This window comes from Gymnoscopelus braueri, assembly GCF_963280865.1.
Source record: "Gymnoscopelus braueri genome assembly, chromosome: 8".
Lineage (NCBI taxonomy): Eukaryota > Metazoa > Chordata > Actinopteri > Myctophiformes > Myctophidae > Gymnoscopelus > Gymnoscopelus braueri.
In genome coordinates, this window is record NC_137609.1 from 23,673,916 (window position 1) to 23,904,566 (window position 230,651).

Sequence of the window (230,651 nt, forward strand, 5' to 3'; positions counted from 1 at the left end):
GTCTGTTGGAAAAGCTCTGACTAATTGGAGGGTTTGGACTTTTGTTTGTGTTTTTTAGGAAGTAATGCTCCAATGCTGAGATGCAGACCAAGATCAAGAATCAGGATCCATTGGTAATATGTTAACTAGAGCTTACCTGAGACTGCCTGCACTTGAAAAGGACATTATAATGGACCTGCTCAAACCCAAATAGATTTGTAGATAGTATAGTCATCATAAATAAATAGGACAATTGAAGCTGTTCCCTATGATATTGTGGCAAATGAGTATGACATTGTGAGCAGTGAGTAGCCAAATATTAGGCCTCCTCTATGGGCACACATGCCCAATTTCAAGGGCACTGACCAGCCCTAATAAATGAGGTACCTTGGGCTATAGGTTATGGTTTGACATGCATGCCAGATTAGAGTCTCAGTTCACTGGTTTCTAGCTGTGAGGAGTGGTGTTCACAGACAGCAGTGTCCTATGCTAGCAATAACACCTGAAGTGGTAAGTTGAGTGAAATTGGACAGATCAGAGGAGGTATAGTTGTTCATCTTTATCACAGGGCATTTAATGTTGGATTTTGGTGCTTGAGTGACAGTTGAAACATGGATCAAATGATGTTAGTAATACACTTTTTTTGTACGGCTTGATCTGAGCGGTCTGGTGGAGGCTTAAAACGATCAGCTATCAAAAAATTCCACTGGGTTACATGAACTTCATGTAATCTATACAGCAAATCTGAGGATCATAGTCTAATTAGCCTAGATGGAGCTGCACTGATTTAACCCAATTTTATCAAGTTATGCACGCTAGCCACCAGCTATTAAGGCAAAAACATCCATAAGGGCTTAATTACATGTCGTAGGGTAATTCATTATGAACCATATCTTATTGCTACTGAGTGATAAAACACAATAAGTCTCCTCTCATGTTAGTTTTCACTTCCATCCAGTTTGGCTGCCCTTTTCTTGAACCCATAAGCATTGTTCTCACTCTAGTTTTTGTTCTAGTTCATTATGTAAGACAAGAGACAGTGTTCTCGTCAAGTCAAAATATTTCAAGTTATGTGGTCATATAGTCACACAGCATTGTCCCTCAGAGGCTAAAATAAATGAAGATAATGTAGTGTTCTCTCAGTGAGCTCAAAGTTAATTTCCTGTCTGAAGTAATGTTCACAACTCATTTGCTGAGAAAAAAATCAGATTAAGAAGTGCTCATTTATGTAAGATTTTTAATAAAGGCATTATCACCCGCATTTATTTTCCTTGGTTAGGGAGTGTGATGAACGGACAGAGAGCATGATAAGCCATATCAGTCCTAGAGTTCATGGGTGTAACTGCTATCAGCCCTTGGGCTGCTACAGCGGCTGACCAATCAGCTCAAATAAATCAAAATACAGAGCAGTTTTGGTTCCTTTTTGCCATGATAAACTTTGTGTCGCCTGAACTGTGAATGTTTACCAAACCGTCCACAGCAACCATGTTTGGTGGCGGATTTTTGTCTGCGTTTGACGTGTTGAGTTTCTTCTGTGGTGGCACTTTTACAGATAGATTCATTTACTATGGTCCATGGTTATAAGAGAAAACAGCGCATGTTGCAATCTGAAAGAGCGGTTTTGAAAATTATTATAATTATATATAATTATAATTCATTTGCAGAGATGGATAGCCCTTAGAGCAATTAACATTTACAATTTAGGCATCCAGAAAGACTGCAAGGTCAGAAGAATTGGCAAGAACATTTAGAAAAAGTCTGTTAGAACGTACGGAAAGCCCAATTAACCTTGGTGTGATGCTTGAGGTGCATGTCCTAGCTACCGATATGTAAATGTGCTGTACATGGCTTCAAATTCAACTCCCTTTTAAAGCCCTTGTCATCCTGGCTAGATCAGTCACTGCACAATTCTTCAACACAACAGCACTGCTGTCTAGGCATTACACGTTTCCCTCTGTAAACAACATCCTCTGTCCCCCACACTGAGTATCAATTTAATCAAAACCATTTTAGCTGACCTTGAAAACAGCGAAAGGAACAGCTCTCCTTCTTACCTACAGGTTATGTTCAAGGCTTCTGACTGTCACTGCTCGCACTCCCACTATGAACTACTGCTGCTATTTACCTTTTAAATAGCACTCCGTAATTCTATGTTTCTTATGTGTATTGTTTGTGCGTTGATTGTTGATGATAATTGTATACTCCTGGCTGTGCAACAAATTGCCCCTCAGGGATAATAAAGTTTATCTTGACCGTGACATCAACTACAACTGTGGCACTCCCTTCCCTGGGACAACCTGTCATCGTTCAATGTGGCTTTAAATATTCTCAACAATGGTGGAGTGATCTTCCAGCCTAAGTCAGGACAACAGTCACTTTCCTGCTTTTGTTCTAGAGTGAAGCAAACATCTCATCACTCTCACCTTTTCCAATGCCTCCTCCATACTTTCTACCTATTTTGTGGATATGTCCCAATACTGGAAATAAAATGGATTCTATGGGTAATATGCTTGAAGTACCAAATGCTACTCCTGATCCTGAATCCATACATATCTCATATGTTCAGATCGGATTATCCAATCAAAAGTTACAACAGTTAACATATTTTGCTATCTGAGTGCTTGACACTCGAACCAAAATTGTTCTGTTGAAGCTTACCTTCAAATTAGTAGTGAAAACGAAACTTCCACATGAATTTGAAATGAAAACAAAAAATTACACATACACGGCCCCCCAATAATAGTATCTCAGTTGTGGATCTTGTTCTTCCACTCCACCTGTACTGTGTTATGGAAAGATATTGTGTTTTGTACATCAACTGTTATATATGCTGAGCCATGAAACAAAAAAATTGAGCCGTTGAACAAAGTTTACCCCCTAACCTCCTCAGTCAATGACCAAAGGAGCCTATTACGCATGCAGAGGACAAATTTCACTTATATGCATATATACATGTAGAGTGACAGAAATAACCCAGAACTGCTAATGTTTCGCCTCTCATGACACTGCAGCAAGTTACATGGAGCTGAATGCTGAATAGCTTAATTGCCTGTCTTTGCACTCATGACTCATGAGACATAGGCCTATAGGTACAGATACAGAGGAGACAACAACCTCAAGCGCGTCCCAGATACAAATAATAATGATTGCCATCTATCAAGACAGCAGAGTTTTGTCACTTCCCTGAGGAGACTGTAATGCAATAAAATCTGTAATGCAATAATACATAAGTAATGTTATCATTCGAGGGGACACATCCACTTATGTGGCTGAAATTGGAAGACATTTGTTTTGCCACAGTGTCTTTATCTGTTTAGCGAGCAAATGTGTCATCTCTCCTTGCATACCTATCACCATTGTCGGGCGGGAACCTCACTGTGGCGATGGGAATTAGCTGAAAGGAGATGTTTATTTCATAAATTAATACCCTATTTTATACATCATTGTATGCAAAAATAGTAGATCTACAATCTCACAACGTATTGCATTGCAACGGGTTGTGAGCTTGTAGATCGGCAATTGTTCCAGTATTTTTGAAAGATTTTGAGAAATAAATCGCCTACAATGATATGCCCAACATAGGAACACCTGGTTCAAAGGGTTTCATAAATATTTAACCAATGAAAAGTATTAACACCAGCTTGTGGCTAAATAATAACTACATTGGATCCATTACAGGTTAATTTTTCCATTTCCTGAAAAGTAATGGTTTTGGACATGCACGTTTTCTGCCTGACAGCGACAATATATCAGTAGGAAAACATGCTGCTGCTAATGAGCTGCATTGTGGCCATTCTCATTTCCTATGTCCCTCTATTTCTTGTTTGTTAGGGCTATCCAACCTCCTTTCCTGAAAGCTCCACGTTTTATCCTGGCACATACTGTATGTTTCTTTTTTGGCTCCAACACACTTCAATTGTCCATACTCAGTAAACTGACAGACAGGATGCTCGTCAAATTAATAAATGAGTAATTTAGTAATTGATTAGAAAGTAGAAATTGTAATGCATCGGTGTGGGACATAATTAGTTTTAGCTGCAGGCTAGGAAAAAAGGCAGATTTCACTTTGTGGCTACTGACAAGGAGTTGAATTTGCATTGTGATTTGCCAACATGTCATTCTGAGCAAAGGTCAGAGCAGAGAGGGATGGAAGTTTTACACAATCTGGCTGCTGGCTGTCCAAGTTACGCCTGGTGAACATGTGTTCCAAGGTGAAACAGGTCGTTCAGGGGACTTGCTGTGCGTCTTCTTCCTCTGTCCTTGCCAGCTGTCCTGGCAATGGCACCCTAACTATAAACGTCTGAGTCATTTACAGGCCTCTATATCCGCACCAGGCAGCCAGCATCCTTCTGCTCTCTTTGCAGCCAAGTTGAAACACAAACGAAAATGATAACCCGGGTTGCCAGTCCTGAAATATCCTCCTTGTTTCATTACTATTGCTGTAAGCTTCCATATCTGCATAGACATGAATGTTCAATTTTTGCATACAAAATGTCTTTTCTATTGTCTTCAGTGATGAAGAAGATAATCACTTCCAGGGGGAGGAGCTAGAATAGCAGGGGGAAGCCCAAATAAGGGTGTTGTTGTAGTGGGGGGGTCTTGGGTGGCACTGTAGCTGAGCAGATTGACTGTGTGGGCGCAGCAGTGGCAGAGCAGGAAGTTATCCCTTAAGTCCTGCTGGGCCTCCTCTGTGTCCATCATTTCACACTTCCAAAAGCCCAGCATGCGTTACTGCCCTACATTACACCTACCTTCAAGGTAATGATTAAGCTCTCTCCATACATATTTTCTGTGTTTATTAATGGCACGTTTACAGTGACTGTGGTTTGAGGATTTGATTCCTTCTAATAAAGCAGTAGAATATTAAACATGCTCTATCCACAAGGGGCCAAACAGCCCTGATGGATAACATCTCTCAAAGGTTGTTATCAGATCATCAGGTCATGTGAGAAGCCAGAATTTATCTGCAGTAAATTGTCTATTTTGTTCGATCCACCTTGAGGCCACCGCTCCTTTTGAACAAATCCAGCGCCTTCCTGACACATTACATAATGTTCCCCTGGACACTGTAACACAGACATATGACAGCATATTTTACACCTCAGCCTTGTGTGAAATGCGATGGGAGCCACAGCTGCTGGCCGCAGAGTGATGAGACCGGTAGATCGATTTTAATTCCGATTTGCAATCCCCTCCCTGTCCAAATATGGCAAAGAAGATTTATAGATATATCTGAGGCCGCCCCCTAATAATAGTGTTGTTTGAAGAGAATAGATATGGATTACCATGCTTTCAATCGCCTCAGTAATAGGCAAATGGCTTCGATATCCAGGGGACATACAGTACACATTCACAGCTACCTGTATGAGGTCTGTAGCCTTCCAAAGATTTATTGTCCCCTTGAAACCTGATAATTGCCATCAGACCTCATGTGGCTGCACATAATGGCTCTCATGGGAGAGGGGCAGAGCAGGAGAGGTCAATGACCATACGGCGTACAGTATGTACTGTAGCTTGTAGTGTTTGTGGTAACAAATAGACAGCATTCTTCTTTCTCTAGAACTAGTCGTAGCCGCTTTACTTTACATTTTTGATATTTTTGATATTTCTTATGCTCTCTCCTGCTCACTAACCAGTACTCCAGAAATTATGTAACCTGAGAAATGTCAATTCCTTTGACCATGACCTTTGCATTTTCGTTGAGGTACTATTTTGTTTTTTTATCAGTGAAAATAACTGATTTATTATTAGAGGACCAAACACGTAGTGCAGTGGTCCCCTTTAGTTTTTGTTGGTTTTATCAGTCGGTTTTTAGCAATATGGCGAAGACACGAAACTCACAACCGTAGGCCAAAGGGTGGTGCTATAGCAATCAATTGAAAAATGCCATCTTTGAACAGGCATAGCTCATGCACCGTTTGACCTACAGCCATGAAACTTCAATACACATATGACAAATGTGTTCCTCATAAGGAGACACACATATGTGTCTCCTTATGAGGAACGCATTTGTCAGTGTGACCTATGACCTCTGACCCTTAGATCTCCCACCATTTTGAATTATATGAAAAACTGTCAAAATCTATCTCCTCCTGGAATTCTTTTGCAATCACTCACACTATATTTTGAAAGCGGAATGCTGGGCACATTCCTCAGTTTTACTACAAAGTCAAATCCTCTGTAAGTATATCTACAAGGACACAACAGATCTACAAAGTCACAACGCGTCGCATTGTGAGCTTGTAGATCTGTTATTTTCAAAGAGTGACACCGTCGTACGAGGAGGCTTCATTGGTCCATTTGGTTACATTCAATTGTACATTGCGTTAAACCAGGGGTTTTCAACTGATTGTGAACCAGGGACCACCACCCTGACTAAGAATCAACCTGGGGACCGCCGTTGTGTTGGGAGGAGATATGGGCTAGAGATATAAGATTAGTTTCTCATCCAATGGTCCACAGACTGCTAGTGGTCCATGGCATAATTAGGCCTGCAGGTGGTCCATGGGGAAATGTTTTAAAATGTAAATAATAAAATACCTTTGTTAAATGTAGTAAAATATCCATCAAATGTCAGAAAATGTTTAATAGGTGTGCTGTGGGAGAAAATGCTTGAAATGAAACAATGACTGTTAAGGGCTTGATTTTATATGTTGCATGATATACGTATACGTGCAACAAATTATGTCAAGCCTTAAGGCATTATTTAACTGAAATATACGAGTGTGGTCCAGAGCTAAAAAATAATAATATTGATGACTCAATCAGGCAATCTGGTACACTTCCCCTTCTTGAGATTCTAACTCCCTTTTCTGTGGAATTTCTTGACCTCTGACTTCCCAGTAACTGACAATATTGACCATCATGATAGGTCACCAGGTCATTTAGTGCACTGTTCCGTGGAAGAAAATAAATTAAATGCATGGTCAGGGACCACATTCAAAACCTTCACGGACCACCTGTTGAAAACCCCTGTGTTAAACTAACACTGGAGGATTTGACCTTGTACACAGTTTGTTTGTGAAATGCCTGTATATTGAGCTGCTGTGTGAAAACCTTATTTTTGTATATCATAGAGAGCACACTTGTAGAGTTGTAATGCACTGCAATGTTTTGTTTTTGAGGACTGAACATTTTCACAATAGGTAGGCTAGGCCAATACCATTCCTTTATTTTGGTTTACAATCAAATTTAATGTTAAGACATTTATGTTGAAGGAGAGTGATTATAACAAATCACATTTAAGCATTTTATGAATAAAAAAGGAGTTCATAATATGGGCAGATTAGAATAAGATCTAGCGGTGTGGCGGTGACTCTGGCTTGGCTGGGCTAGTGACTCCTACAGGCTTCTCTGGGCGCATGTTTAGCAGGGAGTGGAACTAGGAGAGGTAGCATCAGCATGTTCTTCCACACCCATTACACGTTAGACCCTCCCCGTGAAACCTTTGTTTGAGAAATAGACACATATTAGAATTATTGGGGAAAATATAGATGATTTATATATGACGGAAGGAGCCCTTAGATTTAAAAAAGATAATATTTTTAATTGGGGAATAAAGTATAGACTGCTGGCCTTTCAATTATGTAAAGCTCAGTCTAATCAAGTAGTCCCAAAATTAAGCATCCTGATACCAGACTAACATCAAATTCTAAAGAATAGCAGAGGTATTTACATTACATCCTACTATAAATAAGCTATATATATGACCGTGAAGAGCTAACAGATAAAAAAAGAAAGATATTACGTCTATTAGACTGTCAAATTAAGCAGACTAATGCAGGAAGAAGCTGAAACAATGGTTTCCCTCATTACAGAGGAAGATGTAAAATGTATAAACAAGTTTAAGAACAATACTTCAACAGGAACAGATACTCAGGGGAATATTACATGGTCGTTGTCAATGAGACTCCAGTTCTCTGTCGGGTCTATATGCACAAAGGAGATCCTCCACAGTCCTGGTCAAAGGCAGTAATTACAGTCATTCACAAAACAGGTTTACAAAACAAGTTTACTATGCCAATATTTAAAAATCCTAACTTCAATTCTGGCAAACAGACTTCCAGAGATATATTCAGAAATGAGTGAAGCTGGACTAGACAGTGGGCACCAAGGTACATGATGTCTGGAGAGTGTTAAGTCTACAGTCAATTCCTGCATATACATATTTGGATGCATTTGGAGCAGACTTTGACCTGTATGGGCTTTGGTCACACCTTTGCTATGTGGGTAAATGTTAGGGTTAACGGGCACTGCTCAGAGTTTTTTTTAGCAGGGACGCACGCGGAAAGCGACAGGGGGAGGCAAAGGGCTGGACGAAATGGCAAAACATATTTGAAAATATCACAATAATCTTTTTCCATATTGATAGATATTGATATTCATCACAAATATATAATTTGATAATGCTGCCAGTTTGAAGAGTATCCTAATAACTAAAGCCTGAAGAATTTACTCTTGGATTTGTGGACCTGGACTGGATCCACGGATGCAAATCTGAATATTCAAATAGTAAAATCAACAGGAAGTTGACTTTTTAGGTTTTTAATGATTAGGTGATACACAAAATATGGCCAAGATTGAGATTGAGAAGTGAGCACATGCAAGCCAATTAATCATCTACAAAAGCTGGTGTACAATTGCCGTACAGCTGGCCATTTTGAATATTTGGAGGCCAAAGTTCACCCTTCTAGAACAATGCATGAGGATTTTGCACATTGCAAGGCTTGTCGAATAGCATTCAAATAGGTGGGGACAGGCCACACTTTTTTCCCTTCTTCCTAATAACAGTTATATACTTTCCTATAGACCTTGCTGTTTGATTAGTTGACTTGTTGATTTTTACCAACTTTTTTGTGTGTCAGAGCGCTATCCATGGTGCTGAATTCTGATAGCTTTCTCTTTGAACTCTCTACTTTGCCAATGCAATAGCCTATAAGTAACTTCAACTGTAAAATACAATGCATGTTGGTAAAATATATACATCTAATGGTGTGTGTGTGTGTGTGCGTGCGTGCGTGCGTGCGTGCGTGCGTGCGTGCGTGCGTGCGTGCGTGCGTGCGTGCGTGCGTGCGTGCGTGCGTGCGTGCGTGCGTGCGTGCGTGCGTGTGTGCTTCATAACTAGTAACTAGCGTGCACTAGGGGGGTGGGTGTTGGGGGCCTATCATAATAGCCTGCACTGGGGCCCGCCGTAACTAAGTTACGCCACTGATTTGCCATGTCGGGTTACTATAGTAACAGGAACAAGGGCAGCGAATGTTGAATTAATACCTGTGTTTTCTTTACATTGTGAGTGTGATTGATATCGCAACTGGGATTGTTCTGAAACAAGTGTGTGTGTGTGTGTGTGTGTGTGTGTGTGTGTGTGTGTGTGTGTGTGTGTGTGTGTGTGTGTGTGTGTGTGTGTGTGTGTGTGTGTGTGTGTGTGTGTGTGTGTGTGTGTGTGTGTGTGTGTGTGTGTGTGTGTTCTTCCACCTGTGGAAGGACAAAATGTCCTTGATAGACTGAAGCGAAAATACCTCTGCAGGACATTTTGCACTTCTCAGTGGGCTGGGCTGTTTAATCACATTAATCCTGGAATCCCTATTTTGGGCATGTCAAAATGTAAAAGAATATTTAAAAAAAGAAATGCGTGCGCGCGCGTGCGTATGTGCGTGCGTGCGTGCGTGTGTGCATACCCCCTTTGACATTGGGGTTGCAGTGTTAATGAGCAGGTGAGAGTGTGAATATTTTTTTAAGAAGGCCGATGCACACCTCAAAGGTTGGTGACAGGCGCGTGGGACAAAAGGTGCAAATGTTCAGAAGGGGATCTCTGTTTAAAAAATCAAAGAAAGAGGACCTTCATCAGATGAAGGTCTAATGACCGAAACGTTGACTTAATTTACTCATAATAAAAAGCAGGCCTTTCTTTCTTAATTTAGTTATTTTATCAACTCAGATTAAAGGTAGAGTCCTTGATTCTGGCAATCAAATTACACTCCTCCCTTCTGTGCTTCTGAAGCAATGTCTTGATAACCTGGAATAGTGTATGGAAGTGGTTCTCAAACTTTTTAATTTGAATGACCCCCAGTTTGATAAGCCCACAGACCCCCATAACTCTGAGAGTGTATTTGGTTCCATTTGTACACTCTCTGAGCTGCACTCAAGTAAGGGTCCATTTAGTTCCTAACTATCAAAGATTTAGCAAGGGACCCGCCTGGAGCCAAGCCTCCAGAACCAAGAGGGAGTAGTGAAGCGCATTGGACATGGTGGCCAATCACTTGCGCACAGGGTTGCACGCGGAGGTGACACTACTGCGCATGCGAGACGATGCGCAGAGTGGCGCAAAATGCGTCACATAGGCCCCAAATAGGCCCCGCCCGTCACATTTCCCAACCCGGAAGAAGGGGTGAAAAGGGAGTATGCCCTGGGGCGTTATTATGGATCCCACGCCAGCTCTTGGCAAACCCCGCTGTGATTGGTCAGTAGTCGCTGTGATTAACTGATTGACTGCCAATCGCGTAGATCTACGCGAACCTATTTAAAGCCGCCACGTGCCAGTCGCGTTTTTTTTTACATATATATTTTTTTTCAATTTCACCCAAAGACCAAGGAGATAGGATTTTTCGAAGATCTAGACTCCTATCCACTTCCTTGTTAACTTAAAACTTAAGAATTCTGTATCTCGGCTCCTGAGTACTTTTTTTTTTTCAATTAAAAATCTCTGGCACTGGCCAGAAATTTCCAGAAATACTTCTGGCAGTTGTTTTCGTTTTTGCAATTGTGCCTAAACCTAACCTTAACCCTAACCATAACCTCAGTAAAACTATGCCTGCCAGGGAGCCAATCACACAGGTAAGGTGTCCTGGAGCGTTGGTGGGATCCATAATCATGCTGCGCGCGGTGAGCAACTCCATAGAAGTGAATGGGCGGGGATTTTTGTTACCTCTCTATTATTTTTAACTCTATGACTGATGTATGGCTCGGTCTGAGCCACTTTGTCTGTTTTCCTCTTAAAAAGGCGAGACTTGCAAAGAGCCTGAAAATATTGTGATAATTTCGAAGGGGCCCTTTGATTAGGTGTAGCCCAAGGGCCCTTTGTGTTCTTAATCCGGCCCTCAGAGCCAGCAAATGTCAAGGTCTTGTGGAGTGGAAGTAATAAGTCTGTCTGGTTCTGTGCATGATAAATTAATTACGGCGCCTGTGAAGAAAATTAATTTCCTTTTAAACTATTTTGGGAGAGGTTTTTCACTTTTCCCCACCTGTTTCATGTATGTATAGGATTTGACTAAATAAGTGAAAGGGGGAAGGGGTGTTGGGAGGCTGGGAACATATAAGTTGAGATAACTGTAAAAAGAAAAAAGAAAAAAAGATTTACTACTACAACATTCTGCCTATTGTCTCTATAAATGAAAATCAGTAAACATATCTTTTTTAAACTATCAAAAAACTGTTTTTAGTGAGAAACAGTATCGCTGTAACTGCTTTGTGAAATAGCGCTAAGAGCAGCATACCTTAAAGCTATTCTCTGTAACTTTCATGTCAGGGATTTGAACAAGGGTCTCCTGTGCAAGTGCTGATACTTTTACCATTGAGCTAATAGAGCCTGCCTGCTTGCTCAGGGGAGAATTTTTATTTTGACCTTTGGGCAGTACCACTTGTCAAACCAGACACAGGATCTAAATGTCTCAATAGAAGAGCAGGGAGACAAAACATTCACCCCAATTGTATAAGTTATATAAAAGTAATCTTTAATTCTAGCACTTCCAATTTGGCAATGCATTCCGTATTTCAGATTGATGCGTTCAGTGTGGAGTTGTTTCTAACAAAGTCTGTCATTGCCTCTCACAGAATCCTCGGGTCAGAAACCTCTATTTAACTCCACAAATTTGCTGAATTGAATGTTTCATCGCGAAGCAATGAGGATTTGAAATGGCATTTAGGAGCTCTAACAGGGTGACAGAATGTATTTGTGACCAGAGCATAACTGGTATATAGAAGGCGTTTTGAACATTTTGAAATAGATCTTGGGATGCAAAAACAAAATCTAATCTTCAAAAGGATCTACAGTATGTCTGAACGAGAATAATGGCTATCTTTTACAGAAGGGTTCATTAATAAGCGCCATAAAGATGTCAAAGTCATGCCTGTCATGCCTGTCATGCCTGTGGGCTGTCCACTGATATAATGCTTTGTAAGATGAATTGAGTACAAATTGAGTACAGTCTTAGCAGACCTTGTATTGAACTGTACTTTCGTATGCTTTTTTTTTTGCAAACTACTAATAAAGTATGCAATCAATCAATCAATCAAGAAAGGAGCTGGTCCCTAATCTCTGCTACACCCGTATCAACATAACATCCTGTGGTTCCCAACCTTTTTACCTCGACCTGAGAGACCCACTTGTGTTTTTCAGACATGTTAACCACTTATGCCCTTCTTTGCCCTATGAATACATTGTGATGCAACACATTGTGAGATTGTAGATCTGCTATTTTCGCAGTTTTTGAAACATGTTAAACAATGTTACAACTATGTTACATAATATGGGAGTTAGATACAGTATGTTAAAGTTCCAGGATAATAGATTCTGTATGACAAGTTGGACTGATATCACCTTGGGAACAGATCAGTACACACAGGCAGACAGTGGATGAAAGCGAGCTATGATTGTGTGCAACCTGTTTTAACCCATTCTATCCGGGAAAGCATCAGTGTTATTTTTACTTCGCGCCGCGCTATGAGCTTGTAGATCTGCTATTTTTGAAAAATCTTTGAATATATCCATTTTTTTAAAGCAAACCTTTTCAACTCAAATCTTTACTTCTGGGGATCCCTGGAACAAAATAATTTGAGATGGAGGTCCGCGGCCAAATACATATAATTTTGTGGGTCCTTGACATGAAAAGGTTTGAGCACCATACAGCAACATACAGTAAGTTTTGTAGAATCGGCCTCAGTTCTCAATGGATTAAATTCTGGACTGCTTCCAAACAGACACGGCTTCAGGAACACTCGCCAAGTAGATTTCTCATCAAACCAAATAGAGCACAGTACTAAGAAACGTACTTTCTCCAGTGTAGACACATTCATTTTCAGTCCTATATCAGGATTTGTATAATTATTTCCCCTTATAGTCATGATTTCAAAGTAGGCTCCTCCTACCCTCACTTGACTTTAATGGAGTGATTCTGATGTGTCTTGATGTGTTTTTCCCTGGCTTTAACATTGGGACCAGCATGCTTCCGCTCACTAGTAGCCTTCATCCCACACCCTGTTATGTAAAGCTAGTATTTCATCCAGAAACAGATGTTTGAAAATCTCGCCACACATTCCATCCCGACATTGGGCAGCATTGACCCCGACCTGTATAGAATGCATTCAATTCTTTGAATGTAAAGAAAGCCCCCCACATTTATCGGATCACTATTTATTTAACTTTGATTAATCTCCCATTGTTCTATTGTGTAGCACTTTGAGATTTGTGTCAAATATAAAGTTTGTTACAAATTTATTATTATTATTATTATTGTTCTTTCTCTAACGCCCCATTTCTCCTCCTCACCCCCTCATCTCCCTATTTCCATTGAATTGTAAATGCCTTGGAACACCTAAACACATCAACACATGCATGATGTGTTTTCCTGTCATTCTCTGACCTCTTGAACATATGTGCTTAATAGGAGTATCTGGGCCTATTGTGCCACAGCACTTCCCCCAGCAATGTCTTTTGACTTCCTTATAACCATACTTGCAACTATTCTTAATCTTTTGAACTCAATTACATGAGTTATATTCCATAGCCAGAAGGGGGGGGGGGGCAACCCTAATGATGTCATCTGAACCTGAACATGCAATGGCCTTGCTTTTGGCAACAGTTGCAAGACCAGAACATCATGTGGTCAGGGCTCATCATTACAAAATAGCACATATAATACATAAACAATGGTAGAATCTTTCACAAATAAATATATTCATACTTCACAATTAACTTTAGTTCATGAAAGGTTCAGACAGAGATCTCTGTTAAAAAGAGTTACTTGGTAGAGGGTTAGGGTTAGGCCCCCATCAAGATCCCCATCAAGATCCCCATCAAGATCGATAGTCTGAAGGTCATAGGTTGCAGGCTATTTGGTTGGTACCAGAGCTCTTCTTGGTTCTGACTGTCACAACTTGCGAGTTACGGCTTTGTTTGTAGTTTGCGCCTGGCTCTTATCCTGATGACTGGTTTAAACATTCTAGGAATCTATCTATCATGTGTAGGTGTGGAAGTGTATGCATGCACATCAGTTGGTGCGTGCATGTGTGTGTGCAAGTCTGTAATGGAAAATTCCCCATCAATATGAATCCCTAACTGCTCACCATGAGCAGGTTGGTGCCTTGCATGGTGTGTGAATGGGAGAATGTACAGTAAAGCGCTTTGGAAAAAAGCACTTTATACACACACTATATAAATGCACCATTTACATCATTCTCCTAGTAAAGGGGAAGAAGAGCTACATAATATTTGTTTGTCTGTTAGGTATAGTTGTCAAGGGCGATATTGCATCAGTCAGATTGGCACAAGTTTTCAGCTGAATTTTGCTGACGTACATCAGGAATATGTGTCTTTTCAATATGCTATCTCTATGACAGAAAGTCACGTCCGCACACTGCTTATCTCAGGATGTGACTTGAGTTTTTCAGAATTGGTGACAGTTCACAATGTCTTGGCACTGATGCAATATTTATTTCATAACAGTGAAAGCAGGAACAGTTAAAAAAGACAGATCAATGTGAAACTTTCCGCATACTACACATCCAGTATGCCAAAGAAGGACCTCTACCCCAAATTTTCCAACTGGCCTCATGGCACTATAACAGGCAAGCTGGTTTGTTCTCATTCTCCGTGTGACAAAGCAAGGTTATAATCATGACAAAAGAATTACGTCCGTAAATTGACTGATATTAGAAGAGCACCCTATGACAGCAACACCAGATCGCTCTGAAGTCGGTGCAGTAGTGATGCGCGGGTTGACCCGTAACCCGCGGGACCCGCGGGTCAACCCGTGGCGCGGGTGGGTCGAGTCAGAATTTCAGAGGCAATTATGCGGGCTGCGGGTGAGCGGGTCAGCCGCTCTCACACGCAAAAAAATAAATAAATCACATGCTCTTGTTTTGTCTTTATTCCTAATAAGAATAAGAATAATAACAATAAAACAGTTTGAATTCACTTGGGGATTATTTTCTAACCATGATTTTACAGAATTATAGGTACGACCCACGGGGCTCAACCCGGCCCGCGGGTCGCGGGCGGGTTGAGCCATAGATTTACATTTGGGTTCGCGGGGCGGGTTGAGGCGGGTTGGGTTCCGTGGCGGGGCGGGTCGTGAAAAAACCGACCCGCGCATCACCACGGTGCAGATTCTAAAAGCATATTTACAAATGCACCCAATTATTACATTTGTATGGTGCCACTCTGTTGTCATTTGTAGGTTTATTCATCTTTTAAATTAAATGTTTAATACAGGAATGACACTTTCATGTTAGTAATTAAATTAGATATGAGTATAGGATACAAAAATGGTAATTAGTGCTATTCCAAATTCCATGCATATGTGTATGGGTACTCATACACCATTCCACCCCTGCATGTGCCCCATTTAGGCCACCCCAGTCAAAAAAGTCTGGGCACGCCACTACTTTTAAGGTACTAGAGTGTCCTCTTTAAGGATCCCAGTTTGATCCTTGCTTCCCTCTAGGTTAGTGTCGAAGTGTCCTTGAGAAAGACACTTAACCCCTAACTGCTCCCAATGAGCAGGTTGGTGCGTTGCATGGTGTGTGAGAGAGTGTACAGTAAAACGCTTTGGATAAAGGCACTATATACACACTAAAGGCACCATTTACATAGTTTTCCCATTAAAGGGGAAGAAAAGGGACATAATATTTCACATACTGTAGGCATGATGTTGCATCGCAAGTTTTCAGCAGAATTCTGCTGATGCACATCAGGAATAGTCTGTATGATAGGAAGTCACATCAAACCGCACACTATTTGGTTGCTTGTTCACTGTTACTGTATCTCAAAGGATGTGACTTGAGTTTTTCAGAATTGGTGACAGTTCACAATACGTGGGAATCTAGGCACTGATGCAATATCTATTTCATAACAGAGTGACAGCAGGAATCGCTAAAAGTGCCTTCCTTTTACTCGTCAGAAATAATAGACCACTTTCAATTCATATTTTTAGTGCTGGCATCTAAGCCATGGAAAAATATTTAATTGAAAAGAGTGGGAACCTAGATAGATAGATCAGTTTGTGTGAGGCTGACCCACATTTTGGTGCTCTGGACTATCTACAGAGGAAGCATGTCCTCCCCCACGGAGCCCATCGGTATGCCAGAACAGAGAAACGCATAGTGGTTCTATGCGTTTCTCTGTTCTGGCATACCGATGGGCTCCGTGGGGGAGGACATGCTTCCTCTGTAGATAGTCTCCTCTGTAGATAGTTTAGAATATTTGTATATTTGTTATAGACTATGCATGTGCAGTGTAATGTGTGATTATTATGTCCGCCAGGTAGGAACTGGCAGGGGCGGGGATTATGTTGTCTGTCTGGTCTGTCTCTCTGTGTACAGTACAGCTTATCTCGGGTGCCGCTGAACCGATCGGCGTGAAACTTTGCACGCACACTCCCAGTAGGCCCAGGAAGAAGCTCTACCCCCCCCCCCTTCCCCCTCCCCCTCCCAGATTCCTGGGATCATGACACAACTCCCCTTATAGGCCATGGCCATTTGCGCCTGCCAAGACTTTCTGCCGTTTTCTTCTAAACACACTTTTTGCTGAGCTGATTTGGTCTAAAACTCACACAATGTGGTGGACATTCTGTTTGGAGTCATGTGATCAACATGCTTCAGTCAGATTTTTCATATTCCATTCCAAAATTCTGCGATTGGCTTCCAAAGCTTTTCAGGAGGGACATAACCCAAAAACAATGATTGCCCCAAAAGACTGGGAAAGCTACTCATTGGATGTACATGGACCCTAAACAAACTGGTACCAAAAGATTTTTGCCAGGTGGTACAAATTCTGGCCTCCCCATGAACTAATAATGGATCATTGAAATCGCCAACCCAAATGACAGGAGATTTCATTCAGCTCTAATAAAAGGTAGTGCTTGCATGGGTTCTACAAATTAATCACTTTAATTCATCCTTGTGAACTCCATATTTCAGCTAAAACACATTAAAGATTTCGGTATCAAACAATTTGCACTGTGATAAATATAGCATACCTCCATTTCTATCTGATCTAACATTTCTTAAATAAATAGCCTATACTTCAATTACAAAGTCTAAACATGGTTTTACTATTGAATTTATCTTTAAATACAGCTTATTCTTAAATGGAGTGTCTGGTGCTCACAGACCATGCATATGCGCCTAGCGAGCATGGGGACCTGGGGTTCGGACCCGACTCCTGCCTTGTCTCTACTCTCTATGCCCTTGGTTTCCTGTCTCTCTACAGTGTACATAGATGTATCAGTGTATACTCTACACTGGCCTACCTGAAATAAAGCATAAAATGACAAAAATAAATCTTAAAAAAAGAAAGAGCCCCCTACAGGGAAATCGGTCTCTATTCTGGTTAATGTGGTTCCCGCCACACCAACCCTCGAGGAAGCAGAGAATTTTGTGCTGTGGTTTCATGTACCGTCTCTGACTTAATTCAGAATCCTGAATGGGCATGGGCCCACACCTCCTTGATGGAGGTGTGGGCCCATGCTCACTGATTGATCCCAGGAGGATTCCGGGCACAGTGAACATATTGTGCCGGCACATCCTCAAAGTCTCCTCTCTCCTCCGTCTTTTCTCCTGCGCTCTGCGCCAGAGTGCCGATGCAGCACGAAGCGAGGAAGACCGAGCCAGAGGACGGAAGAGAAGAAGACAGAGGGGGGGAAGAGCAGAAAGACAAGAACAGCAGGCGTTCCTCAAATCTCCTTTTTCTCCACTGTTCTCGTGCAGGGATGTGACTGCGAGCGATGAATAATTAATGTGCAGGGGTGAATAATGAATATGTGGGAGTGATTAAAGGATGCATGCTGATGAGGCAGACGTGAGGGGAGAAGGGCTTCCCCTGCAGAGCCATCTCTCTCACCTGCTTCACAGACTGAAAAGCTACTAGAAGGACTAAAATAGCACGCCCAAAATATCCATGTACAGTACTGTCCATATTGTGTACAACTAGAGCTGGATGTCACTGGGTAAAGTGCAGTGGTGTAAAGTAACTAAGTGCATTTACTCAAGTACTGTACTTAAGTGCAATTTTGAGGTACATTTACTTTACTGGAGTATTTCCAATTTTCAATACTTTTACTTCTTTACACTACATCTCAGATGCAAATATTGTACTTTTACTCCACTACAATTATTTGAAAACTTTAGTTACTAGTTACTTTGCAGATATGAATTATTACATTATAAACACATACTTTAAACTAGGCTATTTGAAAATAGCCGATCTACAAGCTCACAACGCGTCGCGATGCGACGCGTTGTGAGCTTGTAGATCTGCTATTTTCAAACATTTTAGTACTTTTACTTTTGGTACTTTTAGTACATTTTGATACCAATACTTTTGTACTTTTACTCAAGTTAATTTTTAATTCCGGAGTATTACTTGTAAAGAGTACTTCTACATTGCAGTATTGACACTTTTACTTAAGTAAAACATTTGAGTACTTTTTCCACCACTGGTAAAGTGTCATTCATGCATGTGCAAACAAAACATGCAGCGTATGCAGATGGGCATCCCTTTTTTTGTTTCACAAGAAGCTATCTGAATGACATAACACCATGTGTAATTGGAATAGAATGGAAGGGGAATGCATGATTAAGGACACCTTCAGTGGTGAATAATGCATTCATCCCCAGGATCACGCAGAGCTGTGTCTTACATGCTGGGGTTTCCTATGCAGGAGGGGTGGGAAGAGAACCAGTGCATCTGGGGTTTAGCTGTGTGTGTGTGTGTGTGTGTGTGTGTGTGTGTGTGTGTGTGTGTGTGTGTGTGTGTGTGTGTGTGTGTGTGTGTGTGTGTGTGTGTGTGTGTGTGTGTGTGGTGTGTGTGTGTGTGTGTGCGCGCGCGTGTGCGTTTGCTTGCTTGCTTGCTTGCGTGCATGCTTGCATGTGTGAGTCACAGTGAGACACTATGCACATGCACAAGACACGTAGAGAGGAGTGTCTTTATGCACATGAGTGTTCAGTGCGTGCTTGTGCTAGAGAAGAGCACACATACATGTACACTGTGCATGTGATTATTTTTGTGTTACACAGGTCCTTGGCAAAGGAACTCCTTTGCAACACCCACAGTTACACACCACCATGCTAAATATACACCTCACATGTAGAGCCTGCTCATCCCCCCCAGGCAAGACAAAAGAGCATGCTTCACTTTTATTTATTAAAGCGATGTAGGAGGGATGCGGATGAGAGTGTGTTGTGGTGGTGGGGAGTGTGTGTGTGTGTGTGTGTGTGTGTGTGTGGGGGGGGGGGGGGGGGGGGGGGTTAACCCGACATTTCCTTTGAGGCTGCTGCAAAGGCAATTCCCTGTTTTTTCTTTTTTAGCATGATGCCACATTTAAAGTTATTTTTAACACTTAAGCATAATGCATACAGTCCCCGAAGAACCGATTTTCAACTGAAAAGTAGATCATTCACTCCACTTTCCCAGATGTGATGCATTACATTCTTTCAGTCGACAACTAGTTCTTTACGGCGAGCATATACATTATAACTACAGCAGCAGGAGGAGACACAGGGGAGTGGTAGAGTACACACATGGCGACACACTTGGTGATAGCATATGTTTGACCTCTTATTATTTCAGCTGAGGCTGGGTTAAATGACCCCCTGTAAGGGGGAGTGGGGCAGAACGGATTTCCCTCTTTAATGAATCAGTTGAAGGCCAAGGGACAGGAGGCGCCATCCTAACAGATAAGCTCCATGTTCACAGAATAGGTAATTGGAGGAACTCACATACTACACGTGGCATGTGGAGATGGCTTTTACTGAAAGGAGTTACATAATCGCTACGTGTAGCAGAGTTGATCAAGATGTCTTAAGTTGCCTTGGGAACCATAGGGTACGAGCCTATCTACTGTTTCTGTAGCGTGAGGCGGCTTGAAGTACGTGCATCCTACAGCCATGATGTAGGCCTACAGTACATGCCCTGGCCTGGACATGACGCTATAATGGCAGACACTTTAACTGCAAGGCCACTGAGCTCTTGTGGTTAAAGTGCCAGACTGCTTTTAAGTTGCTTGATTCAGTATTTTGATTATTATTTGATATTCATTTTAATAGGCATGCCCCCTTCCTAAGCAAACCCATTGTAACTTCAAACTCCATTTTAACCATGTTAGATTCATTGAAAACACTCGTCCTTGGTTCTGTCTAATGCGCGAGGACACCGTGTTTCTTTTATTACTTTTTTCTTTTTTCATTATGATTTTTTTTCCCCATCTTACCAAAAAATTATACAAAATAAATGAAAAAATGAATTGAAAAAACACGATCTCCTCAGGCATTAGAGGACAATATCAGTCACCTGAACCAAGGACAGGTGTTTTCAATTAATCTAACATGGTTAAAATGGAGTTTGAAGTTACAATGGGTTTGTATGGGAAGGGGACGTGTCTGTTAAAATGAATAGCAAACATCTTAATACTGAATCAAGCAACTTAAAAACTGTTTGGGATGCTCACAAAAGTAGGCATTAAAATGACCCCAAACATGTTTGAAAGTGAAATATCCCTTTAACTCATATTATGAGATGATATTTAAGGCTGTTGGTGTTAACCTCTTGAACCCTGTTCTGGACATTCTGGGTGAACATTGGGCGAGAATAGATCTACTGTACATCATGCTCGGCTATTTTTGGCAAAGAGATTTGGTGTAGAGGGAGAAAATTAACGGGTCAAGTATAATAGACCCCTGGGGGACCCCGGTCAACAAAGTACATATGTACGTTGTGAGCTTGTAGATCGACTATTTTCAAATAGCCTATAGTATAAAATAGGGCTAAAGTGGTATGTTTTATAATATAATAATTTAGATCCGCAAAGTCTAAAGTTTTCAAATAATTGTAGTGGAGTAAAAGTACAATATTTGCCTCTGAGATGTAGTGGAGTAGAAGTAAAAGTATTGGAAATTGGAAATACTCAAGTAAAGTACAAATACCTCAACATTGTATTTAAGTACTTGAGTAAATGTACTTAGTTACTTTACACCACTGCCAACCAGTGGACTTGGCAAAACACTAAGATTTGAATGATAATGTAACATTATTATAAAAAAATATATTTAACAAAACATTTCTTGGTATTTTTTAAATGTGTTTTCTTTGTGATACCCATGAATAGGAACTTAAACTATCCTATGTTAGTTGCATTGATCCAAGCCGGAACACAATATAGATGAATTGATTATTAAAACAAACATGCGCTGAGAATGCTGTGTTAAGCTGTCAGATGGGTGGGCTGCGAACGCCTTCTAGATTTTCAAGTGGGCCCTGAAGTTGTTGAAGGGGTCGTGCATTTTCCTGGAACTATGCTGAAGGTATGTAGTATTCTCCAGAGGATTCCCTGGGGATTTCAGCTGAGTAAATAAATCACTGTTACTTTTAACCAAAGCCGGCCCTGACTCTCACGTCGTCCCATTCCTCAAAGTGAACACTATTGACAATCCTGATGAGTGATGTGACCTGTGTCTTGACTCTTGTGTGGATATAGACTATAATACATCATTATATTGTCATACCATAGATTAGTGGTTCTCAAACTTTTTCAAGTCAAGAACCCCCAAATGTATATGTATTTGGCTGCGGACCCCCTTTGGAAAATATTTTGTGCCAGGGACCCCCATAAAAGATTTGTGTTTCAAAAATACTTAAAGCGGTTAAAACTGATTTTGATGCTATAACTAATTTGACTGGTGACCCCCTGGAACCTTCTCAAGGCCCCAGGACCCCACTCTGAGAACCACTGCCATAGATCATCAATCATACGCATCAATCATCGCATTTAATATGTATATCATATAACTGTCCACTGTCCATTGGTCAACATAGTAAAGAAGTAGACGCCAAGCTATAGAATAATGACAAATTATAATTAATACTGTGTTGCTTGGTGACATTCTCAGTTCAAATGTATCATTATTTTTGTATGACGTACGTGATCAAGCATAAATGATGTGCATTTTGACAGACTGACATTACCTCAACTCATTACCATCTTTCAATTTACAAGCTTTTTCACCCTTAAATGCTCATTCTTATTCGCTCCCATAAAGTTTGTTATTTTTCCCTCAAAACAGTCAAACACTCTGCTTCCTCTTCCTGCTTCTAAATAGCTTGAACAAAAGCCATTAGTGCAGCATTGCTACAACTGATCAATCACTTGAAGCAGACACAAAGGATGTCTGTGGGATTGTTTACCATGAATCTACCTAAGAGCTCTATAAGGCACTCCATACAGTATGTACTCACACACGCCCGAGTACGCACGAGTATGCACAAACAAACACACACACACACACACACACACACACACACACACACACACACACACACACACACACACACACACACACACACACACACACACACACACACACACACACAGCTTTTTTCACTTTTTACTACTTTACGAAAAAGAGAATGCATCCAACATTAGGTTCTCTGCTAAATCTGGTGGTAGCAAATAAGTCATTAAGTTACTTTCACGAATAAGCATAAAAGCTCACATTGGTACCCTTGTGATCAGGATACTAATGAAACTGGACAATGAAAGTCCACCATTGAAAAACATCACACCATCTCTTATTGCTGACATCAAAAGCAAAGTCATCCTTTGAAAATCGTGCATCAGCACAGATTCGTATGTATTGACTAATAATGTTTAGGTACCATTGTTTTCTCATAATAGATAAAACATTTTACAACTGACACGTCGTCCTTTGATGTGTCATGCATTTCATCTTTACACAAACATGAAAGACTTATGGGTCCATTCAACTCTCCCCTACAACTTCTCAATGATTATGTTCCAGTGTTGCAGCCCAAACACTCGTTCTTGGCACCAGCACAAAAACCCCACCATTTCCCACCTATTTGTGCATACCCATTTGTCAGCATACATAATCTGTGTTTGTTATCATAGTCAGTAAACATCTGCACCCAGTTGCTTCGGCTACAAATTTCATCTAGGATGCCGTAGAAAAACGATAGCTGCGTGAAATCACCATGAGGATTTCCTTAGGATGTTTAAAGGGAAAACCCAAATTAAGCTAACGAGCTATTAGCAAATTAAAGGAGGAGTTCACCCAAAAAACGACTTATTTTCTATCAATTACACACCCCATGAAGCCTTGATTTCATGGATTTATTTTTGTTTTTGTGGCACTCCTAAGATAATAATTTGATGACCGTGTGTATTTCCGGTAGGAGACACAAATAATCTACTTTGTGTCTCCTACCGGATACATTAGCCGATAGGAGACGGGAATCAAATTATTAGCTTAGGAATGCGACAAAAACAAAAAATAATCCATGGATTCAAGGCTTCATAGGGTGTGCAATTGATAGAAAATAAGTCATTTTTTGGGTGAACTCCTCCTTTAAGTATTCCCTTATGCATTGCTATAAGGTCCTTAGGGTGCGGCAGGTTGAGTGGTCGTTTTGGAATCTGAAGGTTACAGTTTCAATCCCTGGCTTCTCATGGCTGCGTATTGAAGTGTCTTTGAGCAAGACACTTAAGCCCTAACTGCCCCAGATGAGCAGGTTGGTGCTTGCAAGGTAATTAATAGCTAAATTAAAGGGATAGTTCACCCCCAAAATGACTTTTTTCCTATCGATTAGTCACCCCATGGAGTTTTTGTCGCATTCCTAAGCCAATAATTTGACAGGCAGCGGTTCCGGTAGGAGACACAAAGAGTCACCTTTGTGTCTCCTACCGGAACCGCTGCCTACCGGTCAAATTATTTGCTTAGGAATGCGACAAAAACAAAAAAATATCCATGAATTCTAGTCTCCATGGGGTGACTAATCGATAGAAAAAAAGTTTTTTTGGGGGTGAACTATCCCTTTAAGTTTGAAGTTTATGCACCCGGGATTTTTAACCAATCTGGGAGGGAGGACCAGCACATTGCTGTTCCTTCAAATATGTACAGGTAGCAGTCTCCAACCACACAACAGTTATAGTACACAAATGTTCAAGGAGGAGCTGTTACAGTTTGGGAGAGTGACACATGTTCTGCTCTCATACATTGTCACTGAGTATGACCTGCCTGTCTATATACTCACAGCTTGGACCTGGTCCACATTTAATATTCCTGGCATATCCCTCAGTGTTAATAATGGTTGGTGTGCCATGACGTGACACCTTTTCCATTGTCCCATGGTGGACAAGGTGTCTCTAGCAGTTTTCCCATATGGGATCAACATTTCCTTTTGCATTTCAGGCAGGAAGATGGAGGTCCTCTCTTCCCACTACACAGCAGGTAGCCATGGAGTCACGTAACAACAGACGTTTGAAAGCCGCATTCTTGTCTGTGACTTTCTTTCCGGGTGATTGTGTTTGAATTTGTTCCTATAACCGTTAATGTGTTGACATGTATGGCATGGTGGTCTAAGAGGAATGATTCCAGCCCATTCAAGGCACCCTGGCTGATATTGATCTATCATGAGGAGACATTTATTTTGATTGTGATGGAGAAAGTACTCAACCCTTGGGTCAAAATATATACTGTATACTCCTCGTCAAATATTACTCAACTACAAGTGAAAGTTGCTCAGTCAAATTTGTACTACTTGCTTTAAAAGATATATATAAGAAGTCCATATGCTTTTAAAAATACTTGCATATTCAAAAGTACAAATTAGAAAGTACATTTTCTAATTTAATATCAACACATTGCTGTATAGACATTTTACCCCAAAATGCAATGATTTTCCAGAATTTTTCAAAAATATCAGAAATAGTCAAAATAGCAGATCTTTTGCAAGCTCACAACACATTGTGATGTGAGCTTGTAGATCGGGTATTGTCACTATATTTTCATAGGGCTTAAGTGGTTAATTCTGAATGTATTTTGTCCCTTTCTATGATGTAGAGGAGTCAAAAGTACAATATTTTTCTTTGAAATGTAGTGGAGTGAAAGTCATCTGTTCTGGCCCCACAGTGGTGGAATGAACTCCCCACTGATGTCAGGACAGCAGAGTCACTGCCCATCTTTCGCCGCAGGCTGAAAACCCACCTCTTCAGGAAATACCCTTCCTCTTTGCCTTGCCTACTTGTTGTCAATTAGTTGTACGAGCTCTTGTCTTATTGGTTCTTGTTTATTCGATACTTATTTGTTTTAGTTCTTGCTCATTTGATTCTCCTACTTGTCTCATCTGTTTAAGAAAGTAGGTAGCTGATATATTGCACTTTTACCTTAGCGCTAGGTATACTCTTAGTTGCTTGTTTTAGAAGAGAATGCACTTAATACTTCTGGTGATTAGTAGTTTCCTTGCCTACCTATGTTGAATGCACTTATTGTAAGTCGCTTTGGATAAAAGCATCTGCTAAATGACTGTAATGTAATGTAATCCAAATATACAAATACTCAAGTAAAGTACAGTATACACAAGTACTTTGTTACCGCCACCACTGCATTTAGAGAACACTTCCGTGCCATGTCAGTTAACAAGAACTCTGGCCCATTAAAGGACGACTTCACCCATTTTCAACCTTATCTTCATATAATTGGTCCTCACTAATGCTCATTATAATATGGTACCATTTTTGTCTACCCCGTCTGTGTCTCAGAGGAGGGCTGTGGACAGTTCAGAAACCCGCCTACCAGTGACATCATCGATGAGGAATCCAAGCTAATAGAAACGGCAGGCTTTCTATTCCTGGAAAGTTAGCAATTTAGGTCCGATGCACCGATATGGAAATTCTTGGCCGATACCGATACCGATGTTTAAAATAACAATTTAGCCGATAACCGATACTGATACTGATATTTTAGTTTTTGGTGTTATTATTTCCCCCTTTTGTGGCAGGGAAACAAATAAATCTTCATTACAAGAAATAACTGTTCAGAATCTGCAGGAACACAACATAATTGCCTTGATGCATGTAACATTGACGAGTGTCAACGAGCGTCAGCTGGACAGTGACACACACACCTCTTGTGCTGAACTGAAAGTGACTGGAGTTAGATAAAAAAAAATCCTGAATATCACATGATAATGTTTACTGTGATTATGGTAAGCTTACATTTCATATCACAAACACCATAGAGAAAAAACTCCTGTAACTTTAACCAGCAAAAAAAAATATATATATATTTTATAATCTTTTTTTTGCTGATACCGATATAGACCGATAACAGCAAATATCGTCCGATACCGATATGTGGCCGATATATCGGTGCATCCCTAGTTAGTATTCTAAAATGGAAGCAATTGTTCCCGCATTAATAAAGAAAAAATAAATAGAAATCTTTTTTGAAAAAAAAAAACTCTGCCTAACGATGATCTCACTTGTAGGTGGGTTTCCGAAGTGTCCACAGCCCTCCTAAGACACACAGCCTTAGTAGATTTTTTTTTACCATTTTATAATGAGCGTTAGTGAGGACCAGTTATATGAAGATGAAAATGGGTGACGTCGTCCTTTAATGTAATTGTTACTTCTGTCAATGGAGTTGGAGAGGTGTTTTTCTCCCCATCCTGTTTGTATGTCCTGTTTGTATGTCTTGTCTGTCTGTCTCAGTTGGCAGCCCCAAATAAATTATTTAATTTTGGGTCTAACAGGTCAATGGTCAAGATCACAATCAATTTCAAGAGCCAAATCGAGAATGGATAGGCAGATTTTCATGAAACTTTGTGAGATGATCATTAGGCTGTCCTGAAGAAATGATAAATCTTTGGATCTAAAAGGAAAGGAAAAGCAAAAGGGCGCAAGGACAAAGTTACATGATCACTCATATCTTAGGTGGAAAAAAATATTGACAATAGTGCACTAATCACATGCTGCTTTTAAGTTGCAATGACCAGTGTCATATGGAATGATAACAATCAGCAAACTTGAATGAATACTTATGTTAATAATAATGGACTGGATCTTAATCAGTAAATATTCTCAGTACAGTTTCAGCTTCAGTTTGTTGTACTTTGACACAATGTATCGATGATCCAACTTTGGCATGGTTCCTCATAAATCTAATCGCTGCGGCTTATCTCCCCCTACAGTGGAAAACATAGAGAGGAAATCACACATGTATACATGATGCTAGTAACAAAGCCATTGGTCATGAGGATGGAGTGGATAGGACTGATATTTTTTCCAATCCATAATTATTTTTTTTCACTTTTCCCACTTCTCCCACTTTTTTTTCTCTGTCCGGCTTCATTCAAGTCTGAGCTCTTACAAGATGAGGATGCTGAAGCTGGAAACGGGGTTATCGTGGAACTGAAGAATTCACCTGATCTATCTTTAGACGATTGGGAGTCGGTCCCCACGTGGACGTGGGACGTGCTCGGGCCACCACTGGGATGAGGGTAGGAGGTCTGGGGCGGGTTACAGGCAAACATCCAAGGACAATGGTGGGAAATAGACAGTAGTAATTAGAGAGCGGCTGTATTATGAGAACATCATGGCCTCATGTGCTGAGCACCCACAATAAACAAACCAGAGTTGAAACATCTGCAACCGCCTACAACGTCACCAAGATTTTAGCCAAAGCTGGCCCTTGATCCATTGCCCCTTACTCTTATTTGCTCTTGTCTGCTGTTTGAAATGTGTTTGTCCAGCATTTTCAGCCTGCACATTGTCTGTCGTATCTGTTGCCCATAGCCTATAGAGAACGACTTGCCTGGGTGGAGTGAAAAAGGATGTATTGACAGAGATAATAATGTATTTCTTTCTTTATCTCCTGTTTTCTGTCCCATACAGCTTCCCCCCACCCCCCACCATCTTACACAAACAGGACAGCAGGGGGGGTCTCACATCCTCCCCCTTGGCTGTACATATACTGTATGACGACACTGTCTCTGAACATACACCCCTATATACAGGCATCATCTGCTGTATGTCATACTGTCACACTGTCGCCCTGTCTCATTCCTATGTCCTTACGCAATGGAGAGAGATTTCAGTTGGGGCCTTCAATTAAGTCCACAATATACGTATGTCACATGATCCACTCTTAATATCCAAGTTTAACCTTTCACCCTGACATATGCCTATTTTGGACATGCCGTCATAGGCACAAATGTTCAAAGATGTTCACAATGTTAAAAGAATTTCTATCTACAAGCTTATAACGTGTCAATTTCCAACGCATTATGAGCTTGTAGATACTGTAGGCAATTTTGTGAACATTTCTGAATAGGGTAAGTGGTTATAAATGTCTTTCTCATTGGTGGTGTTGGTGTCAGTTTCTAGGTCAGTTTCATAGCATAACATGTATGTTCAGCTTCACACAGCTTGTAGGGTTTGTTTGCCTCAGTGTGGCAAGCTACTCATGTGCCTAGTTTTAATAACAACATATTGCTACCACTGCCAACATGCCTTCGGGCGGACTACAAAAGCCAATGTTAGAGTGAGGTCACAAAAAGTCTTAGTCGTTGTTCATCACAGTGCTTGAGAACATCATTGGCTCTATGTGTGCCGTTTTATAATTTTTTATCATTGCAATGCCCTGACTAACAAAGGCTTTCAATTATACTTCCCTGCTCGTTCAGAGTGTTCTTGAAGTTGGCCTAAGGGCTCCTGTTCAGCTAGGCTCTATGTGTTGAAGTGCATTTCTTACTGAAGTGCATAAATATGGAAATTATTGGGTGGTAGAATTTCACAAAGCTGGTGCCCCAGTATTTCCATGTTCATTTGCAAAATAGGGTAAGAAATAAAAGAAGATTCAAGAATGAGTCACAAACTGCCTACTTTGACCTCAGAGGGTCATGTTGGCTGCCCTCCAGCCATGAAAAAGAATCTAGACACGGATATGAACACAAATACTCCCAGCCTCAAATGTAATTACGTTTCTCTAATTATCTATGCTGTTTATTATGAAAAATAACAAGCAATGTGCTGCGTTAGGGGGTTAAACCAGTGGTGGCCTGGCCAGATAGCTTGTTTTACATCGTAATGTGGATCGAGAGAAAAGTTATCGCAAGACACATCATCTATGTGGAATACGTTTTAATTCTGTTTTATTAATTTTCTATTTCAGCTGGCCTGGAGAGTTTGTCTTGGCTTACTGTACAAATCATTGAGTTTCTCTCCAATGAGCTGAGGGATGTTATACGCCGTGTGAGTCAGAGGCCATGGTTGTCGTTTGGGAATTACAAACGTTGACCCTTGACCTTGACCATCCCTTGGCCCCCAACACCTCACTTCCATGGCGCCCCATTTTCAAAACAAAAAAAAACTCTCAATATGAACCATGGTTTGATCATAAAGAAAATGCCTTCCCATTTTAGAGAGTAATGTGCAAGGCAGGAAGTGTGAATGGTAAATATTAATAATATAAGGGGCTGTGTTTTGAGAACCGCTCGTCTATGAGAGACTTCAGGGCCAACAAGAGCCATGCACGATTTAACAGTTACTGAGTTGCTTGTGTGAGAATCATGAAATATGTAGTTTCATTGTGATCCTCTCTAAGCAATTAGGTTTAACATCCTATTTAGAAAAACAATAAAACGACAGCTTAAGCTATATGGCACGGTACAGTCACTAAGACGTGGGTGATCATTGTAGTTTTTCATCAGTGGAACCGATTATAAAAATGTATCACTGAAACAGATTGTGAAGCGTAACCCTAACTAGAGAAAGAAAGCTAGGTCTCTTATTTAATTGTAACCTTCAAATGATTTCAGACAAGCGATTTGCAAATGCTGTCCTCTATGTTTATTGTTTATTGAATGGATCCCCATTAGCTGACACGTGGCGACAGCTTGTCTTCCTGACAATTACAATACATTATACAAAAATTAAATACAACATAAGATTAAGATTCCGGTCATGTGGTCTGCTGCAACAAGGGTGTCTTTAAAGCTATCTTGAATGATAATTTATTTTGTGTGAGATGAATGTGTAGATGGTAACAAGTTCCAGAATGATATAGATCTATAAATAACTGTGTGTTTGAGGAGATTAGTTCTTGAGGAAGCGTTAAATGGCCACGGCTGGCATTCCTGGTGTAATAATTGTGTGTGTTAGTTGATTTGAACAGTAACTACTGTAGCTTCCACTCTAAGAATAAAATGTTGGAAGATATTTGCAGTCTATAGTAAGCGTAGTTTAGTATTAGGCGTATGTATTTTTTCCAATACTGATCCGCGCATCAGCCCCCCCCCCCCCCCCCCCGTTGACAAAACGCACCCGGGGGGCACCGCGCTGCTCCCCCCCTCCCCCCCCCCCCCCCCGTTGACAAAACGCACCCGGGGGGCACTGCGCTGCTCCCCCCCCGTTGACAAAACGCTCCCGGGGGGGCACCGAACCGAGTCCAAGCACCGGGCACCACGAAGGGTCAATCCGCCCCTGAAGACAGTATAATAAGGATAAGGATAATTCCTTTTAACAGGACGTTCATGAAAGTCCTTGCGGGCTTGTTTCCAATGAGGGCCTGTGAGCAATTAGGGGTTAAGAGTCTTGCTCAGGGACAAATTTCATTTCATCGACACATATGCTGGGGTGGCCTGGAATCGTACCTGGGGCAACCAGGGCCTCTGGCTCCCTAGGTGGGCTCACTAACCACTCATAACCACAACCACTCAGCTATGGCCGCCCCTAATACTGTGTTGTCATCAGTCACCATTGTTGCTATCAGTAGAAACCCATTATTTTGCTATTTATATGCACCATACAGCCACTGTCGGTAAGTTATGTCACATCATGTTTTTCAGTTGAAAATCTGTTATTTATGGTGAGCAACAAGGTCAAATATACCATAAATTAGGCTTTAGACAAGGCAGATTGAGGACACCATGCAGCTTGCAGCTGATCACACAAGCAAACAAATAAAGAGGAGGAGAGTCGGCCAGATGAAATGAAATGGGAGAGGCATACATTTCACCCCGGTTGTCTTTGCTCAGTGGGGTGCCCTCAGTGTCCTCTCAAAAGTTGTCCTTTTCCCATCCCCATCAGCACAAAGAGGGGAAAGAGAAGCCCCTTGGCTTCTTCAGACCAGTAAGAAAAAGGGTGAATGAACTCAAAGCAGACATTTGAGTCTGTCCCACATTGCAGATACCGTAGTGTGGAATCTACTGCCAATAAGTACAGTGGTGGGGTCATAACCGATGCGGTCATAACATAGCATGATGACATGATATAGTATCATATGTGCAGCTTGTAAACAACGTACCACATGCCATTCAGCATCAGGTTTCACTGACCTGTTCACGACCTATACTGTACAGGCAGTTATTCCCATATTTGTAAGCAAGCTTGCTTGCATCTAACGTGTGTGAGTGTGTATGTGAGTGTGTGTGTGTGTGTGTGTGTGTGTGTGTGTGTGTGTGTGTGTGTGTGTGTGTGTGTGTGTGTGTGTGTGTGTGTGTGTGTGTGTGTGTGTGTGTGTGTGTGTGTGTGTGTGTGTGTGTGTGTGTGTGTGTGTGTGTGTGTGTGTGTGTGTGTGTGTGTGTGTGTGTGTGTGCGTGCGTGCGTGCGTGCGTGCGTGCGTGCGTGCGTGCGTGCGTGCGTGCGTGCGTGTGAAAAGAGATGGGGAGAGAGAGAGACTTTTAGCCCTAGCCACAGTAATGCTACCCTTTAAATCCTGCCAATAGGTTACGTTCCTTTTGAAACCCGAGCGCTTGTCTAATTCAGCGCAAAATTGAAGAACTTGAATATGATCTCCACCTTTGGCACTCAACTAAGCAATAGAACCCGCGCCCAACTTCAAACTTTACCCAGCAATGACACTAATGTTGACTGATTACAACAGATCAGCCCTCCCCTGTCCCCTCCCCATTTCCGTGGTTTTTAATGAGACAAAGGCTAAATGTAGTCCCATATGGACCCACCAGATCACTAATGGTGACTAAAAGTCAACTTACAGGAAGGGGAAGCGGAAGAGAAAGAACATTTGACATTTCCTCTTTCCTAACTACTTTCCTGGTTTCTTTTCGTAAAGCCACGTGACGTCAGAGGTGGGCCTCGTCATAGTGAGTCCGTTTTAATGATTTGGCGGACATGCTGAAGCGTAACAATACATTTCACCATCATCTGGAGGAAATGTCAGAGGTCTTTGCCAACAAGATTAGAGGTGAAGTGCTAACTTATAAAACTGTCCCTCGGAACTGCGACCTGGTCAGCCTGACATGCTGTTCTTTCCTTAATCATTCTTCTGTCTGACGTAAAGTCAACATAGACAATTCTACATCTGATGGTGGCAAGTGGATTGACATCAGTAAAATTAAGGGCAAATAAATAACAATTACTGTAATGTGCCACGTCTTTTCCAGCAGGTAAAAGAATACTCTGGGGCATGCATGGCGTGCGTGAATCTGCATGTGGATATGTTTATTCGCGTGTGCCTGCATGCATGAGTGCGTGTGTGTGTATGTGTGCGTGTGTGTGTGCGCACGTGTGCGCGTGCGTGTGCGTGTGCGTGTGTGCGTGCGTGTGTGTGTGTGTGTGTGTGTGTGTGTGTGTGTGTGTGTGTGTGTGTGTGTGTGTGTGTGTGTGTGTGCGTGCGTGTGTGCGTGTGTGTGCGTGTGTGCGTGTGTGCGTATGTGTGTGTGTTTGTTTGTGTATTGGCCTGGCCACAGAAATGGTGTCAGTAATGATAGAGAATGAGGTGCAGGCACGTGCTCACAGCAGCCAATAAGCCCGCGAGCACCTGTCTGACTGCCTTCATAGGAGAAAGTTAATTTTTTATCCCTACATAAGTTCTGTCAACTGTTGCTCGTTGCTGTTGTAACGGTTGCTCTCTGCCCTGCTTTCATTCAATTTAAAGGCTAGTCATTTTGCTTGCCCCACCTGATACATTTGGGTTTATGACATGCCTAATACCTCTGTCCCATGCACATCACCCCCAAATTTCGTTGCTGTAGGGAGGTTCCGTTAATAGTTTTTTTTACAGATTAATCAGTCAAAATCCTCAGTGCTCATCTATTAATCATTACCATCCAAACAGTATTGGCTACTAATATATAAAATGTATACACTTTTGTTTTGTGTGACCACATCCATATTGTTTATCCTAAGTAAACAGAATATTCAGGGAAAATTGGTGAATGTTCAGCAAAAGTAGCAGATTTACAAGCTCACAACACATCCTATTGCGATACATAGAGCTTATAGATCTACCTTAAGAAATTTGGTGTACACTATGGAACAAAGGACGGGGCCAAGTGTGGAGCCCTGGGGGACACTGGTCAACGAAGGTTTCAGTGACTAAATGAGGTTAAATGTTTTTCTTTCTTTTCCCTCTTTGGTGCTTGTTTTTAAAGCTGGGCAGTGCCCTCCCAAAAGTGTGTGCACGGCCCTGAGGAGGTGAGATGAAAAGAAAGGAAGACAGGCAGAAAAAAAAACATTATAACAAAGAATAGGATAACGTTTATGCTGTATTATTAGCAGAGACAGACTCACTCACTTATCTCTTTTAAGTGCTTGATTAATGGGGCATGAATGGATGAATGACTGCACACACACAAAACACATGCAAGAAGGAATAGTTGGTAAATTATTCATTTTTCAGCATCTAAAGAATCAATTGTCCTTCTAATTTAAACAATATTTAAATCACAGGTAAACCGCAACCAATTAACATTTTACTATACCTCCACGATTTGACGCTAGCTTTGATGATATACTGTATAGTTCAAGCTTGATTTAAATATTTCACTAAGACTTAAACAATTCAAACACTGACGCTGACGTCATCTCATTTCCCCCTTGTTTCCCTCTTAAAGAGCTCCATTTCCCCATACACTTTTTTGATTGTTGGCAGTGAAAGGTCTTTCTTCAATTATGTAAATATTAACACTAGAAAAGAAGAAGAAAAAGCTTCCATTACTCTTTCATTTTCATCAGAACATCGTTTGAGGGTGCGCCAAAATAAGACCCATCCAGCCTCATTTGGTTCTTCCTGAGGAAGAGCTGGACCCATATTATAATAACGTATCGGTCATTGTAAATGACTCATGAGATTCAGTTTAGTTGGATGGAAAAGGAGACTGGTCTCCCCTTCCTCCCAGTGTTCGGACGGGTGAACAGGACGTGCCGCAAGCCAGAACACAATTGTGTGGCAAAGACTCATGGCGACATGGGTGCGGATCTTGTACCTGGTGGTGAGACGCTCAACCGCAAAGAATACCTACTAAACTGCAACAAAAAAAAACACTGCAGTCAGAAAGGAGCCACTTCAGTTCTATCACTTTACTTGAATAGGCTACATACAAAACTGCATTTTGTAAGTAGCCTATTACTAGAGCTGTTCTTCGAACAGGATATGTGAGCATGCAGTACACTCTGTGACCCCTGCTTCAGACAAGACCACGCTGAACTGTGATACATTTACAACTTTTTGGAACAGTTTACACAGGGTTTTGAGAGAGTTTGAACTAAATGAGCTCAGTTGTTAAACACAAAGGGAATATGGTAGGCGGACAGGATGACCCATCATAGTTTCTCGGTAGTTCTACAGGAAAGCATGCAGTAAAACTGACTGGAGTGAAATGTGGGGAGTGGGGACACCCTGAAGCTTCATGTCAGTGTTATGTCCTACAGTATGTCGCCTGAACAATGCACTCAAATAACATTGTTTTTCCAAAACAGACAGAATCGTTACTGCGTTAAACTCCGTCTTTGTGAGGTGCTGGTGTGTCATCTACATTTGTTTTTCCCAGATGGGACCATGTTTCACCCTTGTCTTAGCCTTCTTCCTGTTGATCGACCTTACCTCAGACCAAGCCTATATGCACAGGTTGCAATGGAGCCTCACTGTCAAAACAGTTACATAATACGAAGCTCTCCAACATTGTGCTTTTATTTTGAAATTGTAAGCAATCTGTGTGTTTCTATGTGCAGGGCGTTGCTGAAAATGAGCACTTGTGCTCAGCTACTACCCTGGGTAAATAAAGAACAAAAAAATAAATAATGATAATTGCTCTGCTGAGACACACACACGCAAACGCACTTGCACACATTCACACGCTGGCTCACACGGACGCACACACACACACGCGCACGCGCACACACGCGCACGCGCACACACACACACACACACACACACACACACACACACACACACACACACACACACACACACACACATATGCACACACAGAAATACCATTTCCTCACACAGATATGACAAACCGATACCCCCATACTGTATATACTGTAGGCATATGGAGATCTGGTTGTCCAGAACCACTGATCCGACCACTATGCCCATATACTGTATGGTCATGCCCATATGGGACCGACCAACTTCAAACTCAGCACATGGATCGGCGAGGACTCGAGAGTGCGGTGCCCGGTGTCGAGTCGGTCGGATTGGCGGTTGTCCAGATGAGCTCACCACCAATCCAAACGCTATAGGCATATATGGAGATCCAGTTGTCCGGAGCCACCGATGGAGTACACTGATGTCATCAATATGACATCATAGACTGGCCTAGACTCCATATTTGGGCATGAATGACACAGAACTCCATATATGGGCATAAAAGGGACACAGACAGACAGAAGGATGCAACAGGTACTCTGACGACGGGTACAGCGGGTATTGCATAACCGGGTGCAGCACGCATTTTCAACTTGCATCAATCTTGACTTGCATTGTTCCCAATGGGAACCAGTCTAGTACTGTATAAAGAGATGAAAGAGTTTGGGACTGTAAACTGACAAGTTTATGAGTTTTAACAAAACAAACAAATAGTATCTCCATTCTGTATTGTTGTATTGTAATGCCAGCTCAGTGGCCTTGTGGTTAGAATGTCCGCTCTGAGATTGGGAGGTTGGGTGTTCAATTCCCCAGTCATAAGACTATAAAAATGTGACCCACTGCCTCCTTGCTCGGCACTCAGCATCAAGGGTGGGATTGGGGATAAGACCCTGTGGCATACGAGCATCATGTCCAGGCGATGTACTTGTACATCAAACTGCCTCACGGAACAGAAACAGGTGCTGCCCCTTTGAGCCACATGGCTCAGGAACCATTGGTTCCCAAGGCTACTCTGTATTGTTTCAAAATCCTTTTCAAAGACATACTGTAACTCCACTGTATTGTTTCCAACTCCTTTTCAAAGACATAACTCCACTTTTGTGAACTTGATGGCATACAGTAGGTTATGACATTTGCTGGAAATAGGTATAATAAATCAATATTAATTCCTAAATTGACTAGCTAAGCTGCCATACCCTCCTTACATCTCTCTTATCCACCCATGAGCTCTTGTTTACAGTGGGCCTGATTAATCCAGATCACTTTTCCAAAGCTGATTTCCTAAAGGGGATTATGGCGGTTAACCTAGTGCTTTAGCTGACTCTCACAGATTGGTCTGCAAGCCTAAAACAGACAGACCTGTCAGTTTTACTGAGTCCATTTAGGGTCCAACATAAAGCACAAAAGGTGGCCTCCTACAAGTTGATTTAATTAGCTCTAAATCAGCTGCTGTTTTACACTTCATCAGGCCTCCTAAGACAATCGATCATGACACTTTAACTGATACAGACGTTTCAGCTCAGGATATAATAATAATAGTAGAGCAGATAAGCTCCCATTTTTGAGCAAATCATGCACTTTTTGTAAGAAGCATCGAACTTTCAGCATTGTTAGTATACGCCATCATTTTCATTTTCAGACGTGGAGGTAAGTCAGATTTCGCCAGTCCACTCGGTCTAAATGTCTAACACATATAATTTTGGAACTAAATACTGTAGAAAAACCTTTAAGGCGTTCTTTCCAACTAAGTTGGGGTTGCCCATTCATTTGATGATACTTTGGAGAACCCAAAGACATATATTTAAATCAAGGTCAAGGTCAAAGGTCAAATTATATTCTAATAGGTATATTTTAGCTTGGTCACTGGAATATAGTGAAAATGTACTTCCATTTTGTGAATAGGAATAATACAAACAGAATAAACCCATGGTGGTAGTCTATTTTAATATATTAATAGTAAATGACAATAAACAAGGTTTAAGGTTGTTCTTTATTGTCTTGAGTACAGGAAAGAGAGAAAACCAAGACCAAAAAAATAGTTGTGATAATAATGATGGTAAAAAAAAATTTAACAGTGTCCGGAACAGAGGCACAGTGCAGTACATTTGAGTGCAGCTTTGGCACACTTGCATCGTCCACTACACTCTTTCGTGCAGTGACAGCGGCATAATTTTGATGCTTCAGAGAGAGTGATCCAAAACGGTTGCCGCCCAGTTGTTTCCTTTGTCCATCCCCAGTCAGATGGCTCTGGCATCTCTGATTTCAGAACCGATGCCTGGCCAACAGTTGGCCTGGTAGCAAGTGCGGCTTGATGCTTGAGTGCTGCCTGGGTTAGAGGTATGTTCCGTTTTGGATCACTCTCTCTGAAGCATCAAAATCGTGCCATGAATTGATCCACTGTCACTGCACGAAAGGATGTACTGGACGATGCAAGTGTGCCAAAGCTGCACTCAAATTTACTGCACTGTGCCTCTGTTCTGGAGACTGTTACATTTTATAATTACCATTATCATTATTATCCCAAGTATGTTTTTGGTCTAGTTTTTCTCTCTTTCCTGTACACAAGATGTGACAATAAAGAGCAACCTTAAACCTTGTTTATTGTGATTTACTATTAATATAGTATTAAAATAGACTACCACTATGGGTTTATTCTGTTGATTTGTTTTGTATTATTCCTATTGACAGAAAATGGAAGTAAAGTTTCACTATATTGGAGAATAATCCAGTGTCCAAACTAAAATATACTTATTACTATGTCATTTGACCTTGGCCTTGATTTTAATGTATGTCCTTTTGGTTCTGACAATGCAAAGTATCGTCAAATGAATGGGCAACCCCAACTTAGTTTGAAAATAATGCCTTAAATGTTTTTCTACAGATATGTGTTTGACATTTAGACCTAATGGACTGGTGGCCATCTTGGATTTGACCTCTCAGAGGTCAAATCTGACTTCCCTCCACATCTGAAAATGTATATTATGGTATTTACTAATTATGCTGAAAGTTTCACGCTTCTTACAAAAAGTGCAAGATTTTATTGCTAATCCGCTGCACTGTAATGCTGAATTCACACCAGCAGCAGCTCAGTTTTATCGCAAAATGGGCATGTCTGAGATGTGAGTGACACCCTCGTAAATATGCGAGTTTCAGTTCCATGGGCGTAGTACAGTATATGAAGTCATATTATTTTTTATTCAATACTGTAGTTCATTTAGACACTTCAGCTCAGAAATAACCAGACCGTAATGAACCATTTAACCATTTATTAATATATGACCGTTACCATATATGCAATGATATTGCATTCAAGTTTGGCGGTGTGACTCTGCTCATGTGATATTAAAAGATTTCCTGTGCAAAATGACACAGATCTTCAATCACAAACCCCTGAGTAGAGCGTAATACAATTATAACATCACACAACAGTTATAACACAACAGTTATAACGCAACAGTTATTACACCACAGTTATTACACCACAGTTATAACATGACACGACATTAAACCCTTAATGTACAACCATCACCATAATACAACGCCATCTACAAACTATCCTGCCAACATCAGATGCTAGGGAGGAGGCCGGGGAGGTGGAGGAGTTTTGAAAACCTACAGCTGTACAACCGGCACTGACAGCCAAGCACATAGAATGAACAGAGAATGAACAGAGAACAGAGGCTGCTTAAATGAACCGCCTGAGATGCACTGTGGGTATAAGAGGGCGTGAGTGAGTTAGCTTGTAGCGAATGAGAATGACAAGGGGTTGAACGTATGACTTAGGAGTACAACTGAATAAGCTTGTTAGCGAATGGGGGGGTCCGGGGAGTATGAATGAAATATAAACATTCTGCCTGCCGTGTCTACATGAACTATCGTTTACACTGAATTTCATTTAGACACTTCAGCTCAGAAATAACCAGACCGTAATGAACCATTTAACCATTTATTAATATATGACCGTTACCATATATGCAATGATATTGCATTCAAGTTTGGCGGTGTGACTCTGCTCATGTGATATTAAAAGATTTCCTGTGCAAAATGACACAGATCTTCAATCACAAACCCCCAACACGCGCTCACTTGCAGTGAGCAAATACAGAGCCACACCTTACCTTATATGAGAATGTTTATCAGTAAAAGCATCAAATTGACGCAATTCCATTTAAATCCATTTGATATAAATGAAATATGCTACATGAATTAACTATGTGAGTGTCAGCGTTGACACATTTCCTTTAAATGCATACCGAAGATGCCCTTCACATCTAAAGCCGACATCCTGCGCCAGCAGCGACTATTAGATGCACATTTGGCAAAACACCACTGTGTTCTGATGTTAAAGGAAATAAACTATGAACTTATGAATAACTATGTGTATAGACAGCAATGTCTAATTCCTTCTATATGATGGCAGCAATGCTAACCCTTTAGGCAAGTCCCGCTCGGTGACCTGATATAGAAGGAATACACTATAGTGAATTACCCATCTAAACCTACCATCTAAACCACCATTAAGCATACGTGAGACCCAACACGACCAAAGCTTATAAATTTACCTATCTATAAGCCTACCACATTAAGGTAAACGTGAGACCAAACACGACCAAACCTTGGTAAACCATGCCTACCAACCTAAACCACTGAAGCATATGAAGACCAGTTATACTTTAAAAGATACCATAACATCATAATACCACACTATAGCCTACGTGAGACCATGACACGACCGATGCTATAGTGTTTTACCAGTTATACTTTAAAAGATACCATAACATCATAATACCACACTATAGCCTACGTGAGACCATGACACGACCGATGCTATAGTGTTTTACCAGTTATACTTTAAAAAATACCATAACATCATAATACCACACTATAGCCTACGTGAGACCATAACACGACCGATGCTATAGTGTTTTACCAGTTATACTTTAAAAGATACCATAACATCATAATACCACACTATAGCCTACGTGAGACCATGACACGACCGATGCTATAGTGTTTTACCAGTTATACTTTAAAAGATACCATAACATCATAATACCACACTATAGCCTACGTGAGACCATAACACGACCGATGCTATAGTGTTTTACCTGACCCCCAACCTGCGCTCAGGCAGGAGCAATTACTTAACATGGCATCAATTATGCAACTCCTGATTTATTCCATAATTGATCATACATTTACACTCATAGCTTTTTGAGCAGAAAGAATTTCATCCGTATTTAACGGATATAACATAATAATATAAGCAGCAGATGACCAACGACCCATGGCTTTCAGTGTGAATGATGGAACCAAAGATGCTGCTGAGTTGCAGCACCAATCCGAAAGGAGTGAACAACTTGGGGCAAGTCCACATCTGAAGGCATCCTGCTTCCTGGCAGCGAACCAAGCCTTGACATGGCCCTCCCAACATCCGAACAAGGTTCATCTCCCCCAGAATTTAACCGCCGTTGAAGGTAGCGAGACATAGAAGAGAACGGACAAAAGCGGTATCAGTTCTTACAATAATTGATATTCCATTAGAATAAAGCGGTATCAGTTCTTACAATAACTGATATTCCATAAGAATAATTAACTGATTTAGAGTGCTTAAGAGGAATTGAAACATGTGACTGAAAGAGAAGACAGGAATGGAAATGTCATGCAAGGGGTTAAAGCTTTCAGTGCAAGAAATGTATTCCCCACATCTAAGAAACCCATAAGATACTGATAGAACTGTTTCCAAATAATATCTACATTAGTTAAGATCCTTTCCTCCGCTTAGTAAATACATAACTTCTCGCAGCTAGCTGCGTTCATCAACACATGAGCCGAGTGATCCAAAGCTACTTTTGAGTCAAATCATGCATTAACTTTTCACAAAATTCACTATCACAATCCCAACATAGAATGAAGCGATTTAAACACCCATGTAATAAGTTCAATATAAAGCAACCATCCCAGAATACTTAAATGTCCGAGATCATTAAACGATCCATACCATTTGACATACGCCTGGATTTTATGGACGCCGTTTCCTTTAGAACATCAGTGTGAGTGGGTTACACAGATCAAGCAGTGAGCAACCGACATGGCTTTCAGTAAGCTTGCACCAGAATAAATTTAGATTTGATTAATGATGACCTGCCTCTCATGACTTCAGCAGAAGTAGATCCAGTTATGCCACCAAGGTGATCTTGAGAACTGCTCGGCAATGACCATATCGCTGCAGTAGTTATGAAGACCGGCAGCAACCCACAACCTGAACCTTCCCAGCATCCATGATGGACAGAAGTTCATGCCATCGTCAGAATTGGATCACCATAATGGGCAGTTGCTCAAGAAACATAAAACAGAATAAGTTTAAGCAATGAATGAATATCCCTTTACAAAGACATGTTTAAGCTAAAAGTGAAGGTAACATGCAAGTTAGCTCATCAAACAATGAAACCAATCCATAATGCTGATAGGAATTGAAGCAGCAGAGAATCAGATTAACCTTTGTATGCCCTCTAAATGGCACCCCCTAGAGATAATTACAGTTAAAACAATCACCCCATTCACAAGCTTCAATCCACAATGAATAGAAATAGCTACCATTATCTGCTCTCCTTCCAAACTACTTCCATATACTACAATCCTTACCTCACATTACCTGTTAAGCTTTTGACTTGAATAGCAGTACGGTGTCAATGCTACATAATGATATACAACAGCCCAAATAACTATCACAATTTAAGAACAATGACCTTGAATACACTCGAATTGAAACTTGGTGGCAACCAGAGCATAATCAAGCTAAGCCTCAGCAAACTATCCATATTATTTTATTTGAACCGAATGATTCAACCTATTATAGCTACCTTTAACTTGAGCAGCTAGGCAGTATTAACAGATAAGCCTTTAATTTTAACCCCATTTAGATCTTTTGGCCCTAATGTACTCCAAGAGACCACAACAAATACAAAAATATAATACTACTACTACTATAAATGGTATCATGGTGGAATACAGCCGGGTGAAAGTATGTGCCATACCATCGACCAATCTTACAAATACTTCCACAATCCTTTTAATTTACAATGACCTTACATTATCTGATAAACCTTGGACTTTAAAATAGCATAACATCAATGCTTCATTAATATAAAACACAACTAATTATACCTAATGAATCAATTAGAGCCTGTTCTGTCCTCAAAGAGTGTGGAGGTAGACAAATAGACAGACAGCTAACAATAGCTTTTTTTTTTTTTTTTTAGTAGTAGAATCAGTAGCTCGCACTTTAGAACTAACAGCAACCCAACCTGAACCTTCCCGGCATCCGTGATGGAAAGAAGGTCATGCCATCAAAAGCCTTGGATCACCATAATAGCAGTCAATCATGAAACGAAAAACAGAAGCAGTGTGAATTCAAGCAATGAATATCCCTTTACAATGACATGGTTAGCTAAAAGTGAAGTAACGTGCAAATTAGCTTCAGTGCACTAATGAATCCACCTGCATCTGAGAATCAGATTAACCTTTGTTTGCCCTCTAAATGGCACCCCCTGGAGGACAACCCACTACAATTGAAGCAATCGCCCCATTTCACAAGACTTCAAATCCACCATGAAGTAATTATCTATTTAAGCATCTGCAAACTAATCCACCCACATTATAGTTACCTGAACTTGAGCGTTAATTAAGTGAATAGAACAGAAATGCAGAAATAACAGCTTCACTGAGTGGATTAAATTAACTTGAATATCCCATGATAGTTGTGTACCTATTTAACATGACAGTTACACTGCCATAATGCCTGCACATGACCAGTTAAGAAAGAAAACACCCTTGCCCTTTCACCTTATTCTCACACGGTAGCATTGAACTGATCCCCATGATATGACTGTCAGTTGCATAGACTACAGTACCCAAGATGCATTGCTGTATTGTATGAGACTTCCTGATTACTCCCAAGGAGTAGTCACGTGACACCACCACGCCGTGTTGCCAGATTGTAAGAGAAACAAGCGGCCAAGTCTATAAAAACAAGTCACAAAACAAATGTTTAGAATATTAAACATTTTTTGCACCATGATTACATATGAATCTGGGGTTCCTTCACATGAACACTGTTTAGTAGTCATATTTGCTGTGACTTACAGAACACAATCCCAAAGTCGCTTATAATAAGCAGACATGGCAACACTGATTTGATACACATGCTGTGTTTTCCTATCCTGGCTTGAGTACATGTCTGAATTTGACTTCTTGTCTTATATTATGCCCCGTTGCACACAGATTGTCTACGACAGCCTTGATAAGTATAAACATATTATAAAAGCATTTGAGCAAGCAGTAGCAATACAACTGTTGGAAGCTCTGCTTGAAGCTTCAGAGCCAACTAGATGGCACTGCACCATTGTGGGTATTCCCAGAGTCAAGAGTGCCTCAGCAGAACAGCATTAGAACTTAGAAGCAGTACTTATTTTGGAAAAAGATTTGGCCCAAAAATAGCTCCATTACTTCTATACCTTAAGCAAACAATAAAAATAATAACAACAATCTAAAATAGCCAAGTTTCATTACCTGATGAGGTAAAGGGGAGTAGCCTACATGGGAAGCAAGCCTGCTGTGTTAACTGTGCAGTGTTAAACAAACAATCAAAGCTTTTACATGGCAACAAGCATGCTATGTTAGCTTTAGGCTACAAACAATTCGATTTTTCCACATGGGAAGCAAGCATGCTATGTTAACTGTGCAGTGCTGTATAACAAACAAAGATTCTACATGCAGCAGCATGCTATGTTAGCTTTAAGCTACAAACAATTCCAGCTTTCCACATGGTAAAAGGGAGTAGCCTACAACCAAGTTTCTACTGTACATGGGCAGCAAGCATGCTGTATTAGCTTTGAGCTACAACAATTCCAAACTTCTACATGGCAGCAAGCATGCTATGTTAGCTTAAGCTATGAGCACAGTAGTGTTAGCAGCAATAATAGAAGAAGCATTGGCTGCTGTAGCAGTGGTAAAGTCAGCATCATTAGCAAAATCATCTCATAGCACCAAAATATCATAGAGCAGCACACAAGCGTAGATAAGCAGCAGATAACAGCTCGCAGCAGCTAGCAAAATGCATTGGTTCAGCAACCAAGGAATTTGAAAATTTGAACCTACAGCTGTTTGAAAACCTACAGCTGTACAACCGGCACTGACAGCCAAGCACATAGAATGAACAGAGAATGAACAGAGAACAGAGGCTGCTTAAATGAACCGCCTGAGATGCACTGTGGGTATAAGAGGGCGTGAGTGAGTTAGCTTGTAGCGAATGAGAATGACAAGGGGTTGAACGTATGACTTAAAGGAGTACAACTGAATAAGCTTGTTAGCGAATGGGGGGGTCCGGGGAGTATGAATGAAATATAAACATTCTGCCTGCCGTGTCTACATGAACTATCGTTTACACTGAATTTTAAATTTGTTTTAGTACAGTACAGTAGTCAAACTAGTCATAGAATGTCAAAATACTTTGTTCTTGTTAGCCTAAATTATTCACAGCACAGGTGTCTTCGTATTTAATTGATTGGTGTTAGTTGAAATAAATACATTACATGTAAATAGTTGGATTCAATTTACATAATTTGTTATCCCTGGTCACTCAAAACAAAACAAAACAGAATGCAGTTCACAAGTATGGGGCTCAGCCTATAATTGATCATTAATTGATAATCTTAATGTCACAAGTGTACACTAGTATTTTATCAGACTTAATTCAGCTAATCAAAAAGGAGCTGTGGTCATAATACAGTACTGTTTGAGAAACTAGTTGAAAACTTTATAGCCACCTTTTTAAAAAATAGCTGTAGTTTTGGTAATCTAAAACTAAGAGATGACTGAGAGATGACAGAGTAAATGTGAGTGTCATGAGAAATGTCCCAACAGATGGTTTTATACAATAACCTAAATCTCAGTTGTGTCATAATGAACCCTGATCATCAGTGGGTATATCTGAAGATAATATACAATGTTTTTCCTCTGTGCTATAGAGACATGGAAGGGACTGGGGACAACAAAGTTCTTAAGCTCATAGGATTTAGAAGTGGACAGAACATGTTTCCATGCACTTGTGTGTTTCCGGAAGTCCTTCCTTTCAACTGACTGTTTCATTGCATCCACAACGTCGGGAAAAGGCGTCCAAAGATTTCTTTTCAATAAAAAAGCAGCCATAATTGTCTCCGCCAGGCCGAAAGGCGTGGCCGAGACTATGTTTTGCACCCTGTCCGTCCATCCGTGTGTCCTTGTGTCCGTGTGTCCGTGTGTCCTTGTGTCCGTGTGTCCGTGTGTCCTTGTATCGGTGTGTCCGTCTGTGGACACCTAATCTCACCGTTGGCATGATGGCATCGAAACTGTGCTCACACACTCCCTGGATGCCAGAGCAGAACCTCTGCCCAAAATTCTTCACATGGTCCTGTTATAGTGCCACCAGGAGGCCGATTTTTTGACAGTACTCCTACAGATTTTGTCCAAACATCACACAAATCAGTACACAGTATCTCTATAGTCATTAAACCAAACAAGTCTTTCCGATTTTTCATATTCCATCCTGATTGGCTAAGATTGGCTTCCAAAGTTTGCAGGAGTGCTCTGTTTGGAACAAAATGCCTCACATCATGAACACAGCGTGCAATTTCCGTGAAATATTTGTACGCACATTCCCACTAGGCCGAGGAAGAAATGCCACTTGAAAATTTTCCTTACTGGTCTTGAACCACAAACCTTCGGTTTACAATGCACTTTCTGCACTTACTGTCATTTCCTCTGTGCTACAGAGACATGGAAAACACAGGGGACAACAAAGTCATTAAGCTCATAGGATTTAGAAGTAGACAGAAAATGTTCTGTACACTTGCGTGTTTCCGGAAGTCCTTCCTTTCAACTGACTGTTTCATCGCAGCCACAACGTCAGGCGTCAAAGGCGTCTAAAGCTGTCATTTCAATCAAAAGACAACATATCTTTGTCTGAGGTTTTGAACTCTCGACCTCTGCTGTAAGAGGTACATAACTTACCACTCTACCACAGTTGTAGGTTATTCATTTGTTGTGCCTGCTCTTCATGAGAGATTAGAGAGACAACGTCAGAAAATCATTCATTTTATCGGGAAAGCATCTGTGTCGTTTTAGATTTTACTATTAAAGAATAGCAGATATACAAGCTCACAGCGCGTCACTTTGTGCCGCATTGCGAGCTTGTACATCCGCTATTTTTTTTACATTTTTTTTTAATCTTGAAAGTGTGAGAACTACTGATTTAGAAGGCATTTGTAGAATCGACCTCAGGTCTTAATGGGTTATGAGTTGTTGTCATTTTCTGTTTTATTTGACTTTGACAGTAAAAGTCAAAAAGGTATGGTAGGAGAGACTCTGGGGATGAGTCTGTAATGCAGCAGAGAGCCTCTGTTCAGATTCGAAACCCTGGCTGGCTTTAGAAAAGACTGAGCCTTGATATGGCATGAACTCTACCATGAGAGCTATGAGCATTGTAAGAACTTTTATGTTCAATCAAAAATCAACTAATGTTGCAAAAAAGACATCTGAAGTTTGTCTTTTCTGAATTACTCTATATGAGCACATGGGTTCTACCATTCCCTTTTTCAAACTTTCAACTTTGTCCTCTGTTGCTGTGGGCTGGTCACATGACAACTCCGGCCTGTTATAGCGCCACCAGGAGACCGATTTTTGCCAAACAATTTTTTTAATATTACTCCTATAGATTTTGCCCAACCATCACGCAAATGTTGCGTGATAATCACATTATCTCTATAGGCATGTGCTCAAGACTGATCTGCCCGGTTTTTCATATTACATTCTGATTGGCTAAGATTGATCTCCAAAGTTTGCAGGAGTGCCTCTTTTTGAACAAAATGCCTCAAATCATGAACGCAGCATCCAATTGCACGCACATTCCCACTAGGGCTAGGCCAAGGAAGAAATGCCACCCTACATTTTTCCAATTGGCCTCATGGTGGTGCTATAACAGGCAAATTCAAGTTTTGCCCTATAACTCTTGAATGTATTCATACAATCAAAATGTTTTTTTTTCCCTTGGAGCATTAGGCAACTCCCCAAATAAGCCACGCCCATTTCCACCATGTGGCGTTTTTTTTTTGTTTCGAAAGAAATGCACACCAGCTCAGGTGTGATCAGCTCAGGGACCGGTGCGTAGGCAGGGATTAGACGTCTAGAATACAATAACCGTCTACACTTGCACAATAAGGACTTCATTTAGGCAACGTTTCGGTCAATGGACCTTCTTCAGGCATCTCAGGTTATTTTATATATTTGTTTTATTGTGACACACTTTTTGCTACTACCACTGCTGCTGATTTTATCCAAAACTCACTTAAATTGGTACACCATATCGCTGTAGTCATGTGATCAAGATGTAGGCTATCTGTCAGATTTTGCCGAATACATTTCGATTGACCATGATTGGCTTTTAAAGTTTGTGGGAGGGGCTTATTTTGCATGAAATGCCACACGCAATTCAATCCAATTCAAAGGGCTTTATTGGCATGAAAAAACATAAGCACATGCACCGCTGGGCAGGTCGGTGAGAAACTTTGAGCGCACATTCCCAGTAGGGCCAAGGAAGAACCTCCACCCCAAACGTATCACTCTTTTCACATGGTGGCGATACAACATTCCACTTAACGTTTTGACCAACAACTCTTGAACAATAGCTCGTGGATTCCTTGGATTCTCACTCTCCATATAAGCCCCAGCTACATTTTCCGCCATTTTTTTCTTTTCTCTACTACTTCTACAGATTTTGTCCAAAACTCACACAAACCGGTACACATTATGTCTAGGGTCATGTGATCAAGATGTATAAGTTTGACTTTTCAGATCCCAATCCAAGTGGCCATGACTGCCTTAGGTAGGCAACCCAGCCTGGCGGAGACCAGGGGCCTGTTCCTCAAAAGGTGAATTAGAGCTAAAGCCTGGCTTTACCACCTATCCTGGCTTAATTTAGCCAGGATTAGAGCTGAGTCGGTTCCTCAAAAGGTGAATTATCTTGAAGATTAGTTTAGCCAGTTCACCCTGGCTAAGTTTAGCCTTATCCGATTCCTCAAAAGAGAATTGAAGCAAGCCTAGCTTAGTTACCATGGCAATTTAGCTGTGAAGTTAGCCTGGTCAGGAGCAGGCTAACAGCCAAGCTTTATTAATCCAGTGCCTTGTTCTTCAAGTTTTGTGAAATAGCTGTTAGTCCAATGACTCCAATCATAAACCAATGAGTTTTTCTACACTTATTCAATTCTTATGCTAAAATCAAAGATCTACAAGCCCGAAATGTTTTTGTCTTATGACGGCCGGGGGTCCCCGGCCCCCCATGGACCCCCGCCCCCGTGGACCCCCGGACCCCCGTGTACCCCCGGCCCCCTGTGTACCTCCGGACCCCCGTGGACCCCCGGACCCCCATGGACCTCCGGACCCCCGTGTACCCCCGGCCCCCTGTGTACCTCCGGACCCCCGTGGACCCCCGGACCCCCATGGACCTCCGGACCCCCGTGGACCCCCGCCCCGTGGACCCCCGTATACCCCGGACCTCTGTTGGGGGTCAACGGGGGTCCGGGAGTACACGGGGGGCCCCCGTGTACTCCCGGACCCCCATTGACCCCCGTGGACCGTGGACCCCCGGCCGCCAAAAGGCAAGCTTTTCCCTTGTAGATCTTCGATTTTAGAAATTTGAAATTAGAAAATTGTTTATAATTATAATTCCAACATTCACTTAAACTCCTTATGTTTAAACCTAACTGAATTATATATTTATGGATTTGTATATAAATTAATTGCATATTTTTGGACTACTTGTGCATTTAATTTGTCGGCAATACTTTGCCACGCTTTCTCCCTGGATCTATATTTATTGCGGCCGTGTTTCCTTTCTTGCTTATTATACATTTTACTTCCTTGTAAGATTCCATGAGCTGCTGCAGTGCTGCTGTTCAGCCACAGAGAAGAACGCCGCTCTGGTTTTGGGCTCCATGATTGGTCAAGTTCAAGGATTCTGCTATCGACTTTCATGGTCTTTTATAGAAATAAGTGAAGCCTGGCTTCATTATCCTGGCTCGACACAGCCTGGCTTGACAAGGCCTAGCTCGACAAAGACGCTCCTTTTCAGCCTGGCTTGGTGTTCCAGGAACCGAATAAACCAGGCTATATGGACCCGACTTTGTCAAGCCTGGATTTGACTTAAATCCAGGCTTATTTAATTCACCTTTCGAGGAACAGGCCCCAGCTGTGCTCTGAGGAGCACACGTTTCTAGTTATTATTATATTATTTGTCCTGGATTTAGTGTTTTTAATCAGATTAAACAAGTAGGTAATTAATTCAAGTGTTTTTGTGCTGAAACCCACATTGTCCCCAAGTATTATGAAGAAAAGTCCACATTGCACCCTGAAAGTGCATTGAGATGTGAGCTATTCAACTTGATCATTAGCTATCAGCATCTAGAATCAGAACCATTGTGAACAGCAACCATTATTAACATTAGAAACTTGTAGATAATGCATATAATGCTTGGATCAAGCTCATTTCTCCTGTGGAAAAGGCTTTCTTCTGGGTTGAGTTAATTAAAAGGTCATTTGTTTTGCCCTTGAGAGAGAACAATTACACTCAAATTAGAAACATTTTGAGCACTTGTGCATACATTTCTTCTAGTTGTTTTGCTATGGGTTGAGCTGAAGTGGGTGTACGCCCACACGTAGACCTAATTCTTGTCCATTAACTGATTGCATGTCAAGTTCCTTTTCCTGGATATATCTTTCCCAGCGGGGTAAACACAGGTCTAGCATTCTTCCCTGCAGTCACATGTACTATAGGTTTCAAGATGTACATTTCGCCTCCATACCTTGCCGTTTATTAGGCCTAGACTTCTCAATATCCACCTCTTTGACTATCAAAACCTTGCATACTTATTTCTGTCGGTATCAGCAGGTTTACACAATCCAGGACAAAGTAGTGGTAGAATGCTATGGAATAGTAGTAGTGGAATATTGAATCTCCATACAAGGATACATATATACAACATACAACACGCAGGGCCTCAAGGGAACAGGGAGAGGACATTATTGTAGTGGGCAGGCCCTAAAGAATTATGAGGATTTGCGGGACGGTGCAGACAATTCTCATCAATGTATGCATGCAACCGTGAAGTGTCTGAATCTTTAGCTAGAGGAATGTACAGTACAGCATATCACATTCCCCTGTTTCACTCTAGTGTTTTGAATGTCTCCCAGTGGTATTAGATAGTACCACTCATTTCCCCTTAGTATTTCCTCCTGGTTGAGAAGAGTTAATTATAAAGTTTGGAAAAAGGGAGGCCATATAGATTTACAATGCTGCTGCTTTTGCAACTTTCTACACAAGAATGAACTATCCCTCATATAAATCATCAGGGAGACTGGAAATTAACATTGCTTTTAGAACGGAACACTAGATTTGTGGGATTCACGTTAGTTTAGAACACCATACTGGTCTAAACAACTGGTCATCATCTACAAATGGTTTTGACCATATATGTCATACATAAACCTATTGTAGACTTTTGTACCGTGTATTGGTTCATTTTAGAGAGCTGTGGTTGTTGTACATTTGAATTTAGTCTCAAGTCATTAAAATGATTTAATGACTTACCTGAAACTTACTGTACCTGAATAATTGAGTTCACAACGCGATGCAGCATGACAAATTGTGAGCTTGTAGATCGGCTATTTTCGACAAATGTTCCCCTCAGAATACGCATGCTAGGGTTCAAGTGGTTGATGTAAAATTAAATAAAAAAGTTCTTATCACACAAAGATGTAGTAGTCCTGTTGTAACTCCCATGTTGAAGACCCATGTTCTACACACTAAATGTCTTTGTCCCCATATGCTACCATTTAAACAATGCTAGGGTTGAAATGTTTAAAGAAAGACATGCAAGACATTTGTGATGTGTGATGTGTTAATGGGTCACCTCTAGGATGTGGCAGTGAAGAAATAAAAAAGAAGGAATTGATAAGGAACTAGAAAAGTGTGCTCCTCAGAGCACACTTTGGAAGGCAGTCATAGCCAATTAGAATGGGATCTGAACAATCTGACTGAGAAATATTGATCACATGACCCCAGAGAAAATTTGTACGGATTTGAGTGAGTTTCAGTCAAAATCTGTAGTAGCAGAAAATATGTTTAGGAAAAAACGCAAAATGGTGACAATCTAGCCTGGCATTAATGGCCGGGGCTACGGTCATGACCTAAGGAAACGGGAAGGGTCCTGTTATAGCGCCACCATTTGGCCGATTTGGGGCATAGGTTCTTCCTTGACCTACTGTACTGGGAGTGTGTGTGCAAAGTTTCACGCCGATCAGTCCAACAATGCACAGGGGCGAATTCATAGTCCCCTAAAACAGAGCTGTGTCACATTGCATTACAAAAACTTACAAAGCCAGAAGAATTGTGCATTTACTGTTAGGAGCACAGTTATATGTGTACATGAAAGCATGGAAGACAGGGCCGGTGCTAGGCAATTTGGCGCCCTAGGCAATATCCCCCCCCCCCCCCCCTTTGAGGCTAATAGCTCAATGTTCAAGTGTATTTAAAATAGTACAGAGATAGCTGCAGTTTTTCAAATGTATTTAGATGTAGTTGCTCTGTTTGTATGTACAGTAGCTCTATGTACCGAAATCAACTCGGTTTCTCTCTCTACCTCTGTCTTTGTTTCCCTGTCGCCCGGTCATGCTCCTGTCTCCTCAATGCTGTCTGTCAAGAAGGCTTTTTACTCCTCAATGAAGGGGTGGGGTGTGGGTCCTGAGAGAGAAAGAGGAAGGGAGGGATGGATGGATGAAGATCTTGAAAGGGGATGAGTTTAAAGGACACCTGTAGTCCCTCCGAAAAAACAGCAGAATGAAAGGTCTGCCATGTGTTTGTGTAACTCCTATTAATCTGTCTTTGATCAGCATATGATCCGTAGAGTACAGTAAAATTATACTGTTAAACTGTGTGTGTGTGTGTGTGCGTGCGTGCGTGCGTGCGTGCGTGCGTGCGTGCGTGCGTGCGTGCGTGCGTGCGTGCGTGCGTGCGTGCGTGCGTGCGTGCGAGTCTGTCTGTCTGTCTGTCTGTCTGTCTGTCTGTCTGTCTGTCTGTCTGTCTGTCTGTCTGTCTGTCTGTCTGTCTGCCTGTATTAGAGATAGCCTGCATCTGTGACCCTAGCCTAGAGGAAGCCTTTATGACCAAGGTCATTAAATAACAACCACTTCTATACATACCATCTCAGCTGGGCTATAGGTGCAGACTATTTGTTTTTATATTTGGTAGTCTATAGGACATACCCACAGACTGGTTGTTAGAGGGTTTCAACAACTTGCCCAAAAAGGAGGCAAAAAGGCTGGCAAAGTACTGTGCTGCCATAATTGGTAGCACTTATGCCTGTTACTTATACCCACTACTGAGTACTGAGTGATATGCTTATTGTATCAAGTGCCAGGATTTTGTGAATGTAACCTTAACTGGACCTTTAATATTTGTGTTCTTGTATGCTCTCCTTTATGTGAACATGAATATATTGTTAAAATGTGTGTGTGTGTGTGTGTGTGTGTGTGTGTGTGTGTGTGTGTGTGTGTGTGTGTGTGTGTGTGTGTGTGTGTGTGTGTGTGTGTGTGTGTGTGTGTGTGTGTGTGTGCGTGTGAATTCAGTTCAAGGACAGCTAGTACCAACATCAAGAACAAGGCAATAAGAAAAGGATTAAAGGATTGTGATCTCAAGTCGCTCTCAGACTCTCCTGACAGACTGATGGAGAGTCGGACAGGAAACTGAGAAGCTTGTCTGTCCGTCTGAGCCACCAGACAAAACAAGAGAGTGTATTTTAATATCACCTTTCAGAGTGCAGGAAAATTGAGCACTGCTGCTGATGAAGCAAGAATTTATTTATTTATTTACTGTTAATTTAAATAGAAAATGTGAGTGGGTTGATATGGATATAGAGATGCAGAGGAGACTTCCATTAAAAACACATGTCAGTAGTTTATTGTTCAGTTGAAACACATTCTCCATATTATTTCAAGCATAACATCCAAATACTGTACATGTAACAGTTTCATACTTTTTGAACATTATGAGTAAACTTATTTTGATTTGGTCACAAACAACTTCGGCCATCCGTTGGAGTATGCTGTGTTATTCATTGAATACTCTGAAATACATAAATAACACTGTGTTTCCTCAATATACATAATACAATACATAAATACATGTCTACAAATGACACAGCATAGAAATATATCTTGATGCTTTATGAAACAATGGAAAATATACATATTCCTTCCAGCAATCACAATAAATCATTCTCACAAGAGAATTGCACGGATCTCTGGTTTGAATACATACATACAAGCCCTCTGAATAAATGGAGGACAACTCAATCAGGTGTAATTCACAGTAGATAACATTCAGTGCATCCGACAGTTTGTTTCAAGCACTCTTTGTAAGCACTGTGTTTAGAGCAGTTACAATGTGCGTGACACTTATCTTGTTTCTTACAGAAGGTACAATATAAAAAAGAAAAGCACGACATGCTATTCTATGCTACTGTAACATGTACAGAAGAAAGAGATATGTGTTGTATCCATGTGTTCACATTCCATCTACTGACTCAATCTCATGCTCCAGCCTCCCATCGCTCTTTTCATGACCTGCTATCAGAACAGGATGGAAAGGAGCTTCTGTATAAGAACCCCACAATCCATCTCTGCGTCTTCATCATAGTCATCCTCCTATAACTCGTGTGTGGGTAAGGGGTTTGGCACCAGAAGATGGGAAGGAGCAGCTTAAAACCTCTCTCAGAACAGCATTTGTTATATAGTCACACACTGGCCATTTTGCAGTTACTTCATAATCACCCAGAGTATGAAGTAAGAACAATATGTCTGTGGTGTAAATATGGACAAAATGTCATGTTCATCATGGATCAGCCTGGGGACCTATATGCTATTGGAATACGTTTTGGGGAAAAGAGGGCCTCACCATGGCCATGGCCAATAACACTCAGCAGACAGTTGCACTGAACTGAATGTTCCTGGTCTTGGCAACATAGAGACAAACTGGACACCCCAACTGTGATGGTTGGCTTTGAACGCAGCTTATTTATGACACAGTTCTTCTATTAATAGCCAAATGCCATTCACATGTTCCGTCAGAGCAACACATCACGAGGTCATAACCCTGTCATCTGTGCTCTGAGCAGACGTACTGTAACCTGAATACCACCACTTATATTCATATTAGCAGAACCTAAATTTAACTGACATTGGACAAGGAGGAAGAGGTGTAAAGTTTATCAGGCCATGTGATGTACTATAATGGGAATGCTGGTGTTTAGGCTGATATTGTCAAAGGTCGGAATATGGCAGTAGGTGCCAAGCTGTGTTTGGACTCATGTTGTAAGACAGTTGTTTGATGTGTATGAGCACCTGCTGGTAACAGCCTGACTTATGGCACATTTATAATGCTTGGATAAGACTTACAAAAGCTTCATTACACATGCATGACTGCCGAATACACCCTTATGGCATCTTTCATAAGGTATTCAATGAATGCCTTTGTCATTTGTGACATAAGGGAGGAGCACTGGGCCATTAACACTGTTGAACTGTGAAAATAAAATGACCAAGACTGTCTCCTATTTAACATATTTCTTATTTTATCATGTTTATTCTTATCTAGATAATAATCTCGGCTACCATGCTACAAATATGTTACAGACAGATATGTTACTGAGAACTTATTGTGTTCATAGATGTCGCATGGGATACTTTCCTCTAGTTGTACTGAGGTAGACCCAAGGCCATGGTCACAGAGGCCAGGAGTAAGGCTGCACTAGCTATGAGTACAGTCCCCCCTGACCGATACACCATACGACCATTCAAGGGCTGCACTGGTCGGAATGTCCCCACCATGTGCTTACCGCTATGGAACTGGAGTTCAGAGAACGCCTTCAGCTGGGAAGAAGCACAAACAGCACACATTTGATTTTCAATCATTTGACTATGACAGTATACTGTAGGCTTTTAGGCAGTAAAGTATCAAGACTAGTGACCTGTGACACTATGTTACAGTATATCCTGGAACTGTACACAACATTACGAAAGGTTAACTTTTGCATTCATAATATCTGGTAGTGTTGGTTTTGAAACTAGAACTAAAACATATATTATATATTTCTTTAGGTGATTGTAGTTTTTATTTTGTTTTATTTTACGAATGTCAATGTTTTAGATAGATAGATTGCAGGGGGGAAAGTCAGTTGTCATGGCGGTATCGAAATACAGTACAGATATATGGAGAATTGATCAAGAGCACAGAAACCAACATTCATGACATTCTAACCTGTGTCTTGCTCAAGGGGATGGGCTTCTCAAACACGGTCCAAACGACGGCCTCATTGCAGCTAGGGGTGGTCAGAGAACCCTTGTAGCGGTAGTAGTTGGTCAGGGTTTGCTCAGATGGGATCAGCTGCTCCAGGGAGATTTGTGACACAGACGCGTTGCTGCCTAAAAACAAACAGCAAGAGTACAAGCAAAAACATTTTAGCTGTTGTTATCCAGACACTCTTATCATTCGCTGTGCTGAATATCTGCTGTTGCAATTACTACTGACCTGTTGTTTTGATGGCTTTCAGGGCATTGACAAGAGGCTCATATTTTTTGTTGGCACTGCTGGACTCCTGAAAGCAGAAAAGTGACATATTTGAGTGAGGATTGCATTTTCTGCTGGGAATAAACAAAATATATTTTAGAATTATAATTAATTATTGTATAATATATTATTTACCTCATAGAAAAACCCAAGGACTGCAACTCCTTCTGGATCTGATAGTGCTTTTGTCAGGTCTGTGTACTCCTGTTTCATGTGCACAATATGCAACTGCAGAGACAATCAACACAACATTACTGATGCTACCATTATTAACAAGGTCTCATCAAGGCACCATATTCAGCTCTTCACTCTGTGAGGAATCCACAACAATATACAATAAAAATCCTCAGTGATAATTTACATACAATGCTGTGTTGTAGCAACAGACTCAGAGGTGCAAGCATAAACGATATAAATCCAAAGGATTTGTTATTTCTTTACAATTTAATTTCATGCGTGTATGCATGTGAGTGTGATTGTGCTTTGCGTATCTTGAAAACCGTCCAACCGATTTACAGAGGACCTGAAGGAGTGCGGAACCCGGTGTGAAGTTGGTCGGATCAGTCGTTATCCAGAACCTGCCGATCCACCCGATATGCCCATATGGGCATATATTGATGACATCAGGGATCGGATCGCTCAGGCAGACACTACAACATTGTCAGTTGTCCAGAACGTCGGTTCTGGACAACCAACCGACTTCACACCGGACACCTCAATACCTCGGATCCTTGTGATAGGTACGCCAAGTTTGAAGTCAAGATTTCTCAAGATGTGTGAGGGACAGATACACACACACACAGAGATTGGGTAATTTATAGTATGATTGTGGGTATTGTGTTGGAGCTGTAGAGCTGAACTATGAATCATTATCAAAGAAACGTCATAACTAAATGGTGGTCATAAAAGTTGAAAGCAGGGTAAGTGGAAAGCATTATTACACTATACCACAGGGGCTGCTGTGTGATACAGTGCCAGTGTGGTACAGTGCCCATGCTGCTGACGTGAGGCCGAATTTCCTGTAATTGTTTATTAACATCAATGAGACCCGAGAGATTCTGGGCTCAGCTCTTGCATGGCAGGACACCTGAGACACCTAACTATACAGATAAGCAACCGAGTGCGAGACATCAGAGAGATAAGTGGGCAGTTGTCTTCCTAATATTGCCTTGGACCTCTGCCCTCGTTGGGCCAACGGCAGCTTGTGTGAACAGAAAGCGGCCTAAACTGGTGGCAAGGTCAGATTACATTACCTTGGATGCTCGGGTCAGGCCTTGATGACAACGCCTCTACCCCATTGTCTTTACTACTACTCGGGAACGATATAAGTGGGGATCTCCATATATGGAGCTCCATTTCTCCATGGCGGTTCTTGACAACCGCTGATCCGATCAAATTCACACCCGGCACTGCAATGCTCTCTCTCGGGTCCTCTGTCAAATACACTGCAAGTTTGAAGTTGGTGTGTGTATCGCACACAGGGATTTGTGTAATTTATAGTAGGAGCGTACAATCTGTGTGTATGTGTACATGTATATCTGCCCTTCACGTATCCCGAGAACCATCCGACTGCACTCGTATCACCGAGGACCACTGAGGGAGTGTGAGGTCGGTCGGATCAGCGGTTCTCCAAAAATAGATCCGCAGAATCGTTCATAACGGTTTTAAATTTTTCATCCGTTTCTCCAAATAAAAAACACTGGGGCTATAAGCAGAGAGAGTGTTTATTGTCTCCGCCAGGCCGAAAGGCATGGCGAGAGAGTATGTTTTCGCCCCTGTCCGTCCGTCCGTGTGTCCGTGTGTCCGTCCGTCCGTCCGTCCGTGTGTCCTGTCTGTGTGTTAGCACCAAATCTCAGGCACCGTTGGCCCGGTCGCTGCGAAACTGTGCACACCCACTCCCTGGATGCCAATTCAGAACCTCTGCCTCAAATTTTTCACATAGGCCTGTCATAGCGCCACCAGGAGGCCGATTTGTGCAAAACCCATTTTTCCCCATTACTCCTACAGTTTTTAACCAAACCTCATGCAAATCGGTACACAGTATCTCTATAGTCATGTGATCAACCCTGATCTGTCCGATTTCCCATATTCCATCGTCATTGGCTAAGGTTACCATCCAAAGTTTGCAGGATTGGTCCGTTTTGAACAAACTGCCTCAAACCATGAACGCAGCTTGCCATTTCCATAAAATTGCACACGCACATTCCCACTAGGCCGAGGAAGAAATGGCACTTAAAACTTTTCACATCAGCCTCATGGTGGCGCTATAACAGGCCGATTTGCATTTTTAACTATAACTGCACCGATCTGCGTGAAACTTTGCACGCCTACTCCCTAGAGGCCAAGGAAAAACATCTGCACTGCATTTTTCACATCTGCTTTTTACAGCGCCACCAGGAGGCCGACTTATGTCAAATACATTTTTGGATATTAATCCTTCAGATTTTATCCAAACATCACGCACATCGGTACACAGTATCTCTATAGTCATGTGATCAAGACGCATCTGTCCGATATTTCATATTCCATCCTGATTGGCTAAGGTTGACTTCCAAAGTTTGCAGGATTGGTCCGTTTTGAACAAAATGTCTGAAATCATGAACGTGGCGTGCGATTTCCGTGAAAATTTGCACGCACATTCCCACTAGGCCGAGGAAGAAATGCCACCCTTTTCACATTGGCCTATTATAGCGCCACCAGGAGGCCACAATAACTTACCTGACCTGGCGGAGACCTGTGCTCCGAGGAGCACTTTTTCTAGTTTGCTATAAATCTTCTTGAACTTTGGACGTTGTAATATTTGACCAGGTTAAATAAATTACCTCCATGGGGTACTGCTCCCCATCAACGGTGTGTTCAGAGCCAGGCCCTCCATTCTCCCCCCAGTGCAAGTGGAACTGCACAGCCTTGTACTGCGTCACCAGGTTTCCTGCTGCGATGGTGGCCAGGTGGGGAACTGAAACTTGAACTGGAAGTGGGAAGATCAGACATGAAGTGATCAACCCAGCAGCTTCAAATCCCTGTGGATGTATGTAGGTGTGTTTGTTATAAACATTTATTCATTTCATCTCGGTTGACTATAAGCGTACCAGAGTGGCCATTGTTCTTGATGATGCTTTTGAAGTTGTGCTGGTAGTTGCTGAACTTGAAAGGAGTCAGACGGTCATCTCTTTCAGTCTTCCTGTGAACAATATTGATTGGGGACTGGGACCTTCCGCTGCATAGCCCATTGGCATGGTCCCACTTCTCTGGTCCTAAAGAACAGCCAAGTAAATACCGCAATCATCACTAGACTGGACTTTTCTGTTGTTATCTTAGCTGAGATTTGACCATTTCCTCACTGGTTCTTGTTTGATAACCTTACCATTGCATTGATGTTCACAGGTGAACTGGGACTGGTAGCACCAATCTAAAAGAGAAAGAGCAATGCATATGTTGGAATATTATAATGAAGCTGTTTTCCATAAGGCTATTAGCAAATAGAGCAATGCAGGGAAGAGTGGTCTGTGATATCGAGAATACATTTAAAAAGCAGAGCTATACAGTATACAAATGCATGTGTGCGCGAACACACACACACACACACACACACACACACACACACACACACACACACACACACACACACACACACACACACACACACACTTACACACGTCAAAAACCACAGGGGAAATAACATATAGGAGAAGGTCCACACACATGAAGTGGAATAGGAAGGTGCTGGAGGCGAGAAGAGAGCGAGAGCGAGAGAGAGAGAGAGAGAGAGAGTATTTGTCTAAGTCAACTGTTATTCCCGGTCATACAAGCACTCTTAATACACAGGAATTGTCTTCCTATTGTCCAAGGGCACAAAGATACACAAGTTTGAGCTTTTTTGGGCTTTATTTTTCCGTGCTAGAATAAACAGAGACCCACTTTCTCACATGTTTCTTTGAGGGTGTATTAATATTTCACAATGGAGTTGCATGTTCCACCACATACCTTGAGACAAATATCTACTGCAATCTCACAAATCAAATATTTATGAAAAACACTCATGCCATTGAAAAAATATGGGGAGGGTCTCCTGCTCTGTTATTAGAATTGTATGAGGAGGACTTGAAAGTCTCCTCCCTGTGAAGGAAATGGAGTGAATTGGATGTAAATGTATGGGTTCTTCGCCTCATTGGCAAGCCATTTCCTCCTGTACTGGCATGATAATGGGTATTGAAAATAAACACAGCAGGGGCATTCACTTGGGTGGGATCAGATTGTACATAATGGTGCCATCATTTATTATATTGTTCTCAATTAAAAAACAGAAACACATTTTTGAATTTCCTCCAATAAAGCAGCATGTAGCAGGATTGTAATCAGCGGGTGATAGCTCACAAACAGCGTGGAAATTCTCCTACGCAACTCTCTGCTATCTTGTAACACAAAAAAATCTCACCATTTTAGAGCCATTTCAATACTACTGTGTATTGAGAGATGACACTGTTCATCTGTACAATTTGATTTCAATCTTTTTCAATTTCATCACCCATAACAGAACAGAAACCCCAGCATAGGTATTGTGGAGAAAGCTTTCGCTGAAAATAGCAGATCGACAAGCTCCTATGATTCTCTTTACTGACTTTGTAAGTTTAGCCAGTCAATTCATCTCCATTCTCCAGTCACTAATGTTATTAGGCTTATCCAATCATCTCGGTGCGCACAATTCCTTGCCTCGCCAATATATACGCTGTGATCTTTGGTCCAAAGCGGGACCATTAGCATCGGGAACAATGGCTTTCAATTGGTCCTCAACGGCAACGCGCTCTCAAGGGAATTAAGTTGGAGCAAGTCGCTAAATAGGAAGCTGTCAAAAAGAAACAAAAGGCAATGAAAGGAAAATAAATACGTTTGTCTGAGGATACTGAGCTGTGATAAACAAAGACATGGAGTGAGATCTTTAAGATTGTGTGTGCGGTCTCACAAGAAAAGTGTCAATCATGGGGAAAGTAGGCCTACTCAATTTTGTTTTACCTAAAAGTATCAATACCGCAATGTAGAGATACTGTTACTAAGTCTGGTATTCAGAATTTACGTTAACAAAAGTAGGCCTACAATAGCATTGGCATCAAAGTGTAGCCTACTTAAAGGACTAAAAGTAAAAGGTACTTATTGTGCAGAATATTATGTCCCATTTCAAGTTTTCAAAGTCTTTTGAAAATAGCGGATCTACAAACTCACAATGAGTCACATCATGACCAGTTGTGAGCTTGTAGATCGGCTGTTTTCAAATAGCATAAATAGGCCTATATGAGGCTTAAGTGGTTAATTAATTTTTTGTAATAATAATCTAAATCTACAAAGTAACTAGTAACTAAAAAGTACAATATTTGCCTCTGAGATGTAGTGTAGACGACGTCTCCACAACTGGAGTAAAAGTAGGCCTACAGAAATTTGGAAATACTTCAGTAAAGTGAAAAATACCTCAAAATTGTACTTAAGTACAGTAGGCTACTTGAGTACATGTACTTAGTTACTTTCCACCACTGCAAACTGTAGCCTAAAGTTAACTGCATCGACCGCATTCCACATAGAGAGGAAAGGACACGGAAGGATAAACTATGAGGTGCGCGCATAAGCTGTCAATCCATCCTTACAGCCAGTCACAGCGTATATAGCACTGGTTCCAAAACAGTGGGTCGGGACCCTATACCTCTATGGTCGGGACCCAATTTAAGGGTCGCGGACACATTTTCATGGGTCACGAGTAAATAAATATCCCTTGATTTTTGTTTCCTACATTTAAAAAATATATATTATTTCAAAACATTAAAAAATGTTTTCATGAGATTTGAGATTTCTCAAAATAATTAAATAAATATATTTAAAAAAAAAAAGAAATTCCATAAACTAGAAAACAAATGTTTAAGAAGTAGTGAAAATAGCCAATCTACAAGCTAACAAGGCATCATAGCCAGGTTGTAAGCTTGTAGATCTGCTATTTTTCACTATGGGTCTTGGGGAGACATCGAATTTCTCTTTTGGGTCTCGAGCTAAAACGTTTGGGAATCACTGGTGTATAGGATAACGGTTTGTGGTGGATGTAAATGCATTGTAAGCAGATGTAATCAGTAATCAGATGCAGTAATCAGTAATCAGACAGATACAAACCATTATCACGGAAACAGATCATTGTTCTTGTAACGGAAACAGATCATTGTTCTTGTAATCAAATCATGGTCCACAATCATTTAATGTTATAGCGTCGTGATGTTCAGGGTTGTAACCGACTACATGCAATCGGGATTATGTAATCCAATTACGTAAAATAAACTATTCGGAAAATGTGTATGGAAGCTTGATAAGGCAAAATATGGTAATTTTCAATCCCCAACCCTGACAGCTCAACATGCAGGACAGCCTGGATTAACTTTCTCAATACAGACCCCTGCTGTCCCAATCCATATCTATAGCACCCCTACAAGCCCGCATGTGACAGGTTGTAGACGGCAAGACAGAAATACATATAAATCACGGGGGTGTGTGTGTGTGTGTGTGTGTGTGTGTGTGTGTGTGTGTGTGTGTGTGTGTGTGTGTGTTGCCACTGAAGGTGGCACACAAAGCAACCTTTTTTACACGATTATAATGTAATGGCATGAACTCGTGAAAAGCTTTAGCAACACATTCACATAATCAGTGGGTCACAATGCTGTTGGATAAATGTGTCTTTTTTACTTGCATTGAAATGTTTATATAAGCGGCAATAGGCCTATATATATATATTCTTATTTTTTATTCAGTAATCCAAAGGTATTTTGCAAAAATAGTGATATTAGATAATGTAGTTTTTTTTGGTAATCCAATGTTTAGGCCATGTAATTTATATTCATTAACTGACATTTAAAAGTAATCTTACCCAACCCTATGCCTACCTGCCTATATCATGATATTGATGCTGTTACATTTACCATTTCACCAAACTTATGGGCTTTCACACTGAAGCGGCTACAGCCTAGTCTTTTGAACTGTAGCAGTAAAACCCTCCGTGTTAATGTATCCATTTATAACTCTCTCTCTGATTTAGCCCCGTTTGGAACCTCTCACTCCGCTGCACAGCTCCGAGATGAGGTCCCGCTGCGTAGGATGCCAGCAGAGTGCGACACCGGCGTACGGTGGCCAATATTGTTGATTCTTACCTTTTTCCGCACATCGTGTCCAAAAGGTAAAGGTCATCCCACCTGCTCTCAGATGTTTTTCATTTTAGCGGTCGAGAAAATCTAACTGACGGATTGAAACAAGCATTTAAATCACTTCCTTAGTCAGCCTGTGGTGGCCAGCAGTAGCCTACTGCTCGTCTGCTCCCATTAAGGTTGCATTGGGAAAACATGCCACATAGGCTGACTAAAAAAGCGATGTGAACGCTTGTTTCAACCCGTCGGTAAAAAAAAGTTCTTGATCGCTAAAATGTAAAACATCTGAGAGCCGGGGGGGGGGGGGGGGGGGGGCAACCTTTACTTTTTGGATACGATGAGCGGGAAAAGGTAAGAATCAACAATATTGGCCACCGTTCGCCGGTGTCGCACTCTGCCGGCACCCTACGCAGCGGGACCTCAACTCGGAGCTATATAACGGAGGGAGAAGTTCCGATTGGAGCTATCTCTGATGGTGTCTGTAATTATTAGGCTACAACGTACACTTTCAGAGAGATGTAACCGCTTACGGGTCCAATTTGGTTACATTTCTACACCACCAGAATTAAATGAACGATGGAGTATTTTACTGTGAGTCGCAAATTGGCTTTGGCTTGTCCGGCGCTGCTCTTTTCCCCCATGCTTGGTGCGTCTCTCTGCGGCAGGACGCACGACTCCCTCATTGGCTGATGGCGCATAACAGGTGCACGGAGAAGAATGAATGGAGGCATAGTGTCATAACTGAGGTAGCCTATATCTATATATGACACTCTAGTTTCTGACTCACCTTTTTATTTATTTATAGCGAAGCCTATACTGGACAGATTTAAGTGATCTTTGACGCGTCTTTCGTGGGTTACGTTTGTTTTGTTGGCATGTAGGATACACGATATTATAATGTCCTTGAAGTGTGAATCCATGTGATCAGGTCAGTAAAAGGTGAAGCCATTGGCGATGATCTGACTGAGTGACGCTGGTTGACGACGAGCGTGGACGGTGTCAAATGTGCATGATGGACAAGGCAGGTGTGTGTGTGTATGTGTGTGTGTGTTGGGTAGATATTATTACGCGTGTGTTTTGGTGCTATTTTAGGCACATCACTTTCATGAAGGAAATTATTGCATAAGCCCTGAGCAGATATATTCACAATGTTAATTAATATACTTTTTTTGTGTGATTATTATGATTATTTTGATTACGCGTTTGAACATCAAGAATGTGGAAAACGTTAACCTTTTCGTTGAAATAATAATAGTTGCCTAATTGACACTGTACAGTTTGGGGTTATATTATATAGGCTACTAAGAAAATGATTCAATTCTGTGTATTTTAGATTTCAAATGCCTACAGATATAAATTCCACAGAGCACAAGTAACTATCCACGTGGTTTACAAGTAAGTAGGCTACATAAAAATAAAAATAAATCCATAACACTGACAAAGTTAGGCAATACATTGTTGATTGTTCAATCAATATAGGATATTCCGTCGATTCTTCCGTTTCGATTTGGTTCTAACATATTTAACAATTTATTAAAACAATAATATTTCAATTTTATGGAAGTAGACTCACCACCTGCTCCTGTGCAGATCGTTGCCAGGGATGCCAGGATAAAGGATAACGGAGTAAGATGCTGCATTCTGGAGCGTCTCCGACTCAACCATAGGAGGGCAACAATGACTTGTTTTTTGTGATCGCATTCTTCCAGGGGGTCTTATATTTATCTATCACCAGTCGACAGGAAACATGGTGGCCCCTCCCCTGTGGGCATTAATATACCTGTAATACACATCTACGTTGATATGAGGCTTATCGATTGCTCCTAATTACTGTATGCTAATTTAATCGAGTCCTTTTATATATGCAATCAGTCAATTTGTCTACTTTAAAAAATTTTACAGTGACTAATGTGGCTATATCTAGGCTACATGAATACATGAAATGAATCCTTATTGGGCTGTGTGAAATGAGAATATACAGAAAATTAAGCAAATGGTGCTTTTTTACAGTTAAATGAACACTGAGGATTGTGTGTATGTGTGTGTGTGTGTGTGTGTGTGTGTGTGTGTGTGTGTGTGTGTGTGTGTGTGTGTGTGTGTGTGTGTGTGTGTGTTCAGAACCACAGGTAGCCACAGTAGGCTACCTGTGATCAGGGGTAGTAGCACAGGTAATGGGATAGGTGGGCACCAAGAAAGAGTGGGCACCTTAGTGTTAAATTGGCTACTTTTTCCAAAAAGTTAAAAAAATTAATATTTGGAAAATGTTTTTATGTAAAGTAAAGTAAACATGATTAGAACATGTTTAAACATTTGACTATTGAGGTCTAATATTTCTACAATTGCTACAAAACCTGTATGTCCAGTCATTTTGGGGCATAAATAAGAAGTTGAAGGATAAAATTAATTCTGATAATGATGTACTGTGCATGTTCACATCATGTATACTTCACATTACTTAAGAACATTTTTCAAATATTTTATTTTTTAACATTTTGGACAAAATAGCCAATTTTACATAGAGGTGCCCAGATGTCCCTAGTGCCCACCTATCCTGTATCCGTAGTACACACTGTACTGAGTAGGGCAGGCCACTAAAGGATTAGGTGTCGAGAGGTATCTGGCAGCGGCTGTCCATGTGGTATAGTTGTCTCTTCAAAGAAGGGATTGTTGGTAGATTCACCCTCTTTCCCGAACCATCAACTTGCTGTCCACTTTGTCCAGTCTCTTGCACGCACACGCACGCACGCGCACACACACACACACACACACACACACACACACAGAGCACGCCTGCTTATTTTTCAACCTTGCAACTCACTGTAGCAAGACTAAATGCTTTGTAAAAGTTTAGCAAAATCGCTTCTGTCCCATTTTCAAAACCTTTCAGGGTTTATTTTTACTCACCGGTTGAATCCACAGATTTTCTTGAATTATTGATAATTTGAGTGAAGGACACTTGAAAGAGCCCTCATACAAACATGAATCAAGTTGCATTGGACTTTGAGGACAAAAGCCCAATTTGATTTGTAGCACAAGCGTGGTACTCACCAGCGGTGACTTGACAATCTAATATATTGGCCCATTATGCAACAAAGGGGGGGCAATTGCCCCCCCCCCCTTTTTTACTCTTTCTGTGCACACTGACGTGACATCCTCCATCATAGCAGGGAAAGCGGTGTTTATTAATGTAAGGGAGGCACTCTAATCAGACCCGTCAGGAACGTGCATTCTTGAGATAAAAAATGTGTTTGGTGATTAATTCCATCATCTCTTCTCTCCTACTATGGAATAGAAGTTTTATTGTATGTTTTGTCAACATATTCTAGTTACAAAAACACATAGGAAGATCAAGAATTAAGATCAGTATGAAATACACGTGTCCCACCCCCCTTATTCTTTGACAGGTTAGTGTTGTGTAGTGCTCTTTCTTCTCTAACATTATTAATAGGGTGATTATGTCATATAATCAAGTGGTTCTCAAAGTGAGATCCGGGGACCCCAAGGGGTCCTTGAGGGGGTTCCAGGGGGTCCCCAACTAAATGACTGATAGTTAGGAACCAAATGGACACTTACAGATCTGTAACTCCGAGTGTGCAACACTGAGGGTTTTACAGCATAGATTGGGGTCCCAGAAATATTGTATCAAATGGAGGTCCGTGGCCTAATGCATATCAAACTGGGGGTCCTTGAAATTAAAACGTTTAAGAAGAACCACTGGTGTAATCAAAGTATGCATTGTTCTCTTAATATGAAGTTGAGCAGACCTCTTCAGCAGCAATCCTGTCGTTCCAAGTTTAGATTGGTGAAATGACACCATCTAGTGGACATCTGGAAATAAACCAATGATAATATTCCAAGGTACATAAACAAGTGCGGGAGCAAATCCATGATATAATCTTTATTTCAACCCATGGGATTTAACTTTTACAGTGCATTTCTTTACAAGTTATTCACTAAGTGACAGGTTTTAGCCACTAGTACAGGTCAGATAAGTATGTATATTACATTTCTGGGTTGCTCTTAAAAGATTCTGACTTCATGAACACCGTGTGAAAGATCCCAAATATTAGGTAATGGATAACCATACAGGTTAACTAATTCAGTGACATTAACTGATCATTCATTGGAAACATTAGCCTCTTTATCAAACAGAACAGTTCCTGTTGATGTTTAGTCATCCCCGTGTTATTAAGCAGCTAGTATATCTGTACCATTAAACATACAAAGAGATAGCCAATTAGAAACCTGCTGCCATTTATATGAAAACAAAAGGCTTTTAAAAAAAAAAGACAAAAAGAAATAAATATGGCACTATTGTCTCAAGGAACAACCATTGACACAAACACAGATCTTTCGCAATAGAACAATTCTTAGGGACCATGGCCTAACTCCTCTAAGGAGGAAAATAAACATATTCCAAGTTATTTTGTTCAGTCCTTTCCCAGGATTGGTTCCTGTTAGGTACCACCACTGCCTGTCACTTAGTTATCCAAGATTGTACACGGAGATAAAGTCATTCATTTCTCAAACGTTCTCTCTGAAAAGCAATGATATTACTTACCATCATAGAACACAGCACTTTAATCAATCCTTATTTCAAGTCAGAGGACGATGCACATACCTGGTAACGACATTCCCGGTTCTATAATGCCGTGTTGCTTTTGTCATCTCTTCTCATCGGCGGCATACCTGACAAGCGGTCAACTTTTATCAGCCTCTGTCTCATACAGATGCTTCGAGAAATGTCTTATGCTGCAACAATGTTACACGAGGGTTGGGGGCGGGGGGAGACAAAGCATTGTTAAAGACAGAACCACGTTGACTGTGCATATGCATAACTTTGAAAACACATGGACAAGTAAGACGACCCACCGAATGCACATAAACAAAACACCACTCGTTCCAGTTACCCATCACAACATTACATTCAGGCTCCAAGAAAGAGATGCAACGGCAAAGTAAACAGCAGATTTATCCCTTTTGCTCAAGTTTGGTCTCAGATTCTTTCAAACACACAATAGCTTGTAGTGCACAAAATAAGAATACAAAATTAGACTTTTAAATACTGTAGCAGCAACTTGTTTCTTTTAAAGTTGAAAGCCTCCAGTCGACCGGTTAAAAGGCTTCAGATTCCCCAACATGTGGGAGGGTGGCAGATTGTCCTCTGGTGTGTGAATGTGTGTGTGAGAGAGACAGTGTCTATTTTAAGGGATGTCTGTGTGTGTGTGTGTGTGTGTGTGTGTGTGTGTGTGTGTGTGTGTGTGTGTGTGTGTGTGTGTGTGTGTGTGTGTGTGTGTGTGTGTGTGTGTGTGTGTGTTTCATAGGAATAGGAGTGATTCTTCTGGGGTGGGCAGGTTTGAGATGTAGTCCACTCTCTGTGGGGTTGGTGGGTGGGGGTGGTGTCTAGGACAGGGCACCAACTAGAGGACAAAAGCCCCAGGGATCAGGGGGGGGGGCAGCAGGACGCTGCAGCACCCCAGGCTGAAAACGTCTTTGACCGTAAAGGTGGGGTTCATCGAGTGAAAAAGACCTCCCCCTGCTGCCACACCTTCACCTCAAGTCTCTCAGTCTACCTACATTCCCCCTTGCTCCTCTGTCCTCGGCCAACCAGTCTGTGTGTCCGTCTCAGTGCATCGTTCAGTCCTGAATCGGACCTCTCAAACAGTAACTGTAAGCTTCCTTCATCTTCACCTACAGCCAACAACACAGCAGCTTTCAGGAGTCGGGGGAGGAGAGGGGCGGTGGGGGAAGGGGTCGAGGGGATTTTGGTGTCGGGCGCTCAGCTCATCTGTCCGAAGCATCAGGACATCAGGCTTTCCGTCGGAGGACCTGGACTGAGCAAAGGTGCTCACCGTGCTACAGGGCAGCTCTCTCAGCTGGAGGCCGTGGCGACCTTCTTGAGCTGCTGGCTGCGGATCTCACGGGTGCGGCACTCCAGCAGCTGGTCATGGCAGGTGTTGCACACCAGCACCGCGTCATACAGCTGCTGGTCCGGGATGGGCAGCTTCAGGTGACAGCAGTCTTTACAGAACACGTTGCCACAGTTCCTGTATAGTAAATAAAGTGCAAGTGTTTAAGTTCTGGTGTGGAAATGCTTTCTTTAAGTTAGTGCTTTAGGCCAGAGGTGGGCGACCATGTCTTTTAGTTTGACAGATGATCAGATGGGGCTATTGAGTCGAAAAATAGCCATTCACACTGTACGACAAAAACAATCACACTAAAACATTGAATGTGAAACCTATACAAATCATAGGGGATTAGTGCAGTGCGAATGAACATGAATGACCCTGGTTGGGGTGTGTAACCTGTTAAGTACTGTACTAGGGTACTACTGCTTTTAAACCACTGCCAAAGAGAGACGAGATGAGAGTATAGTATTTAGAATGAGTTCAGTAAGAGACTGAGACACCAATACAGAAGACAGCAACATGGGAAGATAATAATTGTGTTTATATATAGACGCTCGCCAAAGCCGGATGCACCACCACTTCACTGTGTTAAGTGTGTTTATTATGTTTATTCGGATTTGAGTGTAAACCTTGTAGAGAACTCACCTGCAGTGATGACGTCTCTTGGCCATCCAGAACTCACAATCACAGTTGAAACAATGCGAGGCCATGTGGTCGGGTACCCACCTCGTCACCTGTAAACACGCACGCACACGCGCACGCACATGCACACGCACACACGCACACACACACACACACACACACACACACACACACACACACACACACACACACACACACACACACACACACACACACACACACACACATTAAACAGTGTGCAGTGCTAGGATTCCAGCCAGGAGGGTGAGCTGTGACGCTTTACTTGATATTGTCTGGCCACGCGAGGCTAACGCTTTGCGAGAACCAACATAGAAGCTCTGAAGGGTTCCTACCTCCATGTCCTTACGTTCCACCCTGTCCCAGCTACCCTCAGAGAAACGATCCTCACTGTGGGTGGACAGGGAGTCCTCCTCGTTGCTGTTGTCCGACTCCCTCAGACATGTCTGGAACACAGTGACCAGAGGAAGGTCGAGATGGGATGAGAGAGAGACAAGATCGTCAAGGATTATCAAAAAGTTTTATGACTCACAGCAGCCAGTATGGGAGACAGTGAGAAGAGACATCTTATCTAGTATTTAGCTGCCATTAGACACTGAAACAAAGCGCCTAACGGCAGATAGAAACAAAGAGAGAAAGACAGAGACAGAGCTACACTCACAATGTCATCCTCGTAGTCGATGTCTGGCTCGGAGGGCGGGGTTCCATACTGTCTCTGGTTCTCCAGCCTCATCTGTAGCTGCCGCACCTGCTGCCGCAGCACCTCCACCTCCTGCTTGTAGCCCGCCTCGATCTGCCGCAGCCGCTGCTGCACCGCGTCCATGGGCACTGGCAGCCCATCGTCATCCAGGTAGGCGGGAGCCTGCGGCGGAGGAGGAGAGATGGAGGAGGGCGAGGAGTAGGCGTAGTAGGACGCTGCCGGCAGCAGCAGCTGGTGGCCGGCAAACAAGGAGTAGCCACTGGAGGCGGTGGGCCCGCAGAGGGCATTGTAGCCTGCGCTCTTGACCGCAGACAGCCACCCGGAGTGCACAGTGGGGCTGCTGGGCCTGCGCTGGTCCTCCTTACGGCAGCACTGTTGACCGCCATTGGGGATGGCCAGGGCTTGGGCACGGAGCAGCTTGCTGGCCAGCCGGCGGCTTTGGCAGGTGGCGGGCTGCAGGGCGCGGCAGAAGCCGGAGTGGCTGGCGCTGTTGCAGGCGGATTGGACCAAGCCCTGGACGCTCTCCCAGTTAGAGCTCAGCAGGGACAAATCGGTGAGGTGGCTCTGGGAGATCAGATGGCGCGCTGCTGCTGCTGCTGCCTGAGTGCAGTCAACAGAGGGCACTGCCACTGCCACTGCCTGAGTGCAGTCAACAGAGGGCACTGCCACTGCCTGAGTGCAGTCAACAGAGGGCACTGCCACTGCCTGAGTGCAGTCAACAGAGGGCACTGCCACTGCCTGAGTGCAGTCAACAGAGGGCACTGCCACTGCAAGTCTTGCAGGCTCCCACTCTTTGCCCTTCACAGCATCTGGTTTCATATCTTCTCTCTCCTTCTGGGGTGGAGTGCGGGGTTCAGGCTTTTCCACGATCTCTTTGTCCTGGGACTCTGTCAGGCTTTGACCTTTCCTCCTACCGATAGGCGGAGCCAGGTGGAGCTCACCCTCCTCTGTGAGCGTCTCTGTTGATTCCTCCATGGGGAGCAGCGGGGTCAGTTGCTTGAGAGCCAGCAGCTCCGCAGATGCGGGGAGACCGTTTTCCGGACCATTGACGTGGCCATTCAGGAGTTTACTTTGACTGGCTGCAGGTGGAGTGCTGTTGCAGGGGAGAGGTAAGCATGATTCTGACTGATGTGTGGGCGAGGCAGCAGCCTCCACAGTGCTGGAGGGGCTCTCAGTCTCCCGCAGAATGGGAGGTGGTGGGAGTGTAGGGCTGGTGATCTGAGGCAAGGCCTGATGGAGGATAGGCATGGGGAAGGGGAGAGGGATGGCAAGGTCCTTATTCAGTGGGACAGGGGGAAGAGGCAGGGATGGTAAGGGTTGTGTGGTGAGGCATTTCTCCTCTCTCAATTCTGACTCTGGGTATGTGGCGGGGCTATGGATTACAGGTTCTACCTCAGAGTCTTCGCTGTCCGATCCAGTATCGGGGCTTAGACCCCCTGCAGGTTTGTCAGGAGAAGCTCCTCCCATGACAGCCACGGGCTCCAAGGCAGGATGACCCTCCTGGCAGTGCTTGTTGAGGTTGGGGTCACTGGACGTACGGGTGAGGTGCACCCCGTTCTCACAAGCCGACAGCAGGTTGTCCATGGAGCGAGTCTTAGGAAGTCTGGATGTTAGAAAGACACAAGGCATTCATTATTGTCTTCTGTGAATGCAATGGTGTAATCTTGAATTTACTCCACTAGAGGGCAGTATGGATTTTAGCAACTCCAATACAGACACAGTAATCCCCATTGGATTAGTGAAAATGTCTGCTTTGTCGCCAGCCTGGCAGTTAGAACGAGATGTCTAGACAGTCAGCAAATAAATCTGGTGGCACATAAACATACCTGTCTAGGGAACGGGAGGTGAGTTCGTCTCCTGCATTGCCGGGGGAGAGGTAGAGCTCCATGGCGTCGTCTATGGCTGTGCACGGAGAAGAGGTGGGCAGGTAGACAGCTGTCCATAGCTGTAATGCCCGTGTGTGGCACACTGGCTGCAGCACCTGGCAGATTAACAGGAGGAAGGACCATGCTTGTGTCAGTATAAAGCCTGATTTATAAGTAGTCACTCGCTCTGTCACGCACTGAAAAATCTACAAGCCAGCAATACGTCGCATTGCTGTTATTTCAGGTGCGCGACACAGTTTATACCATAAGTATACATCAGGCATAATCCTACTGTTATCAAATGGACATGGTGGCAATGACGAGACACGCTAGAAATTATGCTCAGACCTTGCACAGGACCTTGCAACTCACACAGAACTTGTGGTCAGTAGCTGTTGAGCTACCAGGTACACCTAACCTAAAACAAGCACAAGATCACCATTATTATGAGGTGATCATGTGGTTGTTTTGGGATTGAATTTGTTATAGTTGTGGTGTGAACTCTGCCATCCACTTGACTTAGAAAAAAATTGTAAACTATATTTTAATAGTTATAGTTATAGTGCTCTTAACGGTAAAAAAAAGGAATACCATGTCATGACTGGGGATGTAGAGAAAATTCTGGAAGTTCTTGTTCCCCATACGGAGCAGGGACCAGACGGAACAGGTACGCTTGTAGATGTTCCGCGCCTCCCTCTCCCGAGCGTTGTTACACAGGAATGTGCCATAAAGGCACGAGTATGTGTGCTGCACCAATTTCACCTGAATGAAGAAGATAGATATAATGGAGTCAGGCTTTTACAAAGGCATTCTGTCAATTAAATTAAATTAAATTATGCATGGGAAACGAATGTTTACATTACCAAAGCAAGTGTCGACAAACAAACAAATGTCAACAAATAATAAACAAATGTATAGTTAAAGAACAGACTGGTTGAACTCGGCATCTCCTGTTTCTCTGTAGGTGAGGGCTTTCATATGGAGTGTCTGGGTCACTTTTCTTTAAGTAATTATGAAATGTAAATGCTCTCTTTTTAATTGTGATTATTAGTGGCTATCGTCCTAATTATGCTCTGCATGCATTGTTTAGTGTTTTTGGTTGGATGTGGAGAATGTATTTGCAGAATTCCGCATGCAGAGTCCATCAGTCTGTTTCACTGCTTATGATGTATGCAAGCACACCCTTATTAGATACAGCTGAATTTTATACAAAGATGCACACAAAAACTATTCTTGGAAAAGTTATGAGGTTACGGGGGTTTTCCACCTACCAGGAAGGCCTCGTTGAACTCAAAGAGACAGGGGAACTGTTTGAGCAGCTGGTGGACACAGTCCAGCCACTGCAGGAAGACAGGACACTGCTCACTCACGTCGTCTGCGTTTTCCTGGTGGCCACAACGATCCCCAAACTTGTGGCCAAAGTCCAGCCACTCCGTCTCCACTAGCACCTGGAAACCCTGTGCATGGGACAGTTCGTGTTAGAGAAAACTCATTACAATTCATGGGGTATGCATGAAGGCTAAACCCACACTCTCCCAATGAGTCAACAGCATCTGAGACAATGAGCAACATGAGACATGTGGGATGAGGACAGTATATCTAGAACATTTCAGACCTCCAATGTCCTGTAGAAAGGGTCTAACAGGATCTTGGCCAGAGCCACAATCTGGGGGGTGCGGTCCCACCCGTCCGAACAGTGCACCAAGACCGGACGACCATCCCTCTCCACCGCCGAGCAGACAAGAGTCGCTGCTTTTAGCATGACGGACAGGTGCTGCAGCCAACGCGTGGCCTCAAGTGCTGAAAGCCAGCTACATACAGAACAGAAGAGAAGAGGGAACAATATGTCTGAACAACACATCTACCAAAAACGCATTATGGACTATAAAACCATCAAAAACTGAAGCATGATCAGAGGGGGGTAGTAATGCGTTACATTTACTATGCTACATTTAGTTAAGTACGTTTTTGGATATATTGTACTTGTAAGAGTAGTTTTAATGCAATATACATTTTACTTCAGAATATTAAAAAAAAGATTTTCAGCTTAGGGGTCCAACAACTCCAATTTACTTCAACATCTTTGTGATCTGATCACCATGCAGCTTTACACACCCAAGTGAAGTTAAAACACAACAGTGTAACTAAACTACAACATTGTGGATTACCTGAGTGAGTGAGCGAGTGAGCGAGCGAGCGAGCCAGTGTGAGTGAGTGAAATAGATGACTAAAAATTTATAAAAACTTGATGGATGTCTTGGATGGTTGTTGATAGCATTAAAGTTACACATACAAAATAAAACTCATCACTTTGCATGTGCATGTCCAATCAAAATTAATCTTGAATCAAAATAAGTATTGTGAGGAAAATACAATGACACCTCTAATGTGTGACCCCTACTTCAAACAGTGACTGATTTATTCAAGAAGAAAAAGGGCAGTGCCAGTTTCTTCTTAATAAACAGAAGCCTCCAGAACCTGGCTCAGGAGGTAGAGCAGCCGCACGGGAATCGGAAGGTTTCCGGTTAGATTCTCGGCTCCCCCTGGGTTACTGTCCAAGTGTCCTTGAGCAAGACAGTGAAGCCCTAACTGCTCTTGATGAGCAGGTGTGTTGCATGGTTCCCTCTGCTGTCTGTGTGTGAATGGGTGAATGTAATGTAAAGCACTTTGGATAAAAGAGCTATATAAATTCACCATTTAACCCCCTCACCTGGACGAACTGGACACACAAATACACACACGAATGTTTGCGCGCGTGCATGCTCATGCAGACTACGCACATTCCAAGAGTGTGGAGAGGACATTACTTTTCTTTTAAAAAACCTTTTTAAAATAGATATATATTTTATAACATTAGAAATATAGTTAACTCTTTTTATTTTCTTTTACTGTGGTGTCTTTTAACTGTGCTGTATTTACCTATTGTCTTGTCTGTATTGTCCTGTGCAAAACTATTTTCCCTTGTGGATAATAAAGGACTGAAAGTGACAAATATTGAGACCAATGTGAGTTTGTAGAAATATTGGTAATTTGCCAATAACATTATTTTGGGAAATAAACAGCTTATTAATTTATTTGAATTATAGTTATACTGTACTATGTATTAAAATGAAATCGTCCATAACCCTCAAGTTAAAGTCATTGTTTTATTTGATGGCCTTCCGGCCCTGGCATTTGGCCTTTGCTCCCTCAAAATATGGCCAAGTGGCCTTGAACCCTAACATGACGAAATCCAAGGCTTGATGTGTTTGTGAGAGTTTTGGAGAAATGGGCTTGGCCAATATGACCTATGTGTGTCATGATCCAAGGAATCCCGGATTGAAATTTGTTTTGATTGTATGACCTACGGCTCAAGAGTTATAGGTCAAAATATCTCTTTCTACTGGAATTGTGCATGCAAAGGTTGACCCCGATCGGTCCAGTAGTGAGCGATATTAGCTGCGCACAAACACACGCAGAGACACATGTGGACAGGGGCGAAAAACATAGTTGTCGGCCTAGCAAAGACAACTAGCGCTGGTGATCGTATTTTGATTATTAAATTAAAAAAAATCAGATTAAAGTACTAGTAGTTTTTTTCACTAAATACGTTTGTAGGGTATTCATACTAGCCGCCTTAAAAGAATTGGAATGGGAAATGACCAAAATGTGACCGCACAGTGGCCGTCTTTAAAAGGCGCTGGTCAGAGTGCTTTTTATGGCCGAGTGGAGTGCTATCAAAAGTTAAGAAAAGTTAAACTTTTTGAGAAATGCGCTGAAGATGTGGACTGCTTTTTATCAGCTATCCAATCATGAATACACAAATGCAGGGCTACTCGTCCAAATATTCACTATATTAATTGTGGAGTTGTATTTTATTAAATACAGTCTGACTACTATTCATATATTGCAGATTCACTATTAACAATGGAGTTGTGGTTTGGTGTCAGCTCCACTGCTCCAGACTGAGCAAGCCAACAACCATGCCCAACAGGTGAGAGGAGAAGCACAGACAGACAGTGTTTGTCTGACAGCTTGAGCTACATTTTAGGCGATAAATATGCCATGCAGTTAATCAATCTTGATTCATTTCACATCCACACCTCCTAGTTTAAAAAGAATATAAATATTCTGTGCTTTCCATATTTTGTTGATTGCGTGACCACCCCTTTTTCGCCCTTTCTTCACAAAAGGCGGATAGTGTGAACACACCCTAACACTCGGATCCCACCAAAAAAAGCGCCGCTAACGCTTTTTATTGTGCGTGGAGGTTTGTGTGTGACTGTCAGCGTTGGGACTAATGACTGTAACGCCGTTATTTTTTTCAGTAACTAGTACTCTAACGCATTATTTTTTAAATACAGTAACTTAGTTACCGTTACTACATGGTGCGTTACTCCGTTATTTTTTATATAGTATTTATATATACAGCGAGGCGAACAGTGACTGAGAATTGTACTTAAGTACAGTACTTGAGTAAATGTACTTATTTACTTTACACCAGTCTGTGTCACATGCAGAGACGCGCTGTGGGCGGTTGACATCCTGACCGGTTGACAATGACACGGCAGTTCATTCATTATCACCGCAAATCAGGCACATTTCAAATCCTCTGCTTTGCAAGCTCTCTCACTCGCTCGCTCGCTCTTTCTTTCTCTCTCTCTTAACAGCGTGTGTGTGTTTCTGGGAGAGAGAGAGCAAGAAAGAGCGTGTCACACTCGCGAACTGCCCTTTCCCATACTGTTGAAGCACAAGGGGGCGGGGCTGGCGGGCTATGTTAGTGCAGTGAGGGGCAGACAGTCGGGGCAAACGCAGTCCCCACAACATCATTTACGATTCTGTGCCTATCGGTACATAACTCGGACGGCGCTTAGTCGACTAGCAGACCATCGGCCGGTCGTCGCGGGCACTCGCGCCTGGAGGCGCTCGGGCGCGACTCCTCGGCCTCAAGGTCTGCTGAGTCGGCGCGCCTCCGTCATGGTCTAAAACTATACTTTATCGGCGAAAAAAAGTAGTCCGCGGTTGTTTGAAAAAGTATTGTCCCAAGCGGGATTCGAACCCGGACTCCCAGATGTAGTGGATCAGTAGTCCAATGATTATCGAGGTGCGCCTCTGAGGCCGGTGCTGAAATTGGGTATTCGGGCTGTATTAGAATGTGACGTCCTAACTCTTCTAATGTAGAGGAAAGAAGTCCCCGCCCACGCGCCCGCCCAATAGGGGAAGCCTACAGTATGGGAGAAGGCAGTTCGCGTCACACTCACACACGTTAAGTTACACCTATTTCCTGTTAATAATAACCAGTGTGTGCTGCATTGGGAGGTAAATGGGAGACACTTTATTGTGAAGGTATGACCGGAAAAAGAGAGTTGTTTTTGCTGCTGCGTAGTTGTTGCGACATATTATATCTGTTGTCTGCGCGACAGTCAGACAGAGACCGCGGTCCGGTTATATATTATATAAAGTTGCGTATTTAACAGTCAAACACAAGTTGTATCATTTCGAGTTAGAATATGTCTCAGACACTAGGCTACTGTACTACAAGGGCACTTGTGAGTAAAGTTGGCAAGTTGCCCTACAGTTTAACAACAATGCAAGTTGAAGATGAAATATCCAGCACAGATGGGTAAATACTCTTAACAGCTATAGGCTACTGCAACTGTGGCATCCAGGTGAAATAGGCATCAACTGCCTATAAGGCTCTGCCACTGCCTGACTATACAGTATAACCTCCTGTGAGTGAGTAGTGGTCTATAATTTATTATCCTAACAGGTCAGCTGATCCACGTTAGGATTAATCTGAAATGCCAATTTTTTTGCAGTGCCCTTTGATTAGAAAATGCGTTCAAGCACAATTGATCATTGAGAAACCATTACGCACGCAGCATGCGCAAATGGTAATGTAGGTAATTAATGTATTTGTGCAAGATGACCCTGCTACTGTATATAAAATGTGTATATCACTCGTTCATCATGGTTCATGTTCAAATAGCTCAATCCAAAATATAATGCTGTAGGCCTAAGTGTTAGGCTGTATTTACGCACCTGCTTGTAATTAATGCTTAAACATAATTATGACCGGTATTTTTTATCAGATGTCCGATAAATTTGAATCATTCCGGACATTGGGACCAGCAGATTACAATCCTATAGCGCGACCCCTGGTATAGACCACATTACTTCAGTGATGCAAATGCATGTCAAGTTGATCAACAGATTGTATTATTCTCCAATGCAATAACAGTACTGAAATGAAGGCTATAAGGGCAATAATGGGAGCCCTTTTTCTTTTAAAGTAACTAAAAAGTTACTTTTCACAGTAACGCATTACCTTTTGGTGTAAGTAACTAGTAAAGTAACTGAGTTACTTTTAAATGAAGTAACTAGTAATGGTAACTACCGTATTTTCCGCACTATAAGGCGCATCTGAGTATAAGGCGCACCTTCAATAAATGTATTATTTTCATATATAGGGCGCACCGCATTATAAGGCGCATCCGCACTATAAGGCGCACTGACGGTGCGCCTTATAGTGCGGAAACCAAGGGAACCAATATTGATACATATATAAGGCGCATCGGATTATAAGGCGCATCCGCACTATAAGGCGCACTGACGGTGCGCCTTATAGTGCGGAAAATACGGTAGTTACTGGTTTTCAGTAACTAGCACAACACTGGTGACTGTTCTCGCCAAACCTGGCCACAGCGGACGTCTGGTCAAGGCCTTTTAATGAGAGATGTGCGCGGAGTGGGAAAATAAATCCACGGCCAGTCATTCATTAACATGGGAGCGGGAAAAAACAGTGTTCGCGTGCTTGAGCGCCCTGTGGGTTTCAAGTGTTACTCTACTCGAGTAATTGATTGGATAACTCTACTCTACCCACCTCTGGACATAAATAACATAAAGGTCTAGAATGGGTAGTGATTATGAAACGATTCACCTGATATGATCCTGCGGCTAGCAGGTCAGAGCCCTTGGCCTGTATCTGGTCGTTATCTATAACCCTGCGTCAGTATACACCTCTTTCAAAATATTGAGAAAAACATGACAGCTCTGCAGCAGTATGCCATGCTCAAAGCCCCCCCCACACACACACACACACACACACACACACACACACACACACGTACAGTCACAATCACTCTCACTGACACGTACGCATAGACACGGCATATACTGTGTGTAGATGATATAGCTGAGGGAGGGAGGGAGAGATAGAGAGAGGGACTGACTGACAGACAGACAGACAGACAGACAGACAGACAGACAGACAGACAGACAGACAGACAGACAGACAGACAGACAGACAGACAGAGAGAATCTGGAGTGTCTGAGTGAGAAAGGTCAGAAGTGTTGACTTACTTCCCCGGGTCTGGGATCTGGCTACAGACAGTTCTCAGGGCCTGGAAACTGTTCCTGATGGCATGGATATTGGCCATTCCCATGAACATCACCTCACAATTAGGGTAGTACTCTAAACGCAGAACAAACATACAAAAGTACATTATATAAAGTCATGGGAATTTCATAATGCAAAGACCAAACAGTTCAAGTGTTTCCATGAGGTGAGTTTCACGCAATTTTCCTTAAAAAATAATAATATCCATAATTGAAAAAACTGTCTTATACAAGTGGTACAAACACACACTCTAGGTGTAATAAATAATAATAAATAACTCTTTGTATGCCATGGCTCTATTGGTGGATTGGTGGCTAGCTTTCTATAGTGTGTGTGTGTGTGTGTGTGTGTGTGTGTGTGTGTGTGTGTGTGTGTGTGTGTGTGTGTGTGTGTGAGAGAGAGAGCTAATCTTGCAAACTGCTGGACAATCAGCCACAGTAGTGCCCCCACTACTTTTTCCTTTTCACATATATTTAATATTTAAAAAATAATAATAATTAAGTTCAATTTTATAATGGAAGTAAATGAGACTTGGATCAGGCTGAAACCTTGCCCAATTTGGAGTCATACAAATGGAGCTGGCCACATTAATCCACATTGGAACCACACCATTCCCATATGGATTCCGAGATCCTCATGATTCGATTTTTGCAAGATACATGTAAAACTGCTTAGAAAACTTAGAGTTTCACATTGTAACATAGTATCAATGCATGCTGCACTAATCACCATGTTACACAATAGTAAAGGGAGTTTGACAAGAGAGTAGATAGGAAAGATAAGTCTGAACAGCAGGTATTTGTGGAGACACTGACCCTCACACTCACAACCTCCACCCTTGGCCCGGTTGGCCACTGCAGCTGTGTAAGAGCGGGCATCAAGGATAAGCAGTTTCTGGGGCACAGAGCTGTCATCAGAGCCAGGGCTTCCTATCAGAGAGGAGTCTGGGCAAGACAAGTCCAGAGAGAGAGAGAGGGAGAGATGGGATTTGGTGATGACAAGTGGGAGAGATGGGTTCAGGAGCAGGTGAAGGAGGATAAATGAAGATACGATGATGAAGAGACAACATTACCGGTTCGATTCACCCTATACTCGTAAAAAAGAATAGCAAAAAAAAACAAATGTGTCAATTTTGACCCTTTAAAAACATATCTTAACAAAGTTATCAGTGTGCTTCACACCGATATGCCCCCCCATACTGATGACATCAGACCAGGATCTAATCGGACCCCAGGTTAGGAAAGACTGCTTTAGAGCTAATCAATGCATCTCCTACTGATGCCATTACTGCACAATCTGCTACAGGGAGCAAATCAACAGGCTAACAGCCCTTACTCTGCAGCTAAAGAGAAATAGCAGTAATTACTCCAAGAGTCTCTGCACTTAAAGGGACACTTCACCCAAAAAAAACTTTCTTTCAATGGATTAGTCACCCCATGGAGACTTGAATTCATGGATACTTTTTAGTTTTTGTCTCATTCCTAAGACAATAATTTGATGACCAGCGGACCGGTAGGCAGCGGTTCCGGTAGGAGACACAACGGAGACTCGTTGTGTCTCCTACCGGAACCGCTGCCGGTCATCAAATTATTGTCTTAGGAATGAGACAAAAAACAAAAAAATATCCATGAATTCAAGTCTCCATGGGGTGACTAATCCATTGAAACAACGTTTTTTTTGGGTGAAGTGTCCCTTTAATCCATGTACCACTGCCAGTTATTTCTCAGCACAGCAGGTTGATATTGTGTTGTCACTGACATTGGGGTGGTTCATAGCCTCACCACTGGGACCAAATGGACCCTTTTCAGGTCTAGGACCGAATCCCACCTAGACTTTCTCCCTTGTGTCTCCCCCCACCGTTTGTCCCTCTCTGCCAACTGACTCAACAAAGGAACAAAAGAAACAAATTCCAAGAGGATGAAGTGTTCTGTGCAAAATAGGACTTGATGAAATAAAGTGACTTTGATTCTGTGTTCTATTCAGTGGTGTAGACTAGTTTATTGCATTGGGTATGCAGGGGTGTCAAACTGGCAGCTCATGGGCCAGATAGGGTTTTGAGGGGAAAAAAATAAAATAAAAATTGTGCGGTGGGTATACAGAAATCATCGAGCTTTCTTATTGGGTATTTGGGGTATACCTGCGTAGCACGTAGACTACACCACTGGTTCTACTAGAGTCTCATTCTCAGTTGAAGTCACACTGGTGAGGCTAGGCTTTGAGAAGATGCCATATTGGGATTGTGTGTGAGACAGAAACTTGGAAGAATACTGTGGCTGCTGTGTGGTCAGGATTTTATATTTGTCCTTGAATTACGGTCATCAACAATACATGCAGAACTTGCATCCAAGTTCTAAAATGGGACATGCAAAAGTGATTTAACCCTAATGAATGCCGTCGGTCTATGTGGTTGACAATCCACAGCGAACCCCATTGAACAGGGGCATAAAAGAGAATGGCAGGTTCCCAAGAATTTGCAGCTTAGTTTAGCTTCATTATTATCAGTGGGTGGTTCCCTTAAGTCTAATTAGGTTAGTTTGGAGTTGGGGTTGAATGAATGAGCCAGATTGAGTTAGGCTTAATCTGTAAATGATAGCAAAAGTTGACAAGGCCATTTTCAGGAATAGAAATTTCAATGCAGATTTAAATGTACAGGATCAGGTGTAAACCAAACTATTGCTTTTACCAAAGTCACTGTCTGAGGAGTCCGGGCCTTCGCTGCGGGGCCGGGAGGACGGAGCTGCGCTGCTGCCCTTGGTACCAGGGTCCATGAGACAGGCCTTGGCGATGGAGGTCACCAGGTACTCGTCCTCAGTGTTCCGCCAGCCCCACCAGCTGATCTCAGGCTGGCTGCAACGAACGATCACAGCCCCATTCCTCTGGTGTCTGCCAAAAAGGAAGGACCACATGGTCAGTTAACACAGGAAGTAGACCGTTCCTAGCATTTACAGTGAATAAACAACTGAATGCGTAGAGAGGATGCCTGGGGAACAGAAGGTCACAAGGTTCGATTCCAGGACCGCCCTAAACCGACTGGCCAGGAATAGTGATGAAAAGCTATAGCCTGAATAGAATACTACATTTGTTTCTGTTGTGTAGATCAGTGGTTCTAAACCTTTTCAGGCCGCGACCCCCCAAAATAATCATATTTGAACTGGGGACCCCCCCACCCTGACAAGCACTTGGAATTGTAAGTTGAGGCATTACATTTTGTTTGACTCTGTTCCACAGATAAATATTGTGAAAATAGCTGATCTACAAGCTCACAATGCCTCGCAACATGAGGCGTTGTGAGCTTGTAGATCGGCTATTTTCAAAAAGTTTGACTCTTTCTTATTTTATTTGACAATTTGGCCAATGTTTGACCAGTTCTTATGGTTTGTTGATTACTTTTAACACAGTAATGGTCTTATTTTTGTTTTGTTTTGTTTGAGGTCTTAAAATTGTTAGTTAGTTTATTTGATCATCTTCACCACTTCATCAACATAAGCAAACTGTTACATGCATGAAACAAAGTAAATTGTCACTTCACTATCATCTGGGGACCCCCCCAAAATGATGTAGGGGGGTCCCCACCCACACGATGAGAACCACGGTGTAGATGAAGCAGAGAAACTGGAAAACTTCTTGATAGCTGAATTTTTAACTAGAGTTTGGAAATCTGCCATTATAAGCAACATAATAAAGACATGCATTTTAATATCGACAATCCCTCAGAACTCTGCTCAGCTGTTTCCAATGCTCACTTGTTAATTGCACGGTCTTCTTTCTCTCATGTTCAGTCTATTATGTTTCTATGGCTTATCTACTTATATAAAGGGCACATTGCTACTTCCGCCGCTGACGCCCACAGCCATTCCATTCATTTGGACCTCTCGCCTGCTGACGCCATACCCACAGCATTGATTTCGACTAAACACAACAACTACATCTGACATCTCACCACAACACCAGCCACAACATGCACGCTGAATTTACGGGTGGCGTAGGGCACTTCTCATTGCTCACTACACATTTTCCACCTCGCAACATAATTAATTCTACTCACCACATTACGACCACACCGGACGGGGAAACACTTTCGCACCGTTTACCGTCAGCACAACCGAACGCCAACGGCCACAGCGGAAACAACACGAAGCGGCGGCCATTGCAATCAGCGGTGTTCGCTCGCAAAACTATGCACGGGATAATGCATGGGGGTCATTATTTACATTTAAAGCCCTTCAGGGCGATTAACCACCATTATCCCGCTTATTACACGCCTACTTAATAAATACATAAATACATTTACCCAAAAGTAACAACACAACGAAGTATTTCCTTGCTTACGGCAATCAAAGTATTCCATAAGTATTGGGCTAGGCGGACAAGTACGCCTCGGAAAACAAATGACACAATAAAAAAAAAATCGCCCCAAAACACACTCGCCCCCCATTCTATATACTGCCGATTTGCCTGTAATACCGCCGGATTTGCCCCGGGGCGACTGTGTTTTGGGGCGAGCGTTTTGCTATTTCCCCCGTTGTTGCCTCGGAAAACAAATGACGAAGAAAAAAAAAAACTCGCCCCAAAACACACTCGCCCCCCATTCTATATACTGCCATTTGCCTGTCATACCGCCGGATTTGCCCCGGAGCGACTGTGTTTTGGGGCGAGCGTTTTGCTATTTCAATCGATCAAATAGAATCACTTTTCGGTTATTGCATCGTCTATTTCTCACTTCAAATGTTTTCACAAACATTCTTGAGAGCAACATTTAGTTGTAAATGGGGGCGGCTGAATGGTTAGTGAGCCTGCCTAGGGAGCCAGAGGCCCTGGTTGCCCCAGGTTCGATTCCAGGCCAGGTCAGCATATGTGTCGATGAAATGAAATTTGTCCCTGAGCAAGACTCTTAACCCCTAATTGCTCACAGGTTCTCATTGGAAACAAGACCGCAAGGACCTTCATGAACGACCTGTTAAAAGGAATTATCCTTAATGACATTCGTTCTTTGTTTACATGGCTGTCATGTTGGATAAAGCATACAACCAAGAAGCGCAGGTTAAATCTCCACACACACATCCTTCCAGTATGATCTTCACCCAGCCAGCAACAACAACAAAACAATATTATGGCCTACCTTTCTTTGCGGTCAACTGTGAAGAATAACATTGCAAAAATAGTTCCAATCCAGTGCGTAACACACAAACAAAAACACCTAACTTTGAGTCACGAGCGCCGTGAAGAAAAAGACGAGGCTTTTAATGTGTGTGCGTCTGTGCGACATGTGTGTGTGTGTGTGTGTGTGTGTGTGTGTGTGTGTGTGTGTGTGTGTTGTTGTCACGTGACCACTACTAGCCAACCAACAGCCTGGACTACATTTAGTGTTGCCAGATTGTGCGCGAGAAACAAGCCACCATCCATGTTTATGCAAAAAACAACAGACAAAGACGGCGACGCGACCGAACGTGTGCGGGGGGTTGAGGGGAGATGACGTAGGCCTAATAATAGAGCCCCGTGCGCGGCTAGCGGGCCGGCCTCTAGTTGTGCATATTGCGTATTGCTTTTTGCAAATTGCATCGCTTGAGTCCCGTATTGCTGCTTGCAGCTATATATTTTTTTTGTTATTATAAATTATTGTTTTAAGACAAAAGAGTGTACATGCATGTAAACACACCTGTAGACCACCGCAGGGATCCTTTTCCCGGATCTGAATGATGCCACACTTTCCAGCTCTTTGTCAGTGATCCATACTGGGACAAGCAGCTTCTGGGGGTAACTGGAGCACAGCCTGAGGAGAGGAGAGGAACTTTGATGTACCGTAGATGAGTGGGAAAGTAACAGTGATTTATCCAGCTAGCAGAGTAGACAAACAAAAACATCAGCTAATTGTGTTTGTAAGATATTATTTTACTGGGTGAAAAAAGGAAACAACACAGAAAAGCTTGGAATAGAAATGTTTCTTGTCTAAAACACATAATATGGCCTACTTAACAGGGACACACTGGGTAGAATGCATAAGGCTCAGAAGCCAGCATATTCTTATCTTCTCTGCTTTTGGGGTTACTGCCTCACTCCATCTGTCCTTTTGATCTCCTCTCCTATGATGTTCCCTATTCACCTGCTGTTTGTCTTATAACTGCTCGGGAGGGAGGGAGGGAGGAAAACAATGATGGAGAAAGAGAGAGGGAGTGAAAGAGAGAGGAAACATAGAGCTACAGTGCTGAGTCATAGGCCTCAGCAGGCTATGGCGTATTTAATTAGCCAGTTGTCCTGTATGTCTGCGTCCCCTGACATGATGCTCTCTCTCTGGTTGCTCTAATCTCAGTCACCGTTCACTGTACAAGACTATAGATGCCTGGTACATTCTCAGTGTCTTTGTTTGTGCGTCCTGACTAGGGGGTACCTGGTAAGATATTTAGAGTCATGTTTGCACTTGCACTCATATCTCCTTGTTCTTTTATATTTTAGAGGGCATTCAACTGACTTCCCTCCAGTCTAAAATCAAATCCGACTTCAATGTGCAGGAAGCTAAAGCTATTTGTTAACAGAAAATAAATGTTACATTTAAAGATTCCCCTAAACGTACCTGTCTGACAGACATGTTGTGTTATTTTGTGCAAACACACACACCCACACAGGTTGTCCTTGAGACTGTCCGACTGTCATATGTGTCTTTCTGTGATATTAAGGTGACATTGTGGCTGGTCTCGTCTGAAAAATACTGAGTCACTCTCCAGACAGTGGGTCCTAACACGCTGCATTAACTGTAGCACAGAGAAAGAGACAGAGAGACTGAGACAGAGAGAGGGAAAGAGAGCGCTAGCGAGAGAGCTCTGGCTACAGTACGTTGGCTCATGTGACATACTTGTAGTTGCAGTTCATATCCGACACTCTCCAGGCATTCTGCGTGTCAAAGCCCATCCTCCTGACCTCCATTTCCATTCTCTGACGCACGTGATCACCTGCACGCATGCATTGCACACGCACACACACACACACACACACACAGGGCATGAGCTGGAGGGAACCGAACACGAGGCATAACTGGATGTCAACACAGTAATACTCACAGAAGCATAGTTGAGCATCGGAGAATGCTGACTCTGTCTGCATTCTTCGATGCCCTTCTCTGCTTCTACTGAATGAGTGTGTGTGTGTGTGTGTGTGTGTGTGTGTGTGTGTGTGTGTGTGTGTGTGTGTGTGTGTGTGTGTGCGCGCGCGCGCGGGCGTGTGGTCACCTGGGCGACAGAGGTGGGCATGCTGGTCTTCGTCATCTGCATTCCCACCCAGACACCAGGCATGGTACGCCAGGGCGAACAGGTCCTCCTGCCGTGACGGGTAGCCTATAGCTCGGTTCAGGCGCTTCACCCACTCCTGGCACTGCTTGAACGTGGCAAAGTGGCATCTGGGGGGAAACAGAACACACACATTAGGAAGGAGAATACTGGGGTCCATTGACAAAGTGAGTCCAATGGCTTAATTAAGGCATTCTTTTCTTGTTATTATTAATTAGTGAGGGGCCGCTCAGCCTTCAATTAAGTACAATTATGTGAGAGCTTATTGATGAGGAACCAAGGCCACCCTGATGCAGCTGCTGTTGGGTAAAGAAAACCTTCTTCACGTCTGAGAACAGATGAGGACAGCAGTGCCCCTTTTCAATGTCAAAAGATTTGATTATTCCCCTGATGAGGGGAGACCTTTGTTAATCCCACGGGGGAAATTCAGTTTCACCTTCACCGAGCTGATGGCTGCTCAGATGAACACTCTGGGGCGGGAGTTGATAGGGGTTAAGTGTCTTGGTCAGGGACATTTCGACACGTAGACATGGGTGGGCCAGGATGCGAACCAGTGACCTTCTGATTTACCAGACGGCCTCTCCACCCACTCATGACTTTAGTAAAAAGCTGGCACTGTTGCTTTTTACAAGTTGAGTTAAGCAATAAGCACAAAGATGAACATGGCCTCATAATTGCTTTACATCATATGTTATTGTTCATGAATCGACAATGATCTCATCATTGCCAATGTGATATGGTAAGCAACACTGCAACAGTAACAAGGACAGACAACTTTAATACCATTGCTAATATTATTACGTTGCCGTTTATGCAACACTCTGTGACCACCAAGCAAACTCTATTCCTGGAACTATTGATTCATGTATTAACGGGGAACAGTACTGGAAGCTGGACATTTAAGCTACATTGGGCCTCTCAGACAGAGTAAAGCCATTGTGGAAATCAGTCAGCACATTACCAGAACTGTGTATATATATATAAACACACAGTGTGCTGGGGGGGGCACAATGCGGTGCGGGTCATGTGCACGCTATTTTTTTAAATAATTAATTAAACTACTATAAAACAACAGTAACAACACACCAGCCTCCAGTGGTGGAAAAGATCTACAAGCTCACAATGCGTTGCGCTTGTAGATCTGCTATTTTCAAATGGCCAACATAGGGCTTACAGTAAGTGGTTACTGTATTGTTTTGTAATAATAATCGAAATCTACAAAGTAACTAGTAAATAAAGTTTTCAAATAATTGTAGTGGAGTAAAAGTACAATATTTGTCTCTGAGATATAGTGGAGTAGAAGTATTAGAAATTGGAAATACTCGAGTCAAGTGTAAATACCTCAAAATTGTACTGTACAGTTCTTGAGTACATGTACGTAAAGATGTATGCCAAAAAATTAATTGCTTTTCACTGTTCTCAGGTCAAATATTGATATGCGATTAAAATGCGATTAATTGCGATTAATTAATTACAAAGCCTCTAATTAATTAGATAAATTGTTTTAATCGAGTCCCAGCCCTAATATATATATATATATATATATATATATATATATATATATATATATATATATATATATATATATTATTTATTTTTTTCACTTTTGGAATGTATATATATATATATATATATATATATATATATATATATATATATATATATATATATATATATATATATATATATATATATATATATATATATATGTGTGTGTGTTGTTCCTGTACTTTCATCTAGTTTGCACTGCAGTCACATTAGTCTGTCAGCAGAGCTAGGATGATGCCTTAAGTGGTGCGGTAGGCTGCACTCCTTACCTGACGACTTTGGAGTCCTTGCAGATGATGTGAAGCTGGAACATATCCCTGCTCTCCACGCACTCTATGAGCCTTAGAGGCACCTGTAGAGGGAGACAGCGAGCAGACCCGGTCAGCCTGGGAGGTCTTTGTCAAAGCAAACATATTTTAGTACTGACCAACCCCTGATATAGTACAGGCAGGCAGGATGAAGAGGCAAGCCGCTGCCACACAGCATAGGTTCTACCCTCATGGGAGGATAGCTGCCAATAGCTCAACAACCCTGGAACTCTTGTTAGGCGCGATAAGCCACACACATCAAATCAGCAAATTATTCTAGGTCCATTGCATGGTTTATGCAGAAGGCTTGTGAGTGCTATTGTGGGCTGGATTGTTAATGAGGTCACTCCAAACAATTAATCTAATTCCTGACTGGGTTCGATCTTTGGCCAACTTGTCAGCACCAACGTGGAATGAACCTTGCATTGACTCCACAACCATTTCATGCCATGTAGTTCAGAATAGTAACATTTTTGGGAGACTCCATACAAGGAGTAATTATAAAATGTCATTCTACAATCTGCATCCAATATTTGTTGAAACAAAAACATTTGATTTTAAGGTACAATATAATTTGCCCATAGTGTGGTTTAACCACTTTCAACCTGTCGTCCCCAACATTTTCACTTTTGGAATAGCTGCTCTACAAGCTCAGAATACGTCACAATGCGACCCATTGTTAGCTTGTAGATCGGCTATTTTTGCCGTTCAACACAGTCATACGACAAAGTATAAATCAGGCTTAAGTGGTTAAAGCTCGAACAACTTGAAGAGTGCCTGAGTGACTAAATCCGTCTAGACTATGGCAGAGGGTGGCATTTGACACATGATGGTACTCACAGATATCTCATTGTCCACACCTGGGTAGGTCTATAACACAGTGACACCAGGGAGCACACGCACAGAGAGAGATAGAGACAGAGAGAGAGAGAGAGAGAGAGAGAGAGAACAGAGAGCAGAGAGGGCGGGCAGAAGGGAGAAGACACAAGGAAGACAGGAGGAAATGAAAAAAACAGAAAACAAAAACAAAAAAAACTATTAAACCAAAGGTCCAACACAAAAGGAAAATGAAGAGTTATAAGTTATGGGGGAGACAATTAAAGAGGTTGACAGATGAAAGATCACTGAAGCAGAGCAGATCAACAGGAACAGTGTGAACTACTTGTGACACATGATCAAGTAAACTGGAAATCATAGAGACAAACATGAATTGGGATGAAGGGGCAAAGGATAAGAAAATAGTTTAGAAGCCCAACTATGGGGGGAGGCGGGGTCCTTTTTACATTCATACAGTATACAGTATGGTGCTGGGGTCAAGGCAGGACAGAATATCAGTCTTCTCTGGGATGCAAGCTACTGTCTCCTGAACTTAGTGCCCTGATCCGAAACTGCTGTAAAAAACAGTCAAGGTGAAATGTTGCAACCTTGGTCAGTCAGTGGTAGACAGTGTATTTATGGATGGTGTATTTATGGCAACTTGTATTTTTTGGTCGAGCTGTGTTGGAAAAGATGACATGGATTTGGGGAGAAGGGGGAACTTCGCTGCCAGTAAATGCAAACAAATGGCCTGTTTGTGTTTGAGGAGAGGCTTGACGTCAGTAAAAGCAGACTGCTGGATTATGCTGCCAGCGAGGGTCGGACCTGTGGGAGCTAGATGCCATGTGAAAAAAAAATCTCCTGCCTAAGGAGCTTTGCCGCTGCTTAAGTGCAAAACTGGTCCAACAACTTCATGCCAACTTAGCGGGGGTACAGAGATACCCTGGCCCACCAAGCTGTGATAATGTCTTAAAGGAGTTCACCTTATGCAAAGTACTATTTAGCTATTTTGCTTGGTTAGCAGCATAACCTGTTGTATTATTTGTATATAGGGAGAAATGTAAATTATGTCATGTGTTCAAATTAAAGTGTATATAGCCTCCTCTCTCATACTTTGGTTAGCTTTGCTGCCATTAACACTCAGGCACCATTTGAGCTAAAGTACAGGGTCTACACATTGCTCTTACATTGATGACAGAGTCCTTGAACTTAATGTGGAGCCTGTAGTTGGAGATGGCAATGACGGCTTCATCGGCACGGCCAAGATATTCCACCCCTTCCCCCTGAAGAGCTGGGAATGGCACCTGTAAGGACACAAGACAATCACATTATAAGCACATCATTTTTAGTCAATCGATCAATTTATGGCATTTACGGGACAGTTTACACATTGCCTGCCAAGGACGTATGTTTATGTCCTTTCAAATCAAATTTCTTTAACACGCTTTTTACACGTTATTCAATGGCGATAGCAACAAAATGGCCGATCTCGGTAAAAAATCTCCGGTGGATAGAGGAGACCCTCCCCCACCCCCCAGACACCCGTTGTCTACTTCCGTGTCTACAATGTGGCTTCCGCGGCTCTCCAAAGATCGTCAATTTAAGGTAAAAAACACTGGCATGGGGATGAAAAACTATGTTTTAATCTCAGGCAGTCAATGTGTTAAAAGAGTCACAGGCAGGGAGTGCAGCGGTGGGAGGACATCCTGGGTTTGGGAATCGAACGGTACCCTGGTTGACCCACCACAATATTTTCTCTGTTGCCTCTTACTTTATCCTTGTTTGTTTAAACGTATTGCTTTTCTCCTTTTATTATCATTATTATTATGATCAATTATTTTATATGTCTACAGTGCCATTTCTGAAGCTGAAGCTGTGAATGTCATCTAATGGTTGTTCTTATGAATGTTGCATGAAGATCACCAAGCCAGGGTCCCCACACATTTTTAGCAATGAATTTCCAAAACTTTTCCAAAACTTTTCCAGAATATTTAGCCCAATTTCCAGGCCTATAAAACAATCATTCAGCGCAATAATGTGTCTCTTACTCCTATGTACAATGCCCAAAGATAGGCAGTGTAGCAAAAATAAAGCATAGAATATAAAATAGTACAATTTCATTCAACATTTCGTGCAAAATTAGGGCATAGTGACCCTGCGAGCGAAAATAGGAGGGGTGGACGACGTCGTTGCACGGTTCGTTGTCGCTCGCGGTAGGTCAGGACGGTCTCATTCAAAAACATGTATTTTAATGAGATTTCATCTCCCGCCCGCTTCGCGTCACGTCGCATTGCTGGCAGTGCGGATGGGGTGTTACACAGCCCGTTCGGCGAAAAACTAATTATGTTACATATTTTGTGTAATGTTATACATGTTTATGAAAATGTTTTGTATTAAAAAAAATCAATAGCCAAAAACAATGCATAGCCAAATATTTTTCCAGGACCCTTGATACATTTCAGGACCTTTGATCAATTCCAAACCTTTTCCAGTACTGGATTTTTAATTTTTTTATTTCAAAATATTTCCAGGAATTTCATGACCGTGGGGACCCTGCCAAGCTAACAACCCTGCTCACCTCAGTGAAAGGCTATTAACTTTGAGGTTACAATTATTAACAAGCTATGTTCGCTGCAGCTGGGGAAGGGATGAAGTGTGTGTGTGTGTGTGTGTGTGTGTGTGTGTGTGTGTGTGTGTGTGTGTGGGGGTGTGTGTGTGTGTGTGTGTGTGTGTGTGTGTGTGTGTGTGTGTGTGTGTGTGTGTATAATGTCTGCTGGTAGATAAGGTCATGGTTTAGGTAGACAGAACATGGACTGACTGACAGACAGACTGACTGGCTGAATGTTCCACCATTAGTGAGCATGTGTAGGGGTCCAATTAGCACATAGTGGTATTATAGAAGGATCATTGTGAGCAGAGGGGCTTGTCATCTACCTTGACTGAGCAGGCAGAAAACGAGGGTGGTCCGGAAGGAGGGAGTGTCTACATGACTGCTGATGTCACGGTGAGGGCTATCAAACTGTCCATTAACATTCCTAGTTGCACTACCCGTTTTATTACAGCCGCAACCAGGCTCCTGCTGGAACGCGACCCCTGCATTAAGATAATTGGTTCCCATCAGAGGATAATAGAACACATTTTTCATCTCGTTTCGAAGCAAGGGCATTAAGTGCTTCAAAAGCCAACCACGTGGAAAGGGACACACAGCCGTGCTTGCCAACTTCTAAATGACGCTTCCATTCATCTAAAAATGGAAGCATCTTTATCGGTCAAACTGGCCAGTCGCACAACTTTACATGACAATGAAGTTTCCATCCTCTGTAGTTCAGCCAATGCAATTCAGCGGTTCCCAATGAACGTCTCACTGAGAGAATTATGTGGAAGAGATAAAATCACTTTCCGTTACCTAGAACAGCGTGTGCTTTCTGTCAGCTGATGTGTGACAATACTAATGATAACAGCTACGCACACACGCGCACGCACGCACGCACGCACGCACGCACACACACACACACACGCACGTGCACACACACGCACACACACAACCCTGGCTTTCATCAGTCTCAGTTTCTTTCAACCATAACTTCTACATGGTTGCCTGTCCAGACACAGTCCCTGACGACTGTAATCGTAATTGGGGACACAGGGCCTCGTCATTCGATTCCTGATAAGCCACGCTACATTGTTGCCTGGAGACCACATATTGCACTACCCCATTGTGCATTAGCATGCAAGCTGCTGAGTCACGAAGAGAGGAGGACCTGCAGGTGCACTGGTGCATGATGATGACGGCAGACATGCAACGAGCGGGACCATGGAGGGATTCTTGTCATGACAGTCAGTGACGAAGGTGCCCACTCCAAGCAGCGCCATTAACCGAAGCATAATGATGGAGAAAAAAAAAGTATGGCCCTACAGTAGCATTTCACAGGAGGGATTTACAGTGGTAAACCTTGATCTTATTTATTTGATATGTGTTCGCTCTAGTTTTCAGCTACAACCCACACAGGCCAAATAATTGTCGCTCAAATAATCGCGATTAACGATTTAATTGCGCTTCTGTCGTTGAACGTTGGAACGTTATAAATACAAATTACATTTCTGTTTGGCTTTTCGGGTTCCTAACTGCACAGGGCAGATATCAGGGACAAATATCTTAAATAATTTAACACATTCACTGCCAGGGGTTTTCTAAAACAGGCTGTAGCTTCTGCACGGTGTGCGGTCATTTTTAAGCATTCTGACTGTAATCTTTCAAGAACCACAGAATATTTAATTCAATTTTAATTGTGTTTTTGGCATTGAATATTGGACCATAAACATATATGAATACAAATAATATTTATGTTAGCATTTTAAGCTTTGTAAGCAAAACTTGCACAAGGCAGAAATGACAAATAACTTAAATATATAAAGAAATTACTGATATATTTAACACATTCACTGCCAGGGGCTTTCTAATGCTGGCAGGTAGCTTCTGCCAGCATTTTTAAGCATTCTGACACATTTTTCAAGAACCACAGAATATTTATTTCCAGTATGATCGATCCCCTGATGGTTGCTAATCACGGAGGGTTTCACTGTGCTTCCGTGAAGAAAAAATTAATGTCATCGCGACCTCCCGTTCGCTTGTTATACCCAGTTGAAAATAGCATGTTTCGCCAAAAATGCATAGTAAAACACAGGAGCCGAGATACCGAATATTTCCCAAATACTTTAACCAAGAAGTGAATGGAGCAGTATATCCTTGGATCACGTTATCTCCTGGTTCTATGTGAAAGATCTCCATCGATGGCGGTGAACGGGTGGATTTTAAATGACGGAGATCTCCGTCAATGGCATTAATGGTGGAAATAGCCGATCTACAAACACGTCACATTGTGACGTGTTTTGAGATTGTAGATCTGCTATTTCCACTATTCTTGAAAATGTTTGAAAATAAATGAAACATTTTCAACATGGAAACGATTATGACGATTAAGCAAAAACAGTATTCTCAAATAATTGCGATTAGGCGATTATGTAATAATTGTGACAGGCCAACTGAAACTACACTAACCTTATGTAGTGACTGATAAAGAAATGCAACTGCTGATAAAGTGGAAGCTGTTGGCTGAAATGCAGCTGTTGGGTTGACATAATATTGTCTCATAGTAGGCGGGGGGGGGGGGGGGGTCCATTATCCATTATCTTCAATCTGTCATAGCAAGTAAATAATGGAGTGGAGGGGAGGCAATTCCATTTCAATTTCACCTCGATTGCCAACAGAAACGTCAGAGTGTGACCACGGAAAGAACAGCGTGTACCAGCGGTGTTCTGTTCACTGTGTCTACGTGCTGCTCCACTGTGTGGCACGATCTATAACGTGTCCAGGGCCACAGTTAGCAATGGCATGCAGCCTCGGAGCTGCATTAAACAAGCTGTGTTCCGAATGTAGGTGTATGAGTCACTGGCAGCGGCTAGCGCTCAACAGAGGATATATAGTATCACGCTTCCTCTACACAGCCTTCGGAAACACAACTACACAATACATTCTTTAAGCGAGAGTGGGGGAGGGGGGGGAGGGTCAAAGAGAAAAGTGGCACGTAATAATTTCTGACTTGGTTTGTGTGAGTCGTGACTTCCGATCCAAGCAGCCTGTGCACACATTCATGTTTGTAGGTGACCATGTGCACTGTACATATACGTATGGGAGGGTGAATGCAGATCAGCACGTACATGCAGCCACCGTGTGTGTATAAGAACATTATGCAGGGATAACACATTTTACAGCTATGAGACATCAGCCATGAACTCATTGAACTCATTACATAAAAGCATGACAAAGGCAGCAGGAGATTGTGAATCAATGTGTGAATGCAAGAGAGAAGGGAGCTATACGAACCGAGAGAGAGAGAGAGAGATAGAGAGAGCAATAAATACTGTAGATAGCTTGGAGGATACATTTATGGCAAGTCTAGTTGCCAAAAGAAATAACAAAGACCTTCAAAACATACCTACATGACATATATTACTTGAAAAAAACCCTGTTCTGAATATGTTCCATGCCCCATTCTCATTTGCATTCATAAATGCAATGTGTATGAAGCTGTTATAATAGACGATTTAAACGATTTAATTGTGTTTTTGGCATTGAATATTGGACCATAAACACAAACAAATTATATTTCTGTTTGCATTTTAAGCTTGCACAAGGCAGATATGACAAATAACTTAAATATATAAAGAAATGACTGATATATTTAATAATGTTATACTAAATATTTTCTTACATCTTTCTTTCTTACATCTACAAGCTCACCTATTTCTGACGATTCTGCAAAAATAATTGCGATTATCTCAAATCATTGCGATTAGGCGATTATGTAAGAATTGAGACAGGCCTACCTGACACTGCCAACTATTCCGAACTAATTTAGCACGGAGGCCACAGTTGTTACCTATCACACTTCTGTCACTGACAGTAGCACCTTTGTCATGGAATACATTTAAAAACCTCTTGCTTCACTAGCTTAAACATTGTTGTTTTACCACCTATTTTGGTGTAGACAGAAAAAAGCGGTCCAAGTAAAGAGATAACTCAGGTCCAGTTTACTAAGTCTAGAGGATTTAAATGGTTAATACAGTTTTGTTTGCCTTAATAACGTTTGACAGAAGGTGTCAATAGCTTTGGGAATGACAACTTAATTAACTGTGTGTCTTGACTCGTCCACCCGCGCCGCGGGTTGACCCGCGGGACCTGCGGGTAAGGGTCGACCCGCACATCACTAGTGTATGTGTGTGTGTGTGTGTGTGTGTGTGTGTGTGTGTGTGTGTGTGTGTGAGAAACAAATTTGACTCACTGCTTTCTAAATAAGCCTGTGTGCGGTTAAGACCTTGTCTAAATGTTTAAGTACAGTTTAGCCAATTAATAATCTGTCAGAACATTCAAAAAGTATTTTTCCATTTTCTCCCCAATATGTAATTGCAATTCCTCATGTTTACTGGGGTCCCTGTCACTGCCAACCTCTATTGTTGGCTTAGGGTGGGGTAATATACATTCGTCCCCAGATGCTTCTTTTCACCAGGAGAGTATAACATGTGTGCTAGGCCTGTCCCCTGAAAGTCGACGAGTCGATTAGTCAGTCGAGAACCCCTGAGCCGACGCAAATTTGATTCGAGCCGTCTGTGTTTTTTTTGGTCAAATCATTTTATAGCGTCAGTTACTAGTAGGCTATCTATACGATGCGGAGCTCTGGTGTGTCATGTACTTCTAATTTAGTCCATCTACTTCCTGTAAATAGACTTAAAAATAAAACCAGTTGAGTACTCATATTACGGGAGACTCTTATTTTGAAATCCACCGTTTTGAAAGGAAATACTTCTTCTGTTGCTGCTAAGCTACTATGATGTTTGTCAGAAGTAAATAAGATATCACGTGGATTAAACACAAGATTTTGGCTAACGTTTTTTGGCAAATTTATGATATGAAAACCATGCTCCTGTGACTTAAACAATGTACACCGTTTGGAAGTGTGTTAAACTCTTTGAACCTCTGCAGCATTAGGTGAGTGGACTGGTTAATTATCTCATGCTGGCTAAAGTAGCGCTGCGGTAAAGAGACGTCCACACAGCTGTAGCTCTGATAAAAAGGTGACTGTTCAATTATCAGGTTTATCTTGGTCTTTTCTCTTTACCGTTATTCATTTTGTCTTGCACCAGGGACTACTGGATCTGCAACATAGCTCTTTGATACACAGTAGCGTTGTGCTCCGAACTGTATGTAGTCCTACACAGGATCGTTGTCAATTAAAATAAGCAGTCTGCCGTAAAAACAACTCGTCGACGAGTCGCATTAAACGCCCGACTCCGAGTCGACTAGATAAATGAGTCGGGGACAGCCCTAATGTGTGCAGGGGTTCACAGCCATCTCCCTCAGATCCCCTCCCCACTGAACAGGCACCCCAAACAACTAGAAGGGCTGGGTGATATGACTTCAAATAGAGTCGCACCGCCGATCCTACTGATATATGGAGATCTCTGTATCTGTCAGTCCTTGTCCCTTTTATACCCATATATGGATCTGTTGGGCTCTGACTTTGGAAGTAATGCATTGGCAGTCTCTGGCTGCTACTCTAACACAACTGTAGCTTCACCAGGAACTTCTCCAGCACCACACCAGGAGCTGAGATTAAAGATGAGCTCACAGTCTGGAGAAGTTCAACAACCAGTCCGGTTCCCTCATTCATGGCCATCTAATCCACAGACAAATAGCGGGTGATTGTTGGAATAGCTGGATCATTGCTGTGTAGCACTGGTTACTAACCCATTCAACCCGGGAACGCATTTGTGTCATTTTAGACGTCTTAGGCTATTCAAAAATAGCAGATATACAAGCTCGAGCGCAAAATCTGAAAATGTGCGCAAATCTTTGAATATATATTTTTTGAAACGAACGTTTGTATAAAATATTTTGTTCCAGGGACCTCCAGAAGCAAAGATTTGAGTTCAAAACGTTCGCTTCAAAAAATATAATACTCACAGATTTGCACACATTTTTCAAAATCTTTCAAAAATAGGCAAAGTATAAAATAATGGTTATAGCTCAAATCTAAAATGACAGAAGATGCGTTCCTGGATTGAATGGGTTAAATAGTCAATCTGGTTGTTGTATCTGTCTGTTATGTCTTATAAAAAAACAATAAAAACTAATATATATATAAACATTTAAAAAAAGAGTCAAACAATATCATAATTCTAATATTACCTGAAGGCTATCGTCTTCCTTCACCAGCTCCTTCTGGGGGAACAGGTCTTTGGCCTTGATGTACTCCAGACTTGGAGGCCCCTCTTCACCCTGCAACAACAAAGGCAAACGTGGTCAGACGACTTGCTTTGCCTTTAGGCCAGTACAGAGAAACATGTCTTGTAACCAAGGTTATGTCTCCGAAAATGCTAAAGCCCCGATCACAAGGAACAAGAGGACATTAATGAGTATATGGGCACATGAAGTACAAAGCCAGTTTATTCAATGCAATGTGAAACTACAGGACATAAGTATCTTTGTGGTCATTGCTAAAACATCTCAGACAAATGACTCCCTACCCTCTAAAATGTTGCTGAATTTAGCATTATTCATTACACTACTTGGCTTCTCTTCCAAGAAACTAAACGCTAGGTGGAATTTCACTATCACATACTAGGGCATATTCACATGCATCATTTAGCAGCTTAATTATTGACAATGAAATATCTCAAATTCAACTCTGTTCAGAGACAAAGTCAGAGACTTATTTCTCCAATAATGGAAGCAGAAAGGGGCATTTATAGAAAGCTCAATGAAACAAATGTTTTACACTTTTTACTCTGCATCCAAAAATAAAGTATTGGTACTTTGGCTACCAGTGTGTGCGGCCACCTTCTTGTCTCATGAAGACTACAGCATTCCCCTGCATAGTGTTTGACACTGCCTAATGACGGCATTATTGGCTTGTAAAACTAATGTTGGAGCTGCAGCAATTGCATGTTGTAGTCTCGGTTGCTTGGGTCCAGAACATCAGTTATGACGTAGGTCAAACATTTACCCTGCACCTGATGCCAACAGCTGCAGTCTCAGACAACATGGTGCCAAAGTCTTGAGCAAACAAGCGAAATTGTGGCTTTAGAAAATACAGGAATGCCTGTACTTCTGTGGGAGCTAATGAGTAATACAACCAATGTGTAGGTTTATCAAGGGAGCCTTGTGAACTGCTAAACCATCAACATGAAGGGTGCAAAATCCTGAGTGTCACTTCTAAACTCTGAAGTGCCTAAAATGCCTGTAACACCACAAGAGTAGTGGGACATGAACACGAGAGGAATAGAGGGGGCAATCACCTTTGTCCTTTCTGCCTGGGATGACCAAGTTTCCCTTTCAGACTGAACAAACATTTCAATCAGGTCAGAAAATCATCTGGAATGAAGGCCAACAGGGCCAAACGAAATGCAAAAGCTTTAAAGGCATTTCTATGCTGTAACTTTGTTTATTCCTGAGGAAGATTAATTTTGTTTAAGCGGTGCTCAGCCGCTTCTACAAGTGACTGTGTGTATGTCGGTCTGTTTGTAGCACAAACCCCTGGAAGTGATTGGCAACTTATCACAAACAGCACGATTTAACAAGATGCATGCATAAACACTGGCTGGCACAAACTCACGCATGCCACGCACACTATAGCAGCAGCCTGCTGTTTCGATCTTTAATAAGCAGTATTAGAACATTCTAAAATCTAAAAGGCTGCATTATGTCAATGGTTTTGAGGCAGATTAATTGAAATCGACGGCAACTAATAGTAATTAATACTTGTATAGCATGTATTGCGATTGAGTTAGCTTTGATAGGCTAACCAGGCAACCCAGACTACCCCATGAGGGGTTAAGCCTGTGAGCCTTCCTTCTCCTGCCGCTAGCAAGCACCTCTCCTTAAATGGAATAGCTACTGAATCAGCTTTATTGTCACATCACAGGTTTACAGAAGTAAAAAAATGTACACCATTTTTTTTGCAAGTTTTATCAGTCCAACGTTCTACAGGCGAGTGGCGTTAGCCGAGCTAAGCTAACCTAACGATTATGTTAAAAGTTGCACAAGAAGGAAAAAACTATTGTTTCTTAGGAAACTACAGTACACGCAGATAGACACGCATGATAAAGTGGTGGAATTACTACTGGAACAAAATGTAGTGATCAGTCATCATGACACGCACGTGATGTGTACAGTATTATTATGGCTCTTAAATTTAACATTTGGCCAGTAAATTTGAATCTTTTCAGCCAAACCCTGGTAGGACTTGCGATGGCATGTGCTTTTTTGTAACTTTGCCTGCTCCACAATTAAACTACCTAAAATCGAATTGTCAAAATAAGTCAATAAGAAAAACTCAATGAAATTACAACCAACTGGACTTTCCTACTGCACCATACAGATATCAAAGAAAATCACACTGTTATTCGCAATAGCCCAGTCCTTTTCATATTCTTTTGATTCAAATTCAAATCGATTAAATAAAATACTAAAAGGTCTGATTCTAAAAAACTCTATATAAATTCTAGCCAACATGCAGCAAAACCCAAACAGGAACCCATTGATCTCCTACAGTAGTTAATGTTTTCTTCTAAATAAATTGCGTAGGAGGAAACAATTCTTCCTTTTCTCACTCTCTCCATTGTGGGTGTCTCGGCAGCAGATGGTCATCTCAATCTCTCAGTGCCTCCAATCAGGCACTTGAGTCTAGGGAGCTTTGTGCTCCACAGACAGACTAGACAGGCACCCTTGGCAAACATGGCAAAGATGAATTTGGACACAATAAACATAAAAAAAAAACACATCTGTGTTCACTGTGCTTTTTATGTTAATCTTGTAAGTTGTTACTATAACTGTGTTTTCATACTTTTAAATAACTCAAAATATTGACTGACATTTTGCACCACTAGAAGTGTCTAAAAAAACATATTACCACCAGGCTTTGGGATGCATCATTATCACTGAAAATGTGCGGTAGTAGTTTTTAAAAATTTGGTTTGATTTGAACAATGGCCATTGTCTTGGTTCTGGATGCTACGGAGTCTATATAATATAGCAAAATGGATCAAATAACAACAGTTCGTTCGGCTAGGACAAGAGCACAGTGCACAAAATAAAAGCAATGGCGGGGAAACCCCCTGAGGCCTAATCATACAGACCCCCTGCCATGTGAGCAGTCATTACATCTGTTGTCCTCGGGTTTAAGCCAGTGATTTAACCATATGACAAGCACATCGCCCACTGGGCAGAATGGGAGGAAATTGAGACAGTGTGCCAAGAATAACAGCCCCTCCTCACCATGTCACCAAACTCAACCTGGCTGATTGGCTGAACTGGGAGATGAGAAGAGAGAACCTGTATCTTTGGCTATCGTCTCTTTGTCATGGTGAAAGGAGAATAAAAAAATGAAAATAAAGAAAAGATGAATTCAAGGATAAGTCAATAGTTTACAACAGTCCATTTCCTAACCCCTTTGAAACTATATTCAAGATTGAGTCAAAGACATTAACTAGAATAATTGCACTATGCTATTAAGTACAACATTGATACTAGCAAAACATCACTTGAACATCAGTCTGTCATATGTGTGGAGGAGCAATACAAAAAGGCAACCCAATTAACAAAACACTTTGTGGTGTGGAATGGATAGGAAGACAGTGTCTTAGTAGAGCAGTAGTTGAGTAGAACATCTCCTGACGTCTTTGCATACTCTGGATGTTTAGCACACACTGGATGTTTAGAACAAGAGGTATCAAACAAAGCTGCGGGCTAAATCTGAATCCCACTAAAAGGGAGCATCACTTGCATCCACAGTTGTGGAGAGCCAGAGCTGCATGATACTAAGTGAAGGTGTAATCACACTTTATAGGAGAGCCAGCATCACCATCATCATGGCCATCACGATTGACAACAGGCTCCATGTCCTCCTGCTAATGTTCAAGCTGACATTGTGTTTTGATTGAAGCACTGCAGGACCCTCAAGAGGTGACAGTGAATGACGGGGTGAATGTGACAACAGAAAACAATATTCCAACTGACTCATAGCAGGACCAATGAAGCTGCCAAACATTACACAAAATGTCCTTGTTGTGATATATTACATTTCTCCTTGTATGTATTGTAAACTGACACTTTTTGCTTCCAAGTCAGTACTCCAGCATCACTTGTAAACCTCCATCTCCGGTTGTTAATCTGTCTCAAGTCCCTCTATTGCTGGGCAATCTCATACAAACGTCTTAGCGTGTCAACATGAGCTCTGCCTCTGACCCAAGTCAGCCTATGATGTGGACTGAATGATTAGACAGCCTTGTGTCATCAATATTTCTACTTTCTCCTGAGCCTAGATGGGGTTATTGGACCATGGGCATCAGTCAGAGACGACCTGGACGAATCAGGTTATTATAGGTAGATCTCATTCACTGTTGCTGGGTAACTGGAACGGCAGCCTTTTATTGAAGAATAGGCTCATTTGCTATGCTTGGGGAATAAGATTTGTTGGGATGTGCCAGACAGAAGCCATAAATTATGTAACAAGTTAATAGTAGTGAGCAGCACCCTCCCAGAGATTTGATGCCAGTTTCTGGAAAGGGGTATTCACTCTATATTTCTACCATGCACATGCAGGCACATACAGTTAGCTCCAAAGTCAATGCTCCATCAATTTCCAGTTCCTATTTTTCTATGTCCTGCACAACTTGGCGTGACTTAAGTCGGCACCATTTGGTGGTTGCTCTTATAAAGCTGCCCTGACAATCCCAATAGTCCCTGCTAGCACACAGTGTACCGTAAAGGGAAAATGGCTGACCAGAATCAGGCTCAATGTCGATAGATACTGCTCTATATAAACCCATCACCACACTCACAGATGGGAGGGTTAGGTACTACGAAACCAAGTTGCATGATGGATAAAATTATAAGGAAAGGAAAGCTGTGAAAGAAAGCAGGTGTAGAGTAGCACATGCTGTCCCCAATCAGATACAATCAGATTAGCACAGCTTTGAAAGACTGAAAAAAGGAAAAGAAAATGCAGTGTTGTTCTGAGCCAGAAAGATGGAGAACAGCATGTCCTGAGCCTGCCTGACAGCGTTTTTGCCTCGTCACTGCTGAAAGCCTCCACACCCTCCCCCACCTTTGGCCAGCAAGCAACCAAACTGATGGATCAGACAGACGAACACAACCTCCTTCCTGCATTTCTCAAGTGCTTGTTAACTTGCTAAATATTTCCGGGTGACAATTTGTCATATACAGTAGCTGGTAACTGGACAAATTGGCAGTGACAAGGCTATTTATTTGTATTTATATTATTTGCTGAAAACAATGTTCTAATCCGTTTTATGAAAGCAATATGAGACCCCCCTCCATTGACCACTATACGGTAAAGCCTAAAGGGACAACATGGGAGTGGTTGAGAGATGGAGGGGTACTGTGATGATACATCAGATAGAGGGAAGAGACAATGACATGGTCCTCAATAGGAGTTTGGTTGCCATGGATACAACACAGCCTCCTTTTCAGAGTTGGAGGCTCTGTCTATCTCAGTGGGAACAAATGCTGCCTTCTAAAGGCAGCATTCAACAGCAGGAAGCCATCAAGGACAGTCCCATACTGAAGTTAGAGTAAAAAAGAAGGTACCATCTTTTGTCCGATTCTGAAGGCAGCATCAGAGTCCTATAGGATATGCCACAAGATAGTTATTCATTCAATTATAACAATAAGGCTGAGCACAGGTACTGTAGGTAACCTTGGTGTGCCGTTAAGTGGTTCATTTAACAGGTCTTAACAAAAGGGCTGCACGTGTGCATGAGCCACACAAACATCAAGTTCATGACGCCCATAAAGCCTACCTCCTTCAGATTGATTTTCAGGTACCTCACACCAAACTGCTGCCCAAAGACCATGACTTTACTTAGGCATCAGGCAGCTACCTTCTCATTGAGACTGAGAGTCTGTTCCTCTATTGCAAATTAGCAATGGCTATTAACCCTATATGCCATACATCCGTTTCATGGGTTGGTAAGCCATTACAATGTTTTTTTACATTGTTCCTGACAAATGTAATGCTTCTGGGAACACTATGCTGTTCTTATCTACCAGGATACCAACATTTACTAAATATATGACAGAAAGGTGATCACTGTATTCAGTAGCTGTAACCATGCGTTATAGAAGGCATGTTTAATCCATACTACACAGTTCATGAGAAGTGTCTGGCATAGTCCAAACACGTCTCTTGCCTAAAACATGCCTCTTTCCAACATCCCTTTTTACACTCTTTCTATAGTTCTTGGTTTTTCACTGTACCCGTGTCCCTTAATTGTTATTTTTGCTAATAATAATTGCTATCTATTGCACACACACCTGAATACCAGGTCACAACATAGCCTGCATGAGCATACATCAGGAATGAGCAGCAGAGATTAATTTCTCTGTAGATTTGTTTGGTTATGAATTAATTAACCACCCGTCTAGACTGGGACGTGCTGTAATGACCTAAAGTTAAACAAAGAATTTACAGCGGGTAAATATTGTACATACAAGGCCATAGAAAGTGATGGATAAGAGATAGTACCAGTCGCTAACAAAAACAAACAGGCTACATTTACCACTTAGACTCTCTAGTGTCAGTAAAACAAACCCGAGTTACAACTGTACTTGGACCGCTTTTTTCTCCGTCTAAAGTACACCAAATCTCTCTCTCCGATCTACAAGCTCACAACGTGTCGCAAAGAGACGCCTTATGATGAGTTTGTAAATCGTCTATGTTTGTCCTATTCCCCCCAGAATAGTTCAAGTGGTTAACAAGCTAGTCAACATCTTGCTGAAGGGTAAAAGGCCAAAATAGATATTTGAGTGAAATAAAGGGAAAAGGAGACAATTCCTCAGTAGGCATGTGTGTATCCAGTGAGAGAAAACCCTACACATTTTCCTCATCCTGATGGCTCTGTGCCTCTAAGAGTAGTCTGTGGCGGTGACCAAGGCCTGGATCAGTAACACAACTCGTTGCCATGGGCTACACGTGAGGGCCTTGCTCCTAGATGCCAGTCAGTATTGGGTTTAGCCCAATACTGGAACAAGTGCAGGGTACCAATGTGATCTTAAAAGGGACACAGACTGAGACTTTGTCCCTCAGAAAGCTCTTGGCTCATGTTGCATTCCTGATTCATTTAGCCCATGGGGTATAATGGCGTCTGAGTCATGGAAAAACAGTCCTCAATTCAATTAACACTTGTTATAGTTCTCTTTGTGGCAATTATAGCTGGAACACAAAGATGACATGGCATTCACTGCCGACTTCTATCCCCTTTTCTACTTTGTACATATAGTGTTTTATATTTGTTGATGATTTTGTGTATTTTGGTGTTATTTTTATGCTATGTTGATTAATTGAATACATAGGACCACAATGGAAACAAGTCCCCAATAATATTTTGTGTTATCCTTTTAGCTCAAATAATAATCGAATGAAGTATTCAATCAATCAAAACTGACGATGGGGGGAGAAAGAAAAAAACGTAACATTTGCTGGTGATGCTTGGCTCTACTCTCCCATCTCACAAGATTGTATGCTTCAAAGAGATGGGGACGATACAGAACTATACAGACACGACACAGGATTTGCTGATTCAGCAGAAACACAGGTAATAGTAAAACACATTGGAGTGAGATTGTAAATTGTGTCTATAGCCTATTGTCAAACCAGTTTAGTCGAATTCATGCTGGGAAAGAGTTGAGGAGAAGGTTGAAACCACATCTGTACTATAACTTCAGCCTTCCTGCCATCACCTCAAAATGTTTTTTTTTTAAATAAAATTTAACAATAACAAATTTGTATTCTTATTGCATTTGTTTCCCTTTGTTACAACAATGTAGAACCATTTGAGAAGTTCTGCAATTATTAACGTATGATTAAGTATCCGGGTTGACGAAACAAATGAACTTTCTGGCTGTGTGTACTAAATCATAAACCAGGTGCAAATTTAACTAGCTGTAAGATATCAGTCAACGTCATGATTTGAACTTGAATATTGATGCTGTGTATGTAGCTTTATGGCATTATCCGGGGACTTTGTAGTGGCATGCAGGTGTGGATAGATGAGATTAGTTTTGGTGAAAGTTCAGAGGTTGATAGGTAGATGAACACATGCACCTCATGCTATGAAAGGGCTCTTATTCTTCACTCATCTCCTCCACCTTCTACCCTCTGTGCCACAGGTATTCTCTTCTAGCCTGCCATTTGCCATCTCTATGCATTCATGTATACAGTCCCTGTACATCTGGTTCGTGTGACTCTTTGGAACACAAGGTCCTCCACTGCACTCCCAACTACACGTTCTCATCGTCTTCCCCCAACGCCCCGATTCTCATCATGGCCACTCACGTGGCTCAAGGTCCTCGATAGAACATAGGTGTGAAATAGCAGGGGGTGGGTGGTGGATAACCATCGTATTTCATCATCACATGGATGAGAAATAGCAGATTTAACACAAACGACTCGCATACGTACAGCGTATATGGAGCCTACATCGGTTACTTAATAGCTGCAGCGATCACGTGTGCCGGCGAGTACCACTCCCCTATACCCCATCCCCCACTGACCGACATGCACGCATGCGAGAGCTGTATAGAGGTGCAAGCGTGAGTGGTTTCTTCCAAACACGCCCATTCCAACCAAGTCACACTGGCACAATGAGAGAACACACACGCCACAATGCGCTCACAAACACCCAAGAAAAGGTAGTAGAGAAAAGGCTGTTGACTTACGAAGCAGTTGAGCATAGAGCAGGCGACCCTTCCTGCGAGGCTCATGATGATGAGGGAGAGGTGGAGGTGGCGCAGGGCCGTGCCTGACCGACACGCAGCCTACGGAGCAGCAGCAGCAGCGCGACCGGAGCACGAAGGGCAGGCATAACCATTCTTCTCCCCGGTGAGAGCCTCTCTCCCTCCACGGCCCTGCCTGCTAGACCCTCTCCCACCTCACCCCCACACCTCTTTCAGCACGTTCTACCCGGGAGGTGGTCCCAGTTGGCCCCCCCACCCCCCAACAGATCGGGTCAAAGGAGCAGAGAGTGCGCCTGAATGAAGCCCCTATTGTGTGGCCATGAGGATGATAATGGCCCATAAAAATAAAGCAAAACACAGGAGTCCACCTACTGTTGAGGAAATAACGCAACAAGAAAATACAGAGCCAGAGAAGCGAAAGCAGGTGCGCCTTCTAGACTGAAGCGTAGGGGATGAGGAGACCGCGTGTTAAGAGAGGAGAGAGAGAGAGAGAGAGAGAGGGAGAAAACAGAGGGAGGAGGAAAGAGGCAGGGACACTGAGGCAGGGAACTGACTGATGCTAAGCTCCACCCCTCTGCATGCCCTGCATCTCACTGTTTCACGTGCTCACATTGCTCTCTTCCTCTCTCCTCCCTCCTTCACCCCTCACCGAGATCTCCCTCACCACCCTGAGGATGCGCCGTCTGCCATGTGCCACATTTACATCGAACACACGCTAGCCACACAGTCAGTATCAGAAGCTCTGTTCACAAGGTTTGTACTGCTCGTATTAACAATCATGGCTTCAGGAAAAACGAATCAAAATGCAAACAATAAAAAGGCGCTGGCATACAGTACACGCACCGGGAGGGAGGGGGGTAGACAGACACACCTCACGACCAGCGAGACAGGCACTAAAAGCAACTCATTTGGTCTGGGTGGACGATTGCGATCAATCATGTGTTGACTGTGTACGAGTGCAGTAGGGAAGGAAAGAGAAGGAGAGAGAGAGAGAGGGTTTGCATGGTTTATGCAGAGAACCCCAGTGACACAGCATTCTACAGTGTCTGCCTCTCTCTCTCTCTCTCTCTCTCTCTCTCTCTCTCTGAGAATCTCCTTGCCAGTGTCTGTCTGTGTAGCTGCGGTACATAACTGCAGCCGCAAGCTCCTCTGTTCCCCAAGGGAGAGGGTAGGGTGTGTATGTGAGCGTGTAATACAGCATGCAGTATGCTTGAAGGGGCAGACACAAGCCCCTCCTCCTCCTCGCATCCCCCGCACCCCCCCGGGTAGAGTCGTGACTACTGGGGAGCCACTTCTGCACCATGTGGTTGCAACTCCATGGTTAGATACGAGGGCATGAGTAAGAGTTGAATCGTTTCTTGCAACGGTTAGGGTTGTCACGATTGCAAATGTAAGTTGACAATTGATTGTCATACAAATAATTGCGATTAACGATTTAATTGTGTTTTTGGCATTGAACACTGGAACATATGAATAATAATTCATTTCTGTTTGCCGTTTAGGCTTCGTAATCAAAAATTGCACAGGGCAGATATGACAAATAACTTAAATATACAAAGAAAATAAATTAAAATTTTCACCATGGAAACGATTATGACGATTATGCTAAATTAAATATGAACCGTATATAGGCCTATATAAATGTATAAATGTGAATGAGAGGAGTATAATATGAGTTGTATATGAGTAATAAATGAGTTATTTGATTAATAGTTGAAAAATGGTAGGAACATATAAGTGTATACTTCTCCCAACTCCTTTTTTAAATCATATTTAATACTTGGTATTTAATTTGTGGTAATGGAAATGTTTATTGGTTTATCCTTATTTTTGATTTCATGTTTTCTTTTGCATGTTCAAAAATTCAATAACGATCAATCAATCAAATCAACCATTCTCAGTTTAGCTAATAGCCATTAGATATTATTTCAGTTCACCGGCATCTCTTTAACCATGCTTCATATGAGTCAACTACCTTGGCTTGGAGAACCAGGCTGCTGAAGAGGGGTGATGCATGGCAGTGATTCTCAAGTTAACCACTTGAAAACCTTGGTGGACCCAGCCGCGTGCATTTTCAGAGCATTGTGTTCCGGTTTGGATTAATGTAACCAACATTAAGTTCCTATTTTCTTTCAAAGTTGTAAAGAAAACCATGACCTCATGACCATTTTGTTTAACATTATTATTTTTAGATTAATGTTATATTATCATTTAAATCTTTTTCTGTTTTCATTTAGTTGGGGGCCCAACTTGCAATATCCTCATGGCTCACCAGTGGGCTCCGGCCTACAGGTTGAGAATCACTGATGTATGGCACTCATGTGCACTGCACTGTGATTTCCACCTCATCCTGTAAATGGTTCAGAGCGTCCACTGCAGCAAAATGCAATTCTGCAAATTAGGCACTTCTACAGATTACCGCTACTTGCATATATGCCTCTGACATGTTTACGTCCCACAGGCCATCTGAAAGTATACGCTTTGGACCATGATTTAAATTCTGTCGTGCTAGCTTTTCAGCATAGCACATTTTTCTTTCCATAATGTGCTTGGGTTGTTAGTGCATGAATGCGCATGTGACGTGTACGCTGGAGTGGTAAAATAGGAAAACTGGAACATTTAACTTATTTCTTGCGATATTGAGCCATTATTAAGCGCTGCAGATTACTGCAGACATCAATGATATGGGTTTTTTGGCTGAATTCCAAATGACTGTACTTCTTGAACTTCCAGAAGTGTGCTCTCACACTGAGCGTAGCTGGGCCCGGGGGCACTCACTTGTTAGACCCCAGCAACCCCACAAAGCTTCTTGTGCAGACATTCTGGCTCCTTAATGACATTTCGCCTTTTGTACATTGTGTACACTATAGGATAGGACAGACAGATATTTTTTCTCCTGGAGCAGCTTACAACACAATTCTTTTTTATAAAATCTATATCAGTCGCTATCCTCACTCATATGCTTTCAACTACCATTTATATTCATCATATTTATCTCTTCTCTAGATCGAGAGCTGCCACCAGTTTTCATCCAAAGTTCGAAACAGACTGACCAAGTGAATGAATGAACTAACCATTGAGTCCAGAACAAACACAATGTGTCTTTCCTCTCTCTCTCCCAGCCCAGCCCTGCTACAACAGTCGGTCAGCTCCAGATATGGTCCCGTGTCTCATGTTATTTTAGGAAAGGAGGGCAGCAACTCAACCAGGCAGAAAGCCGGCTGGCATGTTGACACACAGTTACAGGAGTATATTACTGAGAGATGAGTCATTAGACTACAGGTCTAAATAGAGCTGAATCCAAGATGCACATTGTATTTGCTGCCAGCCTGCCACATTATAATATGCAATCCCGTATCTTACTGTAATTAATGGGGAGGAATACCAACACAAGTTTAAAAAATATTTTGCATTAAAATGTGTATGCAGCTCAACACAAAATCCTAAATATTTCAGTATTTCAGATATACAAAATCTCATAAACAGTATCTGCATTACTTGCGACTCAAACTTCACTAGTGTATTGGCTGTGGCGATGTGTGTTGGTGCATTTACATAGTGCCTTTAAGGCATCGTCTTGCAATGTGCAATGCATCACATTCACCCTTACATTCACACACCGACGGCACAGGAAACCATGCAACCATGCACCAACCCTGCTCTTCGGGAGCACTTCTTGGGGTCTAGTATCTTGCTCAAGGACACTTTGACACTAATCCCAGGAGGAGCCGGAGGGGATCGAACTGGGAACCTTCCGATTCCCCAAGTGGCCGCTCTACCTGCTGTGCCACTGCTGTACCATTATCCGTTACTATCCAAAATCATACTATTAATCCTGCATACCATGTGATGAACATGAATTGTATTCTTAAAGGGTTTATGCAAGTCTGAGTACCATAGCAGCAGCATCTGGGCAATCGTCACTTGCCACCAAGAGGACCAGAAGTTTAACATGCTGACAGATGACACTGGGCTGTCGGGTGACTTGGGGACACAAAGGGTCATCCGGGTGGTGCAGGGGTAAAGTTCCTGCCCACCCCCATGGATACTGGGGTTCCAATATGCAATGTCAATGTCAGGCGAGTGAGCGCCCACGCTGAGCAGCTGATGGTCTCACTCGACAAGCATGCCGTTAAGTTAATCAATTTTTTCAAATTTGCACATACACAATGCATTGAGAGTCCTTATGTTGTTGGTCCAAGAAATGTGGTCTTAACGGCAACCTGTGGTATCACAGGAAGCCCCTACTCGCATCGGCAGATCTGTCTTTGTTTCAGAGTTGGAGGAAGCATGGGAAAATGAGAGTTTGGACTTTTTACCAAACCCTCTTCATCTAAGATTAAAGGACCTTGCATACAGAGTCCAATGCAATTTTTTACTGGTCAATCACTTTTCAACACATTTTGAAAAAACACAGGAATTAAATTGGGCTCAACTGAAAAACAAACGCACCTTCACAGCCACTCAGACAGTACTTTTGGAATAGGTGTGCAAGAGGTCATAGAGAAGCGTGTGATCGTTTAACATTTCCGTGGTCTGTTATTTTCATGCAAAACTGTGTGCAAGGTCCTTCAGGCAGTGAAGCAGTAAATCAGGGTAGTGGTATGTAATCGAATTGCTCAAATTACTATGCTGGGTAGCCTTTTCAAGAGCAAACCTCCATTTTACCCGTATTGGGTGGACTGATGGCATTCCGGCTAGAAGCAGCATTCAGACAGTTTTGTAATGGTCCCCTAGTTGCATACTTGCCCACACTGACAGACTTCTATCAGCAGCTTCATCCTCCTCCATGTCTCTATATCCCAACATCATCTTTCAGAGACGGCATGAACTTGGGAAATGATGGCGTGACGAGTGGAAAATAAATGTGTAATATAATTGACTGAAGTGCACCATTAAGGTGATTAATCCTTATCTAGATTCAAAACATATGTGTTAAATAGATATATATTCCGATCAATCATTATAGTGTTTGTTCAGTAACAGGGGTCTCTCTGTCTTTCCAGCTCTTTAGTAAACAGAAAAAATACATTTTCAGCCAGAAGGATAAAGGATAAACAAGTGAAACAAAAAAAAAATGTAGACAAACTGGAACTTGAGCACCATAACTATTTGAAGCTGATAAATTATCTTTGTGGGGTTCTCTCTCTTCATTGGATAAAATTGGTATCCCGAACTGAAAATGTATTTTCTGTATATTGAAGAGCTTGAGAGACAGGGCCTATGCTTAGAATTGGCAAATGGGGGGGTGGGCCGGCGGACATCTGACGTCACTCTGACTCAGCCATAACCATATAAGTGGTTCCTATTGCAGCTACGCCCAAATATGGAGTGTGTTGTCTGACCTCAATGTGTCGTCATGGCATCAGCCGCAAACAAATCAGTCAGCTCCATATATGGGCAAAAAAGGGGGCATGCCCATATATATGGGCATATACTGATGACATCAGCGATATCTATGTATGGGCATAAAAGGGACAAGGACAGACAGGTTGTCCGAGGCCCAGATCCGACTGCTATGCCCTTATATGGTCATTTGCATATATGGGACAACGACTTCAAACTCGGCATGCGCAGCGACAAGGACTCAAGGGAGTGTGGTGCCTGCCATCGAGTAGTTAGGGATATCCAGTTGTCCAGAACCGGCGATCCAACCAATATGCCCATATATGCGCATTCCAATATATGGGCATATACTGATGACATCAGGGATCTCCATATATGGGCATAAAGGGGACAAGGACAGACACAAACAGACATCTCCAAATACAGGCACAAAATGGACACAGACAGGTACAACGGATACTCTGACAAAGCCCCCAACACTATGAATCAAGACATATTGGTTGGATCGGCAGTGGCATGTAGCGGCCCGGACCTCTAGTTACTGAACAAAGACACTATAGCAATAATTACGGAATATACTGTAAAACAAAAGACACACTTAACCCCCTTTAGATTGGGATAGATACTTCTAATTTACACTAGAAATATCTTCACTCACTCAGATCAAGTGCAGATGTCTAGTCTATTTTGTATTTTATCTATATTCTATCCTGTACACCTGTAAACCTGTGATGTGACAATAAAACTGATTCTCAGTTACTGCTATGACAACTTACACTTTAAAAAAATATATGTATATTATTTTTTTCCCACGATTTTGTAAACCCATTTTTTACACCCAGTGCCAATTGTCTATGTAATCCTGGGCACTACCTTCCCTCTGCCAACCTAGGGAGGCCAGGGCCGAGCTCATGCCTCCTTCAATGCATGAGAGCCAACTGACCTTCTTGTCACCTGACAGGGGAGAGTTTCCCTGGTTGGACGTAGCGCATGGAAGGAACACATTATTCCAACCAGTTCCTTTCCCCTCCATCAGGCGCCCCGGCTGGTCAGGGGGAGGCAGTATAGTGACCAGGATTACTGCATGTTTTTGTGAGGGTACCTACCCTAGGGAACACGGGGAGAACATGCAAACTCCACACAGAAGAGGCCCTTTCGCCAACCCTACCTAGGTTATGGGACAACTTACATTCCAAACGCAGATCAATAAAGGTTTATCTTATCTCATTTGGTGCGTAATAAAACATATTTGTCATTTAATTACCAGAAAATAATTATTATAACCTACCCTGATTCAAATCCCTAAAATGGCAAACATGTCTGTGGTTTGGCGAAACATACGAAGACAACATTTTATTCTGGTGACTGTGTTGTATAATACCCTTGCTACACTGCAACGAGTTGTACTATTGGCAAGTTGAAGTTTGCACACGCACGCCGTTACAGATGAACGCAGTTGAAGAACTGGAAAACAAAAGTTAGAAGTGTTCTCGTTTCATTACTTGTATGCTAGATATAGATTTAGAAAATAATACACATTATAAAAAAAGTTGCGTCAATCTGCGGGCATAACTAGTAACTTCATGTTGTTCAGCCCGATTGCCTTTCCCTTTCTCCTGTTGTCTCTCCGCGTCCCCACCTGCAAAGCTCTGGTGGCTCACAAGGAGGGCGTGCCTTACACTTTGAAAACCCCTGCTCTATTCTAATAAACTACCGGTATGCCCCTGACTGACTCAAGTGGCAGTCTGTTGTGGCAGGGAATTGGACTGACTACACTACTATGATGCAACATGTCTTGTCTACCTCAACTCTGTTGGTCTAGACCCTATTCAGTAATCAAAGCCAGGTCAAACAGCGCTGGAAGCATATGTCCTTTCATGAAGAACTGAAGTCAAATCATTAACTGCAACCTGGAATGAACCATCAAGGTGTAACTGGAGCCATGGACCAGAGTGTCTGGTATCTTACCAGTTGAAGGGTATCCTTTGTCTCAAGCCTAGAGAAAACACACGTGCGCACCTCATGCACACACAAAGGTGACATCATGTGAGGCAGTAACACAGAAGCTCCCATCGTTATGTTGGACCTCACGAGTGCCTGAAAAGGTAGCTGAGCAGAGTGTGCCCAAGGAAGGTTGGAAAATAACCCCATTATCCTCTTTTCCATGCTCACGTTAACCTGTCAACAATACAGCAGTGTGAACTGAATACTTCCCACTTTGTTAGGGCCACAAAAGGCAAACACGGCACATGGAGGCTGGGAAGCAATTAAATGCTGCTTCACAAGGCTGGCTTAATGGGATCATATTACCTGTGGAAAAGCTTGCTGGGACAACCTGGCTATAATCCCACCTGAGAAAACAACACAACACCTGGACATACTGTACTGAGAGCTAACATTAGCAACTGACAGAGTGATTTTGGTGAATGCCGAACGATAGCTGTTATCTAATTTGACCGCACTTTCCTTCTTTGCCTTCGACAGTGCTGCGCAGACCTGTAGATACATAATGCCCGCAGATAGATAAATAAATCTTACAAATGACTCATTCAACAAGAATCATAGTAACTCACAAACTGCTTGTTTAAGGTATTGTGGCGCTCAAGTTTAAATGAAAACATCCATTTTACGTTTTTGAGAGTTTAGATGCAAAAATACATATTGTGAAAGCAAACCAAAATTACAGAGATTTTAAACATTTGTCAAAATATTCTGTTGCGTTTTCTCTTTTTCTCCCCAATTTAGTAGTTGCCAATGAATTACTCCCCACATTTATGTGTTGCCAGTTGCCACTGGTGTTGTACCCTACTGGCTCACCTGCCAGTGAGATGCTCCCACTGGCATCCTACTCCTCCCGCTCAACATTCCTGCTGACAGGTGCTGCCCCATCCCGTAGCAGCATGTGCAGTGACAAAGATCACCTTCCCCATCCGCCTTCCCTCCCCTAACACGAGCCAATTGTGTTCGCATAGAGCAGGGGTTCTCGAACCTTTTTACGCTAAGTCCCCATTTTATAGGGGAATTTTTGGGCCGACCCCACATTCTATTTATAGAGAAATTTCAAAGTGGAAATAAAGAATATCTTAAAATAACATTGTTGGCCTTATATATGAATATTTATTAGAAAGTTAAAGCAGTGATTCCTGCTGATTTGTAGGCCTATCTTATCAATGAAATGAATGAATAATATTGCTGCGCCGCCGAAAAAGGATGGATGACTCAAGTCTTCACCGTCCTCTTCACGTTGGTCGCGACCCCCCGACGCCCATGCAACGAAGTGGATCTGAACCCCTAGACTTCACGGTGGTGGACAGGTACACCTACCACTTGAGCGCCCATAATTATTATATTCTCATATTTTATATCCAGTAATATGTTATTCCTTGCACTACTAAATTGGAGTTAAACTTTTAACTGAAATGGTTCATTAACTGTTCACTTGTATCCTACCAAAAGCTTATATACACACCTACAGTACCACGCAGGTGCAACCCCATCCTTTTCAAGGTTCGATGGGTTGCACATTCAGAGATGCTCCAAGCTCATCTTGTAAAGCATACTGTAGCTTGTAGATCTGCAATTTTTGCCGAATGCACACCACTGATTTATTGAGTTATTTGTAGCCTTCCTTGTAGCTTTCAGGAGACTGACAGCTCATCTCTCACTTCTCACATTAAGGTTTTAGGCCTATATATTGTCAGTAAAATCTACACATTGTACAGGCAACAGCAGTGATTCTCAAACATTTTAATTTTAAGGATCCCCAGATTGATATCCATTAGGCCACAGACCCCCATTTGATAGGTGTTTTTTTTAATATATATATATATCTGGGACCCCAATCTACACTCTAAAAAGTATTCTGTTCATTTAAGTCTGAGAGTGTAAAATTGAAGAAATTGGTTCCAATTGTACACTCTCGGACTTACAGACCCATAAAGGATCAATATGGTTCATAATTATCAATCATTTAGCTGGGGAACCCCCTCAAGGACACCTGAGGGACCCCGGACCCCACGTTGAGAACCAGTGCTGTACAGGACGGTAGCTAGGTAGTCAGGACGGTAGAACCACTCTGTCTGGCACTAACAATCATACCATGTTCAAAGTCACTTGGATTATGTCACTTGCTCATTCTGATGTTGGTGGAACTGGAACTCTTTCTGCAGAATCTACACGCAATACATTATATACAGAGTTTCAGCAACATCACTCTCTTTGAAGGAGTAGGTTCTTTGCATTAATGAACGGGGGTACCTAGTAAAGTGGCCATTGTTGTGTGTATGTTCAACTCTTAAAACTAAAGAAAACATTTAATGAAGTCGCCTAGGTATCTGGCACTACTACTGCATCAAGATAGATATCGTCTCTGTCGGGTGGAAACCTTGTACTGTATTGTCCAAAACTGTTACTTTTCAGTAAATTTAAAAAAGAATCTGTGTTCCAATTAATACATGTAGTTATTTAGTCACAATCTCTTGTTAATACTTTTCATTGGTTCAACTTTTTTTTTTCTCTTTTCTTTAATTTTTATCCCACGATTTTTGTAACCCCATTTTTTACACCCAGTGCCAATTGTCTATGTAATCCTGGGCACTACACTCCCTCTGCCAACCTAGGGAGTCCAGGGCCGAGCTCATGCCTCCTTCAATGCACGAGAGCCAACTGACCTTCTTGTCACCTGACAGGGGAGAGTTTCCCTGGTTGGACGTAGCGCGTGGAAGGAACACGTTATTCCAACCCTGGCCAGGGGGAGGCAGTATTGTGACCAGGATTACTGCATGTTTTTGTGAGGGTACCTACCCTATGAGACACGGGGAGAACATGCAAACTCCACACAGAAAGGCCCTTTCGCCAACCCCACCTAGGGTATGGGCACTGATGACGCGGAGGAGAGGACACGCCCCCCAGCGCCCACAGCGTCCCCTGCGGGAATCGAACCCAGGACCTTCTAGCTGTGAGGCGACAGCGCTAGCGACTGCGCCACCGTGCCCCCTTGTTCAACATTTATACCATACACACTTAAAGGAGTAGTTCACCCAAAAAATGACTTATTGTCTCCGCCGGAGGCGGAGAGTATGTTTTCGCTTCGTCCCGCTGTGTGTTCCCCTCCCCCCTAGCCAAGCTAACATTGGTCAAACTTCACGTGACACGTGACAATATGTTGTCACCAATGCTTTTGATTGGCTAGCGAGACGCATGACGAAATAAAATCCTATAAATAGGTGTGTCACTTCAAAAAGACATTATGTTTTTGAAGTGAGGTAAGACAGGATCAATCAGTCTTGATTGGAACAGTACCTTCTAGTACAAATCACCCGTCCGTGTGTGTGTGTGTGTCCCTCTGAGAACACCTAACATTGGTCAAGCAAAAGCGCAGAAGGCCAAAGCTAAGAAAGCATACTCATCTACAACAGTAACACAGAAGAGGACTATAGAGTTGAATTGATCCCACAACAAGGCCGAAGTCTTAATACTGTAACAATTGGCCACCTTGATCAAATACATTATGTAGCACTAGAGAAAACTGACATAGATCAAACACACCAATCAACTGCTGAAACTGTTCAAGACAATGAAGATGAAGAAGACAGACAAGCATTTGAACAAACCAGTCAATTACGAGGACTCCCATATGACACATTGCTTCAAGAAGAACATTTTGTAGATGCAGACACTACATATTCAGTCGCCCCTGCAGAACACCAAAAACCACACGCATTGTACCAAGACGACCCGTTCTACCAAGACGACCCGTGCTATTAAAATAGCACGGGTCTGCTGGTGGAGACTTGTGCTCCGAGGAGCACATTTTCTAGTTTTCTATCAATTACACACCCCATGAAGCATTGAATTCATGGAGATGTTTTAGTTTTTGTCGCATTCCTAAGCCAATAATTTGATGACCGGCGGAAAGATGCTAATGGTAGGAGACACAAAGGAGACTCTTTGAGTCTCCTACCAGAGAGACCACCGGTCATCAAATTATTGGCTAAGGAATGAATTCAATGCTTCATGGGGTGTGTAATTGATAGAAAATAAGTCATCTTTGGGTGAACTACTCCTTTAAGCACTTCCAGTCTTTCGCTTTACAACATTTAGAAAAATAGCACAAATAGCAGATCTACATGCTCACAACGTGTCACATCGTATTTTTGCTACTTTTGTGTGACACTGTAGTATGACGAAGTACAGCATTCATTTATAGAACAAAACAGTTGAAATATGGAGATACATGATTTCCGCCCGACAGCAACAATATGTTGGTTATGTAATAAGTGTTGCCCTTCGGCACATTATGTGGCATTAGATAAACAGCTGATACATCTCCACCACCAACCAACAGTTACAATCAAGGCGCATGGAGTAACTCGAGACAACTCTATACTTGCACCATCTACTGCTTCAGAATGATAATGACATACTTATAACCACACATGAAAAACAAACTGGCCTGCTGGCAGAGTCCCTTGCATAGACAGACACTGTGAATAACTGTAGTTCCCTTATCCAGAAGGTGGCATAAACATTTCCTGTTCCGGGTCAGTTTCCCATAGCTTTGATTTGCTCAGCAGCTGATATTAACCGGAAACACACAACACCTTCTATGTGTTTCCGATATGACAATTATGCACAGAGCCTTTTCTGAGCAGAGGCTCAGAATTCAATATATACATATGTCCACTAGAGGGTGATATTTCTACAGAATCAGAATGTACAATGTACAGTCCCTACTACGGATCAGGTGTAGGAGAGGAGTCCCCCATCTGATATAAGGAGATTTGAGAAGAGATAAGTGCCATTCCATTTCAACCAGCCTCACGTCAGCCCCTTCTGCAACAGACTGATGCCTTGATCATTAGGTGTCGCTTTATGCAATGCCACCATGACCACCTACAGTTGCAGCAATAAGTTGTTTTGATAAATGCATAAGGCCTATACAGCAGGGTTTGACACAGGGCGTGCTCTAGTATCAGATGATAACCAGCAGGTTCGAAATATGAATGGGAGGAGGCATTTAACAAAACAGTTTCTGCGCTGGGTCTGGATGCACTCCAAAGCACAGAGGGATCACTGTAAGTGTTGTACAAGAGACACGTGGCATTTATAGAGCAACCTGGTGCCTACATACATCAAAGACCTGAAACATCTGTCATCCCTGCCCCACAGCACTTTCACTGATACGGCAGCATGTCCCTTCATTGAAACAAACAGGAAAATAAAACCCTAGCTCTGTCGGTTGGGGGGCAGGGAAGAGCTGCTTCGGGGGATGAACAAGGATGGTGTTTAAAGAAGTTGATGTGATTTCACTTTCACACTTTTTTTTTTTTTTTAATAATGCATTCCCTCAGCAAAAACAAAGATCTGTGGTAGCGAGCAGCATAAAGTAAACCACAGTATGCGCAAGATTTAAAACCTATGCATTACAGCAACATTTTATAAAAAGTAAAGAAGTAATATGAAACATTTGGCAACACCCATGCTCTTTGTTTAGGCATGCAAGAGTATGGGTTCCACTTCCATTGTGAGGGGGAAAAACGATACGACTTGCCAGTTTCTTGCTGAAGACGAACGTATGAGGGCGGGACCGGGAGAGGCAGTCAAACGGAATCATGCAGTCAAACATTCAGTATTAAGACCATGTCCATCCCACTCTACTGGGGTAACTGGCTCACCATGCTGTCAGTCAGCGCTGTAAGACAGTCGACCTGGGCTCTCCTCTCCGGATCCCTCTCTCCTCCCGTCCACCGGGCTCCGCTGTGTCAGCGACCGCGCCTGCAAATATAAAAAAAAACACACTAGTATGTTTAGACATAGTGTGCAGGGCATGTGCGTGCCTGCAATGTGTTTGATGACAGACACACGCGCACACACAATCTATATTCCATAAGAAACCCTTCTCAGACTAAAATAGAACAATAGCAGAAGAAGTGGTAGAAAAAGTCTACATGCAAGCCTTAAAAATAATGTGAAGGCCCGGATCGCTGGCCTTGCGGTCCGGGCACTTACAGTAGGCTGCAATGCAGCCTGACAGCGTGTTGCGGGTTCAAATCCCCATCCCGACGACCTTTGCTGCGTGTCACTCCCATTCTCTCTCTTCCCATTTCCTGTCAGTCTACTACACACTACAGTATACTATCAAGGCAGAAAAAGCCCAAAAAATATATTTTAAAAATAATAATCATAATAATATGAAAAGTAAATAATGCTTAGTAAGACTGTATGTGTATTATTTGACATTTCTGCTACATCATTACTGCAAAATTAAGTCTCAGAGATTAAAGCCCCACCAGCTAAACCTGCATACGTCTTGATGCTGCAGAGCGACAGGGTAACCCGACTACTGAGGCCAACAAGCACTTCGCACCAATCATCAGGTCAAGTCATTGTAAACACGCCCCACGTGAGGTTGTGAGCAGAATACAAGCAAGACGTGCTACGCTGTACTGTGCTCGCCAGCAAACCTGATCCAGATCCAGAACAATCGACCTTCGAATAGGGTTTTCTATAGTGATGGGTACTGAGAACCAGTATCAATTAGTAATAGTTCACCCCCAAAATGGCATTTTTTCTATCGATTACTCACCCCATGGAGCCTTTAATTCATGGAGATTTTTTGTTTTAGTCGCATTCCCAAGCCTTTGATGACTGGCGGAGTCTCAAAGAGTCTCCATTGAGACTCTGCTGGTCATCAAATTATTGGCTTAGGAATGCGACAAAAACAAAAAAATCTCCATGAATTCAAAGGCTTCATGGGGTGAGTAATTGATAGAAAATAAGTTATTCTTTGGGTGAACTATCCCATTTTTTTTTATCCCACGATTTTGTAACGCATTTTTTCACCCAGTGCCAATTTCCTATGTAATCCTGGGCGCTACTCTCCCTCTGCCAGCCAAGGGAGGGCCCAGAACTGAGCTCATGCCTCCTTCAATGCATGAGGAGCTAGCAAGCCGCTTCTTATCACCTGACAAGGGGGAGTTTCCCCGGTTGGACGTAGCGCGTGGAAGGAACACGTTATTCCAACCAGTTCCTTTCCCCTCCATCAGGCGCCCAGGCTGACCAGGGGGAGGCAGTATAGAGACCAGGATTACTGCATGTTTTTGTGAGGGTACCACCACGGAAACTAGAGGTTGGAATCCTCCACGATGCCTCTGGGTTGGCCGGGCATTCCAACGAACACAATTGGCCATGTTCGCAGGAAGTAAGCCAGGCGGGGACGACACTCTATGACTGGACCAGCGACTCCTACAGGTTTGTCAGGGGGCCTGTTTGGTCAGTGGGGAGATGAACTGGGAAGAATAGCGCAAACCGTTTGCATCAGGTCACACGTGTTCAACTACACCTTCCCTAAGACTGACCAGTAGGTGTCAGCATCGACTTGGGAAGTGACTGGGATAAAAATGGGGGTATATATATACAACCTCGAGGACACGTATCCCATAGCCTGAAGAACAGTAAGACTGAGATTAACAATTCACAACGATGTGAAAATCGGGAATTGAGTTGCTTGGCGTGCTGGCAGTGAGCACATGTCTATCTACTTCACGCTGATCGGTCAAGTACATTGCGAGATTAGCTGTGGACAGACATGGGTGAAAACAATATTTTTTACAATTTATGGAAAGGAGTTTCGAGCACTGATATATATAGCAGTATTCGGTATAGTTAATAAATAATGATTCCCAGCCTAAACTCTGACACTGTCAGAGAAGGGAAAACAGCATTCTTCCCACATAGTGGGCAGAAGATTTAGCAGCAGTGGCCAAGTGAGAGCGATAAGCAGCAGGGAGTAACAGGGAGCAACTCTGCTTACGCACCCACCACCCTGCTTACGCACCCACCACCCTATAGAACAACAGGTGTTCCAGTTGACCCAAGAGCATGAGGTGAATCGTCTGATACTTAGCAAACACTACCACACTGGGTGTATACTGTACTGTATGTGCAAGTTGTGGGGGTGGAGTAAGGCCTAGGAGGTCATACATGTTTTATAATGTAAATGTGTGCGTGTGTGTGCGTTGGGGGGGGGGGGTGTACTGTATCCTTGCATTATACAGTACATATTTGTATTCCTTTTTTGTGAAACACACCGAAGTTACTGTTTATGAAATGATTGTAATATATATACATCTATATAGATATATAGGATTGATATTATGGGAGCTTGTAGGAGAAATTATTTCACCCATTTCGTTCACTTCTTTACACCTGTAAACCTGTGATGTTATTGTGACGATAAAGTTGCTGTTAAAGTTACGTTATATAGCTGAATACAATTAACTGTACTGTACAGTAATAACTTTATTTATCTATCTATGTATTTATTTAATTTAGGAATATCTGGTAATAAGTGGTTACACAGTCACAGACAGTTAAGAAACCATAAATGTACAATATATTGTACTTAACAAAATTAAATCCACGACTTCTCATAAAGACTTGCATCCATTGCAATTGCATTGTGCAGTCTGAAACCAAATATTTGGTCTAGAATAAATCAATTGCATAAGCATGACTATAAAGTAACACTTCAGTTTCGGTAGAACATTCTCTCCTCATGCACAACAAGCCAAACCAGAAGACTCAAAAACCAAATGCTGCAAGTGTAAGCTCGAAATATGAGTGTAGACAGCCAGACACAACACAGGCGCGTTATTTCCCTAGTTACACTGAAAGCTACAACTAGGAAGTAGCCAAACATCTTTCTCTCTAAACAGGCTTCTCACTTCCCCATACTTTTGTCCGCCCCCCCCGACACACCCCCTTTTGCACACAGCTCCACAAAGACAGAGAGGAAAAAAGAAATACTCTAAAAATATCTTCATCAATCGTTACATTTCTTACCTGAATAACAACTGTTGAGCTGCAAGCCTCCTTTCTTTGCAAGGGGTTCTGATTATACTCTTCCCTCACTTTTAGAGTTAAATAAAATAAATGACTTTGCAAAGTGGCAGTGCTCACCGTCTCCCAAACACTCACTGGTGGTAATCCAGGGCATGACGTGCCTCTCTCTCTCTTTCATTGCTCACTGGTTCTCCCTCCCACTTGTCTGTCTGTGTGCCAGGCTTCTCAAAGTGAAAAGAACCATACTACAGGCAGGGCACACCTAGATTCAACCTACTATACCAATACCAATCTACCACCTTCCATTTCGGAGAACCAAACCTTCCAAACCAATCTAATTTTATCAGTAACGGTGGATTTAATTAAATATACCAGTAAAATTGACATACTACTATAGAATATGTAATCAAGCTCAACAGTGTTGATCAAATTATCACTCAAAGCAAGATTTGAGTGACTGCTTGGATGAATTAACATACAATAAACCTCAACTATGCATCTTATTAGTATCGTACTGAACACTAGTTAAAGTAAAACATTTCATTTTGTGGGAGTGCAGATCTCCACCAGGCCAGATAGCCTACCCAGGACTGTGTTAGTCATGGGTGCAGCCATCAGGACATGAGGAAGCTGCGGGGGGGAGGAGTTTGGGACAGAGGGTGCAACTTCTCGCATTTGTGGCAGACGTGAACAAACTTTTGAAGGTGCACTTTATGGCTATGGTGTTTCATTTTTTAAATAGGCCCCACTCAGAACATGAATAGGCCCCACTCACATGAATATAATTTCAGGCAAACAGTATGAAATATGAAAACCCTGTGTGACTGTCATCGACCCACGAGAACATTTATGCCTACTGTGATGGGAGGGCGGGGGGGGGGGGGTGCATCATCTGGCGCCACCTATGAGAGGAAGTTAAATCACTTTTGGCTCTGCGCTCTAAACGGGCCCCACCCGCAAACTCAGAATGGAATATGAAAAGTCTGACAGATATATCTCGATCACATAAATGGAGAGATAACGTGCACCGATTTGTTTCCCTGTGAAATAATGGTCGGACTAAACGTGACTTTATGAATTAATTTCACATTTTCAAGACGATAAATTCAGGCTAGAGTTTTAACTCATTTTCAACCAAAATCACATTAGACGTTGTGTTTTATCTGTTGTGTAATGTAACAATTCAGCTAAACAGGACACAGGGATATCCATCTACAGTGGTTTACGCTTGCTGCCAACTGCCAAGTCAATAGAGCTGTACCCGAATTAGGATTTAATTGATCGAATCAGATTCAGAATATTGTGAATATTCGACCATTCGTTTTATATATAAAAGTCTATGAGACTTTCTGAAAAACAATACATTTGCAAGTGTTTCAGTGCTGATTCAAGTCCAGTCCACACCTACGCAACTAGTTGCAAGAAATAGCAGCAGTCTGGACTGACTAGTTGCAGGCTGTATATGGGCATGCCCCCTTTTGTACCCATATATGGAGCTGACTGATTTGTTTGCGCCTGATGCAATGACGACACATTGAGGTTAGACAACACATTCCCTATTTGGGTGTAGCTGCATTGGGAGCTCCTTATATGGTTATGCCTGTGTCATAGTGACATAAGCGTGATGAAGTGGTCCGCCGGCCCAGCCAATTAGCCAATTATATCAGATATTTTCGTGAATGGAAATGTCTAACACATGACAGCTTCCTTTCTCGGCTTTCGGAAGGTGTAGTTCCAGACTTTAAAAACTATATAGCAAATCAAATAATCTCTGTCAATTGAGGGGCCTTCGACTGACTACTCGAATCGTCGATTTTAAGGGGCAGCCCTAGAAGTCACAAAAATGTGAACGTATGTTCGGATAGCAACCTTCTGTAAAAGTACCAAAATATTTGGGGCCAGCCCAGTGATTACATTTGGGAGATTAATTTGGCTCAAAGCATATTGACATTGGCATAAAGACAAATCAAATGGAAAGCTCCTCCAATAAAAAAAGGTACTGTTTCACTTGTTATCGTAGACAACTTATGCCTAAATTCAACAGTTTTGTGTTTAGTTGTTTTTTAAGAGATAAGCTGTAGAAAATAATGCACAGTCGGCCGGAATGTGTGTTAATCAAATCAAAATGTATAAATCCTGCTTGGTTCTTAAACTTAAAGGGATATTTCACTTTCAAACATGTTTGGGGTAGTTTTAACGTCTACTTGGGCTTTTGTGAACAGAAGACAGTTTTTAAGTTGCTTGATTCAGTATTTAGATATTTGAGCCCAAGTAGACGTTAAAATTACCCCCAACATATTTGAAAGTGAAATATCCCTTTAAACTGTTTATAGGCAGCAAATGCATTTAAGAATGCCAAGATTCTGTCTCATATTAGACTACTTACTGTTAGACAGAGAAGTAAGACCACCCTCAAACCTATTGAGAGTATAAACAAACCCTGAAGGTTTTAAATAAAAGGTCAAATTGATACCATCACTGTGACATTTTAGGCAAGAATGACATGGGAAAATCAGGTTACGTTTACAGATGCTTTTGCGAAACAGCCCTACATGGAACTACTTTATGCATGACCCTGTGACAGAAGAAAAGTAAATGTGTTGGGATGAAGACTTAAGTCCAAAGTATTCTTGATTAAACTCCATCTGGGAATTACCAAGCTATGTTGTGGGTTGAGCATGATGGTGTAATGTACACGGTTTAAAAGACTTTGCTCAATATTGTACCTTATAATGACATGATCTCTCTGTAAAACCATGTCATTCTTTCATCCTACCTTATTCAGCTTCTATAAATTCACCTACCTGAAAAACTAAACTAAACTAAAAATGCTCTAGTAAATCCAACTAAAACTAAAATAAAATCAAACGCCAAACTGAAAAACCAAAACTAACTAATGACATTTTCAAAACTATATGACCGGGTAAGGGGGAAACCCTGTTACATCTTTCATACATTTAAGTTGTTAGAATTATGAAGTGCATCAATAAGCCTAATAAATCAGGTATAATTATGCACAGTTGTTGTTTTTTTGTCTGCATCTGCACCCAGTCACGGTTAGTGTACAACAAGTGTATGGTAAAGCGCTTACTGGAAACTTGTATTGCAATATCAATACTGATCGATTTGACCATGCAATTAATGGGTTATCCCAAGATTCGTGCATCCCCAATAAAATGGTTAAATACCACTCATTTTCAACATTGAACCATGTCATAATATACCTTAGAGCTGTTGTGTGGAAATAAGAAAAAAGTCCCCCCCCCCCTTCTATGTCACCTAGTGACATGGACTGAAGAATTGATTGCTGGGGTCATGTGATCAGTGACATACAGAAGTCTTTGGCCCGTCCTCTAGGCTGCTGCATTCACTAGAATGGGGAATCTCACTTCCAGATGAAACTTGTAGTAGTTTATAATGGCATATGGTTATATATCACATTTCACAAGACATTGTATTTGTAGATAATAGAAATAAATTGGGTGAAAATGCTCTAACAAGTCTTAACTTTATATTCAAGTCGCACTGTGGTATTTCCCTTTAAGTACATGCTGATATAAGCATGCTGCTGCATGACATGTTTTGAAGCAATGAACAGAAGATTGTATTTGATTTTGTTTTGTCATATACATAAATTGTTAACTACGTTCCCATTATGACTGAATGCTCAAAAACCTGAAAAATATAAATACAGGGTCCTTCTTTGAAACCTGCCTGAAAAGGCTTATTATTCAAGACTCAATAAATGACTCCCCTCCCCTGTTCAGCACCAGCTTCCAGTTCCTCGAGAAGCCTTTTAAAAGTATGTTTTATTTCCTGATCTCCAAATGTCAGCCATATGAAATTGTTTGCTCTCAGCTAACTGACCATCTGATCTGACGGTAACAGGGAGTGGCTCTCACCAGGTGAAAGTGAAAGTTTAGTTTGTATAGTTTGTCCCCTATTAGTGAGTGAGTGAGTGAGTGAATGTGTGAGAGAGAGAAAGAGTGTATGAGAGAGAGGGTGTAGTGTATGAGAGAGTATGTGAGAGAGAGAGAGAGAGAGAGAGAGAGAGAGAGAGAGAGAGAGAGCGAGAGAGAGAGACTGTATATGAGAGAGAGATTGAGAGAGTGTAAGTGAGAGAGAGAGAGAGAGAGTGTATATGAGAGAGTATATGAGAGAGAGTGTATATGTGAGAGAGAGAGAGAGAGAGAGAGAGAGAGAGAGAGAGTTTGTGTGTGCCTGTGTGGGTGCGTGCGTGCGTGCGTGCGTGTGTGTGTGTGTGAGAGAGAGAGAGAGTGAGTGAGTGAGTGAGAGAGGTGTGTGAGAGAGTTAGCATGCTAACCAGATAGCTGCAACACACTACTGGAAGTTGGTTTCTAAAACCTGCTTGCTTGTACGCAAAGAAAAGCTTAAGTAACGTTAAGTTCACGCACTCGGCAAACGACAGAAGGCACGCGGACGTTTCACAGACACACGCAATGTTCACAAGTCGCTTCATTTTGAAGAATTAAATGGAGTTACTACTCACTCAGAAACAATCAGCTGATACAACGGTGACTCAGTAGACAGTACACGGACACTTCCGCATTCCCGTGCGATGACATGTGCGTCAGCCAATCGCCAGGGAGAAAATTCGGCAAACGGGACCAATGGCGCCGCGGTATTTCTAGCAGCCAATGGAAATGTACGACAGTTACCGGCGCATGATCGGCATCGTACGCACACACCAGTGTTGCCATGTCGGCTTATTATAAGCGACTTTGGGCTTCTTTTTCTGTAAAGTTGTTTGTAAGTATTGGTAGTTGCGGGTTGCGTTTTTTTAGGCTTGTTTCTAACGTGTACTTGCTTATTTAGGCTTGCTTCACAATTTTTCATAAATGTTTTGTGCCACAGGAGAGCATTTGTGTTGTTAGAATGTTTCAAAAGATATTCCAAATATTCCACATTTTATTTCAAGTGTTTGCAAATAGCAGATCTACAAGCTCACAACGCCTGAGCTTGTAGATCGGCCATTTTCAAATAGCCAATGCTTGTTTCTCTCGCAAAACCTGGCAATACTGGCACACACCCACACCCAGGCCAATCAGAGGCAACGACGCGGCTAAAGGTCTCGATCAGACACCAATAGAAAATCACAGCGCGGCATACCGACCGCGCGCGCGCACTCAGTCCACACGCGCCACCGAGTAACATGAATTCATATATATTCAATAATAATAATAATAATAATAATAATAATAACAATAATAATAATAATAATAATAATAATAATAATAATAATAATAATAATAATAATAATAATAATAATGAATAAATAAAAATTAAATACCAAACAAGTTTTTTTTTGCATGACTAAAATATAACGGTAAGCCCATACATTAACAATTACATTAACCATACATTAACTAATTACAGAATGCGTTTTAATTTCATTTGGGTACACGCAGCAGCACACTGACGTGCATATTTGAGCTGCGGTAACCAATACATTTACTCAAGCACTGTACTTATATTAAGTACAATTTTGAGGTGACCTACTTTTATTTCTACATTTCTGTACTTTTACTTCTACTCCACTAAATATCAGAGGCAAATTATACGTTTACTCCACTACAGTTATTTGAAAACTTAGTTAGTTACTTTTTAGATTTCGATTATTATTACAAAACAGACATTAACCACTTCAGCTCTGCCACTGGCCATTTGAAAATAGCCGATCAAGGTCACAATGCAATGCATTGTATGCCTGTAGATCTGCTATTTTCAAAATATTTTTTATACATTTGTACTATTGTACTTTTACTTTAACTTGTAACAGCGTATTTCTACATTGAAATAGGCTATTGATACTTTTACTTGAGTAAAAAATTTGCTCACCACTGCATTTGAGTGTTGTTGTTCACAATAACAGTACATGATGTTTGTTCTTGTTGTTCACCTGCCTCTGGCCTGTAATCGCCTGACCTCAAATGGCCTGTCCAATGGTCAACAGCGTGCAACCTTTCATCTCAATCCAATAGGATGCTGTAGTGACCTGACTGACCCCCCCTGTCCCCTGCTATGTTTGGTTAATCATTTGGCTAAGCGTCACACACTGAGATTGATTTGATTTGATTGTGTTAATTAAATGTATATATATATATATATATATATATATATATATATATATATATATATATATATATATATATATATATATATATATATATATATATATATATATATATATATATATATACTCAGTGGTGGAAAAAGTACTTTTTTTGTTTTTACTTATGTAAAAGTATCAATACTGCAATGTAGAAATACTAAAAGTCCGGAATTAAAAATTTACTTGAGTAAAATTACAAAAGTATTGGCATAAAAATGTACTTAAAGTACCAAAAGTGGAAAGTACTCATTATGCAGAATGTCCCATTTGACATGTTTTAAAATGTATACAAATCTTTTGAAAATAGCAGACCTACAAGCTCACAATGCATGGCATTGTGAGCTTAATTGTATCGGCTATTTTCAAATGGCCGAAATGTATATACTGTAGGGCTGAAGTGGTTAATGTATGTAATAATAATAATAAAAATCTACAAAGTAACTACCTAAGTTTTCAAATAATTGTAGTGGAGTAAAAGTACAATATTTTCCTCAGAGATGTAGTGGAGTAGATGTAAAAGTACTGATTTGTTTAGCTTTTTATGTACCAACTACTACCAAGGAAGGTAGGACACAAACCACAGACAATGCAGGTGCTTTATCATGTCTATGATTATAGACAACTTGTTTTTAATCTGTTTTACCATCAATTTGAATCTGACCACCATACCCAGCTATTACCACTCAAAATAATTAAAGTATTAAACACATTTTCATGTAGGAAATGGTTTACAAATACAAACATGGCTATGTGCCGAGTGTACTATGAACGTTTCAACTAACGGTGATGGAAGGCAAATAGGCAATACTCTGCCTCCATCTAGAGGTGGCAAGTGGAGCTCTGAACACAATCTATGGGCCTGTGAGGAGTGAGGACTGTGAGGACCATCATGCTGGTTGTTGATGTGCATTCAGTGGTGGAAAAAGTGCTCACATTTTTTACTTAAGTAAAAGTATCAATACTGCAATATATAAATACTTTGTTTCAAGCAAAAGTCCGGAATTCTAAATTTATTTCCATTTCACAAGTTTTCAAGTAAATAAATACATGTATAAAATGCATAAAAAGCATTTGAAAATAGCAGATGCACTAGATGCAATGCATTGTGAAGCTTGTAGATCGGCTATTTTCAAATGGCCGAAATGTATACAGGGCTAAAGTGGGTAATTTATGTTTTGTAATAATAATCAAAATCTACAAAGTAGCAACTAAAGTTTTCAAATAAGTAGTGGAGTAAAAGTAGGCTATAATATTTGCCTCTGAGATGTGGTGGAGTAGAAGTAGTACTGAAAATTGGAAATACTCCAGTAAAGTAAAAAATACCTAAAAATTGTACTATATATTACTACTATTGTAATATAGTACTGTACTTGAATTATGTACTTAGTTACTTGACACCATTGTGTGCATATATATATATATTTTTATGTTTTATTCATTCATTGAATCATTAATTTTGAGTAGGTCTATTTGTTTTTGTGCAAATGTAAAATCTTCACCAGAGCCTAAAATGTATACAATGTATATGTATGTAAAAGGTCACTATTTCTTTGAACTGCACTCCTGAGAGTGCAGATTTTCCGCCAGGCTGGGTGGCCTGCAGGGCTGTGTCAGTCGTGAGGTGCGGGCCGGACACGAAGAAGCTGTTGCAAGGGGAAATAGTTTAAAGTTTGCGCATTTGAAAAATGTTTCTGCAACAAACAATGACATTTGTAGCATTTGTGGCCTATAGGCAATTGCTTTTGGCTCTGCATTGTTTAGAGGCCCACATTTGTGGTAAATCGGACACTGCGTTCATGAGATTTGCAAAGGTTTTGTCAAATGGATCGCTCTTGTAAAATTTGGAAGCCATTCATAGGCAATCAGAATGGAATATGAAAAATCTGAATGATCCATTTTCATCTCATGACTCCAGAGATAATGTGTACCAATTTGTGTTAGTTACAAAACCTGTAGAGTAGTATCAAAAAGTGTGTTTTGAAGAAAATGCTAAATGGTGGAAAATGTAGTCATAGGCTAAAATGAATGTGGCTTATGTGAGAGTTAGGTAATGATCCAAGCCAAGGAATCCAGGGGATTTTTGTATTGTACAAACTATAAAGAGTTATAGTTGAAAACATAAAGCAGCCTGTTATAGCATCACCATGAGGCTGACTTAAAAAAAACTTTGGGGTGGAGGTAATTCCTTGGCCTACTGGGAGTGTGCATGCCAAAGTCTGACACTGATCAGTCCAGCAGTGCCGTAGATTAGCTGTACACAGACAGAGTGACAGACAGACACACACGGACAGGAGTGAAAACATAATATTCGCCTCCCGGCCTGTCAGTCTGGCAGAGATACTAACCTACTTACTGTGTATTCCATTGTGTGCCCTACTGTGTGCAGGAGACGCATAGCCTGCTTAATCAGTAAGCTAAACTATTTCCCCATTTTGGACAGCTGAAGGTTAATGTTTACTGTATGCCATTCATTTTGGTTCTAGGACTGCTAAGCTTCAAAGGACTGTCAACTGAAACATAGTAGGATCAATACTTGACAGAGATGACAAATCCTGGCAAACACTTGCAATTGACAATGCGCTTTGAATCCTTATGCAGGAAGGTAGTAGGCGGACAGGGGGTGTTGACCCTGAAAACCAATCATAATTGGTCCTCATGCCAGTACTTATCTGTAGATCATTCGGCTAGACAGTGATTTTGGTCTTCTGCATGGTGAACGGCTGGCCATCCACAAATATAGCATGGTAAGGAACCATTATGCCAGCCCATAATGCTAAGAAGGCACCCTCAGTTGTAGGACATATAATAATGTTGTTATGATGGTGTGAGTGAGGAAATCATTATTATTATTTGCAGGCACAGAAGGCGGCACTCAATGATTCAAGATTTTAGAAATGTAGACTCTAGGTCCGTCTGAGATAACCATCTGAAAATTTGTTTTTTCTTTTTCTTTTTTCAGACTACCTACACAGATAAAGGAGAGAAGGTAAGATGCAAACTGCAAGTGAAGATAATGTTTTTTTGGCAGCAGCATGTAGTATAATTTCTCACAGTATCACTATCTGATGAAGAATGTTACCTACAAAATTCTAAATGAGGAAATTAAAGTACGAAGTTCATATAAAATTAACATACTATTTCTAATTTTCCTCTAGCCCGCAAGGGGAAAGTTTCTCAGGTTTCATCATTTGACATTCTGGGTGGGCAATGCCAAACAGGTCAGTAACCAAACACTGTGAAGCTAAAACGAATGTTCTTAAAAGCTGTTTAACACTGGTCATATAGCAAATACATCAAATTCAACAAATATATTATTTTTCATTATATCAAATAATGTTAGGAGCAAGACTCTAATATAGGCATCGAGGTATTTTAGCAAGCCATACACAATCACTATGTGAGCACTTTGCGAATGCAAATGCTGACAATTCATCAGACTTTCTTTGACATTTTAACAGTCAATGAGCAGGTCTTTACAGAGTAAATAACATTCCTACTTCAAAGGTTCACCTAGTTCATACAGATGTTGACAAGGCACACAGGCAGGTCAACACACTCTGCAATCTCCAACCTCTAAAGTTTTTCTGACCACATGAACCCTAGCATCCCTGTTCTGGGCATGTTATAATAGGCAAATATTCAGCAAAAAAGTATAAACATTCAGCGAAAATGGACAAACATTTGACAAATACAAGCTCTTATTATTTCTTGTGTGTGCTTGTAGTTAGGCCATTTTGCCTATTTGACACACACACACACAGTATATACAATAGGTTTTAAGTGAGTAAGTATAACTTGGCTTCACAGTTAGTATGAGATGTACCATTATTTGTTGTCATCTAACTATACCCTCTGTCCAAATCTAATTAAAACATTCAAATTATGTCATAGGCAGCTGCATTCTACTGTGACAAAATGGGATTTGAGCACTTTGCCTACAAGGGTTTAGAGACGGGCAGCCGAGAAATGGTGTCCCATGTCATCAGACAAGATAAGGTATACATTCTCACAGTTTTACATCTCAGGGTGATGTTAAATCAAATCACATGACAAACATGACAAACCTAATTCAAACAATCCCATCAACGTCACTTCACAGATACTATTTACATTTGCATCTGCCCTGAATCCAGGAAATGAAGGCAAGTCTTTCTTTTTTTCCCCTTTCATATGTGACATATTATGAAAGACAAAATCTCACCCTGTTCTTATAAGCACATGTTGCAACATGGTTTTGTTTTCCCTCAGAATTCGGAGAACATTTGATGAAGCATGGGGATGGGGTCAAAGACATTGCTTTCCAAGTGGAAGACTGTGACTTCTTGTTCAAGGTAACACTGTAGAGAAGAAACTTCTTCTGTCTTAATGTATGAGTATGATGAAAAGGCAGTGTAAGTGATTATTTTTAATTTTTTTACAAGAAGTTTATTGTTAAACAGAAACATAAAATACATTTCCAGGTGGGTTGCCAATTTCATCCAGTCAGGAGAGAGTACCCATTTATCAGCTTCAATATAATACTTTTCCATTTCTAATTTTGTCTGCCCTTTTTTTTTCTCATCTCATTTGTTTATCCTGTATCCTGTATGAGTTCTCTCTCCTGACTGGCTGAAATATTATTTTCTGTTTACTTAAGAGCTGGAGAGATGGGGAGAGATAGTGAACAAACACTATATAGCAATGATTACTATCAGAATATAGCGCTATTTAACACAAATAAATCACTTACACCACGTTTAAGGACATATTGTTTAAATGGTTCATTTGAACGTTGCCCTCTTTGTATGTTAGACAGCGGGTTTGAACTTTGCCCTGTACTGTACAGTAGATACACAACATAGATATAATCTTTGACAAAGAGACCTGTAGCTAAGCATCATCACACATCCAGAAGAAATCTGCCTGTGAGAATTGGACCCTGTTATGATGGCACATTTTATTTTCAGCCACTGGATGGCTGTCAAGAGCCTGGACAGGGACTGCCAGAACCATTATCTTATATTGTGTTTTCTATGTACACTAATATCAACAGACTGCTAAGGAGCGAGGGGCTGTAGTCGTCAAAGAGCCTTGGGTGGAGCAAGACAGCCATGGGAAAATCAAGTACGCTGTGATTCAAACAGTGAGTCAAGAGTGAAAGACACACATAGGACCATACTGTAAAATGTCATCGTTTAACTCTGTACAAATGTATAAATGAACACTTGGGATTTTGCTGTGCAGTAGAATACACACACAGGCAAGAATTCAAATGAATGACAATTGGTCCAATCATTTTTCCTCAGTATGGAGACACCACACATACTTTAATTGAGTACCTTGGACCCTACAAAGGCCTTTTTTTACCAGGCTACAGAGAACCCCTGTTCAAGGATCCCCTGCTACCCACACTGTGAGTTCATTCGTGTATTTTACATACTTTACATTTACTGGATACGGAATAAAGGCCAAGCTGCTGGCTTTCCCCAGCACGCACGTACTCTTAACAGTTCTTGGAAAACTACTGATAAAATGTTTTTCTCCTTTTCGGTGTAGTCCGACAGGACATCTGAGCTTTATTGATCACGTTGTGGGAAATCAGCCAGATGAGGAAATGCTGCCAACATCAGACTGGTAAGGGCTGTCACGGGGCTCACGTACTGTACACACATGGTACAACAGACACATGGGGCAAAAGGACAAGTAAACACCACTGCACGGTGAAACCAAATGAGGTGGATCTTCACACTAAGCCCACACGTAGCGCATATTAAATTACTTATTAAAATATTAATGAAATTAAGTGCTAATTTGTGGAATATTATTGCTGTGTGGGAGTACTTTTGAATGAACAGATTTTTAAAAATCTTTGTCCATCACCAGAGAGAAAAGTCGATGTGTGTAAAACATTTTTCTTCATTTAAAATGCATTTGTTTAGTCTTTTTGTAATAAAATATAAAATCAACAATACAGGTGTAATACTGTTTAGACTATTCCAACTGACACAGATTTTATTTGTTTAGTCTATGATCACTTGAACGTGTCTGTTTCTGTCCACCAATCCTAGGTATCAGAAGTGCTTATTGTTCCACCGGTTCTGGTCAATAGATGACAAGCAGATGCACACACAGTACAGTGCACTAAGGTCCATTGTGGTGACCAACTACGAGGAGACCATCAAAATGCCCATCAATGAGCCTGCACCTGGTAAAAAGAAGTCACAAATCCAGGTCTGACCTCCACCACACCACACCACACTCACCATCATCATTTATTTCTCTTGCAATTATGTCTCAGTGTTTCAGTTGTTCTTTGCCCAACTTTACACAGGAATATGTGGACTACAATGGTGGGCCGGGTGTTCAGCACATCGCCCTCAACACTTCAAACATCATCCAGGCTGTGAGTTACATTCGTTTTGATTAGCATTTAAAAATGCCTAGGGAATACAAGGTAATCAACAGACTCCACTTAAAAGCATTGGAATTCCTGTCGGCCTCATCTTCAGATGTCCTCCTGAACTCGGCAAGTAAAGGCAGGTTTTAGATCCTGCTTTCTTCTGTTTTGCTTTAAAACAGATAGTGAACCTGCGTGCCCGGGGGATGGAGTTTCTCGCAGCCCCTGACACGTACTACGACAGCCTGCGGGAGAAACTCAAGACCGCCAAGATCAAGGTGAAAGAAGACCTTGACCGCTTACAGGTAGGAACACTTATTTCCTCACTGTTCATTCAAACTCAAATTGTTTTTCTTTTGCTGGGGTACTACAAATATCAGCAATAAAGCTGCTGTTTTGTTTTCTTCTGTCTAAAGGAATTGAAAATTTTAGTGGACTTCGATGACAAGGGCTACCTTCTCCAACTCTTCACCAAACCTGTGCAAGACAGACCAACTCTCTTCTTGGAAGTCATTCAGCGGAACAATCACTTTGTAAGTACCAGGAAAAAATATTATAAATACCCGGCCGAAGATACCGGTAAAAGCATCGGAAACATACAATTCATTCTTTATGTCTTCATAGTCTACTCAGTTCAACACCTCAATAAGAGGTGACAAGATTTACAGGGCAGTAGACGCTATTTATTTTCCTCACCTCCATTAAATACCTAACATGGAACAGCCTTAACACCTGCTTACTGCTCCCACCCAGTGTGAACACAACAGTAGCCCATTTGGAAAAGCCCAGTAAATCTATCACAGATGCAGATTAAAAGGCCCACTGCTTTACAGCAAAGGGGATCTTTGGATTGAGTTGCACCCTTTGGCACTAAATTTATAACACCTAGCCCCCCACTCTACCTGTCAGAACAGGCTCCCCTTGTCATTCTATGGCATTTCACCGAGTCTAGTGATGTGGATACAGTGTCTGAAAGTGAGACGCTGAATGTGAACCACACCAAAGAACCTCTGGGAGCAACCACCAACACTTGATCGGCTGATTAACTATGAAAATATTTACATGATTAATTTGGGAGCTTCACGTGAGGGCAATTTTCTGTCAAAGTGGACTGGATGTTTGAACCTAAAACCCTTTGAGAATATTTATCAACTGCTTGCAATTCCAACATCAAAGAAGTGCACCATTCTGAGTGGTGAGTGTGAGAAGATCCCAGAACTGTAACAAACGACATAGAAGAAGGTAGATCTCTCAGTAATTAGCCATCTGTGTCTGTTTGTTCTGTCTCCAGGGCTTTGGGGCAGGAAACTTCAAGTCCCTATTTGAGGCCATTGAAAAGGACCAGGATGCCAGGGGCAACCTCACTGTGTTTACTCCAGAGGGAGAGCCTAAAGCCTTCTACTGATCCTCCAACCTACAAGATCACACCTACTGTATACACACTTTCTTATACTTACTGAGATCATTAACAAAAATGCAACAATCATGTAAAGCATACACAGTATTCGCTGATAAATACATATACCTTTTTGATAAAGTACATATGTAATGAACAATGCACATTAGTTACTATTCTGTAAGTAGTCATCATATTCTTTATGGTTGAGCAGTGTGGTTATTCTACAGTAATAAAAGACTTACTCATGAGTCGGGAGATGTGTATGGGAAATAAAGCACAGGACACAGGCTATACTGTAGTAGATCTTAAATTCATCAACTGTTTATCCAGAATGAGTAGTGTAACTTCATTTTTTGCAAATAGATCTACAAGCTCACAACGTGATGAATTGTGAGCCTGTAGGTCGGCAATTTTTTAATAGTTGAAGAATAAAATGGGGCTTAAGTGGTTTATAACAACTTCCAAGCAAGGCAGAAGAAGAGGCAACTCTACGCTGTGAGACCTGTAGATTATATTACCCAACAAAATCAGCACCCAGGATTTATTTCAAAATAATTTATTTGCATATAATTGGAATGAAGCCAGGTTGATACATCTGTGATGGCACTAGTTTCATATAGTTACATTCTATACAGAAACCACCGTTTCAGACCTGGACAAAAATGGATAAATATATTAGTAAATAAATATATTAGTGACATGTCACCATATTGAAATGTTCTATTATATATAAAATACAACACTATTTCATTTCTGCTTTTGTCTTTCTCTTTTTGTACACAAAGTATCCAAAATATACTGACAGATCCCTTACATTTCTGGAGGGATTGTACTCTATTAGAAAAAAAGGCAGTTTCAGCTCATTATTCTTTCAAAACAAAAATACAAAGAGAAAGACCTTACACAGGACATGATTTAAATGCTATTTTCATGTGCAGATGGTTGTGGGCTTGTTTGAATTCAATGCTTTGAGAATGTTTATGTTTAACTTAATATTTAATATTAATATTTTGAAGCCAAAGTGCTGCTGGTAATTCAGTCATTTTCAGCTCTGTCCAGCAGACCATTCTTGGCATAATGAATAACATACAAGTAAAACCTGATGATTTAGCTGGAGAGACTGTTTTGAGACACATTCAAAATGAGGTATTAGCACAAGGGGCTGTAGTGGCAAATTACTGTATGATTGTCCTCAATTCTCACTGCAAAATTATTTCCACTTGAACCAAAACATTTATTTATGATTCAGGGAAAGGGTTGAAAGAGGACCGTAAGGCACAAGACAAGTACTTCTGTAAGTTCACTGTATTCAAGAGTTTCTTTGGTTAGATAAGTAAGAGCTTAGTATATTGCTAAGTCACTGATTTTTGGATCATGAAAAGTACTTCAGTTCATCAGGATGTGAGATCTGAATGAATAAGGCGCATGTGTTATAGACAGCACAATGGCAAATAAAAAATCAAACTTATGAATATAAGTTACACAGAGGATTACTTGAATAGCTAAACAACTCCTGTAAGCTTTTGTAAGTGCTACCAGCTCTGATAAAATACACAAGAGCTCCTTGTCTGCTGTTTGTCCTGCAGTCTGACTGCAGAAAAAAAGATAGTCTCCTTTCACATTTTAACTGAACCTTTTTTAAGGGAAATTCCACCATGACACAGAAATCGTATATGCTATTTCTCCGTATGGCCGAGAACTGTTGCAACTTAATTTTGTATTGAATAAGAATCTTGTAAAGTCATAAAGAGACTATTTTGGAATGGCTTCATTTATCAAACAGCAGGGCACCTTTCTGGTCACTGCATGAGCTAAATGGAACCATTTCCTTGAATGTGGTTACATTTAAGGTCCATACCCGAGTAGCTAATTAGGAACCCTAGGAAAATTCCCAGAGGGCCATTAAAAATTAAACCTCGATTCTCAAGTTTCTTTCTTTACAAGAGCAGTTGCCCACATTTCTAACCATTTATGAAACTGTCAATGATCATTAAAAAGGCATATTCTGTAAGGTGGGCTTTTCCTTTAATGCATTAACCACAATATTGGGGAAAGATACCTTTACATTTATCATGGTAAAGTTCCTCCAATAGGGGTGTTACGTATATGATTTATTTAAATCTTTTCCAGTGTTTGATTGTTCCTGAGATCTTTCTCAGGGTCTGCCCACTGAAGTCAGAAATCACGGAAAAGTGCTTAACTGACCACACCAACCTTTCATTAAACAGGTGTTTAATTGATGCTTAGGTACTGTGAAGTCTATCAAGCATGGCTTTACTCCAGTTATGTTATACATAGTTGCTACTCTATGTATTTGTCTATGGCTGCAATGTTCAAGAACATCCTTGCAGAGCTTTAGCTGCTGGAAGAAAGTGGGAAAGTATATCCTTTCTGAAGGACGTGACATATGAGTGTAAGGTTGAATGGGCACTGGAGGGCAAGGACGCAAGAACAAGGATGAATGCTCCTCACTCACTCACTAAAGAGGAGGTTTCCTCCTCCTCCTCCAACGACCCCCTTCAAGAAAAGCACTTAGGTCAAACATATAAGAAGTAACCATTTGGCAAGAGAAGTGACAGGAGCAAGGCAATGTGATGATAATGATGATGACATAATTCAGTCAAATTGGTTCATAAAAGATACATTTACAGACTAAAAACTGAACCAAAACACAAACACAAGTCAGATGAAAAAAGCTGCCATTAATGAAATAATGAATACAAGGCCCATGCTAGGCTCAGCAACCTCTGAGAATGCTCATTGTTTGAGGGGCTGAGGGTACAACCATTCTTTCAATTTGGACAACGCATAGAGTCAAGAAGAATGCTTCTTACTGAGGCTAGGGGAGCTACGTGGTTAGGTTCAATTTACTACAGCAGTACCTTTAAGGACCCCACATGTTGTAGGGTATGTTTAGGAATCTGAGTTGAGGTAGGCGTGAGAGAAAATCTTCTCTCAGCTGAGATCAAAACTCAGCAAAGGGAGACAAAAAAATTAGTACCTGTGAGATAAATCAAGTTGCTTCGTCAATGAGCAATGCAGAAATGGAAACTCGCTCACAAGGACTCAAGACCCTAATGCCTAATTTATGCTCCGTCATACAATGGAGTCACGTACCGCAAATAGCAGATCTAATGCACTGCATCTGTGACATGTTGTGAGCTTGTAGATCGTCTATTTTTAGCATGCAAAACCATCATAATACGAAGTATAAATCAGGCTTAAGCAAGGATCATTCTTTAGTTGTCACCAAGGAGCATGGGTACATGCAATATCATGGTATTGAATAGTCTTCCTATAATTGACTTAAAACAAGGTGAAACACACATGCGCACACAAGCATGCGAGATGCGTGTGCGTGCGTGCACAGGCGTGCACAGACACACACACACACTCTCACACACAAAACACATTTTCCCCTTTGTGATGTATGAACTGTTTTCCGACCACCTCCCAGTATTCAAATATCGAAATAATTCAATATAAAACAATAACATTATGTATACAGCACATACTGTAGTATTATCCCAGAGTTTCAATAATACACTGTATCATACTTATTATTTTGGTATGAACGTTATCTCTGATTAATCAATATCTACCTAATATTAAAAAAAAAAATTCAACATCTGAGCTTTGAATCCTGGGAGAGATTTGGGGAAAACTTGAACTAAAGTATTATTGTGGAATTATTTGGAAGACATGACAGAGATGGCCAATGAGAGGCTTGTCCATTCTGGCTCCTGTGTAGCAGCGTGACATTGGGGGATAGAAAAAATTCTCACACACCAGACTCCTCTTCTGATCCTGTGGATGCACATAAAAACAATATTTCACTTACCATTCAAAATATTAGGAATACAAACAGAATACAATACAAAAGCTTCTATGGAAATACAGTGTCTCTAGGGACCACTTATGTTAAATAAAAGTCAATCCCCGATAGTCACTCACCCTGATTATGGTGTAATGTTTCGCAGTATAAACAAATGTCTGTGTTGCGGTCGGCAACAGGGCTGTGGTGAAACCTACAGGGAGGCCTGTCCATGGAACCTCCCGGCCCCAGGAGCTGTGGCTCCGAATGGGCCTGCTGCACCCGCTTTTTCCACACCACGTGGGCTCCCCCGCAACAGGGCCAGTCCTCCATGCCCCCAGAGTCCAGAATGAGGGGCACAGGTAACAGGGCGGGGGGCAAGTCAGGAGGTGGGCAGCAGTAGCTGGGGCCCTGGCCGTAGTGGATGTGGATGCTACAGTCCTCCTGCAGGTCCAGGCTCTGGTGGAAACGAACAGAAGGGCCGTCGAGCATACAAGCGCCCAACCGTCCACTCCTCCTGTGGGGGTGACCGTGACCATGGCCTTGGTGGCAGCAGGGGGGCTGGAGCTGTAAGGGGACTGGGGATACCAGGACCGGAGGTCCCGGGGGGCCGCTGGGGTCATGGTCTTGGACCTCTGTCGCAGGGCTGGGCCTGTCTGTGGGGTCTGCCTTGGGGCAGTGGCAGGGGCTGTGCTTAAGAGGGCATAAGGGTGAGTCTTTGTCCAGAGCTTGGGCAGTGGCCCCTTGCTCCTCATCTGAGCCCCTCCCGGGGCCCTGGCCAGGCTCCCCCTCCTCATAGTGGTGGTGTCTGTGGCGGTGGTAATGGACATGGCTAAACACAGTCTGCGGCTGCTCTTCAGGGCAGCCTGCTTTGTTCACCACAGAATCCAGAGACCTCGGCCGGGCCTGGGCCCCCGCCTCCAGACTGTTTTTGCGAGGGACGTGGCCAGAGCCTGGCCCGTAATACACAAACGGATCGTAGTCACTACTTAGAGAACTACGGAAGGTGGACCAGCTGCCATAGACCCCCTGCAGAGACACATCAGTGCAGTTCAGCACTGAGTCGCTGGACGAACCGTGGCACGGCCCCGAGCTGGAGTCACTGGCTGGGCCGTCGGCCAGGTAGCCGCTGCGCTCCGTTCGGTAGCTGCCACCAGAACAGCTGCCTTCATCCTGCCGGCTGTGGCCTGTTGGGCCAGCAGGGCCACGGGTCTGAGGAGTGGAAGAGGCCACATGGTGCAGCCTTGAGCTGGAAGCGCTGCGCTGGGCCGGGCAAGATGAACGATGAGCGTGGCAGGAGCGGCGAGGGGTATAATGATGTGTGGAATTCCTGCAGGTGCTACCTATCCTATGGGGCCTCCCAGGGCCCTCTGCAGGGAGGTGGTAGCCACAGCCAAGGCCCCTGCTGGAAAGAAAACGCAAAGTTTGCGTGTCCATGGGAGAAGAGCCATTGTAGTGGCCCAGAGAGGGGTAGGGTCCAGATGGTCCACGAGGGTAGTGGGGCCTCATGGAGAAGGGGATGGCATGCTGGGGGAAGGGGTGGTTGTGTGGGCCAGCATAAGGCTGGGGATGCAGGAAGCCCTGGCTGTGCTCTGGTGTCTGCTGGAGTCTGCTTCTCTGGGGTTGGCGTTCTGTCCCTGTGGAGCACAGCATTACAGTAAGTCAACACAATGTAATACTTACTGTCAAAGCAATAACAGAACAGTTTATTTGATGTTTTATTACCCATGATGTTGTGCATGCAGAGGGGGCAGGTGCGATGCTGCAGCAGCCAGGGGTCTACACAGCCCTTATGGAACTCGTGAGCACAAGAGATGATCCTCAGATCCTTTAAAGGGGAGGGGGGCAACACATTTGTTAAAAATATGATTTAAAGCCTGTTAAGAAGACCATTCTCCATGTAGCTCCCACATCTCTTCCTACCTGTCCATCCAGGAACTCCTCCAGGCAGATGGCACAGACAGGGCTGGAGTTTGAGCTGCTGGCAGACCCCCAGGCCCCACGGTGGCGCTGTGAGCCTGCACAGCCTTGGGAACTGTAGGTTTTGGTCTCGAGGCGACTGATGGCTCGCATTGTCTGCTGATGGACTGAGTCCTGAATGCAGACGAGGACAGGACAGAATAAGAGATGCCTTCTAGACAGCAAAAAGAACAAACAACAACTCTTAAGGTCCTTACACACCGGGGCGATTTTTTTCATGCGAATAATACGTTTTATTTTTTAAAACCTTATAAAGTCAATGCAAGCTTCCACATCAGTTTCGCGGAACGAAAAAAGCGTCTTTTAATTATTCGGAACGAGTCCGAATTTTGCGTATATTCACATATTCGCCGGTGTGTAACCGCCTTTATGCAGGAATTCAATCAAGATTCAATAATCTATTTCCATTTCAATGAGACATTGATTGTAATACAAAACAGTCTGTGGTGTGTGTGTGTGTGTGTGTGTGTGTGTGTGTGTGTGTGTGTGTGTGTGTGTGTGTGTGTGTACACACACACACCGGTACATATACACTAGCCTCACTAGCGGACACAAGTAATGCAGCCTGACAGCGAGTCGCGGGTTCGAGTCCCGATCCCGAAGACCTTTGTTCTTTCCCCAAATATATATATTTTTTCTGCGCAATCTTCTGGGGCAAGTTTTCTAATTTTCAAGATTCTTACTTTTTCTCTGTTTTTTTTGCACTGCTCTGCTTCACATTTATAATTTCCATAATGTCTACATAATCTCCTGCACCCCCTACTGTGTTCACTCACCCAGGTTCGGTTGGACTTGCACTTGTAGCGGAAAGCAAAGATCAGAACAATGGTCACAATGGCCAGGACTATGGTGAGCACAATACCCACATCATAATGGGGCTGGAGAAGGAGAAAGAGAAAGATAAGAAGCAAATATGGTGATTATTTCATTTCGTACACATAACACAATAAGTACCACAAGATGATAAGAAATAGGAAGATAAGAGTCAAAGCACCAAACCACAACTCAGAGCAATAACATTGCCTTGGTTTCGTTTGCTTTGGGTATACGAAACAGTGTCTCCTCTGGTCTGGTGCCACGCAGGTCTGGGTAATGGTGGTGGTTTTTAAATGTTTAATTCAAGATTAGTTTATCATGATTATCAGTAGCACTTTAAAAAATAATATTTTTCCTGATTCTGTCCTCTTGGGGATTTTTCTTTTTTTGGTGAAAAGATAAAGCTCTATATTCTGAATCATTGCTATGGAGTGAAACAGGGTTCTCTCCAGCTCTCTCCAACCAGGAGAGAGAACCCATTTATCAGCTTAAAATGTATAGTGTTCCAGACCAGTAACAATTTTGTCTGCTAATTTCTTTGTGTCATCAATTCCAATTTCACTTGTTTATTCTGTATCCTGTATGAGTTCTCTCTCCCATTTGTGCCACTTTTTACATTGCGAACCAGCAAAGCAAGGTAGGTTTGGAGGCCCTATAGTGTTAATACCAAGGGGCCCAAAGGGTTCTTAACCTGTGCTCGTCTCTAGTACACACCACACGAAACACACACACTCTCTGTATGGTCGACACTGACACCGTGACTCTGTGCACAACAAAAGAAAGTTGCCTAACGTTACCCCTGTAAAGCCCACCCCAAGGAATAATAGACAGAACATTATAATTCTTTGAATTTGAAGTGCTTATTAGGCCTTTTGACAAAATGTGATACATCAGGTAGCCTATTGGCAATTTATTGATCACAACATGTTCTTTTCATAACATTTGGGACATTTAGGGCTTTGAATTTGTTTGGTTCATTTACTTTTCCAAACAGAAACCTTTTTAGTTTGCATTGTGGTATGCAACAATACAGTACCATAACATTTTTGTTTTTAATGTCCCTTCAAAACAACATGCAGGGCACTACTTGCAAGCAGCCATCTTGGATCATCCCATTCAAAGCACTCAAAAGGCATGCAGAGCATAGGTATTCCACCAGGGGGCAGAAGACATGTAGCAAATCATATATAATGTTTGGCATAAGCCAGTCGGTTATCTCAGAGCCAGCAGCTCCTCCTATTCTGCCATGCAAACTTTACAATTAATCCACAGTTCAAATCATTATTTGCCAGAGGGCTTTCGGCATCCACAGGGCCCAGGACTTCAGCTAGTTTAGGACATCCAACCCCTTTTTCCAAAGTGTCCTCAAAGTGACACAGGGACCCCTCCAAAACAGACATGTTACCCTGGTGGTGCGTATGCCCTGCTCTGTATCCCCAAAGCACATTGCACCATTGTCTCGTTGGTTGCTCCAAAGTAATATGCTCCAGCTTCGACTGGTGCAGAATGTATAAAGTCTGTTAGTTGCTGTCACACGATTAAGGTCAAAACCATCTTTTAGAAGAGCTCCAAGTCCACCTAGTTTGGTCAGTTTTATTTTCTTAGTTTAAACTGGTTTAATAATGTTTTGTAATTTAGCCTTACCCATTTAGACTCCATCATGATCTCAATGCGGACTCTGGCTTCCTCGTTCCTGCTCACGAAACCCATCAATTCCCCAGCATCCTCAGCCTTCACCAGTACCACTGGATGAGGCAGTGAGTCTGTGTCACGCAGCTGTGTGTGTGTGTGTGTGTGTGTGTGTGTGTGTGTGTGTGTGTGTGTGTGTGTGTGTGTGTGTGTTTTGAAGAAATTATGACATGATCAACATGGGACAACGGAGAGAAAAAGAAGAGAACATCAGGATAGGATCAGAATAGAATAATTATTATATTCAGTAATTCCTGTATTTTCTTTTAGTAGTTTCTTTTTGTAGTTGTGCTTTAATAGTCACCTCAATAGCAGCATTGTCATCATCAGTGACATCAAAGATGACAGCCTGAGCTCCTCTCTCTATAAACAGGCGAGCCTGAAAGAAACATATTAGAGGAAGAATGTCAAAATTCTCACACTTCAAGTACGCAGAAGTCTGTCATTCAAATCCATGGATCTGACGGAAGTGAGGAGCAAACATCCTTCCGAAGTCAGTTAGTTAGGGGAAAGTTCATGGACACCTGGGGGGGATGTTAAGGAACACGTCATGCCTTTCAACTCACTTTGTGGTGCCATCACTAGGTGGCAGTCATGCCACAATCTCATGACCTCACTACAGGGCCAAAGTACAGCTCTGCTTGCACAGTCCAACCTGACTCTAGAAAACAGGCTTTGACTAGAGAGCATATTAGTGGATATCCACAGACCCTAGTGCAAACCTGCTGTGTTCTGTGTTGGGCAGTGCATCTAAAAGCAAGAGAGGACCGTGTAAAGAAGAGAGAAGGATTGCACGATGGACAGGAAGGAAAGAAACAATGTGGGGCAACTTCACTGGGCTAAAAGACATTCATGTAAATCAACATTGATGTGGGTTCAAACCAACCACTTTTCCACATACCCTGTTATTTCATATATTCTGCCTCGCCACACATCAAATGAAAATGAAATATGCCAAAAAGCAACAATAATAAACAAAGACATCAAGGATATCAGGCAGCAGAGATGGGCCACACATTAGTCATCTCCTTTTTAGCCACCTAAACAAAAAAAGGTTGTACTGTACAACAGTTGTTGGAGAACATGACCCTGAACTAATGACTATTGACTTACTCCTTCATTACAGGACCAATGTCAGTCTGAAGACAACAACCTATCAGGCCCATCTTGTCAGAGTGTCAGTGCTTGCATTGGCTCCTACAGTGCTGTAGGGGCATGCTCTACAAAAGCAAAGAGACGTTTTGTGAGCATCACCGAAAGGCAGAGAAAAAACTAATAGCACCTCTTTCATCCACATATCATCACATGATGCGCCCACTGGGTTGACATCACTGCCAATGCTCTTTAGTAAAGAGAAGCCGCAAGTTTAAACAACTGATCACCCGGGTCAAACCCAACACGCCAAAGAGTGACTCCCAGCCTACTGTAGCCCATAGCAGAGAGGAGCCAAAGCATAAATGTACTGTATAGACTCACACACACTCAAATGTAATATATGCATGCATGAACATCCATAGACAGACACACGTACACAGAAAAATCCTGCGGGTTAGTTTAATTCTGAGAAAGTACAAATGTAACCAAATGGACCCAAACCCATTTATACCTCTGATAGTATACAAATGGAACCAAATGGACCGGTACCGGTGCTCTAAGAGTTAAACTAACACTCAGGATTTTACAGTGTACTGGTACATCAATGCTTTTACATAAGAATTTGCAGGAAAGACATCATATAGTTAGTCGACCCATTAATCACAAGTTAATGAGAAACCTCCTTGGTGGAATGGCATCATTGAACTCGGATAACTTAGCACTTCAAACAGGAGAAAGTCAATGCATGACTTGGAAGAGAACACCTTTTCTTTGTATACAACAACCATACGACTTCAACCATTCGCTTATTTCCTCCAACTGCATTATGGAAATACTGAGGGGTGAGAAGAGTTATTTATTGTGCATGCTGTGCATGAGTATGTGCACAAATCTATATGTTTGCCTGAATGTGCATGGCCTGGGTGTGAGCGCATAGTATCTAGCAACATCCTAAAGAGGATCCACTGGTAGTATTTCAAAGGGTAACATTTTGATAGTGAGACAGAGTTGAGAGTAAAAAAAAAATAAAAGAAATAAAAAAAATAACATTCTCTTTGATCTTGCATCCAGCTCTGGTGCAACAGCCTTACTCTCTGTCAGAACAGTAATTGTAGCACACACATGGGACTAAATGGGGTGCGGTCGCATAAGAGAGAAAAGCTGGATCAGTGACATGTGGTAATATGCTTTTACCTGGGGTTCAAAAGTTCCCAAGCCAGCATGAAGCCAATATGTCCTCTAATCGTGGTAATAAATGCAGGGAAGACTACGCTTGTGGTACAATGAAACGCACGCACGCACACACACACACACACACACACACACACACACACACACACACTTGCGCTTATACACACATGCATATGCATGCACATACACATACTGTACACATGCATGTGTTTTGAAACTGTAAAAGACTTTTAAATAGCCTTGACCACAGAATTCGAGACTGAGGGGACCACAGTAGCCATTTCTAGAATATATCATAATGTATTTCTGAAATAACTGTCCGGGTCCTATTATGTCATCTTAGTATTAGAAGCAGTGCTGTAGCACCGCAACGTGGTCGCCCACTTTGGCCCGAACCCAAAAGCCTCCATGAGGCCACTCTCCCGGAAGCAGAGACAGAAAGAGCCCATAGCATGATTAACGGAGATATATTTAACTTTTAATGGTCCCATGAAAGAGTCACGTCTGACTCTAACAAGACAATTAAAAGGAGTGCCAGAGCGAATGTTTCGACATTCCAGCTTTGTTATGGTTGTAACTGTAATAGACATCACTGCGGTTTAGCAATCATCCATCCTCATGAGATACAGCGTGACACACTAGATCAGATAGCTGCTGGCCTTTTTTTTTGGTGGTGGCGGTGGTGGCGGTGGGGGGGGGGGTAAAACAATACACCTCCACTGATGACATCAGAAGCGGTTGCGGCTCAGTAAAAGACATCATCAACAAAGCTTGCCAAACTGTTAGCGCACAATCTTTTTTTATTTTTTATTATTTAAATACACAGTACTTTTACTACTGTCTTTGATGGCTTTTTGGCTGACCCAGCGCACCGTGGCTGTCTCACGTGGATGACCTTTTCTGAGTTCCGTGTCACCGCCTGGAATCACTTCAGTAGATTCTCCCCTACGTGACGCTGATAGCCGCTAGCAACAGGATGAGCAGGTTCACATCCCCTCTGGCCCTCTGCGAATCCCAGTGGTTGTAAATATTAGACAGAAACATACCTATTAGAATCTCTCTGTCACACACGTGCTCACACGCGCATTCACCATCAGGTGTACACATGGCCTTGTGCAGCCTACAGTCACCTAGCACAACAGTATCTCCATGTTTTATTCTCATATCATCCGGATGTGCCTGCTCTAGCGGTGTTGGGTGGCCGGCACAGGACGAGTCCAGTCTGTGCCGTTTGTTTCTGTCCTTGGCCAACTGTGGTCTCTGAGCTGGGGGTTGGCATCACTCTGTGTTCTTGACAGAGCAGAAAAAGAAAAAGTCCTCTACTCTCATGTCTTTATTTCACACAGCGGCACAGCCATGGTTTTCCATCGCCTGACAAGATCACTTTGCCCGTTAACATGTCACAGTTTGTCATTGGTTTTATGTGGTGCACAGGGCAGAGCAATGCTGTGGTGACTTCTCTTCATCTGCAGCCATGTTCCAGTGTTACAAAAAGAAAAGAGGAGAGGGCGAAAATAATACACATGCACACATACACACTCCTGCAATCTATGATTACAGGACTATATCTTCAGAGCACGGGCCGACAAAGGATCTACACAACGTTTTATGGGTTTGACCGATTTTAAGAGAACAATACCGTCGGCGCAGAGCACCGAACCCGTTTTTCACTGTGCATGGAACTGGAAAGGTCAATAGAAATGCGAAGGCATATAGAGTGAAAGTGTTTTGTGTCTATGTGTGTGTGCGTGTGCGTGTGCGTGAGAGAGAGGGAGAGAGCGAGAGAGCGACAGACAGACAGCCAGACAGACGGAAAGAAAGAGACAGAGAGAGACAGAGAGAGACAGAGAGAGAGAGAGAGAGAGAGAGAGAGAGAGAGAGAGAGAGAGAGAAGAGAGAGAGAGCAGGCGGTGGTGCTGAGAGCATTAAAATGTCTAATGACAGAGTGCAGAGCTCTCGGCCTACAAGTCTGAGGGCGATTCGCTGCTCTGTCATTTCTCTCGTTGGGCCGGCACACTGGAACCATTACTGAAGCACTGGGAAACACCACATGGCTAAATGAGAAGCAGGCCGGCCCTGCAGGAGTGGCATTGGAAACAGGTGCAGGTGGCGGTTGGGGACACCCTGGTTAACTGGGCAAATGTTCTCAGTTCTCATATACTGTGCATCCCTACTGTGTGGTCCTCCTTGAAGAACATGTGAGAATGATTTGTCATGAGAGCAACGGCCGGGCAAGCGACCCCCACTGGTGACTTAGAGGTCTGATTTTCTGCCATCACTTGTATAATACTGAATACAGCCAATCAGCAACAGGTTTCATAATCAGTTAATGAAAATGTGTTATACTGTACATGTGCGTGTGTGCGTCCGTGCGTCCATGTGTGTGTGCGTGCGTGCGCATTTGATTGCCGGGTGCTTGACACTGGCTCAGCAGCAGTTTGAGTTGGTTGGAGCAAGGCAGGGTGTGGCCTCCAATGGGTATCCATTACTCACAGGGGTGCTTTGATGTGGGGCCGCGGGGGGAGCGGGGGGGCCAGGAGGGGCCCGGCTGGCATGTCAGGGCAGGTAAGTAGACTCTGCGCTCTCAGGAAAGTACTGAGCCTGGAGGGGTGGGTCTGAATCATATACTCCTCCTCCCATTCATCCTGGCACACACACACACGCCCGCGTGCTCGCGAGCACAGACACACACATATTCCTGAACCTGGACGTGGCCATATCCCCTGCTAAAGAGACACTCACTGGAAAAAGTTATGAATGTGATCTGCCTGTCTGGAGGTAGGAGAGGTCATTTACAGAACTGTGCTCCAACCTTTGGAAAAACCCTGGGCACAAATTAAATGTCCTACTTTCTCTCTCTTTAGGTTACTTTTTCCCCTCTGGCTCTCTGTCTTTTCCAAACAAACACACACAATTTAGGCACTTAGCTCTTATCCAGCCTGACTTGAGTGCTAGGTGGTATTGTACGTACAACACACATGTTGGATTTGCAAAACCTTTGGGGACATTGCATTGACACTTACGGGTAAGGGCCTTGCACTTGCGCACACACGCGCGCACGCACACACGCACACGCACACGCACACGCACACGCACACACCTTTCCTTCAATCTATCTATCCTCCCTACCCTGGCAGTGGCTGCCCGGTCTGACACAGATTTGAAATGCAAAGCACAAGGTGACAGAGAAAAGGCCAGCGTCATCTGATACACTATCACTTGCTACACACATCCTAGATACATCAAAGGGCCTGGCAGAGAGGGCCGGTTGCGTGGGGGTGGGGTGGGGGTGCAGATCAACCTGATGTGGTTGCTGGTGACAGCAGTGATGATGGAGCCAAGAGGCCAGTACCCAATTCCACGCACGCCACCATGTGACCTTCCACACTAATGTATGATACATTAAGGCTGGAGGCAACAAGCATCAAAGTAATGACAGTGTGTTCTGGATCAGGCCATGCAGTGAAAAACAAGTGTACACAGTGACACACAGTACAGCCATCAGTGTTAATTTAACAACTTAAAAGGGAAGAAAAAATTACTTATTGTCTCCGCCAGGCCGAAAGGCATGGCGAGAGAGTATGTTTTGCCCCCTGTCCGTCCGTCCGTGTGTCCGTCCGTCCGTGTGTCCGTCCGTCCGTCCGTGTGTCCGTCATTCTGTCATTTTGTGTACAGCTAATCTCCGGCACCGTTGGCTTGATTGCAGCGAAACTGTGCCCACACACTCCCTGGATGCCAGAGCAGAACCTCTGCCCCAAATTTTTCAAATTAGCCTTTTATAGCGCCACCAGGAGGCCGCTTTTTGCAAAACACATTTCTTGACAGTACTCCTACAGATTTTATCCAAACATCACGCAAATCAGTACACAGTATCTCTATAGTCATGTGATCAACACGGATCTGTCCAATTTTCCATATTTCATCCTGATTGGCTAAGGTTGGCTTCCAAAGTTTGCAGGATTGCTCCGTTTTTAACAAAATGCCTCAAATCATGAACGCAGCTTGCGATTTCCGTGAGATTTCACACGCATATTCCCGCTAGGCCGAGGAAGAAATGTCACTTGAAAATGTTCAAATCAGCCTCATGGTGGCGCTATAAATGGACGATTTGTGTTTTTAACTATAACTGCACCGATCTGCATGAAAATTTGCACGCACACTCCCTAGAGGCCAAGGAAAAACAACTGACCCGCATTTTTCACATTTGCCTTTCATAGCGCCACCAGGAGGCCGACTTATGTAAAACTTTTTTTTTATATTAAGCCTTCAGAATGTATCCAAATTTCACGTACATCGATGCACTTGATCTCTATAGTCATGTGATCACGATGGATCTTTTAAAATTTTCATATTCCATCCTGATTGGCTAACATTGACATCTAAAGTTTGCAGGAGTGGCCCGTTTTGAACAAAATGCCACAAATCATGAATGCAGCGTCCGATTGTGGTGACACTTTGCACGCACATTCGCACTACATTGAAGAACAAATACCACCCTTTTAACATTGCCCTATTATAGCGCCACCAGGAGGCCAATTTTGCAACACTTTTCTTTTTTATATTACTCCTACAAATTCAAACATCATGCAAATCGGTACACATATAGTCAAGTGATCAAGATGGTTCCGTCCAATTTTTCATATTCCATCCTGATTGGCTAATTCCGAACATTGCTGCCCCACAATAACCTACCTGACCTGGCGGAGACCTGTGCTCCGAGGAGCACTTTTTCTAGTTTTCTATCAATTACACACGCCATGAAGCCTTGAATTCATGGAGAATGTTTTGTTTTTGTTGCATTTCTAAGCCAATAATTTGATGACCGGCGGAGTATCCGATAGGAGACTCTTTGAGTATGATGAATAGCAATGTGTTGTGAGATTGCAGATCTGCTATTTTCAATGATTAATTCAAACTATTTTAAACTATTTTGGTAGGATTTATTCTTATATCATTTTCCCCTACAAGGACATGCCCAAAATGGGAACACGGGTTGAGAGTTGTTAACCCAGAGTGTGTAACCACTTTAACAGAATTAACACATATTGGGTTAGAATATGTAATGTACACAATGCAGCATTCTTAGGCCCAAGTCGCATGCACGTGCAGTCAGTTACAACAGCTATCAACAGTTCTGCTCAAGCAACACAACTGAAATATAATAATATAATAAAAATTCTCAAATTAGAGACATATAAAGTCTGATTTATACTTTGTTGTGACATGATGCGTTGTGAGCTTGCATATCTGCTATATTCGGTGTGAGAAACCATTGTACGATAGAGTAGGCCTACAAATTCAGCATTACTGTCATCACCGGTGCAAATAATAGCTATAATGACATAGCATACATTTGGGAGGAAACACTTAATAATATATATTTTTAAATTAACTAGGGGTGAATCCCAATTTAGCTAGGAGTTCAAATACAGCTATGTAGCAAGGCAGTGACAGACGTGTTGGATCCCTGGTTAATATTGACTCTGTTCTGATCTAGAATACAAACACACACTGACTGACTGGGCCTTTTAATCCAAACACCAGCTTCCCAGCTGTTTTTTCTCACTCTCCTCCAAACATTTGAAGGGCCTTAAAGCCTTGGCTGTGAAAGTCGCCACATGAGAAACTATCCAATCCCACAGAGGGGCCACTATCTATTTATTGTTTGTATTGCACCCAATCAAGAGATTCAGGGGGAAGAATGGCCTTCCTTTGAGTGGACAAGATATCTCTTTTAGACTTGGAAATTCTCTTTAGCCAGAGTATCAGTATGTTGATACATTCCTATAAAGCTGATGAGACCATAACCGGCGGAAAGATATTTCACAGACAGAGAGAGAGAGAGAGAGAGAGAGAGAAAGAGAGAGAGAGAGAGACACACACACACACACACACACACACACACACACACAGAGACAGAGACACAGAGAGAGAGACGTAGATCCACATAGCTTCACATTGTGGCTAGAGGCTGGCAGAAGCCATACTTTTTTCTCCCACCAATGGGGCGGCAACTGTGAGACTAAGGGGAAGCCAATTAGAGGGCCTTTCCCGGCCTTTTAAGAGGCAGATAATGTTCTTGTTTTCATAAAGCATCCTGTTATTTAATCAGGCTTGTAAGTGAGAGCCTGCCACCCCTCCTACAGCATGTAACAGTTACCCCTCCTCCCTCCCTCCCTCCTTCCTCATCTCTCCCTTTCCCTACCTCCCCCTCTCCCTCCCACCATTCCTGTCCTGAGCCCTCCGTCTCATTCAACAGCTCTTGTAAGCCTCCAGGAATTCATTCTTGGAACAGGCCGTGCAGTGAGCCATGTCTTTCTGCAGAGCAAACACACACGCACACACACACACACACACACACACACACACACACACACACACAGACACACACAGACACACACACACAGACCCACACAAACATACATGTACAACAGCACTGTGACTCTCTGAAAATGAAGCTGAGGTGTTGAGATGATGCAAAACAGGGTTTCCCAAACCTTTTCAGCTCCAGACCCAAAAGATAAATTTGTTGTCTCACTGGGTCCCGAACTTGAAATAATACATTTTGAAATTAACCTTAAAGGGATACTCCACTTTCAAATAAAATAAACATTAAAAAAATATATTAAAAATAAATGAAAAAAGTAATGGAAAAATCACGGCCCCCTCACGCATTAGAGTGTCCTACTAATGTGTGAGGGGGCCGTGATTTTGCCATAACTTCTTTCATTTTTTTTAAATATATTTTTTTAATGTTTATTTTATTTGAAAGTGAAATATTCCTTTAAGTCCTATATAAAGAAATTGTGAAAATAACTGATCTACAAGCTCACAACGGTATTTTCACAGTTTTGGTTGAAATTGTATTATTCTTTTCAGAAATAAAAAATAAAATGATTTTTTTATTTAAAATGTGGGAAAAATCTTTTGAAAATAATGTTATATTTATAAAAATAATAACAATATCTATCTAGGAAACGTAAAAAGGGACATTTACTCGCGGCCCATGAAAATAGGTCCTCCTGACCCATTGTTTGGGAAACACTGATGTAAAAAAGGTGAGCTTTGCAGGAATGGACTCACCAACATCATCTTGTACATCATCATTCAATCAACGCATACATTTTAAGTTCCATTCCCCAGTAGGTTCACTATCATCTGATGACACCAATGCACAACATTCTCTGTAACCACTCAATCAACACATCACTGATATCAGCTATAAGGGATTTCATTCAAGGTCAATGTTGTCTGTTCATTAAGATAAGATGGACCACTTCCTTGTGGTTAATTTTAAAGACATTTTGAATATAGTGGAAAAGCTTTGATATTAGGTGCAGTATTTGTTACACGGTTAACATTTTTAAAAAGGTTGAACAGTTGGAGAAAAAAAAGTCAACTAGGCCTGGATAGACTTGATATACAAACAGCTTGTAACCAGACTGTAATAACTCATACTGACAGCAGAGATGTTACAGTTATAAAGTCTCATAATATTTTATGCTTCCTTTAATTGAGGATCTGTTGCAACTTGGTGCTGGGCTGGCTGCACAATAGACAGCATGCACAGTCCGACTGTCCACAGTACAACTGCCACCTACAGGCCAAAGGTGGAAGTACTGAATGCTAAACACCTGCTGTTGATGGTTAATCCCTCTGAAAATAATTGAAGTAGCTCATTGTAATGTGAAGTGAACTTAGTGGGGTGAGTGAATATAAAATATCCATGAGTGGATAGACATTCTTTATTAATATGTAGCTGTTTATATAATCTAATCATGTCTCCTTTAGTTGTTGTTGGGGTATTTGCTACAGAACATTTGCACATACAAAGTATTTGTCCTCTGCATTTACCCTTCCTAACTATTAGGAGCAGTGGATACCATTAAAACAGCACCCAGGGAGTAGTTAGGGTTAGGGGTCTTGCTCAGGGACACTTATACAGTAGTTAGTAGTTAGTAGACTACAGTACACTGGGCGGGCTGGGGGGGGGGGGGGGGGGGGGGTTAGGGGGCAGGGGCGAACCGACGACCTTCCGATTCCCAGATGGCCTCTCTCGACTCAGCTACAGCCGCCCTTGATAATTGCCATCGTAAAGTAATATAATAATAATGAGTGAATAGTGATATATGAACTTAAATATGAATTTGTATACTATACGGTACTGTATTACAGCCTCTTCATCAAGTCCATGTTAAAAGTCTGAGAGGAAGCACACCTGGCATTAGCCAGTTAAACACTATACTTAGTTGACTGTAAAATAGTAGATCTATTAGCAATGCGACACGTTGTGAGCTTGAAGATCTGCTATTTCTGGCGAATGTTCGAGTGGTTAATGATTCTAGGGTTCAAGTGGTTTAGCTAGTTGAGGTGAGAGTCATCACTCCTTCATAGACACTCCACTAGTAGGTCTTACTAGGCCTGCTCACTGCTTAGTTCGGAATAGACTCTCTCCACCACCAAGAATGGCTAGGCCTGCTCGATGCCTATTTCTGATCTCTGGAAGATGCTGAATCTTTGTTTGCCTAGGGAAGTAGTTATACGTAACAAAAAGCTCTCTACCTTCCACAGCACTTTCAGACAAAGCAAAGACACAGATAGAGAAATGTTCAGAGAGAGACCAGAGACGGAGAAATAGTGAAATAAATATAGAAAAGGCAAAGAGAACTCAAGAGAGATAGACAGAGAGAAAGTAATCAAGGAAGGGGAACAGGGAAATGTCATTTTTTTTACGGGAATGTTTCACTTAATCTCATAAAAGCAGCGTGAAAACCTCCATCTGTTTGCCGAGCAGTTCAAAAGAAACTCCACATGCCTCCGCTTGCTGCTATATAAAAACAACATTCTAATGTAGATCTTAAAGAGGGCCAGCGGCTCAGCGTGCACACAATGAGAATCAAAGACGTGCCAGACAAACCTGATGGAGGATGTGAGGAAGGAGGAGGAGGGGGGGGGGGGGGGTAGAAGAGGGACTATATCCTAGGATAGTTGGATTGGGAAAGACAGGACATGGGCTGAAGAATTGGGGACAATATGTGAATAAGATAGAGAGACAGAGACGAAAGCCTGATTTATACATCATGGTGTCTGAAAATACCCAGTTGTGAGCGTGTAGATCAGCCATTTTTGGCACTCAACACCGCCATATGACAGAGTATAGATAAAGCATAATGGAGAGTGCTCATATAGACCTAGAATAGATAGATGATAGTGGACTTTATTATGATCCTCTGAATTTCCCCCTTTATCTTTCACCTTTTTCTCTTCTCTCTTCTAACAACACTTATTGTTTGCCTTTATATTTAAAACAGGAGTATGTTCACTGAAGACAAGCATAATGTTTTTTTTTATGAGGATGAACTTAAAGTTCCCGACATTTAGGGTCAGAAAAAGTCATGGAAATGCTCCCCATCCATCATGCAGATCGCGTCGGATCAGATTTTTCGGTATGGACAAATAAACAATGAAATCCTTATTCCTTTATTCTGGTCTAAAAGGGATCAACAGGAGACATAAGTAATTATTTATGCACATACTGTATAGCATGAAATATAATGACAACTCAATTCAAAGCTATAAGATGAAATGACCCATAAAATTCTTGGATGGCTAAAGGACCATGACTTTATAGCCACACAGCCCTACCACGCCTTAACATCCTCAGTATTCATTTAACTCTGAGATGGTAAAAAACAACACAAATGGACAATTATGGGTCTCCTTACAGGTCCACTTGTGTCCACTTTTACCCTCTCAGAGTTAAATGAACACTGAGGACTTCATGGTGCACACAGGCCCTGTGCTTCCGTACCCCTCCAGGCACCCACTCCCCCAGCAAGGGCAAGACCAGGCCCGATCCCATCTGCACAGCTATGTTCGCAAGCCACCCCCCACCCCCACAAAAAAAAAGAAAACTCCAGGCTTCAAACTGTCGAGGAGATCAAAGGACTAATACTGTGGTAATAATAACTTACTGTCCTATGAAAGCCTCATTCATCAGAGAGAGCGAGGTAGTCATATAACACAGTTTTAACTACAGGGCCATTAGAACACTCATCAGACAATCCTGTGTGAGAAAACATCTTCAGTTCTAGAGGCACAGTAAAGAAAGAGGGGCAACACTTTACCGGTACAAATGAAAAGTGACGGCAGCAAAGCACAGGGAATGAAAGGCGGAAATCAAGATTCTCTCATTTTAACAAGTTCGACGAGAGTGTCACCGTGACATGTGTTCACTGGGGAAATCTCCTATTTTTTTCTAAACCCTTCCTAGCCGTGGCTGTCCCACCCTGCGTATATCCCTCTCTCACACACACACACACACACACCCCACCCAACTGTACCACAGCCTATATACCACACAACCCGCGAGTCAGCGAGAGGTATCTCCCAGACTCCCAACCTTTTCGGGGATGGAGGTATGTTAATAACAGCAATTTGACATGGAATGGTATCATCTGGGCTCTGTCCCATCATTTACAAGAGCAGCATGGCATTCTATATTTAGGGGCAGCGTTTTCCTCAGCTCGCTCCATGCCGAGCACTGACGACAGCCTGACAAAGCCCTGACGAATCCCTGAAACCGCTCGCTCCCTTTGAAATGACAAGTGAGAGATGTGCCGTGCTAATATGAACGTCTTGAGGCGCAAACACTTTGCATTCCCAAATACCAGAAGGAGTCACTCACGCTCTGCAAAACGGATAAACATCCATCCTAGTATGCACAAGTGATATAGGCACATATATAATACACAATACATATACAGTACATGTATAAGCACACTAACACACCAGATTTTATTTCACACACACACACACACACACACACACACACACACACACACACACACACACACACACACACACACACACACACACACACACACACACACACACACACACACACACACACACACACACACACACACACACACACACACACACACACACACACACACACACACAGCTGATATTCCAACTGCTTCTATTTTTAGGCTGTGCCTCCTTCTCCATGGCCCCATAGACATCTCACTGTTTGCATATAAAAGTTTTGTGGTCATGCTGTCAACAAAACCCAAATCGGCCTGCAGACCACCGGCAGCTCTGTGCTCCATTCTGACACCATAATTACAACAACAACAATAATTTCTCGAAAGAGACGGGACATATCCAAAAAGATCTTGCGCTCTGCTCATCTCTCATGTGGTAAAGCAGAGCACAGGCCATGTCTCAGTTCAAAGAGGGAGAGAAAGTGAGTGGGGGAGTGGAGATAGATTGTGGAAAAAAACTGTAAAAAGGGAAGACGGGAAAGCCGAAGAAGAACAATGTGCCACTCAATTGATAGTTAGAAAAGAGAGCAGGCGTTGGAAAAATACCAGAGAAAAACATCACTGTATATGTTGTGGTTTTTAACCAATTTCAACCTGACGTCCCTATTTTTGTAATGGAGTGGAAAGACAGCCTCCTGTAATCACTCAGACCTGGTTGGCTGTACCGATGACAGCGTTGCACTGCGTTCAATGACAACAATGCTGCAGGTCAAGGTGACATCTGTTTGGCTATGACCTGTGGGCTTTCTAATGCTCTGGATTTGGACGCAGACCACATCGTTAGAGTCTGGACCCAGCAGACCTGTAACTTACAAGCCCCTGAGCGTGTGCAAGCTGGCTGTGGACTACAAGACTGTGATCCCTCAACATCATAAACAACAACAAAAAGACACTGAATGCCCTTCACCAGCCTGCACTTACAGTAGCACTGCTTTGATCTCAACCATGCCCTAAAATTCCTCCTCCAGAATACAAATAACTAATAATAACCAAATGAAATTTGTATTCATATTTATATCACCACACCTTCCTCTGCTGTCACAACTGTTTACCTGAATAGGCACGTTAAATTTGGAGCCCACACTGGAAATGTTTGTTTTCCAACCTTTTTTGTCTGCTTTTTTTCCACCGGGGCTGACAAAAACACCATCCCAAAAACCATGCATAGCACACCACTTGTTTTTGAAGTGGTGATGAAGGGAGGAATGCACTTTCCCATTGAGGACGGGAACCTGAAGTATTCCTCTTATTGTTGTGCCTCTACAAAGGCAGGCTCTCTGTGAACGTGTGTTAAAGGCTTGCTCCTCTGCTAGCTAATCCTCCAGTTACACACAGAGAGCGCTAAAGCACACCACAGTACAGTATATCCCCCCATCCCACCTTCCCTGTCTATTAAGCTCTTCCCATAACCAGCTGGTGACCTCAGCACAGGGGCCCAGGATACACCCTATGCGACTACCTGGAGGGCAGGCCTAGGAAGTAGTATGAAATCACACACAAAAAGAACAACAGAATGCTCCATTATTCCTCGTTCTAGCTAAGAGGGAAGGAGAAGGAGAGGGGAAAAAAGAACATCACATATCTGTAATTAAATAAAGCAATGAGAGGCTGCAGGGACTTTGCTTTCTATTCATGCTGGGCACATGTTTATTCACCATTCAATACAGCCGTAGGGCTGAAGGCTGGGCCACACATAACTGGGCCACTTGAATGGAGGCTTACTGCTTGTTTGGACACAGTGATTAAAGTAGATTTAGTGCAATTGTCTGGCTGAGCCCGTCTCTCTTGGAGCAGGGCTAGCACAACCAGATAATTGTACTTTATTTTAATATAGCGTGCTTGCCTCTATATACTTCATTGACCGAGATCCCCCAGGGGTCTATACTAGCTCGGCTCATTTTTCCCCTTAGGGAAAATAGCCGTTCCACAAGCTCACAACGCGTCACATTGCGACGCGTTGTGAGCTTGTGGAACGGCTATTTTCGCAGAATGTCTAGCCCAGAATAGTGATGCTATGGTTATAGTGGTTCCTCGGAATGGAACAGACTACGCACTGGTGTGCATAACACTGAGGATTTTACTGTTCATAAACTAAGAAGCAGCTAGTGGCTGGGTCCAACCACGATATCCTTCCCCCCTCAAGGGTGACCCTGTTCTGGGTGACAACAGCACACATCAGACGCTACGTGGACTTGTAGATCAGCTATTTTCGGGAGCAACACGATGTGCATTTGTGCAACCACGTATAACTCAGGCTTAAGGCCTTCTTCCACATTATTGGAGTATTTTGTTCTTTTTTGTCGCTGGAGGGTAGAGACTGCAGCTGATCTTGGCACTGTGTGAGCAAAGTGACTGTTCTGCTCGTGTGTGTGTGTGTGTGTGTGTGTGTGTGTGTGTGTGTGTGTGTGTGTGTGTGTGTGTGTGTGTTTGCATGAACACGTGCGTGCGTGCGTGTGTGTCTGTGTGCAATGATGGTGTATGGGGGAGAGTCCCCAACAAAGGTTCCCATTGTTTTGCTTTATCAAAAGCCCTGTGAGCGTGGCGCTCACTTCCCTGATAATATCAGCCTGTAAACATTATGGAAGGGCTGGAATAGACGCAGCAGGGCACTGGATCAGTGCAACAGTCAAGAACACCACCTACATTAACAACCAGATGATCCCACTCAACTGTCAACGTTTCCAATAAATGATACGGGCCTTTTTTGTCAAGGCTATATGGACCGCCTAAACCATAATATGGGTCAAAGTACCAGTGAGTGAGTAATGAGCGCACTGAACGACAAAAAAGTGTAAACAACATAATAATAATAATAATAATACATACAATTTATATAGCGAGTTTCTAAGTACTAATTATAATAGTATCTTTACTGACATCATTAGGACAAACACTGAGTTGCACTCAGATCTCCAAGTGCTTCCTACTAACTTAATCACTTAAACCGTATATACTTCGTCTGTCCCCTGCTTTTTTCATCTTCTTTTTTTTACCTCTATAGCAAATCTATTACAAGCTCGCGTAGGAACGTGGTGTGAGCTTGTAGTTCTGCCATTTTCGCTGAATGTTCCCCCATTTCTGCCGAATGTTCACTGATTATGCTGTGCCCAGAATAGGGATGCTAGGGTTCATGTGGTTAAGTTAAGCCTAATTTATAATTTGTCATATGACGGTGTTGCTCACTGAAAAATGTAATGGCACAACATCGTACCTATTAAGCTTTAATGAGGCTCATGCTTCGCTATATAGTGAGCTAAAGCGCCCGCTAATTTTAGAAAAAGAGGAAATAGGAGGGGAATAGACTGTGTCATCAGGGTCGGACACAGATAAGGAGGGTGGTGGTTGGTTAGCCTATTAATCTTGCTGCTGCTGCTACAGAGAGAATGGCTGGCATGCATGGCCTAAGGTAGAAAACATCTACTGCAAAACAAGCTCTCTGAGCAGCTCCAGCTAAAAGCTTATGGGAAATAATGTACAGTATACAGTGCTTTATTTATCATTCAGTCAAGTCACAGCCATCAGCGCTCAGTAGAATAATAGACATACTGTACACCAGGGTTCAATTTGTAAAACAAACAAACATGGAGTACATTTTCTTGACCATTTATGACCTATATGCTTTGTCGTACGACAAGACATGGTGAAAATGGCCCATCTACAAGCTCACAATGTGATGCATTGAGAGCTTGTAGATCTGCAATTTTTTGCTATTAAAAAAACATTTGAAAAGTTTTGAAAATGTGCCCAAAATAGGGATGCCAGGGGTAATGTGCTAAACATAAATGTTTAATTATTTTGTTAATTTGTGATATTATCAATTTAATATCATAAATATCAATTAGACAGACTATATTTTCAAAAAGGAAATGTATGTATTATGTATCAGAGCCATGGATTCCCCCCCCCCCCCCCCCAGCAAATCAAATCTGCTTACTAATAAGATAAATATACCATATAATTGTTTTAATCAAAGTAAGAATCAGCCCCTTCGCATACTATTCAAATCAATGGGAACTGACCTTACAAGATAGGCAGAGAATATGGTTCTCGGGATAACAGGAAGAGAGAGAAGATAGAAAACTGAAAAACAGATAGATTTTTAAATGCCCCCGCGTGGATTGCCAGCTGTTCAATTGCAGAAGTTAAAGTGTGTTTTTCTTTTCTTTTCAGAGTGGTTCAAACCAAATAATACAAAAAATATACATTTTACATGGTTCAACAGATACAAAATATATATATTTAAAAAACATTAGCAGTGAAATTGATTATATAATGAATCCTGGACTCACATTTTCTAAGATACATTCTAAATATATTTTGGACACTAAAAATATATATATATAATATATATATATATATATATATACACACACACACACACACACAAAAACATAACCTTGGACTGGACTTGGCCAAAGGCAGGGCTAACATGTGCAGGGCAACTGATAGGGAGGCCAGGTGCTGCCCTGTGCACTCGTCAGGCAGGGGGGGGGCATCCACCACTGTGACCCCAATTACTACCACGACAAGGAAGGGCACAAAGCAGTTTAAACTTAGATTAGAAGTTATTGTGAGTGAAGATCGCGTTTGAGGTTTTGAGTGTGTTTGATGCGTTTGAATACAACTATCCGGCGCAGGAAGGCAACTAATGGAAATCAATAGACCAGAAGCCTGCCCTTGCTGACGCATACAGCTCATACAGGCCGAAATGTCAATTGTGTACCTGCTGCTTTTTGCATTTACTCTCCAAGCTAAAACGGTCGCCTTTTCCAGATGTTGGTCTATATCCCTCTGTCTTGATTTGTCTCTGCTGAACTGGAGACGTTCAACTCTACTACTGATGGAAAACGATGCAAAGGCAGGGCACGCGCTTCCAACCACTGCTCAATCTGAAAAAATAGGCTACAGACACACGCAGACTATCTCGAGAAAAAGAGACAAAAACACTGTCAGCGGGGCCCTGATTGATTCCTCCCTCCATGGATTTCCCCTGCTTTCTAGCACTTCCTGTCACGGCACAGTAAAATCTTCGGTGTTAATTTAACTCTTGGAGTGTACAAATGGACACAAATGGACCCGAAAAGGGTCACTGTTGAATTAACATTGAGGATTTCACTGTGTGGGACTACGTTACTCTTCCTGTAACTACAGTAAATCTCCTGTCACGCAATCAGACTACTCCGTTGGCAGGATTTATCAATTTTTCTTACAGCAGTGACGAAGCTGACCAATGTTTGGACAATGTTCTACAACAGTCAATGAAGTCGGGTGAAATGTCTCTTCATTAACAACCTCTCTAGTTTCAAATTATATTCTTTCAATTCGATGGGTCATTGGTTCTCCTTCCTCTTTTTTGTGATGACAAAACCACAAGTGCTTTAAAGTGTTATTGGAGATTGCTTAAACTTTTCCAAAGGCATGACAGAACCTTTGTGAAAAAAGCCCAGTCATGTAACACGACCTTCTCATTAAAATTATCCCATATTTAAGACGCACGCACACCAGTGTGTACTGTAGCTAGTGGTGCACTCAGGGCTCGCTCATATACTTATGACCGCGCGCGCGCGCACACACACACACACACACACACACACACACACACACACACACACACACACACACACACACACACACACACACACACACACACACACACACACACACACACACACACACACACACACACACACACACACACACACACACACACACCTTTTTGAAAACCCTAGTTAAAGAAAACAGGATTACAGCACAATTGGGCCAGAAACCCCTTTTCATCTAAGAGGAGCAGAATCAATAAGCAGGGCTTTCTGCAGGAGTCAACAAGTTCAGACACAGGCCAAAGGCCCCAATCATAGTAAGAGCTGTTTTTCACACAACAATGTTCTCCTTTTGCTGGTATTGCTACTTCATAAAATAAAGCTTTGTGCCAGAGCAGTGTAGTTTTAGAGAATATCTTTTGAAAATAGAACAGCATCCTTGCAGTTTACATAATTGATCTAGTTTAGACTATAGCACCACCTAGAGCTGTAATTCTGAGACAAAGTAGAGCACAATGTGTCGCACCACGACATGTTGTCAGCCTGTAGATCTGCTATTTTCAACACGTGACAACTAAACAGGGCCATAAGGTAGAAGAGAATAGACTGAACACTAACCTAAAATAAGACAAAATCAGTGATATTTTTGGAGTACTACACCCCCCCCCCCCCAATGATTGGGGGGGGGGGGGGTTATGCCAATTCTCAATTTTCCCACACTCGTGTGTGTCACCTTTGCTAACCCCTACAATTTTGTCATGTGGAGTGTGTAGACGAACATGTGTAGACGAACACGTGTATCCTACGATACACGCAGAGTCGCCAGACTCTTCTTTTCACCAGACAGTGAGGAGTTTCATCAGGGGGACGAAATGCATGCGGAGGAACATGCTATCCGACCTAGTTCCTCTCCCTGCTGAACAAGCACCCTAACCAACCTGTAGGAGTCGCTAGTGCAACACAAAGATTTCCCTCCGGACCCGGCTTCCCACCCTTGAACATGGCCAGTTGTGTTCGTTGGAATGCTATACTGTAGTATTATGATTTATTCCAAGGTACTGATGTCGTCAGTGTACGCCCATATACTGGCATGCCCATATATGGACATATCAGTGTCTGCAGTTCTGGACAACCGCATATCCGAACTACTTGACGGCGGGCTCCGCACTCCTTGAAGTCCTTGCCGATACGGTCGGTCCCATATATGCACACATGACCATATATGGCCATAGTGGTCGGATCTGTGGACAACCGGATCTCCATATATGCCTATGTATCGTATCAGGTTTGTTTATGGTTATGTCTGAGTCATAGTGACATGCCTATATATGGGCGTATCAGGTATGTTTATGGTTATGTCTGAGTCAGAGTGACGTGGCCGTGGTCCGCCTGCCGGCCGGCCCACCACCCTCCCATTAGCCAATTTTAATATACGATTTTGTATAATATACAGTAGTATATTAAAGGTTATTTTCGGCTTTTTGAGAAGACAATCCACAAGTCCAGACAGTGTGAATAAAGGATACCATCAGGAGATGAAAGTGGAGCAACCCTGACATGCCCCGAGTAGCCTACCATTTGATACAGTGCATATCTACACAATAAAATCCTCAGTGTCAAATTAACACATGGTTTTACTGTGTATACCGACAGGAGGAAGGATGAAGCATTTATTGTAGCTTAATAAATGATTACCCATTTACTCCTCGGTTTGAATTCAGAGCAGTCAAAGAAATATTTACTACAGCAAAGATAAACCGAGTTCAATGAAACATTCGAAGTAACCTGGCGCACACCTTCAAAGAGGACCTCTTACAGCCAAGCGGTAAACTAAAGCTTGCTAGAGGACGCTTGAATACAAAGTCACCGCAAATCAGGAAAGGAATCTGGCACGTCCCTCGCACTCGCGATGTCGCCAGGGATAGGAACCTCGGGAAAACCAAAATAAAAACAAAGGACAACAATGAAACCTTATCCCCCATGGTTTTGAGCTTCACTTTGTTTGCTTTACGGTCTATTCTGAGTCGTATGCGGTGCAACTCGAGCCCTCTGTGGCTGTCAGAATTATCTATAGATCAGTGGGTCTGGCTACGGTCCGATTAAACTGTAAACAAGCTCCATCCAGAGGCAATGGCTGACCCAGCACTCAAAACATCTAAGTCATCCACTTAAAAAAAAAAAGACCGTGCTGCTGCTCTTCAGCAGCTGCATGGCCGAATCCCCCGCAAATCCACCATAACCAAAAGCTTTGAATCTTGCTAAGGAAACAAGGATGCAGGTGGCTGCTGGGGTGGACTGGACTTTATTGCAACACATACTTTCCAGACAACCAAAACAACAAGGCAGATCACTCCCCCCTGATCTCAAAGGCTATCTGTCTGGGAGGGAGAAAGCACTCGGAAGCAGCCTTCTTTTCTTGTTCAAGGGTTTGCATTTTGCATGTGGTAGATCTGTGTTTGTGTTTACGGGGACAACGTGTGTTACAGTGTTGACGTTAAAGGCTTTAATCAAAATAGTTTGGAGTCAGACTGAGTGAACTCCCCTTCAACCATGGTTGTCAGTTTAGGAACAACAGGGGGAGGAAGAAAGGACTCAGAAGTATGGGAATGCCTCTACATCGTCACCATGACAGGCAGCTCCTAAATGAAATGCGGCTTTAAATTAGGGGTAAAAGAAAACAAAGACCCAAAAAAGGGCCCACAGTACAGGCCTGCTGCTCATTTGTCACCACTTGAGAAACTAAGAAAAAAAATGGAGGGAAAGAAGTGACAGTTGATTTTTATTTTATTTTTTAAGTTGTGCTACTTGCATGTGTGCCATGCCAGCCGGCGTATGGTAGAACACTTAAAACACACACAAGGGGGAGATCTAGGTCGAGGTTGTTCCTGGAACACATGCATTTTAGACCCAGCGTGGGTGGAACCTATGGCGCTCTGGCTGCTTTCACATTAGAGGGAAGCAGAAATGGAGAGTAGCAACTGTCTAGTCCTGGCTGGCCAGGCCGGCTGGCTGGCTGGCTGGCTGGCTGGCTGGCTGGCTGGCCAGCCGGCTGGCTGACTGGTTGGCTGGGATAGAACCAGTGACAGCTGGGGCTTGAAAACCTCACATCCAGAGCCAGGGATCACTGCCACAGCTACATAGCAGCATTGAGCCCCCCATCCATTCGCCCCCACCTTCCCAACAGTCCTTCTCTCAGAAAGATCATAGCCATGGCCAGTATCCTTACCAACACATTGAACCACTGCCAAGTATTCCCCTCTAAGCCATCTTCCCTCTCAAGTCTGGATCCAAGAGTGGATAAAGCACCAGAGAGAAGGCTTATAGGACAGTTTATCTGCTGGATGGGCCATTTAAAGGGGAAGGGGTCAAAGACAGGCTAATTTCTCATGGAGATCAAATGGAGCTTCAGTTGGGGAAGAGGAAAAAAACACAACATGCATGTAACATATCAGAGTGTGTGTGTGTGTGTGTGTGTGTGTGTGTGTGTGTGTGTGTGTGTGTGTGTGTGTGTGTGTGTGTGTGTGTGTGTGTGTGTGTGTGTGTGTGTGTGTGTAATCCTACCTTTTCTTGCAATGGCATACAGCGGTGTACCCTGCGCTCCAGCTTCACAATGATGATATTATCCTCCTGCCGTTCATCCTCACTTGTGTTGCACAGACCCAGAGGGTGATACTATAGGAGAGACAGAGACAGACAGTCAGAGACACTACAGTATGACTCCATCACATATTGTACTAACATGCATACATTATGCACACAACATATTGATGAGAGGGGCTACTTCTGCATCAACACAATCAATTACACAGATATATTATGGTGGACGATCACCCCCATCTAAAGCCTTGAGGACTAGGGTGTGTCGGGTTGGGGGGTAGACTTTGGTTGGAGCATTTTGATCCCCTCTGAAAGGGAGGAAATGGCTGCTGAAAGACTGTATTTAGCAGTTCAAGGGATAGGGGCCATGTTTGCGAGTCACAGACGGGGTTGCAGGAGTTACAGTACACATCACTCCTATAGAGCAGACAACTCCTAGACTGCCACGACACATCGCTATCATACTCACGACACAAACCAGGGCAGTGGAGCACACATGTCGATAGCGGATGGAAAGTTCGCACATTACAGTAGATGTCATTATAAATCATCTCCTAATCTCTCTTCTCACCCACACCCCATTGGGGATTATACTGCCCTGCCCTGTTCTGTTCCGTTCTATTCTGTCCTGGCCTGGGTTCGGCATGGCCTTGCCCTGCCTCGGTGGGTCCTCTTAATGTGGGTGCGGGATATGGTCATGGGACTCCCCCTCATCTCACCCAACGGAAATCCCTAAATTAAAAAGACCCAAGGGTGACATCAACAGCTGGCACCCCAGTCAAGGGAGATTGACGTCATACTCTATGTTGCAAAGGGCTGGTGTGTGTCTGTCAGAGAGAGAGAGAGAGAGAGAGAGAAAGAGAGAGAGAGACACACAGAGAGAGAGACAGAGAGAGAGACAGAGAGAGAGAGATAGATAGATGGACAGAGAGTAGGGGTGTGCCGATACACTAATTTCACCAAACGATACGATACGATATTTGGCTCACAACTTCGATACGATTTCGATACGATACGATACGCACTTTTTTTATTATGAAAAATATATGGGGGAGAAAAAAAGCAAATGCAAACAAATAATTCTGTTTTTGCATTATTCAGATATGCGAACTTGTAGCTTTTCAGCTACAATAGCCGTTTTGAATCCAAATAGGGCAATAGTGTGACACCTGACCCGAAAAAACAACAACATGTTGTCACCCTTTTCACCTCGGGGCTGTTTTTTTTTTGAAATATCTGTTTTTTTTCAAAACGATATTTTTTTTTTCAAAACGATACATATCGTCACGAAAACGTATCGCGATATATCGCGGGACGATATATCGGCACACCCCTAACAGAGAGGGAAAAACATCCCCAGCAAACCGCCTCACATATGGGTGGGGTTGCAAAAACACGGAGGAAGGCAGTGCATGCTATACTATATGTGACACAAAATGATTAATATGATAGCATGAATGGCATGCTGGTAACACCATAACAACAACTTCCATGATTAAAGAACTACTAGGGTAACCAGCTAACCGTAATGTCTATTATGCATATAGACGAGATGTATATATAATTATATATTTATTTTCAGAGACAGGGTATTGTTGGAGGGTGAACGGAACACGCACAGACACACGTACACATCTTCCTATTGCCTATAGAAAAAGAGACCATCTTTTAGAGAGGTTATTATAATTACTACTCATCACAGACCATTGATTCTGTCCTCAGTAGTACTTTGAAACGTCTAGAGACAGGCAGTCCCCCTGTCAGGGAGGCAGACGGCAAGGAAAGAGCGCATGAACCCCTGGCCTGGCCTTGCCTACATGCTACACTGCCAGCTCCTTTACCAGTCCACATTTACTAGGCCCAAATTAGAGACTGACAGTAGAACTTGGCCTTAAACAAAGAAAAAGAAAGAAAGAAAAAAAAAGACTCCTTCACTGATGTTATGACCTCGGGTGTATGCCATATCGTCGCACGGCGGTGTCACTAGCCGAAAATAACAGGTTTTCAATCTAACGATGCACTGCTGTTAGCTTGAAAAGCTAACAATGAAGTATGAATCAGGGTTTAGAAAGATCAGTACTATACTATAGAATCAACTTTTAGCTGATCCTTTTTGGAGGCTCCCAATGAGAGATACTTCTCATTGGGAGATTGTGACTAATAAAACAAGCAGCACACAGAGGTGAGTCTAACTCACTAACAAGGAGCCGTTGGTTTGTGAGAATACAGTAACTGCTGGTTTCAGATCCCTCCGAGTCTGATTCTCAGTACTGCACCGAGGGTAACCATGTTGTTTTGTCGTGGTGTCTATGTTTTACATTGCTGACAAGACAAGACTAAGTATTATCTTCTATTTTTGATATGCAAACAGCACTTACAATCACATGGCTGTGAACACTGTCCATATGCCACTATTGGTGCCATCTACCAGTTAGGAGCAGGCTGCTGGTTAGACTATAAATGGCAACCAGGACAGACTGAAACGTCTTCATTTGGTTTTTGTAAGGCCTTGAGAAAAAAAAGAGGGGCCTGGGAAACCAAATCACTGAGTCTCTATTTCGCAGGGACAAGAAACCACAGGGCGCACAAACAGTTCCCTCCAGACCGTTAACAATGGTCACTCCTCCATTCCTCCTCCTCCTCCTCATCTGTCTAGATCTGCTGCACAACCAGGGGACATGTCCTTCACTGTCTTTGTAGCCACGATTAAAGGCATTCCTCGCCGCTCAGTCAAAGTCGGTCCCAAAACATATTCCAAGGCAAGAATCTCAAAAACAAATACATGAACAGATGGGGGGGAATACTAGCTGCGGTGAAGAGCCAAATATGTTATTTTTTTGTTTTCCCACCATTCGCTTAGGCCTATAGATTTTCTTTTTTCATCTGCCAATAATCAGCAAGAGAGTATTCTCGTTCATCTGCTGCCAGGAAGAAGCCGGGCGCGGGCAGTAATGTCACTGCGTGTTAGAGAGGGGAAAATAAAAAAATAGCTAGCACCTCTCATCAGGCTCTACCCTTCAATTACCAGCCACTCGACTCTGTGCTTTTAAGAGGACGTATGGACTCAGTTGATGAAACACTGCACATAAAATATCACAATCTAGCTGATGGGTTTAGTGGGAGATGAAAGAAATATATCTACAGTGTACATCGTATAAATGAACGCTATGGGTGAGGAGGGCAAACCTTTCCAACACAGTTCTGCTCTGAGGCCTGAAACACCTGCCAAGGACTGTGTATCAAGGAAGAATCCAATAAACCCTGCCCCCAGAGCATGCAAGCTTGGCACACAACACATGTTCACACGCATACACATAATACACATAATACAGACATGCGTATGCTGCTTGTGACTGAATCTTCTTTTGAAGCTACCTGTTCTGCGGCTCATTTGTTTCTGTGTGGTAACAGCAACAGCCCATCTATACTACAATCCGCAGACTGGCTGTAAGGTAAAAGGTAAAAATCAACGGGGAAAAAAAAAGCAAACTGCACACTGCGCATGCGTATGCACCGCTGTTGCCAGATCGTGCGCGAGCAACAAGCAACCAGCTTCATGAAAAAACACAAAGCTGCGCACTGCGCATGCGTCGACGCACTTTCTCTAACCAATTTACACCCACTTCACGCTTACAACACCTGGACATGACATGGCAACCCAACCCAACCTCACTCTCCCAGCCTATCAGCGTCGTCGCTCAAACACGAACGGCAGCCATTGTTTCGGTCCATTGTTTCTGTAGCCAGCTTTCGCCGGACTTTTCAACTTCACAAAGCTCTCAAACTTCTTCTTTGAGGCACGGAATTTACTTATAAGATATCGTTTGGATAGAATTTAGTTGTTTCACTTCATATGTGTGGTCAATTAATCATGACAGAGCCTATTTCAAAATAAAAATTCAGAGAACCGGCAGGGGCGGGCCGTCACACGCATGTATCCGAATAAGGCACCCTATTTTGGGCATGGCCATCTCAAAAGTCCTGTTGCATCACATTAGTCGCGGAGGTGGCAAAAATGCACTGCAATTGGCTGAAGGCGTAAAACGGTGCGTACTCACCCACCAGCGTATGTTGGCACACACACACACACACACACACACGGGGAGACAGTGACACCACGCACGTCTCTGTATGTGTGTGTGTGTGTGTGTGAGTGAATGTTGTGTGTGCTGCTGATGTTTGTTGTGTGAAGCTTAATGTCAGAGTGTTTGTGTTGGAGCGCCTCAGTGCGGCTGCAGAGTTCATGTGCAACATCTTGCATGGTGGCTGTAGCTTTACCGTTTTCCTTCGCCGTGTCTGTAGGTCACGGCGACCCTCTGGGTTTTTTTATTTTATTTTTTTATCCCATGATTTTGTACCCCCAAACGACATTTTCTTTGGGGGGGTTAGGGGGGGGTACTAGAATTCTGCCAGCTACGCGGGCAGAACTTCTAGTTACATACAAGCAGGGCTCAATGTTTGCAGGGAAAGTAACTCAACACGGCACTGGATGCTGGAGAGTGTGCCCTAACCTCAGGGTTAGTTCACAGGGGGCTGATGGCCGAGGCGCAGATTCTCTTCTAAAATGTCAAATCCCTTCCTCATCATCCAGTGCTAGCTCGCACACTCGCACACACACACACACACACACACACACACACACACACACACACACACACACACACACACACACACACACACACACACACACACACACACACACACACACACACACACACACACACACACACACACACACACACACACACACACACACACACACACACACACACACACACACACACGTACGTCCGTCCGTCATTGCCACAGATGACATATACTGTAGATAAACACTGTCACACCACACTACTCATTCAAACAAACTTGCGTCACAGGACCCACAGTCAGGACCATCTCTGTGAAAGGCCCAGATGCTCCCAGAATGAGACTGAGGTTAGTTTGCTCACTTGCCAGGGGAGAGGGGGTTTCTCTACAAAAGCATCTGGAAAACTGGGCTCTGTGGCCCTCGCCTCTCTATCCCTGGCAAGATGCAAACGAACAGGAGGCAGCTTTGGGTCCTGTCAAAACAAGAGGCGTGTCAGCTTTCCTGCCGCTTTATTGACAATGTCAGTCCCGTATCCAGTAACGGTTACCGCAGAGAATGACTGGGGCGAAATGTGATCCCATAATGAGGCCCAAATAATTACCGCCAGCCCCAAATTTGCCAGGGTGCTTTCTTTAAGTGGGAGTGCCCCCCCCCCCCCCCCCCCAACTTCAGGCCAGTCAGACTGTCTCTCTCTCTGTTCTATAAAAAGAATTAGAAGGAGAAGTTAGAAGCTCAAGCGGGAACAGAAAGATGGGGTGGGGGGGGGGGGGGTCCTGAAGAGAGATTGAGCGTTGTCTTGGTTTGACGCTACAGCTCATCCAGAGAATCTGCTCATCTCATACAGACTGTGAGGTGGAGTGAGGAAATGTATTTTTTTCCCTCCTGATACTTGTCTCCTGTTTCCAATGTGAAACCTGAACCTGTACATCTGCATCGGATGCCCGTACTGTAGTTACAGTACGTGAATGTGACTACTGTATGATGATAGTGGCATCTCGGGGTGTGGCTGGGATTTCAACAAAGACGGGTGCAATTGCAGAGGTAGTCCAGCACAATCCAACGTGGGCCTTTGTTCTTATGATTGAATGGACAGTACCATACTCACGCATGACAGATATAACAGTTCTCCAACTCATCTTTAAGCATATGGGAATAAATGGTGTTTTGAAAACAATCATTATTCCTACACTCTGGTATTATCCTTTGAAAACTTGACCTGACCACCGTCTACCGGTTTCCCATGTGGGTCAGTGACATGAATATCACCATGAAACAGCTTGGAGATCGTGACCAGTGTCCATCCCACACTAGACACAGACACAGACACAGACACAGACACAGACACACACACACACACACACACACACACAGACACACACAGACACACACAGACACACACACACACACACACACACACACACACACACACACACACACACACACACACACACACACACACACACACACACACACACACACACACCCTGAGGCTTGTGCTCGGCTATACATTTCAAAGCTTGCTGTTAAACATAAACACAGTGCTTCCCTGTCATAACAAGTTGCTGGCGTGATAACCCAGGAGTTTGTTAGTGTTGCAGTGATCCCCTCCAGAGACACAGGGGCCACATCCACACGTCCTCCAGGCTTCCTCCAGCCCGCTCTCACACTTTCTCAGGTTCCACAACATCAGTCATGAAGACAACCCTCACTTTTCAATATGTCAATCAATTGTGGACGGGAACTTCAGATCCATTATCTGCATAGAGAGTAGGGCTGGCAATATGTGTGTATTAAGCCATGAAGACCTGAGGCCGATTCTACAAATGCCTTCTAAATCAGTAGTAAAAAAATGGCAGATGTACAGATGTAGATGTGTGAGCTTGTATATCTTTTTTTATTTATTGTTAGATACATTTTTGGACTTTTTATGCCTTTATTATTGATAGGACAGTAGGCTGACAGGACATGGGGAGAGAGAGACGGGGAGTGACACGCATCAAAGGCCGTCAGGATCGGACGTGCTGTCAAGCTACCAGACCGCTACACCAGCGGTCCGGGCCTATATCTGCTATTTTTTAATAACAATATGATAATGATATGAAACTAGATATCATCTGGGACATTGGATATTGTAATATCGTGATATGGCAAGTGTTGTGTTTTCCCGGTTTTAAATCACTAAAGCCTTAGCTTGTAGATCACCAATTTGTGCTGTCTGAATTTTTTTAAAGGAACATATCTATAGATTGGCACGATTTAATATTATCGTTGCAATATCGATATTGAGATATTTTACAAAAAAAGTATTGTGATATTTGATTTTGTCCACAACGCCCAGAGAGAGAGAGCTTTCTTATATAAACTAAATCATATTACAGAGAGAGCGAACAGTAATCAGTGAAATGAAAAGCGTCCCGGTGGCATAGAGGTCAAATCCGGGTTAGATGCCTGGTAGCGGTGCCCCTGGCTTGGCTGGCAGTGTTTGTGAGCGTGAAGCAGGTGAGGGATCATAATCCTTGATGATCATGATCCTTGGAATTGACGACCAAATTAGGTACAAAACTGGTGAAAAATGGAACGCATAAAAAAGGAAAACGCTGCAGTGCATGATGCAGAAAATGTGTTCATCAACAGCAGCACCATGTAGTCTTCTCGCCAGTACAAAGTCCATAAAAGTCTTCACCATCCACATACGAATGAAAAAGTGTTGTGCTGCCATGTCCCTAGTCTCATAAGTTGGCTGGCTAGAGAGGCTCTTGGTCCAAGATCTGTACCATGACCTGGGCTTTTGTGTAAGAGGACAGGGGGTTTTATACAAAAACTGACCTCGGACCAAGAAGTGCGGACAGCATGGCTGCCTCTGATAGCATCTTTGGGGTAACATTACACCTTATCAGGACCTGCATTGTTGCTAAGAGACAGAAGCCTGCTACCATGCAGGAGCAGCTGACCATAAATCGGTTCAAACCAGCCTACTGTACTCAGACTTCCAAACGCAATTGCTGTGGGAAAAAAATCCATCCTCTCTAAAAACAGCAAGGGAGATGATACCAAATACGGTTTCAATGTGCCTCCGTTTTAATGAGAGGCAGGTGTCTGTTTTTACACACACACATAAAAAGTGCCAGGCTGTTGAGCGTGTTGTTTAATACTCCCCCTTCTCATTTGCCCCCCACAAATCCACCCACCACACTTTCCCTTTTGTAGCAATATGCTGTGTTTTTTAAAGAGAGTTCAAAGTTCAACGTGGTATATGAGAGGAACCATTCCACCCTTACCCTGCTCCTTCCAGCTTTCCAAATGTTCCTCCAGTCAAGCCCATAAAGCGTAGAATTCTAAACCGAGCTCATAGGCTGAAAATGAACACTAGTGCACTGCCAGGGTGTTCAGCCTGTGTAATTTTTCTTCTTTAGAAAGCCATGTGCAAGGAAGCGGATAGCCTGGGCTTAGCACCTAACGTGAATGACTACATTCACACACAAACGCACATACATGCAGGACAAAGACTTTAGACACCTTCATGGATTAAAACATAACTTGAAGTACTACAGCAACACTGAATGGCTTGTATAGAATAGTTGCTTGTAGAAACATCATAGCCTATGATCGGGGACATATGCCATTTCAGATAGTGGGATCAAGAGTGTTTACAGTTTGCCTTTTCACAAAGCGACGTCACGTCTGGGCTGGCATAGCACCTATAGAAGCATATCTTCTAGGGTTAGCCTCCTTTGATGCAGGCTGATTTCACATCTAGTCTGATACTATATTAAGAGTTTACAAACCAATGACATAGACTTAACTGCTGTGGCAGATTTAGCCCAAAATGTATTTTTCCGATATTAGTAAACACATTTTCTAAAAATGTAATTTAGCTGGCACAGATTCACTGACTTATCTGGTATTGTGGGAGTCATCTCTCCTGCCAAAATTATTCACCTATGTGCTACTGAACACAACTCAGGTTTAGATGAACTGAACAGGTTGATGCAAGAACTGCATCACTGGAGAGAAACTAAACAAGTTAGATATAGCATTAAAACAAATTCCTCCAAGGCATCACGGTCATCAGGTCACAAAGGGGGGATAAAGATGACTCAAGCAGCTAATTTATGTTTACTTTTGGGTTGATTCTCTGCACGCCTGTCCTGATGTATGTGCAGCGCACTTTACCTATCATTAGACAGCACTCTGTCATTGGAGACCTCTAACCAGTTCGTAATGAGACAAGTTTAAGAGAATTTAATTCAAGGGAGGTTGAACTTGTGGGGGAGAATAAATTAAAATGGGCTGAGTCAATGACATATATCTCCACAGATTACAGTAGATGTCTGTCTGACTCGGGTCTGCAACCATTTCTCCACTCAGCCCATAATCACCTGTGGCCAACGGAGGAGAAAGGCAATCATGAAAGGGCAACTAAATACAAGGGCTAAATTAGGGGCTTTTCCATCATGTTATTTTTATTCTTTTCGTATGTTTATGTGCGCACTTAGCAACACAGCAGAAAACACAAACACATCAGCATAGGTCCTCTTTGATGTGGCTGCTCCCGTTTGCAACACACCTTGTAATTGGCATCATAATCGTTTGGTTTTTTTTCACTGCTATATTTCACCTTTGCATTTAGGCAGGCGTTGAAGTAGTGTGATTTATGCAGAGAGAATGCACTGAGTCACGCCACACTAGCACAGATGTTCCTAGCTAACCCACATCTGTGACACCGTGATATCAGGCCAAACTATCAAATGATGAATACACAGGAATAGGGGAAACAGCAGGAGTAGAGGAGAAATAGGTGCACAGTAAAATCCTCAGTGTTAATTTAACCATTTGTAACACAGGGTGTACGAATGGAACCATTCCTACGCTCTCAGAGTTCAATTAGCACTGAGGATTTGACTGTGTCGGAGTTCCTGAGTTCCTGTGGTGCCCTGGTTCATGTGATCCATCTCCCTCCTCCTCCTCCTCCCCACAGGTGCCCCGCTATGGGGGTCTACATGTTCTGCATGCCCATCTGCCGCTGTGTTGCTCCACTGTACGGTCCCCATCTCGCTGTAATGTTGATAGAGTATGTGTGTACAGAAGTGCGTGGATGTATAGGCTTGGGTTGGGGTGGGCTTGGGCTGGGCGCGCGCGTGCGTGTGTGTGTGTGTGGGGGGGTTTGGGTTAAACATCGCTAAAGCCTTGGGCACACAGCCAGGAGCATGGAGCTCCTCCTGGAATGCCATGGAAAAATGAGACACAGGAATGCAGACTCCACTGAGCAGTGTAAACAGGCTGGGTCAGGAGAATGCTGCCACGGCGCTTTGAAGTCAGCCTACCCCCCCCCCCCCCACCCCCACCCCCACCACCATCGCTCTCTTATTGCTACAGTGTGTGATTAGTCAAGATAGTACAACTTTTTTCCCCCTTTTTTTTTTTAAAGGTGATGGATGACAACACATATTACATTTTTTAACTGCGAAAGAACCAAGGCCACCAAGGCTTGCTTTAGACAATCCTGAGTGTGTTGGGATGTCTAGCAAGCAAATGTCCCACTACATTTGTACCCCAGATCAGTGTACACCATGCCAGAATACACAATCCTATTTATTACCCCGACAAACATGTGCGTGCACACACACACATACACACACAATTAAAGATGTGAACATGCATGCGCTATGTGCACATGTCTGCTCTCTCTCTCTCTCTCTCTCTCACACACACACACACACACACACACAGAAGCTCACACCTGTTCCCTCTTCTGCACACACCATGCATCAAGGCTTCCGGCCTGCTGACGATAGTGGATTTATGAGGCAAGTCCATCTAACTCCTCACCCACTACCCCCCCCCCCCCCCGCCCCCCCTCGTCTTGTTTCAATATGGGCCTTTCAACATCTTTGTTGAGCGCAGGGGCAGTGATATCAGGGTAAGAATGTCTCCAGTGTAGACAGTAGACATGCAGGCACCGGAGCCTCAGTCCCACTGTCTGAGCCAAAGCCAGCAGAGGAATCCACTGGAGTGGGCAGGTAAACACTGCTCCCCTTTAGAACATCACTCTCTTACTAACATGATCAGTACAAACATTCAATGTCAACTTAACCCACATGGTCCATTTTTCCACTCTCAGAGTTAAATCATCACTGAGGATTTTTCACTCTGCGTGTGTGTGTGTGTGTATGCATGCCTATACGTGCATGTAAGCAAACGTCAAGGATAGTCTCAAGTCACAACTATTCCGCAAGCATCGTTGGTTTAATTGAAGGCAGGATTAAGTTCTCCCAGAGCTTCTAAATGGATGAAAAACTGTGATTATCTCCAGTGATGGAAAGACTTAAACACTTCAGATAGAAGGCTGAGCAGTATCATCTGCCTGCTCTGACATCCCCACACGCTCGCAGTACCTAACACGACAGGCACACCATATCTACACACATAAAAGTCTCTACAAGTGTATACACACATAAATCACTCCTTCGAAATACTAACACTATCCACACAAGCCACACACACACACACACACACGGTAAAGTTGAGCCGTTGCTGCTGGCTGCAACTGCATGGCGTCCATTTTCACAGAGCCATGTCACTTCAGCAGGAAGAGTCTTGAGTGTCTTTGAGCGTTAGCAGACAGTCCCAACAAGATGAATGAAACACACAGCATACTGTATGCTGCACATATGGCGGGCCTTCTTGTATATCAAGAAGTCTACTGTATGTATGGCTGGCCGACTCGTCTATCCAGGCGCCACTGGAAAAGCAGATTATGTGGATACTAGTGCAGTGCATCCAACAGCATCCAAAATATCCTCCAAAGGCAAAAATAAAGAACAAAGTAATCTTGCGCAAATGACATTTATTTAGTCATCTTTCCTCATTAAAATATATTTGGCACATAATTACAGAAGGGAAAAAGCACGTGGAGCCATTCTTTAGGCCGACCCGCTCTGCCTCAGACAACAAAACACAAGGCGCCGTTCTACCACAAGGGCAACATTATGGTACTTCCTACTTTAAAGTGCTTTCAGCAGCCTTCCGCTCTCCTTCTGTATTCCAAGGGATGAAAGGTAGAGGAACCCCGGAACAGAGCCGGGCCTGTCATCACTTGTACTCCGTCATATCATGGTGAATGTTTTTAATTGGTACTTGTGCTGCCGGGCTCGGCAGGTCTGCCAGGGTATTCTGGTGTCCACTGAGATAAATCTCTTCAGCAGGGACAGTCTGTCTGTGATTTACGTGGCTGGCTGATACCACAAGTAGGCACCACTCAACTAGTCTCCCGTAGCCAGAGAGACCTTGGTTAGGAGGTAAGGTACTGGAGGCTGTAAGGTGCTGTAAGGTACTGTAACCCCCCCCCGGCAGTAGTCTAGCCACTTCAGGCACGCTTTCAATTCTCCTCCTCCTCTTGGAACTTGGTGGATTCAGACCTAGGGACCAAACGGTACTATTTTTTTTTCAGGAAGTACTGTTGAGGAATCACAGACAAACAGTGTGTGTGTGTGTGTGTGTGTGTGTGTGTGTGTGTGTGTGTGTGTGTGTGTGTGTGTGTACATGCTCATGTGCATCACTGGCACAATGCTTTGCCGTGAACAGAGATTCTGAATCCTCATCACAGAAAGGAAGAAAACATAATAAAAGGAGGCATGCTACAGTATGTCTCTGACAGAGATTGGGCCTCTCTTGCTTTGCTGCTGTCTTTTGGCCTCTGGCAGATGACTAAACCAGTCTGGGGAGACGTCCAGGGAGCTCCTTAAGTCATTTCCTGCTGGGATATTTATTTCAATCTCTGCTCTTCAAGGGGTCACTCTACTCTACCCTCGTCTTTTCTTCCTCGTCCCACCAAAACATTCCTCTTCTGTCCCTGCCTAGTCTTTAGGGCCAGATTTATCACTGGCACTCCCATGTTTTCTAATACTGCAGCTAGCACCACTGACTCTGGACTCTGGTCCAGCCCCATCACTCACAGACGCAAAGAGAGTTGGCATGTTCTCAGTGGTACATCATTTGTCTGCCCTCCTGCTAGTACGTAAACAGCAGCATGCAACGTCTGTGTGGGCTCTAATATAGCTGGAGCTGGATTCACGTCGAATCGTTACTCGTATTGCATGAACGATCAGTCGTCACAAAATGATGAGGCTGTAGGTGTAGAATGAGGCACAGTAAACCATGTTTTTTCCCCCGCTTTCATTCAATTACCATTTTTGAGCGGTGTAGCCGCTCCTATAAGTGGGGTTGGGAATTCGTCTTTCCCTGTACTGTGATTGGCTGACTCTATTCACACCCTTTTCGCCGTACCGTGATTGGCTGACTCTATTCAGACCCTTTGCTTTGATTGGCTAGCGAGACGCATGATGAAATAATAACCTATAAATAGCACCACGCACTTCAAAAAAACATATTTTTATTTTTAAGTGAGCTTCCATCACTGTGATGACCACTGTTGTTTCTAAATAACACCACTCACTTCACACTGGGTGTGATTTTTAAAATGATTACGAGATTATATAATATATATATTTGTTTTAATGCGGAGAGGTATTGCACTACACACAGAAGGTCGCTATTCAGTGTCTGAATTATTAGTGAACGTAAGGATGGGTTCATGGACCATTCTCATAAAAGAAAACTAAATATTATGCATAATGATGCGCAACATCATAACTGTGATGACTGACTTGTCAATGGCTCATACTCAAGTCTTATGTTTTGTTGTTTCCGTCTTGCGACATTTACCCAAAGAGAATATCTCAACCAATAACCAATAATTTAAAGAATTTTCTTTTACATTTAACTTGTCTAGTATCTCTGTCAGTCAGGAGTCAGTGAATGAAATTCCTTTACAACTGAAACTGCCATAGTAGGTATATCAGTGCTCGCACCGCAGGGCAGGTCCAAGGGTCCATGACACAAACAGGACCCCACTGGTGGAGACGAGACCTATTCAGACACTGCTCGACTCATCTTCACAATGAAGACCTGGCCGGCTTTTGCAACTTGATCTGCTCCCCGCCCCCTTCCACAGTCACTCAGCAGGCTCACATTAGACCCTTACACATCCTCTACTGGGGCCCTTTCCTCTGGCCCTCAAGGCACCAGGGCAACGAGCCCGAGTCCCTGTGACTCTGTGTGTGTGTGTGTGTGTGTGTGTGTGTGTGTGTGTGTGTGTGTGTGTGTGTGTGTGTGTGTGTGTGTGTGTGTGTGTGTGTGTGTGTGTGTGTGTCTGTGTGTCTGTGTGTCTGTGTGTCTGTGGGGGTGTGTGTGTGTGTGTGTGTGTGTGTGTGTGTGTGTGTGTGTGTGTGTGTGTGTGTGTGTGTGTGTGTTAGGGTGCAAAATCATGTGAGCACACCACCAATGTATAGAGTTTGTAAGGTGTTATGAGAGAGCGAGGGAGAAAGGGGAGTAGTTGGGGTGTGCAGAGACAAAAGGGAGTGACCTCATATGACATGAAAGGAGACTTGAGTCTCCTGTCGAGACAACTGGAGTGTCCACAAAGCAGGGGAGTCCCACACAGTTGCCTATTAACTGTCACCCGACTCAACCTCCCCTGTTGAGTGGCCCGGGGCACTTCTTCCCCCAGTCCCATTACCCCAAGTCGCTTGATCATAAAAAAAATCTGTTTGGTACAAATTGAAGACCCCCGTCAGTTAGAGAGAGGTGAAACGGAGAGCAAGGGGAGGTGCAAACATCCGTATGGTAATAACTTTTCATCAGCTTTTTCCTGTTGCAGTGGGTCGGTTAGTGGCTTGGTTTGTGGCATTTTTTTTTTCACTTCATGAGGGGAGGGACTCTGTATTAAGTGGAACCAGAAATTCCTGATCCATTTTTATGTTGGAGCCTTTGTAGACCAGCCAACACATCGCCTCGGTCTACTGCGTGCGCGCTCGAACACACACACACACACACACACACACACACACACACACACACACACACACACACACACACACACACACACACACACACACACACACACACACACACACACACACACACACACACACACACACACACACACACACACACACACACACACACACAGAGGAGGAAGAAAAATAGGCTTTGGAACTTTACAGTTAACTGCAGTAAATAACATAATTCTTTTTTATCCTGGCCAGGAAATTATATGGAGGGAAAACACAGCATTCTTTGAGAGTGTGTGTGTGTGTGTGTGTGTGTGTGTGTGTGTGTGTGTGTGTGTGTGTGTGGGGGGGGGGGGGGGCAGTGGGCTAATGGCAGCTGCCACTCAGTCTCTGTTCTCTGACGGTGAACCAAATCACTACCGAACCTGACATCAACCATGACCTCTTGGTCGACCCATATCAATCGAGGCCCGCTTATCATTGCACTATAACACAGAGCAGGTGGGTAGACAGGGCATCAACGTGAGATATGCTTTAGTTGAGATCAAAACAACCTCTTGTGAAGATTATTATGCTAATGCGTAACACCTGAGTGACTGGTAAGGTGAGATCTCCGGGTGATTTTTATTTCCATTAATTTGAATTCTGGAAACTTTAGCTTTTACAATGTGGTGCAATTCCCTATAATTCCCACAGTTCAAGATGTCATTCCCCCTTTAGATCAGAGGTTGTGGTTTGTTGAATTGTTTTCGGGAGGTCCCAAACAAATACAACTTTACAAGCAACCTGACAGTTGTCACGGTTATTGTCTGAAAAATACAGGAAATACTGTACGCAAAAGAACTTAAGGAGACATTTCTAAATAACTCAGTGAATTGTAGTTACAGATGTGTGACAAATTAAAGGAAAAGTCAAAAAATTAGTGGAAAAACATACTGTATGGAATGCAGTCGCTTCCAAAGGGGAGCTGAAATTAAAGATTTGTTTTTCACCGTTTTAGAGCATATCCATGATCATATTGGAGACAGACAATTTATGCCAAAATATATAAGCATAATAAAAGAAAAATGCATATTTTTTATCAAAAGTCTTATCGTGATTACTTCCTGTCAGATCAAAGTGTCCTGCATGCTTACATCAGCAGCTACCAACCAATTTCAACAAATAATATCATGACATCCACCTGTCAATCAATCTTCCACCCAGCTATGATTCATTATTCTACAGACACCAGAGGGCGGTGCTTTATGTTGAATGTAAACAAACAAACAAACAAACAGTGTATTTGTATTTTGTCACCTGTCTGATGTGAATTGGGGACTGTATTTTTGAGTTACATATGTAAAGGTGACTCTCCATCAAACAGACTCGTTCAAACTATTTCAGACTACTTCAGACTGCAACAGACTGGTATTTGGTTGGCAAAAGTTGGCATTTAGTCTGTCAGCCGACGTGCCCATTGAAATGCTAATGCATTATAACTTCCAGCCCAATGTGGGAACCCATCGACAAATAAAAAGGAAAAACAGCGCCCTCTGCTGTTCTTGAGAGATTACTTTCAGCCTAGCCTGCCAGCGTTGCCAGGTCTGCTTATTATAAGCGACTTTGGGCTTGTTTCCCTGCAAAGTCACTTGTAAATATAGGGATGTTCCCAGCGTTTTTTTGTTTTTTCTTCACTGACGTGCCGTGGTGTAAAGTAACTAGTACATTTACTCAAGTACTGTACTTAAGTACAATTTTGAGGTACTTTTACTTTACTTGAGTATTTCCAATTGTCTATACTTTTACTCCACAACAATTATTTGAAATGTTTAGTTACTAGTTACTTTGCAGATATAAATCATTATAAAACATACATTAACCACTTTAGCCCTATTTTATACCTATAAACTATTTGAAAATAGCAGATCTACAAGCTCACAACGTGTTGCGATGCACGCGTTCTGAGCTTGTAGATCTGCTATTTTCAAACATTTTAGTACTTTTACTTTTGGTACTTTAAGTACATTTTTATACCAATACTTTAGTGCTTTTACTCAAGTAAATGTTGAATTCCGGACTTTTACTTGTAACAGACTCAGAGTACATCTATTGCATTGATACTTTTACTCAAGTAAAACATTTGAGTACTTTTTCCACCACTGCTGGCGTGTACACAACATTTTTGAAAACAGTTATTCGAATAATCAAAAATACATTAATTAATTTATTGAACACCCAGAAAATAGCCAAAACTGAGCACATTTCGATCTATAAGGCCAAATCAAATTTGAAAAAAATATATTAACTCTTTGACTGCCAGAGTATTTTCATAAAGTACTCCCCCAGTGCCAGCAATTTTCGTGTTTTTTTATTTTTATATTTTGAATTTTTCTCATGAAAATAATTTAAGGACACATAATGTAAAGACCCAGCACAAATCCGCCACTAGAGCGCAGCACATGACAGCTTTGATCATGTCGTTGGGTCTCTCTCACCCTTCTTCATAGATTAGACAAGGAAAAACATGAAAACGGATGTGACGTCCCCCCCATTGTTTTGATCGGCGAAAATTACGTTGTGATATACGACGGCGATGACTGATCGTCACCCAGACCATAGATTATAGAAGAGAAACTGTCCGTTTGTCCGTCATACCGTGTGAAAGACCGTTTATTTACCTATTTTGGACGAAAATGACTGGGGAAAAGAATCAAAAACCGGAAACGGAATCCAGGTCATGAAACCGGATGCAGATGTCCGTGAAGTAAGTGGAACTCGAGAATAACATTGAATATTAAGCAGCATAGCGCAATCAGAGATTAAACAATGAACGCGCGTCCAGCGCGTCGAGCGCGTCGACGGCCAACTGGACAAAGTAGCACTTGACGCGTTATCGCGTCGTCCGCAGTCAAAGAGTTAAGAGTATATGAAAGCCAATTAAAATGTTTATACTATTGGAATCTTACACACCTGCTCCCAATAAATTACATCACCACAGCGCAAAAGTAGGTCAAATCAATCAATCTCTCTCTCTGGGAGCGACAACGAGAAACAGTGAATGTAGGTTTTCATAGACATGGTCGCTTGTTTCTCTCACATAATCTGGCAACACCGACAGCCCTCGCTGCGGTGTTGTTGTCACTTCTTCTCTGCAACATAGCTACTCCCAGTCGGGCCCCAGTCGGCCAAAGAACTGAACATGTTAGGTCGGCTCTGGGTCGGCCGAAAAGGTCCCGATGGACCACCCGACGGACCCCTAACCGACTGGACGACTATATCGAACGCTTCCCGACGCCAAGTTGGCCCAAAGTCGGTCTGGTGGAGAGTGGGCTTTACAGCACATCCACGTAATCTGAGTGGGTCTTTAAAGGACGACTTCACCCATTTTCAACCTTCCCTTCATATGATTGGTCCTCCCTAAAGCTCATTATAATATGGTACCATTTTTGTCTACTCACTCTGTGTCTCAGAGGAGGGCTGTGGGAAGTTCAGAAACTCGCCTACCAGTGACATCATCAATGGGGAATCAAAGCAAATAGAAACTGCAGTCTTTCTATCTCTGCTATAATGGAAGTCATTGTTCTCGAGTTCATAAAAATCTAAATACAAAATGTAAAATCCTGTTTTTTTTTTCTGCCTAACGATGATGTTACTGCTAAGGGGGTTTCTGAAGTGTCCACAGCCCTCCTATGAGAGTTGAAAAACAATTGCACCATTTTATCATGAGCATTAGTGAGGACCAAATAACAAGAAAGTTACATTGTGAAACTTTAAATTGATTTATATCCATCTGCTCCTAAGAAAGCATGACTCAGGGTAGACTTATGCCACAGACTGAATAATGCATGAGAACTTCATTCAATCTGATAATCAACACACTAAGGTGTCTACGGTGTATGTCATGATGAATCCGGACGTCTGCCAGCTGATCGTAAAATCTGAAGCGCGTTCCCGAGAAGTTCATTCGCATTGAAGAGCTTGCGTGAGTCATCCCAATAATACAGGTTTACTGTTCTGTAAGCCCTCAGAACCTTGTTAGATGAACTCTTGCCATGCAGTAGCTACTGTACCACTATCTGTGATTGTTCAAAGCAAGCACGGATTCACGAGGTTAAGAGAACAGTTAAATATCGACCTTGCTAATGGCCTTACGCTGAATAATATATTCATGAAAAGGGCTTGGTAGAAAAGTTATTGGCTTGTTGGTGACTGAACTAATGTGATTACCATCACATGAATCTCTTCAGATACTGTGTATGTTTTCACAGCATGAATTCAATTCCAGCTCATGCTAGACGGTCAAATTCTTCTCTCGTCCCTTCTCTGTTAAACCTCTGAGTTAAGTCCAAAAAATGTACACGGACTCCGAACGAGAGTAACACTAAAAAGAAATCATCAAGACTTCCTTGACAAAGACCAGGAGGCCAAAAGAGGTTCTCTTTGAGATACGCAGCACTGCATGGCCCCAGGATGCCTTTCATGTGATGGCCATTTTAATAGTTTAATTCCTCAAAGTGGGCTAGTCAGAATGACTAGGCACTAAGCTACTCTGCCGAGGGGAGGTCTCAGATCTCAACTAAGCCTTTCCTACTGCCTACTTTCAATGGAGACAAATGGAGACAGGTATTTTCAGTAGCTGCAGTGGATCTCACTCTAGGCTATCCTAATTATGACTCATATAACTTGTTTATTCAAGTACAAACTGTAGGAGCCGGTGTCACTCAGGGGAAAGATACCGACTCCCACTTGACCACATCATCTTTCTAAATCATTTGCAATAGTCAGTATGTGAGGAGGTTTTGGAATTTAGTGATTTTGTGGATGTGTTTGTGATCTATTTTCATTAACAATCTTTGCATTACTGAGAGCCTATACTGTCGGTCAGCTGTTGCAGACCAATGCACAATATTGACAGCCTATATAAAACACCAGCTAGGTACTACAGTAATTTTTTGCAACTACAGTAACTATTTTTTGAAATGTTGGCCATGCCTATTCTAAAGCATGTTTGTCTCATTATGTGGACCCAGGCAGGCCAGGGCCAGGCAGTTCTATGCAGTGAAATCGTGTGTGTTACACATAATTGATAATATATAATGTGTGAACTTGTAGATCAGCTACTTTCGGTGAACGACGCCGCCATGCGACAAAGTATGAATCAGGCTTAACACTCAGGATTTTTTTCACTGTGTAGTAAAAGAGACGCGACTGTCGCCTCGGGAGAGTTGGATGGATGGGCTGGGAGATCAGTGAAGGGAAGAAGGGAGTTAGGGAGTGAGGGGTGTGCCTCAACACGCAGCCCCTCTGGGGCGACTGGCAACAACATCCAAAGTACTTCCTCACCCATATTCCCTTGAAAAAGAACATGTTGAAGAAGAGAGAGAATCTCATAGACATATATCTCAGAGGAGCCATTTGATGGCATAGCCTCAGGATGATTTCTTTTTCTCTTTTTTCTTTCTTTTTTTTGCATCTGGCCCTGTTAATTTGATCAATGAGTTGCTGACATATCGGTTTATCAGACACCTTCAAGTGTGTGGGATTTTAACACAGAGGCATAAACTAAAAGTGAATTCCTTTCCTGCATCGACCTCAGCGTGGCCCTGCTATCAGACCTGTTATGCTGAAGGCGTTTTGGAACAAATCACCAAAACAACCTTCTAGTCTGATCTCCAACCTGCATGTCTGTGCGGTTTGACACAAAAAACAGCATATCCTTCCCATATCCTATCCCAAGATTTTCAAGAAGAAAAAAGAAAAAGAAAAAGCAATGGCGAAATATTTAACATAGCTAAGGTTGAATTCTGTGGAATAAACTACAAACGTCGAGGGGATTATAAAAACCAACTGGCATGCGAAACCCCTATCGTTTCAGGAGGAAGTGGAGCCGGACCACGGTGTTTTCCACATTACATGCGGCCCTAATATCAAAGGAGATAACAATTCCAGCTGTGTCGCTGCAGCTACACACAGGATCATCTGGAGGAGTCATCCTCCACCAGCGGCCACAGTACACACCGTGCGCGTGCACACACACAAACGGCCCAACTGTAGCATGTTATGAATTGACACAAACAACAGGGAGAGGGAGAGTAATGTAAAAATATTCCACTGTAAAATGATTTGGTTGCACAGACACGCTAAAGAGATCCAGCATTAAAAAAGCATCAGGGCCTCACTTGAAAACACCTTTCATTTCTTTTCATGTCTTTCCTGGAGCAGGAAGGGAGGGGTGGGGGGGTGGCAGATGGAGGGAAACAGTTGTACATGGAGCTACATCTCTATTCTTAATAAAGGCTGTCGCTCCCTTCAGAGGCTTAATTAAAGGCTGAGAGTTGTTGCACGCAATGGATTCTGGCCCAAGGCACAGACCTGGAAGAGCTGCTGCACTGCTTTGGTGTGGATCCATTCAAAAGCACGCTGTCTATCTGGCCCTTCAGGCCAATCAGGCTGAGAGTGGCGAGGGGGTGTTAGGTTGGGTCAGGGTAGAAAATAGGCCTACCTGTATATGAATAAGAAAAACACAAGCTAAACTTGAGACCCTAGACATGTGGTTGGTACATGGTAGCAGCATTGGAGACATTCTTTTAACAGCTTACAAAGTCATCCTACAGTATAGTATGCAGTGAGTAGAGGTTAACAATAAAACTGCAACATTTAGATGATTGGTTCCCTCTTGATGCAACTTTATTAAAATATATGCATTAATAGTATTGAAAAGTGATAAAATTGTAAGTGTTTTTAATTCCGGAGCCAGAACTCAAGCAGACCTGAAAAATGACATGTTCAAACGAACAAAGAACATGTAAGGACAATACAGAAAGGATCCCCTATGCACAGAGAAATTCAACAGGTCAATGAACAAACCCACACACACGTAGTTTGTGAGTCATTATATTTAGAGTAGACTGAGAAAGGCTTCCACGACTTTCAGGCAGTGACAAACTCTCTTACACCAATGTCTAATCTCCAACTTTAAAAAGCAGTAAATCAGGGTAATAATGTCAAAACAAACATTATTGATGTCACGTTAATATCGCTGTTTGTTATCTGACAAGCGCAGTCCATAAACAGTGCAGGAGAGAGCTGTAATCATAAAGATAAATAAAGATAGCCTACAGTATTTTGTGAAAGCTGGAATGCTGACTTTTCAAATTTAAATTGACTGTTCATACAAAAGGGTTAATCAACTGAATTAAAAAGTTGAATAAGTCAAGTGTATGCAGACGGCTTTGCATGAGATAGACATTTAATGAAATGTGTGTGTACTGTGTTGTACTGCATCTCCTTCACAAAACCACAACATGCATATTGCTGTAAGTCTTCATAATTCTCAAGGTAAAAAAAAAAATGTCTTTTTCTACCATGCCTATATGAAAGCTCATTTATTATTTGTCTAATGCAGTTCAATCATACTATACAGAGCAAGTCCAGACCATCTCTGTGAACATGGCATGACACTGGCTACTCTGCAGAGAGAGGGCACCAGAGATCTCTCTCACACACAATACTAGCGTGAACTCAGTCTGGCTGTATATTCACTGGATTCAGTGGATTGTATGCTTAATGCACTGACTGTTTGTTGAATTAGGAATCTTGTTGAGTGTGGGCAAATAATATCTTCTGTCAGATGAGCTGCACCGTAAGTAGATCAATTAAGTTGTAGAGTAGATAGTTCGCTCTCACATGTTTGAAGACGTTTTACATAATGTGGCATTGAAATTAACAAGTAATTTCACTGGACCACCTTAACATGTACTTCTGTTTTGTTATTGTGGTATGCCATCATACATTAACTACAGTACCAGTCTTAGACCGTAACATCCAAAATGCATCTGAGCATGCACAAAATCCAGAACTCGTTCAGTTCAAATAGTATAATGGATTCTGGGCTAAGTTTAAAAGAACAGCACTTCCTTTTGAGTTTCTTTGGTTGCACCTCAAAAATCTCAGTTTGCTCCCGGGTCTGAATGTGATCATTATCCATTTAAGTGTCTGTCGTCTGGGTTCTAGACAGTACTGAGCTCAGCCCAGTTCACATTCCCCTCCGGTTCCTGTAAATCCACTGCCTGGAAGAGCGAGTGAGACATACGGCAAAGTGAATAAAGGGGGTGATTCATAGGACCTAGAACACAAGGCCAGCAAAGCTCCAGGCATTTTTCAAAAGCACAAAGGCAGGTTAAAGATTAATATTTCATTGGAGAACACGCCACATTCCCTGACAATGCCCATATGGAAATAAGGCACGCTATTGGTTTTAATGTCTCCCTTTCTGTCTGTCCGCCCTGTCCCTCTCATTATGGCAAAATGAACCCCCCAAACTTCATAGCATGGTTTGCGAGCTGGACCTTGTTATGAAGGCCTTTATCATGAGGGACTATGAAAAAATAAAAGCTATGCCGATAACAGGGGGGGGGTTAAAAAAAACTTTCACATAAAAGAGAGCTGATAAAAGATGTGGATTGACGATAGGAGACAAAGGCCGTCCGTACATGCAGCAACGCGCCAAGGCTGAGGAGATGAGGGCCTGTGATAACACACATTACGCTGAAGGAAGGAGGACAGAGGGGTATGAAACAGAGACAGGAGCAGAGAGAGACGGACAGTGAGACAAAGAAAGAGAGAGAGACAGAGGAGGTAGAGAGTCAGAGAGAGAGAGAGGGGGATAAGGCAAGAGAGAGAGAGAGAGAGAAAGAGAGAGGTTGAGCATGAGGTTAGGAAGGAGGCGTGTGAGAAGGTGTCCCCCGGTTGCACCTGTGAGTCATGTGAGCAGCGAGTGTGGTCCGTCAGTGTGTTTCAGTGGGGATCTCTGCAGGCATCGCTTCCTCTCAATGGAGCAGATGAATATGTAATCTGTCCCCTTTCATCCTCATCCTTTATGTCGACCCAGCAGCCCGCTTTGACTTCTCAGCTGCTGCTCACAGCAATATGGAAACTATGCATACAGGCTATACGCATGCCACATAAAACAAGTAAGCTTTATACCCTGCTCTGGTATTATACTTAGCTGTGCGCTGGTGTCGCACGCCGAAAATAGCAGATCTACATTTGGTAGATCCTGTGAACCCATGATGCAGTTATGCTTAATTCATACTCAGTTAAGCGCGCATCATGGGCTCGCTGGATGTGTCAATAATAAGAAAACAGGTTCCTCATTAAATTGGATTAAACTTCAGTCCTTCAATCCCTGAAGAAGACCATAACAGGTCAAAACGTTGGTTATCATTAAATTATTCCGCATTGTGGTTATGAGCGTGTGCAGCCTTTGATTCGCTTTTAAAGATTGTAAACTTCAGACCATGCTTTCAGCAGGGTGTCTTGGCACAGATTCTGTTAGTTGAAAGGACTAAAGGGCCATCAGAAATGACACACATACCGGTATGACTGTGAAATTACAAATAGACGAGATGCCACCTCTAATGTGCTGAATTATCTCCACACTCCAGCAGAAGGTACATTCACAGTCAAATCCTCAGTGTTCATTTAACTCTGAGAGTGTAAACAATTACTAAATGGACCAGACTTAAAAGAACACTGGGGATTGTACTGTGTTGCGGGGCCCAACCAGAGTGGCCCCTCTGGTAGGGGCCCCCCAATGGACTGCAGGAATTGATGGGCCGTGTGGATAAAGCGCCTGTGTTTTGACTGTCAGCAGGACCTGGTGGGCTGGGATAACATCAGAGAGGACAGGAGGGGGGCACAGGTACAGGTACCCGTAAGGGTGCATTTGGTTCCATTCCATTTGCACACTCTCAAAGTACAGTTACAATCCATACTAGGGCATTAACGAATAGTGATTTATGGTATTCGAATTATTCGACCCAAAAGTATTCGAATATTCGATTATTCGATTTGATTATAAAAAATTAAAAACTTTAAAAAAGTTTTTTTTTTTTTTTTTTTTTTTAATTGCATTGATGACGCGACTCAAGGAATGCGAGTTGACGTCACACCAGAGCTCACAGCTGCATGTCTGCTCTAGAAAAGCCACTAAAAAAAAAAAATCTTAAAAAAAAAAAAAAAATGCTTTTTTTTTTTCGAATAGTCGAATAGTGGTTTGATAGTCGAATAGTCGGTTTGATATTCGAATATTCGAATATTCGACTATTCTGTGAATGCCCTAATCCATACTGCAGTTATGTTGCCACTTGAAACCACATACACAGTAAAAAAAAAAAATCACACCCAGTGTGAAGTGGGCGGTGTGGTCACAGTGGTCATCACAGTGATGGAAGAAGTGATGGAAGAAGTGATGGAAGAAGTGATGGAAGAAACCATAACTTTAAAAAAACACATTTGTTTTTTTTTAAAGTTATGGTTTCTTATATAGGGCTATGCACATGTGTCATGTTTCCCTAGCCAATCACAGTCCTGAATAGACTGTAATTGGCCAATCACGGTGCAGGGTTAGGGGGGTACATTTGTGGCCAATCACAGCGCAGGATTTGGTGTGCAAATATCCAAACCTCACATATAGGGGCGGTTTCACCGCCCAAAAAGTGTAAGTGAGAATATTTACACTGAGAGAATGAGAGAGTAAATATTCACAGCTGCAATTAGTCATATTACACAAACACAAAATCTCAAACTCTTAATTTCCACCGTCTCAACATAACTCTTACTGTAACTCCCCCTTTCAATCCAGCACCATTTGGTTTCCATGGATTCCTGTCTAAGTGGATTAGGGGAGCGCTCCGACACAGCAAGCTGTCTGCTGTCCATCAGTGCACATCAAGCACATCCAGTGTGCTGGCCTCCGCCTCCTCCTGCTGTCAGAATCGAGGGCCAAAGACGGGCGCCATGCCAAATGCGCCGGATAGTTTCATCCACAGCTGCAAGCAGGCAGCAGCCCCCAAGTAACAATGGAGTCCACTCATTAAAGCCAACCCGCCTCCAACAAAGAGAAAGACGGGAGCGAGGGAGAAAAAAAAGAAAGAGGGGAAGAAAGGAAGAGAACATTTTTTACACTTTGTTCGAAAGTGTAAAAAATGCCTTCTTAGGACTTGCATAATGCATATAATGTTCTATCTCCCGCCTCAGCAGATATTGCTCCTCTATAGAAAACCAAAAAATATATATAGTTCAAATGCAGGAAGTGGCTGTTGGCAACGTTAATCTTTTAGTCAACATTAGTCTATTTACAAAGCCTATTCATTGGAGATCAGTAGGCTGGAGTAGGGAATTTTCCTGAATTTGATTAGCTGAAAAGGCAGTGATGTACATTATAGGCTTAACTTCCAGGTCATTGGAGTAGAGTGGAGGTGCTGCCTGGCAGCAGGTGTGAGAAAGGGCAGCCTCTTCACAGCCAGAGCTAGCCTCTTAATGCCAATGGAAGACACTCGTCAAATGATATTAGATAATATCAGATGCTATCTCTGGTCTGTGGCCTAAGGGTATGCAGAGCATGTCGCCCACATGCGGAAATGAAATGCATCTCTCTGCCATCATCAAAGGCTTCTCCGCCACTGCCAGTAACAATAGCATATTATTAGCCTCCAAGACCCCAAGAGTCCACCAAGCATGCGTAATGCAATTAGAACGATCCACCCTCACAACACTATTCACATTATGATGCCATCTGTATGGTTATAACTCTCCTATTACAGTTGACAGTTGAAATTAATGTCAATGACATTGTGAACTCGGAGAACATTACTGAATACTGATACTGAACTGGAACTGCCTAGAATCACATTAAAGAATAATAATAGTGACACTATGCATTATTTTCGGCAAGCAGGTCAGCTCTAGGATTAATGACATGAAGTGTTGACTATTGCTTCTAGCTTTGGAAGAGATTTGCTGAAGTTCACAAATCTAGCCTGAACTGCCCACCGGAAGACACATTAATTCAATTTTAGGAATTCATATTTAGGTCGGATATGTGTAGTTGTGGTTCCAGACTGCAGACCATTCATACTGTAGCTTTAGACTTTGTAGTTGAAACTTTAAATAAATAAAATAAATAAATGTGAGTGTCCGAACAGCATGATTAACATTAATTAGACTCAATCTCCTACAACCCTATTCCTCCCCTACTCCATCACTGGATAAAGTCTCTAAAGTCAATAGAATCTCTATCCCTGTGTGTGCGTGCGTGCGTGTGCCAGCTCGTGTGATTGGAGATGATGAACACAGAGCCATGTCGGCAGTGCAGTTAGCATGTTAGCATTTGGGTTCCTCGCCACATCCTCCTTCCAACAGCGGGGACATATCTTGGTGCTGTGCCCACGTAACCTGACACCTGCTGGTAATGGCATTTCATGCTTTCACAGAAGAAGCAAGGACTGCGGGTGTGGGAGGTGTCCAGCCTGGGGAGGGGAGGGGAAGGTGGAGCTGGCAGAGTGGTGCGGGGCAAACTACGGCTTGGGTAGAGCGGCAGAGGGCGGCCCGGGTGGAGGCATAGGGGGGGGGGGAGCGGTGGGGGTGGTGGTGGGCAACAGCTGGCCTTTCATTGACAGGCTTTGAATGCTGGCAGTTAAGATTTCACTCCAAAGAGGGGAGTGGATGGGGGGGGGGGGGGGGACTCGTCCCTATTCCCATTGACATTGTTCCAATGGGAGGGAACTGCGTTTGAAAAAAAAGAAAAAGAAAAGGAAATATATATATTGTTGTTAAGGAGAAGTGGAGACATGGTCGCCTGACAGGCTGAGGGGGGGCATTCGGTCGCCTGGCTGGCTGAGGGGGGGGCATTCCACTATCAAGCAGGGCACACAAGCTGAGATTAAGGCAGCCTCGTTGCCTGTCAAGGTATTCCGGCCAGCCCTGTTGTTATTGGCAGTAGACATTTATATTGAAGCTGATATGGGGGTGGTCATTGCTGAGTGAGTAGAGAGGCTGTCTGGGAAATCGGAAGGTCGGCGGTTCAACCCTTGGCTTGTCCAGTCGAAGTGTCCCTGAGTTAGACACTTGAGAACCCCAAAGCCCCAAACGGATCCCCGTGTGTGGAATACCACTACATTTAAAAAACGTGTAAACTATGATATTTAAATAATTTACAACAGGCTACTGTATGCAGTATAGCTTCCTACCAAATACACAAATCACAAAACCTAAATTCTAGTCTCTGACAGCACACACTCAGAGGTCAATTATATTACAATTATATAATACTTTGTCAATGTTACTGAAGCGTTAGTGCGCAGCAAAATCCAAACAGACTTAGTCCACCATAGGAATGTGTTCTTAATGTTTTAGAACCAAATGTAGTTCAAGGACCACTTTTTTGTCTACTTGGTCTGTGTCTCAGAGGAGGGCTGTGGACAGTTCAGAAACCCACCTACAGTGACATCATCGATGGGGAATCAAAGCTAATAGAAACTGCAGGCTTTCTGGTCCTGGAGAGTTAGCATGCTATAATAGAAGCAGTATAATAGAAGAGAGTATAACCCCCTATAAGCAACTGAAAATCCTGAGTGGTGAATTATCTCTGAGAGCACAATCCCCTTGACGGTCCACTTTTACACTCTAATGTTAAATTAACACTCAACACACAAAATATAACAGATAAAAGTATTTTCATTCCTTTTGTTGAATGCAGGTTTTGGTTCAAGGCAACAGAGCAGTTTCATATTGCTCGATGGTACAAGTACAGAATGGCTTCTCCAGAATCCAGCAGCCTGTTGGATGCTGAAGGTGTATGGCACACCAGTGTGGGTACACAGTCGCTGTGTTCCCCCACTGCTGTGCCATACCATCAACATCCAGCAGGCTGTGTGTGAACCGTGTACCCCCACTGGTGTGATGGAGCTTGGGGCTCCCATATCGTCCTGACACCCAGTTGTCCCACTCCCACTGTCCTGCAGCCCCTAAAGAACTAGGCCATCCAGTGAAGCCATGAACATGTTGATTGTTGGGCACCAGGACATTTACCTCCCCCTATATTTCCCTCCACACTGCCCATACCCCCCCCAGGCTCTGGTCCTGCACAATGAATACCATGCCACCCACTAGGGCCGGGCAATTAACTGAAAATATTAATATATTTAGAACCAATAACCGACTTAATCTTGCTCATATAGGCTAATCGATTAACCGAGAATGTGTCTTAAATGTCAACGAATTGACACGAAAAGAAGGTTCTAACAGATTTTTGATAATCGACTAAATCAATTAGTCTGATTAACCACATAACCTTGCATTACTTTTTACAAAAAAAGTGTAAATACCCGATCTACAAGGTCACAACGCGGTGACACGTTCTGACCTTGTAGATCTGCTATTTTCACTTTTAAATCGTACATTAATCGTAATCAAGGCAAAAGTTTGAAATAATCGTGATATAGATTTGAAGTCTCATCGCCCCCCCCCCCCCCCTTCCACCCACAACCCCAGGCTCTGGTCCTGAACTCTGCCACTGGCCATTCTGTTCCCACAGTCCTCTCCTCAGTAGAGGACTGTGTCACTGTATCACCACCGCTCCCCAACCTTACCCCCGCAATGAGGCCAACCAGTAATGACCTCACCCTGTATGGTCTCAGCACTAATACACACAAACACGCACACACACACAAATCCACACACCTACACATTTGTTCACAAACGCAAATGCAATGCCCACACACACACACACACACACACACACACACACACAACCACACACCGAGTCCGCTATCAGCCACCCTCCCCCACTGACATCGGATCCCACAATGCAACTGTGCAAGTGCATAAAGCATGGCATTTTCAATCTTATCCACCTCAGCTCACAGAAACTCCATCCAAAACACATTTAGTGGGCTGATCTACACATACACTCACCAACAAATTAAATGTGTCTATGGGTCTGTGTTTCAGGATCTCCATGAAGCGACTGGAGCTCTGGATTAATTCTGTGCCAGGACAGAAAAATGGCATACCAGTGTTTCTTTTTTTTATCAGGTCTGTGTGGTTCCACTTCCATTTTCCTCCTGGCTTCCTGAGCTGCCTGGCGGAATAAAAGGCTTCTCTGATCAAAGGAGCCCGAGACAGGTTCCAACTGAGAAACCTGCACTTATCACAACCGTCTGTTTACTCTGCATTGCCATGACGATATCAGATAAGAGATCTTAAAAGAAAGGGTCTGAAAAAGCAGGCTAGCTGCGAGGGAGTAAAGCATGCATGTTGCAATGACTGAGTCTGTATGCTGGAGGAAATGGGCTGAGATAAAAGTGGAAAACAAGAGAGGGGCTCGCAACTCACTTTTGAATGCTCCAATTGTTATTCACAGCAGCAAAATCATAGTTAAAGTGGGAAATGTCTCCTTCCACTGCTATTGGTCAATAACAGAAACGCATGCATTGACTTGTGAGGTCAAAGCTCTACTTTATCTTCTGATGGAAAAAAAACAAATTATTGTTCATGTTTGAAAATGTAAAGTTACATTATCACTCCCTCTTGCACAGTGAACACAACTTAACTTAAATATGGAACATTCAAACTGTTACCATGGATACATCTTAAACAGCATAAATCTATCTCCCAGAGGTGAAAAGGGGATAGACACCCTCGTTCTCGGCCGGTACCGACAAACAGTTAGAAGTTAATTAAATGTTATTTTTTTGTATTTGAGATCATTCTTGTTTTATATGAGAGAGAATCTAAGGTTCAAATTATTTAACTGACGGAAATGCAAAGCTTGATCCAGAATAAAGAACCTCCCATCTATTTACATTAGATAAGCTGTCTGAATCGGAGTAAAACAATGAACAATGTAAAGTTTCCAGACCATATCGCAATCATGGGAAACAAAAGGCTTAGGAAGAGAAATAATGTAAATGACTGATTTGGATATACTACACATTCCGTTGTAAACACTGTAGGGAGACGCCTGCACATCTTGGTCAACAAGGAGAAGCTAACAAAATCCCGTTGTACTGCATGTTGTTGCTGGTGAAGATTGGAGGTGTTCACTGGATTTGACATTTCTGTCATCAGTCACAGTGGATATACGCTCATGTTATATGATCACTGTAACCAGACCCTTTACCAATCAGGGAATCAGACACAGCACAATGTGACAGGGGGACGGTGTGTCCCTAATATCCCAGAGCACATGTCTGCCACATGGAACACAACCAAAGGGTGGGGCTGAGACAGAGTGTTTTGGGTGGGATCTCAGGTGGAACGCATCCACACCACATAACACACTCTGGGCCCCATTTTACACCCCATAAATGATGCTAGGCGCAGCACAATTGTCATTGCTAGATGACACTCTGATTGGTCTAATTTATGTTGTGCCCAAAACACACCCATGACTAATTCAGAGATTAAATACAGCCCCTCTGTGCCGTGTGCCTTGCTTTGCGCCCAACACACTGTTTAACAAGCCAAATTGGAGTTGGACACACCCCCAACACAACTGCACCAATGGATTGTCTAAATAGGGCCCTCTGTGTGCACCCACATGATGTTCACACACACACACACACACACACACACACACACACACACACACACACACACACACACACACACACACACACACACACACACACACACACACACACACACACACACACACACACACACACACACACACACACACACACACACACACACACACACACACAATGTGGGCAATGATTTCACAGGAAAATGCCAGACTGAAAAATGATTGACAGGGATATGGAAAGGACTGTTGTTGAAAGCTAAGGAACTAAAATGTGTTACATATCCTTGGTGATCGTACGACGAAGTATAGGGTTGCCTCCCATGTCACCAATTCAGACCACGGGCCTGCAATACTATACCCACTAACAAGGCAGCCCGTCATTCTGCCCCGACTATTTACTTTCCTCTGGATTTATGATCTCTCGTCTGTTCATTGGCCAGACCTTCGTATATTCCTTTTTGATTTCCGAAGCACATTGCTTTCCATTAATAAGGTGTCAGTTTACTATGTCAATGATTGCCGTGGCCCTGTGTGTAAACTTTGAACCTGCAAGGCAAAGGATCCCTCTCTGCCCCCTCTCTCTCTCTAGAGGAGGGAGGAGGGACATAGTGAGGGGACACATGGGGGGAGATGGCGGTAGGGTTAACTCGTTTACGATTCACACCATAAAGCTTCCTGGAAGGTTGGCCGGGCTGAATAAGCTAGGATACGTTAACCTTTCACCTTCCTGTGCACCCAGCGGTGCAGAATCACAGGAAACAGCTAAAAAAGTTGTGTTTTGTGTTCATACATACTGTATGTTCATAAAAGTATGAGAAAATGTCATAAGACGACATGCTGTTTCTGTCAACGTGCATGAGCAGGTGTGTGTGAAGTATCCCGGGAGAGACGCTCTGGCTATGGTGTTGTGAGATAAGTCCCACATGTGAAGATCAAATATGAGGTATTTATTATACAGGGGGGATTTATCTGGCTCTCCCTATCTGCTGGGCTATGTAATGGAGAGGCCCTGGACAGATCCACTTTCACTGCCCTGAAAGCCTGGAGAAATGACCAAAAAGGAAATCATTATGGGAGAAAACAAAGGCTTGTAGGCGTGGAGGAGAAACCCTCAGATGGGTGCTGCCCTCTCTCCTCCCTCCACTCAGCTCAGACTGGATCTAGTGGGTGATTGCAGGGCATGCTCTCTGTGTGAGATACTTTTTTTGTGTGTGTGTGTGTATTGTACATGTAGTTCGAGTTCTTGCTGCTAACTAAAAGTTAGCAGCTTCTGTACATTTTCGTGACTGCATCTTGCACAGTTGGGATGCTATCGCAGTGATCAAATCTGTCCACAGACACATAAAAACACCACACAGACAAGGTGAAAACAATATCAGCCATGCTGTCACAGCTGGTGAGTAAGTGAAGAGAGCTGTGGCATCTAGAAGTGGTTGATGGTAGCTCTTTGGCAAAACCAATTAAAGAATACATAAAAGATCTGGTCCATGGCATTTAAAAAAGATTAGTTCATAATTAGCCCAATTAAAAATAATCGATCCAACATGTTTTGTTGGGTTAATACAATAATCCTTACAATAATCATACTTTTCTCGTGTAGGCTTTATAGGTGTTCTAAAAATGTATATGAAGTGTAGCAACTACAAATAAATATATTAAAAGTATTGGACATTACTGTAACTACCCTAGAGAGCCATAATACTAACTATCCTGCAGCATCATAGCAGTGTTGTCTTCTGGCTAACAACCAGACACCAGTCAAATGATGCAAGTGCTAGCTCTCCGCTTACAGCCCTTCAACAAAGGTCTCATGCAAGCGACACTGGTTACTTTATGCACTTATTATTATATAACCAACTACAAAGCTCTCTGCAACATTTCCTGACAGAAATAATATTCAATGTGAATTATTGCCTGAAGGCATAAATATTGTAATGTAATTGTTGGGACACGGTCAGTGAATGTACTTGTTTTGTCACTTTGGTTTCAAACAAAGGTGCAAATGAATCAACATCAATGCATACAAAACAAGAGACGAACACTGAAAAGTATGGTTTGTCTCTAATTGTTGACAAACCTAGAGATAGTGTTTTGCCACTAAAAGTAGCTTCTGTGACTTTGCTCCTCTGACTCCCAAACAAATGGTGCCAAAGTCCCAAGTGGAGTGGGGACAGGTATGAGAGTAGGTGGGAGTAAGCCATCAATTAGCGGATTGAACTGAAATATTCACTGTGAATCACATTCGGGTTGGGGATTAAAGAGAAAAGTGCACTGTAGTGTAATTGTCTGTCCTCTCTTAAGCACCATTTTCCCCTTGAGATGAAAGTGACAGAGGAAAGGTGAATAGTGAACAAGTCCTGAAAATTAAATGGCAGTTACAGAGATAAAGCTCCAATGAGAAGCTACCATTTCTACACCCTCATCTGGATGAAACAGGCCAACAGCCCAGGACTTCCTGTTAGGGAGAGGAAGTGAGGTGGTGAGGGGGGCTGATATGAGATTATCTCTCTGCATCAACAGACTCTACAAAACCAGTATTACAATGAATATACTGTGTGAAGACATGTGACATCACACTTTCAGTTAGCAGACTGTACCACACACACTTCAAAGCATTTGGTGTTTACATAACGACAATAAAGAATCAGATTCCACGTTTAATGTACACACAACTATCCACACTTCAAAGTATGATATGTTTACATGCCATCATGGGCTCTGTGCACATAATGTACACACACACACACACACACACACACACACACACACACACACACACACACACACACACACACACACACACACACACACACACACACACACACACACACAGTGTTAAGTATGTTCACTGAAATTGCCACCTGATTAAATGAGCCGTACAGTATAACATACGCAGACATACATGTACACATACGCATGCGTCTGAATGTTGTTTCTTGAGTTCCTCAAATCAATGTAGGCATTCCCATATCATGGGCTAGGGGCAGAGAATTGCTGCTTGTGGCTATACTCATAGCGCAATAACACAATTTTATAAATTTGTCTTTGAATATTATAGTATTCAAAGACAAATAGTTTCCTTTGAGGTAGGACTATACATTACTGACATGAATTCCTGCACCGAGTTGGTAGCATTATTGCAGGCTTAAATCGACTAGGTGAAACAACGTGGTAAGTCTTTGTGCTATAGACATCAAACTCCGTAATAAGATCCATAGTAATGGGACCATAACAGGCCACTATGATAATTTTATTTTCCTTATTTATTTCCAGGTGTTTCCCTTGGAATTTTTCAATTTAAAATCAACATAAACTAGAAAGGCATGCTCACTAGAGCACAAATCTCCACCAGGAATAATAATAGCGCTGTATGCAGTTAAATTTCTACCTACAGCCATGAAAGAGTGGCGTGGCATGTGATTAGCAGTTGTACATAGTCTCTACCTCTCTTTCCCATACACATTCATTGTCTACCTCTATCTTTCTGTATGTCTGGGGCAAGTGGGGCATGGGATGAAAATGTTTTGGGGTTGTGCGTGAGTATGAAAAGGCACATGGCAATGGGTGGAAGGCATATAATAAAAGATTCTGATTACATTATCAAGTTGCAACAAGAGATAAATCTTTACCCACTGAACACATCAAAAAGTCGTGTGGCATGTCGTCATACAAGTTTGATTAACATGTGTGTGCTTAACCACTTAATCCCCTATATACTTCGTCGTACGACGTAGAGCAAAAATAGCTGCTCTACAAGCTTACAACGAGTTGCATCACAGTGCGCTGAGATCTACTATTTCTTCTATTTTTTACATTACTGACATGCCCAGAATATTGATGCCAGGTTGAAAGTGGTTTCAAACTGTAATGGGCTCATTTGGGCTACTTTTTTACACTCTCTGAGTAAGGGTTCAATAGGGTCTATTTGGACCTGTAAAAGGTCCACTTGGGTGCATTTTACACTCACAGAGTTAAATTAACATTGAGGATTTCACTGTGAATGGTTTTTGGAAGGACTCCAGGGCTTGTAGCGCAGGTCGTCTTTGATAATGGGCCACAGTATGTGTAAGAGCGCTGGGCTGCAGCCAAAATACACAGCCTTTTGGTAATAGTTAACAGAGTGGGCAAACAGTGGAAGGCAGCGGCATGGAGGTAGGTCAGAGAACTTCACCAGACCCCCCCCCACCCACCCCCATCCCTATCTCTTACATTGATCTAGCATTGCTGACTCTCTGGGAAACTTGGGTCAAATCCGGGTCCTGGGGCCTCATAAACATGCTGTTGATTTATATTGAGTAAATAAGTGCTGTAGTGAGCAGCCAACAGAACTTTGTCCACAAACTACTGTTGCATATAAAAGTTTCCTTACCATCACTCACACACTCATACCATCACTCACACATTCACTCACACACACACACACACACACACACACACACACACACACACCATACCGTATAAATAACAGATGTATAAGCTTGTAACACGACAGGTTGCGAGCTTGCAGATCGGCTGAAATTTGTTGTAGAGGGAAAAAAGTACTGGTAGCCCCCTGGGGGACACCGGTGAACAAAGTATAGGGTTTAAGTGGTTAACCAGTCAGTCCATTTCCAGGAATTGACCATCTTGCAGCTACAATCATCCGATAGCCATGGCACTGTCCTATAGAAGTACCATTGTTGATTTTGTTAACAGGGTTATAATCTTCAGCGCTCCTTTGCCCGAGGGGATGAATAGAGTAAGAACCGTGAAAGTTGTATGAGTGGTAGTGTCACATCCACCACCACTAATGTCAGGGCTGTGAATACATCAATGTGGCGAAACATTAAATCCTCTTTGGAGAACACATTCCGAGCATGTCCAAACACACGGATCTGTAAATGTGTGTGTAAAATGGAAGGAATGCACACCGTGAGCCATCTCGGCAATAATTGAGCATTTGTATTAATGCAACATAATAGAAAGAGGCATAATATTCCTGCGCAATAATCAGAGCCACTTCCATCACTTTCGATCTCTTCCCCACCATCTCCACTTATCCGTCTCTGACGAAGCCCTGTTGCCAAGCTACAATTGAATGATTCAACGATGAAAACAGTTTAAAAAGTCCTGGGGGCAAAGAAGACACACGGGATGCATTTCTGAACTACCATACCCTTACTGTCGTCACAGTCTCAATATGCAGCAGCTAGTTTAGTTCGAGCACGATAAGCACAGTGAGTGAGAGGCGTTCTTGCTGTAAAGTTAATTTACATGAACAGGTGTGCCATATAGCCTTCTTATGTTGTTCAGCAGGTTCATTTCTCATACTACTAGATAATGCATGAACATTCATTGGTATACCACCAAGTGACGTTTTGAGCGTAAAGCTCTTCTTCAACGGAGACTAAGGTTATGAAGACTAGCCTAGTATGATAACTTCATACATTCAACTGACACTCAGTTTGTTGGACTTATTTGCATGGAAAATGTGATTTTGACTGGCTAACACCAGAACCTGAAGCACTGGGTGCATCTCAAGGTCATCTGCACCTAGAAGTTGACCGTGTAGCTTCTGATTCAGCGAAGAACATCAATGGCATAGCTGTGACAATCAATTTTAGGGGGATTTATTTTTGTTCAAGATTCAAGAGATTTATTGTCACATAGATGTACGAGTACATGCATTGTGAAAAACATAGGTTTGGGGGTGCTTCATAACATAATAAAACTAGAAAAAGTGCTCCTCGGGCGGATCCATCTTAATCACTTCACTAAAGAGATAATATGTACCGATTTGCGTGATGTTTGGACAACATTTGTAGGAGTAATATATATATCTTTTGTGCAAAGATCTGCCTCCTGGTGGCACTATAATAGGGCAATGTTGAAAGGCTAGGATTTGTTCCTCAACGTAGTGCAAATGTGTGTGCAAAGTTTCACCGCAATCGAAAGAAATCACACAAATCCGTCTTGATCACATGACTATAGAGATCAGGGGCGCCGGCTTTTGTGCGTGGCCACGTAGATTCCTACATTCCTGCGCTATTGTTCTATAGGTGTTAACGGCCGGCACATTGAATGAGTCTCTCTCGCGGCCGTCGCGGGCACCATTTGAACCTTCAGAGAGCTGCTTTGCGCTATAGTCATGGAAATTAAATTGGGCCCCGATGTGAGGGGGCTCATCAGTTGAGCAAGGGGGCTGTGGACCCGAGGTCCCCACCCTTCCGGCGCCCCTGATAGAGATCATGTGTACCGATTTGTGTGACATTTGGATAAATCTGAAGGAGTAATATCCAAAAATGTGTTTTACATAAGTTGGCCTCCTGGTGGCGCTATAACAGGCAGATGTGAAAAATGTACGGCAAAGGTTTTTCCTTGGCCTCTAGGGAGTGCACATAGAAAGTTTTACACACATCAGTGCAGTAACAGTTATAGGTAAAAACACGAATCGGCCTGTTATAGTGCCACCATGAGGCTGATTTAAAAATGTTCAAGTGGCATTTCTTGCTTGGCCTAGTGAGTATGTGCGTGCGAAATTTCACGGAAAGTGCATGCTGTGTTCTGATGCATGATTTGAGGCATTTTGTTCAGAAGGGAGCACTCCTGCAAACTTTGGAAGCCATTCGTAGCCAATCAGGATGGAATATGAAAATCTGAAATCTGAAAGACCCGTTTGGTCTTTCAGATTTAGTTCGGCTATAGAGATACTGTGTACCGATTTGCGTGATGTTTGGATAAAATCTGTAGGAGTACTGTAAAGAAATTTGTTTAGCAAAACGGTCTCGGCCATGCCTTCCGGCCTGGCGGAGACAATAAATATAAATAGCATATAAATACATGATCACACAATGTCGGCCACTCTAACCGAGTGTGCATACTAACTATACTGTACTGTATGTGTGTGTGTATTTATGCTGGTGTGTGCATGCGTAAGCATGTGCCTATCTTCCCACTCTCCTGTGCGTACAGCAGGGATGGTTTTAAAACAGCGCTGCAGTCCCAGACAGTCCAAGGACTCAGTGGGGGTAGAGAGGTCATTACCCAATCCTCTGCCAGCCTGCTGCTCTAATCTCAGAGTCTGCAGACCAAACACCAAACCACACATAGTCCTGCTATAGTCTTTAGGGTTGGCTTTCAGGACTGCTGTGGCGTAACACTCAGCTATCCGTACCACATAGGACCAAGAACAAAGAGCAACACCGCACTCCACTCTACCACTATCATGGCAATCTAGGGTTTTAAACAGTAGATCATGGGCATGTGCCATGGCACAGTCACCGAGAGACGGTTTCAGAGTACAAAGAGAATCAAAGAGTCTAAATAAAGCTCTCACGCCATGCCGCATTAGCCATCGAATGCTACTTTTTCCCCTTCTCTTTTTTTTCTGCGTTTATTGCTTTGGAGTGGCTGCCATAGTGGAGGTTATCAGGTGAAAGGCCCTGACGGGACGTCACTGCACTGTTCTTTCAAATACAGACCGCCTTTTGATCCGCCCACCTGCCTCCAATCAAACGCTGTGTGCCAAGGGCAGCTGACTTTGAAACACAGAGTCTGTTTTTTTTCCCCTCAGATTGGTGGCCGCAGTAGGCCTAACGCGGGAGCAAATAGTAAATACAGAGCTTATGTAACCCAGATCTAGATAATATTACACCAGCTCTAAATCTTCCATACAAAGGGCCACTCCATTGGTCAAGGCTGTTTGGAGAGAATAATCTGAAGGAATACACAAGCATTCCTAGTGGAAAAACAATGTACATAAGTAGCCCACTGCATGGTGAGAATGAAAATAACTAAACCCAAGAGAGTAAAAACTAAACCCGAAAGTAAAAACTAAACTAGATCTGCAATCTCACAATGCGTCGTGACCCGTTGTGAGCTGGTATTGAAGTCATTTTCACTATTTTTTAAATAGGGCTTAAGTGATTAATTCATAATGTATTTTTGTAAGTTTGTGTTCTGGGGAGACACTAAAGTTCCCTTACGGGTCTCGAGCTGAAAGGTTTGGGAACCTCTGGTCTAAGCTACTGTATGCCGTCTCTCCAGGAGCATCCTTAACAGCGTCCTCAGCATTCTTGTTGGGTGCCAAGGTATTTACTTTGGACAAGAGAGGGAGGCACTGTAAGGGACAGTATCTAATTATGAGCAGCCAGTCAGGAGGTCATGGCCAATTGGAGCAGGCCTCTGGACACATACTCCCTCCCGAGGGAGTATCTGTCCCTCGGAAGGGACACAAGACAGTATAGTTTGAGTTCAGCTGTTTTTGGAGAAAATAACAACTGGAGTCTGGAGGCAACGTTGTACTTAATGGGAGCATCCAAGTGTCAGCGGGTGATATGAGTATTCAGTTCTAAAAGAACGTTGCAGTTTCTTTTGAGCACATGCAGTCTGAACAAAGCATTCAGACAGCATCAGATTTCGGCAACATCAGGGGGACCCAGATGATCGGCCCAGATGATCTTGTAGAGGGAATGCACAATTTTGTGAATGGATCTATGGATTTGAGACTCCAAAACAAATGTAATTGGAGCTTATTATGCCAGCAGTCCTAATCAACTATCCATGACAATGTTGTTATTTAACTATAGCTCACTGACAGTGAGAGCTTTTATTACAGTAAGATATCTATTATATTAATTTATGGCAAAATAATGAGTCAATTTGATTTTATTTTTAGTCTCTCAGAGTTAAATTAACATTTCCAATGTTACTGGTCCAAGAGGAGCAGTGAAGATAATTGGTACCAGCATTATTTGAAGTGCAGTTTGAATAAGGCTGTTCCACCTCAAGCTGATATGTGATCTTTCAGCAGAATCATTTGCAGCTCCCATTGACTATGATGCAGTACATTAAGCCTGATTTATACTTAGTAGCATCACAACATGTCGCATTGCAAGGCGTTGTAAGCTTGTCGATCTGCTATGTTTGCGCGCAACACTGGCATGCAACTAAGCATAAATCAGGCTTTAGAACACTGCTGCAAAGCACTACAGTTGTGACCTGCAATGTGCATGGCCTCGCCTCAAAAGCGGCAAGCCTAAGTGTTTTGTTTTCCTCTCCCGCTTCTAATCTAAATGCCATTTGTTTAAGAGTAAGCAGAGACACTGTCATGGCAACTAATCTTCCTAGGTGAATAATGTTTGGAGGAGCCGAATGCACATTTTGAGGGCAAGCCAAGGGAGTGACAGAAGCTGAGAGCGACTTCTTCAGTGGTAAGATATGAGCCGGGCCTGTGTGAGCGCGACTACACTGCAACAAACACTGGAGCCTTTCTGAGCAGAAGGGAGTAAAAAGGTCACAAGCAGGACACGCTGTTTGTGCTGCTAAGATGTTTGGAGGTGACCATGTGACTTTTTGAGACATAAAGCATTTTCTGTCAGCAGCGTTATCTCCCTGAATCCGGGGTTACAATATGGCTTTTGTTGTCACAGAGCGCTGAAAGATCTAAGTCACTTTGATCCCGTTTAATAGAGTTTGGTAAATGATCTCAGCGTGGGAGCGCACACATGCACACACATCAGCACAAACACACGCACTATGCACACACATGCACACAAACACGCACGCACACACACACACACACACACGCACGCACACACACACACACACACAAGCTTGTGCACATACAATATACACAAAGAAACAGAAACAGAAATACACAGGTGAAATCTATTTTTTATGCTGATCATGGAGGCAGAGTTTAAATCAGCAAACAACACTGCTATACATCATCAAATAATGAGAGTTCCTTTAACCCCGAAAGTGTAGAAGTTTTTTTTACACTTTCAGAGTTAAACTAACTGCGGATTTTACAGTGTACTGTATGTCCAGTGAGTCTGTACGATAATTTGCTCTTGCTCAAAAATGCTCTCATTTATCGACATTACCCTGCATGAAATCATAAAAAGAATGGAGATTTGTGTGCAGTATACCTTGCGCACTGATACATCTGAAGTGTAAAGAAACTGCATCAAGGCAAAACAAAATAACCAATAGGAAGTTGATACCGATATGTAGAAGATGCGTTGCTTTGCAGTGGCAGCTTACACAAAACCAGACAAGAAAACCATGAGTGAGTGACTGAGGGAGACACAGGGAGAGGGAGGGAGGGAGTTTGTCACAGAGCATTTACAGTATCTGTGGTATGGTGATGACTCTTTTCCTCCGGCCTCTCAGCAAACTAAGCACTTCCTGCCCTTCAAGTAAATGCAACCATTTTTATCCGCAACACTAAAGTGCACATGATGAATTATAATAACCCTTTTAAAGAGCCGTCAAAAAAAAAATCTGAAAGGCCTGATTAAAGGAGAGAAAGAAATGTAATCTGAAATAGTGCAGAAGGATTTTAAGTACAGAGTGACTTTTCCAAGCTAGTAGGCAACTTTGATGTTGGCATACTATGCCATTAATGCCACTACAGTGAAAGCAGTTGGTTGGTCATATTGGTGACACATTTTGTATCCCCAATTTGATGTTACTGCAGTATCATAAGGTTAGGGTAAGGTGATACGGAATTAATGCATGCAATATCCCCCAAAGTTTTCAAAGTCAACTTGAGTGGGATATAGTATATGTGTAGCCTATGCATGCCTGATTGTTCGGGACATATTGAATGTTGGATAAACCAGTAGATTGGGTACAGTATGTAAAATTGGGGACAAAAAGTGTCATAAAAAAGTAAGTGTGAGTGGGTGAATTTGTGTGAACTTTGAACACAATGTATGAAGTCATATGGCTGAAATAAACAGAACATTGTTGAGAGTTTAACAATAACAACACATGGTGCACGGCACGCACGTACACGTACACACACACACACACACGCACACGCAGAAGCTACAACCACATACTGTATACAAAAAAAAAATCAAAGGGATGGACATTGTGAAACTTCTGATGCTTTTTAGTCCACTACAGCAGGGGTTCCCAAAGTTGGGGTCGCGGGAGACTGTCGGTGGGGTCGCAAATTTATTTTGGGTAATTGTTATTATTATTTTTTTTTTTTAATTTTAAATTCAACAGAATGGATGAAATACAATCTAAAAGTGTTTACAAATAGTACATTTTACATTTTAATACATTACAAATGTGCAAGTTTATGTGCATAAATGACCTCCAGGTTTAGGTGGGGTCGCGAGTCAATTTCCACATTATTTTGGGGTCGCGGGCTGAAAAGTTTGGGAACCCATGCACTACAGCACTCTGCCAAAAATAGCACATGCAGCCAAATTACACTCGCATTTGGTTAATACGGTAGATGGTCCTATTTTCCCCACCATTGCTGTATATATTGTATGTCCATATAATACAATAGTCATCTGTTGCAGAAAGACTCTCTGTAAACCCTTGCCTTGATCCCCAGAGATGGGATAGCTTGCCCTGCATACCCATCATGGATCACTGGGCTTTCTTCTGTACTCCCAATGGATCAGTTTCAACTGGAAAGAGACAGGTGGTTCACTTGACCTGGACTGTCAGGACAAATTCAGAAAGGCCACGCAAGATACTCATCGCACTTAGTATGCAAAAATACCAAGGTCTTCCAAACAATTTAACCCTATCAACCTTTCAATAATTGAATTCCATTGACCCTGGCTGGCAACACTTCATCCCTGTCTTGCTAATGCTATGTCAGGTAAGGTAAGAGCGTTACCTTCCCCTGAAGGTTTATGCATGTGCCTGTGCATGTATGGATAAAAAGAACATGAGTGTAAGTATGTTTGTGTGTGCTTTCATGCATGGATCTCTGTAGTACTTATATGATGACTTGTCCCACTCGACTGCATACAATACCACAACCTAAAGAAGCAGCTTACAGTCACCACCACTAATTTATTAGCCAAAGAAAAGACACACTCATAGACAACAGTAGGTGTTTTCACACTGTACCAGGGCTAAGTCACTTCTTAGGCCTGGGCTTGGTGAGATAGGGAATGTTCACACTACCATATTTTGAAGTGGAGAAGCACCAAGTTGAGCCCTGGGCTGGCTGGCCCTGCTCTGGAGCAGGGTTAACGTAAACTTTTCAGGGTTAGCCCCAGACATTGGTGAACATATGGTGCCTAAAAGCTAGTGAGAAAGGGGATCAGTGATTAACTGCAGACCTGTCATTGGCCAGCCTAGCCAAGGTCTTGTGCTAAGGTCTAGGCCAGCACAAATGTGTGTGAACATGTGCTAAGTCAACCCCAGGTAATCCTTAAACTGGGGTTTAACCCATTAAGACCTGAGGCCGATTCTACCGCAGATTCTAAATCAGTAGTTCTCAACCTTACTTTCGTAATTTGAAATAATTTAATACGATTTTTAAAAAAATGTTCAAAAATAGCAGATGTACAAGCTAGCAGCACGGCACGAAGTGACTCGCTGTGAGCTTGTATATCTCCTATTCTTGAATAGCCAAAATCTAAAATGACACAGATAATGCTTTCGTGGTTTTAATGGGTTACCTTTGAGAGTGTACAAATAGAACCAAATGGATCCATAATGAGTCCATTACACTCTCAAGAGTTAAATTAACACTCCGGATTTGCTAGCGTATTAAGAGTGTACACATTTGTTTTGTTATTAAAATCTAGCCTGTGTTTTTATGTGCATGTTATTGATCTGAGACCCAGTAGTGGCTCACCCGTTTAGACCGAAAGGGGTCGGTGTACACTCTCAACACGCAAACAAAACAAGGTTACAGGAGTCCAGGATACGTACAGTATATTATGAATGAGATGATTTGGTGAGGCTGTTTGCACTTCCCTCTTCCCTCCCTCCTATCAGCCTCAGTCTGTCTGTGGGCCAATTCAAGGATGAGGGCCAATAGTAATGCTTTTACCATACTGAAAGGTCTGTGCATATACATGCACTTTGTGTATGTGTAGTACGTGTGTCTGTCTGTCTGTCTGTCTGTCTGTCTGTCCATGCGAGTGAGTGAGTGAGTGAGTGAGTGAGTGTGTGAGTGAGTGAGTGTGTGTGTGTGTCTAAAAGAGTGTCTAAATGAGTGAGTGAGTGACTAAATGGGTGAGTGATCAGAGTGAAACATTAAGAGCATATGCGGAAAGTAAAGTAATCCTTCTCTGTTTTTTTGCATGAATAGAGCTATGAACATAGCAGACAACGCGTTGTATAACATGAGCCTGACAGACGCAGGCATTCCAGAGATGTTCTAATGACTTAAAAATAAGGTGCCGGCAGACTTAAGAGATTTGCCACATTTCCCCTACCTGCCTGTCCCTTTTCCCAGTGCCCTGAGAAACATCTCAACAGTCATCTCCCAAGGAACGCGACGGAGAGCACAGTGCTAGCCCCTGTTTCCTGTGCTGTAGACTGCAGCCTTGTTAGTTCTCTTCTCAGGAGAAACCATTAGACAGAGGCTTGTCTGGCTGGCCCTAACCCGCATGGGGTCTGCTCATGGCATGAAATTTAGAAGTACATATTCTACTAACAGGTCACTTAAATGTTGGATCAAAAAGGAAAGACAAAACAATAATTTTCCTTCTGCTCATAGCCATTATGACAAATCTACTGATATTCAATGATGATAAATTATCCAGTTACCCATATTAGAGAACCGTATTAGAGATAGATTATGTTAATAACCTACTGTATAACCTCCATAGCAAAGGGTCAAAATTAATAAATATACACTAAAGTTATATTCTACATAAAAGTTATATTTATACATAAAGGTCTCATGACAAGCTCACCATTCTTCTCCAAGGTACTGAGGTTAAATCTGGGTAAATTGTAAGCTTAAAGCCATTTAATTGCTATCTTTGTATAATTGACCTGGCCAAATGGACGGTGACATGCTTGTACTGCCGTTTATGATGAAGTCTAATATGGTGTCCATATCACAGCGAAAGAGGAGCTGGAGGCTGAATTGAGACTGAATTCAGAGCAGAACTCTTCTCTTGCACATCACCAACTGCTTTGCTATTTCTCACACTGTATTGCAGCCTGACATAAGGCGCTGTTTTCAATATGTCTGCCAAATTAGATATTACTTGAAGCATCTTCTACAGTGTAAAATGTAACTAACAGTGTACAAATGGACCCACCCATAGGGTTCATTTGTACACTCGTAAACTAGACGCGTCGCAATTCTGGGAAATTGCAAAGTGTGGTTGCGCCGACGCTGGTCGCGGGTCTCCGCCGCCGGGACTTGAGGAATACGCTTGGAGGAATACCGTCGGAGGCCGCGTGACGTGCCATTCGAATTTGGTGCTGATTGGATCCTACGTTCGTGATACATGGTGTTTTGATTTTAAGAAATAGGCCCCTCCCACTAAAATAAATAAGCCCCTCCCACAAATGTAGCGGGCCAATGACATCGTCATGTCACTCCTGAGATCACCTGCATTTCAATTTGAGAGGAGTGATCCCCCCAAAAATCATGCTTTTTCATCAAACGGTTACGTTTTGCACAGTTGTGGCGCCCCCTATGGGTCAAAGTGAAAATGCTTTTGGGGATTCGTTGAGTAAGCCACCCTCGACATGTGATTCAAATTTGGGATTGACTGGACGTTTTGTTAGTGATTTGTGGGCTTTTTTGTAAAACGGGCCCCTCCCGCTAACTTTGGAAGCCATTTACGGACGAACGGTATGGACTATCAAAATTCTGTTTCGTCCAGATTATCGCATGGGTCCAGAGATCATGTGTACCGATTTTTGTGAAATTTGGAGAAAATATGTGGGAAGAGGAGCTAAAAGTGTGTTTTGAAGAAAATTCAAAATGGCGGAAAATCTATCCTGACGCAAATGGGCGTGGCCTATATGGGGAGTTTTTATTTTGAATTTTTATTCTAGGACCTACGGTTCAAAAGTTATAGGCCAAAAACGTAAAGTGGGCTGTTATAGCGCCACCATGAGGCCAAATGGTGTGATTATTTATTTAAATAATTTCGGACTAAATTATAAACCTCCCCTCCAAATCTGGTAACTCTAGCTCTTATGGTTTCTGAGAAAAAAATACTTGAATTTGAGTTTTTTCACTTTTCCATTAAAGTGGATGGGGACATTTAATGCACTAATAAATCAATATAAATTAACCTATTTAACCAATCTCTTAGCAAAATACAAGTGCACGATTCCCGGTGAAGCCGGTCATTTTGACATATGGCACTAAATTGGGAAAAATAAACTGTGGGAGGAGATGCAGCCCGAAATAAAGTTTATCTAGAAATAAAGTTTCTGTAAAACAATAGTCTGGTTGCCCATTCGGGCAACCACACTAATTAACACTCACAATTTTACAATCAAGTAAAATACTATTATTAAGCAATCTATGAAGAAAAAACATAGCAAAATAGAAAAAGAATAAAAGATAAAGTTGATTTATCAACACTACTGCCAACATGGTCTAGTTGTCCATCAAGGTGTTTCTCCCACTTACCATGTAACTGCTATACTATCTACTGTAGTTCTAAACACAACACTAGTAGGCAGATGAAACATCACAGCAGCTCCCTCCACCACTGACCTAAAGCAGACTAGCAGAGAAGTGCTGAAGAGCCCTAGAGAGGCCGTTATCTCATCCAGGGGCATAGGAAGTATGGACAGGAAATCTAGAGGGAGGGGGAAGGAGGGGGCCCATATGGGAAGTGCAGTGTAAACAGTTCCCTTTTTTAATCATCTCGGCTCACGTTTGGAACTGCACATGCTTTGATCTTCTCCCTCAACTCCCCCTCCACCCTCCCACAGCTCGTTCCCAAACGGCTGTGTCGAAGAGCTGTGGGTCGACCAGCCAGAAAAAACACACAGATAGTGGTCTTGGGTTCTTCTGGGCTCACAGAGAAGAGACATTCAATATCTCATGGGACAACGGGGGGAAAAAGAAAATAATGTTTAGTGGTACTGAGTTAACTAGCGCTCTGTCGACTGGCCTCTCTGCCTTAATTATACCTGACGTCTTTATCGGAGCTCACACAGGTCAATTCAAACTTTCACTTGTACAAAGCCCCAAAAATATAGAGGGAGAAAAGAAAAGGAGTTTAAAATGATTAGAACAAACATTTATTTGTTTATTTATTTCGTTTAGCTTCCTTGAATCAGCCAGCGGACCAATTGGAAGATTAACTTCAAGTGTTGCAGCAGGCATAACCGACTCCTCCTCTCTGCTTGGCCCAAAAGACAGTTGACAATACTCTCAAGTTCAAAGCTAAACCACAAGTGTTGTTGCATCTCCTCTGACCCCTCCGTAGCCTTTTGAGAGAGACAGTCAAATTCCATGCTGCACTCACATTTGTCCAAAAGTCTGGCTAGAGCCCAGGCAGTATTCCTGTGTGTGTGTGTGTGTGTGTGCGTGTGTGCGTGCGTGCGTGCGTGCGTGCGTGCGTGCGTGCGTGCGTGCGTGCGTGCGTGCGTGCGTGCGTGCGTGCGTGCGTGCGTGCGTGCGTGCGTGCGTGCGTGCGTGCGTGCGTGCGTGCGTGCGTGCGTGCGTGCGTGCGTAATGTGGCTAGCTACTGTCTGGTGACATGATAGATCAAACAAAACAGGGGCTACAACTCTCGCAATCAAATAGCCTAATGAACCTTTGTATATTATGAACAAGTCATCTGCACTGGATAGGCCAAAAAACACTATAGCCTAAAAACTGTTTTAATAAAGTCTTTCTAAATGCAATTGCATGGAATTGTTTTCCTAGCAATCTACCCAGAGCCAAAGCTAATGGAGCAGCAAGGCAACCTGTGGCCCAGAGAGACAACATGCTTAAGAAGATCAAATGTGGCCAAAGAGGTGTAATTACTGCGGGTTATGAAAACTGGCTGTCATGCTCCTCCACGGTTGAGGGAGTCAAATTCTGAGTAGCCTGGGGTTCTACAAGTCAGACATGTCTGACTACTAGAGAGGGGGGGTTGGATACGCAAATGTTAGGGCCAGGTCTCTGAGCCTTAAACGAACTTCACAAAAACATTTCAAGCCTGCGACAACTGTCTCTTCAGTTATTCATTGATTACCAAATACCTTCAATGGTTTTATGACCAATACAATTAATGAATTAATGTCATTGTTGTGTCAACATGGAGGAGAATCTTACAAAGAGAAACTGAGGGAGGGACAGAGACTCACTCAGCTATGAAAACAGAAAATCAACCTTTCCAACCTTCACCCCACCACATCTTCTGCAAGCCATGAACATAAAGCAGGAACATAAAGCAGCTTGAATACCTGTTGCAACAGGCCTGGACGGCAACAAAGAGCATCCTCCGGCATTACACACCACCTCTATGGACTATGAGCACAACCCAGAAGAAAGGCATCTGACTCAACCATACCTTTTCCTGATGTTAGGCTGGAGGGGAACTACAACCAGTTGTCTGACTAGTGGAAGGCGAACAGCTTGGTTATATTCGGTAAAACTTCACAGAGGGGGCAAAACAAACTCCACTGGCATTTGTGGCCTGCTAGAAGGAGAAACCACAGAGCTTATCAGCGCAGGATTAGGCTGTCGCCATCCTGACGGAGCAGAGGGAACAATATTAGTTAGTGACTGGGGGTACACCTCACTTCACACCTTCAGGGAAACCATGGCAGCTTGCTATCATTTCCACAGCCAAGATCAAAAGTGTCACCCGTGTGTGCATTGTGTACAGAGTCAGGTGATAACTGATTTCAACAGTTTCACACACTGAGCTTTCATCCATGAGTGACAGTGGGCTTCCACAGTATTTCAGTACACTAAATTCCAGTTGACAAAAACATTGTAGAATAGAATAGACTTATTTGCCATTTGCACAAGTGCATAGGAAATTTTGGAGCTCAGCTCCCAGAAAACACGATTGTAGGATGTACTGTATGTTTTCTCTGTCTTGTCTGTACTTTCTGTTTTCTTTTTAAATGATGACCCTAGGAGCTGAGCTCCAAAATTTCCTATGCACTTGTGCAAATGGCAAATAAAGTCTAGTGTACTGAAATACTGTGGAAACCCACTGTCACTCACGGATGAAGGCTCAGTGTGTGAAACTGTTGAAATCAGTTCATCAATTGTCTTAATGTCAATGTCACTGAACAAAGCTATTTCATCCCAGCACAGCAGCACTGTGGCAAGTTTGCCATGCATCTCCAACCCGTTGTACCCGTTGTCAGAGTACCTCTTGTACCCGTCTGTCTGTCTGTGTACCTTTTATGCCCATATGGAGATTTCTGTATGTGTCTGTCTGTGTACCTTTTATGCCCATATGGAGTTCTGTGTCAGGCATGCCCAATTATGGAGTTCAGGCCACTCTATGATGTCAGTACTACAATGTCATACTGATGACTTCAGGGTAACTCCAGATATGGGGATTTGCGGTTTTATCTATATTTTTGGAGATCTGCTGATCCTACTGGCTCAGCGATAAGCACGCCACATGATTATGTAGAATCAAATATCATGATTTCTAGCGTGTCATGGAGTCTTTAACTCTAAACAATTTAAGTTGAGAAGTAAACATTTACAGCTACCAGCTTTTCACCATGAACACTGGGCTTTCTCCGTGGAGAGATGATGTAAATCCTTATCAATTACTGCAAACTGCAGCATCTGGCTTGCCATTCATAAAACCTCCCACACCTGGTGAGTGAAGACAGACAGGATCCTACAGTACCTCATATCTGTCGTCCCCCGTTTCTTTGGAGACAGTAAATAAATTGACACAGCCTTGCTTTATGTCCCAGCAACCGTAATCCGTTCCTGAATCCTAAATATGCACAATGAATAGGCCATATTCTTTACATTTGCAGTAAAAGGCCATGTTTTTTTGTTTGTTTTTACAATTAAACGTTTGCATTGGGCTACAATAATTAAATGTATCTTGGACCATGCCAAAACTGTGGGAACGGGCAGAGCAATGAATGTCCCTAAAAGCCTGATAGTTGTCAGCCAAGTGTCGCGCACCAAAAATAGCAGATCTACAAGCTCACAACCCAGTGCAACATGATTATCTGTGAGCTTGTGGGTCGGCTATTTTAAATGGGCAATATGGCGCACAACCAAGTATAAATCAGGCATAATAATAGATTGGCAGAGTACAAAGCTTGCACCTTAGAAAAACTATGGGTGGAGGTTGGCAACCATACCCAAGCCTGTGATTTACTGGCAGGAGAACACAGATGAGAGAAACTGAAAATAAAGGAAAACAAACTAGCCTCAATAACATATGCATATGTCATCACTACTGTTGAAGGAATTTAGATATTCTGTCATCACACCCTGAGTTAGAAGAGTTGCAATTTAGACTGCTTCTAAAGGGGGAGTCAGTGCAATGAAGCTGTGATACAGTCATCCTCTTAGCCATGGCCATAGCAGTATAGCTACAACCAGTATGCTTTCAACATTATTTGTTTTATCAGATTGTGGATGCTGTGTAAACTACAGGTTACATTAGACAAACAGGTGGGGCCAACAGTGGGAGTCACTCCACAGCAGGGATCTGATGGAGAGGATGGGTGCAGTGAGAGACCATGGGGACTGTATCTTTGATCTTGGATGAAGAAGAGTTTTACTGAAACGGTTTTCAAAATGTCATGAAATCTTTCCAAATCCTATTATAGGCCCACTGTGTTATTTGGGAAGATGTCATGACATTTTTATATAGGCCGCCTTTATAGGCAGTCATTTGATGATGGTTTGGGATATATAGGCAGTCATTTGATGATGTTTTTTTAATATATATATATATATATATATATATATATATATATATATATATATATATATATATATATATATATATATATATATATATATATATATATATATATATATATATATATATGTGTGTGTGTGTGTGTGTGTGTGTGTGTGTGTGTGTGTGTGTGTGTGTGTCATTTTCAGTGACACTCACCTGCATCAGCTTCCCCTCTGCAGAACTGGCGCTGGCTCCAGCGAACACCCCCTGGAGAGTGATGGGCTTCCCCGTCGGATCGTGCTTCAGTGTCACCTTGATGACAGCCCTGAGGGTCGTGCGCTCGGACTCCACGGCGGCGGCCAGCTCCAGGCCCGTCTGGCCCATCACCACCTGCAGGGCCGCCATGAGCAGCCACGGCCAGAGACCCCCGGCCAGTCGCCGCTGATGGGGGACACCGGTCATTGCCTCGGCTGTAGCAGCGGTCTCCGGCCGCACATCGTGGACTTCAAAGCTTGAAGACACTGAACAGGAGAATGGACCTAGTCCCCACAGTCCCTCTGCTTCTTCTTCCTCCTGTCTGGGTGACTCGAGTGGTCCAACTATTCGGCAACAGGTCCGATCCCAACTTTTAATAATGATCGCGGACCGCCATGGTATCTCGTGCGTAAATGTCCTAAAAACTCCAGGAGGATCCAGCACTGAAATAAATGTCTAGGGCCTACATGTTAAAGGCCTTACACGTAACATAGAAATGCATATCATCACCACATCAACCATATGAAATCACCTCCTTCCGAGAAGAAATAAAAACGATTGCCTACAATGAACTTTATCCAGTGTCACTAACTAAAGTGGGTGGCTATAAAGACCGCACGCACAAATACACCATGAATACGGACACCATGCAAGAGGCTGAAACGTGCGTTCGTTTCACTCAGACTGGCCTGCATTAGATAAACAAAAGTTGTCATTTGCGACGTTGCAGGCCAGTCTTTTCACAACGGTTGTATCCGATCCAAGCCGAGCAGGTCCTGAGTGGCACCAACGTCCAGATCTTCATCAGTGATTGACCAGCCCGAGCCTCAAATATTACAGTGTAACGTGGGTCACTGTCATTTACAATCACATTTTGCGACTAAAAGGCAATAGGTTGTTGCCAAGGCGCGTTATGAGTTATTCCGTCCACCTCTGGTATTCCACAGGAGAAAATACACATTAACGACGACTTGAACTTCAAAGGCTAGAATACAGGTTGGAGCTTGAATATTATAAGACATGTTTGTCAAATTATACACTTCTTGTATATCATGTGACAAAAGGTAGGGTAATACTTTACGACTGAGTTGAGAAAACAATCCACGAACGTTACTAAATGGAAATACACCGAACTATTTAATGATTAACCGACCCAAATGGACCGATGCCTTTACTTCACAGGCTCCAACTCATTCAACAGAGTCCCAAATCACGTGTGATTTGTGTAATAGACCCATCCACATTTCTATTTTTACAGTTGCTCTGCATCTAAACCTTTGGTCCACTTTTCCACGAAACAAAAAAGTGTTTCCCCTTCAAGTTCAATGTCCCAAAGTTGTTGCTTTAACAGATTTGAAACGATCCTTACGAGGAAGAAGCCGAAACAATGAAACAGAACTTATCTTCAGTAGCTGTAACGTACCAAAGTAAATCTTGAAACAGCAACAACACCAAATGAAAGAGTCGCCCGGGACTCTTCTTGTGGTTCTTCAAAAAAGTTCACGAGCTGAAGAAATGCATTGTACACAATGGCAACGTCCCGACGTCTGTCTACCTCCTGGAGTCTCCCTCCCTTGGGATCTCATTGACGGTCTACCTGCTGACTGTCTGTCACTGAAGGCGGAGCAGCCACCCAGCACCCACTGCACCCAAAAGGCAAGTGCAGGGCTCCCTCTAGTGCAGGGGTCTTCAACGTTTTTCAGGCCAAGGACCCCCTAACTGAGAGAGAGATTAAGCAGGACCCTATATATTGAATAAAATTGTGTTGCAGATTTTTTTTAAATCATAGATTCCATACTTGTTTGACATAGGCTACATTATCCTACATTATTAATATGTTGGATTCGTGTTGATGTGTATTTGCAGACATTTACCCTTTTAAACCCTTAATATTTAGTAAACTTGACCGTCGCCTCACAGTCACAGCACGAGGCGTTGTGAGCTTGTAGATCTGCTATTTTCGGCTAATGTTCCCCACCACACAAAGATTTGGTGGACCCCCTGTAGAAACTCTGAGGACCCCCTGTTGAAGACCCCTTTTCTAGTGCAGTGGTTCTCAACCTTTTAAATTTCAAGGACCCCCCTTAACTCTGACAGTATACGGGTCCATTTGTATGCTGTCAGAGTTACAGACTTGAAGTTGTAAGTGTCAATTTAGAACCCCCCAAGGAACCCAGAGAGCCCCTGGACCGCTCTAGAGGAGATTCCTACAAAACAACTGTCATGCATCTAAATCAGTGGTTCTCAAAAAAAAGTATATATATATATATATATATACACATATATATATATTTCAAGGACCCCAATGACGCTGAGGTCCATTTGGTTCCAACACACAGTCAGAGTTAGACCTGTAAAGGTCAATTTTGAACCCCCTCCTCAAGGAACTATGAGGGTCCCTGGACCCCACAATAACTGACCATGATCTAAATCTAAATGATAAAGCAGCATCCAACAATTATATTAAATTTCAGTTACTAAACATATTTGTGTTCATAATTAGGCTACATATTATGAATATATATATTATGTAGTATTCCATACATATTATGATGATATACTTCTAAAACACAGAAAGGTAATATACAATAAGTAAACATATTTCAGTAAATTAATATACTATGAGTAAAATGTATCAACGTATTCCAGTAAGTTAATACTATATTTAAATAAAAAGTAAAATATACAAGTAAACAAATTATTTCAGTTTATATAGTACTAGTAAAATATATGAATACACATACAGTATTTCAGTTATTAAAAGTCATCATAGGATGAGTACATTACAATAACTGACCAGCAATCTACTTATTGGGAGTCAATACACACCACCTTGTCCAAATTAATACAGTATATGGTCCTTAGAACTGGATAAAGGTGGTTTCCATGGAAATAAGATGTCTTCAGAACAGAGCAGAGATGTGCCATGTAGGCTACCTCTTAAGGCTGGCTGGAGGATTATAATGTCACCCTCCCTGGTGGTCAAAGACATCCTCCACTACCAGTACCTACAGTATGTAGGGAGGGATACGCTGAGATGATGCCCCCCAAGGAACACAGTGAACCCACAAACCAAGTCACCAGTATGCACTCAGTGCCGAACAGCATCCCCCACCAGGCTGCCAGGGCCAACAGCCAATACTGGCCATGTCCTTCAACCTTGGAACAGAAACCAAGCTCCAGGAGGACACCACTAAAGATATTAGAAAATAATTAATAACATGTCATTGCAAAAGTTCCAAAAGGTAGAAAGTCCACTAATGCAGTCGTTTTTGTATTTTATTTACCTACAAAGATTCAGTACAGGATTGCACAGTGCAAGCCCAGGCAAAAATAATTTAAAAAATAAAGACTGGCCAAAACAAAGTTCCAAGAACAGGAAACAGATATTAACACTTGAAAACTAAACCTAAGGAAAACAACGAATTAGGACACTCAAGATACTGCTAACAGGCTAAAATCTTCTACAAAGGCCCTAGCAGCTCTCCCCTGATGTTATCCATTGCAAGCCTCAACCCAAAATGAACTCCTGGCTAGGAGCATGCATGCCCTTTAAGCAGGTGAGGCAAACCATATCACAATCAGTAATTGGTAACCCAATTAACTAAAACATGGCTAACTAAGGCCCATGAGTTATCTTACACAATGACTATTAAGCATAAAGGAATTTAGAAACAAATTCAACTGTTTCCCTGGAGCCAATTCATTCAGTATTAAATGAGACAAAACATAATAACACAAACAACAAACACCCCTCCTCTTCTACAGTGCTTGGCCCCTTCCAATCAACAGGATTGCCAGCACTGCAGAGGAGAGACAGGTGACCAACTAATACACTTCAACATTGTCAATAAATAAACATATTTAAACCCTTTCAATCCTTGAGTGTTACTTAAAAATGTCATTTGTACACATGAGGAAACATGCAATACAACACTATTGAATAGTCACATCCAGCTGGTGATGTCAATTAGTCATTTGACTCAACTGAGTGGTGTGTGTGCGCGCGCGTGCGCGTACGTGTGTGTGCGTGTGTGTACGCGTGCGTGAGTGTATAGGGCACGGGCTGCCCTGTGACAGTCATGTGGTGAAAATATGCTTATGTAGCCAATAATACTTAATACTTGTAGAAATATATATATTTCATATCTATGGGCCATACTAAAACAACACCATTATAGTCAGTAGGCCAATTAATTGTTGTCAAAACAAGATGGGGTCTAATCACAGCTTGGCTCCCATGTGGATCTTGGACTTCATGTGGCCAAGGTTCAAGGTTCAAGGTTGTGTTTTATTGTTACAGCTTGTGTACAGGTACATAAGAGTACAACTTATTTTTGATCGGCTTCCTTCAAACAATGCAGCAGCATAGGTAATAATAATAATAATCTAGTGACTAGATTATTAGTCTATGATGTCAGTCATGTATGACACCATATTTGGGCAAGGTTTCAGTCCAATCCGACTGCCATTGACTTCCATCCATTATACATTTCAGGTTAAATATTTAAAAAACATATAGAACACTATGTGGGAAAAAAGGCATTGTACTTCCACACATTTATGTTTTATTTTTTACATTATATGATGATCTGCAATCAAAAACAATACGTTAATGTCATCAGTGTTCAATACAATATTCCTCTCCAAACCTGTTGAAAACAGGTTTGTACTATACCCTTGACATCGAACCTCTCCTCTGTAACTAGGTGCTTGATCAACTTCCTAATCAACAGACCCCAATGTTAATACAGACAATCTCACCTCCTCAACATCACCCTGATCACTGGTGTCCCACAAGGTTGTGTGCTGAGTCCACTCCTCTACTCCCTCTGGCCTCTTCACTTTCAACTGCACACCTGTACATGGCTCAAACCATATTATGAAATTTGCAGATGACCTACATTGATAGGCCTCATCTCTAACTACTGCCTACATGGAGGATGTCCAACACCAGGTGAGGTGGTGTGCTGAAAACAACCTCACCCCAAACTAGACCTAATCTAGTTTCTCAACCTGTGGGTCGGGCCCACAGGTTCAGAAAAAGTTTGACCTCCAATAGTCCTATTACTTTAGTTATTTTCAAATTAGACATTATGTCAGGGAGAACATACATATTTTTGTTTACTGTACATATTTTTGTTTTCTAACTGTTTGATGATGTTTTGCATAGTAGTATATATTTGTCATTAAATGTTTCGATGAATTGAGTTTAAAGGGCCCCAATGGAAACAAGCCATAGGCTTTCTTGGGTTTAAAATCCTCTTAACTGTACTTTCCTGTGCTTTTTTTTTTGTTTCAAACTGCTAATAAAGTATTCAATGAATGAATGAATCAATCAAGTCTCTCATTTAGTTTCTCTTTTTTAGTTATTCCTGTATATTCCACCAACCATTTGAAAGAGGCTCTGAATTGGGAATGGAATTGAGCGATGAAATATTTTTTTTTTTCAAGAATACATACCTGTTCCATTAATGCCCGGTACAAATTAATAAAATATAAAGTTATACACAGAATGCACTATTCCAAGACAAAGTTACGGTAAATAGAATTTATCCTACAATTGTCTACTTTTACATGATTTATGGTCAAAGATATGTGAATGGTTTTCTAGGGTCTACAAAATATATATATATTTTTTTGCTTTTTGTGTTTTGTGTTATATTGTGTAGATTATTTTATTCATTACTCTTACTATTATCATTTTCTTGTGTCTTAATTGTTTCATATGTACGCTGAAATGTAATAATAAAACAAAACATGGGAGAGAGAACTCATACATGATAAAGGATAAACAAGTGAAATTGGAAGTGATGACACACAGAAATGAGCTGAAATTGGGAGCCCAGCTGAAAATGTCTCTTCTCTGAAGAGCTGGAGAGACAGGGAGACCCCTGTTACTGAACTGAACTTACACTCTATACTATAGAGTGTAATGGATTGCTATAGAGTCTATAGCAATGATTACTATAAGAATATAGAGCTTTAAAGCTGCACTATGTAACTTTCCTCTTCTACCCTGGATTTGAACCCGGTTTCCTGCGCTGACATTTTTTATCATTGAGCTAATAGAGCCTGTCTGCTTGCTAAGGGGATCAATTGAATCTTGACCTGAAGGTCAAAATTGGTGTAAAATCCTGTGTCTATAGGTGAGAGATGACCTTTGACACGATCTAAATGTCTCAATGGAAGAGCAGGGAGACAAAATACAACCACCCTAATTGTATAAGTTATATTTTATTACATACTCTAACTCTACCATACAGATTGGACAAAATTACATTTTATTCAGACCAAAACAAACCAATATTTTGGTCTGGTTTCCTTTTGTTCATATTTGTTTTGGTTAAAAGCATTTAAAAAAACTATTGTATTGATAACATAGGTGTAAGAATGTAGCCTACTATTAATATCAACTTTTTTTTTAAATTTGTTTTTTGGTCAAAGTTTTTTCCCTTTAAAGTTGTGTCCAAGATCGTTGTCAACTCCGTCAGATTTCTACAAAAACATTATTTAATCAGGCATAAACAGGTTTTAGCTATATTCTAAGACTAAAGACTAAATACTAAAAGACTAAATTGTCAACTCAGTCACTACAACTGTGGAATCATGAAACATATATAAACATAAACATAAACATGGTATCTCAATCTGAGTGAATTCGGGGCTTGACCACTAGATGGCACTAGATACCGTGTAGTCCTGTGCTGGCTTTTTTTTTTTTGGTTTTTTTTATACTGTTTTTATACAGGCGCACCTTGGACGGAAATGTGGGGTCCTTTTTGAGGCCCACATAAACAATGACGTATTTATCCAGCGCCGGAAAAATACACGAGCATAATAGCTGTCTGTATGGTTAACTCTGGTATGGTCTGTATGCATAATATAGCAGATTTCATACGCAAGGGTCGATCTGGTCAAACGGAATAACCATTAGAAACGCACACCATGGCGCTGGATACCGTTCCAAAAGACCTTCGCCATCTGCGGGCTTGTCTTCTGTGCTCTCTTGTGAAGGTAAACTGCAGCAAAGTAACGTGGCGACAGCTCACATTATTACATACCTACTTGCTTATTGTTCTGTCTACGTCGTCTGGCGCGTACATGTTTTGAATGTAGAGATGAATCTTTCGATTTTCATTGTGCTAAAAAGTTAGTAAATCAACCAGAAATGCATACAACGGCCAGGCTGCTGCTTGAAAACTGTATGAAGATGGGTCATAGAGTTAAGAATAAGGGATGGGTCGATTTCTTTCTTCCAAGAAAATACTAATTATTTAACCGTTCGTCCAGTATATTTATACTGGACTAATATAGGCCTATATATATATATATATATATATATATATATATATATATATATATATATATATATATATATATATATATATATATATTAATTATATATATATATTAAGTATCATTACCATCTATAACATTAATGTTGCCCTATGATCACTAGCATTTTACATCAAACAGCATTACAACACCACAAATGTGTTAGTGTTCCCATGATATAGAACGCATTAGGCCCTGAAGTGTTGTAGCTTAATTCCTTGCAGATATTTTATTTTTTTTAAAGCAGAACCCCATTTAAGATTTGACTATCCTGTTTGATGAATTCTGCAATGAACCTGCAGGAATCATAGTAGTTTGGATTTTAATTCTTTCATGAACAGTCTTGTGTTATATCTTCATTCATCAGACCATTGATCAGTTCGAATATGATGGCTGTGACAACTGTGAGTCCTATCTTCAGATGAAGGGGAACCGGGAGATGGTATATGAATGCACAAGTTCCTCATTTGATGGGTAAGGACCGTATGTTTGTCTTCTCAGTGTATTGATTCATTATGGCTTTCTATTGTCAACCAATATATATTGTGTATTCAGAGTAATTTCCCAGATGAGCCCTGAAGACAGCTGGGTGGCTAAATGGCAGAGAATCGGTGAGTATTTTTTGCACAATGCCTCAATCACAACAAATTACTAGAAGGAGTCTGTGATACTTTTCCTTGATTATATTGATAATTGAGTAATTACTCTGCTCAAATTTCACTGTCTAAAATGGACTATCCACAATGTTACTGTCCTGCAACTTCCATTAACAAAAGTAAATGGATAAACACCAATATGCTCATTGAGATGAGATGAGATATACTCTATTAATCCCCGAAGAGAAATTGAGGTGTTACAGCAGCATAATGATAGTGATGGTGATAAAATAAATCTACAAGACAAACAAAAAATACATCAGACACACATTAGACATACACAAGAACAGGGCCAACACGGAACCATTATGCATTTAGGGAAAAAGTTCTCATGCATTATGCAGTCTGATGGCAGTTGGCATAAAAGAAAGTCTGTACCGCTCTGTTTTCATCAGCGCATTTCAGAATTGCAGACCATTCTTAAGCCTGTATGTCGCAGTGCCAAAGCTTTACGTTGCTTTCTACAATTTGTTACCTTAATATATAACTAAACTAACTAAATCATTATTTTTTTATACTGTAGTGATTTACTGAGGTCTACCAACTTGAACCTGAAAAATTGCTATTTCTAACATCCTAGCATTCAATCTCACACAGATACTTTCTTGGACTATTTTTGCTGGCAGATCAGCAGCGACTACATCATCAGTGGTGTCAAACTCATTTCAGGTCACAGACACAGACCTACCTGAATGGGCAAAAATCTTTGGGCATACCGTATGCATTCCTAAAAAAATAAATAAAGAGTTGTGGATAAAGTCTTCAAAGTACTTTGATTACTATCAATGACATGTTAGAGACTTTGTTTTGAAGTAAAATGTCTACTTTACTGTCAGTATTGCTTATTCTGTGTCCCTGTCATTATACTGCAGGCAATTTCAAGCCAGGTGTTTATGCTGTGACAGTTACTGGACGGTTACCTCCAGGTAGGCTATATCCAGTTGTTATACAATAAAATGTAACCACACATGTACAGGAAACATAAGTCTGTTTTTGAATTGGATTTTCTTTTAGTAATTTGCCATTCACTGTAAACTGTGTTCTACCATATTTCATGTTAATTTACCTTTTCCAGGTGTGGTGAGAGAGCTGAAAAGCAGAGGAGTAATCTACAAATCCAGAGATACAGCAGTGAAGTCCTGAAGCTTGGTGTTTCCCAGCGTTATTCGATTGGTTGCATCAACACCTGCTGCAATACCAATTCCATCTGTAAATATATTTTTTGCCAAAAGCAGTCCCCTCCCTATTTGAAAAGTTAATGTCTTATAGAAATTACAAAGCTGCATATAATTAAAACAATTTGTGGTTAATAAAGATGTTTTAATAAAAATGTGTCTTGATTGATTGATGTACTTTATTTAGTAAGACATGAGAACAACAGTACATGGAAGTACAAATTCACAATACAAGGTCTACTAAACTGGAAGACTCATTAAGCACTGAGCTTGTTTAAGATGAGATCCCCATGCACACAAATCATGATGACATAAGAGACAGACAGATATGGTATGAAGAGTGAAAAATATGTACAAGAGAAGAAAAAAACGGGGAGGGGGGCGGTGGTAGGTTTCTTGAAACTTAAGTTTGTGAAAGGAGCAATTCACAAAAAGAGAAAGGTAAAAAACTTTAGTCAGAGTTGTCAATCGATATCCACAGAAATATTCATGTCTTGCATGAACTTATTTGTTAAAGGGGCGGGGGTGTACGTGTGCCAAATTTGTGGTGAAATGTTCACTTTTTCATAAAAGCATGAAACTTGCTATACTAGTAGTTTGGGGCCCTGGACATTTTCAGAAATGGAGCCATGGGAACAGAGGAAATTACCACTGTTCTCGGATACTGTGATTTCCTTCTCTCAATGTCACTGACTTCACCATTAACTGCTAACCTAAAAAGTTTATGATCTTGTATATGGTATCACTGTAATCCATAACCATCAAAACATAGGGTAGACATCAACTATTCTGTGTTATCATTTTTGGTTCAGGAGATATGATGCAAAATACATAATATGGTCACCATATTTTTGTGATGGTTCCATTTTTTAAATGCTCAGGCCCCCAAACTGTACAAGTAGCCTATACCAAGTTTCATGTTTTATGAAAAAGTGAACATTATTTGCACATATTACCAGGACTATGATGGAGATAATTAGACAAAGAAAGGAAAGTACAAATAATGTATGATACAAAACATAAGCTAAAGAAATAGACATTGTAATGTGTGTGATTGGGCACCCAGGTTGCTCAACTGGTAGGTAGATATATCACTTAAATAAGGTTGTAGTTGCCCCGGCTGGCCTGGGTTCAGGTCTCTCCCGCCTTTCCTGTCTGTCCGAATAAAGCTGAAATAAAAAAATATAGTCAAACCAAAGTTTCATCCATGGAACATCTTCATTGCTTATTCTCATCACATCAGGGTCTGGCTGGCTGGGTTATGCACTCAATGTCATATCCTGAAGATGTCCAGAATGCCTCTTCAGCAGCCAATTAGAAACCTTAGCAATAATAAGAACAGCTTGCAACTGGTCAAACAATAAACTGGTCAAAGTAAACATTTCAAAACATGGAGAAAACACACCTGTATGGTACGTGCTTGCCAACATGGCTCAAATCAAAGTAGCCTACAGTAAAGAGTTGTTGCACACTTAAAGATCTCATGCACTATTTTATTTATCTACTGCCTTCATCAGGGTTCATCATCTTTTTTTTTTATTACTGTATGTAAATATCAACAGTAAGTTCATATTCATTGTTACTGTAATCGAAATTATGTCTAGTATCTCAAGTTATTCATAATTTAGCGTGTATCTGATGAAATGAGAATGAAGAAATTCTGTTTAGCATATCAATTAGAATGATACTTCAGCAAACCAAGCAATATTCTTCCTTTGCCTGAGAGTTAAGGGTTCTGCATATATGGGCCATAAGATGGCGCTGAGTTACTACATTGATACAGTATACAGTAAATAATGATTACTATACCAGTAATAATTACAAAGCCATAAGGGGGCACTATAAGCCCCACCCAAGTCACAGTTGCCATTAAATGTTTATAGTATCTTCATTGTTCTCTTCACTGTCTCCTATACAATTTGAATATAATGTAGTGCAGCCGTTACTATATTGTGGCTCCCACAAAGAGAAATAACATTCTGGGTTATCAGGCATTGTTCACGTTTGTTGTTCATACTATTGGAGAACTCGATCTTGCAGATTTTAGTTAACGATGCATCATTGTTGATTATTGCAAGTGGGTCCAGGTATTTACATTAGTATATTTAATGTCATACTCAAAGGTCATGTGAAAATGTATCCAGTTTCAGGATCCTACCCTTGCCTAAAGCAAATCAAATAATAAATACATCAATGTTTCATTGCACGGGAATGGATGCTTTGTTGCAAACAAATAGTAGGTCAAACATACATATAAGATGGTCACAACTAATGCATGGTTTAAAACTCAAATTTACAGATCGCAAAACACAGGGTTTCACAATATTGAAAATAACATGCAAATAAATTGCTTTGAAAAAGTAAGGTCCCATCTATGATGATTACACAGATTTATCTATATGAATTATTTGTTCCTGTTCACTACAGCTAATACTAATACAGCCAATCAGGGTGCGATGAGAACTGACACTGACCATTTCAACATAATCTCCATGACATTACCTGTCCTTGCTGAATATTGCAATACCAACAAATGAACAACAATCATAGGATTTTGAGAACATCATTAATATACACTTTATAGTCAATCAAGGCAAAGCCATTGCATCAATATACAAAAGGGAAATAGATTAAATAGAATAATATCTTAACAGAATAACAAAAAAAGTAGGTTTAGTCGACTTGGCTAGTCTAGTGGTTGACTATAAGGGGCAAACCTCTCCCCTTTTCTCTCTCTCCCCTTTTCATACATGTCTTTGTGTTTTCACCTTTATCACTTATGATTCTTACAAGTAGTCAAGAAGAATATTTAGATATATATATGTAAATAATAATAATCCCACCAAAAAAGACACAAAAAGAACCCCCTCCCCACAAAGATAATAAAGAGAAAAGTTAAAGATAAGGAAAAAAGAAAGAAAAGTTAACACCATAACATGGCGCCGTCACCATTATGCATGGGGAATTGTTGGGTTTCTGTAAGAGTATATGGTCTTGACTTGCTCTACAGTATATGTAAAGTGTCATAAGACAACCTTTGTTGTGATTTGACGCTATATACGATAAAATGACTTGAACAATGTCAGGAAAGACAGGGGAACAAGATGGAATGACATGAAACAGGTCACAACCCAGATATGAACATGCCAATGATACCATGGTATAGGATGTCCCAGTTCATTGTGCCACCGTGCAGATGATGCATGTTCTTGACATAGAACATTCAAATATAACATTCATGTGAGCTTACGTCAAAGCCTGGATAGAGATTCCATGCATTCAATCTGCATTGTCATTTCATCTGTTGTTCATACTATAAGTGATGGATATATGGATGTAATCTTGGCTTAATCTTGAAATGCAACTCGATATAGAAACGCGAGGGAATGGATACAG

General features: G+C 42.2%; 5 protein-coding genes across 9 annotated transcripts; 2 read left to right on the plus strand and 3 right to left on the minus strand.

Annotated features, from left to right (window-relative positions):
• Positions 1-53,190: 53,190 nt before the first annotated feature.
• ca4a (carbonic anhydrase IV a) lies at positions 53,191-64,716 on the minus strand. 2 transcript variants are annotated; one of them, XM_080435475.1, is made up of 8 exons: positions 64,613-64,716; positions 59,238-59,282; positions 58,963-59,127; positions 58,696-58,841; positions 56,009-56,101; positions 55,835-55,901; positions 55,565-55,728; positions 53,191-55,176 (listed from the first exon to the last, which is right to left on the minus strand). In XM_080435475.1, the coding sequence occupies exons 1-8, from the start codon at positions 64,677-64,679 to the stop codon at positions 54,997-54,999; spliced, it is 927 nt and encodes a 308-aa protein (XP_080291601.1). In that variant the 5' UTR covers positions 64,680-64,716; the 3' UTR covers positions 53,191-54,996. The 2 variants fall into 2 exon arrangements, with proteins under 2 accessions (XP_080291601.1, XP_080291602.1); XM_080435476.1 differs by having other exon boundaries at positions 64,616-64,715.
• A 2,206-nt stretch (positions 64,717-66,922) lies between these two features.
• Positions 66,923-127,551, minus strand: mtmr4 (myotubularin related protein 4). 4 transcript variants are annotated; one of them, XM_080436551.1, is made up of 19 exons: positions 127,516-127,551; positions 119,837-119,936; positions 98,247-98,336; positions 90,688-90,804; positions 88,646-88,728; positions 86,772-86,938; positions 86,399-86,495; positions 85,208-85,321; positions 82,235-82,434; positions 80,367-80,495; positions 79,515-79,626; positions 73,789-73,984; positions 73,445-73,630; positions 72,765-72,935; positions 72,135-72,289; positions 70,270-71,911; positions 69,944-70,054; positions 69,594-69,682; positions 66,923-69,086 (listed from the first exon to the last, which is right to left on the minus strand). In XM_080436551.1, the coding sequence occupies exons 2-19, from the start codon at positions 119,837-119,839 to the stop codon at positions 68,912-68,914; spliced, it is 3,837 nt and encodes a 1,278-aa protein (XP_080292677.1). In that variant the 5' UTR covers positions 119,840-119,936; positions 127,516-127,551; the 3' UTR covers positions 66,923-68,911. The 4 variants fall into 4 exon arrangements, with proteins under 4 accessions (XP_080292677.1, XP_080292679.1, XP_080292678.1 ...); XM_080436553.1 differs by lacking the exon at positions 127,516-127,551 and adding an exon at positions 127,330-127,467; XM_080436552.1 differs by lacking the exon at positions 127,516-127,551 and adding an exon at positions 123,006-123,132.
• hpda (4-hydroxyphenylpyruvate dioxygenase a) lies at positions 127,548-137,145 on the plus strand. Its single transcript, XM_080436556.1, has 14 exons — positions 127,548-127,671; positions 132,098-132,124; positions 132,294-132,356; positions 133,030-133,134; positions 133,238-133,280; positions 133,387-133,469; positions 134,171-134,260; positions 134,424-134,530; positions 134,674-134,751; positions 135,186-135,348; positions 135,449-135,520; positions 135,697-135,819; positions 135,931-136,047; positions 136,806-137,145. Exons 1-14 carry the CDS (start codon positions 127,585-127,587, stop codon positions 136,917-136,919), a joined length of 1,272 nt encoding a protein of 423 aa, XP_080292682.1. The 5' UTR covers positions 127,548-127,584; the 3' UTR covers positions 136,920-137,145.
• Positions 137,146-137,437: 292 nt separating this feature from the next.
• rnf43 (ring finger protein 43) lies at positions 137,438-219,863 on the minus strand. Its single transcript, XM_080435174.1, has 9 exons — positions 218,048-219,863; positions 167,429-167,539; positions 145,517-145,591; positions 145,168-145,299; positions 143,484-143,585; positions 142,651-142,821; positions 142,453-142,555; positions 140,868-142,364; positions 137,438-140,720 (listed from the first exon to the last, which is right to left on the minus strand). The coding sequence occupies exons 1-9, from the start codon at positions 218,291-218,293 to the stop codon at positions 140,695-140,697; spliced, it is 2,463 nt and encodes an 820-aa protein (XP_080291300.1). The 5' UTR covers positions 218,294-219,863; the 3' UTR covers positions 137,438-140,694.
• A 5,051-nt stretch (positions 219,864-224,914) lies between these two features.
• supt4h1 (SPT4 homolog, DSIF elongation factor subunit) lies at positions 224,915-227,404 on the plus strand. The gene is made up of 5 exons (XM_080435263.1): positions 224,915-225,103; positions 225,792-225,898; positions 225,980-226,035; positions 226,953-227,006; positions 227,156-227,404. Exons 1-5 carry the CDS (start codon positions 225,035-225,037, stop codon positions 227,221-227,223), a joined length of 354 nt encoding a protein of 117 aa, XP_080291389.1. The 5' UTR covers positions 224,915-225,034; the 3' UTR covers positions 227,224-227,404.
• Positions 227,405-230,651: the final 3,247 nt, after the last annotated feature.

Bases quoted from the DNA above. Each gene is read 5' to 3' on its own strand.
- ca4a (XM_080435475.1), bottom strand. From the start codon at position 64,679: ATGCAGCATCTTACTCCGTTATCCTTTATCCTGGCATCCCTGGCAACG. The intron at 59,128-59,237 runs GTAAGGTTATCA...GCTGTTCTTTAG, and splicing joins CTGTGAACATCAATGCAATG to GACCAGAGAAGTGGGACCAT. The intron at 58,842-58,962 runs GTACGCTTATAG...TCCCACTTCCAG, and splicing joins CAAGAACAATGGCCACTCTG to TTCAAGTTTCAGTTCCCCAC.
- mtmr4 (XM_080436550.1), bottom strand. From the start codon at position 106,841: ATGAGCCTCGCAGGAAGGGTCGCCTGCTCTATGCTCAACTGCTTC. The intron at 73,631-73,788 runs GTCTGAAATGTT...TCCCATGCACAG, and splicing joins CTTTCTACAGGACATTGGAG to GGTTTCCAGGTGCTAGTGGA. The intron at 71,912-72,134 runs GTATGTTTATGT...TCTAACATCCAG, and splicing joins ACCTCCCGTTCCCTAGACAG to ACTTCCTAAGACTCGCTCCA.
- hpda (XM_080436556.1), top strand. From the start codon at position 127,585: ATGACATGTGCGTCAGCCAATCGCCAGGGAGAAAATTCGGCAAACGGG. The intron at 132,125-132,293 runs GTAAGATGCAAA...ATTTTCCTCTAG, and splicing joins ACACAGATAAAGGAGAGAAG to CCCGCAAGGGGAAAGTTTCT. The intron at 135,349-135,448 runs GTCTGACCTCCA...AACTTTACACAG, and splicing joins AAAAGAAGTCACAAATCCAG to GAATATGTGGACTACAATGG.
- rnf43 (XM_080435174.1), bottom strand. From the start codon at position 218,293: ATGACCGGTGTCCCCCATCAGCGGCGACTGGCCGGGGGTCTCTGGCCG. The intron at 167,540-218,047 runs GTGAGTGTCACT...TCTCTCCTATAG, and splicing joins CAGAGGGGAAGCTGATGCAG to TATCACCCTCTGGGTCTGTG. The intron at 140,721-140,867 runs GTGAGTGACTAT...GTGCATCCACAG, and splicing joins AACATTACACCATAATCAGG to GATCAGAAGAGGAGTCTGGT.
- supt4h1 (XM_080435263.1), top strand. From the start codon at position 225,035: ATGGCGCTGGATACCGTTCCAAAAGACCTTCGCCATCTGCGGGCTTGT. The intron at 225,899-225,979 runs GTAAGGACCGTA...TTGTGTATTCAG, and splicing joins ACAAGTTCCTCATTTGATGG to AGTAATTTCCCAGATGAGCC. The intron at 226,036-226,952 runs GTGAGTATTTTT...ATTATACTGCAG, and splicing joins GGCTAAATGGCAGAGAATCG to GCAATTTCAAGCCAGGTGTT.